General features: G+C 37.8%; 2 protein-coding genes and 1 long non-coding RNA gene across 5 annotated transcripts in view; 1 reads left to right on the top strand and 2 right to left on the bottom strand.

Moving 5' to 3' along the window:
- LOC138163202 (uncharacterized) overlaps positions 1–45,529 on the top strand; it is a 75,442-nt gene extending 29,913 nt beyond the window's left edge. For all 3 annotated transcript variants that reach the window (XR_011168840.1, XR_011168841.1, XR_011168842.1), the window contains exons 2-4: positions 8,191–8,277; positions 38,144–38,174; positions 40,639–45,529. This is a non-coding gene — a long non-coding RNA (uncharacterized lncRNA). The remainder of the gene's footprint in view (positions 1–8,190; positions 8,278–38,143; positions 38,175–40,638) is intronic.
- Positions 1–94,246, bottom strand: part of FREM1 (FRAS1 related extracellular matrix 1) — a 271,046-nt gene extending 176,800 nt beyond the window's left edge. Inside the window, exon 1 of the mRNA XM_069090684.1 lies at positions 93,792–94,246. The gene's annotated coding sequence lies outside the window, so the exon portion shown is untranslated. The remainder of the gene's footprint in view (positions 1–93,791) is intronic.
- A 36,137-nt stretch (positions 94,247–130,383) lies between these two features.
- Positions 130,384–263,764, bottom strand: TTC39B (tetratricopeptide repeat domain 39B). The gene is made up of 19 exons (XM_069090681.1): positions 263,559–263,764; positions 218,120–218,154; positions 185,611–185,715; positions 183,166–183,297; positions 182,193–182,269; positions 175,183–175,250; positions 172,500–172,564; positions 170,159–170,264; positions 169,052–169,117; positions 167,855–167,963; positions 167,041–167,108; positions 166,888–166,947; positions 165,757–165,918; positions 165,112–165,203; positions 161,260–161,383; positions 159,034–159,145; positions 149,272–149,389; positions 143,583–143,699; positions 130,384–140,065 (listed from the first exon to the last, which is right to left on the bottom strand). The coding sequence occupies exons 1-19, from the start codon at positions 263,598–263,600 to the stop codon at positions 139,969–139,971; spliced, it is 1,755 nt and encodes a 584-aa protein (XP_068946782.1). The 5' UTR covers positions 263,601–263,764; the 3' UTR covers positions 130,384–139,968.
- Positions 263,765–288,358: the final 24,594 nt, after the last annotated feature.

The following is a 288,358-nucleotide window of genomic DNA, read 5'->3' as shown; positions in this document are numbered from 1 at the left end:
CCATCTCCTGTCCCTTCAGCTAAGGACCTTATAAAATACTACACTGAAAACACTGAGGCAGCCTCTTTCCTGACCATTCTTTTCTTGCATCCTTCACTCCTGTCTCTGATGAAAACATGACCCCTTCTTGCCAAGGCTATATGAACTCTTGCTCCAGTCTCCTTCTGTACCTCCTTTTCCATTTGACCAACCCTACTTTTTAAGGAATTGTTTTCTTCAGTGTACTTTTTTTTCCATTTTGTCAATTGTATTTTAAAGGAATTTTTCAATTTTTTTTCTGCCTCTCTTATTTGACTCTTTAAATCCTTCTTGAGGTCTTCCAAGGAAGTTTTTGGGCTTGACACCAGTTCATATTTCCCTTTGAGGTTTCAGATGCAGGTATATTGACAATGTTGGACTCTCCTGAATTTGTGTCTTGATCTTCCCTGTCACCATAATAATTCTCTATGGTCACTGCTTTTCTTTGTTGCTTTTTGCTCATTGTGTTTGTTTTTTTCTAACTTTTAAAATAGATCTCTGCTTCTAGGGCACAGGGGGCGCTGTCCCATGCTTCTTGTGCTGGGGGTTAGGGGCCTGGTTACTGGCTCTGTGTGCTGGGGCCTCAGGTGCTTGGAGGCTGTAGGGGTCTGGTAGCTTACCTAGTGCTGAACTGGAGCTGGTCGTGGTGGCTGATGTGTGCTGAGGCCACGTGGGGTTTTTCTGCATTTCCACTGAAGCTTTCAGGGTGGTGGATGGTGGGGTTGGTCTGGCTGCTGGAGGTTGCCTCCTCACCAGGGACTGCACTAGAGCACAGGTAGGTTCAGTTGCTGGTAGATACCTGTCTGCTGGCATATGTGGTGGTTCTCCATGCTGGCTGGCATCTACTGGTTCCACTGGCTGTGCCAAGGCACATGGGGAGGGGGGGAGGGATCCTGCCTGGTGTTAGTGCTTGACTGTTCCACCACCCTGGGGCTCAGGATCTCCTGCTGGTCAGCTAACATGGGACTTGACTCTGGCTCGTTGAGAAGCCTCCCATCCTATACTGGTCCCCTTCAGCCACAGGAAGACACACCTTTCTGGTCAATACCCCTAGCCTTCTGAGCTCAAAGACTGCTGCACCTTGTCTTTCTACTGACTCCACTGTTCCAGGATTCTTCCAGGGGTGATTTGTGCTGAGTTTTTTGAGGTTGATAAGGGCTTACTCCGCCATCTTGACTCCCAGAAGTAAAAATAGGTAACTGTCAAACATTCTCTCCATGGGCTGCGAGCTCCAGGAGCATCCACTGCCACTGCCATTGTTCTGCCACAGCTGCCAGTTCAGTCACTTCCAAGGCCTGCTCCTGGTTTGCTGGGGCCAGTTGTGGGTTGTACTGTGCTTCTTTCTCACCCAGGTCCAACAGACCCCTCCTGCTGACCCTCTAAGTTGTCTTTGGTGTCTGTGGGCTGAGAAGCTTGGAAACTGCCACTGATGCCAGTGATTCAGTTCCCCGAGGCCCCAAGGCCTGCTCCAACTTTGCAGGGGGCGGGAGGAGGTTGGTTCTGTGCTGGCTTGGCCCACACTGGACTGTGCTCTTCTCCCAGACTGGTGCAAAAGACCTTTCCTGTCGACCTTCCACGTTGTCTTGGGCTGGAAATCTGCCTCATTCTGTCTCTTTGTGGGTACTGCTGCTCTAGAATTTGTTCAGTCACTTTTTAAAGGTATTTGAAGGAGTTTTGGGGAGAGCTCAGGCCAGTCCCGGCCTTCACTCCACCATCTTAGCTCTGCCCAATCTTGATCCAATCTCCTATTGTCTTCTCTAGCATGTCACCCTCACTATGATCCCTGCCCTTTCCCTAATATTCTATCTCTCCCTATCTCAAGGGTGAGGAACCTGCAGCTCCAAAGCCACGTGTGACCTTCTGGGTCACTGGGTACAGCCTTTTGACTGAGTCCAAGTTTTACAGAATGAATCCTTTTATTAAGGGGATTTGTTCTGTGAAGTTAGGATTCAGTCAAAGGGCCACACTTGAGGACCTAGAGAGCCACTACCTCCTTGGCCTACAAACATTGCCACGCCCCCTCCATCTTTTAAAAAACCCTCACCGCGGTCCCTCCAATCTATACCTATTTTCTCCTCATCTAAAGTTAAATTAAAAGCCATTAATATTAGGTGTCTCCATTTCCTCTTCTTTCAGTACTTTTCAGCCCTCTGCAGTCTGGCATCTGACCCAATCATTCAGCTAAAACTGCTCCATTCAAAGTTACCAGTAATCACTTAACTGGCAAATCTGAAGAGCTTTTCCCAATTCATACTTCCTGAACTTTGCAGCATTTAATACCGTTACTCACCCTCTTCTGAATATTCTCTCTTTTCTGGGTTTTTGTGACAGTATTTGTTCTTGGTTCTCTTCTTCCTGTATGAAAATTGCTCACTCTCCTTTCCTGTATCTTCATTTATATCACATCTACGTAATGTGGGTATCCCTCCAAAATTCTAACCTGGACTCTCTCCTCTTTAATCTCAATGCTATCTCCTTTGGAGATCTCAACAGTTTCCACAGGTTCAATTTCCAGCTCAAGATATCCAGCCCCAGTCTCTCCTGAGCTCCAGTCTCACATCAGCACCTGCCTATTGGGAATTCCAAATTGGGATGTCTTGGAGGCATCTCAGAATCAGCATTTCCAAAGCAGAACTCATTTTTCCTCCCCCGAACTCTCCCCTTTTCCAAATCCCCCTATTTTTGCTGAGGGCACCACAATCATGAGTCCCCCAGGGCTTCCATTTCATTGTCATCCTGGACTCCTCACTGTCCCTCACCCCATACGTTCAGTCCATTGCCAGTCTTGCCATTTCTCCCTTCATAGATTCTCATCTTTGTATGTACACACCTATTGTCTTCTCCATTAGAAGGCAAGCTCTTCAGAGGTGGGGACTGTTTTTACCTTTCCTCACTACCTAGCACAGTGCCTGGCACATACTAAGTGTTTAATAAATCCTTGTTGAATATTTGAATATATTTATAAGCAGGTATAGGGCAGCAATGTAGTATAGTAGAAAGAACACTGAATTTGGAGTCAGAAGACCTGGATTCAGATATTTCTTCTAATAAATTTGCACCTATGTGACCCTGGGCAAATCATTTAATATAACTGGTTTTCAGCTTCCTAATCTGTAAAATGAAGGAGTTGGATTTGGTGGCCTTCTGGGTACCTTCTGGCCCTAGATTTTTGATTCTTAGATGTTATGACTTTGGGTCTCAATTTCCTCATGTTAAATGGGGGGAGTATGCTATACGTGACCTCTAAAGTACATCTCTATTTTAAATTATATATATGGCACAGAAAATTGGCAAAGGGAGTGGTGACTGAAGCAATTATGGGAAAAAATATGTACACAAATGTACTATTGGTGGATCTGTGAATTGGTCCTACTATTCTGGAAAGAAATTTGTGATCATGCTAAGAGAACAACTTAAAATATTCATAGCCTTTGACCAAAAGATTCTATTGCTAGGAATATATGAGGGTCAGTGACAAAAAAGAAAGGCCCCCATATACATCAAAATATTTATAGATCACTTTTTTGTAAATAGCAAATAACTGGATACAAAGTGGATGCCTATCAAATTGTGATAGAAGAATGTAAGGGAATATTACTGTGCTATAAGAAACAATGAATACAGAGAAATAGGAAAAGACATAGGAATTGATACAAAGTAAGCAAAAACCAAGTATATATAATGATGACAGACCCAATATTGGAAAGATCCAGGATTTTTCCCCTTCCTCATTTGGATATTAGGTCAAATGGATGATGAGATGAAATCTTGCATTGTTGCCCCCTTCTCCCCCTCCCCCAATTAGAGAATCTTACAAAGAATTTAATCTAAGGTGAATTCCAGCCCATTGGTTCCACTTCACCAGTTTTGAGCAGAGGTACTACCCCCCCCCCTTGTTTAGATTGCCCTAGACCAGAGTAGTCTGGATGAAAGATAAATCTCTTTGTCCAAGACAGTGATCAGAGTCACATCCCCCCAGCCCTCATTAGAATAAGCCCACCTCTCATTATAATATTCATTCTCATTAATTGTTAACCAATAAGAGTTGATTGCCACTCTCAGGAACACACATTCTTCCAAGCACTGAATAAGTTTCATGAGGGTCATTGACATTCGAGAGTGCCACTGATGCCTTTTATTAGTTATTGCATAATTAATAAAATGATTAATTACCCAGAAACTATATCTCTCAAACTTTTTATATGTCACAATGGCTAGGGCAATGTAAATGGAAAGAACAATGAAATAATTGAAGCAGAGCTTAGAAATTATAATTACAAGCTTGGTCTTAAGTGACATATAGGAGAAGGCATTTCCTCACATGTCTTTTCAGAGATGGGGGACAATGGGTGTGCAATACTACACATAAAGCCATCTTTTTTTTATGCATTTTGATGGTTAATTTTGATCAAATTTTCCCCCCTCTTTTATTCTTTGTTACAATGAATTCTTCTATGAGAGGGGTAAAGGAGAAATACATTAAGAAATTTAAATGCTATGCAAAATATAAAAATAAAAATTTATTTAAAAAATAAAATTCATAAGTAGCTCTAGAATCTCTAAAAATAAACATGGCATTCAAACCTTAAGGCTCATTACTACTCATATCACAAAACAGAAATGTGGCAAAATGGAAACAGCACAGAATTTGCTTGGAGGACTTTTGCTCAAATTCTGACTCTCCTATTTATTAACTGTGTGACCTTGGCCTGGTCACTTAAACCTTCTGGGTCCTGAATTCCCTCATCTTCAAAATGAAGAGGTTGAATTAGATTATCTCTGAATCAGGGGCTCAACCTGGTATGTCAACTTGGGTTTTTTATTAATATTTTGATAATCTAGCTAATTTGATCATTTTTATATTTGCCTATTTTAATATAATTGGTTTCATTTGTAATCCAATGTATTAAAATATTATTCTGAGAAAGACTCCATGAGCTTCAACAGACTTCCAGAGGGGTCCATGACACACACACAAAAGATTAAAAGGCCATTTTCTAAGGCCTCATCCAGTTCTAAATCCTATGATCCCTTATAAGCAGATGAAGATCATTCAATCAACAATGATTTATTAGCTACTCTCTTCATGCAGAGAATCTTGCTAGGCTCTGGATGTACATATATAAATTATTATAATTCAACGTTAACTATCTGCCTCTTTTGAAGGAACTACTGTTCTTGAATGTAGCAGGTTATTTTGGGGGAAAAAACACTGAAAAGGGAAAAGCTGTGTTTTAGGTATCCTGAGTAAAAATGTGTGATTCATTTTCCAACAAAAACAATGTTAAAATGCCCATTTAGTATAGTTGGAAAAGTACTCTTAATTTCATGTTTCAGTTATATCAACAGTTAAACAGACTTTTGTGGGCTAGCCTGGGAACCCAACCTCCATTTATTACTGAAAGAAAATTCATTCTGAATTCCAAACAGCTAATTGACAAGTGAACTCTTGAAATACAAGCTGCTCCTAATTGGGAAGATGTCTGTATGAGGTCAGAACCATCCAAGACAAGTGTATTTTTAAAGAGGATTTGCAAAACAAATGCTTCTTTGTTACACTTTGGGTCCTGATTTTTTTTTTAATATACAAAAAATGCAGCCTAGTTCTAGCAATCAGGAGATAAACTGTAAAGAGAAATAGACCCAGGAAGCCCAGCCAAGTGACCTGTCCAGCTCTGCACAGGGAACTCAAATAATCAGCCTGCCCAGAAAAAACAATGCTTCAACAAGGGAGGAGCAGTGTGAACACACCATGAGAAGAGACTGGGCCTTGTAGTTCGAGAGACACAAGTTGTCTTGTTATATGTTTGCCTCACTACTGGCCTACTCTAAATTTGACCATTTTCCCCAAGGATGCTATAAATATTTATATGTCTCAGGTTTATGGAAACGTTTTGTAGCTGTTATTCTTACCATGCGATCTTATTCAATTCTCTTGCTCTAATCCAATTCTATCTATTGCTTGACTATTAAAGGGTAAACCATTGGGGGCAGGGGCTGTGAGCTATAGTTTTAGGTGTGCAGACCCACAGAGGATCCTATGTACCTCCTGTAAATCTCTGAGTTCAAAGGAGGAGGGGTAGTCCAGAGGGTAGCTACAATCCAAATAGTCAACACTTCAGTGTAGTAGAAAAACTTGATGAACCTGGTGTTCAAATCCCACACCTACTAAGTACATTAAATAAGTTTTGTGACTCTAAGATTGTTTCTTTGTCTGTAAAATGGGACTTAATAATGCCTTATAGAGAGGCTTAAAGCAGACAATATATGTAAAGCCTTTTGAAAAACATAAAGGAGTTATACATGGCAGCTAATATTATAGGAATTAAGTCAATTCCCAGTGATTCCCGAGTTGAGAGGTATGACAGCTATAGAAATTAATGTAACAACAAACACTTAATGAGATTTTCCCCTAAATTCAGAAATTCAGGGCAACATTTTAAAAGAAGGCAACAAATTTGTAGAAGTCAATAACAAAATAACAATAGCAATAATAATAATAAATACCCACTTCTCTCCATATTGTACTGTGTCTAAAATCTATGGCCTAGAGATACTCTGAAAGAATCCACATGTATTAATTTCCTGCAGTATGCTCTGAACCCAAGCTAGCATCTCATGCTTGATAATTCAAGATGTCCATATGTGAAGGATTTCACTTAAATACAGATAATGAAATGTCAGGATGAAATGTCCTATCACATTATCATTTCTGCATTTGCCTGAAAAGTCAAGGCAGGAAATGGAAATCAGCTGACTCATTCCATTCCCTGCAGATTCCATGACTAAAAATCAAACATGGAATGTAGTTCTCCATGATAATTAGCTGGACAATGGCTTGAGTGTGCTGGGATTGGTGTAAACAGCCAGTAGGCTTTCCAGATGCTTTCCTTCAGCATGAAAAGAGTTAGAAGTCATTTTTATCCCCACTTTTTATAGGGAAGGGGAAAATGCACCTTATTAAAAACATTTTTAATGCTTTTGGTATTAAAAGTAATTGATGCCTTGGGAACAATTCAATCTGTCCATGTAAACACAACCTCAGGAGTCAAGGTATCTTAGCCTAGTGACCAATTGCATGAGACGCTGGAGAAAATATCCCACCTTAGCTCTCTTGGGCTTATTACAATTTGATTAATCCATAGAACTAATTAGCAAGTTAATGCTGCTTTTGCAATTTAACACTGAAACCCACAACATTTGGTTTCATAAGAATAAAGCATTCAGCCCAGTATAAAAACTATAAGGCATTTTAGGCCAAATCCTGTACTCTTCAAATTACAACAGCAACAACAATAAAAAGGATAACCGATCTAACTGTACAAATCTCAAAATGTAACATGTGTTTTGCTTTTGGGGAGTGAGTGGCCTTGCCTACAATATACCTATTAATGTATTTAGGATGGCTATGACCGTTTTAGTTACATCCTAAGCAAGTCCCAGAAGAACTATTTAAAGTGATGGGCATCAACCTCATCCAAATACATCATCATCATCATCATCTTCATCAGGTATTTATTGAGGTGCGATATTTTCTCCTGCATCTGGTCACTAACCTACTATGGATATAGCAGAAACACCATCCCTGGATATGGGAATAACTAGATACAAGATATATACAGTATAAAAGGAAGGTAACTCAGAGGGAATGCACTAGCAGTAGTGGGGAGACAGGAGGATGTCATACATGAAAAGTCCTCTTGCAGAAGGTGACATTTGATTCTTGAAGGAAGCCAGGGAAGCCAAGAGATCGAGATCGAGAGGAAGACTGTTCCAGGAATAGGCCAAAGTAAGTGAGGAGACCCAGAATCAGGACATGGAGTTTCATGTGTTTAAGGAGCATCAAGGAAGTCTGTGTCATTAAATCATAGTATGTTGAGGGCAGTAAAGTAAAAAATACAGGCAAGGTAGGAAGGGCCAGGTTGTGAAGTGCTTGTGTTGTTGATTTTTTTTTTTAAGCAATTGGGGTTAAGTAACTTGCTCAAGGTTACATGGCCAGGTGCTTCTGGGTGGGTGCTAAGTGTCTGAGCCCAGATTCGATCCCCAGGTCATCCCGACACTGGGGCCAGTGCTCTTACTCTCTGAGTTACCTGGCCACCCCTGTTGATTTTTTTAATCAAATGTCAGAATAAACCACTAATAGATGTGCCTTATGGCTGTACTTTTATTCAGATTTCATCATCTTTGTGATTGACCTTCAAGCCAGGAAGATCTATGCTCAAGTCCCACTACTGACACAAACTGACTGTGTAATCTCAGGTAAGCACTTGGGCAAAATCACTCTGTATTCTAGACAGCTTTCTAAGACTAAGTTGCCGAGAAAGCGCTAAACTGCCCTCATAGAGGGAATTCCTCTCAAGGGAGTTCTGCTACATCAATAAAATCACACATCTAGTCCCTATCCCCATTGTCTGTGACATCCTCTCTAAAAAGCTCAAGGAAGAACCCTTTAGATGGAATACACTTAAAAGTCAGAAGAGTTAAAATTCTTCAATAAGATTTTTAAAAATGATAATGTGATAATGCCCTTCCTTGGTCATGGTCACTAGAGCAATCATCAGTGAGAAAAGAAATTCTCCTAAATTCTACAAGCATGAAACAATTAAGGTCTGGCAGTATTTGTATCATGGCAAAATATGCCAACCACATTTCTATTCTAACCTTTTTTTTTTATTATTCCATGTGTATTCACTTAGAAATAGAATCATATGTTCCTGATTCGCTTATAACCAACTCATCCCAAATGCTGTTTTTATAAGAACTATTTGAGGTATAGAAGTTATTTTTCCTAAATCAATTTTTTTCTTAAAGAACCACAAACTTAAACCAAGGAGCCCAAGTCTGGGGAGGCTCTTGGTCCACTTTGGTCCAGGTGTTGCATTGGAATGAGCTACTGGGTTTGGAGAAAGATTCACTGGATTCATATCACAACTTGGCCCTTTAACACACACATAACTTTGACCAAGACACTTCGCCTCAGTTGCACTCAGTTTTTCCTCTGTAATAGGAGAGGGTTAGATCAGATGACCACTAACGTTTCATCCAGTTCTAACATCCCTTGATCCTCTAAAAGTACCCGCCTTATTTGAAGTAATTTGTATTTTCTGAGTTCTGCCTTTAGCATTTGGGAGATGATCATGGTGGACCAGCCTGAGGTTTCTTTCTTACAGCCCCCCTCCTCAAATCTATCAAAGCTTTCTTGGGTAATGTGGAAGTAGGGGATTATTTTAAATAATTTCTCCCACCCATCAATACACACAATTTCAGAAAGTGATTTCTGCTTTTGAGAAACAAACTACAAAAATCAAAACCTGTACATGCCATTCTTTTCTTCTGGCAGTAACCTCCTCTAAGGAAGGCAGTAGTTCTGTCCATTGTACAATCTTGTTCCTTCCCTTGAGGTTTTCTCTTTCAAGATCTAAACAGAGGTCTACTAAGGATGTAAAGATTTCAGCAGGCTATGGACTTTGTATTCCAGTCAGAATTCTATCACATACAGATAAAGAATACAGAAGTATCACCAATGACAGTGATGTGATAAGCTTGAAATGGGATGTCTACTTCTCCCAGAGTGGCTGATTGGCACGGTGGATAGAATGCCTGGTCTGGAATCAGGAAGACTCATCTTCCTGAGTTCAAATCTAGCCTCAGATAATTACTAGCTGTGTGACCCTGGACAAGTCACTTAACTCTGCTTCAGTTTCTTCATCTGTAAAATGAGCTGAAAAAGGAAATGGCAAACCACTCCAGTGTCTTTGCCAAGCAAACCCCAAAAGGGGTCACAAAGAGCCAGACATGACTGAAAATGACTGAACAGCTCCTATTCCCTCAAGGCTGAGCAATGAGGTCAAGCCATAAGTAACTGAGAAAGGTGGATCTCGAGCCCAGCTCTTGACTTCCAAGGTACTGTCCATTCCTATGCCCAATACTGCCTCCCCAAAGTCTATGTTCATGCTTCAGCACCTCATGGCACTGTTATTTCCTCCTTCTACCTCCCACTGAGTCACCAAGCTTTTATTAAGTGGATACTATGTGCCAAGCCCTATAGATACAAAGACAAAAATAAAATCATCTTTGCCCTCTTGTGGTACAGAGGAAAGAGTCATATGCCCTGAGTTCAGATTCCTGTTCTGAAACTACCTGTATGGCCCTAGATAAATCACTCAATCCACTTGTGTCTCAGTTTCCTCAACTATAAAATAAGGGAGTTGGACTGATGGCCTCTGAGGCCCCTTCTGGCTCCAGTTTTATGATCAATCAATCAATAAAAATTGATCAGTCAATCAATAAAAAATATGCCAGGCTCTGTGGCATTTTGTCATTCCACCATAATTTAATACTGTTTCTAAGAGTTTCTACAGGTAGAATATTCTTTATCCTGCAGCCAGACTGATGATGAGCCCCCCCCCCCAAACTTAATAAGTCCAGTTCTCAGGTGACATGTGGACAATCCATGCCCAGGCCAGTCCTGGCTGTATCAGCTACGTCTCTATATCCTGTAAATCCAGGCTCAAAGTTAGCACAGGGACATAACCAGGGACTGGGTAGGTTTGGAAGCCATGAGCTCATGAGACCTATGTTACGACATCCAGCTAATAAGACATGACCATAGAGAAACCAGGGTCAATTCCCGTGTGTAGAAGGGGCTCTCTCCTAACTTCAGGCAAATCTGACTTCACAGGATCATAGATTCTGAACTAGAATAGACTAAATCCAACCCCCTAATTTCACAGATGAGAAAACTAAGAGCCAGAAAGGTTGCATGACTTACCCAGGGCCACACAGCTACTAAATGTCTGAGGCAGAATTCCAACTCAAGTCATCTTGACTCACGTCCAGCACTCTATTTATGATACCACCTAGTCCATGTGCTCTAATTCAACTATGAAAAGTAGGTTTAAGAATGCTAGGTGGCTAAATCCATTGAAAAGTAGTCAGAGGGATGGCTAGGTGTTGCAGTGAATAGAGCCCTGGTGTCAGAAGGACCAGAGTTGAAATCCAGCCTCAGACACATAACACTTACTAGCCATGTGACCTTGGGTGAGTCACTTAGCCCTAAATGCCCTGCCCTCCCCCCTCCAAAAAAAAAAGTAGTCAAAGAGGGATGAATACCTACTAGTCAGAGGATTAAAGAGGTGACTGAGAAGGAAATGCATTTTGGGTACTACTTGCATATAGCAGCAAGCACCCTCGCATCCCCAGGGTGGCTGCCAGCACAGGTTCTTCGATCTGCTTTTCTAAAGGAAAGCTACTCAAAATGGGTTAATCTTGCTTTAATCAATCAAACATATCATTTACGTAGTTCAGGGGGAAAAGGTCAGCACCCCAAACTTCAGAGTATACAGACAGGTTACAAGCAGAAGTTACAAGAAGACAGAGAATCGTTTCAAGCAGACAGGCCTCCAACTGTGTGACCATTACATCCATACCTAGTCACAGTTACCAGAGAGGGAAGCATCAACATCTGGGTTTTTCAAAGCCAGGGGGCTCAGCGGCTGCCTAGAGTCTCATCTGGTCAAATCACACAACACTTATCAAAGTGAGCCCCAAAGAAAAGCCTCATATTAGGGCTTATATAGCTTTCTCCTGGCTCAGAGAATGTCACAACCCTCTTGACCCACTGCCCAATCACAAAGTATCTCCTGAGAAACAAGCCTCCTCCCACAGGTTCCAGGTGCCCTTAAGCCAATCAAAGGGCCCAGGGGCAGGGAAGATCTTAAATTCCCATTCTGTAACATTGCAGCACTGCCTTCTTTCATTTCCTTGTCTAGCTCCATGATACAAAACACAGAACATAGGTAGAGATGTCTACATCCCAAGCATTCCCTACAAAGCTGGGAAGCCCAGTAATTGAGTATAAACTGTGGCATACTGAAAAGAGAACTGGTTCTGCAGCCCAAGGTTCGAATCCTGCCTCACCCATTCTGTGGATGACTATGGACAGGTCACTTAATATCCTTGGGCCTCTGTCTCAGCACATATCATTCTATGGCACTTCATTTATAAAGAAAGTTATTTCCATGGAGCAGTTTCATTTTATTTATTTTTTTTTGGGGGGGGGGGTAAAAACATTTGGCAACAAAGGTTTCCAGTTGAATACTTCACTTAATCTAAATGTCTTCTCTTGTTCACAATGTTAGTATGGGGATGGGCAGCAAGATGGGAACAGTGGATAGAACACTGGGCTCTTAGACAGGAAGACCTGAGTTCAAATTCAGCAGCAGACACTGAGTCACTGTATAACCTTAGACAAGCACAACCTTTGCTTGCCTCAGTTTCCCCATCTGTAAAATGGGGATAATAATAGTACCTGTGTGAGGATAAAATGATTGTATCTGTAAAACACTTATGACAGGGCCTGGCACACGGTCAGTGATGTATAGATGCTTGCTGTTTACTATGTGCCAAGCCTTGCACTGAGGGCTAGGGACACAAAGAAAGGCAAACATAGTCTTTGCTCTCAAGGAGCTTGTTATAATCTAATGGGAGGGACACTATGCAGACAACTCTGTAGCAGAGATCCCTGGTTCCTCCTCTTTTCTCTTAACAGTTCCACACCCCCAGCCACCACCAGTATGCCACAGTTCATATTATAAGAGAATCTAGTTTAAGCATTCATCTCTGAGGAATAGGAATTTAGGCCCTTTTAGTGCTCAGAGGACTGCTTCAAATTTAAAAGTTTAGCCTCACAGAAAGGATGAAGCAATTGCTCCCTCAGAAAGTCAGCAAAGGCACAGAATGGTACTGGGCTCCATGAGAGCTGAGCTGTATCACTATGGATCAGCTTCACAGCAATGACCTGGGGTCTCACTATCTACCAAATCCCCCAAAACTACATTTCCTGTAACTGAAGAAAAAAATTTATTTCCCCAAGTTGCATCCCTTCATTAAAAAAAAACCAGAAAGCATCACAAAAGTCAAACACATTCTTGATAATCAATAGCACATAAAGAAAGTATGGCACAATGGACAGAGTGCTGGACCTGGAATCTGGAGGCCCTGAGTTCAAATTCTGCTGAGACATTTGCTAGCTGTGTGACCCTGGGATAGTCACTTAACCACTGTATGCCTTAGTTTCTTCATCTATAAAAAGGGGGTAATAATAACACCTAACTCCCAAGATTGTTTAGGTATTAAAATGAGATGACATATATAAAGTCCTTTGTAAATTTTATTTTTATCATTATCAGATCATAAACTCCTTGAAGATTTTGTTATTTTTCATCAGTGTATGCCCAAAGACTGGCATATAATAAATAGTACTTAATAAGTAAACCTCATTAATTCAAAGTACAATTGAAAAAGTGGAAAATTAAATTGACCAGGTTAATGTTAGATAATATTTCTGTTAAAGAGAAACAGAATGGATTAGCCATCTAGGAGCAAAAGTGTCTCTTGTAACTATATAAGTTTAGCAAGGTTTTCTTCCTGTGCATTCAACTTCAAATTTTCTTTTTTAAGGCTCAGGCTTGCTATGGGATCTTTGAAGTAGGTTTATTTCTTAATTTTATAACTGAAGGTTCATTAACATTCATTCAACCTAGAACAGCCTCACATTTTGGTAAACATTTGGTAAAATTCAACCATTGGTTGGACAAGTAATGTAAGTGCCTAATATCTGTCGTCCACTGTTGTATATTCTAGAAATACAATGACAAAAATGCACAGTCACCAACACTGTTTTTCTTACTTCCATAAAAAGTTTTCCATTAAAGGTTTCCCAAATTAATGGATACAAGCAGATGGCAACAAGGACGTTAGACTGGGTACCATAGGATCTCAGTCCGTGGTCCCATCTTTGTCCACTAACTTAGAGACATTCTCATTTCTGGTAACAAATAATTGACCCATTGACCTTCTTCATTCTTGACCCATGATTTTTCTCTGTTTCCACTCCTCCACCCGCCTAAGAAAGCATACAAATGTGACCTGATGTGACCAAGAAGCTTCCTTCTGCAGAGGCCTAAGGAAAGTTTGTTTATTCCAGGAAAGAAAGGAGCTGCCTTTATCACAGAAACTGATAGTGCTAGACTGTGGCAGGACAGCAAGCTGATCTTCCTGTCCCACCCCCATTTGGGATAAGTAAACAGAGAGTCTGCAGATGCCTTGTCAGGGAACACGGCTCACCGTTGGTTTTGTGATGTGCTGATAATTTCTCTTTCCCCTTTTTTTAACCTATAATTTTATACAATTGGATTTCATTTAAACTGGTGAATTAGCAGTCTCCCGATTCTCATTTTTACTTGAGATTAATATCACATATGCTTCTAATCCACAGCAGTCATCTAAAAATAATAGACCAAATGAAAATGCTTGTAAATGATGTCTGCTGATTAAGGAGCACTGGTCTTAATTAGGTAGGGTCCTAAGTGTCAAATTTCAATTCAACAAGGCTATGTGAATGAATGGGGGGAGAGAACAGGGTATAGTGAGAGGGCCCTGAACTTGGATTCAGGGGACCCAAACATGAGTTCTGAATTTATCATTTCATAGAATATATTCCCTGAAGGCAGAAACTAAGGTTTACAGTTCTTTGTATCACCTTGGGGGGCAGGTAGGTGGCACAGCAAGATAAAGTGCCAGACCTGGAGTCAGGAAGACCTGAGTTCAAATCCAATCTAGATACTTACTAGCTGTGTGACCCTGTTTGCCTCGGTTTCTTCATCTGTAAAATGAGCTGGAGAAGGAAATGGCAAACCATTCCAAGTGTCTTTGCTAAGAAAACCCCAAATGGGGTCATGAAGAGTCAGACACGAACATGACTGAAAACAATTGGTCTGTCATGAATCTCTCTCATGTCAGACTCAGTGCCGGACACATAACAGATGCTCAATAAGATTTGCTGAGTGAATGATCCTATCTACACTGTGTCCTTGCCATTTATCATGCATAACACTCCATATCCCAACTTTGCACTGGCTGTCCCCATCCCTGAAAAGCTCTCTCGGCTCACTTCTGCTTCTCAGCTTCTCTTTAAAACCCAGCTCAAGCCTCACCCTCTGTGACTGGACATCTCTTTGGTTGCTATAACCACTAAGTTGCTTGATGTGAAGAATCAGGTCAAGGAAAGGTGGAACACATCTGGAAAAATGGATGAAAACTTCAGCGTTTGAATGAGAATCCATTCATGTGGAGCTTTGTTTCATAACTGTGATGACCTAGAGTATCCTAGGATTTGTGTGAGTTCATAAAACCACAAAATAATAGATTTAGAGTTAAAAAGAATTTTACGGCCCATCAAGAGGAACCTCCTCATTTTACCCATAAGGAAACTGAGACAGAGAAATTAGGTTACTTGTTCAGGGTCATGCAATAGACAATGAGACGCAACAAAGTAAAATAATAAAATTTTATCATTTTTATAACATTTATATAGCACTTATTATGTGCAAGGCACAGGGCTAGGGACTCTCCAAACTATCTCAGTTGATCCTTACAACAACACTGAAAGGTAGGTGCTATTATTATCTTCAACTTTACTGACAAGGAAACTGGGGCAAACAGAGGTTAAGTGACTTACCCAGGGTCACACAGTTACTGTCTCAGTCTGGATTTGAACTTGGACCCAGTGCGCTACCACCTTCCTTCTTCAAGAGATTACATAAAACTAGGTTCTTCATCTCCTTTACCCCAAATCCCAACCCTTTAAGTGCAGAATTATCCCTGTTAACACAAAGAGTCTATGCAAAATAATCCTCTTTTGAGTAGCTGTGATGTTTCGATTTAGAGATCCAGTTACAAGACCAGGTCCTATCAATTACTTTCTGTCAGAAGACCAGACTATGTCCTGTAGCAACTCAGATCAGGACCCATGGTTACCTGGAGAATGGTAGTATATATGGTAGGTCCCAAGACATATTTTGAAGAACTGCTGCAATTCAGTCAGACCTATAAGAATTATGCCTAGACAATTCTAGGGTCCTAGTGATGAAACTCAGTAAAATATATGATAAAATTCTCTACCTTTTCCCTTTTTGTTCCCCCTAAGTCATAGGACCTATAATATGGTTTTCATCTAGGACACTTTCAAATACCTCACTGCACACTAGTACCATCCTAAATAAGTCATTGCAAAAACATTTCTGTTCATTGATTAGAAGCAGCATGGTATAGGGCAAAGATATTAGGATATAGAGTCAGAAGGCCTGGGTTTAAATTCCAGTCTTTCTATTTAGTAGCTGTGTGATCTTGGACAAGTCCCATCCCTTCTCTGAACTTTAGATTCTTCTCTTGTGACACAAGGTATGTAAACTAGATGATGGATGGATAAGGTTTTCACTTTCTAGCATTAAACTGCCTGGGCATTTATCCCTACCATGTAAAGGAAGTTATTTTTTCAAATTAATGAAATTAACACAGCTACATGGAGTAGTAGACAGAACAACAGGCCTGGAGTCGAGAAGACCTGAGTTCAAATCCAGCCTCAGGCACTTACTGTGTGACCCTGGGCAAGTCACTTCTCCTTGTTTGCCTTGGTTTCCTCATCTATAAAATGAACTGGAAGGAAATGGCAAACCATCCCAGTATCTTTGCCAAGAAAACCCCAAACTGAGTCATGAAGAGTCAGACATGACAGAAACAAATGAATGATAACAACAAATGAAATCGTAGATTTTGAAGTGGGAAAGATTTCAGAGGTCATCTAGTTAAATTGCCTCATTGATGGGGAAACTGAGAACCAGATAGGTTAAGTGAATTACCTAAGGTCATGGAGATGGCAAAACTGCCATGTGAACCCAGAACTTCCTGATTCCAGGTCTTGTGCTCTATGACACAAAGCTAACCCCAGCCAGCAACAGCCCCTAAGTAGGGACCTCGGGAAGCTGAAAGGAAACCATTGAAATCTGTGGGCACATGGAATTCCTCCTTCCCTTTGTTTAATCAAGTTCTGTTTCCATACCCCCTCAGAACACAGAGTCAAAATAAATTTAGGGTGCTTGGATTGCCCCAATCTTAGAATCTGGGTGACCACTCTTTATCGTGCTGCTGAAAGCCCTGAACTTTCAAATGACCAACATCTTTAAGCAATGTACAAGTATAAACAAATATTTATTAAAGGAACTTTCCTTTTAAATTGAGATTGATTTCTAGCCTAATAGAAGTCACCTTGGCCAAGTAAACACATTCAGATCTTCCTGGCAGATTCTGCCCCAGGGGCCAAGGGATTCGTGATGAGTTTTTGTGTTTTTATAGATGTATATCTGCTTACTGTCAAGAAGCAAGGTAACTGTTTCCAGGAGAAATGTAAAGAACTTCTATTTTTCAACATGACATTCTTTTTAACCTCAAATTAGCAGTACTTTTACAGCCACTGACCTTGTTTTACAATGGGACTCTGGAGTTGGGAGAACATACTTTGAAGTAGACCAGTGCCCTAGGGAAGAAGGTGGGGGAGGGAGAATAGAGGGAGTGAGGAGGCAGAGATAATAGCTAAATTTTCATGGCCTTTCCCATAGCAGAATTGATTAGAAGACATTTTAAATTTTTGATCCTGGATCAAATATAAAGTCTTCTGCATGACATTTAAAGCCTTTCACTATCTGCCCCCTTTCTGCCTTTTCCATTTTTTTGGTATACTTTACTCCTATCTACACACTTCACTGTTCCGCTATACTGGTCTATGTGCCATGATATTCTATTTACTGACCCCATGCATTTGAACTAGCTGGCTGTCCCCCATAGCTGAACTGTTCCCCCACCTTACCTCTGACTCCTGTCTTCCTTGGAACGTCCTTCAAGACTCAGATCAATCCCCTATTTTGCAGGCCTTTCCTGTCTCTCCTCTCCCAACACCCTCCCCTTGAGATTACCTTCTCTTTCCACTGTACATATCTTGTATGTACGGTTATTAGCTCGTTGTTTCCTTCATTAGGATGTGAGCTCTTTGAAGGCAAGGGACCACATTTTTGCCTCTCTTTGTATTCCCTGGCACACAGTAATTACAGACTAGCTTTCATCCTGACTGGCATTGATTCATTCATTCAGCAAATGTAAGCTTCTACAAGACATCGTGCTACTCGGTGGGGATGCAAAAACAAAAGGGTCCCAATGACCTGGATGGAGATCCATCAAAGGAGAATGAGAGAAAGCTGGCAGGCAAGGAGGAAAAGAACCAGGTTAGAGCAACCAAAATATCAAGAAGAGGGTGATGGACAAGGTTGACGTCTACCGAGACATCAAGCTGTATGAGAAGTAAGAAAAGGCCATCAGATTTAACAATTACAAGATCATTGGTGTTGTGCTATGAGAAATGATAAGGGGAGTGGTTTCAGAAAAATATGGCAAGATCTATATGAACTGATGCAAAGTGAAGTGAGAAGAACCAGAAGATCATTTTGCACAGTAACAGCAATGTTTAATAATGATCAACTGTGAAAGACTTGGCTACTCTGATCAATACAATGATGGAAGACAATTCCAAAGAACCCATGATGAAAAAAAAAAATGCTATCTACCTCCAGAGAAAGAACTGATGAACTCTAAGTGCAAACTAAAGTATAATTTTCTCATTTTCTTTGTTTTTTTTTTTTGCTTTTTTGAAATAAGGCTGATATGGAAATGTTTTACATGCTTCTGCATATTGCTTGCCTTCTCAGTGGTGGGGGAAGGGTAGGTGGGAGGGAGAAAATTCAGAACTCAAAATTTAAAAAGAAAAGAATGTTTAAAATAAATAACAAATTAATTTGAGGGAGGGAAGGATCATTGGTAACTTTGGAGAGAGCAATTTCCATTGAATGATGAAGTCAGAAGGAAGGATGAAAAAGGGTTTGGAAAATGTCGCTGTGGCAAGTGGGAGAGCGAATCCATTAGAGAGGTCAAAAAGGACTGCCTAGCCACAATGAGGGCTCTACTGAGATTATATACCATAAATTTGTAGTGGGTCCAGTCGTTATGCATCATTGTACTTTGCTAAGGCTGGTTGGCTCAGTTAGTTCCTATGCTATAGAAACTAAGGTCATATACTCTACTCCCATGTGAGCTTTTACCTTTGCTCTGTTCTGAGGTCACTCCCTGAAACATTCCTGGGAGAGCTGTGTGACAGACATGCTGGAAAGATGATCACTATTCTTAAAGTCAGGAGAACTGGGTGTGACTCTTGTTTCCATACCTCAGGCCTGGGGACTGGATCTATGATTTTATTGGTCTAGGGAACTTCAGGATGAAGAAACTCCTACCAATGAAAGTCAGTGCCTGTTCTCCAACTTATAATCATGGCTGTCAGGAGAACAAGAGGTGAAGTGGCATACTCAGGGTTAGAACATCAACCATGCCCTTCTATGTCTAAGTCTATTATTCTATAGGCAGTGTTCATCAACAGATAAGGAAGACAGGGTTGCTTCATGAATATAACACTAGACTTGGAGTCAGGAAGACCTCAGTTCAAAACCTTCCACAGATACTGTGCAACCCTAGGCAACTGACTTAGGTTCTCTCAGTTTTAGTTTCCTTCCCCCTCTATAAAATGGGGATAATAATGGCACCTCTCTCATGAGGTTGTTGGGAGGATCAAATGAGATATCATAATTAAAGTACTTTGGAAACTTTAAAATACTGCATAAATGTTAGCTCTTATTGGGGCCAAAACTGAAATGCCAGACTGAGTTTGGACTTTCTTTAGTAGACTACAGAGCATCATTGAAGATTCAATCATATCAGAAGGCACTGGAAATCCAGCAGCTACTTGGTCCCAAGAATTCAGGCAGAGTAGGCCAATAGGTCTGGCAGGAGAGCCAGATTGTTTTCTGGTGGCTATTTAAAGATGAAGTTTACCCAACACAGACTGGAATGATCTTAAAACTTCAAGCAAAAAGATAAATGGGGGAAAATATAGATATATAGATATATATTTTGTTTCTTTCTTGAAAACCAGCTGCTCCTTAAGTCACAACAACTTTCAACAGTCTGCCAAGGCAATCTGCACCACTAAGGTAGGAACACCCAAGCCAGCCTGTTGGCAGCTGCTAGAGGCTTCGGAAGTTTGCAAGTGTTTGTGTTTATTTTAAGTGGGAGAAGAAAAACAGTGGGGAAAACAGGAAGCAAATATTGAAAAGGTGGCATTTTAGAAGTGCCACCATGGATACTGAAACCAAGTGACAACTTTGGAAAACAGAGACCTTAGCAGGGTGTCTCCTTCTGGGGGCCCTTCTGAGGGTTTTGTCTGGTAGCTTAATTAGGGGGCTGGTTCCCAGTAGAGCTATGATGTCTGGGTAGCAATGGGGCATTAGCTCAGCCCAACGGAGGAACCAACAGAACATAGACAAGGTCTAGAGGCACCAGCATGACTGCCATATTAGAATGGTATTATCCCAACAAGCATGTTCTGGTAAGAATTTAAAGGGGATAAAGGTGGCCATATCACAATAGTCAGTATATATTGTGACTTGGAATTTACTTAATTACATACATTAAGATCATAAAGTTAAAACCAGAGATCCTAAAAATAATCTAGTCTAGGCCCTTGATTTTATAGCTGAGAAAACTGAGACCCAGAAAGGGAAGGAAATAATCATTTATTAGGTATCCACTATGAACCAGGAACGGTACTAAGTGCTTTACAAATGTTATCTCATCTGATCCTCACAACAACCCTGTAAAATAGGCACTATTAATATAGGCTATTATTATCCACATTTTACAGCTGAGAAAACTGGGACAGGCAGGTTAAGTGACTTGCCCAGGGTCATACAACTAGTAAGTATCTGAGGTGGGATTTGAGCCCAGATCTTCCTGACTCTAGGCCCAAAGCTTTCCCATTATACCACCTAGATTCTTAGAGATTAAATGACTTCTTGAAGGTCATATAGGCAATAAGTAGTAGAGTATGGATTTGGACGCATCTTCTTTTTCCAAATGCAGTATATACATATACATGTATGTGTATATATAAAATATATGTGCGTACACATATATACATAGCATGTGCATGTATGTATACATGCATATACACACATGCATACATGCTGTATATAATTTCTATTGTATTCTTTATAGAATATAAGCAACCTAAGGGCAGGGACTATTTTGTTTTTTACCTCATATGCTCATAAAACATGGAATTAATGCAGATAAAGTGGTTAAAATGTCCATACACTTTGACCCAGAGATTCCACTGGTAGGCATATACCGCCAGGAGGTCATTGATGAAAAGAAACATTCCATACACACCATTGCCAACTCCAACCAAACTAGACTGCTCATTGTTCCCCATCCTACCCTCATCTACTTAGATACTTTTCTTCCCTCAAGCTGACCTTGTGCCTAGACTCTATTCCCTTCCCATTTCTACATGGAAAACTCTCTCTTTTCAGGTCAGATTGCCATTCCTCCATAAGCCTTCACTTAATATAATCTCAGTTTCCCCATATATTAATATGAGTATAATAAAACCTAAAGGACCCACCTCACGGGGTTGTTGTAAAGCTCACATGCATAGGAAGCGCTATAAAAGGTTATCATCAGGCTTATTGACTGATCTCCTCCAGCTAATAACCCTATCCTATGTTCCTTCCTCAAATTTTCCCAGAGCACTTTGTCTTAATCTGCTCTTCTTTGTGCCATCACATCCTATTATCTATGAATGGTTTCAAAGTAAAAAATACAAATAATCTATAGGCATATGAAAAAATTATCACTAATAATTAGAGAAATGAAAGTTAAAGCAACTCTGAGGTTTTAACTCACATCCATCATATTGCCAAAAATGAAAAAAAAAAAGAACATGACAAATGTTGGAGGAAATATGAATAAATAGGTACATTAACACACTGTTGATAGGGCTGTTATTGTCACAGACATTCTGGAAAGCAATTTGGAACTATGTCCAAAAAGTTACTAAACTATGCATGCCCTTTGACCCAGTAATACCACTAGTAGGTCTATACCTCAAAGAGATCAAAGAAAGAAGAAAAAGATCCACATGTGCAAAAAATATTAATAACGCTTCTTTTTTGTTTTGGGAGAGAACTGGAAAATAAAGGGGTACCCACTAAGTGGGGAATGGCTGAAAAATTATTGTATAATTTTAATAAGCAGAATGGCATTGTCCTGGAAGAAATGATGAAAAGAACTGTTTGACAGAAATCTGGGAAGATTTATATGAACTCATGCAAAGTGATCAGAATCAGGAGAATAATCTATGTATTATCAACAAAACTTTAAAGACAAACATCCTTGAAATATTTAAGAACTGTGATCAATGCAATGACCAGTCACAACTGCAGAGATCCCATGATGAAACATTCCACCCACCTATTCACAGAGAGATGATGGACTCAGGGTACAGATTGAGACATATTTTTGGACATGACCAATACAGAAATTTGCTTTGATTTACTGAACATTTGTTAGTAGGATTTTGTTTTTTTCTCTTCCTTTTCCCTGAGATGAGGAGAGTTGGGAAGGAGAGAAAATAGATTTTCATTAATTAAAATTTTTTTTAATTCTACATTATCATTTCCCACCCTTTGTAGTAGATTGCAAAATCCTTGAAGTCAAGGATTACATAGGTTTCCATCTTTGTATCCCCAGCGACTAGCAAGGTACTTTGCTCATAATTAGGAGCTTAACATAGCTTGTTAGATTGAATGACTGACTTGTAAAGGGCCTTAAAAAGAGTAACACCACTATCCAATATCATCAAAGCCAGTCCTGGACAATGCTGCATTAGAATCTTTTAGTAACTTGGGATTTAAAGACAGTTTATGAAAGTTGAGGTGGTTCCCCTAACATTTTCCCCAGAATACAAATAATGTTTTTCTGTCTTGGGCTGGAAAAAGAAAACTTGCCAAGTATATATCAAGTTAAGAGATAACAGAAAAGAATATCAAGATTCCTCAGCTGATGTGAGCCAGTAATATCCAAAACACTGGGAGTGGAGAAGCAAAGAAAATCAATTTATAGCTACAGGAGCAGGAAATGTACATTAAAGAGAAAGTGAGACAAAAATGGCTCCTATCCTCTCTCCATTAACATGCAACAACTCAAAAGATTTACAAATTGGACTATTACTATTTGGTCCCCAAGCCAGTGTTCATTAATCCAACAGGGTCTTGACAATTATAAAAACCTCAGTAAACATTTTACCAAAGAATCTTCTGTGACCCTCTTAAATCAGTCTCAAATTATGTTTGCACTTGTACCAAAGGAAGTTACACTGACATGTCAAGGACCTTTGGACTCAGCCTTGAAACACCATTTTTACAAGACAAGGAAGTTTCACTATTTTAAGTCTATGTACTCTGGCTAATTACTCTTGCCTCCTATGAGGAAGGATAAAAATGGCTTTAAATAAAATAATTAAAGGAAACTAGACCAATGTTACAACCTACTGAGAAGTGTGTGCAAAGCTATAACTAGGAATTATTTAATGAGGAGCAAAAATAGGATAGACAAGAAGGCAGTTAAATGAGGCAGGGTAAGACAGAGGGTGGTCTGACCACCTGTGCCATTGCAATGGGAAAAGGGATACCCCAGAAAGCCTCACCTGAACACCCCAGTGCCAGTGCCCTGCAGCAAAGCCCCCACAGCCCCATCCTTGTTACCTGGGGGTTTCTTTTTTCCTATAAACTCCTTTTATGTTACTTGGTATGTTCAGTAACTCAAGATTATCAGAATATATTGGGGGATCAGAAGAAAATTTCCAAGTCAAAAAAGAGAACGACAGGTTCACTGGAAAGTTAACTTGAAAAACTGATTCAGATTATTTCCTATGAACTTTCTGAACTTCCTACTCCTGAATATCAGGAACTCAAATTCTGAATTATATAACTCTTAGAGAGAGATTTCACACAGAGCACAGGCTCCGACTTGAATGCAAACTCCAGTAGAATCTTCTTCAAGGCTGATAGTGATTTCCCTGTTTCATCTGACCCTTACAGGGTATACTTTAACACTCCCATTAAGGTGATTCACACTCTGCCAGGAGAGCAGTAATGGAGTTCTTTCATGTCAGTGTTTCCCAGGTGTAGATCTTGGTAAAACTGTACTGGGTATACAAAGGCACAAATAAAAGTATCCACATCTTCGAGAGCTTGTGATTTCCTAGTGACTTATGAGCAGGTTAAAGGGGGAGATTCAGAACAAGACAATGTCGAGGAAGATTTATAAGCATTAAGGTACTAATCAGTGTTTCCATATCTACCTGTATATTTCAAACAACAGCTGACGTGATAAATTAATAGTGTTTATTCTCATCAATTGTTCTTTCTACCTTAGAATTCTAATGAACTGACTTCCTTAAGTAAGTGGGATACTGTCCCATGTAATCAGTGCCCTCCACCTGCCAATAGTAAGATCCAGGTTCTATCCAGGTCTCAGGGTTTGTTCACAGAAAATCAAGGGGAACTAATTAACAGGATACAAGGTGAGATTGATGCCTGTGGGAACTGGGGGGAAATCAATTATAAATGCTGGTTTTAAATAATTAAAAAGAAATTAAGTGCCATTAATACTGAAAATTAGAGAAGGAAATGACAAACCACTCTAGTATCTTTTCCAAGAAAACCCCATGGACAGTATGGTCCAGGAGGTCACAAAGAGCTGGACACTGAGTGACTGAACAACAGTATCAATACTGAAAATACAAATTGCTATTGATGCCCTTACCTTGGTCCTTTTGACAGAGGAAAGTAAATATCATATGTGGTCTATAAGGTGATCTAAGACAAGAGAAGGAGATTCATAAACAGGGGACTAATTGGTGCCCTCAATAAGTTCATTTACTTTCAACACATTGCAGTATGTTGTTGCAAAGTGTTAAAGATTTTGAGAAATAACAAAACTTACTCAATTATATTTGCATCATTAAAAATTATTGATGATACTTTCATGAGAGCAAAAAAAAGTTTTCTGAACTATTAATAAAATTTAGTAATATTTTTAAGACATGGTTTCCATCATATTTATCCTTTTATGCCTATTTTATGTCTTAAGATATATATTAGTATAGAACTACATGTATATAATTTATAAATGTATGTGTGTAGGGGTGGCTAGGTGGTGCAGTGAATAGAGCACTGGCCCTGGAGTCAGGAGGACCTGAGTTCAAATCCCACCTCAGACACTTAACACTTACTAGCCATGTGACCTTGGGCAAGTCACTTAACCCCAATTGCCCCTCCAAAAAGCATTATGTGTGTACGTATGTATATGTGTGTGTGATAGTGCTCTTTTTTTTTTTTTTACTGGTAAAGAATGCACAGTCAAAAATATTTGGAGATCACTGCCCTAGAATACTGTTCTCTTAGCTGTAATCCTTTATCAATCCCTTCCCACATCTAGTTTTTCTCTGATTCTATATGTCTGCCTGCCCTTTTCAGGCCTGGCTCATCCTCCCACAGTCATATCCCTGGTTTACAACACCAACATTTCCCAAATGTCATATATTCTAAGGCCAAGAACATGTTACTAACTACAGACACGTTATAATTAGAGATGTTAAATAAAGTCATAAAATGTTTAGACAAATACTCTAGAACATGTTGCTAATTACATATACATATTAGAGACATCAAATAAGGTCAGAAAAAGTTTAGATGAACACTCTGAAAGTAGATGTTTTTGGTGGTTATTATAGACAATAAATATGGACCATAAGGATACAGAAGAGACTAGTTCAGTTTTCAAGGTATAGTTGAAAAACAGAAGTGATTATTGGGAAAATCTACCATATAGGTATCCCTTGCATTGCAGAATAAACGCATTTACTAAAAGTACATTATAAAGTTCAGAGAGAGCATGAACAATGAGCTTGCCTTGGAGGCAGGAAGATCTGCATTCAATCCTGCCTTTGACACATGCTGACTATAAGAGCCTGGGCAAGTTGCTTAACCTCTTATTTCCTCCCACCATCCCCCTACCCCTCCTCACCAGACAACTCTCTAAGACCCTAAATTTAAGAGAAGTCAATGATCTGCCCTGGTAAAAGAAATTCCTCACTAGAAATTTCCAATAATAAAGAATCACTAATCCAGTTTTGTTTTGTTTGTTTTCCTTTTTTTGTTTGTTTGTTTTTTGGAGGAGGGAAGGCAGGGTGATTGGGGTTAAGTGACTTGCCCAAGGTCACATGGCTAGTAAGTATTAAGTGTCTAAGGCTGGATTTGAACTCAGATCCTCCTGACTCCAGGGATGGCGCTCTATTCACAGAGCCACCTAGCCACCCCCAGTTTTGTTTTGTTTTTTAATGCTATAAAATACACATATATCTTTATATCTATCTGTCTTTATGTACATTATGTGCTTATCTTTAAGGTACAATAAGAACTGCCCAGTGCTATATAATCTGAACTGATATTCAAAACAATACTGTGAGATAGATAATGGAGGTATTTTTATCTCCATTTAATAGAGAAGAAAATGGAGTCTCAGGTTGAATGGCAATTGAATTCAAGGTCACATAAGTATTGCATATCAGAGCTGCATCATTCTATTAGACCACAATATGCCTCTTTAAAAAAAAATTTTGCTTTCCTTTTGACTTGTATTACAAAATCAGATGTGTACTCCATAGGGAAAATAGAACCCTAGATTAAGGTGAAAACTTTTGATTAGGAAACTCCTAAATAATTAATTAACAAAATGATAAAAAAATGACAATGCTACTAAAATTAATTTATAGATTTAGTGCTATACCAATCAAACTCTAAATAGGATTCTTTATGGAGGGAGACAAAATAAAAACAAAATTCATTTGGAGAAACAAAGGATAGGACATCAAAGGAAATAATTTTAAAAGTAGAAATAAAGGGGGAACAGCACTGTTTTCAGACCTCAAACTATATTATAAAGAAATAATTGTTGAAACTATTTGGTACTGGGTTTTTTCCTTTTAAAAAAGTAGATCAATGAAAAAGACTACACAAGAAAAAATCAGAGATAATTGAATCCAGTATTTTATAAACCTGAGAACATAAATTTCCTAAGAAAGACTTTCCTTTGACAAGAATTACTGGGGAAATTAGAATGCAGTCTGGCAGAAATTAGATTTAAGCCAAAATTTTACATCAATATATTATAATAAATCCAAAATGGATATGTCTTAAATGTTAAAGATAAGACCATAAAAAAGAAGAAAAACAGGTCATATCCCCCTTTCACAGATATATCTAGGAATTGAATTCTTTTTTTTTTTTCCAGGTTAGGCCCTTTTAATGTGTCCTAAGACAGGCTGCTAAAGCAGGAACCATAAGAAAACATTTGCCTTTTTTTTCTTTACAGCAAAAAAAGGGGATAAAAATGAAACAAAAAAACCACTACAGGTATTTGTAGGAAAAAAATGGTTTTGTACATGGGGTATAACATCATAAACTCAAGACAATAGGAATTGAATTCTTAACCAAATGATCGAGGAAAGTGAAAAGATACAATAGATAATTTTAATTACATGAAACTGAAAAGTTTTTGCATGAACAAAGCTAATGTAACCAGGATAAGAAAGGAAGTGGTAAAATGGGGGAAAAAAATCTTTGGGTCAAATATCTCTGATAAAGATGTTATATCCAAAATATGTAGACAACTAATAGAAATATTTAATTCCAGAAGTCATTCCTCAATAGAGAAGAGGTCAGAGTATATAAATATACAGTTCTCAAAAGAAGACTTACAAACTCAAAAGAAGACTTACAAATATGAGAGAATATTCCAAATCACTGGTAACAAGAGTTGCAGATCAAAACAGCTCTAAGTCTTGACCTTACGTGAAGAAAATTAGCAAAGATGACAAAAGATTGAAAGAGCGAATCTTGAAGGGGTTGCAGAAAGATGAGCACACTAATGTCCTCTTGGTGGAGTTTAAATTGGTCTGATCATTCTGGGAAACAAATTATACAAAGAGAATGACTAAACTACGCATATCCTTTGACCCAGAGAATCCCTTACTAGGCATATACTCCAAAAAGGTCAATGACAAAAAAAAGGGCCCCATATACACTAAAATTTTAATAGCAGCACTTTTGCCCATCTATTAAGGAATAGCTAAACAAATTGTGATATATGAACATAATGGAATATTACTATGCCATAAAAAGGACAGAAATAATACAATCTCTCTATAGAGAAGCATGGAGAGCATAAATGAAGTAATGCAAAATGAAGTAAGCAGGAGAAAAAAAAGTTTGTTTGGCCCCAAAGAAGAGATAGGAGAAGTCAATTCCCTATCCCTGCTTCATTGAAATGATGAGGACTATGACTGGAATACCATATATAATCAGGTTTTCTGGTGTGTTGGTCAGTTTTGTTGGAACTTTTTTGTCTTAAAAAAAGGCAAAGCTCAAGGGGACAGGAAGGGGAAAGAGAAACATTAGTAAATGTAGGTGATGTGAAAATACATGGTATGAGTACCATTAAAGTGTTGACCAACTCTGACATGCTCAGAACATCATAGTACAGCAGTGCTGCTGGCTAGGCATCATAGACATCACCTAATATTTTCTTTTCCTTGACAGCACTCAGCACTTAAGAGTATTTTAGCGTTCTCTAACACTTTCCAGACTTTAGTATCATCCCTCAGTCACACCCCATCCCTCCAAGATCTCCAATGAAATTTTTTCTTGTGTCTGAGAAAATCTGGGATGTCTAATGGGGGATGGGGTTAGCCAATCAGCAGAGATCTGAGCAAGCAGACACTCGGTTTATCTTCAATATTCAGATTATAGTTAAAGGCTAATGGAGGAGTTCACCAAACTCCAAATGGGCAGTCAAATCTCCCTTATCTTCTCATTGGCAATCTTTGGTTTGTCTTCAGAATTACATTACTTAGAGCTTCCCAGTTGTAGGTGAGGCCAGTAGTAGAACTAAAAATATTTGAGCTAACCCCCTGCTCCCATAATTCCAACTGGAGCTCTTGTAAGCCAAGACATTGTGGAGCAGATCTACTTTGCCCCCCGCTGAAGTTATCTGTGATCTAGCTGTGGGTCTTTTGGTTGAGGAGGATGTAAAAAGTTTTATTTATGAGCATTGGCAAGGAGCTTATGAGGTCCTAGGAAACTTCCTTGCCATCTGCTTTTAATTTCCTTGTCAGTGACTCTTACCTGTTTCAATCCTCCATTTGGACTGTTGGTCTTAGAGATGGTTTTACCTGTGGGTTGTTGAATGTTTTTTACCAAATGAATTGAATTTCTGAACCTTGGGCTCTGAGTGATCCATAGTACCAGAAATGGACCATAACCAATATGCCATCCCTCCTGTACTCACTTTCCCTGTAGGATTTTAAGCCATGGGATCCTGCTGATCATGTCTCTGAAAACTTTGAAGTCTGTTCTCTCAAAATCTAGGACAGATGCCATTTCATAAAGGGGAAAAAGAAGTGGAAACAATGGGTAAAAGTTACAAAGGCAAATTTAGGCTTGAATTAAGGTAGGCTTTCTTAGCAACTAGAGCTATTCAAAAGTAGGATGGGATGCCCCCGGTAATACATAATAGGTTCCTTTTTGCTGGAGACCTTGTTGCATATGCTATATCAAGGATTCTTGTTCAGATATGTGCTCTTTGGAGTCCATTCTAAATCTCAGATTCTGTGACTATGCCTGGCTCTCCTCTTTTTTTATCTCAAAATCCAAGACAGTGATTACTCCTCCTTTTCCCCTCTTCACCCAAAGGGCCACTACATCTCCTTCAGCAATCATTTTTGTCTTTTTTTGTCACAATTGGGAATAAAATAGAGGTCCCTTTCATTGCTTCCTCCACTTTTTGTAGAATAAGAGTATCATTAAAATAAGGTAAATGTTATTAACTGCTCCAATCCTGGAAGAGTGAGTTTTATCAGATGTCTGAATAACTGAAGTTCTCCCATCACTCCTATATGATGATTCCATGCTAAGTTTGTGATGTTTTCTGAAGTTGTCATCTATTTCTTCCTTCTGTCCAGGTAGGCTAACGTTTACTCCCACAACAACATTGCTTCTGTTTGTCCATCCCTTGATCTCCACCCAAATGTTCTATATCATGCTTCTCCTATTTTTGGCTCCTAAGATATCATCATATAAGTAATGCTTTCTTAATATACAGTGTTGCTTTGTTCCCCAAACCTGCTCCCTTTGATTATTGTATACAGTTCCAGTGCAATATTCTAATCATGGGTCCTATCAGATCTCGGGGATATGTATGTTATGCATGTCAGATTTATTCCTATTAGGCTCTCTAGTTAATCTTGCTAGTTGCCTATGATGTGTGCAATTACATATAGATATCTGAGTCTAAGGGCTTTATTAATGGTCTTTAAACATTTCTATTACTCTTTTTATATTATAGTTGCTTTTTCTGTTATCTAGCTTAGTAAATATATATATAGAAAGACTTCTTTACCCTCTTTCCCTTCCTTTTCAGTTTAAAGTCCTTTTCATTAGATTTGCAATGCTCTAGGATAATATAGTTTTATCAGTTTTTATTAAGTATATTTCATCACTGGTCCACCATTCTTATATTTTAAATTGTGGTCCATAAATCAAAATTCCATTCTCAGACACTATTTCATTTACCAACTGTTCACTTCCCAAAATGCCCTTCTCTTCCTGTTGCCTTCCATCAGCATCTATAACAAAAGCACCACCTGTGACCCTAAGGTCTTCAATTTCTTGCCTAGGACTTCATAATACACAGCAATTCTTTTTAGATTCCTTCTAGTAGTGTCTTTTGTTTCTATGTGAATTACCAGAAGTTGTGATGATCACCAGGTTTGAGACACCATCATCTTTATAAGGTCATAGACACAGAGCTAGAAGGGACGTTAGAAGGGACAATCCAACCCTTTCCATTTTATAAGGTTTGGAGTTCCTCCATCATAATTGGGATGTGAACTCCTGAAAGAGAGTGGGCTTCTCAATTATTTTTAGGTATGACAAACTGTTGTCCCGACACTTTTTTGGCAGGATATCTCAAGCTGCAATTTATCTCTTCTTCTTTTGACCTGTACAGAATGATCTGTCCCCTAAAATCCTTGTGGACCCACATCTTCATTCCTTTCGGCACCTCACTCTATAGGAAGGATTTCACAATTATAACTTAACGTTGAAACCAGTTACCACACAGGAAGATATATAAGATTATATATAAGTAAATCATACAGTGAGTAGCCAATGTAAAATGATGGCTAATGTCAAATCAGATGATTCAATTCAATTCAGTAAATATTTTTTAAATAGCTACTACAAAGACCTACCCTAAGTGTTTAAGGCTATGAAACTGAATTTAAAAAAGGCAATCCCTGACCTCAGGGATTTTACAATTTCACACGGAAAACTACTATAATCTGGTCCCTTATATTCCAAAAATTAGGATTGATCTCAGAGATTAGACCAAGGCTTGGCAAGAAGAAAGCAGTTATCAGGTCCACCACCCAGAATTGGCAGGTAAATGAGGGGATCCTAGAAGATCATTACATTCACCACAATAACAAATGTTTACAACAATGACTGTTACTTATTAAAAAAAAGATTATTTTTGACATATTATTTTAAAAGGCAGGGAAATATGGAATATCTTTTAGAATGACTTTCCTCCCAAATGAAAATTTGAGGTATTTAATTGTGCTAGCTTCAATTATCCAAAAAGTTCATCTATCTGTCAGTGATCTTGGATTAATGAGGTCATAGAATTTAGAACTAAGAAGGAATTTGAAGCACAATAATGAAGAGGAGGCTACTCAGAGAGGTTAAATAATTGTCCATCAGACAGGATTTAAATAAGTAAAGAGATTTTTAACCCAGTTCTGTTTATTCTAAATCTAGGGATTTTCCCACTATATCACATAGATGTAGTTGCATTTTTCTATCCAAATTCTAAGACTCCCCTTAAGAAAGTAAAGCTGAGGCAGACCAGGCTGATTGAATCTGACAGACCTAGTCTGTTTTCTAATCTGAGTCTCTCTACAAAGCAAGCCAGGAAAATGTCCAGGTTGTCATGACACTAGTCATTATTTCTAAGGGAGGACAGAAGGTCTTATTGAGTCTTCCCCTCCTGGCAAAAGGTCAAAGAGGTCCAGACTGTGGAATCAATACCCAATTACTCTCTGAGGGGGAACCCCCAAATCTTTTTGGTCCTATAGAAAAAGGATTCTACATAGGTTGGACTACCGTAAACACCTAAGAAACAAAAGGAGAGTGGATAGGGCTCCCAACCAAAATAAAAAGTTTGAAAGGATTTGTATGTATATGTCTTTAAAATGTTAATGAGAGCAAGGTGGCTGCTCTGAGTCAGACAGGAAGAAAGAGGCAGAGAGAAGGGTGATGAGGTTTGAAAAACTCTGAAAGGAGGCCTGATAAATAAGGCCCAATTGAAAGGGATAAAGCAGCTCTACAAAAAAGAGGGAAATAGAAGGCTTCATCCAATCTCCTTCTCCCACACAAACTAGTCTGAGCAAGGCTTCTATGGAAAAGTACAATTAACGCACTCCAAGTGAACTGCACACAAAACCTGGGGAAATGTCAAGTGATGATGATGAAGGAAATGGCCAAAAGTAAAAAAAAAAAATACTAATTATTATTATAAAATTAGGGTCAGAGAAAATTTTTAAGATTACAAAATAGGTGGTGTCATATTGAAAGGATACTATGAACTACAGGCCAGCAAAGGAGAATGTGAGAGAACTTTCAAAGTGGCAAGGTATAAACAGTCTTATTTCTTTCCACCAGCTGCTAATTCTACAAGTCAATAGCAAAGGCAGCTTCTAAGCAGGGCTTAATCAAATAAGTCAAAGAAAGACAAACATAAGAGAAATAAAATTAGTTGGGCGTCCCCAGATTCTTTCCTTCTACAAGTCTCCATTGGTCCAAAGAGGGAAATGAAAAGTGATGTTTTAATAAAAGTATGCCTGAGCTTCCCAAGTCTTAAAGTCTGGTGACCTTTGCCAGTACTTAAAGTGCACCATGCACCCCCAACCCAACATTTGGCCTTCATAAAGGATTCAGATGGATGATAAAGCAAACCATGTGTCCCATCTCATAATCAATCACAGTTCATACAATCCCTTTAATGTGCTCTAAATCAAAGGAGTTAGAAAATTTAAGACCAAAAACTTTATTAGGACATCAATTCTCTTGCATTGGGACAATGTACTTTTTAGTTACTAGTATAAAATATATCACGAGAAATATATTACCATCGACTAGATCATAATACTATTATTTCCATGACATTTTTCCTCCTATTTTCATTTCATAGTATTTTTTGTTGGAAATCAGCCATCCACTCTCAGAGAATAAGTATACCCATTATAAGATAATGGAGAAGAAGAAAAAGGAGACAAGACTCAAACTTGTCAATAGTTAGAGTTAGCATGCCTAGGACGTCAGCTTCTTAAGAGCAAGAAGTTGGGTTAACTTTTGTCATTGTATTCCCACTTCTCAGAACAGTGATATAGAGGTGCTCCATAAATATTTATTCAATTTATTTGAATGCACTGAAGGTTTGAGAAAGAAGACTCGACATAACGAATGGCTAAATCAAATTAAGAAATTAAAACCTTGGTACAAAAAGCTCTCTCTTCCATTTGTCAGGCCAAGATATGCCTGTAAATTCATCAGGACCAGAGTAGATTTAGCCAGCCCCCTCCTCTATCAGCTATCCAGGATCTCAGCCATTAATCTTATTTAATGTTCCTTACCCAAACTGTACTAATAATATTAATAGCCTCACATATTTAAGGTTTGCAAAGTGCCATATAGAGATATAATCTCATTACCTCACAACAACCTTGCAAAGTAGAAACTATTATTATCATCATTTTACAAATGAAGAAAATTAGTCTGAGTAAAGTTAAATGACTTGCCCAGGGTCATACAACTAGTAAGTGTCTGAAGCTGAGTTTGAATCATGGGCTTCCTGACTCCAAATCCAGTACTCTTTCCATTATGCTACCTAGCTGTCATATACACCTGACATGCAGATATATATATATCCAGTTATCCACACACCAACAGTCTCCCCGGGTGCAGAAGGAACAGGAAGAACCCAATAAGAAAGTGGAACACAGTAGCCAGACACTATCATTGATTTTCAAGGGCTTTCTTAAACTTTTTTCAAGCTTCTGGGAGATAAAAATATATGTTGTACATACCATTGTTATAATATCATGTCTGACGTCTTTGTCTGAATGCAGCTAGGCAGACAGATGGATGAGAGGTAGGAGGTGTGCCTATTTTTTAAATAAAGTCCAAGGATGAGCTTTGGAGATAATCTATAAATTTCACTCATCTATCTATAGCATCTTCTTTATTAAAGGCCTCCTCCTTGGGGTAGCTAGGTGGCTCAGTGAATAGAGCACCAGCCCTGGAGTCAGGAGGACCTGAGTTCAAATCTGGCCTCAGACACAACACAAAAACTAGCCATGTGACCTTGGGCAAGTCACTTAACCCCAATTGCCCTCCAAAAAGCAAAAAAAAAAAAAGGCCTCCTCCTTGTAGCATGGAGGTGACCATGGGCTTTCAAAGGCAAATCCTAACCAAACTGAAAAAGCTTTGCATGTAACCCTGGCAATAAAATGTGTGTCTCTTGTCCAAACTAAATTCAGAGAGGGTCACATCAAGTAATGAAACTGTCCACTATGGAATGGCAGATCTATGATTTTCATCAGTAGAGGTGGTACATTCTTGTATAAAATCATTGATTCCCAAAGGATTGAAGATTTATACTATTTATAAGAAAGAATTATTATGGCATAGTGGATAGTACACCAGGCTTGGAATCAAGGAAACCTAAGTTCAAGTCTTGCTCAGGCATAGATTAGTCACAGGGTTATGGAAAAGTCACTTAACATCTCAGTATCCCAGGCAATAATATAAGACTATAAATTATAGAGTTGATGGTTTGTGTCAGGGTTTAGACTCAAAAATATTATCTAAACGCATTTCAGGAATCATTGTCTACAGCAAAGGTGCTTAACCTGGGGTCCATGAACTTATTTTAATATTTTGATAGCCATATTAACTTTGTAATCCTTTGTATTTTATATTATTCATTTTAAACATTATTCTAAGAAGGGATAAATAAGCTTCACCAAATTGCCAAAGGAGCTCATGACAAAAAACAGATTTAAGAACCTCTGGTCCACAGGGATATAGAAAAATATATTGGGAGGGGAGGGAAGGAGAGAAAATTTGAAACTCAAGGAATTGTGGAACTGAATCTTATAAACTAAAAGTAAACAAACAAATTAATAAAGACCAAAAAAATTTTAAAAATAACAGCAACAACAAAAAAAATATTGTTCTCAAATAAGAGATCAGACCTCTGTTCATTTCTTCAGTATTGCCCACATAGTGAGCATACAACAAACCCCACCAGATCATTCTTTCACTATGTTATTAATGGCACAGTACACAGTAATTAAAGCTGCAATATGAATTCAAGCCAATCAATCAACAAGCATTTACATTTTAAGTTCTTATTCTGTACCAGGCATTGTGTGAGGTGCTGGGGATTTAAAAACAAAGATGAAAAAATCCTTGCCTTAAAGGAGCTTATATTTATTGAAGGTAGTCTTTTCAATTATATACATACACATACACATACATGTTTAATTTTTCCAATATTTGTGCATTGTCTCCCAAAATCAACTGTAGATTTCCTAAAGTCAAGAACTGAGTCTCATCCTTCTTTGCATTTTCCATAGAACCATGCACAGGAACCTTACATACAGAAGGCCCTCGATGAATAGTTGTGATTGATTTCAGCCATAAAAATAAATTTGGGGGACAGGAAGACAGAAGGCATACATGGGACTATGTCTATTTTAAAAACTAATTCTGGTAGATGATTCTCATTCATCTGATGAAGAGATATTTATTAAATGCCTACTGTGTACAAGGCCTTGGGAATCCAAGATAAAAACCACACAGAGCTGACTCTTAAGGAGCATATAATTTAATGGGAGGGAAGACATAGAAAACAAATAGCTCTGATAACTTCCCAAAGTGAAGAAAAATGACCCTAGCCCCGTTTCTGAACTTCTGATAACTTTAGGCCAGACTAACAAAACAATTCCACATCCCGTTTTTGGGGAGGAAATTAATTCTCTGATGAATGCACTGCTGGGCATAGAGCCACCAAAAATACTCAGACTTTCATTGCTGTTTGAGCTGACCTGGTCCAAGGCAATGGTAGAGCAGGTAAAATTCAGTCACTGCAAAAGCCGGCAGGCAGGGAGAGGTAGGCACAGATGGCCATAATTAGAAGCCTGGGTGACATGGGGGAGCACTAATGTTTACATTCTAAGCATCCTCTGATGCTATCTGATGGAACCACAAGTAAATTGCATCTAACAAATGCTTTTCAAAGGGTTTATGAGTGTTCAAAGTTCCTTCCCCAGGGCTATGACTTCAGCATCTTGAATATCCATATTAATAAGGATCCCTGGCTTTAATTCTCCTGGATTAACCACGTTGTTTCCTGTGCACAGACCAGCTGAATGCCATGTACAAGAACTCAGAATGAGGCCCTGGCTTTTCCTAAACAATAGGTCTTATGTGCTGACTGACCTGCTCAAAGCTGAAAACCCCCTCTCTGCGACAGAGATAAAACTTTTCAAGACACACAAATGTAGTGATCACAGACGAGACTGTGAATTCCCCTAATGACTTTCAGGTGAATTGTATAAAACAATATTCCAAACTGATTACAATTTGAACTCTCAGCTACATAGTTCTGCTTGGGGGGAGGAGAGGGCAGTACTAAGCCTAGACTCAGAAGTCCTGAGTTCAAATCTGGCCTCAGATACAAGTTACCTAACCTATCTACTTCAGTTTCTTCAACTGTAAGATGCAGATAATAAAAGCAGGTGCTTCCCGAGATTCTTGTGAGGTCCAATTGACACAACATCTGCAAAGCAATCAGCACAGTGCCTAACATGGTAGGTGCTTACTAAATGTTTTCTCCCTTCCCTTTCCCCTAGCTGAGAGCTAGAAGATTCCCCGGGGATCACCTAGTGCAACTCTCTGGCTTTCTATATGAGTAAACTGAAACCTAAAAAGATTCACTAAAATGTGCTTGAAGAATGGCTGGATGTTAGGCATTCTTTTTGTTTTTTTGTTCTTTGTTTCAAAATTCTATTGGTCTTCTACACTAAAAGTTTTCCAAATGATTGTTGTGCAACCTGCAAATGTAAGTGATGTTCTAACATCCATGCTGGAGAAAATCTGAATGCTGGAGTTCCATTTTAAAGCTATCCCTTGTTGATCTGTAGTTTTATAAGTAAAAAATTAAATTCACAAGTACAAGATGGGGGAATGCAGCTGTATTCTTAGGGTTTTAGTGGACCGCAAGCTCAATATAATTCAATAATGTCAAATGGCAGCTGAAAAAACGAATGCATTGTTAGACTGAATTCAGAGGCATAGGATGGTGATATTTCTACCATACTCTGCCCCGGTCAGATGACATCTGGAGCACTGTAATTCCATTCCAGGTGCCACATTTTAGGAAATACATTGATAAGCTAGGGAGCTTCCAAAGAAGGGCAACCAGGGTGGTGAAGAACTCCAAAAACATACCATAGAAGGGTAAATTGAAGGAACTGCAATGTTTCATCTGAAGAAAGAAGGCCTTGGTGGGAGGTGAGGGCAGGGTGATGGTGGTAAAGAATGAAAGCTATAATAATGCCTTCAAGAATTTGGAGGGTTGTAACCTAAGAGATCTGCCTCCTTTGTTGTCATTCCCCCACCCCCCAAAGAATAGAACCAAGAATGTGGTAGAAATTACCAAAAAAATCTTATTTAGGGTTTGATGAAAGGCATTAGAAAAAGTCTCAACATTTAGAACTATCCAAAAGTGTGCTGAACTGCATCAGAAAGCAGAGGGTCCACCTTCATCACAGGTCTTCAAGAAAAGGCTGGATGGATGCCTGCCAGTTATATTGAGAAGGAAACTCTTATTTCCATTCAGACTATACTAGACGGTCTCTGAGCACCCTTCCAGCTCTGTAATCCTATGATTCTGTCAACCTGTGAAGCAACTTGCACAAGTACTAGCATTCTCATTGTACAGATGAAGAGATTAAGAGAGCTAAGAGAGATTAAGTGACTTTTCCAGGGTCACCCAGATAGAAAATGTCAGATCCATGGCTTAAAACCTCCTTGGAAAGTTTTCTATATGCAATGTCCTCTCATTCCATGATTCCAGTCAGTTTTTCTTCCCCACATAGGATGAAGACAACTCTACATCTTTATAAAAAGGTAAGCTTATTTTGAGTAGGAATCCTTTCATTCTTTCTATCTGTGTGCTCAACACCTACCGTGGTGCCTGGCACATAGTAGGCCCTTCATTAATAGATGTTGATTGATTAATAAGAAACAGCCTCTATAAAGCAGTATTTTGATGAAACCAAACAAGTCCAAATATTCCATGAAAAGCTACTCCCTGTGTAGGGACACAGTCGTCATTTACAGGATTTCAAATCCTGATAAATTTTAATTACCAAGATAGCATTTTTCCTGTTTATTTAAATATAAATTTGGTCATTTGACATTTCTACCACAGCAATTATGAAAGATAAAGAAATACTTTACTGAGGAGTTAGCATGAATTGGAAATAAGTAAAAGGGGTAATGGAGCAGAGAATAGACCCAGAGAAGGGACCACAGAAGTCAGCTAATCTAACAGTCTTGTTTTACCATTCAAGGAACTGAGGCTCACAGAGGTTAAGTGATTTACTTAAAGGGAAATAGGCAACAAGCTGTGCAGGTAGGATCTGAAGCCATGTTGTCTGAGTTCAAATCCAAGACTCTTTCCCCTCTACCATTTTGACTCAAGATGGAAGAGAGATCAAAAGAGAAGGGTTCAATTCCAAAAGGATACAATCTCAGATTCAAAGCTGACCCATAAGCTTTTTTCAGTTACCCCTTTTGTAGAAACCATGGCAGAAAAAGAGGGATCCCAGTGGGTTAAATGGCTTTAAAAAATAATAAATGAAGTCTGCCTGGTATTATTATGATTCAACATTATGTCTTAGAGCCAATGAACAAGACTATTCTAAAGGCGAGTGACCTAAAAGCAACACATACATTTTCAAACAGCCATGTTCCAACCTGCAGGGTCAAAGGTGTTGAAAACTCTCGTTGGCATCAACTTTGACCCCTAGCCAATCTCCCTGCAGCTGCCACAGAATAAGTTTGAACACATGAGGATTTAAAGCTTAGAAGAACGAGAAAACAAAGTCATTTTTTTTCTTGCAGCTACATGTCCTCCCTTCCCCCAAAGCAGAGGAAAACACAGTCAAACTATCGACCTGACCAAGGCCACAGAAAACATCCATCATTTCCAGTGCACTGCACTTTTAATTAAAAGCTCTACATTTGGCAGGGAAGGCATTTAACTCCTTTAAGGAACCAGGGATATTTGAAAACAGATCTTAGTGGCATTTACATTGAATTTTACACAGGGTCATAAAGTTTAAATAAAGGCCAACAGTTAATAAAACACATACTGTACTACCGAGCAAGACTAAAATGTGGGCGTCTACCTCATCTGTAATCCAATGTTAATAAAGCCAGAGGGACAAGACTAATACTGCCTCCAAAAAAATGTTGCTCCCCTGACACAGCAAATAACTCTAAAAACAGATTACTGGGTTATTTTAATCGGCAAATTATATCTCTTATCCTCAGCTCCCTTCCACATAAGGCATCCTCTGAAGCCTCATTGTGGTATGGAGGTGACCCCAGGCTCTAGAAAGCTATATCAATAAAGTGAGAATCCTACCATTTTGGAAAGGTTTTGGGAAAGCAGTGAAGAAAGACTGTGAGGTCTAAGTATCAGTGTAGCTAGTACACAGAGGTTTATCGCCAGATTGGTCATAAGGCAATGAATTTTTTAGCCACAGGATCTCTTGAAGATTGTGGACCAAGTCATACAAGGGTCACCATCTGTATCAGTTAAGGGAGCACACATGTTGAGTAAAACACTGATACTTGGATTGGCGATGCAACCCTGACATCAGGAATAATAAAGCTACAACTCCTAGCTGTGTGATCCCAGGAAAACCATTTGACCCCTTTGAGCCTCAGTTTCATCTATAAAATAGGACTGATAATATTAATAATGGCACTACCTGCATTCAAACACAGGGTGATTGCAATGAAAGTGCTTTGGAACCATAGAGATCTTTGTGACCAAAAGCTGTTATTGTTCCGATGGAAATTTCCTTCACCTCCTAAGCAGGGGCATAATCCTCTGTGATGATGAAAATTTTAATGTCAACTATGGTTTTTATTTCTCAGGACAAGAACTTTAGGCATTTTGTCTCTGAGGTCATCGATTTATCCACTGTACTACACTGACTCCCAGTCAACATCATAAACAATTCTCCAAGATTAGAAATGAAGATGAGTGACTGATCTGCATTAAGTTTCCTTAACAATGAAATCACAGGTCTAGACCAAAAATAATAATAACTGACATTTCTATAGAGTTTGAAGGTTTGCAAAGCACTTTGCATTGTCTCGTTTTTTTCCTCATACAACTCTTTTGATACGGGTACCAGAGGTAATATTTGACAGACAAGAACATGGGCTCAGAAAAATAGTCACTTGTTGAGGGTTACACAACTAGTAGAATTTGAACCTTGATCTTGCTATCACCAAGCAGCAGATAAACAATAGGGTCCTGGAAGTGTCTCCCAACCACAATATTGTTTTCCAGACCCGCTATCACAGCTGGAAAAGTAACCATTATGGAACAGAGCCCAGTCATCCCCATCAACTGCCACCCCTGGGACAGCGGGAAATGGAGGAGGAAATATGCGCCAAGCAGTTCAGACCTCCACCACCATCTGCTGTCAGACCCCGATTGAGACAGCCCAACAGCCTTAGGAATGAATGGCTAAGCTTCCAGCCTGGTACCCAAAGCGATCTTCCTGGTAAGCAATTCCTTAGAGATACAACCTGGCAAGTGCTCCTTAAGGTGCTATAGACACATCTAGCAAAATACCAGAAAATAAAGTTCTTGTCACCAAAGTCTTCAGCACTATCAAATGAATCAACATCAGAACCTTCAAAAACTGATGTGATCTTATCAGTGGAAATGACAAAGAAGAGTCATTACCATCTGTTTTGCCATTACACCCAAAGGACAATGGGACTTCTCTATCTGACTTGCAGCTGAAACCTTTCATTTGTGTCTTCTACTCCATTTGAATGTCAGCTCGAGAGCAGCGACTTTCTTACGTCTGTACAGCCCCAGCCCTTGCCCCAGTGCTTTACAATTAAATGCTTCACTCTTTCATTCATTTTTTTTACTCTATCTACTATCTAACACTTTCCTTCTAAGATGCCTTATAACATAATATCCTCTAGCATTTAATATTTTTAATATTTTAATATTTCAGAAGACTCAGAGTCAAGAAGCTTAAAATGTATTCCCAACAACTTAACTCTGACAACTTGGAAGTCATGCATAATTCAGTTACATAACCTGGTAAGGCATTACAAAGCTGGTCACTTGCTAAATTCTTTGAGCTCCTTCATGGAAAATCTCACAGATGAGGAATAGGATTCAGTCTTTATGAAGTTACAAATAAAGCAACTTTAACAGTGTTTCAAGATGTTTTTAATAAAGAAGTCTCTGGTAAATGCACAAGCTCTTTTCACATCAGAAAAGACCTCTGGTATTTTTGTTGATTTTGTGGGTCACCATGGCCACAAAATTCATCATTTGATGACTTACCTATTGATGGTGAACCTCTTCATACTTACCCAGACTGATTTTCAAACTACAGGTCAAGGCTATTGCTGGTCCTATCCTCAAAGTCTTTAAAGATTGGTAGGACCTTCCTATCAGAACTGGCACTCCACTGACATAACCTTGTAGAATACAGAAGCCCTAGAGGGTATCATCAGACAAACTTACTAGAATAGAAAAATTTAGGCTCCACGTTCTCTGATTTGATTAACCTTGGCAGTGAAGAAGTTTCTCAAATGTTTCCAAGAAAGTTGACAGCTACCCTTTCACTTTAATATCTTAGCTTTAAAAAAAACTCTAGCCCAAGTGGGTGGAAAATTAAAATAAGAAAAAAAAGCTATAGGCCACCATTCTGAACTTTCATACTGTTGCTTAGAAAAGGGATGAGCAGATATTGGGAAGGAGAGATTCACATTTGAATAAAATCTATTACTCTGTCAGGTTTTCTGCTGAGAGAGCTCAGAGAAGTTCAAGATAATGATACGCAGAGCAAAACTGAGCAGCTGCTATGAGGATCACATTGAGTCCAATTACTCTAATTGCTTCCAGGTCTGGCCTAGCAAGCGGTTTTTCCAGTCTCAGGATGGATGGGGCTGGAAAGAAAGCCCTAACATATGAAAAGGAAGAGACAGAAAACCAGAGAAACATTTTCAGAGCATCCTTGGACAATGTGATGATTCTCATACGCAGCTAGGAAACATGGGGGATAGAGCACTTGGCCTGGAATCAAGAAGGTTTGCGTTCAAACATGTCCTCAGATACTAGTTGTATGTCTCTGAGTGAGTCACTTAAACTCTGCCTCAGTTTCCCCAGCTGTAAAGTGAGGATCATAATAACACCTACCTCACAGGCTCAAATGAGATAATATTTACAAAATGCTTAGCACAATCCCTGACATAGAGAGGTGCTTAATAAATGCTTGTTTCCTACCCTCCTTCCCCTTTTAAGTCTTGAGTTTCATTTAACTCTAGGACCATAAAATCTCACCCAGCACCTATCCTGATCATGAACCACAACTATAGAAACTATTCCAAGGACTCTTTTCAGAACTAGCTGAAACATATATATTTTAATTCTGTTCAAATCAATAAACATGTATTAAATACCTGCAGTAATTTCTACTGGTCATTAGGTATCAGAGGTGAAAATAGTCCCTGAAATAGGTTCCTGCCCTCAAGGAACTTGCATTCTATGAGGCAGTATACAAAATATACACAGATACATAAGCATGTACAAGTTAATATGACATAATAATCAAGAAATAGAATACATTAAGAACTGATGGGATCAAGGAAGCTTTCCTCCTCTAGGAGCTGGCAGGAGGTGTAATGGTAACCACCAGCCTGCATTAGGAAAAGAGATGAGAAAATGCAACCCTCTCCTTTCTCCAAGGTTTGAGGTATGCCCACTCAGCTGAATTTGCTGTATCATTTGGTTTTGCTTAACTGCTTTCCTTTGTTATATGCAGAGGCTCCGTGGGTGGGTTTGTGGTGGGGAGGGAACAATGAGGAATATTCAAAAATGACTGTGATATAAAAACAAAAGTTATTAATAAAATTTTTAATTTTTTTTAAGTCACAGAGATATAACTATGGCAGTTTTGAGTTTTCCCACCCAGTTACCCTCAGTGCTGCTTTCTGAGATCCTGAATACTGCACCTATGAGTAAGGTAGTCAGCTCATGTTGCAGAACTTTGGTTCCTACCAGGGACCTTGCATGGACCAAGGATGGGCCATCAGCTCTTCTGGAGTCAACACTGGGAATATTCGAGAAGGATTCTAATTGGTAATGACATAAGAAGGCAGATATGATCCTACTCAACTGAGCTCAGCGTTAACCTGAGAAACATAGACCTGATTCTCCTCAGCTGAGCTCTGTTCCCTATCACTGAGGAAGACTGCCTAGAGGTGGACATTTGTCATGATCTAGGGTCACCTATGCCCATCCAAAAGAGATAGTTGCATAGTATTTATTCATTCATTCAACAAGCATTTATTAGGAGCCTTCTTTGGATACAAAATCAAAAAATGATAGTCTTTGACCTCAAACAACTTAGACTCTATTGGAGGAGTAGAACACATAAATACATGATTAGAACATAAAGTAGGATGTGGAAGGCACAAAGGAAAGCCAAAGCAGTTATATGAGTGTGGAGGCATGGTTTGGAAATGTCAGGGAAGTGACCTGAATACCAGGTTCCAGGTAAAATAAGTCAAAAGCTCACCTATAGAAACCCAGGGTGGTTCCAAGGGTCAGAGTCCTAGATATGGGTGAGAAGGAAATTAAATGGATGGCCACAGGGCCAGTAGCATTGTTTTGAAATTAATGGCAGAATGGATGGCAAAAAAAATACCCAAATGGCTATAAAACCATGCATACCCTTTGACCCAGCAATAACACTACTAGGTCTATATCCTAAAGAGATCAAAGAAAAAGGGAAATGATCTACTTGAACAAAAACATACATATGTATATATACATATATACACACACACACACACACACACACACACACATATATATATATATAATCAGCTCTTATTGTGGTGACAAAGAATTGGAATTTGAGTGGATGTCCATCAGTTGGGGAATGGCTGAACAATTATGGTATATGATTGTGATGGAATATCATTGTGCTATAAGAAATGACAAGCAGTATGGTTTCAGAAAAACCTGGGAAGTCTTATATGAACTGGTGCAAAGCGAAGTGAGCAAAACCAGAATAACATTGTGCACATAAATAGCAAAATCATAAGGATAATCAACTGTGAAGACTTAGACACTCTGATCAAGACAATAATCCATGACAATTCCAAAGCACTCCTGATTAAAAATGTTATCCACTTCCAGAGAGAGAATTGATGAACTCCAAGTGCAAATTGAAGCATACTTTTCTTACTTTATTTTGGGGGGATGTTGTCTGTGCTTTCTTTTGCAACATGGTTAATATGGAAATATGTTTTGTATGACTTCACATGTATAATCAATATCAAATTGCTTGCCTTCTCAAGGGGTGGGGAGGGTAGGAATATGAAACTCAAAATTTTTTAAAATAATGTTTAAAAATTTATATGTAATAGGGAAATATTTAATGAAACAAAAATATTTTTAAAACTTTAAAATAGTCTATAACTATCAAATTACACAATGAAATAATCTTTAAAATGAGTTAGCTTCATTCTTTTGGGTCAGAACCTTTTTTTTCTCTGTAAAGAACTGAATCTCGGGATAAACTGAAACTTCTCAAGGAGTCACAAGGTTGTGACTCAAAAAACAGTTGTGTTTTAAAAAAAAAAAAAAAAAAGGACTTTACTCCAGGGAGCAACAGAAACAGGAATGATGTGGGAGGCTCTGTCCCAATTTCCATTCCTTCCAAAGCAATGACTGGGAAAGCAATCTGTTCTGTCAGGGAGATCATCTCCTGGACTACAGTTCATGAGGAGCCTTGGGCATCATTTTGAGTTATTCCTGAAGGGTTGAAGTTGATGTATCTTCCCTGTTCTACCCTTTCCGTGGACCAGTTGGTAAATTCTAAAGTTAACTCCCCAATTGGCTCTGCTGGGAATCATGCTGTAGAACTTTAAAGTAATAGGAAAAACAACAACAAAGAACAGAGAGATCTTCAGAGGCCCCCAGCAAAAATGCTTCTCCAGAGCAGTGCCCAGGAGAGAGAAGAGTCAGTATGTGCCGCAGGCCTCTTGGCAAGCGTTATCAGCTGACTGTCTCTTCTATGACAAAAGCCAGGCAGTGTTCTGTATGGAAATGTCTATGAAACCAGCAGCAGGAGACCAAAGTGCTTCTAGCCACTGAAAAGTTAGCGTTATGGGGGCGGGGGAAGGAGATCCTGACAGTTTGAAATATTGAAACAAGAGAAAAAATGTAATTCTGGATCAGCTCATGCTGGGCACTGTGGCACAACTGTAGATAAATAAAGCCCAACTCTGGCAGCAGGGAGTCCAAGGGGAGGGGAGGTCTAATGCTTCCAAATGATGGATGGTAATCATCATAATAGTTTAATTTATAGAACACTTCAAGACTTTCAAAACTCTTTGCATCTGTTTTATCTTACTTGCTTTTCAAAAAAAGCAACCCTGGGTAAGAGATGGCTCATACAAATATTCTCCCCCATTTTACAGATAAGGAGACTGAGGTTGGGAGAGGGTAGGCAAATTGAAAAGATCACAGTGAGGATATGTGGCAGAGCCAGCTATATGCCCAACCTATGGCAAAATTGTGAGGTAGGCAAAATCTGTTTTGTCTAAATTTTTATTTATCTAACCTTTTTTTTGGAGGGCAATTGGGGTTAAGTGACTTGCCCAAGGTCACATGGCTAGTTGTTGTGTTAAATGTCTGAGGTCACATTTGAACTCAGGTCCTCCTGACTCCAGGGCTGGTGCTCTATTCACTGCGCCACCTAGCCTCCCCTTGTCTAAATTTTTAGATCCTGGGTGATTCTGGATGCCTAATAAGCAATCCCTACATCAGCAGTTGCCCTGAAGAAAGGGATGGAGGCACTCCAAACCTGTTTGACTTATAAGGCTTAATACTTTACTCTTCTCAAGTGTATTTACGTATTAACCAAGAAGCAATTAAAGGATTAATCATCTCTAGGGTTTTTTTTTATTTGTTTTTGTTTTGGGGTTGTTGGGCTTTGGTTTGTGTTTTGGGGGGGGTAGGATTTGTTTGTTTTTAACACCAAGCATCAGCAAACAGGTGAACTAAGGAATTATGACCGAGTTAAAGAAGTTGAGGGTTGGGGAAAAATAGGACTTTCAAAGTAACTCTGTTGTATGACCTTTCTGGGGATAGTCATGGTGTTTGAGGTTGAAGTTGGAGGATTGTGGAGAGAAAGGGAAGAGTTCTCTTATCTCACCTTATTCCATTGAAGAGAAAATGAAAAAAAAAAAGCTAAAAGGAAATGAAGAGGTAGAGGGGAGCAAATTGAAGAATTAGTATATATACTATACAACACAACATAGTATAGTACAATACTTCCAGTAATCTTTAACCTCTTCCATCATCAATTTGGGTGTTCCTCTCATAAGCACAAATAGAAAGTTTGTGTCTTCTTAGCCTGTATAACTGTTTTTAACAATGTTCCATGGATCCTACCCAAGAAGAGGCCTTCCTCCAGGGTCTTTTTACATTTCTTAGATACCAGTACAATACTTTAATTCTGGCTCCCACTGAGTGACAAGTCCACCTGCTTTTCCCACCACACACTTTCCTCTCTGTTACCACCTATCATACTTCTTGAACATAAACCATCATTAGAAATAAGGCAAGTCCACTTTTGCCCACTGTGGGTCTTTTCACTGTCCTTTGAGTCATTGACAACTTCGAATCATTAGAGATAATGCTCTTAACAAGGTTTAAAGCCAAATCACACACATAATAGGGAGAACAATTGTATTTTTTATAAATGGGTCTTTGCTCCATGGAGTACGTTGGGAACAAGGCTATTTCCCAAAATGAAATCCAAACTACTCTCTTCCTACTATTTCTGGACTCCACTCACTGTCTAATTTCAGTATCTGGTGAATTTCCAGATTTTGTATCCTTAGTACCTCACACAGACTTTTGCATAGGGTAGATACTTAATAAGTCTTTGTTGAATAGCATTTAATTGAATTTGACAAATTGTGTGCCCAAAATGCACAATATAATAGAATTTTTTCATCCATTTAGTTTTTCCGGTATGATTGTTAGGCTAATCTCTTTTGAATAATCATGAGGCAAATATTGTGGATCTCACTATCTATAGGGAATCTCTCTTCCATTATACTATGTGTAAAACGACCTACCGTGATTATCATATTTTGTGAGAATACATACCCCTGCTGTGTTGATACCAATAATCAGAGGTTTATTGGACAGGGCTATGATCTTTAGAGTTGCATCTATTTAGAAATTGTTGCAGGACAGGATGCTAATGGAAGTGGGGAAGCCTGAGTTAACGCTTCCTACCCCTGACGATTTCCTCCCCCCTCTACATCCCATTCCCACAATACCAGTCAGAAATGTTGTGGGTAAAGAGTGGTATAGATCTAGGGCAGTTTGAGTTAACTTTGCTCCCAGAGGATTGATCTTGGATCCAGCTGTGAGCCATTTGAGCCAAAAGTTTCTAGGACTTTTATGGGGATCACCTGAGATTCTAGTGAACCTCTTGGTCAATCCCTTTAAATGTCTTTGCCTACAGCTTGGGCCTGCTTTTACTTTCATGAACTTCCCTTTAATTCTCTAAAGAATCAATTTTACCTGGGGCTATGTTAAATATGCTAATATTTTATTAAAGACATTGATTGTTTGGACCTTTATACTCCAAGTGATACATTGTACCAGATGCATAATCTACTGCCTGGACTGAAATTTTAAATGAAGTTAGAATATTCATAAACCATTAAGTTTTCACTGCTCTCCCAAGTCAGGTATGGTTTGTTTGTTTGTTTGTTTTTTGAGGTGAAAGTGGATTTAGTAATCAACAAAAATACTGAGTTCTTAGATTCTCTGTATCTTTCAGTCTACTGAGTGACTGTAAAGATGTCCTCTATTAGAGAATTTTTTTTAATGAGACCTTGTGTGCTCCTTTCTCCTATTTCCATCAAGGATACCCTCCATATGTATGTAGATCATTCTCAGAGATTTTTATAAAGGTCTGTAAGGTGGTAGTTATCCATGGTCTCTAGACCATATTTTAAGGGTAGTGATATCATCCATTATTTTTTTCCTCTTCTATTTGTTGTTACTATTTTCTCCTCCCTGAGATACCTTGTAAATATTTTCAAGTTTATATCACTTTGAGTACAGAATCTCTCAATGTGTATGTGCTCTCATTTAGTCCAGTTTAGACACACATACAAACACACACACACTCACAAAATGTATTAAGTACCTACTGTGTGAAGAGCTCTGTGCTAGGCATCAGGAAGAAATGATAGGTAGGAAAGACATGGTTATTGTCCTCATGGAACTTTTAGTAAAAGGCTAAGAGACCAACAGCAGGTAGAAGGCAATATAGAGAAATGTTTGTTGGTTTTTTTTTTTTTTAATGGGACCTATAACTTCATTCATTGGTATAGGGAATTCCTGAAGAAAACTATTCTCAATTTCTCTATAATTTATAGTCTTAGAGGGTAATTGAGAGAGGGAGGGCTCTGGGAGGTTCTGTGAATTGCCAGGGGCACATAGGCAGTATATATCTCAGCTTGACTCAAACCCAAGATTTCCTCACTCAGAGACCAGCTCTCTATCCACTAGACCACATTTCTTTTCAACAAATGGATCTTAAAATACATTTTAATTTTTTTATTTAATTTTTAAAAATTTAATTGAAAAAATGTACAAGTTTAGAATTTAAAATGAGTAAGTACTCTATGAGGGGAAGGTCTCTGAGGGATATCTGAGACAACTATTCTGGAAAGCAACATGGTACTGTGGAAAAGGGACTGAATAAGACCCAGATTTGAGTCCTAGCTGGGTTCTTTACCACCTGTGTGACCTTGGGCAAATTACTTCACTGCTCTGGAAGTGAGCTTCCTCAGCTGTAAAATGTGGTTAGACCAGATCAGAGGTCAACAAACTTTTTCTCTAAAGAGCCAAGAAAGTAAATATTTTAGGCTTCGTGGAACAAGAGGCAAAATTGAGAGTATTATGTAGGTACTTATGTAACAAGAACAAAAAACAAATTTGCACAAATGTTAATTGACAAAACTCTAAATATAATCATAATAATTAAGTATAATTGTTTGTAATACAGGTCTAATAAGAAAATAGAATTCTTTTTTTGGGATAACATTATAATTAGCCAGCGTGCAAAGTTAGTTTTCCCTATCATCAAAATTGATTGCAAATGTTCATCTGTTAATGCATATTTCATCTTAAAAATGTTTTTCCACACATATAGGAACTGCTAAATACTGATACCAATCCCTGAGCATGTGGTTTAATTAAGCATATTCATAGCTTAGTAGGCATTTATAGAATTCTTTTAGAGTTTTTTCTCGATATTTGCCTTTTAAGCATGTCGTTATACTGCATGTTAATCACTTGCAGTTGAAGGTTAGACAGAAGTTCTTCAACTGCACAGTTAAATGGATTTAGAAATAAGGAAATTTTTTTTGCACTTGCATCAAGGTCCAAAAAACTCTGTTGCAACTGTAGTTTGAGCTCAGAATATATATCTGCTGCAAATTTGTGTGGGAATGGAGATTGTTCTTGTTTTAATTTTTGACAGCATGGGAAATATATAAACCATTTTGATATTACTTGTGGTTCAAATGACGTTGGTTGTCAAATTGACTTTACTGCAATATGTTTTGCATATAAGCACAATTTTGCCTTGTGATTTTAGGTTGAATTCATTAAAAACATCATCAAGTCTGTACCAATAACTAATTTCCAAAACCATTGTCTTCAATAGTAATGGTTGAAGAGAGTTCTCATTCAGAAAAATTTCAATTTTATCCCTATGCTTTAAAAAATCTAAAAAACTTTTTTTCATATTCTTTTCTGGTTTTGATATGATAGTTATACACCAATAATTTTTAAAAGTGATAGTAGAGAGATAGGCATTGCATTTGAATCACTGTCAAGATATAACTTCATCACTGCAATCTGGACTGTATAGGCAGCAGGGCAAATTGATGAGAGTAGCACATAAAGTCTCTGTCCCACGACTCAGCTCTGCTGTGGTAGCATGAAAGCAATGAATGAGCATGGCTGTATTTCAATAAAACTTTAATTATTTTAAAAATTTAAATTGTTTTAAAACTGAAATTTGGACAGCATGTAATTTCCATGTGTTGTAGAGTATTATATTTAATTTTTAATTTTTTTCTCTTGATTTTTTTCAACCATTTAAAAAGGTAAAAAATTGTTCTTAATTTGGGTACAGCACGAAAACAGATGGTAGGCTAGATTTGGCCTGCCTACCAGACTTGGCATGTGCCATTTTCTGGACAATGATCTTATGATTGTGTATATGGGAGGACAGATAGAATTAAAGCTGGCAAATATCAGAGTGGTATACCCTTTAGGCTTCTGTCCCTCAAGAGCTAGGGTTGCCAAAGAGCCAATATCGTGTATTAATACACGCCCAGATCCCAACTCTTCTGTACCGTGTCCCTCTATCCTTAGCAAACCACAGAATAATTGTGATTAAAAATAGTAACAACTAATTTTAATACAGTTCCCCTTCCCATCCCTTACCAGGGTTATACTTTCCTTGGTGGAAGTATGTGTTTGTGTGTGTGTTGTGGCAGAGGTGGGGGGGAACTCTACAGTATAATTTCTTAGAAAACATAATTACTATCAGGTTCAATGGAACAAATTTTTAAGGGTTCTCAACTCCCCAAATTAACACCATTTTAACATCTATTGAAATTCAGTTGCTCGTGTAATGAACCTTTAATGTAACACCCTCCCCAAAGGAAAGAATAGTAAAAACAAAAGAAATAAATGAAAACAATGGAAATGATACCAGATTCATCAAATAAGTTGAAATAACATGGAAAGGTAAGAAAGTGAGAAGATGAAATTAGGGCAGCTTCAGAAGACAGTCACAGTAACACTTTTTTCATTTTGTGAGGAGGAGAGCATAAACCTATCACTACCATACACCAGCAAATCATGAGTACTCTGAGGAGAGAATTTAATGCAACCAATAGCCACTTAGACAAGGCACAATTATACAGCTGCAAGGATGACCTGGCTTTCATGGGGTTTGCCAGACCAGCAAAATGCAAATCAGTCCTCATAAATGCTAAGAAACGCCTGGTGAGCTCAAGCAGGAATATTAAATGAAACTCCTTGTAAAGCCAAATCCCCAACCTTAATGGGTTTATCTTGGAGAATGATTAATAACTGACACTTAGTACTTTAAGGCTATTGACCTCTTTCACAGCAAACACCCCAGCAAGGCAGGTTCCACAAGGATTATTCACCCCATTCTGCAGAGATTAAAAATGATTTGTCAGTCATCTCATGGCTAATTAGAGTTTAAAGCATTATTTGAGACCAAGTTTCCTGGGTCTAAGTCTGACAATCTTATGCTACCCCTTAACTAAGTATGATGCTTCCTGCAATGGAAGAAACTTTATGTGGAATAATAAGCAAGCACATTGATCAGTTCCCTAAAACCATAAGCAAATTTAGATCATTAACTTTGTCCCTGGGCTTTTTGTGTGTTTCCCAAACGTGTCCCAGCCACACTTGGGCAAGTATTTGGTCAGTGTGTTTCATTAAGGAATGGGAGTGAAAATACTTCCTCTGAAAAATTTTTCTATAACACTATGAAATCATTTGCAAGGGGATGGGACAGTGGTCCTTTGATTTCCCTTCCACTGCTGCCCTCTGTTTTACATAGCTAGTCACATACAAAAATAACAGGAAAAGAGAGGAAGTGATGCTCTTATTCCAACGTATATGAAACATAAATGCAAATTTCATGGTTTTCTAATAAAAATAACTTATATTTCTATTGCTCTCTAAAATTTCCGAAAGACTTTCCTTTCAGCAACATGGTAAAGTAGAAGGCAGGAGGATTATCATCCCAAGCAATGCATAAATCAACATTTATAAAAAACACCTATTGCGCGCCACACACTCCGCAAGGCCCTGGGGATACAAAGAATGAAACAAGCCCTATTTCCCAAGTGGGGAAACTGAGGTTCAGGGAGGTTAAATTATTTGTCTAAGGTGGCATAGTCAGAACCAGAATTCAACCCCAGATCTGCCCATTTCAAACCCACTGCTTTTTCCAGGACGTCACACTGCCTCTGCTTTATTATTTTTTTTCAAGAAGTTCACAAGCTAATAAAACCTACTCAGAATAATAGAATTAGAGGAGCTTCAAAGAATCTTCATTTTATAGATAAGGAAACTGAGGCCTAGAACTATTAACTGATTTGCCTGAAGTCACAGTTAATAAGTAACAGATCTGTGGACTCCTAACTGTGCTTTCCCCATAGCATCACAAGAAATGAATGGTATGTACTGTTTGTTCTTGTCTGCTATGGTTTTATTATCTGTATTGGATGAAGGGGATAGCAGGGGTCAAACCTAGGGCTAGCAATGAGGGGAAGATGATGCTGGTGGTCTCAAAAAGAAGAGAAATAGGGAAGATTGAAAGGGAGAGGAAGGAAAGATGGGGGGAGAAAGGATACCTTAGTTTAGTGGTAAGAGGGAGTTACACTAATGAGTGGTTCTACGAATGAAGAGAGATCATCTGTGAAAAGAGAACCATGGGGCTGTGTCCATTTCAACGTCTACAATAACTGGCATTATTTTGAGAGCAAGGTACAATGGAAAAGGGGAATCTATGAGGCAAAGTCTACAAGCCAGTGGCAGAACTGCCTAGAGGAGAGTCTAGAATGGATACCCTGAAAATTTTGATTACATGAAGAATATAGAGAAAATAGAGCATTATAGGGGTCTTGAATCAGAGAATGAGGGTCTAGGAGAGATGGAGAGAGTTCATAACGGAGAGAGTGAGAGAAATTCTTTTTGGAAAGGGGTAAAAAAATGAAATTTTAAAAATTAATTGGAGAGGAGAAGGGTAATCTATGTAACTAATGGGGGGAGGGGAGGAATAAGGAAGAATTGTATAACCAGATAAAAACAGGAAAGAAAAAGGTACTCATAAGCAAAACCCCAAAGGGAAAGGGGTAATAAATGAGAGAAGGGTATCAGGGGTACATGGAGGAAAGTTGGTGGCAACAGAGCTTCCTTAAAAAAAAAAAAGATTAAGATAAAGTAACTAAAGAAACATGGTACTATGCTTACAACAGAAGAGGGGAAAAATCATAACTTGATAAAAAGCGTTAGACACAGATGGGTGAAAATATAAACCTAACTCTCATAACTTTAAATGTGAATTGATTGGATGATCCAATAAAATAAAAAAGAGTGACAGATTGGATAAGAAAACAAAACTACAATCTGTTGCTTATATTAAACACATTTAAAAAACAAAGATATACACAACATAAAACTGAGGGGAAGGAAAAAAAATGTACTATGTGTCAAATGAATCCAAAAAAGCTGGCATTGAAGTCATGCTATCTGACAAAGCAAAAACAAACATTTAAAAAATAAAAAAGGATGAGCAAAGAAATATATTCTGCTGAAGGGAACCACAGACAAAAAAATCAATATCAGTCATAAACTTATATGCTCCAAAAGCTTTAACATCCAAATTCATAAAGGAAACATTATCTGAGCTACAAAAAGACATAGTAACACAACAGTGACAGGAGACTTCAATATCCCTCTCTCAGTTTTAGATAAGTAACAGAAAGATAAAGAAAAGGGAAAATAATGAACTGAAAAACTTTCTAGAGAAACTTGAGTTAAAAGGCTTATGATATGGAACAACAAAAGAATATACATCTTTCACACCACCACCTGGATTAAAAAAAATTAACCAACTAAGGTACATAGATTTTGCAAGCAAATATAAAAATGATTTAAAAAAAAGAAAGAAGAATCCCAAGAAAGAGAATTCACTGTTCCAAATAACTATAAAATATATAAAATATCTGGGGATTAACCTACGAAAACACAAAAGACTTGTATAGATTGAATTATATGGTACTCCTTAAGGAAATAAAGAAAAAACCTAAATAAAGAAATTTTTTCAGTGCCCAAGGCTAGGCCACACCAATATAATAAAAATGAAAATAATACCAAAATTAGTTTACACTTTTAATGCTATACCAATCAAATTACTAAAGGGGGAGTTTATAGAACTTGATAAAAATAATAAAACATTCATTTGGAAAAGCAAAAGATTTAGAATGTCAAGAAAAATTATGAAAAGAAATAGGGATGAAAGAATAGCAGACCTCAAAGCAGAAGTAATCAAAAGTGATCTGATTTTGTTTATAAAATAGAAAGATAAATGGAACAGACTAGAAAAAGGAGAATCAGAAAGGAACTCAATAACCTAGCATTTGCTAAAGTAGAAAATAAATTACCTAGGAAAACACTGCTTATTTTATAAAAACTGGTGAGAATACTGGAAAGTAGCCTGTCAGAAGTTAGGCTTAAACCAATACCTTACCTTCTAAATACATTCTACATAATACATTCTAAATGGATACATGACCTTAATGTTAAAGATCATAGTATTTAAACAAATGAAAAGAGGAACAAATCTTATAACTCTCATAGCTATGGGTAGGAGATGTATTCTTAACCAAACAACAAATAGATGCAATAAAAAAAAAATACATAACTTTGATCACGTGAAACCAAAAAACTTCTGCAAGGCAGATTTCAGAAAAACCTGGAAAGACTTATATGAACTGATGCTGAGTGAAGTGAGCAGAACCAGGAGAATATTGTACATAGTAACAACATTGTGTGATGATGAACTATGATAAACTTAGCTCTTCTCAGCAATACAATGATCTAAGACAATTCCAAAAGACCCATGATAGAAAATGCTATCCAAATCCAGAGAAAGAACTGTGGAGTCTGAATGCAGATCAAAGCATACAATTTTCACCTTTTTTTGGTTTTTCTTTCTCATGGTTTTTCCCTTTTGTTCTGATTCTTCTGTCACAACATGACTAATAAGGAAATATGTTTAATAATATTATATGTGTATAATCTATATAAGATAAAAAACCAAAAAGACAAAATTACTATAAAGACAAAATTAATACATCTAGGATAAGAAGGGAAGTAATGAAATAGAAAAAAATCTTTGTATCATATTTTTCTGAAAAGGGTTTCATATCAAGATATGTAAACTATACATAATGACTAATAACAATTCCCCAAATAGATAAGTGATCAAAGGATATGAACAGTTTTTTTTAATTGCAAATAATTCACAACCACAAGAAAGAATGCTCCAAATCACAAATAATAAAAGAAATGCAAATTAAAATAATCCTAAGGTTTCATCTCATAGCATACAAAATGGTAAAAATGACCCAAAAAATGGCAATAGTCAATATTGGAATGATAGGTACAGTAATATATTGTTGGTAGAGCTGTTCAATGGTACAACCATTTTGGAAACAATTTGGAATTACTCAAAGTGACTAAGATGTTCATACCCTTTGAACCAAAGATTCCATTACTGAGTTTGTACCCCAAGGAAACTATCAATAAGAAGAAAGTTCCTATATACTCCAAAATATTTATAGCAACACTTTTTGTGATAACTAAGAATTGGAAACAAAGTAGATACCCATCATTTGGGGAATGGCTAAGCAAATTATGGTACATTCATATAATGGAATATTACTGTGCTATAAGAAATGATGTGTGTAATAAAAAGAGAGAAGTATGAAAAAGATCTATATGAAATGATGCAAAGTGAAGTAAGCAGAGTCAAGAAAATAATATACACAGTAACTATGACAATTTAAATGGAAAGAACAACCACACACCAAAAAATCAAAAGTAAAAGTAACAAAATATACAGATCAAGTAGGACTCAACTGAAGAGAGATGAGAAGATAGTATTAATTACACTGCACATGTTTTTTGGAATTTTTCGATGTATTGATCAATTGTGCTGAAGGGGTTTTTCCCTCTCTAAAAAATACTATTTCTTAAATGGAATAGATCTCAGGAGGTTGGGGAGGAAGGGGAGGCATACTTGGAATAACTATGATAATAAATAAGAAACAGGAAATATCAATAAAAATGCATTTTTAAAAGAAATTTCATGGTTACCCCTGGAGCATTTAAGTCATCCATCTGTTATACATAGTCTTCATTCTATGACTGGTCGGCCTTCTTTTCTAGTCATATATCTCTGTCTTGATATCCTTTTAACCCATTTCTTTTGTACAGTTTCTTACAAGTGGTGTTTTGTAGCCTGTTATCAAACACCACGTGCCTCTCCATTATTTTCTGGGTGATCCTGAACTTTAATCCTTCAGGGACTGTGACTCATAGCCATGCAGCATCACCAGAAAAAAAATATATTGTCACTAAAAGGACTGATCTTTGTTTCAGGAAGAAACTTGAGGTCCCTACAAGCTCTGCACTTTCCAAAGGCAATATAGCCAATCTTCTTCTTTCTCCTCTTGTCGTGTTCTGGACCCCACTCATCATTCATCTGTGTGTCAATTTCAAGGCACATGATAATGAGTGAAATTGAAGAAATAAGGAAATCACTTGTTGGTCATTATTCCACATACCACCTCAGTCAATCAGGAAGGTGTCAGAAAGTGAACTTGGGGGAATGTTTACTCCTTTACCGTATTCATCCCACAAGACCTAGAGATGGAATGCAACTTAAAAAATCAGCCAGTTGAGTCAAGAGGGCAGAATAGTGGATTTGGAATCAGGAATGAATTCTACCTATGATTTTATGCAACCCTAGACAAGTCATTTAACCACTCCAAAACTCATTTTCTTCAACTGTAAAGATGGGCATTAATAGTAGCACCTACCTCACAAAGTAGTTGTAATAATTGCAAAGTGCTTCACACAGTTCCCAGAACATAACAAATGTTCTAAATGTTATTATTATCATCATTATTAGAATCAAATAAGATAATAATAACTAGCATTTATATAGCACTCTACTAATATTACCTCATTCAATAATCCCAACAACACTGGGAGATAAGTTATTATTATCCCTATTTAACAGATGAGAAAAATGAGGTCAACTGAGGCAAAGTGATTTTCCCAGAGTCATAGAGCTAGTAAGTATCCAAGGCTGAATTCAAACTCTATTCATCCTAACTATGTAAGTCCAGTGCACCACCTACCCTGTCACCGACAGCCTGATATAAATGTGAGGCACAATATTATCTAGCTTGACTGCATCATGAAACTGAAGACCAGGGAAATTCACTCAGTGACAACTTCTTTTTTTTTCTTTTTTTTTTTTTTGGAGGGCATTTGGGGTTAAGTGATTTGCCCAAGGTCACATGGCTAGTTTATTTTTGTGTTAAGTGTCTGAGGTCACATTTGAACTCAGGTCCTCCTGATTCCTGGGCAGGTGCTCTATTCACTGCACCACCTAGCCGCCCCTCAGTGACAACTTCAAACCTTTTCTAAACGTTTTAGGGTCAGCATGTCTAAGGCCTTAGTCACATTTGAACAATCAGCAAGATACATGGTCATCAGAATGACTAAGGTTACTTCTAAGAAAGCAAGAGGTTAAACGTTCCAAAGTAAACGTTCACATCTTATGTGAATACTGTTTTATTGCATGCCAGTAGGACTTTTGACAAATTCAGTCAGAACAAATTAAAGACATGCTGACTTTGGAAAGTTTGGTTCATTCCAGTGTTGTAAAAACACCCTATTTGGTTCTATCACAGTCATTAACTTGCAAGTTTAAACTAGAGGGTTCTATGATTAGGAGCATAGAGTTGATTTTACTCATGCTTTCATTTGGTAATGACTGCCTCCAAAGGAACATTACTGACCAGTCTTGAATGGAAAAAGCTGAGCTTCCAAAGCTTTTGCCCTTTAAAGAGGGCTATATTGCTAGCTCCCAGTTCCTTTGACCTGTAAAAAGAGGGGGAAATATAGTACAATGGAAAGACAACTGGACTTGGAGTCAGGATCTGCATTCAAGACCCCAGATCTGCCATTTACTGCCTTGGATATATTACTTAACTCTCTAGACCTTTTTTCTAAAGTATAAACAGAGAGTCTTGGACCAGACAACCGTAGCATAATGTGAGGTTATTGGACTTGAAGTCAGGAAGTACTGCATTCACTTCTGCCACTCAGTCACACAACTAACTAAAATGTATGGAGAATAAAAGATGTCATTATACCTGTTGATTATTTTTTAAAAGCATTTGATTTTGTAGAGCTAAATAAGACCTTACAGGTTCTCCATCTAACAGGGAGTTATAGATGCATATATATTAAATTATACAATGTTCCTTAAAAGTTGCATCAACAAAGATGATTTTGTTTGACAACCTCTCATTAAATACCACATGGAGCATAAGTTTGCCAAAAGGGTTTACCGCCATCATGGATGATGCCCATTGTTCACTCCAAATGGAAAAGATATTTCCTAAGTATGGTGAAGTCCACTAGATACTCTTTTTGTAGATGACATTGTGCTAATTACATCCAGCACTGCATTTGCAGGATCTTCTAAATGAGATGCATATGAGAGCTCAAGAGAGTTTGGCCTAACTACCCACACTAGAAAATAGAAGTAGAAGAAGGTCTATTTTCCAGATTACATTATATAGTTGAATTGAAATTCCATAGAGCTGGTCAATAAGTAAATAAAGATACTTCAGAAAGATACAGCCAAGAAACAATAACTGGGCTCATAACTGGAACAAAAGAGTAAGTAGGCTACATTGCTTTGGGAAGGCAAACAGTGCTTTTAATAACTGGAGCCCAAGCTTCACTCTGAAATAAAATTCAATGTTTTTAGCACCAAGATTCTTTAGGTGATGCTATATATCTGTGAAACACAGAATACACAAAACCCAAATAATTGAAGTTGTAGGTTCACCAAAGGTAAGGAAGAAATGCATAGTGGGTATGAATAGGCCTTCACGTATTAACAACAAGGAACTATGAAGTACAAGTAGACTAAAAGATATGATCAAAGAAATATCAAACCAGAAAAGGAGATGGATTAGCCATGTGGAAAGCAAAGTGTGACTTATAGACAACCTTGTGCTCCACTGGTATCCAGGCCATCTCAAGAAATGTAAAGAAATAAAACATTAAGTGGAGCCCCTGTTGAAGACAGGAGGACATGGACAAAGGATAAAAGGCCTGGGTAGGTTGTAATTGACACCAACGGACAGAGCAGATACATTGATAAGATCATAGATTCATCAATTCATGGAAATGTTTAATTATCATTATCATTATCATTAACTAGAGAGTCAGCCTTACCAGGCTAGTGGGAAAAGTCTGAGACTTAGATTCATTAGATCTTTCCCACAATTGTCAATTCCATGGCAATAACAGACAGTATTAGGAAGGGATATCGGAACTTTCATGTCTTCTGAACTGTCTGATCTGGACAAGTCATTTAATCTCTCTGCATCTCAATTTATTTGTTTGTAGAATAGGGAATAATAATGCCTGTTCTATCTCAGAGAGCTGTTGTTGGAATCAAATGAGATTCTTTTTTATGAAAGAGTTTTGTTAAAGTGTTATATAAATATAAAGTGGTATTATTAATAATATTTACTATTTGCATACCATTTCTGAGACAATGTTATGGGATCTTTCCTGCCCCTAGGCCCTTTGATAGGCTTAAGGGCACCTGGAGCCTGTGGTGGGAGGCTTGGTTTTTGGGAATGCTTTTTGATTGGGCAGTGGGTCAAGAGGATTGTTACATTCTCTGAGCCAGGAGAAGGCTCTATAAACTCTGATGGGAGGCATTGCTTTGGGGCTTACTTTGAGAAGTGTTGTGTGATTTGACCAGACAAGACTCTGGGCAGCCATCGAGCCCTCCGGCTTTGAAAACCCAGATGTTGATGCTTCCCTCTCTGGTAACTGTAACTAGGTATGGATGTAATGGTCAGACAGTTGGAGGCCTGTCTGCTTGAAATGATTCTCTGTCTTCTTGTAACTTCTACTTGTAACTTCTGTCTGTATACTCTGAAGTTTGGGGTGCTGACTTTTTCCCCTGAACTAGGTAAATGATATGTTTGATTGATTAAAGTAAGATTGTTAACCCATTTTGAGTTGCTTTCCTTTAGAAAAGCAGATCTAAGAACCTGTGTTGGCAGCCACCCTGGGGATGCTGGGGTGCTTGCTGCAACAGACAGACAGAGACAGAAAAAGTCAGAGAGACACAAAGAGAATGAAAATATTTACTGCTATCTTCCCTTTAATCTTAATTCTTCCAGTTAATCCTTCTGTAAGGTGGATAACCAGCTCTGATTTTTTCTTTTGAATTAGGATTTTTTTTATTGAAAGTTCCTAAACTAAGGAATATGCATTTGTCTACTAAGTTATAGAAGTAATTCATGTTCAAGTATGGCCTAGAGTAGATGGCCTCTGAGGCTCATTCAAGCTCTGAGATTTTAAGATTCATGATTCAGAAATAATAATGAAAGAATTACTTCTTAATACTAGATCTCCTTGGTAAGGCTAATAGTCCAGGGATTTAGTGAAAAGTTTAATCACTTTGGATTACCTAGCAACAGGGAGAAGAATATATTTGAAATAATTTAAAGAGTTTAATAGTGCTATAATCAAAAACCTTAGTTTGTGCCTATTTTGTTGTAGGTTGTTAAGGTGAGGCAGTAATGGCAGAAAGGAAAACTCCAATACCTAGATTTGTATAAATTTTTAAAAATTATTATTATTATTACACAAAAAGTAAAATGAATGTATCAGGCTTTTTATTATGTGGCAAAATCATTCATGAGTGAATAGAATAAATCTGTGTTTCTGCTTTACTTAATGACTCAGAATTATTTTTCCAAATGCTTTAGTCTCAGAAAAGCCTCAAATGTCTACCCTCCCTTCCCCTTAAGTTCATATTAATTTACAAGGAAATTTAATCCATATGTCTTTGTTTAATTTTCATACAAGTCAAAATGTTTTCAGGGAGAGGATTTATTTCTATATGAGAAAAATTTTGCTTGTTTGTTTTTTTTTTTTTTTTACCAGACCAAGGACAGGAATATAGAAAATAGGGAAAGTACCATAATAAGGAACAAGAAAGATCATGTAATCATAGAATTTAGAACTAGAAAGGACTTCAGACATCATTTAGTTAAGTAATGTAAATAGTGGAAGAGCCCTAGATTTGAGGTAAAAGGATATAGTTCAGATCTGGCTCAACCACTTATGATCAGTGTGACTTAACATCTCTGGGTCTCAGTTTCCTCATCTGTAAATCAGAAAATTGAACTAAATGGCTCAGATTGCTTCATACTTGTCCTCAGATATTTAATTCTGTGTGACCCTGGGTGTCACTTAACCACTATCTGCCTCAGTTCCCTCATCTGTAAAATAGGGATAATTATAGCACTTATCTCCCAGGGTTGTTGTACGATAAAATGAGATAATATTTGTAAGATGTTTTGTAAACCTAAAGCTCTATATAAATTATACTTATTTTTATTATTTTATAATCCCCATAATTTTAGGAATGGAGAAAACTGAAGCTCAGAAATGTAAAACAATATGCCTGAGGTCACAGAGCAGCTAAGTAGAAAAACTGGACCTTTACAAAGATTCACTATGTACCAAGGCATTTTTAAAAACCTCATAAACAAAATACAGAAAAAACACATCAGCCACTGACCACAATGTAATAAGAATTATAATCAATAAGGGGAATTTCAATTTTAATGCAAGTAAATAATATAATCTTAATGAATAAGAGTAAATTGGGGAAACATAATTTTATCAAAGAAAATCATATGGAAATAACCTGCCAAACTTTTGAGGTGCAACCAAAGTAATCATCAGGAGAAAATTTCTTTATCTAAACACTTTAATCAACAAATTAAAGAAATGATATCAATTAATTTTGGTAATCAAAAGTAGAAAATAAATAAAAAGCCAAATACACATAAAAATGGACATTCTAAAAATAAAAAAGAAAATCTAATTTAAAACAGAAAACTACGAATCCCATAGTGAAATGAGCAGGACCAGGATAACAATTCACATGATGACCACAATAATGTAAACAAAAACACAGAAAGACTTCAGAACTTGGATCACCTCAGTGGCCAAGAATGACTTTAGAAGACATGGTGATGCATGCCTCTAGCCTTTTGTCTGAGAAGTAATGGACTAAAGATATAGAATGAGACACATATTTTGAGATATGGCCAATGATTTAATTTGTTTTGCTTACCTATATCTATTTGTTATAAGAGAGGTCTTCTATGATGGTGCAGAGGGGTTGTAAATTAGTGGGATATGATGGAGATACAAAAAGAGAAAGAGAGAGGGGGGGCTACTTAACAAAATACTAAAAATACAAAAGAAAACAACCAATAGTTCTTAAGGGGACACATAAAGAAGGACAATTTTGTTACTACTTTGCTAAATTTAACATGTTTTTTAAATTATAAAACAGAAATGGAGGGTTTCACACACAATTCTCTTTTTGGTCCTTTGTATATCAAGGATCTGGTCCTTTGTACATCAAGAATTTGGCCCTTTGTGTTTATTGAAGATCATTTACATTCATAATAAAAAAGAAAAAAAAATTTTTTAAAGCAGCAGAGCCAAGACTAAAAAAGAGAGCATTTCAAAACTAGACCAAAAAATGGAATGTCTGTTACTAGCTGGATGTCAGATACAGCTGAAGACACAATACAATTTCTAAACTCTTTAACATTTCTTATTTATAGCTGAGTCACAGCAAATAATTTTGCCTTGGGAGTTAGAAAATGTTTTAACCAAAAGAAAGATTAGATTAGAATCCTCATATAAGCTTTAAGCTCAGGATTATTTTTTTTAATGTTTCATGCTCTTAATCACATATGTTATGATGCTATTTCTGTTTTATTTCTTAAAGATGAGCCAGCTGCATTAGAAGCATATGGCAGCTATACAGTCTTATCCAGCTACATTTAGATCCTGAGAATAAGAGTCAGTGAGCATTGTAATGGATTACTGAATAAAATTAGAGGAATGCCTTCTCAGGCCAGGGACTGAAGGAAACAAACCTCAGAGTCAGGCTAGCTTGGTTCAAGCTAGACCTCTGACACATACCAGCTGCATGACCATGGGCAAGTTATTTAACTTCTCAGGGTGCCAGGCAACTCTCTATGACCATAAATAACAGATGTCATACTGGGAGTTTCCCACAGGAATGAATTCAGAAATCAAACAAAAACAAGCAAATACAAACACCATTTGAAGAGGATTTTATAACTGATCATTGCATTGTCAATTACATTAATCAATTAACCATGTTTTAGAATCACAGTACCTTTGGATTCAAGAAGAGCTGAGTTCAAGTCCTGAATGTGACATACACTGTCTGTGTGACCCTGACGGAGTCATTTAACTTCTCAAACTCTCAGACAAATTACTAAGACTCAAAGTGGAAGAGTGCTTATTCTCCATGAGTTCCCTACCACCAATGAAATCACAGATCCCACCCCCCAAAAAGCTATAGAGTGATCTACAAGGGTATATAGGGAGGCAATGTGTCACAATGGGAAAAATCCTCCCTCTAGGGTCAGAGTACCTGGGTTCAACTCTTCCCTCTGACCTTCCTACCTGTGCAATAATGTTAGTAAGTCACATAACTTCCCTGGCCTCTGTTTCCTCCTCTGTAAAGTGAGAGACGTTTGACTATATGGTCCCTTCCAGTTCTGACTGTTGTGATCCTGATTCCCTCCCCTTCCCTAATTGTTAACACTCTCTTCAAAATCACTTCATACTTATCTTAAAATTACTTAACCATATTTATATTGTTTCCTACCAAGAAAATGTAAGCTCCCTGAGGGCAATGATGATTTCAGTTTTTTTCTCTGTATCTCCCATGCCTAGTGAGTGCTTGGCATATAGTAGGCATTTAATAAATGCTTTTTGGATGGCATTGAATTGAGTTGTTAAATTGATTTGAACCTCCCACAGCTTCAGTCTCCTAATCTGTAAAATGGAAATAAGAATGTGTACCACCTACCTACAAGAATGTTATGAAAAAAGATTTCATAAACCTTAAAGTGCAATATAAATGTGAATTATAATTCATAATTAATCTAAGCTGTTAAATTGCCAATCATTATAATTCACATTTCTATAATGCAAAAGTGTAATGGAAATGCAAATTTGGAAGATCTTCCCTGCCCCTAGGCTAAAATGCACCTGAAGCCTGGGGAGGGAGGCTTGTTTTTCAGTAGATACTTCTTGATTGGCCAGTGAGTCAATAAGGTTGTTACATTCTCTGAGCCAGGAGAAGGCTATATAAGCCCTGATGTGTAGCTTTGTTTTGGGACTCACTTTGAGAAGTGTTCTGTGATTTGATCTGAATTATGGGAAGCCGTTGTTGAGAGTCCCCCGGCTTTGAAAAACCCAGATGTGGAAACCCAGATGTTGACTGGGTATGGATGTAATGGTTGGACAGTTTGGAAACTGTCTATTTGATCTGTTTCTGTCTTGATAATTCTGTCTGTATGTTCTGAAGTTCGGGGTGCTGATCTTTTTCCCCTGAACTAGGTAAATGATATATGTCTGACTGATTAAAGTAAGCTTGTTAACCCATTTTGAGTTGCTTTCCTTTATCAAAGCAGATCCAAGAACCTGTGGTAGCAGCAAACCCTGAGGACTCGCTTAGGGTGCTTGCTGCTACAAAAGGCTTACAAAACACTTTCCTCACAACAAAATAGATAGCATAAGCATTTTATTCTCATCTTACTTAAGAAGAAATCGAGATCAGAGGATTGTAGAGAGAATTGCCACAGCTAATAAGAATCAGTCAGGATTCAAATCCAAATCTCCTGCCTCCATACCTAGTACCATTCCTACTACATCATGCTGTCCTCTCCCCCATGCAACTACCCAAAAAGAAAAGTAGAATCCCTGATGTCACAGAAGCACGGATAGACTGAGAAGTAAGGAAAGATACTTGAAGGATTCCTGAGTAGTTATAAAGGGCACTTCTAGTAGGAAAAGGAACTGATTCATTTAGAAATCAAGTGGCTAAGGCTAGGCATGGAGGAACCCGCCTGCAGTCCTTACCATTGAGGAAGCTGGGGCTGGCGCATCACTAGAGGTTGGGAGTTCTGAGCTGTGGTAAGGCTAAACCAGGGGGGGGAACCTGGGGCCTCAAAGGGCTGCACTTGAGGACCTAGAGGGCCACATGTGGCCTCAAGGCCTCAGGTTTCCCACCTCTGGGCTAAACCAATCAGATGTCTGCACTAAGTCTGGCATCACTATCGTGAGCCAGTGAACCCCCTCCCAGCTGCCTAAGGAGGGGTGAACTGACCCAAATTGGAAATGGAACTTGACAAAGCTTTTCTGATGATCAGTAGTGGGATCTGGCTGTGAGTACACACCCACTATACTTCTAGCCTGGGGAAGATAGGGGGGGTCTGTCTCAAAAAAGGAAGGGAAGGGGAAGAAGAATAGGGAAGAGATGGAAAAGAGAGGGAAAAAGAAGAAAGGAGAGGACAGAAGGGGAGGGGAGGAGGAGGGGGGGGGAGGGGAGGGAAGGGCAGAGAAGAGAGAAGAAGAAATTTCAGGGAGGTCTCTTTCCTAGATGGTGCCAAGATTTTCTCAACACTCACCAAAGGAAGAGAGGGAAATGAGCTCTAAACTACAGCATAAAGAATTCAGTTTAAGTAAAAGAAAAAATCCCCTGAGAGTTGAAGTTGGTGGGGTTGGAAATGTGGGAAACTGGAGATATTCCTTCTTGAGGAGGAGGAAAAAAACCTATTCCAACCAATCTAATTTAAGTGTAGCCTGAGGCTTGGAGGGTAGGGGGAGTTTGTGATGCTTCCAAGTGCCTAACTACTGTGAGCATCTTACAAAGCACATTGCAGGGCTGAGCTCCCACCATCTTTCATGTGCATCATGGAAAAAAGACAGGAAGTTCACCAACTCTACAGATCAAAGTTAAGCAATCCAAGAATTCCACAGCATTGCCAAGAACCTTCGGAGCTTATTAATGAATGTTAAGGATGAATGAACAAGCTACAGGAGGAGGGGAAAAGGAAAACAAGCTGGCAAAAGCTCGACCACTTTTCCCAAAAAGTTCACTCTTGTCTCTTCTCTCTCCAATTGCACCTTCTTCTACCCTTCTTTCTTCTGTTGGCAACTTCAGTTTGAGAAATCATGGTGTCATGATGTGTGATGGTTTATTGTTTCCACCTCCACATCTTTTACATCCATCTCCTAATCTTTATTCCTACTGACACCACCCTAGCAGAGCTATTTTTATTATTATTAATTATCATCTACCTAGTCTTTCTCTCTCTCTCTCTCTCTCTCTCTCTCTCTCTCTCTCTCTCTCTCTTTCTCTTTCCCTCTCCCTCTTTCTCTCCTCCTCCCCCACCAGCTTTCAGCTCAGCTCCCTGTTGTGTGTTGTCTTCTCTCTTAGAATGTAAACTTCTTCAGGATAGGTATTATCTTGTTACCTTATATTTATATCCCAACAGCTTGGCACAGTGACTTGTACATAGTAAGTGCTTAAACAATGTTTATCCCCCATTTTCTCCCTCTCCTCCCTTTCTTCTTTCTCTCCCTGCCCCATATCTCTTTTTGCCTAGCTCTCTTTCCTTGCTACCTCTCCCCTATTCTATCCTTCACATCCTTCATGTGTTACCAGACTAATCTTCTTCACATATCAAGCTGAATGCCTCTCCTCCACTCAAAATCCTTCAAAAGATCACTTATTGTGGATGTCATAAGAGCCAATTCTGCTCAGGAACTAGATGACATATTAGGTTCCAACCAATTTTGGCATCCTAGGAGTCTATGTGAATCTATGAGAATGGAAAAAATTTCTGTTCATTATGGCCATAGGTTCTCAAAGTGGGTGATACTGCTCCTGGGGGAGGGGGAACTGGAATGATGGGGAGGGGGGTGATAGTAGCCTCAAGTGAAATTGGGGAGCATTGAATAAAAATAAGGGGGCAGTGGAAGCATAAGGAAAGAAGAGAAGAAAATTTTGAAAAACTATTCATATATGTTTTATCTTTTGTGTAATTGAGTTAAAGTCATAGTGATTACATTATTTTTTTAAATAAACAAAACGTAAGTTATAAGTGGTCAAGTCTGCCTACAGGTCTTGACAAGAAAGTGTTGGCAGGCGAGCATGTTGTGCATTGTTGGGAAGTCCAGTATGCATTAGCAGGAATATGTGCATATAATGACTTATTTACAATATGATACTATATGGTTACATGATGTAATATTGTATCATCAAAATTTCAATGCAGCAAAAACAAACAAATTTACAATAAATTATTAAATTTAAGATGCATAATTTTTTAAAATATATTTTGTATTTTTTGATATAACACAAATTTCAAAAAACACTGTTAAAAGATTAAAGAAGGTAAATTTCCAAGGTGGGGGGCAGGGGGTTACTCCATAATTTTTTTTTAAGAGGGAGATAGACCAAATAAGTTTGGAAATCTCTGATTATGGCTAGTTAAAGGAAACAGGAAATAGGGAAGAGGAAAAATATGAATAGAGGGTACAGAAAGAGGAAAGGGGAAAAGAAAATTTAGGAGGGGAGAGAGGGATAGAAGCACACTGCAGGGAGAGGAAGAAAGACAGAGACACTAAGGATAACAGAGAGGAAAATGTACATAAACAAAGAGCTGAGAGAAAGAGACAGAGGTAGAGAGGAAAATGGACAGAATCTTGGTAGTTTCTGAGGTGGGTGTTCACAGATTGCTCTCATCATACTCTGTTGCTCACTTGGGCTCTAGGCTTTGAAGAACTCCATTAATACTTTTTTAAGTTGTAGGGATGGGGGATTGAAGGGTGTCTAGAATTGTGATTTCTCCAGTTTAAGGGAACTCTACTATGGAAACGCCTATCTCTATTGCAGAGCAGTCTTAGAAAGTAGTCTGTGGGTATGTGGAGGTTATGAATCGCTAATGGTCACATAGTATATGTCCAAGGCAGTACTTGAACCCAAAACTTTCTAACTCCAATATCAACCCTTTATCCACTATGCCATGCTTCTTGTCATTAATTTTCTTACAACTTCTTTTGACAAGACTAATAATTAAATGGACCACTGTCCATAACTCTTCAACTGCTTTAATTAAATCGTCAATGATTCTTTTCCAACTCCATCCATAGCTTCTCAATTCTGTAGCATATCAATTAAACTGTTTGATTTTTCAATTCAATCAGCATCTATTAATTACTCACTAAATACTTATTAGCTGTATGACCATGGGTAAGTCACTTAACCCTGTTTGCCTCAGTTTCTTCATCTTTAAAATGAGCTGGAAAAGAAAATGGCAAACCACTCTAATATTTTTGCCAAGAAAACCCAAAATGAAGAGTTGAGCATAACTGAAAAACAACTAAACAGCAACAACAAATAGTCATGATGCTGGGTGCTGGGATATAAAGAATAAATACTACACATATTCTGATGTCAAGGAACTTAAAGTTTTGGGGGAAAAGGCAAGTATACACATCACTGGCACTAGGCAGACTAAGATAAGAGCAAAGGAAAGATCCAGGCAAAGCATCACAAAAACCTTCACTTTGACCGGGGGCGGGGGAGGCTGGTAACAGGGAAAGTTTCCTGAAGGAAATGGCACTGTAACTTAGCTAGTCCCGAAGACACAGAGATGGGAAGGGGTGGAACAAGAACAGAGGACAGGGGACAGCCCATTTTGATTGCAAAGTAAATGGAAAGGGAAGAAGGAGAGTAGAAAACTATGTAAAGGATGAGAAGTAAAGTGGATTTAGATTGTGAAGGGCCTTGAATGCCAGGATCAGAAATGTATCCTTTTTTTTTTTTTGGAGGGGGAAGGCAGGACAATTAGGATTAAATAACTTGCCCAAGGTCACATGGCTAGTTTTGTGTTAAGTGTCTGAGGCCGGATTTGAACTCAGGTTCCCCTGATTTCAGGGCCAGTCACTGGGCCACCTAGCCACCCCAGAAATGTATCTTATATTTGCTAGGCCATGTGAAGTCACTGAAGATTTGTAAGAAGAAGAATATAATCAGAACAATGCAACAAGAAGGACATTCTGGCACTGGTGTCAAAGAGATAGACTAGAGAAGGGAAACAGTAAGATCCATTATGGGGTTATTCAATGTCACAAACATTTATGGAATGCCTATTGTGTACTAGGCACTGGAGATGGAGATACCAAAAAGAAGGATCTCTGCCTTCAGGGGGTATATGCTTTCCTGTGAGTGAAACAATTTTCATATAAATAAGTCAATACAAAATAAAAGCAGTTATTTCAGGGACAGGGTAAAAAGAGTTGGTATCAGAAAAGGTCTTGTTTGGAAGGTAGGATTTGAGGTGAACCTTAAAAGGAGCTAGATGACCTCAAAGAGAGAAATTAGGAGAGAGTATGGCAGGCATGGGGGACGGCAGTACAAAGGAATGGAGATGAGACAGGAAATATGTCAAAAACATCAATGTGCCTGAAAGTATGGCATGCAGGGTGGTGAGGAATATGAAATCATTCTAGAAAGATCTAAAGAAGACAGATTTTTAAATGGCTTTAAATGCCAAACAAAGGAGTTTGACCAAAAAGGTAATATGAAACCACTTCTTTAGCATTAAATCTGTGTTTTAGGATAGTCAATTTGGCAGTCATGCAGAAGGTGGATTAAGGAGAAAAAAGACCAAGGAAATCTGTAGCTTCCTTTCTATATATTTCTCTTTTTCTTTCTGTCTGTCTAATATTCCTTTTATTTTCCTATTCTTTTTACCATTTTTAAATGCATGTATGAGAAAGACAGAAAGACAGAAAGAAAGGGAGGAAAGGGGACGGAATTATAGACAGCATATAAGTACTTATGGTCAGGAAGGGGCATGGAAGAAGCTTGGGCCCCACCAAAATAAGGTAAAAGTTTACCCAAAGTCAGAGGTGGTAGGCAAAGAAATCAGGGTGTGACACCCAGAGATGGAACCCATGGTCAGTGGCTAGGATCTCATATCAACCCTAGGAGGTATAGCTAAGTGTCTGAGACAGGATTTGAACCCAGGTCTAACTGATTCTAAGTCCAGTGTCCTATACACTATACACCACAGTTTCCATCTTCTTAGTGAGGTAAAAGTTGAAGTAATCTGAGAGTGCATTTAGGTTTTAGTAGTGAAGAGATTTGGAACTGCATTCGTGTAGAAGTGATAGAAATCCGATAAGAGAATAAAAAAATTGTCATGCAGCTGTAGGGACCCAGTTAAGGTCTGACAAAAACTTCGTGGTAGAATCACTCAGCACAGTTTCATTACTTCCCCCAGCAGCTTGAGAGATAGGGGCAAAGGAAACATGGTAAAGGTAGCCTAGGATTTAAGGTGGTAGAAAGAGCATTATTGAAACCATGTTGGGCAGCCATATAATCTTTTTCCTTCTTGCTATGGACAAACATAATATGATTCTCTGTTATGCCCTGGAAATTTATACCAATGCATTCTAGTTCTATGAAAAGAAGTGATACTGTGTTGGGGTTGATACCCCAAGGTGGTATTCATTCAGCACCCCTTGATCATTGATCAGCCTTCACAGTCATTATCCAAGGAAGCAACTCCTTTGGAGAAGGGGTAAGCCATCTCCACCATCTACCAATCAACTGCAACCCACACAGGAAGCTAGCCAGCCTACGTGAAGTTGCAAGGCACTCTGAAGGAGAGACAAGACCAGCCAGACAAGTTAAACCACTACCACCACACTGATAGAGACATCTAGGACACTGAACTCAAGAACCTTGGGAATAGCCATACTTCCAGGCTCAAAGACATCATCCCAGGAAGCAACCCCTAGGGACATGTAGCCTGACAATGCTTCTACCAATGCTACAGCCACATTTACTAAAGACCTAGAAAAGAAAGTTCTTTCCACCAAAGTCCTTGGCACTATCAAATGGTTCAACATTAGAAACTGATATTTTGTCTGTGGAAATGTCATTAGAGTTATTACCATTTGATATGAAAATGGTAATGGTAAAACTTTTCCATCTGATATGAAACTTTCCATATGTCTTGTCTCCCCTATTAGAATGTGAGCTCGTTGAGAGTAGGGACTATCTTCTTCCTTTCATATTCCCAGCACACAACACACAGTGCTTTGTCTCATACTAAGTCTGGTTTCTTTCATTAATTCTTTCCAATTTTCCACCTGAGTTCCTGGTAGGGTGGTGGCATGCTACCCAAGAGAAGCAAAGAATTTTCCAACCTCCTTAAGTCTCCACAGGCAACTTCACAGATTTGTATCACAGGAAACAGGCTTTCCAAAGCATAGTTTAGTTGCTGTTGAATTGTCAGAAAGTCACCAGATGTTGCTATTACAGCGAATATAAAACATTTTGTCTAAATGTGCCTGTGATTAGATCTGGGGGAAATACTCTATCATTACAGTAATGGGGAGGAATTTTTTTCCCCCTATAAAGTTGAGTTTTTTCTACTCAAAATCTCCTTTGAATGGAATAATTTCCCATGTGTAACCAAAATATTGTTGGTGCCATTGTGCTTGGAGTTATTTTTGCTCAAATTTACCCACATGGAAATTTCACCAAAAACGTTCCTTGACAACAATTTTTTGTGAGCAAGATAAAAGCACGTGTTTTAAATAGAACCACTCTTGCTCCTTCATCTCTAGTACTTTTCTTAAAGCAAACAGGCATCCCCAGCTGCAAAATGTTTAAAGACATACTTCCTATGGAGGCTGGAATCCCTTGTTCATTTTGATGTAATGGTCTGATGATTATATTTTGTAATATGGGGAAACCAAAGCCCACTTCCAGACCCCAAACAACCTAATGTTAAAGATTTTAAAGGAAATAAAATTTAAAATGTATTATATTCTTTTGTGGGGCAGCTAGGCGGAACAGTGGATAGAGAACCGGGCTTGGAATCAGGAAGACTCATGTTCATGAGTTCAAATCTGTCCCCCTACCCTTACTAGCTGTATGACCCTGAGCAAGTCACTTAACCCTGTTTGCCTCACTTTCTTCATCTATAAAATGAGTTGGAGAAGGAAATGGCAAACCACTCTAGTATCTCTGCCAAGAAAATCCCAAATGGGGTCATAAACAGTCAGACATGACTAAAACAACTAAACAACTTCTTTTACATTTACCTGCCACTATTTCCTATTCTAATTCTACTACAGATATAGTATTTCATTTCCATCTAGCAGACAACTATTAAGCATTTACTGTATGCAGGATACTGTGCTAGACAATAAGGAAAATATAAAATCTGGACAAAATATGGTTCCTGCCCTCCTGGAGTTTCATCCAAAAGTGGGTCAATCTAGTAAAATGAAATTTAATGAGGTTTCAAAACTTAGGTTGAATCTACTCCACAAGAATATGAAAAACATATTTTGGGGTTTCAGTGGACTAAAAGCTCAACATGAATCAACAGTGTAATATGGGAACCAAAAAAACAGCTAATACAATGCTGGCCTACATTAAGAGAGGAATAGCTTCCACTAATGAAGAAGTGATAGCAGTCCCACTATATTCTGCCTCAGTAAGACCACATCTGGAACATTATGTTGAGCTCTGAACACCACATTTTAGGAAGGAAATTAATATGTTGGAGATTGTTCAAAGGAAGGCAAACAAGATGGCAAAGGTCCTTGAGACCATCAAAACTTGGAGAAGAGACAACTCAGAGATGGTGAGAGAAATGAGCAGAAACAAGAAAACACTGTACACAGTAACAACCACATTGTGTAATGACTAACTTCGATAGACTTAGCTCTTCTTAGAAATGCAAGGATCTAAGACAACTCCAAAAGATTCATGATGGGAAATGCCATCTACATCCAGAGAAAGAACTATGGAGTCTGAATGCACATCCAAGCATACTGTTTGCTCTCTCTCTCTTTCTCTCTCCTCTGTTTCTCTTTGTTTTGTTTTTGCCTTTCTTACGGTTTCCTCCATTCATCCTAATTCTTCTTTACAACATGACTAATGTGAAAATATGTTAGATAGGAATGGATATGTAGAGCCTTTATCAGATTGCATGCAGTCTTGGGGCAGGGAGAGAGTTGGAGAAAATTTTAAATTCAAAAGCTTATGGAAGTGAATGTTGAAAACTAAAATTAAATAAATTGATTTAAAGATTTTTTTTTAAAAAAACAGAACTCAGAGGAACATTATATTTAAGTATTTTAACAATGTTTTATATGGAAAGAAAATTAGCTTCACTCTGGTTGACTTCAGAAGAGAGAAATAGAAACAATGGGTAGAAGTTGCAAAGAAGAAAATGCTGGCAATATGTCAGGAAAAAACTTCCTGACAATTGGAGCTGTCACAAAGAAGAATGGACCACGCCTCAGGAGGCAGAGAGCTCCCTTTCACTGAAGGTCTACAAGTAGTATCTGAATGAACATTTTATCATGTAGAAGGAATTCTTTTTTAAGGCACAGGTTGGCCTAGACAGCCCACTGAAGTCCCTCTCAACAATGGAATTCTGTGATTCTGATCATCCAATCCCAGTTTGAAGACCTCCAGTGAAGGGAAACCCATTACCTCCAAAATCAGCCCCCTCCACTTTGAGGTAGCTCCAGGAATTAAGAACTTTTTCCTTATGTGAAACCAAAATCAGTTTGTTTGCAAATTCTACCCATTAACCCTAATTCTGTCTTTTGGGGCAAAGCCATATATAAAATTCCAATGTTTTGCCAATATGACCTCATACTTGAAGAAAGCTATCACATATCCCTTAATTCTTCTCTTCTCCATGCAAAACTTTCCTAGTCCTTTCAATCAATTCAATTTAATTCAACAAACATGGTTTCCAAACCTCTCTCTGTCGTCGGATACAGTTTATCAACGTCCTTCCTAAAATTTGACACCTTTAACTGAATAGTATACTCCAGATGCACTCTGCCCAGAACAGAGTACAGATAAGCCTATCACCATCCATGTTCTCAACACTATGCTTCTATTATTTACTCATATTAAATTTCATTTTAATATATTCAGCACATTTTTCTACTCCAAAACCCTAATCTGTTATCCAATATGTTAACCATGTCTTCCAGCTTTGTATCAGCCGCAAAATAGTTAAGTGTGACATCTGTGCTTTCATCCATGTGTGACGGGATGTGATGCATGCCCAGACCACCTCAAATGGAGGCACCCATATGGGAGAGACAAGGGATGTGGTTCATCTGGAATTAGTGACGAACTCATTGAATGCTGCCTTACCAGCTCATTTGCTTAGGTTTTCAATTCACTCTTCACCATTTTTGTTATAGCTTTCCTAGGCCCTGTAATAGCTATCTGTGTTTCTCTGAGCCTTACCACAGTGCCCGGCACAGGTGGGCTGTAGTCCTTCATGCTCAAAGAGGACCAAAGTGTCATCGCTATGCCAGAGTCAGTGTACAGTGTGTCTGACTGTGGTTGATCAGACCAATTCGAGTTTAAAGGGCTCTACTACAGGTCAGGTACAGATAGTCCACATGAACATTTGGAGGGGAGATGTCTCTAAATTTGCACATCTTTTGAAGCGCTTAACAAATGGCCTTTGCCTGCCTGATTCTTGTCCAGTCATTTAACTTCTCTGTGTTCTCATGGACAAATTGAGCATCTGGGACTAGATTATATTCCAGAGCTAAAATCTGGGATTCATTAAAAAATGGCCTTTGGAATATTCAACTTTAGTGTCTTCAAAGTGAATAGCTTTGACACATGCTAGCTTTATGAACTTAGTCAAGTCACTTAATTTTTTAGTGCTCCAAGTAACTCTCTAAAACTGTTAAGCTACAGATTAGTTGCCTGTCTACCTTGGTAGAGGGCATTTCCTTGCCAAGAATTTTGTACATCAGTGAAATCATAGGCTCAAGACAAAAAGGAGACAGAGGAAGGAGAGATGAAGAAGGGAAGGAAGGGAGAGAGACAGAGACTGAGAAACAAAGAGAAAAATACATGATATATCATTGGTTTGGATATGATTCAGCCCATAAGATAACCAGTGAGACAAGGTTTGCTATTTTCAAAAATTTCATTAGAATTTTTTAGGTCGCTCTTTATTAATGGCACAGGGAGCTCTTACTTCAAACTTAATCTCATCCCAACATCGATATGCAAAATCTTTAAAGATTCAAGGTAGTTGCATGATAAGTAGGATCTACCCAATTCAGTTTACTTAAATTCAATACACATTTACTGTGCACCTACTATGTTCAAGGAAAGCACTGTACAAAACGTTAAGAACCTAAATATGAAAAATGCTGTCCCTGTGCACATGGTGTGCCTGATCATGCAGGAGTGGTTAAACCACATATACATATAACTAAAAACAAATTAGAATACCATTCAGTGCATAGGATTAGCTAGAGTAAAATGAAAGATTTGAAGAAGTTGGGATCAGTTCTAGGTAAAGGGATCAGGAAAGGGTTTATGGAGGAGAGGGACTTCAAGGGAGAAAAATTCAGTAGGTAAAAATATGTGGAGTATGTTCTTGGCATACAAGTATACTGTGTGTAATTAATAATAATATCTAACATTTATATAGAGCTTACTATAGGTCAGGCATTAAAAGCTATTCTAACAGCTTTACAATTATTATAATCCTCACAACCACCCTGGGAAATATGTGATATCACTATATCTTCATTTTACAGATGAAGAAACTGAAGCAAACAGAAGTTAAGTGATTTGACAGAAGTTAAGTGTAAACATATGAATATGGAAGTAGGCAGAATTTTAGAAAGGGAAACCACTATTAAATCAATTCAGCTCAACCATATATGTGTGAAAGGTTATAAAATGAAATAATTCTGTATATATAGAGTGGGGAAATATTGTAAAGAGTCTTGAATGCCAAGCTAAAGAATTTATATTTTATTCAGCAGGCACTGGAGAGCCACTGAAAAATTTTAGAGTGACATGAATAGACCTGTGCTTTACAAAAAATTAATCAATGCAAAGGATTAATAGTAGAAGGAAGAGCCTAAAGGTAGGGAGGTTAGGAAGGTCTTATAACTGCCTAAAAGCATACTTTATTAGAGATTGCACTGAGATGGCAGTGATAAACATGGAGAATGTATAAAGAAGGGAACAGGTAGACAAAGTATTATGAAGATAAAACCAACATAATGATGAAAAAAATGGCTGAATGAAACAACCAAAAAGATCTATCATTCTAATGTTGCTTCCATATCGTGTTTCCTAATATTCCAGCATCATATGCCCCAAATATGCTAAGGATATGCTGAATTTTCATTTTATGTGGATTTTGCATTATGTAGCCATAACCTCCCTGTTCTCCCCATTCATTTCAGAGCAGTTTATTTATCTGCTAATTCTAAGCTAACGAGCCCATAAATGAACACGCCATCATGTGTCTTTTAGGACAGTCCAGGGGATTTAATATAATATGAAATTGTGTCCAAGGATATTTAACAATCTTTGGTCAGACTTTAGCTGACTCTGTGTGCCTAATATGTGGCATGTATGTGGTAATCCAATCTGACCCAATGGTTCTTGGGTATCATTTTTAAAGCCATTGGGGAGATAAAAAGTATTAAGAGGGTAGCTTAGGCTTTCCATTGACACTACTTAGTCTTGACCCAGACTGCCCTAATGCTAAGCAGGAGGGATTTGGAGCATATAAGAATGATGGGAGCCAGAGCTGCACTAGAAATTATAAGAAACAAAAGGCCTCTGTGAATTTATGGACTAACTATGGAGAATTGAATTTTGAAGTAATTTTGATTCTTTTAAAAATGACCTAAAATTGCACTTGAATATTTTCCTTTAGTGTGAGTTCCACCCCAGCTACACACACACATACACATGCACACACGCAAATTCACATGTATGCCTCTCAAACCCCATCATAGTGTTACTCGAAATGCATTGAGTTTGCCATGGGCCTGACCTATTATGGCAAGGAAGAAATAAGTATTCAATTTTAAAATGCACCCAGCCAATGCCTTTTGGGGGACTCACAGATTTAATCTCTCTGGGCCTCAGTTTACTCTTCCATGAAATGAGGGGGTTGGAACAAATGTCCTTTGAGGTACCTTCTAACTCTAAATCTAGATCCCATGATTACTCACCAAATGTCTTTTGACATAAATTAGGAGTATCACATGTACCCCCTAAGGGGTAAAGGACAGCTAAGATCATGTCTGCTCAGGACACTTTTGAGAAGAGGTCAGTGTTCCTGCCCCTCTCGGCTGCTGAAAGAAACCAGAACCTTACGTGATATTTTTTTTTTTCCAGGAGCTTTTCCTCTTGAGCCTCAGCCTATGGAAAGAGTACTCAGAGTCAGAGGACTTAAGTTTGGATCCTGACTCTTGATTTAGAATCAGGGGACCCAACTTTTAATCTAACTTTGCCACTTGGGCAATTCATTTTGCCTGTTTCTTCATCTGTAAATTATAAATCTGAGCTAAATGACCCTTTGAGCTCTAAATCCATCACACCTCTCTGACCTAAGGCATTTAACCCCTTAGGCTTTGGTTTCCTCATTCTGTCTGTGTGGTACTAGATGGTCCTTAAAAGCCTGCATAGTATTAATCAGACTGTCCAAAGATTGCCTACAATAGTAAGGAATGGTAAATGAAAGTGAAAGTTAAGTCTTAAAATCCTTGGTATCCTCCGAAGTTGACATTTTGATAAACAGAACTCAAGTTGACTAAAAAAAAACTTACTATGTTGCCTTTTTTTTTTTAATGCAATGATAAACAGTATATCCTTAATATATGCAAATCTGGGTAACCATACATTTTCAAGGTTAGAGGATGACAATGCTGATGCCTTAGCAGGGACTCAGGGAAGCAGTGCCTGTAGAGAGGTAGGTGAATCAACCAGCTGATGTCGAAAATTGATCTTTCCATTCTCCATTTTTCCCAGGGCACTGCCTGACTTTCTGTGGTCCCTTTTCTATCCTGTGGAATGTAGAGGGTATAATCTTTCTCTTAGATTGTACATAAGTAGCTAGTGGCTCAGTACAAGGAGTGTTGAACTTGGAGTCAGGGAGACTTTGTTTCAAATCCTGCCTCAGATACTTAATAGCTGTGTGAACCTAGGAAAGTCAAGAGCTCTTAGCCTTGGTATCCTCATGCACAAAATGGGAAAATAATAGCATCTACCTCCCAGGGTTATTGTAAGGCTCAAAACAAGCAATATATACAAAGCACTTTACATATCTTAAAGTGATATACAGATGCTAGCTATTCATGTTTATTATTATTATTAGCAACAGCTAATAATTATGTAGTGTTTTAACATGATATATTATCATTTCATTTGATCCAGAAAACCCTGTGAAGTAAGTGCTATTATGATCCCCATTTTATAGATTTGGAGAGAAATTAAGTGACATGCCCAGAGTCACACAGCCTCCAGGTACCTGGGGTAAGATTCCATCTCAGGGTCCTCGACTCCAAAACCAGCACTTTTATCCATGCTGTCACCTATTATTATTAGATTTCATATTTCTGGAGGAGTAGGACTCAGCTGTTTTTTATGTTCATGTCTCCAGCATCTAACACAACTTAGGTATTCCATAATTTTTTTTAACCCAACAACATGCACTGTGTGCCAAGCATAATTCTAACTGCTGGGACAGTGGACAGACTAGGTGAGAACATTACAACAGCTATGATACTGTATTACAGGAAAAGTGCATTGGAGAAAGGCAAAGTCCTCTTTGAGGTTGGGGGGGACATATAGGATTCTTGTTCCCCCTCCCCCAACATTTATCCCCATTTCAAGATTTGTTTGGTTTGATTTTTTTTAATGCAAGATTTTAAATGAAAGAAAACAGCTTCTCTTCTAAATGTTTAAGTTAGGATATAAATTACAGGTAACTCCCCCTATAAACACAGCTGCAGCATCTCTTTGCATGACATTGAAGACAAACACTCCTGCTCTGGGCTCTCAGGAAATGCAGCAGATTCCTGCCTTTGTGAGAGCGGAATTAAGCCTGTCCTTCTGCCACCCCCCACGCTCAGTTCTTTTTGAAGATGTGGGCAAACAAACTCCTTCCTCCCTTCCACCCACCCCCATCTCTCTTAGGGTGGGAGATAAGTGGGAACATTTCCTCTAAACAGTTTCTACATGAAAGGAAAGGGTTTCCAGCTGGAATGAGAGACTGTATGTCAATTATAAACACATGAGCTAAATGGCAACAGCACAACAGAAAGGAACAGGGCAGAAAGAGCCTGCCATGAGGCTGTTGAGTGTAATGGTGACTTCTTATCTTGTTGAAACATATTTAAAAAGGTCAGAGGGTACACATTTCAGGAGTTGCAGCCCAGGCAAAGGAGGGTTAATAGATATGGTCTTTATAGGACATTGGGCAGCTAGGTGGCACAGTGAATAAAGCGCCAGGCCTGGAATCAGGAATATTCATCTTCCTGAGTTTAAATCTGGCCTCAGATACTTCCTAGCTGTGTGACCCTGGGCAAGTCACTTAGCCCTGTTTGCCTCAGCTCTCTCATCTACAAAATGAGCTAGAGAAGGAAATGGCGAACCATTCCAGTGTCTTTTCCACAAAAACCCCAAATGGGGTCACGAAGAGTCAGACACCACTGAAAAACAATCAGACAACAAAAGGATACTAGCCTTTGTCACTATAAGCTATATATTGGGGGGAAGGCTGGGGGCGGGGGGAGAAGCCATTTTTTAAAAAGTAAATGATTATTCCAACGTACCAATGGATCGATGATCTTATTTTCATGGGCATTAGTTATTCCATCCAGTGATACAGATTTCAACTCATTCATTCTTGCCTATCTATGTGTCTCTTTTTCACCACCACCATCATCATCCCCAACAATGAATGTTTATTAAGCACTGTGTGCCAAGAACTTGCTAAGCACTTATAATGGAAAGCAAAGAAAGGCAAAAAATACAGTCATTATCCTCTAAGAACTCATATTCTAATGAGGGAGACAACATAGAAATAAACATATGGATGTGTATATATGTATACACACATGCATACACATACTACATATGTATGTGTGTATACATATACATGCATGTGTGCATTTACATACATGTACATATTTTCTAAATGAAGGTAATCTCAGAGGGAAGGAAATGTATCCAGGTGTTCTCATAAATTGGTTTGCAAACTATGAAACAAATGATTTATCATAAATTCAAAATCAATCAATATAACTAGCTAAACCTATTTTGCTACTACTTATATTTAAATACATTAGTTTCAACACAAAATGCCAGGAGATTTCAACCACTTCCTTGCTATCTTTCTTAAGATTCTTTGTCTATTACTCAATTGTGGGTTTTCTGTTCTTCTGATTATGCTTTTTTTGTTTTGTAGTATTTCATAAAGGTCTTTCCAGATTTCACTGTATTCCTCATACTTGCCTATCTTAATTTTATTATGTATTCCATTTGTATTAATATGCCATAATTTATTTAGTCTTTCCAACCTTATTCTCCCAGTTACCCAGTTTTATATTCTATAAAAATATTTTAACAGCTCTTTTTTTTCCTTTTAATAATACTTTCAGGGCATACTCCCAATAACAGAAGGTTCAGTTGTTTTCCTAACTTTGGTGTTGGAGACTAATTAGGGGAAATCCCCTGATCAATTTGGTGATCTCACAGAAAGGTGAATATTTGCTTGGGACATTGAGTTTCTATTCAATTGGGGATGAATTATTTGCCTCAGACTGCCACCCTTTTGGGTATGGTCTATAAAAGGGAGTCAACAGAATAGCTACTCCTATTGCCTTTTTTACCCTGAGGGCAGACTGGTCTGTAGAGGGTGCCCTCACATTGGCGTTAATCTCTCACTCACACACACACACACACACACACACACACACACACACACCCTCCAAGGAATTAATTGATGGCCCATATTCAGCCCCCTGGGGTGACAACAGCTGGTACAATGAAGGAGTATTGAGAGACCTTGAGTTCCTGGACTCAGCCCTGAAGAATCAGGGGCAGAATCATTCATGCTTTCATCTATGTGTTCCCAACAGAGGAAAACCAAGAAGTCAAGTAGTGGAAATTCTACAATCCAGCCTTCTATTCTGAAAAGAAGTGTTTCCTATGAAGTAACAGCCTCTTAGGAGAGAAGAGGATGGTATATATGGTCCCCATAGAAGCGAGAATCAGTAAGGTAACTAAAACCATTAATATAGGTTGGGGAAAAGGAGAGTCAAGACAAAAGACCTGGAATTTGCCCTATGCTATACCTGAGATATTCCATTAGTGAAGGTTTGATAGGAAGGAGGTTGTCATATACAAGCTCATTTCTCTCCCAGGGAAAGTCCAAGCCCTCAAGAGAGTAAATACCGTAAGGGTGACAATATATATTTGAGTCTCTGGGGTGAAAGCAAGACTCACCAGAGTGTCAAGGGTTGCCCTACTAACAACCTGAATTTGTTTTTCATCTGAGGGGAGTCCAAAGTTTAGACATGCTAAAGGAAGAGAAATGTATTGATTGTTTATGGGTTACTGTGAGTTCCTTTTGTCTTTTCTACATTCATTTCTTGGAGTGAAATAATGTCTGTCTTCTACCCAACATTGATTTTTTAAACTTGTGCTTGTATGGAAAATGGGAACCCTTCTATTCACATTTGTGGAGAGCTTGACACAAACTTTATTTTGAGATTTCCCAAAGTAAGCTATGGGTAAGGGCAAAGTGAACCAAAGACTCCACCCAGTCTACATAAGCCCAGAGTTTGGGGTACTGGGCCACAAGTTACCAATAGACTTTTGAATAGAGGACCCATATGATCTTTTTTTTTTTGAGGCAATTGAGGCTAAGTGAGCATATGATCTTAATATCAGTGAATTCCCCTCTAACAGCTCTATTGAATTTGGAATAAAAACAAGACACAATAATTGAACACACTTCATATTACTGAAGGAACTAAATCTTTAGTGTCTCAGAAGGAGTTAGCCAAGGAAATTGTAATAATAGTTCAGAAACACAGAATTTGAGAGTTGGAAAGAATGTCAATGGCCATCTAGTTGAATCCACACACCAAAGGAATCCCTACTGTAATATACCCACCAAGTAGCTGTCTGGACTCTACTTGAAGACCTCCAAGGAGGGAAAATGCATCACCTCTGGCAACAACCCATTGCACTTTTGAACTGCTCTGATTGTTAGGAAAAATTTCCTTGTATCAAGTCTAAATGGGCCTCTTTGAAACTTCCTCCCTCTACGCCTGGTTCTGCCCTATCCAGCCAAACTGAAACAAACCTAATCCATCTTCCACCTAACAGCCATTCAATGAATTTTGAAGACAGCTATCACCCTCTCCTTCCCCTCTCCACTTATTCTTCTTTTCACTAGCCTAAAAATGACCATTTCTTTCACATGATTTTCATACATCATGAACTCAAAGACACCATCCTGGTTGTCTTCCCCTGGACACTCTTCTACATGTCAGCATCCTTAAACTTTAAGCCATGATGCTCAGAACTAAATACAGACTCCAGATAATATGACAAGGGCAAAATATAGAGGGACCATCTCTGATCCTGCCGACTCTGCCCCTCTTAATGCACCCTTAGATCGCATTTGCTTTTTGGCTTCTATATCATGGCAGCTGAAACCTTCAGATCATATTTCAGAATTGTTGATACATGCCTCTCCCATCTTATACTTGCAAATTTGATTGTTTTGTATTCAAGTGAAAACACCTTAAACTCATTGCTATTGAATTTCATGCAATGTCCCATCAAGGTCCTTCTGGAACATGACTGTCATCCTCTGTGTCCCCAGCCCCAGCTTTGTGTTATCTACAAATTTGATAAGCATATTATCTATGCCTTAATTCCAGTCACTGATAAAAAATGTTAAACAGCACAGGGCTAAGCATGGATCCCTTAGGTATCGTACATCTCAAGCAACCCACATGTCTTAACTGAAAACTGGCCCTGTACTGATCAGTCAGTTATTGCGTTTATGTTCCTTTGACTATTTACAGACAGCTGGGGGGGGGTGCCATGGGATACTTCTTTTTTCTGAATTCAGTACCTGTTCACTCTGCCCCTCCCAACTTGGAAAGTCCCTAATCTTTCCTCCAACTAGAAATCAGATTACCTAATGTTGTATTGTTTCCTTTTAATTAATTGGTCTTATTTAATTAATTGGTTTTAATGTATAAAATGGTATGTCTCTCCCTGTATTTGGGTCCAGACCTATACTGAGGAGGTTATTGGTCCCAGTTAGTTGGGCAATTACCATGCAATGCTTAATGTAAATAAATACATTAAACATATCTTAAATATGTAAATATAAATCAATATGCTCAAAGCTTTGTTTCCTCAGTCATTTCATCTTTTACCCACCACACCTGGGAGGAGGTTTCCTCATCTGTAAAATGAGAAGGTTAGACTAGATGAACTCAGAAATCCATGATGCTAGCATTCACTGATTTCTTTGCAGGGCAAACAACATTATTTTAGTGGAAACTAGTATATAAACCATAAAATGTATTAGTGGACTATCTCAGTATCATTTAGCCTTGTGACATAACTGCATACAGTAGTAATTTGCTAACATTCTACAGTACCCACATAAATTAGCCAAGGCAGGTATGGAGACCTCAACAACAATAAAGCATTCAAGAAGGACTTACTGTCTTAAAGATACTAGACGAAATATAGAAGAAAACAGAGGAAAGAGCCAAGCCTGGCAGAAAGGAACTCATCTGGTACTCTTTAATGAAGCCAGGGATGTCTAGAGTATGCCCTACTACCTTGTTGGGAGCAGAGATAAAGGAGGGAAAGTACAGGAGTGTCAGGAGGAGGGTGGGAATTACAGAATCACTACCTTCCTGCTCTCCAGTGGAATAGGGCATATTTCTTACTGTCCTGCTCAGCCCACACTGGCCATAGATGTAGCCATAGGAGGACAGCACCAGAATCTTACAGAGGCTGCCAGTGCTCTAAACAGCTGTGTGTCTCTCCTCAGTGCCAATAAGTTCTCTGCCCATCCCAGTGGATTTTCTTGTGCACCTTTCTTGGGAGATGCTGTAGGGCATCTTAAAAGGCTACCAGGAAACAGTGAAAAGAATCTTGAATGTGGTGTCCAGAGACGTATCTGCTCCAGAGGTTATTGCCTATGTGACCTATAATAAGGTATAGTTCTTCTCTGAGCCACCATTTCTTCTTCTGTAAAATTGAGGGGATGACACTACGTCATTTCCAAAGTAGCTTCCAACACTGATATTACCTAATTCTGTGATTCCTTGATTCAGGTAAAAGAACACTAGAATTTGGTATCTGAATCATATGTCAAAAAGTTAAATAATTATCTTAATTTAGCTGGTATTCATAAAATTATAGAATTTTAAAACTGGGGGACTTTATGTTTTCAATCCCCTCATTTTACAGAGATGAGGAAATTAAGAGAGGTGCGGAGATTAATTTAAGAAAACACAGCTATTTGGTGCTAGAACCCGCACTAAAATCCTGGTCATCTAAGTTTTAGTCAAGTTTTTTCCTCTTCTTACTATACCTGCTTCTCAGTATTTGGGGTCAGGAGTGGGGTTTAATCTCTAGAGGGAAAGAAGACAAAACCATTCTATCATCTGCCCTCTCCTCTCAGATTTCTCAGAACACTTTGCCTTATCTCCTTTTTCCCTATCACATTCTCATTTTTGTCTCATTAATTTATGTACATTTCACATCTTTTCCCTTCCCCAGGAGATTATAAGTTCCTTAAGATCAGGGATGCATGATTTTTCATCTTTGTCTCCCTGAGGCCAAACACAAGACATGGTACATAGTAAACACAATAAATGGTTCATAGGGCTAAATTTTTAAATCAATTCTCAAGTCTTTAAAGCGATATTTAACACTTTATTATCTCCTTCCCACTTCTTAAAGAACCACAATGAACCATCACATTGAACCATCATGTCACCCAAAGCGAGAGAATACAACTGCTATATTGCAAACAAGACAGAGGATGCCTTTAAACATTGACCTTGACAAAAATGGGGAAGCCCAATCCAGAAATGAGCCTCTGGGGAATCCCAACTATAATGGAGCAGGATTGATCGACAGAGCTGTGCACTGATTCGTACTATAGCACATCCATTTGTCATACAAATTATAATGAATCCTTATTTCTTGATTTACATTTAGGTCTTCACACAATTTGCTGCTCCTGCCATGTTTACATGGACCATCTGGAAGAACTAATGAGCCAAGCCTCACTAGAAATTAGAGTTGCTTTGACCAAACCTAGAAGAGTTTTACTGGCAGGAAATGGTTTGCTTTTCTCTGGAATAATAAAGGGTTTAAAACATGAGTTTCACTAAATGCAGGGAGAGAATATACAAGCTGAACTCAGGGTCAGCCGGCATCCCCAATTAGCTCTCAAATCTTTGGTCATGGCAAAGAACATGTTAAGACATTAGAATTCATGAGCTGAACTGGAATGGACCTTCATTCAAGCATATTGGACCAAAATTATCATTCACATTCTTCTTATTATTAAATGAGGGTCAGTTTCTCCTTCTAGGTTTACTAAATTAAAACAATTCTAATTTAATCCAACTCCTTCATTTTACATTTTACAAATGATACCCAGAGAGATTAATGCAGCTACTCAAAATCACCAGGTAGAAAGGAGGAGAAATGGAATTGAAATCCAACTTTTCCGATTTAAAATCCAGGGCCCTTTCTATTACTGTTTTCTCTTAAAGATTTAACAAGAAGAAGGACATGAATGACAATTTGGTTGCTTTCTGCTTGCTTAACTACCACCATGGCAACTATCTCTCCTATTGCTGGAAAATCTTGGGACAAGTGGACTGTCTTTTTTTTTTTAACCTTTCTCCCATCTATCTTTTAGCAGCTTCAAAGCTATTCATGCTTCTCCCGCTAACACTGATTGAGAAACCTTGCCAAAAAATATACATAGGAAAAGGACAATAAAATGTTCAATGTTACTTTAAAGCTGTGATAATTCATTTGGAAATTAACTCAATAAACCATTTAATGTGTCTATCGTGTACCATGTCCTGTGCTTGACCTTAGGGAGAAAAAGCTGAAAAATGGTGCAGGGCCTATTAGTGTAGGAACTCTGGTGGATGGCAATAAGATTTCTTTTCCATCCCACCTTCAGAAGTTTGAAAATAGCACTGGATCAGCATTCAAGAATCTTCAGATCAAGTCTCAGCTTTAGTTCTAACACTCAATTCCCTTCATCTGGCTGAGTTGCAGTTTCCTCACCTGTAAAATGCAGCTCAGGAAGAATTTCTCCAACGTCTCTTTAAGCTTTAACATTCTATGAGTCTGAAACAAGATGTGGATTTTCAGCTTCCCAGATCACTGAGCTAGATGTGGCCTGTCTCTTGGAAAGGAACAATCCATAGTAGGGAACCTTGTAATGCCCAGTAACCAGGATGTTTATTACAGCCTCATCAAAATGTAAGAAGACTCAAATGGAACACCTGGAATCATTTTACATAGCAACCGAACTTGTAAATAAATCTTGGTCGAGTACAAGATTAACAATAGCTACCACTTCCCTTACAGAAACAGAGGTCATCAGCTTCTACATGTTCACAGAGTGGGAGAGATTCCCTCTGCATTTCCCTCTACCACCCTAGAAGCAGTAACAATCAAGATAACACAGAAGGAACCGAAGACCACTTGCCCACCAGTGTTTCTGCTTCCTGCCCCCCCCCCAAAAAAGAGCAATCTTTTTACACCTTTCTTATTGATTCACTATTTTTTTTATCTTTCCTCAAGCTTCCCACAACCCCTTCTACCTGCTAAGAACCTTGCTTTTTAACACTTAAAAAAAAAAGAGAGACCATTTACTGAGAAGCCACCTCTCATTCCCTGCTCATCTGACATCAGATGCCCTCAGATACTATTTCCTTCACCACTGTCTTACATGAAGAGGTGGCCCTTTTCCTTCTCAAGGCAAATGCCTCTATATGCACAAGTAATCCTATCACGTCCCATATTCTCCATCAGTTTGCTTCCTTTATCATCCCTACTCTCTTGCTAATCTTCAGCCTCTCCCTTTCTATTGCCTACAAACACACCCATGTCTCCCCCACCTTTGAAAAACCCTCAGTTCATATTCCTGAAGGAACTAAATCTTTAATGTCTCAGAAGGAGTTAGCCAAGGAAATGATAATAACAGTAATAACAGCTCAGAAACACAGAATGGATAGCTTGCTAACTATCATCCTATATCTCTCCTCCTTTTCAATGCAAATCTCCTTGAGAAGGTTATCTGGAATCTGTGTCTGCTTCATTTCTTCTCTCTTCTTAACTCTCTCCAATTAGACTCCTGACTTCATCATTTCAATGACATTTCTCTCTCCAAGGTTACCAATGATCTCTTAATTGCCCAATGTAATGGCCTTTTTCTCAGTCCTCATCCTTTTTTGACGTCTCTGTACCCTTTAACACTGTCAATCACCCTCTTCTCCTTGATATTCTATATTCTTTAGGTTTCAATGACAATGCTCTATCCTGCTTCTCCTCCAACCTGTCTAATCACTGATTTTCAGTCTTCTTTGCTAGGTCTTTATCCAGTCAAGAGTGGGGAACCTGCAGCCTTGAGACCATATGTGGCCTTCTGGGTCCTCAAATGTTGCCCTCTGTCTTAATCCAAACTTCACAGTGTCCTGTAATAAATAAATAAAAGGACTTGTTCTATAAAACTTGGACTCAATCTAAAAGCCATACCAAGAACCTAGAAGGTCACATGTGTCTGGTTTCCAGATCATTGCTGTTAACTATGGGTGTCCCCCAAGGTTCTGTCATAGGCCTTCCTCTCTTCTCTAGCACTTTTTAAGCCACTTAACAATCACTATTTAACTTTTTTAATGTAAAATTAGTAAAAATTAACTTCACAAGTACTATATGGAGGAACTATGGGTAAATAATTTTTTGTGGAAAAGATCTGAGGGTTTTATTGGATTGCTAGCCTCATTTGAATAAAAAAAAAACTAAAGAAATCTTAAAGTACATTGAGAGAGGTTTAGCTTCTAGGAATCTGGATGTGATATGATGGTCCCTCTATACTGTGCCTGTTTAGACTGGACATATTAAGCATTATATTCCATCCTGGGCATCACAATTTAGGGAAGACATTGATAAGGTCCAAAGGAGGGAAACATAGATGGTGAAGTGCCTTGATTTCATGTCATTTGATGATCCTTTAAGGAAAATGGGAATATTTAGTTTGGGAAAAAGAACACTCGGGGGAACACATTATAGATGCGTTCAAGTGTTTGAAGGACCATCACATTAAAAAAGGATTGAACTTGTTCAATTTGGCCCAAGACATCAGTGCCAGAAGGAAGGAGTGGAAGTTTCAGAGACAAATTTAGACTCAACAACAGGAAAAACTTCCTTATAGCAAGAACTGTTCTAAAGTGTAACGACATCTTGAAAGGGAGTAGGCTCTTCTTTCTTGGAGATCTTCAAAAGAATATACGACCAGTTTAGGGGCACATTGCATTAGGGATTCCTTTGGGGGTATGAGTTGGACTAAATGTCCCCTGAGATCCCTTCCAGCCCTAAAATTCTATGATTTAATCAGTGGTACAGAATTAGGAGAGATAGGTAGAAGCTACAGAGAGGTAGTTTTTGGTTCAGTATAAAGAAAACTTGCTAATAATTCAAGCTGTCCAAAAGTGAAATGGACTGCCTCAGATGGAAATGATGTTTTCTTCAATGTAGTGTGGCCTACTTCAAATAGTGGCCTATTTTCACTGTCCATCTCCCATGCCTGGAAGACTCTCCCTCCTCATCTCTGTCTCGTGGCTTCCTTCAAGTCCCAGCTAAAGCCCAACCTTCTACAGGAGGCCTTTCCTGTCCCCTTTAATGCTAGTTTTCTGCTGATGATTTCCAACTCATCCTGAATATATCTTGTTTATACATGGTGGTTTGCATATTTTCTCTCCCATTCAATTGTGAGCTTCTTGAGGTCAGAGACTGTCTTTTGCCTTTCTTTGTAGCCTCGGGCTTAGCACAATGCCTAGGACGTAGAAAGCCCTTGATAAATGTTTACTGACTGATTGTAGAAGCTGATATCCACTTGTGGGGAAATGGTAGAGAGGATTCCTACTCAGGTATGGGCTAGACCAGATAATCTCAGAATCCTCTCCTAGATCTCAGATTTTATAATTTTGATTTATAAATTTGATTAGAAGGATCAATCATATCACTCATTGTTCAATGTCCTTTCCCTCATAAATGTGTATTTCAATGCTTCATTAAATCCCACATAACCAACTTAAAATTATAAATAGTTTGTTCACACAAAGGCTATACCAGAGGCCTCAAAAATCAACATTTGCTTTCAAGGTGATTAGACCCCTAGCAAGTCACTTAAAACTCTCTCATACTTCAGTTAATAGCACCTACCTCTAAGGTTTGTTGTGGAGACCAAACAAGGTATCATAGGTAAGTTCTTTGTGTACCTTAAAGTGATATATAAATGTTAGCTATTATTATAATGGGATATAAGGGGGGGAAAGAGTCCTAAACCAACTAAGTAAAAGCTTTCCCAGTTTCCTTCTCAGCAAACTTGAAAATGTAGTAATGCATTGTACAACACTCGTACCCTATATACATGAAGCATAAAAGTGAGGACTTTTAAGGGCAGCTAGGTGGTGCAGTGAACACCAGCCCTAGAGTCAAGAGGACCTGAGTTCAAATCTGGCCTTAGACACTTGACACACTTACTAGCCTTGTGACTTTGGGCAAGTCACTTAACCCCAATTGCCCTCCAAAAAGCAAAAAAAAAAAAAATGAGGACTTCGTTATTCATTCATTCCCAAAAGAACGATGCTAACATGAAGACATATCTCTCATTCAAAAATGAGATAACATGTAAAGCTCTTTGCAAACCTTAAAATGCTCTGATAAGTGCTAGCTGCTTTTATTATCCAGTGTGAACTTGGAATCAAAATAAGTGCTGCTGGAAGGAACCAAGGGTGTTTAAGCTAGAGAAGAAAAGGCTTGGGGATAATGAGATCATAATAATGTCTTCAAATGTTTAATGGGCTGTCACATGGGAGGAAAAGTAGACTTGCTGTGCTTTGTCTCAAAGGAAAGAACTAGGGGAAACGTGTGAATGTTGAGAAAAATTTAGGTTTAAGGGGGAAAAAAATTCTAACCATTAGAGAGAGTAATCCAGAAGTTGAATGAACTGCCCCAGAACCAAAGAGGTTTTTCTTTCCTGAAGGTCTTTAAGGAAAGGCTAAATTTCAGCAGAGGGGATTCTTATTCATACAAGTTAGGGATGGAATTCTTTCTGACATTCCTCCCAGATTCTACAGTTTTGTGATTCTGACCTAGGGTCCAATCTTGGCTCTAACAGTGCCTCAATATTTTTTATCATGGACAATTTATTTCTCCCTGCTGAGCCTCAGTTTCCAAATCTGTAAAATAGGGACCTGCTCTATTTGCTTCATATGATTGGTGTGAAGAAAGGCTTTTATAAACCTTGAAGAAATTTTCCTTATTATAGGATGATAGTGATAATAGCATATAACAAGCATTTATTTAGGACTTCTAGGTTTGCTAAGTGTTTCACGAATATTGACTCATTTTAGCCTTACAACAACCTGGGACAATAGGTGCTGTTGTAATAGGATCATAGATTTAGAGCTGTCAGTCAGTCAGTCAGTCAATAAACATTAAGTGCCTACTGTGTGCCAGGCATTGTTTGCTAAATGCTGTATATACAAAGAAAGGCCGGGTTAGTTCCTGTCCTTTAGGAGCTCACAGACTAACAGAATGCAGCAATAGCATGCAAACAAGCCATAAACAGGATAAATTGAGATGATTGCAGAGAAAAGGCACTAGCATTAAGAAGGGCCAGGAATGGCTTCTGACAGAAGGTGGGACTTTAGCTAAAATGTGAAGGAAGTCCAGAAGTTCAGGTGAGATGGGAGAAAGTTCTAGGCATTACAGATAGCAAGAAAATGCTTGGATTCAGAATACGGAGTATCAGTGTCACTGGATAGCAAAAAAGAGGAATGGAGTTAGAATACTGGAAAGGTAGGATCGGATGGGTTGTCAAGGGCTTTAAAAATTCTTCTGCACTCTCCTCCTCTCACTCCTCCCTCTTCTTCCTTTTTCCCTTCTCCTCTTCTTCCTTACCCACCTCCTCCCCCTGCCTTTTCATATTTTCCTTATTATTGCACACGTTCTAGATTATAAAACAAAACACCCTAACAAACCAAGGCAACCAAGTGAAAATCTCAGAGGAAAATAAAAGTAAACAAAGCAGAAGACTAGCACGAATCACCAAAAGATCACATTTAAATGATTTTTCCTTATCTGTTAGCAGCCTCCAGCCTGGCTGGGATCAGTTGGTTTCATGGGACTGAGTGAAGATACAACAAAAACATCTGGATGGAGCATTCCAAAAACAGACTCTGTTGGAGGGAGGGACGTGAATAATCTTGCTTGACAACTGAGCTTGGGGAGGAATGGAATTCAGGTTTGCCTTGGGGCTTAGGCAATGCAACCTCTTGGTGATAAGGCTTTCTCCAAGATGCTTCCCAGCTGAAGCCAGGACATCTCTTCCAGACTGGGACTTCAGCACAGAGCCCTTTTCTTTTCCATATCTAGCCACCCAATTTTTAGCCAAAGTCACTCCTGTCATCGTAAATCTACACGACTTCAATTAGGGCTCTAGAGTCTGGAAGGCAACTGACTTTCTAATAGCCCCAAACAACAATCAGCATTCCCTGGCCCCTACTCCCTACCTCCTCCTTTTCAATCTCTTACAGTCAATTTAGGATCATAGATTTAAAGATGGAAATGACTTTAGAGTCATTCAGACTTTAATTCATGTAGAATTAGTTACAGGCTACTCAAGCCAAGCCCCTTATTTTAGAAAGGAGGAAGATAAAGGAAATCCGAAGGAGATTGAGTTACCTAAGTTTCCATAAATTGTTAAGAAGGAAAGCCAGGATCTGAAACCAAGTGTTTATACTCCAGAACAAAGCATCTTAGCCCTGGAAAATGCTGTCTGTGTTGATTTTGTGTGTTGTGCAAAAGGCTAAATAATCAAAAACTGCCGTGGGCTGCTCAGTGTCCAGCACTTAGCATGATTTGGAGAAGTGAATAAGAAATGACCAGGCCATGTGGGTAGTTCGAGGAAGAACAATGAACTCCATTTATTGATTCTTAGGGCAAGGTTTTTATAGAGCAGTGAGACAAAAGAAGACTCAAGTATTCTTGTCATTATCTTAGCCTGTCATATCCTGGAAGTAGCATGGAATAGATAATTTGATAAGGATTTGTTATCTAGGAGACTAAAGTCTTAGGGTAAGACCTTTGATCTAGGCCTCAGGTATCTGCTAATGCAGTCGCAGTCATAAACGGATACAATTGAGAGCAAACTTCAAAGCCAAAGCTGCAGTCCTCAAAAGACATCACATCTAGAGCTGACCACCCAAAGATACCTGAGTGCTGAATCAAATATTTTGTCTCTCAATAACGAAAATCTTGGGGTAGAGCCTATTCATCTCAGAACTCAAGTAGCATCCTTATAAGCGTCACCCATAACAAAGAACTCAGGAGCTAACAACAAAAAGTCACATCACAAAGAGATTCTTGTTTTAAAGTCCACTATTAGGATTTAATATCTGAGTCCTGAACCAGGCCTCTTTGGCTTCTCACAAAAAACTTTTATGAAAAAAAGTCACTGTGTAAAATTGTCAAGCACATCAACTCCATGTATGCATATACTTAAATTATAAATAGGAGTGCAATATATTTATAATGGCAGCTAGTTTGCACATTGGATAGAGCGCCAGGCCTGGAGTCAGGAAGACTCATCTTTCTAAGTTCAAATCTGGCCTCAAACACTTACTAGCTGTGTAACCCTGAGCAAGTCACTTAACCCTGTTTACCTTAGTTTCCTCATCTATAAAATGAGCTGGAGAAGGAAATGGCAAACCACTCCAGTATCTTTGCCAAAAAAAAAAAAAAATGGGTTAAGAAGAGTTGGACACAACTGAAAAATGACTGAAAATATATTTATATATGTGTGTATATATAGACATATATATATATATATGTATATATTCCTACTTGTGTCTATCCTGTCCATTTTGAAGTCAAAGCCAAGGCTTCCCAGTAGTCTAACTTCTGGCCATATACACCAAGGTGACTGAAAACAGAAAAAAAAAGTCCAATATATCAAAACATTTGTAACAAAACATGTGTGTGTGAGACAGAGAGAGAGAAAGAGAGAGAGAGAGAGAGAGAGAGAGAGAGAGAGAGAGAGAGAGAGAAGAGCAGAAGCGACATGGTCAACTGGGAATGGCAAACTTTGATATATAAATGTCATAGAACATTAATGTGTAGTAACAAATGACTTTAGCGGTATCTAGGAAGACCTATATGAACTGATGCTGAATGAAGCAAGCAGAATCAGAAAAACAGTAGAGTATAAATGAAAAGATCATGAAAAGGGAAGGCAGCCTAACTTAATTACTCTGAGTAATTAAGAAACCCATAATAGCAATAGAGAACAAATAATGAAACATAGCAAAGAGGAGACTATGGGGAGGGAGAGAGAATGGGTACATACCTTACCAGATGTGGTCACTGCATTGATTGTTTTTATTAATATTTTTTTCTTTCTTACAAAGGAGGATTCAATTCCAGGGCAAGAGGTGTATATAACTGTGTTGTTAAAACACACACACACCAAAAAGCACCAATAAAATGTGATGTCTGTTTGCTAAAGCTTTCTCTTTCCCCAGGGGCACTTAGGGAGTTTCTTGAGAATCCATTTTAACTTGGCAGGCAAAAAACGATAGCTTACTTCACGTAGTTGGTGACAAAGGAGTGGCCAAACAGTACTGCCATAGCCCTATTTCTCTTTGTGGAAGGGAGGCTGTAAACACGTTCCTTTTCCTAGGAAAGCAAACAAAGAGCCCACACCCAAAAGCCAGTCCCAGTTCATTGTAACATAGAGCTGTTGATCAGAGCCTCTGAATTCTTGTACTGTTATACTCCAAGTATGTCAAGTGTACTAAACATATTTAGCTTCACCACCTGTTCTGGAAATGAAATATCCAGGCCAAAATCTCCCCCACCCTCAAAGTGTATAGATATTTTCAGTGTGGATTCACTGGGAATCTTTTCAAGTATGTTCTATATTAGTTTGCAAATTGCACTAATGCTGCGTGCCACATGGTTGCTGGGTGAGGCTTTTTTGTGCTTTGGGTCTGGGCCCTAAGAAAGCAGGGCTCTGCTTCCCCCAGGTTTTCAGATTTATTAAAATAATAAAATCTCTTGGTAAGGCCCTTCCCTTATGCCCCCTCCCCAAATAAAACCTCAACAACTGACAAATATTGATGATCTACACACAGACTGAATAGAATACGGGACGTCCAAATCAGGAAAACCTGGGTTCCAATTCTACCTCAGAATATACCTCCTGGTGGTTTGCATGTCGTTTCCCTGTGAGCTCCTTGGGATCAGAGGCTGCCTTTTGCCTTTCTTCATATTCCCAGAACTCAGCACAGTGCCTGGACCACAGCAGGCATTTAACAAATGCCTGTTGACTGACTGACCTCTGCCAACAACGGGCAAATCATTTAACCTCTTCCATGAAATTGCGGAACTGGGCTAGATGATCTCTGAGATTCCTTCCTACTGAATCTGTGATCCTCAGTTATAAAGGACTTTGTGCATCTTTGTGGTTGGAGTATGTTGCCACACTGACCTCAATCAATTGACCTGCTTACATCTTAGAGGGAGGGATTGTAGGAAATTTGAAAAAAGCAGAACACATGCTCTGCCTTTGTGGAGCTTACAGTATAGTTAGAGTGATGAGATGGGCGCATATGAACTGTTAATGCTCACTCACATTCCTATAGTACTTTAGGAATTCCAGTATACTTTCCTATAGATAGGTAACAAGCATTATTATCCCCATTTTAGAGATGCAACGATCAAGACAGAGAGAGGTTAAGATACCCAGAGTCTCACAGCTAGGAAGTATCAGAGCCAGGATTCAAACCTAAACAGACTGGTAATTCTGCCCATAACTAACAGTCTTAGAGAGTTGCCTGGGTCACTCAGAGATTGTGACTTGTCCACGAGCATAAAACCAGCATGTGAACCTAGAACTTTCTGACTCTTAAGGCTTCCCCCAGCATCTAGCACAGTGCCTTGAGAGCATTCAGTCACTGTTTGTTAAATTATTGAAACTGAATGCTATCAACATTCAAAAAATTCCATAATCTCACGCTTTTATAGTGCATGGAAGTCTACAAAGCACTTAGCAATCTTGTAAGGGAGGGAGATGGACATTCAATCCCTTCATTATTGCAATAGATCTAGGGTCTTATCAATCACAGGTATTCTCTCCAAGGACTCAGATCACAATCCATCCTTATCAGCTCCATATGACTCTCTTCCTGTAGTGAAAAATTCAAACAGAATCCATGCATAAGAAATCCTGCAGGCTACATATTGACTTGGTTTTAAAATGTAATATCATCTATATTTTATTGTATTTTTGTTCATTTTATTAAATATTTCCCATCCGGTTCCCATAATACTCAGGAGTGTTACTGGTACCATGTACCCATGTTGGGTACTTCTGCACCAGTCTGTGCCCTCCCATAACATTGCCTCAGAGAAGCTACCCAAAGGGTAGGGCTGCTCTCTCATGTCCTCCTGACATCTTTGGGCCCAGATCTGAACAGCAGCAAAAAGAAAAGGAGCAGGAAAATCAGCCTAATTGCCTTTGGGAAGTTCCAAAGTTCATTTAAGGACTCCAAGCCTATGGAGATAAATAATAGCTGAAATGTCTATTGTACTTTTATGATTTATAAAGCATTTTATGTTTATTATGGCATCTGATCTTCACAACCACCCTCTGAGGTAGGCAGCAAGGTATTATTAATTCCTTGCAGAACAGTGGAGAGATGGAACTCAGGATTGGGGAACTATAAGACGGCAGAGTTAAGACTTCAACTCACATCTTCTGACTTAAGTCCAGTGAGCATTCATTCCACTACACCATATGGTGTGAGATATAGAAGGAAATACAAAAGTTGCTCTATTCAAGGAACTTGAATCATTGCAGGAATGTATAAATCAATACAAGAGAAGATAAAAGGCATATATAAATCAATACAATGCAAAGTAGAATGAAAGTTTACAAACTCAAAAGGAGGTCATATTATAAGACATTAGAAGAGATACAGATTAAGCACCTTTTCTAGTTATGTCTAGGAGGTCAATTCTTAACCAAGCAAAGGGACTGTGGTGATCACAGAAGATAAAATGGTGTCAATTCCATGAAATTGAAAAGTGTTTATGCAAATAAAATTAATGCAAGTAAAAGAAGAGGAGAAATAGTGGATTGGGGGAAAGACTTTGCATCACATATCTCTAATAAAGATCTGATAGTCAATATATATGTATATATATACATATATTAGACCAAATGCCATTCTTCAAAAGATAACTGATCAAAAATACAACCATTTCTCAAAATAATAACTACAAATTTAACAAGCATATAAAAGAATACTTCAAACCATAAATAACAAGAGAAATGCAAAACAACTTGAAGTTTTCTTCTCACACTGGGCAAATTTGCAAAGATGACAAAAGATAGGAATAGTGCTTGCTGGTGAAGTTATGGGCAGGAACAATAACGTTCTGTTGGCAGAGCTGTGTGTTGGTCCAATCATTCTAGAAAGCAATTTGTTATGAGATGTTATACAGAAAAGCAAAATGTTATGAAAGCGATTAAAATATTCATAACATTTAACCCAGGCATAGGTTCCAAGGAGGTCAATTGCAAAAATAAAGTCCCCAAATATTTATAGCAGCACTTTTTGTAGTAGCAATAACTGAAACCAAAGCAGATGTTTGGGGAATGGCTAAACAAGTTGTGGTAAACGACTATAAGAAAACAGCACTGCACTACAAGAAACAATGGCTATGACAAATGGAGAAAGATGGGGAAAATGCTTATATGAACTAATGCAACGTGAAGTAAACAGAACCAGGACCACCACATACAGAGTTCCACAACATAAATGGAAAAAACATCTACAAAATAATCCAATTTGAATGCTGTGAAGATCTGATGACAAAATTTTGGCCCCAAAGAAGAGAAATGGAGAAAGCTCTTCCCACCTACTCTAATCTCATTTATCTCTGAAGGTGGGGAACTGCAAATGTAGAACACTGAATACAATATTAAACCTTTATCAGTATGCTAGTTAGTTTTGCTGAATTGCTTTTTCTCCCCTCTCTTTTATATTTTTGTGACAGGGCATAGTTTTCTGGGTTTGGGAGAAGTGAGGGACACATTGGAAAATGTAGGTAATTTAAAAGCAAAAAATACCAATAAACATGAATTTAAATAAAAAAAGAAAGTACATGAAGATGTTGTGGGAGATCATAAAAGGGAATAATCCCTGGTACAAGCAAGAGCTAAGGAAGATTATATAAGCAGATTATATTTCAGTTGGAACTTGAAAGATGGGTAGGATTTCAACAGATAGAAATTTGGGGGGAAGATATGGCAGGCATAGTTCCTTTGGTACCAAGTCTAGTATCTTGCATTAGGACAGGCACTTGGTGAATGTTTAATAAGGAATAGCAAGGGCAAAGGCACAAAAGAATAAAGTGTGAGAATAGCAATAGAATGAATAAAGTATGGGAATAGCAACATATCTTACTGACTGGGACATAAAGGCTTCTAGTCAGAGGTCCTGGGTTCAAATCCCGCCTCTATCAGGATTATTAGTTAAATCACTAGTTAACTATGTATCTTAAGCAAGTCACTTTCCTTTCTCTGGAAAGTTTTTTCACCCATAAATATTTCATCCGAATATTTCTTTGAGGAGGTTGGATAAGACAATTTCTAAGGTTTCCTCCAATTCCAGATGGTCTGACTAAGTGTGAGATATTAGTACTCTCTAAATTTTGGTACCCAAGGGATAAAACCCTAATTTTTCTTTCCTAGTTAAAACTTTGACTGTGGCCAATATCTTTTTTTAAATTATCTCCCAAATTGGATATGATATACCTGATCATAACAAATTTATCATTTTCCAGTATTAATCAATCAGTAAATATTTTTTAAGTGCCCAAATTGTGTCAGACACTAAACCTATGAGCAAATGTTGCCAGAATTATAGGATCCATGATGTCTCTCTGAGTGAAGAAAAACATGTACATTTAACCCACAAAACAAGATGTTCAAAGCATTTCTCATGCTTTTTGATATGTTAAATCCTGGCTCTTAACAGAATAATATTAATGTCACAGTGACTGCTGTAGGTTCAAATCTCACTTCAGACACTTCCTAGTTCTATGACATTGGGCAACTCTCCCATTATCTCTGAGTCTCAGCTTTCCTTTTTGTAAATGGAGCTAATAATCACTTTCTTCACAGGATTGTTATAAAGATTTACTGAGACAATGTATATAAAATGCTTTTCAAAATATTATTATTGCTGTTATGTTGTTGTTATTATTATTTTGGGGGATTTACTTTGCCTCTCTAGACCTCAGTGGTGGATAATCAAGGAAAAGGCAGAAAGTGTAAGTCTTTGAATGACAGAATGAGAATAGGGATTTTATTCTGTAGGCAAAAGGAAGCCACTGAAGGATTTCAAATAGAGAAGTGATATGCTTAATGCTTTGCATTAAGAAGACTAAACTGTCCAATTAATTAATATATTAGAGAAAGAAGAGGAAGACTGCCTTCAAAATCAATTCATGAAAAGTTAGTCTGATCTTTATAGTCATTTCTAGGGTTTGACTAAAATGGGTGTTATCTCAACTTTATCACAAGCTTTATGAACCAGATTCTATTCCAAATGACTTTTCACTGCTTCTAAAAATCAAATCTGTCCTTCCTTTGGAAGATTTGCCCACCACTGAGGAGATACAAAAAAACGTGACTGAAAAAAATTCCAAAAGAAGTGATTTTGAGCAAAGACACTATCATTGAAATAGTGAATGTTAAAATAAGGAAAGCCTGCCCTCCAGCATCCAGTCTTCCAAAGAAATTCTTTTGAAGGAAACAGTGGTCATTTTAGACATATGAGTTTTTGTAAAGCTGTAACTGGCATTGGGCAAATGGGGGATTGCTCCAAGGCAGCAATTTTTTTTTTTTTATCTAAGGGAGTAAATCTCTTTGGAGGGGGATGGTGCATTTCCTTCCTGGTTCTCATACCTCACTTCAAGGGCCTCTTCTAGCCCATGCTATATACAGCAAAACCAGCCCCAGACCACACCCCAAGGTCCTATCACTAGTGTCTCAGTGTCTCCCTCTTATGGGAATACAGATGTTAGAGTGGTAACACCTCTCTTCTGGCCCAACTCCTTGATGGTCAGATTGTCCTCTTGCAAGGTGTCACAGAGAAGATACTGCTAATCATTGCTTTAAATTCTGACATGCTTTTTAAAAATGTCTACTTAGTGTTTCTTCCATATAATATTACATTTTCCACATCCATGCCTTTGTTTATACTGTCTCCCTGTGGATAGAACCCTCTCCTTCTTCACCATCCCTTCATAGTATGCCTGACTTCCCTTCAAGGCTCAGGTAAGGCCCTACTGCCAATGACCTTTCCTGATCTTCCAGTGTTTGGTTATTCCCTATTCCCTAAAAAGACTTGGCTTGGTTTTCTTTATATTTTCCATATATTTACATATCTGTGTAGATGTTGTATTCCCTTCCCTCTGTAAAATGTGAGCTCGTTAAGGGCAGGGAGTATTTCTTTTTTGTCTTTGTAACCCTCCCTGCCCCTTCCCACCACCACCTGGGGCCAAGCACCTATTGTAATTGTTGTTAGGTCATTCAAATCATGTCCAATTCTTCAGTGACCCCATGGACCACAGCACACCAGTAGTGTCCATGGGGTTTTCTTGGCAAAGACACTGGAGTAGTTTGCCATTTCCTTTTCCTGTGGGTTGAGGCAAACAGAGGTTAAGTGACTTGCCCAGGGTCATGCAGCTAGCAAGTATCTGAGGCCAGATTTAAACTCAAGTTTTCCCCACTCCAGGCCCAGTGTTCTATCTACTGAGCCAATTAATTGCCTCTGTCTTGCACCTAGGAGGGACAAAATAAATGCTCATCAAAATTAATTGAAAAATCAGTCTGATTACCTTGTAGTCACACTCCTCATGCCCATGAAAGTGAGGGTAGGTCAAGGGCACTATAATAGATCATTCTAGATTATACATGTGTAACCTATGAGGCAGATTTACAAAATATAGCCCATATTCATAGACTATGCACTTAGAAGGCTGGCTATGTCTTGGGCTCATGTCCCCAGGGGGAGAACAGAACCTCTAACCATGTACGGGCTGGTTTGAGCCCTACCCTTAAGATCCCTCTCTCCTACATGGCTCTGATTGCATCCTCATGATGTAAACAAAGGGACATCTGGCAGCATAAGGACAGGTTCAGCCACAGGTGCATATCAGAAATAATACTAAATCCTACAAATACATTCTCTAACAAAATAATCTTTAAAAAAAATTAAATGTAAGTAAAGCTAGAGCAGGTTAGGGCCTAGTCACGGCTCACTTTTTTCAGCTTTTTCTACCAGAGCCAAAACCTATGATAAAAACCTGGTTGTACACAACTTCTGGTTCATCCATTTAGATGTCATCTCTTGTGGCCTAAAGAGAAGAACTGCATCTGTGATGGACCAGCTGCTGTCACAGTCAAGGTAGAGTCATGGGATGGCCATCATCTCTCAATTTTCCCCACCCCAAACTCCCCCTGTCAAGGTATGTGGAAAATCTCCCTCTACTACTGCCACTTCTGAGGTTTTGAGCTTTTGTTAGTTTCCTCTCTTCCCCAAACTGAGGGGTACTATAAATCCCAGGGATTTTTGTGTCCAGCCAATCCATTGGCCGGGGATGTTGCTCATGGAAGGAGAGAAATTGTGAATTGTACCCCAAAGGCTGCAATCAACACTGATTGATGGCAGGGAACAGTGGCATCAATGACCAAAAGAGCAAAAAATCAAAAAACTTTCTTCCTATGAATGAAATATTTGGATTCTATCCCAAACCAAAGGGACAAGAGGCTAAAAAAACAATCCCTATGTTGGAAAATAAAACAGTCAAATCTCGATTATTTATACAAAAAGAGAGAAGAAAGGAGGGGAAGGGAGTATAGGTATAAATAATATTTCAGGTCAGCATTATAAATCATTTTCTCTTTTAAAAATTGAGTTGCTCTATTCTACTTGACTATTTTTCTTTATTACAAGGGAGGTTTGGAACACAGAAAGGGTATACCAAGAAATGACGTATATGCTTTCAGACCAAGAAATGAAATATATGCTTTCAGATATGGCTCTATTCCTTTGCATTATTTAATCATACTTAAATAAAAGGGAAAGTTCTGTTGTGTGTTGGATATAGAGGTGGGGAGGTGAAGAGGTGGTCAAGTCAAGCCAACCAGCATTTATTAAGCACCTACTATATGCCAGGTACTCTCCTAATGGGTGCCTTTGGTGGATAAACGTTATATGTTTTTCCTCATCACTTAGGAGGAAGTCATGAATTCTGAAATTCTAGCAGCAAAATGTGGGTAGTTTTTTTTCTTTTTTTGAGCATCAGTGAAACAAAATAATCATTAGTCATTTAAATAAGTCTCTAAAAGGGCCCTTACATACTAGACACAGCTGGAACTAGCAATATTTGAGCCTGAGACAGATGCATTACTAGGAGAGATGGGGGACACTTGAAAGTCCCTGATGGGAGGGGAAACAGAGCTGAGCAGGAGGACATGACGGAGTATACCTAGGGTGCAGCTATGGCAGGGATTATTCTTACTAATTCAGTGTTTAGCTCAGTTATTTCTCCATTATATAAGAAATCCCAAGTGCTATCACTGCCCTCTAAATTTGGGGGAACCTAGTCGACAAGTCACTAATAGCCTTATTCTAGTCATAGCTCTGACTAGATAAATTTAAGTGGTCAATTTTTAGCCCCCTTACCCAAAAAAAAAGTATTATCTCTTTATTAAAGTAAATACAATCAAGACCAGCATATTCAACATTTTCATAATTTACTCCCCAATGGGGGCAAATGCTGTCAAAATTTCAGAAGTCATGATTTCTTCCTAATCAAAGAAAAAAAAATTAAATTTTACCAAAATCGAAGTATTTCTCATGCCTTTTGATATGCTAAGTTTGGGTTCCGCCATAGCATAGTGCAATGACTAAAGCAGATTCAAATCTCGCCTTAGACACTTCCCAATTGTATGCCTCACCCAAAGCAAGTCTCCTTTTTCCTCTCTGTCTCCGTTCATTTGCAAAATGGAGATAATAATTTACATTTCCTCTGTAGGGTGTTGCAAAGATCAAATGAAATAATATGGGTAACATAGGTAGCACTTTGTAAATTACTATCATTTTTAATCATGTTGCTATTTCTTTCCATCTCAGTTTCCTTATCTATAAAAACAAAGGCATATAGAATTAAATTATTTTTAAGGGACCTTCCGATTCTGACATCCTTCTAATCTACAAGTCTCTCTTTTGATACATTCTAGCCTGTGCATCACATGGTCCCTGGAGAAGGGAAAGATTTCAATAATGGCAAAGGGAATGATTTCAAAAACAGAATTTAAAAAATAATAATTTAGAGGGGGGAGGAGGAAAATAGCCAGATTTTTCCAGAGACAAAAAACAAGAATAATAGTGGGAAATTTTTTTATGACTCCAAGGAAGCAAATGTTTCTGATTAGTAAAGATCAGCTGAGGTGGTTCAGATCCCTGCTGCATCTGTGGCTCCCATTATAAAGGCTGAATTATTGACATTCAAAACAGCCCAATCTTGGTGGGATCGTTTGTGAAGGCTGCCATCTAACGAGGATTGGAAGGAAGCTCAACCACACTCAAAATCAGCAGGAAAAAAACAGAGAAGGGGAAGAGGACATGCTGACAACATGGTTTAGGACTCAAGACTCAGTATTCATAAAACAGAGACTGAGGCAAAAGGGTAGTTTTTGTTGTTTGGTTTGATGGTTATTTTTGTTTGTTTGTCTGGACCTGGACCTGTGATTTGATCAGGGTAGGGATATCCCAGTAAGAAAATGTTTTCTGTGCAACTTAAAATTGCCTCTGGAATTGCTTACCCAAGGTCACACAACTAGTATGTGTCTGAGGATGATTTGAACCCAACTTCAAATTCATTGCTTTATCTAGTGATGCCACACTGCTTTGTGTGTTATGAGATAGATTCTTGGGGTGACTAGATGGTGCAGTGAATAGAGCACCAGCCCTGGAGTCAGGAGAATCTGAGTTCAAATCCTGACTCAGACACTTAACACAAAAAACTAGCCGTGTGACCTTGGGCAAGTCACTTAACCCCAACTGCTCTCCAAAAAACAAAAAAGAGAGAGAGAGAGATTCTTAGTCCTGAGATGGCAGAGCAGAAGATCAGCACAGGCTAGATAAGGCAATGTATGCATCATGGAGAGAGAAGATTTGGAGTCACAGGTCCTGAATTTGGGAGCTGATACTTCCTACTTTTCTGACTTGGGCACGTTCCATAAGATCATAGGATTTAGGGTCCTTCTAGATTGTGTGATTCATCTCCTCATTTGGTTGAGGAAACTAAGGCCCAACTAGGGGGAAATGATTTTTCTAAGGTCATTCGAGTGACTCCAAGAGGCAGAGTCAGGACTTAACAGATAACAAGAAACATGGAAAGCACTTTTGTTCCGTGTTTCAATGTTCTTTCTCATGGGTCAGTCAATAATCGTGAAGTCTGAAATCCTGGCAACGTTTATTCTTAAATGCTGGATGAGGTTGTTGGAGAAAGTAGGGTAAGTAACCCTGAAACTACTTTGGAAGATAGTCAATCTATTTTTAAAAAAAAGAAACTTTCTTACATCTTATCACAGGCCACATAATAGGGACCTGAAAAAAGTTGTATATTGTCTGTACCAGCCACCTCTTTTTCTCTTTCTTCCATTGACATGAATAATTGAGAGTTATATGAGATGTAACATAGGATTTATATTATACACATCACTCTTTTATGTATTTTTATTTATTTTATTAACTATTTCCTGCAGTCATTTTAATATGGTTGGACAGCCCTCAAGAGTATGGGTGAAAAGAAGAGAAGGGAATAAGCTTTTATATCATGCCTACTATGTGCCAGGCACTGTATACACACAACTCTTGATCGTTTTATTTTTAAATAAATTTTAATGGTATATTTCATTTTTACATTGCCTAAATTACTCCCAGCATTTCTCCCTCTCCTCCCTTCCGGAAAGCCATCCCATATAACAAAGAAATATTTAACTTTAATTTTTAAGACTGAGTTTCCCTATTCACCCAGGCTAGTCTGTCCTGACTCCAGTACCAACTAACATAGAAGCTTTGACTTGTTCTGTTTCTGACTAGGACCTGTTTGCCCCATCTTTGGGCAGTCTGGTGTCATAATGTAATCTCTGTTCCAGGACGGACTCAGTTCAAAAATCTGTCTCCAGTAGAAAACTTTCCTTAAAAGACCACATCTGTAAAATGAAGGGTCATGATCTAAATTTTATAATGGTTATCTAGAAGGTTTAAAAAGGAGGTAGAAGTTGAGATAGATCTAAAATCATGGGAGAATTTGGAGGATGGCCATCTAGTTCAACTCATACTGGAATGAGTTCCCTACAACCTACCGGACAAGTGGTCACCTAACCTCTGCCTAAATACCTGTGGTGATGGTTACCCATTACCTCCCATGGCATCCAATTCCGCATTGGATGGGTCTGGTTGTTAGGTAGTCTTTCCTTATATTAAGCCTAGATTTTATTACTTCTGCTCATTCACTTAGTTCTGTTTTTCTTGGGCCAGCAAGTACAAGTCTAATTACCCTCTTTTACTTAAGGGCCCTTTAATACTTGAAGACAGCATTCATTTACACCCTTTCTTCTCTTTTCCAAGCTAAATATTCCCAGTTCTTTCAGTCAATCTTCATGTGTCATGAACTCAAGATCAGAGAGGATTTTGGCAACAAGTATTCTTCAGTAAGTATGCTATATGTAGCTTAACCCCCAACCTGAATATGAAATTGTTACCTCTAAAGTTGTCAGGTCAAGATACTCAGTTATTAATGTGCCAACAGGAACCTAGGCAAACATTAGCATAGAATTGGTGGTGGGTTTTTTTTTAAGCACTTAGTTAAAATGACAATGGAAAAAATATATTAGATTCATTCTTAGCAAGCATTTCCCAGATAAGTACATTTCTACTTTCCCAATTCTACAATAAAGTTCAGAGAGTAAGCTCCCCCTTATTCAGGTTCTCAACTGCAATCCATAGAAAATTATGTAATACTTTACCACTCATGAGCCTTGTTTTTTAAACCTCTTGGTTGTCCTTTCACAAACTCTATCCAACCTCTCTATACCCACTGGAGGATTCTTGAATTCTCTGTCTCTCTGCTGCCTCACCTCCTCATAGTTTTGCCTGCATCCTACCCAGAAGCCAACCTGTTCCCCTGTTTCTGCTAAAATTATTCAGGACTTTTGCTGTCTCTACCAAATTATTTGACTTCCATCTACTTCAACAAATGTAACCAGCATGCAATGTCCCACAATGTGAAACTGCTAGAATTCGATTTTTTTTTAGGCAGCTCAGAACTCCCCAGATGCCATATTTAATCCTTGTCCACACTTGGCTCTCCTGATTTGTCTCTTTTTATTCTTCCGATTCAAGATTTCCATATTTTTCCCAAAAAAATGTCTTCTGCAACCAAGTGATAATATTCTGGGAGAAGAAATTCTGGTTTTTGCCTTTCTTGCATCCCCAAAGTTTTACACAATGTTTTACACATAATAGGAACTTAATAAATGCTGGTTAACTGACTGACTGTTGATTAGTCAGAGGGGCTTGTTTCTACCACAAAGCATAGTGAAAATTGTGATCTTGTCATCACTTGACCTGATCCATTATGATATATTATCTATTTGTTCTTCACAATAACCCTTTGGGAGTAGAACTATAATCATGCCCATTTTACAGAAGAAACTGAGGCATAGTGAGATTAAGTGATGTCTTAATATTATTAAATGAAGACCCCAGACCAAATGACAAATATCCTTTACCCTAAAGCTAAAGGGTAACATAATTAGTATCAGAGAATCATGATTCAAATCCAGACCTCTCCTGACTACTCTTGTACTCTTTCTGCTATATAACCTTGCTTCTCTTGCCTGAGTCAATTGCTTTCTTAATTCCTTTGTTATTCAGTTTCCAATATTCCTCCATTCTTTCAATTAAAAAATAGTTATTAAGGATCACCATCATGTGCTAGGCTTTAGTGATGTTAAGATATATGTGACAAAAGACCCTGTCTTCCAGAGCTTTACAACCTAAATGGAGGAGGGAAAGGTAAAGAAATACATGGGAGAATAAAAGAAGTACAAAGAAGAAAGCCAGGCAAAGTGTGGCAAGAAGTTTGAGGGACAGGTCACTTGACTTCATGGAGCGCTTCCAAGAATGTTCTTCCTCATCCCTGCCTCTTAGAATTCCTAGCGCTCTTCAAAGCTCAACACCACTGCAAACTCCTTCATGAAGTCTTTCCTAATTTCTCTAGGGCAAGGTTTCCTAACCTTTTTTTGGTATCATGGATATCTTCAGCATTTGGTGAAGTCCATGGAACCCTTCTCAGAATAATTGTTATAAATGTGTGAAATAAATATATAGTATTACAAAGGAAATCAATGATACTGAACTACATTTCAGTCAGTCTGCCAGCATTTATTCAAAACCAGCTATGTGTCAAGCATTGTGCTGAACTCTAGGGGTACAAAGAAAGACAAAAAATAGTCTTTGTACTCAAGAAGTTCACAGTCTGATAGGTGACACCATATACAAACAACTATGTTTTGTTTTAGCTGTTCAGTCATTTCAGTTGTGTCCAACTTTTTGTGACCCCAGTTGGGGTTTTCTTAGCAAAGATGCTGGAGTGGTTTGCCATTTTCTTCTCCAGCTCATTTTACAGATGAGGAAAACAAGGCAAACATAGTTAAGTGACTTGTCCAGGGTCACACAACTAGTATCCAAGGTAAGATTTCAACTCATGAAGACAAAATCTTCCTAACTCCAAGCCCAGTGCCTTATCTACTATACCACCTAGCTGCCAAGTAACTATGTGCAAACAAGATAGATAGATGACTGATAGATAGTATGTATGTATATATGTATGTATGTATATACGTAGTATGTATATATGTATTAAGTTGGGGGTAGAAGGCACTAAGATTAAAGAGGACTGAGGCATTTATCAAAATATAAGAAAAAAATGTTCAGGGATCCCATTTTAAGAACTTCTGCCCTAGGATATTAGTGTTCTCTTTCACCCTTCTCCCAAATCACTCTGTATTTAGATAGTAACACCTACTTTCAAGTGTTATTGTGAATATAAAATGAGATAATATTTTTAAAGTGCTTTGCAAACCTTAAAACATTATATATATATATATATATATATATATATATATATATATGCTAGCTATAGGCGCTTTGTTCTTATTTCATACTTACTTATATGTGTATATATGTTGTCCCAGCAGAACATACATTCTCTCTGGGCAAAGGCTGTTTTGTTTTGTGTCCACAACACCCAGCACAGTGCCTTGCCCATGCTTAATAAAGGTGAATGGAATGGAAGAAGAAAGGCACACTTGGAAAGATGAGGAAATGCAGGGACCAGTAAGAGAATAGAACAAGAATGAAAGAGTAGTTGCTTCACTTGTAAAATAAAAAAATAAGCTTTGCCCCGCCCCTGCTTTCTCTAAGGGCTGTTGTGCAAATCAAATGAGATCATGTATTTATAGTGCTTTATACATATTGAAGATGTCAGATGTCATTCTTTGCTGATCTTCTAAGGATTATAGTCTTAATCCCTGTCCACCCCTCTGGGTTAAGGGAACAGCAATTCAATACCCTTGTTTCTGATTGGACTCTGTCCAGTTTTAAATTTATTTCCCAGACCTTCCTTTTTCCTTTCTTCATGATAAAGAGAGTCTTCATTATCTCTCAAGATACTCCATTTCATGAGATAAAGGCCTTATTCATACTTAAAGCCTGCTGGTGCAGCTCTGTCTGGTAATATTAACTAATCCTGCACTGGGATTGGTTTCCTCCAACCAGCATCTGTTTGATCCAAGTAAAGGCTGGCCTCAGAAGTTCTCCAGTCTCATAATTGGGTGCCACTGTGATTGGGGTTAAAGAAAAAAAAATCTATATGAAGTCCATGTTTCTTTATTGTTTTTCCTGCCTAGTGAAGTTAAAATAAAGAGAAGCTTCTTTGCTTCCTGAGCATGTTTATAAACCTCTTCTAAAATTGGAAGTAATTTATGACTGAATGTTCTGTAAAATTCAGCTGTGTATCCATCTGGTCCTGGTGCTTTATTACCTGATATGTCTTGTAGGGCATGTTTTAATTTCTTTTCATCCAAAGAACTTATTTAATTTTCCTTTGCGTCTGGCTTCACTAGTGCCAAAAGCTCTATTTCATTCCTTCCTCCAGACCCTCCATAATCATCCCCTCCATGCAAACACCCAAACCAAAGCCAGCCCACAATACTAGCTTTCTATCTTCCAGAGTTCCTATTTGGAAGAGGCATAAATCAACTAGGAGTTATTCGTATATGAGTGTGGTGTAATTGAAATAGCACTGGTCTTGGGGAGATCTGGGTTAGGTCTTGGTTCTGACATTTAATAGCTACATGACCTTGGACAAGTCAGATCATCTCTGAGCCTGTGTCTTCTATAAAATGAAGATTAAAAAAACTTTACCTCCCTCAAAAGCAGGGGTTCTGATATGAACACAAACATCTACATATATGTGTATATCTTGCTAAATGTTATAGTTAAAAGAACTGTATACAAAAAATGTGTAGAATTTCTTTTTTTTTTTTTGGCAATTTTGTAAGAAGAAAGTTTATTTTTTATGAACATATCAAACAAAAAATCGGGTTTGAATGCCATCCCTTCTTATCTCAGTTTGGGGGGTCCTCTGTGCAGGCCTTGTAGTGAGGAAGGGGCCACATTCATCTAAGTTTAACAGAAGAGTTTTGTTTCCCATTAACTCAGGGCTCTGAAGCACCTAGACTCTGCCCTGGGGGCTTCTCTCTGGGCCAGCCCAAGAGACCCCACCCTTGCCCCATAAACACAATCCCATTTGTTGTTCTTTGTATATGAATATGTTTGTGCTTGTTGATGATTGTGAAGTCCATAAATAAAAATGAAGATTTTTAAAAACACTAATATCAGAATCAGACATAATTCAGGAAATTTCACTATGTCTACAAGAGTGACATCTGGTGGGTTCCAAGGCCTATTGCAATTCTTTATGAGGAAGGAGAGAACAGAAGTGCAGACAGAATTTAAGCAAAAATGAAATGGCTGTACCAATAGCTTTGCCATGGACATAGCCAAAATAGAGAAAGTCAGGATCTACAGATTAGTCAGACCCATGGAGGAAAGCAAAGGGTCTGGGAATATACAAGTGTTAGACCATGGGAAAAAGCACAAACAGGTGGAAAGTCAGGGTAATTTGGTTTCCTAAACTCAACATGTTCCAAGTTGAACTTAGTGTCTTTCTTCTCTAACCTGATCCCTTCTCCAGTCCTCCATTTCTATTAATGGAACTACTATCCTTTGTTTGTATTCAATGTTATCATACACTCTTCACTATCATATCATTAGGGCATCATTTCATTCTTCCCATTCAAATGCTTTTCTAATTGTTTGCACACAATACATACAGTGGAATTTTCTTGTCCTCTACACCTTGGGTAAATGTAATGATGTGGTCCACTACAGAGTATCATTTTCAAAAGCCTGAACATTTCTTTCCCATATCTGCATCAAGTATACTCGGAGTGCATATCTATATGATTCTCTTAAATATTTTAAAGGTGGGAAAATAGGTATATGGGTCAGTTGTTGATATTGTCTAGATTGTCTTCTTTTATGATGTCCAAGGTTCTTATGGTTTCTTTCCCGCTTTCAGAGACTATGAGAACTGGTTTTTCAATTGCCCTCAAAAAAAAAAAGTATTCCTTCCAGTTCTGTCATCTTTTTTTGTATACTTGGTCTAATCTAGATTTTTTTTTCTAATTTGTTTTCTTCGGCACCATTTCTACTTCTAGAAGCCCTTCTGAGACTGTGATACTAACATTTAAATGGATTAGCTCCATTGTCCTTGAATGAGTATATCATAATAATCTTTACAGATCTCTTCCATTTTCCATCTGTGTATTGTCCTTCACTCAGTTTCATCTTTAAATGTCTTTGGAATGACTTTAAGTTGGGTTTCTCCCCAACTTTTCCTTAAACTTGTTTTTGCCTCCAGTAATTGTTCTTTTGGGAGACATTTTACTCAGAATCTTCCTCCATCCTCCTCTATTAAATTTTACAATCCAGTTTATATTTTAAACTGGTTTTGTCCTTGGCTGCCATCTTTTTACTACACAAGAAGAAAAAGCTGTCTGAGATGGTTTCTAGGCTATTTTATTTTCCTCATTATGGCAAATGACTTATTAAGCTTCTTTAGGAAATGGTTATGTTCAGTGATAATGTCCATTCCTCCATCCATTTCATTTTTTTAGTGTCAACAGTTTGCTTAAATTACATCATGTTGTAGTTCTTTTGGTTGCATAGTCATCCCATATCACACAATAATATTTTATTTATGTGTGACAGTTTTTGAGTCATTTCCAAATTGATGGGCACCCACTTTAACCCAAGTTTATTGCCATCATTCTACTATATCTCTTTGCTAGCAAGGAGATAAAGTACTCACAATAAGCGCCGCTATATTTTGGTACATATGAGACCTTTCTTTCTGTCTTTGACTTCCTTGGGATCCTTGACCAGTAATGGAATCACTGCATCAAAGGGCATTTAATATTTAATAATTTAGTACCTTTTCTTGCAAACTGTTTTTCAGAATAGTTGAACTATTAGTTCAAAGTTCTACCAATAATTTATTGTTTGCCTGCCTTTCTATAGCCCCTGTAGGAGTGTTTCCACTTTTCAACATTTTACCAGTTTGATGGTCATGAAATGAAACCTCAGAGTTGCTTAGATTTTTATTTCTATTATTAATGAGTTGGAGAGTTTTCATATTGTTGTTGATGGTATCTAATTCTTTTTTTTAACATGTTAATATCCTTTCACCACTTGTTATATTTGTGTCAGTTCCCTATATACTTTAGGTATCAGGTTTTTTTTTTTTGTTGGAATATTTTTAACAAGGTGGTAGAGTGTTGGGCTCTTTGTTCTCTTTTTTACTGGTGTCTGCCCTCTATGTCTGTGATTTTAATTTCTTCAAAGGCCAGTGCCATGTGTAACACTATCCTTATTTGACACATCCAGTCTTGGAATTGGAAGGGACCTGAGTTCATTCAGTCCAACTTCCTTTCTAGTACATGAATCCCCTCTACAACAAATAGAAGCTCCCATTTTCACAGCTCTCGTGAAATGCCTAAATAATAACCATCACAAGTAATAACAACTCCAGTGTCTGTTCCACATTATTGTCCAGAAGCCCAGGCTCACATGCCAAATGCCAGCTCACTCTGTCTTGCTGTGACCTATCCATCTCATTCTGTAACCAGTCCTGCCAGAGGACCAAAGGAAGTTGCTAAATTCTAACAAGCTTCAGCTTTGTCTCCAGGTCCTCACTGTGGCTCCTCTGGCAATGACACATTCTAAGATACAAAGGGACATGGGGCCAGGCACAGAGAGGCTGGGGAGTCTAGGAATGTTAGCAGCATTCAAGGAGAAGCCAACACAAAGTGGCAATAAGGAGACAGCTAGTAGCTGGCTGGGCTCTAGAAGCCATCTGGAGTAAGAAATCTGTTAACAGCCTTAGAGTGGGAGAGTTTGGGGTTTGGAACAAGCTACACTGCCCCTCCCTTACAGAACAGATTATTTCCCAAACACATCAAGAGACAGAGGGGTACAATGAAGAAAGTGTGGGACTTGAAGTTAGGAGGTACCAGGGTTCAAATCCCACCTCTGACACTAGTTGGTAAGCATCTTCTTGTATAGAAAGATCACTCAACTTGGAGTCAAAGGACCTGGATTTGAATCTTAGCTCTTTCACCTACTACCTCTGAGTCATCTGATCTCTCTGGACCTCAGTTTCCTCAAATGTAAGAAATGAGAGAGTTGGACTAAATGACCTTCCATCTCTAAATCTATGATTAGATTACCAGAGTTCTGTGACTATATACATATCAAAATTTTCCTAAGTCTCAGTTTCCTTATTCTTAGAATGGTTATAGTAATATCTGTATCACTTATTTCAAAGGGTTGATGAGGCCAAATGGGAAAATATAAGCAGGTGCTCTGAAAACTTTAAAGGCATACAGATACGTCAGGCATCAAAGGAATAAGCTTACACTGAGACAAGAGAAGGGAGAATGAACCACCAAAAACACTATAGCCATTTTGGCATGACTCTTCCTAGGATAGATTCAAGAAGTTCTGACTGCTTAAATAAGAATCTTTATTTAAATAAAAGGGGATTCCATAGATAGGCAAACTAGAAATGCATGAAACTTTGGACTATGTTCAGGGACAGGAGCATAAGGAAATGCTCATTTGACTACTATAGAAATACAACCCCTTGCCAGGTTTGGAGTCTAATTCTTTCTCCATTCTGCTTAAAAACCATGATGGACCCTTGTTGTACATCTTTCTCCATCTATCAGCATGTCCCACTATTTTCTTTCACACCAAAGCTAATAGAAGGGACCATTTATATCAAAGGTAATAAAAGGAAAGCACTTCATACATAGAGGTCAGTCAGTCAAAAAGCATTTATTAAATATTTGCTATGTGCCAAGAACTGCATTAAATGCCAGGGATACAAAGAAATGCAAAAAATCAAGGAGTTCCCATTTTAATGGGTAAGACAATATGCAAAAAAAAAGTCAACTGTACATACAAGATATATATGGTAAACTAGAAGGAAATCTCAGAAGATACACACCAGAAGTGGAAAGGCCTCCTGAAGGAATTAGAATTCAGCCTCAATCTTGAAGTAAGCCAGAGAAGTCAGTAGATGGGGATGAGGAATGAAGACATTCCAGGTATGGGAAATAGCCAATACATGGAGTCTGGTGATTGAGTATTGTGTGTGTGCCAGTGTTGCTGGACCATGTAGTACAAGGATTGTAATAAAAAGACCAGGAAAGATAGAAAGGGGCAAGGTCAAGATGGGCTTTTATGGAAAAACAGAGGATTTTATATTTCATCCTGGAGCCACTGTAGTTTACTGAGAGAGGGGTGACATGGTCAGACCCATGTTTTAGGAAAATCATTTTGATACTCAGTGGAGGGCGAATTAGTGTGGGGAGGAGAGAATTGAGGGACACCAACCATAAAGCTATTTCAAGTGTGAGGTGGTGACTGTGAATGAAAAGAAGAGGACATATGTAAAGGATGTCATAAAGGTGGAAATGACAACACTTGGCCCCTAGAACTGAAATGGCTTACCCATGGTCAAGGGCTGGGATTCAAACGTAGGTCTTCTGTCTCCAAATCCAATTCTTTCTCTATGAGAATATATTCTTCTTACCCATTAAATCCCTACCACCAGATTTCTTTACTACATTTTACAAATAAATTTTCTTTCTCAGGGCAATGAGATCAGGTTCACCTACCATAAGGGACCTTTCTAGGATGTATCTGTATGAGATTTGATATCAACTATTTCAAAGAGAAACTGGATTGTTGATTCTCAGTTTTGTTGTGTTGTGTGTGTTTTTATCAATGTCCCATAACATAGCCTGCTTCTTTGTACCTTTCCAAAGGGGAATTATAGGGATTGGGAGCCAAGATGGCAGAGTAGAAGCAAGAACTTGATGTGAGCTCCCACTCTAATCACTTCCAATACATGAAAAAAAGTGACTCTAAGCAATACAGAACCCACAAAGTGACAGAGAGAAACAAATCTCCTGCTGAAGGCAGCCTGGCAGGTCGACAGGAAGGGTCTATTACACCAAGCTGGGAGCTGAGCACAGTCCCATGGAAGCCACACAGTTCTGGTCCCAGGGCAGCCCAAGCCAGAGCAGACTTCAGGAAAGGGAATCACCAGCAGCTGTGGCGGTTTCCAGATTTCTCAACCCATAAACACCAAAGAGAAAGTAAAAGGTCAGTGGGGAACTTTGTTGGAACAGAGGAATGGAAGATCTGGCTGGCCCCTGCCCCCAGGGCAAAAAGTGGCAGAGGCACAGTGGCTGAAGCTGCTGCTGTGTGGTGGCCTCCAGAGCTCCTGGCCTGTAGATTGTAGGGGGAACAAGCAACCATTCAGAGGGTAATTGCTCTTGCTTTAACCTGCTTGGATCTGGATCAAGGTCTTGGGTGGTGGTCCCAGGGTGTGTGGCCAGTGTTCCAGAGCTTGTGGTAGCTGTAGAGAGGGCACCCTCCTAATAGCTCCAGCAGCTGCAGAAACCCCAGCAATTTGGGACAAAGCTCTCTCCATTCTGGAAGCAGAGTTCTACCATGGCAAAGAGTTCAAAAGCCAAGTAATTGACTGGCAAGATGAGCAAGCAGAGGAAACGTAATCAAAGGGGAATTATATTCCACTGAGTTCAGAAAAATCAAAATCGCAGGTGGTCTGTGATAAAAAAGAAAGACACCATGCACACTATAATACTTGGAGAAGTTCTAGCAAAGAACTAGAAACCAAGTAGATGCCCATTGATTGAGGAGATGCTAAACAAGTCATGGTACATTAATATCATGGAACATCACTGTTCTGTAATGAATACTAATAATTATCAGAAGATTTACACAAACTGATATTGATTACAATGCCTTACTCATAATAAGAATTTGTTGACTTGATACAAAGTGAAGTAAGCAGAACCAGGAAGACAATGTACACAAGGACTACAATAATGTAAATGGAAAGAACAACAAAACAATTGACAGTGAATACTGTGAAATTCTAATGACCAAGCTTGGCTGCAAAGAAGAAATATGGACCCCCTTCCCTTCTCTGCAGATTTTGGGGACTATGGATATAGAACCCTTCAGACTTTTTTAATGGTTGGTTGGTTAGTTTTGCTAAACTGTTTTTTTAACTCTCTCTTTTAAAAAATTCTTTATTTTATTTCTTATAAAGGCTGGGGAACGTTACACTGAGAAATGTCAGTGACATAAAGCAAAAGGTATCAATAAATTTTTACTTAAAAAAAAGAAACATGACTAAAGATAAAAACAAATAGTAGGCGAACCAAAGGGTAATGGAAAAATATATGAGCTATACAGCAATGATTTAGAAAACACCATCAAAGATATGTATGACCAGGAAAACAAATGTGGTTAGTCATGTATCAAAGAAGATAGAATCGGAAGGGACCTTAGTGACCATCCAGGCCAAACAATACTTGAAAAGGAGCCCCATCTAACAACACATCTAATGCGTAGTCATTCGGCCTTTGCTTGAACACCTCCAGTGTGGCGGAATCCTCTCTCCTCAAAATAGCCATTTTCACTTTCAGAGAATTCTAATTGTTCAGCAAGTTTTTTCTTACCTGTAGCATGATTTGACCCCTTTATAACTTCCACCCACTTGTGCTAGGTCTTCCCTCTGGAGCCGAGCAGAATAATAGAATAATAATCTGTCTGCCATGAAACATCACCAGTAGCTCCATCAATTGAGCCTTTTATTCTTTAGGTCTTTCATCATCCTGGTTGCTGGCTTCTGGAAGCTCCATAGCTTATTGTTGTGTTTCCAGATCTGATCTGACCAGGGCAGAGCATATACTTGTTCCTGGACTCAATGCCTTTCTTAATGCAGCCTAAGACCATATTAGCCTTCTTGGCTGTCATATATCACACTGTTGGCACATATCAAGTTTGCAGTACATCCACTAAAACCTCCAGATCTTTTTTTTTTAAAACAAACTGTCATCTGACCATGCCTCCCCCATCTGGTATTTGTAAAGCTGATTATTTTTAACCCAAGTTCATACTTAACATTTATTGCTTATTTGATTTTGCCTTTAGTGGGCAGCTTGGTATAGTAGATTAGAATGCTGGATCAGGAGTCAGAAAGTGGATCTACCAGCATGTAACCCTGGGCAAGTCATCATATTACCACGTGCCTTCAGGTAAATCCTTCTACTTTACTAATGAAATCACAGGGTCTAAGGCAACTTCATAGAGCAGTAGATAGAGGGCTGGGACTGGAGCCAGGAAGATTTGATTCAGCCTCCAGCATTTACCAGGTGACCCTGGGAAAGTCACTTAACTTCTGCCTCAGTTTCCTAAACTGTAAAAAATGGGGATAATAATAGCACCCACCTGCAAGGATCATTGTGAAAATCAAATGAGATAATATTTGTAAAGTGCACAGTATAGTGCCTGTTACAAAGTAGGCACTTAATAAATGCTTGTTTCTTTCCTTCCCATAAATTTACGCTACTATAATTAATCTAACATCCTAGCTCAGTGAGTGACTCTGTGGTCAACCTGGCGATGAGCATCTCTGAATTTAGCTGTGCTGACCCTCAGACAATATGTCCATTGCCAAGCTCAAATATAAAGCTTTTCCAGCTTGGTGAAATCTTTGAGAAATCTGCTGCCAACCCAAATCACCTCCATGCCATAATGAGGCATCTAAGTAGGGCTTATTAGAGAAGAATTCTCTTCTAGGAAATTCATCTGTGAGAGACAACTGTCTTTTCTTAGTTCAAACCATAGGATTTAAATCTACAAGGAACCTTAGAGATTGTGTACACTATTTTGTAGATGAGGAAATTAGAGTCAGAGTAAAAGGGAATTGCTGAAATCACAGAACTATTAACGAACATTGTCAAGGTTATAATTCAAGCCTAATAATTCACAATGTAAAGCCCTTCCCACTACACTATCCTGCCATACACACACACACACACACACACACACACACACATACACATATATAATTATACATAATATATAGTAGTACATATAAAATATTATTATATTATATTATATTATATATACCTGTACTAGGAAATGTTAAAGATAATCTATGTCCTGTTAGCTACTGAATTATAGGATTTGGAATATTTGGAACATCAAAATATAAAATCATGAATCAGTCAGTTTCCTATATTGGGTTTAAAAGGTACATAGTACATTTTTTTAAGGCCATAGCTAATTAATGAATTACATCAGCTCTGCCTGATGAAAAAGTTCTAGAAAAGCTCTTCTAGAAAAACTAACATATTCCAATAGATATTTTGTCCATCTAATAGGCGAAAAACAGAAAAAGATCAAAGATGCAGACAAAATTTCAGACCTTTTTACTTCCTGTCCAAAAAGGCAATACAGAGAACATGAACTACCAACCCATATGCCTACTTCCCCATCTTTATAAAACATTAATAAAAACAGTCTTTACATGCATTAGGTACATCCCTAAGAGTATTGGAAAGGGACAGATAAGTCTCACATGTGATATCTTATGGTAGTTTTACCATCACAAAAGTGACTAACAATGCAGTCACACAAGCGACTGACAATGCAGTAAATACACACACAAACACACACACAATGAGATCCCATTGTACATAGTTATTTACTATTTTAAAAGCATTTAATTTGGTAATGATAATAACAGTTAACATTTCTATATTCTTTAAGGTTTGCAAAGGTGACCCACCTAGAGTTACATAGCTAATATATATTTCTAAGCTAGGATTCAAGCTCAAGCCTTCCTAACTCCAAGATAATACTCTAGCTACTGTACTATCTACTTTCCACCTTAAAGGCTCTTGTACAACAAAATTTCTCCCATATGAAAAATAATTTAAGGTTCCTTGAATAATGTAAGAACAGAGATGAATTTGTTCATAATCCTTTGATCATTAAGATCAAATGAGACATTCACCAAAGGTGGCAACCATTGTTATGGAAGAGCTCTAGGACAAAATCTAAGTAGAAGAGGGATTCTTTATAGATTGAGAGTTCATCCAAATATTACTGTTTGCAGAATATATTGCACTGACAATGAACCCTGTCACACTGAAGTCTCCTGAATGAAATCCATGCCCCATTCCTAGTCCAAGAGTTTGGGTTAACTATCCACTTGAAAGATACCTATAATCCAGACCATAATATGCAGTTGGACAGAAAGCTTATAGAATGTGTCTACCACCACATATCTTGAACAGCCACTGCAAATGATCAATGAAGTAAGTCCAAACTTGAATAGGATGGCAATGGGTTGGATTGCTTTGGGGGTACTGTAAGCTCTTTGTTTTTTTGTTTTTATTTTGCTTTTTGGAGGGCAATTGGGGTTAAGTAACTTGCCCAAGGTCACACGGCTAGTTTTTGTGTGTGTGTGTTAAGTGTCTGAGGCCAGATCCAAACTCAGGTCCTCCTGACTCCGGAGCCAGCACTCTACTCACTGTGCCACCTAGCTGCCCCTTGTAAGTTCTTTTAATGACTCCAAACTTGCAATAATGTCCATTTTTAATGCCAATATTCTACTGGTAAGGTTGTATGTTGCTGGCCATTAAACACTACAGTCCCAAAAGAATTGAAAATAAAGATCACACAGAGGGCAATGGAGAACATAAGCAGGCTGTGATGCATAAAAACAAGGAATTAAGAAGTAGAAACAGTAAAGGATGTCAAAAATATATGATTAGAAAAGAAGAGAGTCTGGTTAGAAAGGAAAAGTGAAATGTAGTCAATTGACAACTCCATTAGTCTATTTGCAACTGGAAGAAGAAGCAAGAGAAACCCCCAGAAATTTATGGTAGGACATAGATGAGAATGACACAGGATGGGTAGGCAGGGATGGATTGCAATCTGCATACCCACATTAATGAGATCATAGATCCAATTTGAGTGTTTAAATAAGGAAGTAGAACACATTATAAACAGAAGACAGAAGAATCAGAGAAAAGAAGACAGGAGGAGGTTTGAATGTTGTTGGGGTATTTTTTGTTATTTACAATTTACTAAGTTTCTTAGACATGGAATAAAGGAAATTTTTGAACAAATTACAAATTTATTGATAAAAAGGGCAAGTATCCCAGCTGTGGTGTGGCTAATATCCAGAATTACAGATATGATTCATCTAGTTAGTTTAAATTCAAAACATCTTTCAGTTAGTTGTTTTCTGTCATATCCAACTCTTCATGACTCCATTTGGAGTCTTCTCAGCAAAGATACTGGAGTGGTTTGCCATGTACCTTCCAGCTCATTTTATAGATGAGGAAATTGAGGCAAAAAAGGTTAAGTGACCAGGGTCATACAGCTATGACATATCTGAGGCAAGATTTGAACTCAGGAACATGAGCATTCCTGACTCCAATCCTGGCACTCTATATCCATGGCACCACCTAGCTGCCCTTCAAACATATTAGGTGTCCTAAATTTCATGTGCCTTGGCCATCAGTAAAAGTAATTTAAGGTGTTTCTTCTGCCTTCTTACAAGTCTTTCAATGCTGTTCCAGCTTGCATTAAAAAAATGAATTTCCCTTACTCAGGAAATTTCCTAATTGAAAGTCTGAACTATTTGTAGGTAGAAAATTGTATAAGTAATGAGACCCTTTAATAGTCATGAAAATTAGCCTTCTGTCATATTAAAAAGTTATGAGATGTCTAAAATACAACATTCTAGAATATAACTTCCTTCACCCCCCCAAAAAATTTCTTAAGTGCATGAATGTCTTTACTATAGAAAAGTGTGGTATAATGGAAAGAGCAGTGGACTGGGAGTTCAAATGCCGCCACCTCTGACACTGTGTGGCAAACAGCTTAACCTCTCTGACACTGGGGACAATAATCTGAAGTATTTACCTCACACCAAGAAATAAATAGTATAATGTCTGCAAAGAACTTCTCACATCTTAAAACTTGTCTTCACAGGGATCATAGCAGTGACATTAAATTAGAAAAAAATGCATGAAAATTACTTATTTAGGAATTTAAGGAGGATAAAAAGCATTACTGAGACACATTTCAGAATATACTTCCTACCTTCCTTTTTGGAGTAATGAGTAACACTATTAAATTTCATAAGGTCCATATGAAAAATGTTCTTTTTGTATGTGTTTATGACCTAATTCTCTGTGGGTGGTAGGGACAAATGGGAATTAAGATTTATCAATACTACTTTATGGAAAGGAATGTAAACACCATGACCATCAGAAGATTTACAAATGACAATGTATCTTTCCAGAGAAGCTATTTTATGAACAAAATAAGGATAAGACTTAATCAACTCATCCACCTTCCCTTGATGAGTATCTATTTCCATTTTTATTACTAAACTCAGTGCATGCTATCTGGATCCCCATACCCAATTGAGATCTGAGTGTCTGGTTTGGTTTTAGGGGTTTTATTTTTTTTTTTTTAAGAGGGAGGGGAAGTCAATGGACAGATGCCAAAACTTAATCTCCAGACAGACCTCAGTGAGTTTCTAGAAACTTTACTGTGATAAATCCACGTTTTTACCTAAAGGATGCATGATCATCTTCTTCCGTGTGGGCAGTCTCTCCACCAGTACATAATGTAGTTCCACCCTACCTTCTCATCCTGTGCAATTCTCAATCACAGCTTTCCTGTGCTCTCCACAGAGCATCCACCTAACACACTAGAGGTATTCCTCTGGTTCAATTAACATTTTGTGAATCCTGCTGTTGTCCCACTTAGTGTCTGTCTTAGGCTGTTAGATGACCAGGTCACCGCCTTTTCCTGTTATGAACCTCCGCGATGTCCTCATCTACTTCTCATGAACAATGTTTAACCCCTAAACCCCTTAAAATTTGGGGATGGAGAGGTAGAAGGACACTGTTCCTATTCGTTAGTAAGATAAATTAAAAACATTCCCAATTATTTTATCATCCTTGTTCAAAATAAGTCAACAAAAGAAGGAAAGTTTCTGCGTCTAAAATACTTTAGTGCAAAGTTTACGGACTGCATAGTACTCATTTTATCTGGGAAATTTCTTCTCTTCTGTAGATTATTTTGCTAGAAACAATCCTTGGAGATGATTGCAAATGCAATAATTACTGAGTTAAATGAAAATAGATTTTTGAACTAATTCCTTTTCGTGTTATTTTTGGCGTGCTTGCTGGAGCAGTGGCATGGTGTAATGTTGACATAACTGGTTTCTTGGAAAACAAAATTTGTGACAATTTGCTCCATTCTGTTCCAGAGACAATCTGAGGCTTTTAAAGTGGGGCTAAAAATGCACATAAATCTGCCCACACACAGCTGCTTCTTGTTTGACATTGTCAAATTTTCTTAATTAAAATTTGAGGTTTTATGCTCAGCCTTTTTTTTTCCTTTTGTAAATTCCAAATGATGATAAGCTTCTTTTAGATCTCTGGAAGCCTGTGAAAAGTCAGATTACAAAGGTCTTAATTGTTTTATCTGAACTCCTGATTCTCAAGTTTATATTTAGTGCAGTTATGTAAATTTTTTTCCATCCATCTGAGCCCCAACAGGCTCAACTAATCCTTGGTAGGGAAGAGGACATAATTCATACAGACAATTGGAGTGTGAACCTGGAGACAAAAAGACTTAGATTTGAATCCCATCTCAGACACTCACTGTGTGATCTTGGGCAAGTCACAGTCTATTTGGGCCTGTTTCCTCATCTGAAAAATGGGGATTTATAGCACCTCTCTCACAGGGTTGTTTGTAAGACTCAAGTGAGGCAAGGTATATAAAACTTTTTGCAAGGGAAATAGTTAGCAACTGTGGGGGAAAAAAATTTAAGCAAGTTTCTCTGATAAAGACCTCATTTCTCAAACATACAGTCAGATTTGTAAAAATAAGTCATTTCCCAGTTGATAAATGATAAAAAAAAATATGAAGTTTTCAGATGAAGTAATCAAAACTATCAATAGCCATATGAAAAAATGCTCTAACTCATTATTGATTGGAGAAATGCAAATTAAAACAATCCTGAGGTACTACCTCATACCTATTAGATTGGCTAATAGGACAAAAAAAGGAAAATGACAAATGAAAAAATGGGGAAAATGGGGCATTAATACACTGTTGTGGAGTTGTGAACTGATTCAACTATTCTGTGGAGCAATTTGGAATTATGGCCAAAGGGCTATAAAACCATGCATGTCCTTTTACCTTTTTACCTAGCATTACTACTAGTAGGTCTGTATTCCAAATGAGACAAAAAAAAAAAAAAAAAGGAAAAGGACCTGTAGATACAAAATGTTTATAACAGTTCTTTTTTGATGGTAAAGAATTTGAAATTGAGGGGATGTCCATCAGCTGGGTAATGTCTAGACAAGCTGTGCTATGTGATTGTGATGAAATGTTATTGTGTTAAGGGAAATGATGAGCAGGATGCTCTCAGAAAAGCCTGGAGAGACTTGCATGAGCTGGTGCAAAGTGAAATAAATGTACTGTGTCCAAAATAACAATATTGTAAGATGATCAGCTGTGAATGACTTAGCTATTATCAGCAATATAATAATCCAAAACAGCTTTAAAGGACTTATGACGAAAAATGTTATTCATCCACAAAGAAAGAACTGATGGTGCCTGAATACAAATTGAAGTATACTTTTTTGCCTTCTTTATTTTTCTTAAGGTTTGGGTTTTTTTGCTCTGTCTTCTTTCACAACATGACTCTTATGGAAATGTTTTGCATGACTACACATATATAACCTATATTGAATAGCTTGCCTGCTCAAGGTGTGGGGTGGGACAGGAAGAAGGGAGAGAATTTGGAACTCAAAGTTTTAAAAATGAATGTTAAAAATTATTTTTACATGTAACTGGGGAAAAATAAAATACTAAATTAAAAAACTTTGCAAAACTTAAAAGGATATAAATGTGAGTCATTATTAAACCTTAATAACATCACTTTCAAGTTTGTTGCAGGTACTACATAAAGTATCCATTTCTAGGAATAAAATGTGGCTTAATGATAAAGGTACTGAAATTAATCCAAAGATAGAACTCCTAAATTATTTTGCATAGGACTCTATTCACCTAATTAGCATAACATTGGGTAGGAATAAAGATTAAAACTGGAGTGACCTGGAGGCTAAGGTTTTCATGTCACCCAAATTTTAAATTTGCTCCACAGCTGAGCTTAACAAGGTCTTAACAACTAAGTTAAGTAGGAATCTTACAATGGAAACTGTCTCTTGGTTACTATAAGAAGAGATTCTGCTTTATACACTAGAGGAGTCAATCCCAAGGGTTCTTCATATAACTGAAGCAATATAGATTATAACTGGATACGTCCTCTCTTTTCACATACTTTTTTCTGTCCTTTGTAATCTTGTTTCCAACCTCATCCATCGACTAAAAATGTTCTTTCTAAAGTTATAATGATTCACAACTGCCAAATCTGATGTCTTTTCTCAGTCAGTCATCATCATCCATTTCAACCTCTCTGCCAAACTTAACATTGCTGAGGACCCTCTCCAAGATGTTCTTTCCTCTCTTTATTGTGACATTGCTCTCTTTGGCTTCTTTTCCCACCTAGATATGACCAAACTTCATCAGTTTCTTTTTCTGGATTAGCAGCCATATTGTGCCCCCTAAATAGGGGATATACTTGAAGGTTTTGTCTTGGACTCTCTTCTTCCCTTCCCCCATTCCCACCCATCCACCCCTGGTTTCATTAACATCTTGAGCTCCATTCTTATATCACCAACTGCCTATTGGACATTTCTAACTATGTACCCATAGGCATCTCAAACTCAACATATTCAGAATATTAATTTATTATATTTTCCCCAAAATCCACTATTTCTGAACTTCTCTATTTATGAAGAGGGTACCATCATCCTTAGAGCTCCCAAGGTTTACAATTTTGGTGTCATCCTTGACACTTCACTCCATAAACCCATATATTCAGCAACTTGCCAAATCTTGCCATTTTTACCTACACATCTCTTACACCTCTCCACCCCATAAAGTCATCAACAAAGTTTAGGCCCTCATCACTTCTCACCTAGACTACTGTAACAGCTTCATAAATACCTCACATCTCTCTCCCCAGTCTTGTCTATCCTCCAGGAAGCTAATTTTCCTAAAACAAATGCTTGACCAGACAAATATTTCCAATCCTGTGAATCCTTACCTTTTTGTCCTTCGGTCATTTTAGTCATGTCCAACTCTTTTTTTTTTTTTTTTAGCAATTGGGGTTAAGTAACTTGCTCAAGGTTACACAGCCAGTTATTTCTGGGTGTGGTGCTAAGTATCTGAGCCTGGATTTGATCCCAGGTCATCCTGACTCTGGGGCCGGTGCTCTTACTCGCTGAGCCACCTGGCCACCTCTAAGCAATTGGGGTTAAGTAACTTGCTCAAGGTTATACAGCCAGGTGTTTCTGGATGGGTACTAAGTGTCTGAGCACAGATTCAATCCCAGGTCATCCCGACTCTGGGGTCAGTGCTCGTACTCACTGTGCTACCTGAATGCCTCAATGTCCAACTCTTCATGACCCCATTTGGGGCTTTCCTGGCAAACATACTGGAGTGGTTTGTCATTGCCTTCTCCAGCTCATTTTACAGATGAGGAAACTGAGACAAATTTGCCTAGCATCAGGAGCTAGTATCTAAAATGATTTGAACTCAGGAAGATGTTTTCCTGATCCAGGCCCTGTACTTTGCCCCCTATGAAACCTAACTGCCCTCCTCCTACTAGCAGGATCAATGTATAATCTTCTGTTTAGCATTTAAAACTCTTCACCTAGCCCTAATCTCTTTAAACTTACCACACCTTACTTCCCTTTTTGGTCCAGTATAATGGACCTTCTTGGTGTTCATCACATGACATTCTATTTCCCATCTCCCTTCTCTTTGCCTCTGACTGGATGTCCTCCAATATGCCTCTTAGAATTTCTTGTTTCCTTCAAGGCTCAGCTGAAGTGCTAATCTCTATATAAAGCCTTTCATGATGCCCCCAGCTCTCAGTGTTTCCCTGTAAAGCCAAGCACAAGTAGCTTTTCAGAAGAATGCTGCTATGAACATCTTTTAAGGTTCTGATTACACAGTATAGTAAACACTCTATTCCATAACAAATCAAAGCAAAACATTCACAGTAAATCAAAGTACATAATTCACAATGTTACAACTTAACACAGAAAATCAAAATATAGCATTCAAAACAACTTATCACAGAAATGGCCACACAGTTTTCACTACAGTGGTCACAAAATTTTCAAAAAAGAACAATCATTTGGTAACTCAATCATTCAATCATCGTTAAGGAGGTTTGCCTCCTCAAGGAACACAAAGTACAATAGTCAAAGTTCTCCACTCATAGGGCACACTAAGTTAACTCAATCAGTTACTTATTCAGTCATCAATCACTAAGTACAATCATTTAGTCAATCAATCATTCAATCAACTCAATCATTCAATCATCCTGCATCATTCACTATTCAATCATCAGAAAATACACAAACCCTCTACCCCCTAGGTCACTAGTAGATTTACAACTTCTCAGACAGTACACAGTAAAGTCTTCTTTCAGCTTGACTCAAGGGTGGTTTCTCAGATTCCCTGGATTCCCTTCCATGGTCCTAGATCCTACCTGGATTCACCAAACTGTCACCTGGGTTCAAAGGCAGACAGCTCCCAGGTCCTTGTCCAGCTCTCTGTGCAGTTCCTGCTCCAGTCCCTTTCAAATCCTTCACAGTCTCTGTTCCTGGGAAGACAAGGCTTAACAAAGCCACAAACAGGTTCATGCAAAGTACCAGCATTACAGTCATGCTTCCTCAGTTATCAGCAGCTCTGGCTGGCCCTTGGAAATCCTTAGCAGCCTCAGCAGCTTAAGCTGGCCCTCAGCTCTGACTGGCTCTCAGAAATCCTCAGCAGCTCCGGCTGGCCCTCGGACTCAGCAGAAGTTTCAGCTGGTGTCCAGAATCAAAATTGCTCAATCCAGGTTTTCAAAGTCAAAATCATTCTCTCCAACCTAGGTGGGGCTTTCCTCTTCAGCCTCCCTGGAGGCAGCAGCAGCTTCTGCTTCCACAGAGATGATGTCTCTCCCTCTCTGGGGCTTTTCCTTATATACAGTATTGCCCCTCCCTGTTCAGCCCCTTCCTGTTACATCAGCAACAGGAGACAGGAGTTCATACCTTCTGTTCTTTAACAGAGGCTTGATTAATTACTAAGTGCTAAGTACCTGTTACCTTTGCCAATACAAAGGGACCTTCAAATTCAAATTACATTACCATTACATTCCCTCAAACCCAGTCTCCCAATTATCTTATGTCTACTCTTTGTGTGATATAAGCCATACCCCAACCCCTCCCCATCCTACCATGCTAGGTTAGGCTAGTTTTTCCTTAGGAGGTATTGAGACATTCCTTGAAACTTGGCTGGCTTAAGTGAACTAAGGATTCAGATTGTTAATGTCACTTTTTCATTACCTAAGTACAAATGTCTCCCTTTATTTCAGTATCAAACCTAAACTGCCAAGGGACTGGCCTGATTTGGGCCCAGCCCAGAACATCGTTTATGCTGTTGTTATTTTTCAGTAGTGTCTGACTCTTTGCCACCCCATTTAGGGTTTTCTTGGCAGAGATACTGAAGTGGTTTGCCGTTTCCATCTCCAGCTCATTTTACAGATGAGGAAACTGAGGCAAACAGCATTAAGTTACTTGCCCAGGGACACATAGCTAGTAAGTATCTGAGGCCAGATTTAAGCTCAGGAAGATGAGTCTTCCTGATTCCAGGTCTGGTACTCTATACACCTCACCACCTAGCTGCACACCCAGTACACCTTGCTAGACTATAAATTCCTCAAAGGCAAAGACTGTTTCATGTTTTGTCTCTCTGTCTAAATTCCATTTCACTTACTCCAATCATTCCCTAAACTCCTGTCCCTTCCCTTGGGGCTAATCTCACTTTCTCATTCACTTTCAATTACTTGGCCCCTCTCATTGAAGATATAACCTGCAAACATATATCTGAACCCCCAGGTTCATTCTTAGGGACTTTTTAAAAAAAATAGCAAACATATATCTGAACCCCCAGGTTCATTCTTAGGGACTTTTTAAAAAAAATAGTATTTTATTTTCTCCCCAATTACATGTAAAAACAATTTTCAGTGTTCATTTTTTTAAAGTTCTGAGCTTCAAATTCTCTTCCTCACTTCCTCCCATCCCCCCTCCCTGAGATGGTAAACAATCTGATATATGTTATATATGGGCAGTCATGTAAAACATATTCCCATTTTAGTCATTTTGTGGAAGAAAACTCAAACAAAAAAAGTGAGAAATACCATTCTTCAATCTGCACTCAGACTCCATTGGTTCTTTCTCTGGAGACATAGCATTTTTTATCATGTGTCCTTTGGGATTGTCTTGGATAATTGTATTGCTGAGAAAAGCTAAATCACTCATAGTCGCTGTTACTCTACAATGTTCTCTTAGTTCTGCTCACTTCACTTTGCTTCAGTTGATGTCTTTCCAGGTTTTTCTGAAATCATCCTACTCATCATATTTTATAGCACAATAGTATTTCATTATAATCATATACTACAACTTGTTCATCCACTCTCTAATTGATAAGCATTCTGTCAATTTCCAAATCTATGCCATCATAAAAAGAGCTGCTATAAATATCCCTGTACAAATAGGTCCTCCCCCTCCCCCTTTTTTTCTGTCTCTTTGGGATACAGACCTAGTAGTGGTATTGCTGGGTCAAGGGGTATGTAGTTTTATATCTCTTTGGACATAGTTCCAAATTGCTCTCCAGAATAGCTGGATCAGTTCACAACTCCATGTAATGGCAAGCAAAGTAGTACTTTGCTTGTTTTAGCTATTCAAGTGCCTTTGAATCTTGCCTTTGATTGTATCAAGAGTCTTGATTGGAAACAGTATATATTGTGCTGCCCTTAATAGGCGTAAGGGAATTGGAAGACCCTCCCTGCCCTTAATAGGCCTAACATAATCATCCGGAGTCCACTGTGGGAGGAGCTGGTCAAAAGAGTGGAACAGGAAGTGTGGAAGAGGAAGGAGCAGAGCAAAGCTCAAGCAGTGCTGGGAACAAGCAGAATGGAGAGATCTGTGTTACTTTCTGAGAACTGATAGAATGTGTGTGATTTCATTGCTTTCTGTTGATCTGTTACTTTGTCAGACAGAAGCACCCTGTTGATCTGTGTTGGTGTTACTTTTGTCAGAAGTACTCTGTTGATTTGTGTTTTATTTCTCAGACAGAAAGTGAATTGAGATGATAGTGCTGGTAATATGTGTAAATATTGTAGCTTTGTTAAGCTCTGTCTTCCTAGAAACAGAAACTGCAAAGAGCTTGGAGTGGAGCAGTCCCTGTGAGCTGAGATATATAACAGGAGCAGAGAGCTGCCTACATGTGAATCTAGGCAAGAGCTGGGATCAGCCAGCCCATGATGAGGAGATGTGGGGTTTGGAAGTTGGCCTCGAGTCAAGTTGAAAGAGGACTTTACTTGAATACTCTGTATTAATTGATGAATTTATAATTTACTGTGACCTAGGGGTAGATAGTGTTTGTACTTTCTGCTACCCTTTAAGGATGACTGGTTTAAGGATGATTGGAAGGCAGCCTCTAGTCAAGATGAAAGAGTACTTTACCTAGGGATAAATGGTGTTTGTACTTTCTGCTACCCCTTAAAGATGACTATAAGATATACTGAATGATGTTTTATGTAATACTATGTGGTCACCTTAGTAACAAGCTGTTATGTTATGTTGTTGTGAATATTATGCTTTAATTTATTGCTGAATAAATAGAAATACTATGTGATCAGACACTTAAAGTCATTCAGAGCAGCAGTATTGAGGAGAGCTGCTCAAGATTGGTCTTACATTCCACTAACTGCATTCATGTCCCGATTTTTCTACATCCCCTCCAACATTTATCATTTTTCTTTTCTGTCATATTAACCAATCTGATAGGTTTGAGGTGGTACCTTAGAGTTGTTTTAATTTGTGTTTCTGTAATCAACAGTGATTTAGGCATTTTTTTCATATATGTAGTTATTTTTTATTTCTTTGTCTGAAAACTGTTCATGGCCTTTGATCATTTATCAATTGGGAAATGACTTATATTCTTATAAATTTAATATATGTAAAAAATGAGGCCTTTAAAAAAAGAAATGATGCTTTATCAGAGATACTTGCTGTAAAAAACTTCTCTCAGCTTTCTGCTTCACTTCAGCTCTTGGCTGCCATTCTCCGGGACTTTTTGCAAGAAATTCCTCCTGTCCACAGCTCTTCCAGATTACCTGTTGTACAACCTTGTTGGTACCACACATGGACAGAGACTTTCTCCAGCTCTATTATGCAGATATGAAACAGGCTGACAGATTGAAAATATTGTAGTATATTGGGGAAAAAAGAGTGGAATTAGAGTAAATCATTCTGGGTTCAAATCTCAGCTCTGCTTCTTACCAAAGAGGTGATGCTATACAATCTACTTCACCTCTGAGCTCAGGTTTCCTCTTTAGAATAAGGAGACTGTAGCAAAAGATATCTAAGGCTCCTGATAGCTATAAAATCCTATGAATAAAAGAGCAAGTCAAAAAATATTTATGAAGAGCCTTCTATCTCCCAGGCACTGTGCTAAGCACTGGAAATGCAAGTAAACAGAAAAAAAGCAAACAGCTCTTGCCCTCAAGAAGTCCACGGCCTAATGGAGCTGTTGATAAATAGGATAAAATGGAGATCTTCTTGGAGGGAAGACATTAAGACTGAGGAGGACTGGGAAAACTGCTCACAGAAGGCAGATCTTTAACTGAGACTTTGAAACTAAAAAACCAGGAGTCAGAGATGAGCAGAGAGTTCCAAGCCTGGAGGACAGCCAGCAAAAATGCCTGGAATTGGGAGATGGAATGTCTTGTGCAAGGAACAGCAAAGAAACCAGTGTCAATGGATTGCAGTATATGGGGAGGGAAGTAAACAGTAAGAAGCCTAAGATCACACAAGTAGTAGGTAGCAGGACTGAGATTTAAACCTAGAACAGTTCACTCCAAATCCAGCATTTTTTCCAATGCATCACACTAATTACTATTCCCTCTGACTCTGGTGTGCCTGATGAAATGTCATGATGCAGCTAACTGGCCTGTGGGACCAGAAATGAATAAATCTAAAAACCAGAGTAGGCTCCTAGAAATTTCAACCCAAAATACAAAGACAGAAATAAAAAGTAAAAATCAAGTTTGTATCTTTGGAGATGAGATGGTTTATTAGATGTTTTAAAAATACAGCTTTGTAGGATATGGTTTTTAAGTATCTCAATGTTAAAAATTAAAACACAGGAAACTGTTGTCTTCATCTTAGAGGTCTAAGCCCATATAAGTGTCCGCTTACAAATGACAGAGAACATGAAACAAAATACTCTGAGAAGAATATAAGCTTAAATAATATAGAATAGTCACTGTAAATATATTAACTTTATTAAAAATATCTGAGGTTCATATTTTTCTTTTCTCTTTAGTACTAAGTATCAGAAAATTTTCATATCTGGGTTTTTTTTTTTTGGCTACTGGATTCCTCTCCTATTTCATCAATAAAGGATGTTACTCATCTAAACTCCTATCTGTCTCCTAAAGAACTCAAAACATCTTCAATTTCTTAATCTATTTTGCTCAGCAAAACTGTAATCTTTGGGGTTCAGAGAAACAGGAGAGAAGAGGAGGAGAGTAGGAGGGATAAGATATTGACATTTGTCTAACATAACATTTCATTATAAAGTGCATCCATGTGACTTTAATGATTCATCAGCAAAGAACTAAGCTAACACAGCAGCCTGTTATATAAACTCCATGTGGTGTCACATGGCTTCTGTTATTCTTCGATCTAGATTTATATTTTAGTATATTCATTCAGAGAACACAACAGCAAAAGATAAAAATACACAGCTTAACAGAACTCTCAAAAATCTCTCAACCTCAAGTTAGAACACTGGTTTAAAAAAAACAACAACAAACAAGAACAAATAACCAGTTCATAAAATATCAAAAACATGCTTTTAAAAAGCAAGTCAGAGTTTCCCAGGTAAATATACTACAAAACTAACTCAAGAAAATAATTTTACCCTAAAAAATGAATTACAGTTAACAAAATAATACTTTTCACTTATAGGTTTTGTGTTTTGCTTCTATGTGGACTCCAGCAATTTATATCCAGAAGTCTCAAAGTGCTCTATGAGCATTAGCAAATGAAGATTCAAAACACTGGCATACAAGTGAGTCATTTGGTATTCATAAGGCTGCAGTGAAGTTGCACAGCACTACCAGAAACACCTTGGATTCATTACATATTTGCTTTTCAATCATATCCCATCATTGGGATACCATCTGTCAATGAAAGGGGGGAAATGGTACAAAAAATAAACCTAGATATAAAAATATCACCTAAAACATTGAAAGAATACAGCACATTGTTAGAAATTAACTGATTTTTCTGGATAGCACAGATCAGTGAAACATTCACATGAGCTTTCCTTCTGCAAATCTTATTTATACAGAGGACTGAACAGCTCCCTGAAACCTCTAAATTTTTTTAGAGTTGTACAATATTAAAAATTACATATGCTACAATCTCTTTTCACGTAAAACAGTTTCTTTTTTTATTTTTTTAAAGCAATCGGGGTTAAGTAACTTGCTCAAGGTTATACGGCCAGTTATTTCTGGGTGTGGTGCTAAGTGGAGCCCGGATTTGATCCCCAGTTCATCCCGACACTGAAGCCGGTGCTCTTATTCGCTGAGCCACCTGGCCGCCCCAAAACAGTTTCTTAAAGAAGAAACACATTGATAAGTAAAAAGAATCTGACAACCATGGAGGGAGGATAAATCATTGAGGAAAAAAATGGTATTATAACATATATTTTTCTAAATCTATTGAACCAAACATTGCCACGTATACATTTTGGTGCCATTAAAGTTTCTTTTTTTTTTTTTTTTTTTACATTATAGCTCTAATGTTTGCATTACTTCCAATGAAGCTTATCTCATTAAGTTCAATTTGGGCAGAATTTCCTGCATTTCAAAAGACAACATAACTTTTCTTAAATGTCGAATTATCTAACTTTATACCTAATTTTCCAACTATTCGAAGGTTTTAATTCTTCCATCTTAGCACTTCATTTTTTAAAATAATCTGTCATTAATCTAAGAAAATTTACTAATAACTACTGAGTAGTGAATTAATAGTTCTTGAGAAGATATCAAAATTCCTCAAGCTCTCATAATTCAAATAAGGTTATGTCTAATAACTACTTCAGTAAAGGCAAACTATGTATTATTGAGAAAAATTTACTTAATAAAGCTTGCCATTAAAATATCTTGACTTACTAAATTACTAAACTGAACAGTTTATAAGCATTCTTTAAAATCTAAATGCAGTTAAGTCTGCTGCTTTGATTTTCCTGCTATACAAGGCTATTAAGCACTACTGTTCTTTAAAATGTAAGCAAATTTGTAGATTATAAACACAATGAAAAGGCCTATTAGAATTCCTTGGAGGAGAAAGGTTGTTTGCCTTACTCTAAGGATAGATCTATATAGTCAATCTAGACCCGGGATTGTTCTTAAACATTTTCCACACACAAACCCTTTTTGAATTTCAGCAGTGTTTGTTGGCGCTGCATCGCCTGAGGGCATGTGCAGGACAAAGTGTGTATGTTTTGTGTTCAGAACGAAGGCTGCAGTGAAGTTGCACAGCACTACCAGAAACACCTTGGATTCATTACATATTTGCTTTTCAATCAATTTTTGGTCGTGTGTTCAGAAACTTTTTATTATTGCCATGGGGTCTCGACCCACAGTTTAAGAAGCACTGAACAATTCCAATCAGCAGTGACCCTGCATTTAGTAGTTATTTACCACTGGAATAAAACATAAAAAATAATAGCTCTGGAAGAGAATTATTAAAGAGATAGTGTGGTCTAGACCCCTGTTTTCAGCAGAATGTCTAAACCCTCCATGGATGGTTAAATGAAATTTCTAAACTTCCAAGAGATGGACAGACAACTAATCTTTTCCTATGTCTCTGTGAATCAAAAAATGGTAAAAACACAGAAATTGATTTTCCATACTCAAAATTCTTACAAATCATTCTCTCTCAATCTTTTACCCAGTAATTTAAAACAAAGAATAAATGCTCACACAGAACCCAGTTGTTTATGAAGGACTTTTCTCACAACTCTCTACATGTAGGGTATTTAATAAATCCTAATCCTAAAAGAAAAAAAAATAGACAAAATCTAACCACAATAATTAAAGGCAAAAGTACTGAAAGGTATTCCTCTCCCCCACCACCCTTTTTTTTAATGGTGGTAGAAGCAGAAACGGAGGAGAATGGCATGATATGTATATTCCAATCTAAATAGACACTATAATTAAATTTGGAAAAAATAAAAATCTGGGGTGAAACTTTTTTAAGGTCAGAATTAGATACTGGTCTGTTTACTTTTTGCACGCTATGTCAAAAATCTGTCCAAAGCCGCATTTTAAATGATATTTATGCATAACATTTAGTTACCATACACAAGCACAAAAGCCGATGATGAAGAACAGCAAAAGGCATGAAATTCATATTTTAAGTAAATAGCCTATGAAATTATTCTCAAGTCTTGACTATAGTATAAAAATATTTGCAGACTATAGATTAACTGAAACTGAAAGACTAGCACTGAAATGCTGAGTCCAAAATTAACAAAGTAAAACTTTTTCCCCAAAACCTATTGAATTAAATGCTTTTTAAAAAAATCTTAAGAGATCATTTTGCCTAACCTTTGAAAGATGAATAAAAAAGAAGCCCTGAGGTGAAATGACTTGACACTTCTCAGTCCTTCCACTGTGTCACTTAGTGCTGCCAACTCCATTTCACAAGTGAGCCAAATCAATTACATAACTAAACTGTAGATGACAGCATCTGGCTTAAGAGTGATAAGACCCACATTTACATTCCACTGCTACTTACTACCAGTCACTTTGGTCAATTCCCTTTCCTTTTGTAGGGCTCAGTTTCTTCCTCTGCAAAAGGTAGGGGTTGACCTAAAAAATGCCAAAAGCTTATGATCCTAGCTCATTATCATTAATGAGTAGTTCGGGCTAATAATTATAACATAGGTCACAATCATGAGGTCAGTTACTGCCAAAAAACTATTTAGAAGACATTTAAATACTCTGAAGACACTATAACATGGCCCAGGAGTACAAGGAACAAGTGAAATTATGGTGAATGGAGACAATTAGATTACAATGGCATCCACTTAGCAATTCTGGCACCTGAACTTCAGAAGGGTTTCTAGGTAAAGGCTTGTTATGTTGCTCTCCACACAACAGGTTATGTTATAGTCAAATTCTAGTTTACATGGTTTGGTTGGTGTATTTTTTATTTCTGATTCTCAAATGGTCAAAAATATTCCATAAAGAAAAAGAAACTTCCCCTAACCCACAGAAAAATGAGAATAAAAATAAATTTCCCAAGCGTCAATTTATAAACTGGGAGTAAGAGGGCAGTAACAAATGGAAAACACACTAGTAGAGGGCACGTCACTTTAGAAAGGAAAAATTAGCTATACAAATATAGTCTCAAGCAAGATGGATTTGGTACAAAAAAACATCAGCTGGAACCAGATTAAAGTGTAACTGGAAAATAGTTAACAAAATAAAAATACAACAGAATATAGAAATGTTCATATGTTTTTCAAGTCAATATGGGGCCTCCAAGGATCCTTATGATGGATGGTACAGTAGGCCCATTTCTACTTGAGTTTGACACTACTGGTCTACTGGAGCAGTACTGAGATGGAGTCTTGCTGTGGTGTACTTTTAAAAAGTGAGCATAATACTGAGCCAGAGACTGAAGTACAGCATAATAGAATCATGAATTAATCCCTCTTCAGTAATTAGCACTAGTTAAACCAATCTGAAATGCCATAGCTAAAGGTATGATATAAATTCTAAACAATTTCTAGAGAAGTGCTAAAAAATAATTACTAATAGGCAGGGGGATTAATTCTATTCCTTTAAAAAAAAACTAAATGAACAAGTTTTATTTATCCTGGAGAAAATGAAGATGAAGGAAGATATAAAAAAGACATTCCAAGCACATGAAGTTATTGTTAAAACTAACAGTGACTGGCTATTCTGCTTTATCTGAGGACAAAAAACAAGCAGACCTCAAACTGTCCCTGATTACATTTGGATTAGACAATAAAGAGCTTCTTGATCATACCAAAGAGAGGCAAGAGTCTTCTTCTGAAGACATGTTAAAGGAGTAACCAATACTCTAAGAAAGACCATACTAAATTCTATCCAAAACCAGGGGTATTAACTAGATGTTTTAAGAGTTCTTCCAGGTTTTATGGTTCATGAAGTATTGATTATTAGCAGGTACCAAGAGAATACATTGTAACCTTACTAGACTTTCACCTGGAATAAACAGCATAGAGAGGTAGATAAAATCAAGGATAAATTAATGAGCATAATTTCAAGACAACCTCGAATTTTTTCAGGAAGAAAATTTTTATATCAACGAGTAAAACCATTAACTCTTATACATATAATACAGACATCAAGAAATTAATTTGAAAAGGAAAAGGTACACAGTGCTTCAAAAATGAACAATTGTGACTATCTGTATGAGTCATAATATAACTGTGAGAAGATAATTTCTAAATTAAAAAAAAATTTCACTAGAGAGGGAATTTTCCATGGAATACCTTCCCCCATGAAACCACAGTTCCCATCATCACAACCAACTGGAGATTGTTAAACCCATAAAAAAACAGAAGATGAGGAATGTGAGAGTAGATATAGATAATTTTTCATTACTTGTCAAGTATTAGTAGACAGTTTCCATGTCAAAAGATTTAAAAGAACACAACTTCTTGGTTTCTATATTTAGAGATTATTATCACTCTGCTGCCATCAAAAAAGGAAAGTATATTAGGTACCCTAAAAGTTCTCAAACATACGATAAAATATACCATAAAAATCACAAATCTTGACCAACATGGCTATCATTTCAAACACAGTATGATTTATAGATGATTTAGCAAGCAACCCTGTAAATAAAAGAGGAGGTTGGTATTCAATTCATTTATTATTCCCCTACTGTGCTCAAACCACTATTAAATGTTCTTGGGGGTTACAAAGATCAGTAAAGCATGAGTCCCTGCCCTCAAGGAGCTCACAATTTAATCAGGAAGATAAGACTTACACACAAATGAACAAAATACAAGTGATGAAAGACCAACAGCAATGAAAGATATGAAGAAGGGTAAGTGGAACTTAAACTTTTTTCTTTGAAGTGGAATTTGATCTGGGTTTTGAAGATGGGTAGACTTTCAACAGGTAGAGAACATGGATTTGCGGGGAGGGAAAGGCATAACAAAAGGTAGAAACACACACACACACAAACTTACATTCATATGGTGCTTTAAGGTACATACAAAATGCTTTCCTCCTAACATCTCCTGGAAAGGAGTCAAAGGCAAAGACTAGGATAAGTTTGGACAACAATGAAGAACATCAAGTATATGAGATAAGGCTGAAAAGGTAGGTTGCAGACTTGTGGAGTTTCTTGAATATCAGGATAAGAAGTCTGAATTTGATTCAGGAGACAACAAGAACTCAATGATGGCTTCTGAGTAGGAGAGTGACAACACGATTAGCACTATACATTGGAAGGATTACTCTGGGACAGGAGTCTAGGATAGACTGGATTGAAGAGAAATTGGAGACAAAGAGATGAATAAGAATATCATAGTAATAATCTAGGCAAGATATAGATGAGAGGCTGTACTAGGGTAAAGATGAAGAGAATGAAGAGTGAGGGACAGACACGTGAATTATTTCACCAGCTGAGAGGATCTGAGAAATCATTCAATACAGGGAACATGTTTAGAAGAGGGAAGAGTCAAAGTAATACCTAAATTTTAAATTTCAGTTATAGGGAGGATGGTGGTACAATGAACAGATAGGGAGACATTAGTAAGTACAAAGTTAAGCAAGATGAAAAAGTAAGTTTGGAACATAAATTTGAGGTGCTATCTGGGGAATGCAGCAGAGATAGTTACAGATCAAATCTGAATACATAAAACTGAGAGTCATCTATACAGTGATGATTATGGTGACAGTTAGTCAGAAAAGTGAAAGAAGACCCCAAAGGAGAGAATCTACAGAGAGAGAGAGAGAAAAGGACCAAGGGTAGTCCAAGGGAATTCCTCTATCTAGAAGGTAGGAAAAAGAAGAGTCTGTGAAAGAGAAAGAATGGTCAGAGAGGTAGGAAAAGAACCATGAGTATACAGTGTCATGGAAGAGGAGAAAGGAAAAACTTTTAAGGAGGGCAATCAACAATGTCAAAAGTTACAAAGGTGTCAAAGAGAATGAAGACAGAAAAAAGACTATTGGATTTGAGTCATGAAATTCATTGTAGGCTACTAAAGAGAATAGTTTCAGTCAAGTAACAGAAGTGGAAGCTGGACTATTGGGTTTGGGGAATAAGTGGTTAAGTGAGCAAGGAGAAGCAACTGGTATAGACTGTTATAACTCAGAAGAAACTGGTGCCTAAAAGAATGCCTTATAAAAAGTTGGTACTTAACAATTATTTGAAGACTGAATGAATGAATCATATTAAGGCCTCTAAAATTAGTTCTGGCAAATTTATCCATATTGCTTAGCATTTTAGGAAATCAATTAAAAGCTGAAGGTAAATATGAACATCAATTATTTGGAGTTATCAGATTTTTTAAATGTGGTTGGCAATTTGAAAATAAAATGGTTTCTAAAAACAATAGCAGAGGATTTACCATTGGCTTTTAAAAAGGCTGTTTGCCTTTTTAAGAGAGAATTTTTATTGACTATGCAGTTCTGAATACTGCCTATAAATAATGAACAGGGGTGCTCAGTTAAAAATGATGCTACCAAAAAAATTCCAAGCAAGGCCATAAAAAAGTTTTGTTTTAAATAAAAGTAGTATAAACATGCAAAATTTTGGATTTACAACACTTTTCCAAGCTAATTGCCACCACTGAATTTTAAAAATTCTTTTTCTGAATTCCTTTCCTCTATAATTAGATATAGCAAATGTACTAATAGACTAATGGAAATTTATCATCATAGAATTTTAAGTGTCGCCATTTAATATCATATACCTGTTGAACATGATTTAATAACTAGGAACAGGAGAATTAATTTCTGTTCCCTATATGTCTTATTGTCTATTCCAATTTGGAGATGCTAAGTAGATATTTTTTAATGAACAAAAAGGCAAATATCAAGCACTTAATGTGTACCAAGAACAACATATTTTTTACCTTGATAAATTCTATGAATCAATATAAATATGTTTGGATTTTCACCTCTTGTAATTCACAAAAGGACCACTTGGACCAGCCAATAACCATGTGCCAGTATCATCCCCCAAAAGGGAACAGTCTTTTAATTAAAATAACAAATCATACTTCATAATATAAATAAAAGAACCCTGCTTCATACATGAACTACCTCACCTTCCTAGCTGTAGCCATTACCTGCTGGTATTTGGTCCTAAGCCAGAAATATCCCTCCCCTCAAAAAAAAAAAAAAAAGTGGCGGCAATTGTGAAATATGATGTGCTTTAAAGAAGTAATTTTCAAATATTTGAAATTCCATGTCTTATGTACTTTGATATCAGCTATTTTTGAAAAATGAATGTTAAGTTAAGTGCACCAAGACTGCAATTTTCAAATAAAGAACCAAGCATATTATTAATGTGTACAAATAGAACTTTTAAAAAAATTAAGAGCAAGGACAGATTATAAAATCAGACAATGATCATCAAAGCATAATGAACTATAAAGATAGTACTATACTATACAAGCAACATTAATTGTGCTTTGCTTCCTGAGCAGGAAAAAAAAAAAAAACAACAATCAGACTTATACTTTCAGGTCTTCCTTTCTCACTACTGACTGTCCAGGAACTCCACGGTCTTCCTTTTCTCATTAGAGACACCCATACATTCTGGGAAATATAAATTATTTCAATACATTCAAGGAGAGGCCAACATCTCTCTTTCTCCAAAAAAATTAAAAAAAGGTTGCTTCCTCTTATCAGATGGAAGAAAAAGGCAGCACTTTGGTTTCAGTTCAAGTGAGAGAATTCCTTTAAGCCTATAAAATCAATGCAACAACTGTTCCTGTCCTTCGCTAGTTTTGTACCATATTCTTCAGAAGGACATATCTATAAGCAATTTCATTTTTCTGGATGATGGTGGTTTTTATTTTTGTATTAAAAGTAAAATATCAGGTTATGAAATGCTCATGGAAACTAACTGGCAGATAGGAGATTGAGCTTTGGAGTTCAAAGGGTGTGAAATAGCACACTGCAGAAATATTGCCTCCCCTGAATGCTCTAGCTGCAATCCAGGATCATAAGATTTCATCCTGCTACCTCAACAATATCAATCTAGATATAGAAAAAAATAATCTAAAGTAGACTTTATTGCACCTGCAAGTCTTAAAATAAAACCCTCACACCTCAATTCAGGTCTAACATTGAGTTGCTTCTTATGAGACAAAATAAAGACTTTCTAATAACGGACTGAACAAATCCATGGTAAAATTCCATAGGAAAACATGGAAACAAAAAGACAACATCCAAACAGAGACAGATGAAAGAAAATATTGATAATATTTTGTTTTTTCCCTCTCTCACATACATGATCACTTATCTATTTTAATACAAGGCCTTCTCTAGAGTAGATGCTCCTGCCAGTTTAGAAAACTCTTCCACCCCTGTGGCTTCCATCAAGGAGTAGAAGCAGGAGAGCCTTTCAAATTGCTGAGTGCTGCATGGATCCTAAAGTGCAGTCTGGACTCCATGGAATAATCTTTGTAGTTCGTTCTAAAAGGCAATAAAAACAAACTGTCAACAGGAAATTAGAGCCCCTCACCCTGGGACTAGCATTTTTTTTTAACTTGCGTTATCTTTTCTCCACCAAGCTCACTTCATGAACAATACTATGTATATAAACTATTCCTAAACTGTGTCAGCTCCCTAATTTAGATGGAGAAATCTAGGGCAGACTAGCTCTTTAAACATATCACAGGATCAAAAGAAACAAATCACATTAAATTGGCACAAATCATTATGGTAACAGTTAAGAAAACTGTATTCTAAGAAATGACAGGCTGTACTCTAAATTCAGGCAGCTGGGTGGCAAAGTGGATAAAGTGTCAGGCCTGGAGTCTGGAAGACTTATTTTCCAAATCTGTCCTTAGACAGATTACCTATGTGACTCTGTGTAAGTCACTTAACCCTGTTTGCCTCAGTTTCCTCACCTGTAAAATGAGCTGGAGAAGGAAATGGTAAACCACTCCAATATCTTTGCCAAGAAAACCCCAAAGGGGGTCATGAAGAGTCAGACAACTGAATAACAACAACAATTCCAAATTTATATAAATTCAGCACATTTTTGCCAAGTGCCTACTATGGCAAGCTCAGTGGTGACTACCAATTCAGCATCAAAAGAAATAATTAAACAGTTCCTGTCATCAAGAAATTCTACCCTAACTCCTAGAATATAGCAAATAAACCTCAGTTATTAATTTGGTGCTCTCACTTTTCTACTTTAACTAGCTAACAGTCACAAAAAAAGAGTTTTTTGCCAGTAATATCAAAAGAGGCAGGAATAAGAGGGAGTATTTTCAAACATTTCAGCCCATAATCCTATTGTTCCTGATCACAATTGCTGACCATATCTCTGGACTGTAAGGGATCTCAGAAATCACCCAGTCCAACTCCCACCCAGAAGCATGATTGCTCTAAATTCATGATCATCTAAGATCTTACTACCTCGAACCCTTCTCACCAATTTATCCTTCCTACATGCCTGATATATCTTGTTTACTGACACAATTCCAGTCTCAAAAAAATCTTCATGGGCATCCCCTTGAGGAAAGCTTTGACTCTCTTCTCTGTTATTAAAAGCTTTCACAGTCTGCTATCATCCTCCCTTTCCAGTCTTATGTTACTGACCTCAAAACACTCTCCAGGGAAACTGGAGACACCCTGAACCCTCTTGATTGTGTCCCTGGATTGTTCTCCCTCCCTTTTCTTGTTTACTGAATCCCTCCTTTTCAGACCTGCCTCCAAAGTCAATTCATCCAAGAAACCTTCCCTGTCGCTACCCCCCATTGGTAATGGCCATCGAGCACTCCACCCCTGGACCTCTCATTGGTACTTCCCACTCCTCCCCAAACCAGGACTCTGAGCACAGGAAGAGCTTTGTCAAGCAAGGAACGAGCCCCTCCTTATTATCCAGGCTCCCTACTTGAAGGGGATGATCTAAAAGTAACAAAGAGAAGAAGCAAAGACTTATTTCACTTCTATTTAAATGGCAAGGCACCACAGTGCCCTGGATACTGTACCTACTTTATAAATGTGTATTGTGTGACTGAACTGAGGGAAAACAACCTCCAAATTGGGAAGAGTTAAACAAAAGTATTAAGAAGAAAGCGCAGGACAAAAGAGGTGTGCAGCTGTTTTGGGAGGTTGTTGGGGCATATGTGAGGGAACTCTTCAGCTGAATTCAGAAGTGCTAGACTTTGGTCCAGGCTTGTCATTAACTATCTGGGTAACCAGGAGAAAATTACTTATCTTTCTAGGTTATAGTCATCCAAGAGAATGCAAAGTCACTTAAAAGACTGTTTTCTTTTTGTCTTTGTACTTATACCCAGTGCCTTGTACAGTGCTTGGTAAGTAGCAGGGGCTTAACAAATGACTACTGAATTTAACTAGGTTTCGGTTTTCCCATCTATAAAAAAAGGTGAATTTTATCTACATGACCTCAAAGGCTTTTTCCACATCAGAAATTCCGATTCAATGATTTTACAAAAGTAAGAAAATTTTATTCATTTAAATGACTTCAGATATCCTAGTCTAAATGAATTTAATCCAGTACACTGAAATGATCTGTAGATATTTTAAATATATCATTAGTGATTTTTAAGGAATTATAAAGTCTGGAAGTCCTATAGAATCTGAAATGGTCACATTTCCTAATTTTTTAAAAAGGGCAGATAGATTTTCCAAACTATGGACTAGTGGCCTGGAAATTTATTACCACCAAAATTCTAGAATGCATTGTTTAAAAACATGAATTATGGGTGCTTAGAAAAAGCAGAGTAATCATAATCAGGCATCAACATAGGTTCAATAAGACCAACTCATGACTTCTCCGTTAGACAGTGTGGGGAAAAGGACAAAGGTCTGGACTTGTAGTTAAAGTTGGTTCAAATCCTACTTCTGACACTAGCATTGTGACCATAGCCAATTCATGTAACATTTCTAAGCTTCAGGTACCTTTCTAAGACATATTTGTTAAATTACAGAGCAGCTGTAATCCCTGATAATTTAACTAGTGGATAAGGTGAATGCTAGAGTTAAAGCATTTGACAATATATGCCATGTGGCTATAGTAACTGTCAAATCATCTGAATTTAAGCCAGACATTTATCTGGGCCTAATGTTAGTATAATCAGTAGATTCATATCTGGCTAAATGAATGTTAAAAATGTCAATTAATTTGGACTAATGACTACTATCTGGTAATATACCTTCGATGGTAGTCCACCAAGACTCTGTCTTCATTTATGTTGTTTGTTTTAACATTTTTATCAATGCCTGGGATACTGGCTTGCTTATCATATCTATAAATGACAGGAAACTGGAATAGCAAATATGGTAGATGCCAGAATGTGGATTTTAAAAGATCCTAATACCCTGGAACAATGAGATGAATTTTATATGATTAAATTTAGTAAGGATATGCTAAAAATCAGTTTGAGACTACGTGCAAGTAGGATGGTAACAAAGGGTAGTTGGGGGTGGGTGAAGATACAGAAAGAGGGAATGTTGGTGTGGGCCCCTGATTCATTCCATTATTTTCCTCAGTATGCCCAAGGCCAGGGTTTCCATAAGTGTTAATATAGACAGGGAGATCCAGAGAAAGCAGAAGCATAGACAGAAGCCCAACTATAGCAGCAATCACCAAGTCCACCCTTGTATGTGTCTGGGATTTTGTTGGCTTCAAGCACTTGTGGTTGATAGGAAGTAGAGCTCCATTCAATTCTACAAATATTTATTACACATAAGATAAAGAACATATTTGAAAAACAATATAGTTCCTCATTTTCAAGGACCACAAAACACCTGACAATGAATGGGGAAAGAGGAGGATATAGCATAGATGCAAATAACTAAAACTTAAGGTAGAATGTGATGAGACAAAAAGAGACCTGAATACCCAGAGAAATTTTTAGAGAATGAGAGATCACTTTAAACTGAGGTAATCTGGGAAACAAGCCCCTGTCCACTGACTCTCCAACTAGTAATGTGAAATGCTACTGGCACAACTTACTTTGCAGTTTCTATTATTCTTAAGGCCTTCTCTGTGTCTCCTTGCAGTTGGTATAAAAGTCCCAGTTCATACAAAGTAAATGGTACAAGGTAGTGGTCAAATTTTAGTTGTTTCTCACTAGAAATAAAAATAAATAAGTTAGTTTTGACAGTGGAAGAGGGTACACATACAACATTTTATGCATTCTTCATTAAAAGAGATCTAAAAGCAGGCCTATTTTCTGAACAAATATAATTATTTTTAAGTTGACATGTCATGCCACACATAAAAGAAAGTAAGTTTTTCAAATGAAAAAAATTTTTTATTGTGTTTTTATTTTAGGCAAAATGTTGTCACTGATAAATCAGGTATGTACATATGTAGCCTCGTGATTTATTCCAGAAACAAGTCTCTATTTTGAATAAAAACAACTGATATTCAGGAAAGGCCTTCCTTTTAACCCCTAAAGATGATTTCAAAGTTGAAAACTATTTTGTTTTATTGGACAAAAATAAGACAATTGAGAAAGGCAGTATCTGTTCCCAAGCCAACAATCTAGTGACCATTCTCTGATTACAAAGAAAAACTCATTTCTTTCAGATATTAGACCATGCAGTCAAAAAGGGAATATACATTTCAATCTTTCCCTAAAACATTTTGATCCTAAAATCCCCAATTCTAACATTTTTACTTTTGTTATAGCATCTAATAATGATACCTGATCTCGGCTCACACTTCTTACGTTATCTTATCTTTATACAGATGCCAGAACTCATTTTAAGCACCTCTCTCAGGTTTATTTTTTTACATTTTCATTCTTTCAAACAATCCACACACATATTAAATTTTTTAAAAACCTAAAGCTTTTTGTCACTTCAGAAACAATTTTAACAAATGCCTCACATTCTCTAATAGAAAAAGCACTACTGCCACCCAAAGAAGACATCTGAAATCACATCTTGTATTTTAATAGTGAAGCTTTTTTCCTTAAAAGTAATTCACTATAAGTGATTTTATCCATAATAAATGATGATCTAATTTGCCATTAAGTAACCAAAAAAACCCTCAAAATACTGCTTTTACATTTTTCTTGAGCTACTTTATAATTTTTTTTCCACTTCCAACAAAAATTTCCTTTTTGAAATTTCTCTTTAAGGGGGAAGCAGAATGGGAGTAAATAGTAATTCGAGGACTGTGCTAGGGTTTGGATTTGTTTTAAACCACATGTCATACATTAAAAACCAGCTCTTATTTCTAAAGCTTTTGAGGGTTTATAAAGCACTTTCCTTACAACCCTGCAGAGTACTGACTAGGGTCACGTGATTGTTTTTCATGAGAAGGAACAGAGCTCAGGGCAACTGTGACTTGTGCACAGAGAAAGCTGGTAAGCTGGAACCCCTTCCATTCCACTTGCTGCCTCTTCTGGTGAGCTCATGAGAATATGGCTCCCTGGCACACAAAGTCAAGTTTACTCCTCCTGGGAGTCAGCTTATATAGTCTTGGTGCAGTTTTGAGATTAAATAGCTTCAAATTGCACTATGACTTTTGGGATGCCCCAGAGAGCTCGCGGCTAAAACCATCGGTTGGAGCAGCTGCCTTGTTCTTTTATACTGGTAGGTACAAAAGTGAGACAGAGTTGGCTCTGGAGTCAGACATACCTCTGACAGATTGTCTGTGTGACCCTAGGCAGAACATGTAACCTTTCAGGGCCCCCAAGCATATGATTAAGGCTCTAAGTTGCAATCAGATTTCCTAAATTCTTCTATTGCTGTTACTGTATAAATTATTCTCTTGGTTCTAGCTCACTTCGCTTTGTATCAGTTCACACAAGTCTTACCAGATTTTTCTGAAACTATTTTTTTTTAATCTTTATTATAACTCAACAATATTCCATCACACTCATATTCCATAACTTGTTCAGCCATTCCCTAATTGATGGGCAGAGAATTAACTTTCAAATGCAAAGAATAGCACATTATCCACATTATGAAAAATGGCAACAAAATATAAGACAGTGGCAAGAAAATGCCTAGGATTATCATCAAGGGCCATTACATCCCCTAAGGGAGTAAATTTGGCCTCCCTACCCTGGAACCTACTGATACAATGGAGGGTGCACTTAAGTTTTCCAGTCTCAAAATGTGTGAGAAAAGCAACACTACCTTAGGCCTCAGGAATCATGACAGACCCAGACACAAGAGCCTCTTGTCAGCAGGACCTCATACAGGACCAGAACATGCCCTAACACCAGGCTCACCCAGGAGCTAATTACATGTCATACATGTAGGTATCTTTTGGATATGTTCCATCCCCCAGTATCTCAGCATGAGAGAAAGAAATCAAGCATTCATCCACCCATATTGCCAAGGCTGTTGTTTTTACTGGCTCAACCCCTTCTGCCCTAGTTGAAGCCACCTTTGGTCATCCCAGGAGCTGAGTGTAGTAGGAACACCAGAAAACAGGCACTTATTCTGGCCTATGGAAACTTCTACTCTACTTCCCTCTAAACTCTCTGTGAATCACTGTGTACTGAGGTGGAAAAAAAACAGAACACCTTTCTAGAACTTGTCCTTGCTTTCTCATTCTCACAGGTGATACCTCTATCCCTCTCTAGTCCCCATCCTGCTTTACTGTCTCCTCTCCCATTGTGTGTTCTCAAGCCTGGAAAATACCTTGCCTAGTACTAGATGCAGCTCCTCCAACGCACTCAGACAGAGCGAAGGCAAAAGAACAGAGAGACACCTTGCTTGTCACTGTGACTCTGAGAACCTCCTACGGCCACCACTCAGTAACTTCTCCTTTGCAGTTCGTCACATCCCACTGTATCTCCCTATCTAGAACCTGATGGTAGTTAGCTACAAGTTCAATTCAGTGAACATTTATGAAATGTCAATGTGCTAGATAACTTAAGTGTCAGGGATGCAAGTACAGAAATGAAACAGGCCCTGTCTTGAAGGACCTTGAATAGCCCCAAGGCATTCTCCCATCTTTCTTGAGTTCAGTATTCAGTACCTAGCTCACAGTCTTTCTCTCTATTCCCTCTCCTAATGTTACACTCAGGGACTTCAATATACTTGCTGATACCCCCCTATTTCTCAACCTTATCAGCTCCTGTGACCTGCATCTTCACTCTATCCCGGCCACATCCCTTGGTTCTCACCTTTGTTGACCATAATTATACGAACTCCACAATCCTCAATTCTGAAGTTCCTTTCTCTGATCACATCCTCCTAGTCACCTGTCTCCTTCCCACAATCTTTCCTAAACCAATATACCCTCTTCATCACAACCTCTCTATTCTTCCCAGTCCATTATTCATTCTTCTGGACTCACTTTTTGCTTTGGCCCCACAGTTAACCAGTCCAGTCATACCCTTGCTCCCTTGTCCTATTGCTACTCATGCCTCTGGGTCAAATGAGTTCTATAACTGGGCCGATGCATCTGTTACAGATTCATGCCATGTGCTTCACTAGATGCTCACGGCTACATAGCATTATTTTTGTATATTCTTCCCTTATTATCACATGACTCACATCAACTATTTCAACCCTTCTCTTCACTCAAACCCCGCAAGATTATTCCCTGATTCTTCCCTCTTAGCAGAGAGCTTTGCCATGAGCTCCCTCTTCTTTCCTATTCTATATTTAAAACTTCTCAAAATCATTCCTCATTTTCTCTTCCTTTGCTTCAGTCTTGGAAGAAGAGGTACCTTTTTTCCTTGCTGAGGTCAATCTCTCCTATTTGAATTCATTTCCTCCCTTCTCCCCTCCCATTATCTCTTGAAGTTTTCCCTTTCAATCATTCCCTCTCTCACACTTACTATAATGCTCTCCTTACCTAATGGCTCCTTCTCCAATATCATTCCTATAAATTACACTCTCCCACTGCCAATGTCTTAATGGATAGCTCTCACTGGATGGATGTTCTATTAGCATCTCAAAATCAAGAAGCCTAAAATGGAACTCTATTTATAATCAGCTGGCAAATTTTTTTTTTCTATCACTTGCCACAATATCTCTTGTATCCATCCTTTTCTTTCCACTGACACTGGTATTTATCTTAGTTCAGATTCTCCTCACTAACTTAGACTACTGCAAAACCCTCTAAATGAGTACCCTGATTCCAGTCTTCCTTCACACAAATACCAAAATAATATTTGTAAGGCTCTGATCTATGACACTTCCCTGCTCAAAAATCTTCACGAGATTCCTGATGCCTCTGGAATAAAATGTAAACTCTTCTACTTAGAATGTAAAGCCATCAGCAATCTGACCCAAACTTAGACTTCCTGCCTGACACACCGCACATTACTGCCTTCATATATTTCATTTCCTGCCAAACTAGCTCACAAGCTATTCCCTGACCCTGAAATTCCATCTCCCATTTCTTTGCCTTTGCAAAGGCCGTTCTCCATATCTGGAAGACAATCCCTCCTTTACTTCAGCCTCTTAAAATCCTTAACTTCCTCCAAGGTACAGCTCAATTAATACCTCCCATATGAATCCTTCTGTGATTCTCAATCTCCAAAATAGGAGTGCTTGCTCCCTTCTTATACTGTATCTTGTTTTTACCTATCTGTATGAGTGTTACATCTCCCTGTATAAAAGAGCTCCTGGAGAGCAAGAACTGCTTTTATTCTTGTCTTTGTTATCTCCAGTACTGAGCATGGTGACATCTGTCTAGAGATGGTAATGGTACTGAGTCATTTTTGGTTGTATCCAACTCTTCATGACCCAATTTGGGATTTCCTAGCAAAGACACTGGAGTAGTTTGCCATTCCCTTCTCTAGCTCGTTTTACAGATGAGGAAACTGTGGCAAACAGGGTGAAATAACTTGCCCAGGGTCACACAGTTAATAAAGTATCTGAGGTCAGATCTGAAATAATGAAGATGAGCCTTCCTAATGCCAAGCCTGGCACTCTATCCACTGCACCACCTACCTGCCCATTTGTCTAGCATATAGGAAATAATGTTGGTTAAATTCAAGTCAAAGCAAAAAAAGCAATATTTGCCTTTTATTGCTCACAATATACTTTTCCATCACACTGCCCCACTCCCACCAAAAATGAATTTAATAAGAACAGAATCACCAATATGCTTATTCATACCAATGGAAAGAGTATTCCTATTTCAAAGAAGATGGAAATGTTCTACAGAAAAATGAGTGGATGCTACTGAAACTTATCACCTGGAATTCTTACCTAGTCTAGAAATATATTAGTTAAGTAAGTCAGAAATAAATTGTTTAAATATAAACCTTAAATATCAACAGCAAGGTAGTACCTCCACTTACATGATCCAAGGACCACTAGCTAAATTTGGAAACATATATTCCCTGAGTGCTGAACAGCTCTTATGAAGCCTTTTCTTTTTCTTTTTTCGGGGGGGAAAGAGGCACAGCAATTTATGAAACTGTCAATTAAAGCACGTAAAGATTGGGTTGCAACTGGCATCAGTGGGAGAAGACGTACACTGAAGAATTGATGTATCTTTTCAAGTAAATTCAAGGCATTAAGAAAAATTCAAACTTGAATCCAATCAACATAAAAGTTTTCAAGAAAATTAAACAAACACAATAGACCACCACATTGCATTATCCAAAAGCAAAAAGGTAGTAACAATAAGAGGTCAGAGTACTCTGCATCCATCTCTCAGAGCAGCAATCAAAAAACCAGTAACAGGATGTCCTTGTATGGCTTTTTATTTTTACCTTTGAATCACCTGATTGAAACACAGTTCAGCTTGTAAAAGTCGTCCTAAGTGCTTCAGACAGAGACCCTTCAGTAACTGTACCAAACACTGGTCATCCATGAAATAATCACTGCACCCTTAAAACAGAAATGGAAAGAAAAGTATTTTAAAATTAAATTTAAAATCAAAAGCTGGAGCTGTCATTTATGAAATTTCTAACAAAGGGTCTCCTTAAAACTATGAGAAATGTTTGTCATTTCAAATTATGAAAACTTATGCTCTTTCTCTCAAGATGGTGTTTATGATACTCCTGGAGAATATCAATCATATTTTAAAAACAAATGTTTGTTCTTAAAAGATGTTATCTTTATTTATCAAGAATTTAAACTCTACCTACTTTATGAGGAATTTGAGACAGCTGCAGGCCAAATTTCAAGGGCCCAAATGCAGTCCTGGAGAAGCTGAAGGGCTAAAAAAATCCTAGAGACCCAAGAGAAGGCTCCAGAAAGTCTATGAGAAGCAAAGCAATAACAAGGGGCTGTCTTAGCTTGTTGTTGTGCCTCATAACAGTGTTGGCTGCAACGGGAGGAGAGGGTAGCACACACATATGGAGAGACAGATGGCTTCATACCCATTAAAAATTCAGGAAGTAAAATACCCTCTTCAGATCATCATGTTTACAACTCATTATCAATTCTCCTAGGTTCCATTCTTTTTGAAAAAGAATTACCAAATAAAATTAGACAAAACAGTGCTAAGGCAGATGAAAGGCATTTTAGGATTTGATCAAACTCCTGACTACCTGACTAAAAATATTAAGAAAGGCTTTTCTTTCTCCTTTAAAGAAAATTTATCTTTACTTCATACTTACAGCATACAAAATGAAAACTGATTTTACTATTTAAGTTAGGGAACCATTTGTGATGTTCATCCAATTAAGATAGCCCTGGATATGATCTCTTTGCTGTGTTTAATTTTGTGAACCATTTCAAAATGTTTTTTTCACATAATGTGTAGAGGAGAGGACTGGGGGATACGTGTACACAACTGAATTATTAGCTAAAAAATTCAGATTAAGTGAGATTATAGACTCGGGGGGGGGGGGGGGGAGAGACAAGAGAGAGTCATTGCAATCCCAGAACAAGGTTAAAGTGGAAATTCAAAGAGTAGGTAAGAATTTCTAGTTACATCTGAGAGGAAAGGAGGGAGGGAGGGAGGGAGAGAAGGAGGGAAGGAGGGAAGGAGGGAAGGAAGGAAGGAAGGAAGGAAGGAAGGAAGGAAGGAAGGAAGGAAGGAAGGAAGGAAGGAAAATGGACTAAAGAGTCCCTAGTCCCTTTCTCTTTTCATCCTAGATTCTATTCTCTATAAACCTAAGAAATACTTCTTAATACCTAATAAAAGGTTTAATGTTTTGGAGAATAAACTGCTAACTGAAGGGAAGTTGATGACCCTACTTAGTGTCCTAAGAAAGGAACTCCTTTACTTTTAAACAACTAAATTCATTTCCATGTTCTGGCAGTTGACTTAACTAGACACTTGGAAAAAGGATGCTATTTATTCAGAGACTGCACCAAGAACTCTCAACATTGTTTTAAGTAAAGGATCCTTATAAAAATGCTTAAGAAAGAAAAACTCTGGAGAGCCACAAAAGATAACCCAATTTCTCTAACAGGAACAATGGAATAATTTCCAGCGATATTTCCAGACACTCCAGTGGCCTCTCAGTTCCATAATGGGGAATCCATCTCTAAAGAAGTTGCAAAAAGTAACGTATAAAAGCAATATATAACAATCTATTATTGTTATGATTAAGGAATCTTCACCTAGAACAAATTTTAGTATCCTGAGATTAAGAGCTGGAAGAAATACTAGAAATCATCTAGTTTAACTCACACATTTTACAGATAAGAAAACTTAGGCCCAGACAGAATGGAAATGACTTGTGCTCAAGGTTAGTCATACAAAATAATCAGCATAGCCGGCATTCTTTCTGAAGTCCTCCAACCTCAAATCTAATGTTCTCTTCCCTCAATTATACTGCCTCTGCATCATTTCATACTGTCAAGGTTTGTGGTAACATTTTGTCAATGGTGCTATCAAAGTGGGTTTGAACACCACAGGATGGATTTCAATGAATGAATGAGTAGCAGAGACAATTTAGTATGTCATCAGGAAACATGGGCCTTCCTTTCATTTGTAAGATAAGAGCAGAAATAAAACAGATGGCTCAAAGTTACCCTATTTCTCCAAAACCCTTACTAAGATAATTGTCTTTTTTCAGGTTGCACAGCTTTGTGAGAAACATGATAGTCATTTAATTCAAAATATAACTCATGAGATCATGGAACTCAGAGCTAGAAAGACCCTTTAGAGATTTTACAGATGAGAAACCCAAGTCCAGGGAAAGGGAAGTGATTTGTTCATTCACATTGGCAGTCAAGTTTTAAACCCAGGTCATCTAATTCCAAGTCCAATTTTTTCCCCACTATACCAAATAACCTCAGAGATTAGAAAACATTTATTTCTGATGCTGAAGAGCAAATTGCTAATATACCAGGTTTTATACTCAAGTCACATTTTGGCAATCAGTTAAAGAATAATGTTTAGTCATACATTTTCATCCCATGAGACTGCTGATGTTTATATTATGTTAAACTAAACGACATTTTTTGTTGTTGTTCAGTCATGTCTGACTCTTCGTGACCCCATTTGGGATTGTCTTGGCAAAGATACTTGGAATGGTTTGCCACTTCCTTTTCCAGATCATTTTACAAGTGAGGAAAATGAGGCAAACAGGGTTAAGTGACTTGCCCATAGCCACCAAGCTATCCCTAAAGGACACTTTACAAGAAGTCATTAGGTCTCTATCAGTGGGATTTTAATTTGTATATAAAATTCGTTTTTAAAAACATAAAATAGGTGCAGCAAGTGAAAAGTACAAGAAGCAACAAAGGAAAACAGAAGACTTCCTTTTCTGTAACTCAGGTAATCTTTGACATACGGTAATGTGCCAAACTGAGTGAGCTTCAGTGTCAGATAGACTTAGGTTCCAGACTTACCTCTGATGCACACTAAATGTAACCCTTCAGTGTCCCAAACAACTGGCAAAGACGACAAGTTACAGGAAAGCTGTCATACTGGGAGTTCCCTACACTAACAAAATCATAGGTACAACCCCATACAATGTTTATTATATATTTTTTCCATCAAGCCAATTAAGTTCAACAAACTGTAAGTTAATGGACAGCTCCCAAGACCATGTAACATTTAATTAAAAATTTAAAATAGACCTCCACTGGAAATTATTATAGGCTACTGTCCCCAAGCTGGTTAAAATCCCAATTTTTATGGAAGACCTGGAAAATTGGTCTTCACATCTCCCAGGCAGAACACTGACAAGAGAAAATACCAAATGCCTCCACTATCATGCCTGACTTTGGTTATTTCTCTTATTTCTTTTAAAGGTCAGAGACCCAATAAGCAAGTCACCCACCAAAAGCAAGAAATGGTGAGGCTTAACTAGCCAGGTTCACAATTCTATTCCCATTTTATAGTAACTGATTTCCCCCTCTAAGGTCAGTAGTATGGCTAAAAGGTCAATGTTGTCTCTTGATAAATTGAAGGGAAAAAAATCTTCCTACCTGCAGAGACTGAACAAGAAGCCACTATCATCCTTGTTGGTGAGGAACAGTGAAAAGAACATATGTGGAGTTAGGAAATCTAGGTTCCAGTAAGAATTGCCATTTACTGAATGGTTAATTGAGCAAGAGACAAATTCTGAGTCTCAACTTATTCCTTCAAAATGGGGATAATAATATTGGTATTGATAATAAGTATTAATACTTGCATCTTTCCAGGACTGTTTTCAGGAAGGCATTTTGTAAACCTTGAAGCCCTACCATAAATATGAGGAATTATTATGCAGCATCTGGAAAGTAACCTTTAGCAAAAGGTCAATGCTTTCATCCAATGCTTTGCTTTTTATCTCTAGTTAATTCTTTTTACATTATATGCTAGGGCATACTAGCATGTACAGAGAAAACCTGTTTGATTTGGTAAGGGTCATGATCTCTGGCAGGGGTTCCTGCTGCCCAAAGTTCGAACTGCTCTCAATTAGCTCAGCAATAGGCCCATTAAAAGAAAGGAAGAATGCTCCTAGGCCTTTAACAGAAAATACATAATATAGAAAACACACAATTAGAAATTTATTTTATTGAACTAACTTGTAAGAAGAAAGAAAAAAAATGACATTAGTTGTTGCTGTATTTCCAGAAAAATTAGTAACATTTTATGGGGGGGGGGGGAAATTATGATAAAGGATATTATTCACTCAGTGAAAAACCATTTCTTCACCCCCCACAGACACTCATTCATTCAGCAAACTTATCATGATTAAGTACCTTAGAGGTAGCTAGATGGCATAGTAGATAAAGTGTTGGGCTTGGGGTCAAGAAGACTTGAATTTGAATCCTATCTCAAATTCTGTCACTTAACCTCTCTTTCCCTCAGTTTCAAAGGTGACACTAATAGCACCCACCTCGTAAGATTGTGGTGAAGATCAAATAAAACTAGACATGTAAAATACCTTGCAGATCCTTAAAGTACTATAGTATATAAATGTCAATTATTCTAGGTGGTAGGAAGTCAATATGGGCCACATTGTATAAAACACGGAAGAATGGGGGGAGGTGGGAACAGGAGCTGAAGATAAAAGTCATGAATTTTGTTTAATGTCTCTAGCCTCAGTTCTGTCTATAAAAAGAGGATAATACCAGTACTTCGAGGGGTTGTTGTGAATAGAGCATTTTATAAACCTTAAACAACTACAGAAGTGTGAATAGTTGTTAGCAGAAGTATTAGTAGCAGTGATACCTGCACATATATATTGGACCACAGTGGTTTTATCTGAATAATTAGCTTGTAATGCCAAGGACAGGAACAAATGTCTTTTCTATGTGATTTGTTTCTGCTCTTTAAAACTGTATATTCACAAATTAATAAATGTGACCAAATTAGGTGAATATAAAAAGTAAATTTATTCAAGAGATTGCACAGATTTTATAAAGCTGATTTTTAAAAATCTTAACTTCAAGTTGATATGGCCAATTATTTGTTCTTTCCAATGTCACATATTTGGATTCACTCTGCATTAACGTCAAGGTGAACTTTTAATTTGGCAGTTTCACATCAACATGGCAGGTCTGTCAGATTAGTATGGTTACAGGGCTGTGCAGATGAAGACAAAACAGGAAGAATGTTTCATCTTCATAGAGTCTAATATGCTCTTATACATACTTTCATGTGACTCTTTTCCAAACTGTAAAAATCTTTCCCTCCTCTTTGTGTGCTCCCATCTTGTTGCATTCTCTTCTTCATGCTTCCCTGTAGCCCAGAATTCAAAGGGATTGTTTTTATGTCCATTGCTCAATCCCTGCAGATGAACAATTCAATTTTTTTGGCTATTCTACCTAAGCTCCAGCCCAGCTATGGTACTGAAGTTTTATAACTTTTCTGTGAAAAGGGGGTGAGGAAAAAAGAAAAAAAGGAACTTCTTTTAGTTGTATAGTTATTCTTTTGTAAATTTACTGTCCTTCATATATAAGGTGACATTAATGATCTATTTATCAACAGAGTTATTTTGAATTTTTTCAGTAAAAGAACAGGGCTGTCCATTATGTCTTACCTGGTCTTCCCTGTGAGCAATGATCCTATCTGTGTGAAGACTGGATGGGGTTAAAAACTCAGCAGTGGCCATTTTCCCTCTGTGATTCCAAAGTTCAGTGGCCTATCTGGGGTTTATATAATCTTAGAGGAGATGGGGACTTTAGATTACATCTAATCCAGGGGTTCTTCATCTGGGGTCCATGGGACCCATAAAGGGTCTGTGGACAGACATAATGAAGTCCATGAACTTGGATGGGAAAAATACATCTTTATTTTAACTGGTTTCTGTTGTAATAATTTATTTTATCTTATATATCTAAATTATGTCCATAGGCTTCAACAGACTGCCAAAGAGGTCCATGATGCAAAAACAGTTAAGAACCCCTGATCTTGTACACCTTTCCACCCAGTAAAGGAAGCCCTTCTGCAATTTCCTTAACAAATGGTTTAGATTCCACTTGAATAACTCCAGTGATAATGAGCTCCCTAATAAGTAAGACAGTCTGATCTATTGTTGAACAGCTCCAAATACTAGAAAAATCCTTATGATGAACCATTATCTGTCTTCCTTTCAATTTTGCCTCTGCCTTTTGGGGGTGACAATGAATTACTATACTCCTACTTTCCCATTATATACTTTCAAATAATTAAAAGAGTGCAATCATGTCAACCCTGTCTTTTCTTTTTCAGGTTAAAAAATGCCCAGATTCATCTATTTTTCATTTAACATGATTTCCAGATAACTCAGCCTTCTTGGTTACCATTAAATTGATACTCTCTAGTTTAACAAGACCTTCTCTAAAAATGTGGTTCCCAGAACTAACCATAGTATCCCAGATTGGTTCTGACTAGGTCCTAATTAGTGTGAATAATGAATCCTGTGAATGGTCCCAGATATTCAAATTCACACAACTGGAAGCTATAATTGTATAAATATGGTGGATAGCTCTAGTCCAACAGAAATATACAGTGCATATTTAAATGATTCATAAGATTCACTGTTGTTTTCACTAATTGGTACCAAGCTACAGTGCAAAATACAGTGGGACAAGGTCCTCCTCTCTAAATATAGAGCTTTGGAACCATATCACTAGAAAATTTAGAATAACTAGAAATTTCACTCCAGATTAACAATAATACATTAATCAGCATTATTTTTCAGCACTGTTATTCAACTAGCTTCAAATCCACCAAAGTGAATGTTTTTTAATGAAAACCAAATTTGCACTAGTTTTTATTAGCTGTTCTATCACATTGGTGGTTCATTTTGCAATGAACTAAAACCTGCATATCTTTTTATCATTAACTTCTATCCAAGTCTTTCCCTTATCCTATAGTTGTACAATTTGTTTTCTGAAACTAAATGCAAGACCTTATATTTATTCCTGCTAAATTCAATTGTTTGATTCAACCCAGAATTCTAGTCAATTAATAGCCTTCTGAACTTTGATTCTGTCATCCAACATACTAGCTATCCTCTATGTCTATAAATTTGATAACCAAGTCTTCTTGGTCTTTATCCAAGTCACTGAATTTTTAAAATGTTGACTAGCGGAGCAGTTAGGTGGCACAGTGAATAGAGCACTGGCCCTGGAGTTAGGAGGACCTGAGTTAAAATCCAGCCTGAGACACTTAATACTTATTAGCCCTGTGACCTTGGACAAGTCATTTAACCCCAACTGCCCTGCCTTCCTCCCTCCAAAAAGCAAAAAAAAAAAAAAATGTTGACTAGCAGAGAGCTAAATATGGAGCTCTGGAACCATATCACTAGAAAATTTAGAATAACTAGAAATTTCACTCCAGATTAACAATAATACATTAATCAGCATTTTTCTTCAGCACCATTATTCAACTAGCTTCAAATCCACCAAAGTGAATGTTGTCTGTGTTTATTCATCTTGTTCACAAGGATACCATGAAAGCCACTATCAAGTGCCTTGCTGAAATTAAATAATATACATCTCTATAAAGGTCCTCTGATCTACCAATCATATGATGCTATAAAAAAAGGAAATGACATTTTGGTTTAATGTTCTTCGTGAATTCATGTTGTTTCTCATCATCACTGCTTTTTTTCCTTTCTAAGTGTCACAATCTAATAATCCACTGTATAATCTTGCCAAGCATCAACATTAACTTCACCAGTCTATTCCATAATCTTAAATTTACTAACAGTAATTGATTCATCTATAATTATTTTATCATCGATGAAAGGAGAATAAAATTTATGACCAAGTAGTAGTTAATTTTAAGAGTGATAAAAGCTCTTTCACAATCTGACCCCACCACCTTCCTCACCTTTCTAGTATTCTTAGACCTTACTCATCCCCACCTAATCTGTGCTTTGGTGACACTGACCTCTTTCCAGTACCTCAAACAAGATGCTCCATCTCAATTCCAGGCATTTTCACTGGCTGACCCCCAAACCTGGAATGTTCTCCTTCCTCACCCTCCCCTCTTGGCTTCCCTAGTTTCCTTTAAATCTCAGCTGAAGTCCCACAAAAGCAAGATGACTTTCCCACTTCTCCTTAACTTTAATGCCTCTCTCCCCTGAGATTATCTCTAATGTAGGTGTCTGTCTGTTTGCATGCTGTTTCCCCCATCACTGAGCAGGAACTATCTTTTCCTTTTCTTTGTCTTCCAGTACTAAAGCATGGTACCTGGCACATAGTAGGTATTTAATAAATAGTGTGACTTAGTGACTGATTACAATTTTTTAAAATGTGCCTCATGTTGAAGAATTAATTTAGTACTCTACATTTTCTTGGCTTAGTCAAGGCACAAGGGGAGAAACTGGAATACTGATACTAAAGTAGGTCTCATAGATATGCTCTTCCCCCAAACAGAGTCTGGCTAATCAATTTAGTCTTACAAGTGGGTTGAGAAGACAAATAATAAATTGGGGAAGGTAAAGAATTATAAGAATGAGGCACAGTACAATACTAGGACTTGGAAGTACAGATAGCAGAACAGCGACTGTTTTGTGACTATAACATTCTAGGAAAAAGCTCTACAAATACAGCAGATGTTGTCCACTGTCCTGCCTAGAAGCAGCATTGTCTCCCATGGGAACACATTTCCCCACAGTTCCTTCATGTTAGCAATGCCTAGTCTACCCATGGACTTTTGCAGTGATGTCAGGCCTTCCAAAAGCACAACAAAATCAGATGGGCCATGGCTCCTAGTTCCATACTTAGCATCAGAGGAGAGATAAGAGTGAGAAGATATATTAGCTTTCCATTTTTATTTATTCATGCAGTTTAAGATTGAGAAAAGTATCTGAACTGAATCCATCAGCCAAAAAAACAAATTTAGTATTGTCTATCAAAATGAAACCTGTTTCTAATTAGTTGATAACTTTTTCCATTCAAAGAAATTGTAAAATGAAATTTGGACCAAACCAAAATGTCACCTCAGAGATCCTCAAGTGCCTTTATTCTTCACCATCTAAGAAGGTGCATTTGACAGATTACAATTCAGCTCCAATCTATATAAATCATGGCTTTTTTCCCAATAATTTCTTGAATTTTATGGTTTTTAGTCTCTTTGAAACTTACCATTTCAATAAAATCTTATTTCCAAGTGATACAGAGCCACCAACCTAAGTAGTGATGCTATTAGAATAGCTTTAGTATTTATGATAACCCTTTCCTAACATTAACAAAATGATTTGGAGGCTGTTGGAATGTGAAGGCAATAACCCATGAAATTTATCAAAGATAACTCCTTATGACGTGGAATTAGTTTAGAATAGGTAACTCTCCTTCCAAAGTGGGTAAACATTTAAATTTTTGATCAGATCTCAATTTGGAAACAAACATTTTCCCTTTGCATTTCAGAAATCCAAGATTCTCTAACAGGATCCAGCAAAATTTCATGGAAGTCACAGACAAGCAGAAGTCAGGTTAAAGCAAATTTGCCTGGTGGTGCTCTAACACAGTAACAACTGCTCCATGAAATAGAATCTTGTGGAGAACTTCACTTCAATTTCCTCTCTTCTCTCCCAATGTTTGTCTATGACACATATGAATAAAATTATTGGGAAATGAGCTAGAAGGACAAGTGGGAAAGAGAAAGAAAGAGGTACAGCTTTCATGTTCTTACCTTTAATACTTACTTGTTTCATTTTGTAAAGTTGTTTCTGCTTTTTCGATGGTGATCAAGAGATTTTCTGTGAGGTCAGGTCTTTTACCCACTACTGTAAAACCATTCCAGATGTACATCATTTCCTAGAAGGGGGAAGAAGGAAAAGAGACAAAAATATTATTTAACTGTCTTATATAATAACAAATGATTCTGTATAATCTGGATTTGTGTTGATGATTTTTAACACATTTTTAAAATGTATGCCTGTTGTTTATATAAAATGTTTCCAAGAAATTCCCTGAAATGAACATTAGGAATATTTTATTGGGCTCATGTTCTTTTATATCATTAAAACATGTTGCAGCCCAGTAATGTAATCCAATATGTGGAAAACTAGTTTATTTAAAGACCATATGGCTAAATGACAGTTCCTGAAAATGTAAACTAATGCTCTCTCACTGCAGGTTACATTTAATAAGCCAAGAGATTAGAATTTTTTCTGACAAAGAACAAGTAAGTTTATTCCTGCAAACATTTCCTTTTTTATCTAAGAATACTTGAAGGACATAAATAATAAGCAGGGAAAAAAAGCTAAAGAAAATATGCAACATATTCTCTGAAAATTTAAAATTGGGAAGCAATAAATTGGAAAAGAGGCTTTTGAGGAAAACAGTAAGGGAAAAAAAATCATCTTCACTTACAGCACTGAAAACTAAACTGAATTCAACTCAGAAAATTATTTGAGAGACAATAATTATGCATATCTAATACGGCAAGTAGTACCTCATATGCTATGGCTCGTGCACTATAATTTTATAAAATGGGAAAAGTTACAAATAAACAGCTTTCATCAGAAACTGAATAAAGACTAACATCTTCCAGGGAATGCCCTAGAGTGAGCATGCATTCATTCCAATCTCCTACACTATTTCCTCTCCAAATCTGAGCTAGGATGTTTGGGGTATTTCATCTAAGCAGATTCAGTTATACCAACCAACCAAGCAACAAACACCATTAGATCCTTTCTGAGATAGGGACACATTTTAGAAAGACTGTACACAAAATAACACTGAAATAAATGTACAGGTTGGTAATTAACATAGAGGTAAACAGCATATTCTGCACAAATCAATTAACCTCTCAGTGCCCATAAGTACTTAGATAATAAACTGCAAAGGGGTCCTACACTCCAAGGCTAAATCTGAATTTTAAATTAAGCAAAATGCCCAGAGTTCTGTACATGTTGCCTATGGGTCTCGTGTTCTCATTGTACAGTGAAGGGCATGATGCTAGATGACCTCTGAAGTTCCTTCATGTTTGAATTCTGTGATCTTCTGGCCCAGTCCTCAAAAACCAGGAATAACTGAGGGTTTTCTATAGTTACTTTCTAGTCATAATCTGTGATCAAGGTACATACACATAGGAGAATTCTGGACAGGATTAATAAAAACTATTCATCTGTGTTACTGATCTTCTGAAATTAGAGAACCTGAGGGTGAATCTTCCATTCAGCTACTTCCTGTATAATCTTGGGTAAGTCACTTAACATCATCAATATCCTTATCTGTAAAGCAACAATACCAACACCTGCAATACTGTCCTGGGGCCTGTTGTGAGGAAGTCCTTTGTGAACCTTTAATTCACACCTATATAGTAACTCATGATCATCTTTACAGATGTTAAAAATTAAGAGGGGTACTCAATTCTATGCAATTAAAATAATTCACAAAGGACAGACTAAATAACAAAAAGGAAAAAAGTACAGATCAGATACCACTTTCTTATAAAATTCTACCAGTCAGATAAACTGTATACATTTAAATTTACAAGACATAATCCAGACACTTAAAACTAAGCTCAGGAAGAAAAGATTTCCCAGGATAAAAATAAAACCACAGGGCCTAAACACAGCACTACTGCTGATGGCTGGCATTTCTCCATTTTTTTTGTGTATGCGATTTAACTCCTTACAAAAACTAAAGTTTTAAAGCTACAAGTGATAATTTTGTGAAAAGAAGTTTCTTTTGAGGAAAAGCTTCCATCAAGAAAATTTCTGGATTTTTTTTCTTTCTGAATTTTTTCTTAACAGAACTAAAACCTGAATGTAAACGTGCAAGTTACAGAAATCCTTTATAAATGTATAAAATTGAATAGAATTGCTAGATAAAAATTAAATGAAAAGTGGGTTTTGCTGCCACTAAGATACAAATTTATTCCAGTCTTCAAACACAAGTAAAAAGAAATAGAGGGGGCTTACCAGAGCAGGTAAGATCAGCTTTACAGGAAAGGCAGCACTGGAATAACGCCGAGACTTCCTCACAGCAAACTTCTCTGTTGGGATAGATTTGCCAGCAATTCTCTGTTTCAATCCTTCCACCTGCCTGTAGTAATTCCCAGCCCACAAAAAAAAACGACAAAAAACATATATCTTCAAGTGTATGTGCTATTATTTTACTTAATGTGTTAAGCTCTCTTAACAGCAGCTTTACAAGTAGCAATCTGCTTATGACCCTATTAAACAGCAGCAATTTCTACAAGGTTCAAAAATTATTCCAAATTTTCTTTATCTGACCACATATGTGTCATGAGAGGAGAGGGAATTAGCATGCTACCAGATTTTCTGTATTTATCTGCAAAGCTAATAAAGATTTGTAGAATAAGGCAGCTCAAAAGAGTATCTGTCAAGTAATTTAACCCCGTCATTTATTATCTATCATTATCTACTTCATCGACATCAATCAATCTTGAGGAAATGAGGGCCTCTGGAAAGGCAGAATGTGCATATTCTGCCTCTCAAAGTGACAAATCATTTTCTCATGCTATAAAAGATGTCACAGAATTAAGAGGATCACTCAAATGAAGACAGACAGGACGGTCTTGGGAGAGTCTTTTTTCCTTTGTAGTTTCTCTTTCACATTACCTTCATCTCCTCAGCATATACTTTGCACATACCTAGTGATATACCTGCTGCCTTCCCCAAGAAAAAGTGCACTCTTTGAGGGCAGGGGCTGCTTCCTGTTGTCCTCTATGCCTTGCCAATACTCAGCAGGGGGTCTGGCACAGAGGAAGAATGAGCTGGCTACCTGATTGGCTTCAAAACTCTCTCCACTGCTGCAATTTCTCTCTAGCTTCTATCTGCAGTGAGAGCTGCTGTGGCTACAAGATTCATCATCCTTCATGACAGTCTGGTGATGACTCTGGCCAGATCTTAACTACAGTGACAAGGCCTTGGAAAATACAGACCCAGAGTGGAGGGACTGAAGGGAAACAGGTATGATGATGCATTGTTGGTGGAGGGAATTTGTCCAGTTATTCCAGAAAGTAGTTTGGAACTATGCCCAAACTCATGCTCTTTGACCCAGAGACATGACTACTAGACCTATACCCCAAGAAGATCAAAGAATGTGTTATATTACAAAAATATTTGTAACAACTACCTTGCAGTAGCAAAGACCTTAAAACTAAGGGGAAGGGAGGAGTGACAGGAGGAGAGGAGTGTCCATACATTGAAATGTTGAACAAATTTGAGTATATGAATATGATGGAATACTACTATGCTTTAAGAAATTAAGAAAGAGAATTTCAGAGAAACCTTAGGAGACTTGCATGAACTGATACAGTGTGAAGTGAGCAGAAATCAGGAAAATGATTAATACTATAACAAGAATATTATAAAAATGAATAATTCTGAAAGCTGCCTTTAAGAACTCTTAACAATACAATGATTCACCACGATTCCAGAGGAATGAAAATGAAGAATGCTGTTCATCTCATAACAGAGAAGTGACAGATTAATATGCAGAATGAGACACATTTTCACATGTGGTCAATTAATTTTTTTATTAATTATAACTTTATAATTTATTTTTGCTTGAATATGCTGTACTTATATGGTACAAAAGATTTTTATGGAGAACTAACACAAGGCGAGCTCTCACATGGAGGTCGGAAGAAGCAATACAAGGATACTCTCAAGGTCTCTCGGAAGAACTTTGAATATGATTGTGTGACGTGAGAGACATGGGCAAAGGACTACTAAACATGGCATGCCCACATTAAGGAAGGCAAAAGCAAAGCAGAATTGCAGTTGCTCAAAAGAAATATGAGATGTGCAAATTTAGAGACATCTCCACTCCAAATGTTCATGTGGATTATTTGTGCCCGACCTGTGGTGGAGCCTTCTGAGGTGACATTGGTTTGATCAGCCACAGCTGGACACACTGTACCTTGATCCAAACACAGTGGTGTCATTTCGGTCCTCTTCGAGAACAAAGGATGAAAACCAATGTTACAAGGGTTTAATATTTCTCTCCTCTACAGTAGAATGGAAAGGAGATGGAAGGCATAAAAAATAAATACTAGATAAATTGGGTGAAAAGTTACTGAAATTTTTTTTTTAAATAAAGAAAAGAAAATTCAAAGCTAAGTTCAGTGCTATGATAGGGCACTAGAGGAAGATAGTATAGAGAGAGTATCCCATGATTTTAAAAAAATAACCACAAAAACCTGTTTCAATGCTTTACCTGGAACAACTTAAAACCCAATATAAAAATCAATTTCCTTCTATTGATCTGACTCTGAGTCACTGGCATTTGTGTATACAACAAGCTATATAAGTAAGCTCACAGTTCTACAAGTTGGAAAGAATTTGAAAAAGGACCCAATATTGGATTTCATGTGTGTGTTGTATGAAGACCAGCCTAGGCTAGGTTTGGAGAAGCTTATCACCATATTAGACAGAGGATGATGAATAAGGATGTGATCTGTATAAGCAGAAGGAAGACCCACACTAATGAAATAACAAATCCCCAAAATACTTAAGTAAAAATATAATCATGTAGGAAACAATCTGCTAATAATCACATGAAAAAATGTTTAAATTTGCCCATAAACTGAAAAATGCATCTCAAGACAACCTTAGGACACCATCATACACATAAGAATGGAAAAAATAATAATGATGATGATCAATGCCATTGTTGGCAGGACTGCAAGTAAATGGAACCCAAAATTAGTACAAGGAAAGAGCATGGATTTAAATCAGAGCACCATGGTTTAACTTTTGGCTCTGTAATTTACTGCCTACGCAACTTTGAGCAAGTAACTCAACTTATCGTCTATAAAATGAAGGGTTTGGACAACATAACTTGTGATGTCCTTATAGTTCTAAATCTTTAATCCTATAATGTGCTATTAGAGGAACTGCAGTAAGAATCACAAAACTGACAGAACTGGACCTAGCAATTACATTGCTAAGATTCTACAGCAAAAACCAGATCAAAAAGGAAAAAAAAGGACCCACGTTTACAAAAATATGAATATGTACTCTGTAATAGCAAAAATGGCTAAATAATGGAATTGGCCATGTGACCCTGGGAAAGTCACTTAATTCTGTTTGCCTCAGCTTCCTTATCTGTAAAATGAGCAGGAGAAGGAAATGGCAAACAATTCCAATATCTTTGCCAAGAAAACCCCAAATGGAGTCATGAAGAGTCAGACATGACTGAAATTATTCAACAAAAAAATTAAAATGATAAACATGAAGCACATAAGGAAACATAGAAAGATGTATATGAGGTGATACAAAGAGAAACCAGCCTAACTGTAACTACCTATATATATATATATACTGATAACCACTATATAAAAGAAAAAAGGAAAACAAGGCCAAAGGAGATAGAGAATCCAGCAGCCCTATTAGGAGACAGAACACAAACATTTTGATTCTTTGGATTTCTTTGGTTTTTCTTTAGTCAAGGCTAAGGGTTTAGATTAAGATGCTATTCACTGGGGGGAGGCTAGGTGGCACAGTGAATAGAGCACTGGCTCCGGAGTCAGGAGGACCTGAGTTCAAATTCAGCTTCAGACACCTGACACACTTACTAGACATGTGACTTTGGGCAAGTCACTGAATCCTAATTGCCCTCCAAAAAGAAAAAAAAAAAGATGCTGTTTACTGCACTAAAGAGGTTGGGGATTCCTGCTCAAAATGAAGGACTATCCTAGGAAAGAGGAGAAAAATCACTGGTAGGGGAATGTATCAATGTAATGATAGATGGAGCCTGCCCCTACAAGTGGCCTCCTGTTGAAATGATAATATCGTCTTTACCTAAACAGAGACACAATATTCTCTCCAGTTGGTTTCACCTCTTCATCTGGGAGCATACTCAAAAGTGCAGCTTTCTGAAACACATATATTGCCTTTAAAGAAAAGAAAAAGAAGTCAATTTTAATGCAATCCTAAATTCCTGGCATTTCTACAATACTGCATTTCAAGAATGATGTGTAAATTTTCCAGAAGCTATATGGAAATAATGATGAGACTATTAGGAAATTTTAAAATATCACCAAATGAGAAATATGACCAATTTCAACAAACTCTGCTAAACCAATAATTGTTCTAAAATACAAATAATAGTTCACTTCAGTGAAAGAACAACAGAGATTAATGAGTTATCATTACATCAATGCTCCCAATCATTCATAAAATTTCTTTTAAAGACAATCAACTTTTTCTTTTATAATGAGAAAATGCAGGAGGTAGAGCAAGGACGAATACCCAGGTATTTTGACTCCATAGCCAGTAAGTACTCTTTCTACCATTCCATGCTGGTTCTCAATAATTATCTGCTGATTTGATCAACTCCATGTGGTGAACTATGGATTTTAAACACTATTCAACTAAATGATGTTCAACCAAACAAAAGGACACACCGTGTTTCTCCTGAGAGGTAAGTGCACTTATTCTCCTTACCTTGGACCATCTACTCTCTTTGCAAAGCAGATCTGCATAATGATATGCCTTAAGCCATTCTTGCTGGAATGTATAACACCACATCAACTCCCAATAACAAAGGTGATGAATCTGTTTCCATTCTTCCTGAGATTTAATACAGTTTTGGAATATCACCTGTGCCTACAATTAAATGTTACAAATCTGATCACATAGATAGCAGACAAGGGTTTAAATAATAAATGGGAAAATTCATACAATACTTTGTGCAAAAAGAACAAGACTGTCGTTCATTTAATCATTCAATAATACAACAGCTTCCTTTCTTTAAGTGAAACAACATAGCTAAGTACTATTTTTTAAATTAAACTTTATCTTTTAAATCTGCAAAAATCTGCCTTCTCTCTCTCTCACCCTCCACCCACAATGGAGAAAGGAAGAAAAACAAAATCCCTCCTACAAAGAGATATAGTCAAGCAAAATAAATTTACAGATTAGCCTTGTCTTAAATAAACCTTATACTAGGTCTGATTCTATATTCTGAGTCTTTCACCTCTCTATCAGGAGTTGAGTAGCATACTTTTTCATGAGCTCTCTGGAATTGCAGGTGGTCACTACACTGATCAGAGTCCCTAATTCTTTCAAGTTGTTTTTCTTTATTACTTTACAGTTACTGTATAAATTGTTCGCCTAGTTGGGCTCACTTCACTCTGAACCAACTCATAAATTTCTTTCCAGGTATCTCTGAAACCAAGTCTTTCATTACTTCTTACAGCATGCTAGATTCTATCACAATTATACATCATGACTTTTTCAGTCATTCACCAATTAATGGGCACTTTCTCAGTTTCCAATTTACCACAAAAGGAGTCGGTAAATATTTTTGTACATCTTTAATAAAGAGTTTATTTTTCTTAGGACTAATCCCTTCTTAATCTACCCTCCCTCTTATTCCCCATTCTCCCTTTTCCTTATTTGCCTCCCAACTCTCTGTTGAGAAAAATCTATTTCTATACCTATGTGCATGCACTCCTATGCTTCTAACCCTGGGCTGCTCATCAAACATACTCCTTCTTGCAGAGTGGCAAAAAAAAAAAAAGTCAAGAAAAAACTAACATCAAAAGTATTGAAATAGAATATGAAATTAATTACCTTTTCAAAATTCCCTTTGAGTAGCTCTATTCTTGCAGAATAAAACAAAATTAGAGAGCCCTGGAGAGGAAGAAAAAAAAATCTCCTGTTCAATAATCCCAGGGCTAGTTAACTAATTGTGACTAGAAAGTACACTAAAAGTACTGAGCATACATTTGGAAACTTCTCAAGATAGGGTTCAAGGAGAGTCTCGGCTTCCTCGATATTGGCTTCTCCTGTGCCTAGAAATTCAACACACAACACACACAAAAACAACTCTGAGTCTCCAAAGAACACAGTATACGATTACAACCTACCCCTCAAACTTCATTACTGCAAAGACGTATGCCTAACAAACTGGCAATTTCATATGAAAGGAGAAAACCTTTATTATTGTGTCATATTAGTTTCTATTTGGGAAATAAGAAATATCACTAGACTTGTAGCTCAAGATTTTCTCAGGGCAGAATGACTAAGAGTAAAGCAGGAAGCTGTTCTTAAATTCTAAATCTGATTCTTTTTTGTTTTAATGGCAATCATTACCATCACACCTTCCACTTCATACTTGCAGCTCTAGTTAAAAAAAAAAAACTACAACCAGAAATGAAGTGATTAGAAGCAAGCCAATACTTTGTAGAATCACTTACGAGAAAAGCCTGGCATTTATTCCTACAAATAAGAGTAAACCAATCTAATCAATCAATCAGCATATATTAAACACCTACTCTGTGCCAAGTACTATGCTAGGCACTGGTGACACAAAACCAAAAATGATACAGCCCCTATTCTCAGACTGAATGTGGCTGCATGCACATCTTATTCAAATTAACTGTTTGCTCCCTTGATGCTTTCTCAGTCTTAATACAAACACAGATCTAACAAGATATATTTATCTGCTATTTCTCCTTACTGACTTTTCTCAATAATTTACTCTATTCATGAAAAATAACTGACTTTCAATAAAGTCAAAATGCATTTTAATCCTTACCAAGGACGAGTGAGACATAAGTATGAAATAAGAGTAAAGTCAAACTGCATAGTGTAGACCGCAAACTGGATCCAGATGCACCTTCTCGCAATTGTATGAGGCCCAGCTCCTGCAAAGAACAAAAATCTAATTATCTGCTTTGTAAAGGGAGGACCACCATTATAAATTACAAATTATTTCTATTTTAAAAGTATAGAAATACCAATCAGTTCTTTTCTACCACTTTTATAGTTTGCATCAATATTGTTTATAGGTTCCATGGCTGTTTTATGTGATGATGATGTATTTTTTGTCATTCTCTAACACAAAGAAAACATTCTATGTTTTTGTTTTTGAAAGCATAAAGGGAGTCTAACAAGCATTTTATACTAGTTGATTTAGCAGTTTCAAGGGAGAAAGCCAATACTCATTTCAGAAAAATACTGTTTCCCAGGCAGATACAAACAACATGAACATTAAGGTTACAAAATGATCTAAGATTTTTGTAGTGTGTGTCCCCCACCACCATCACCACCACATAGATGACAAACAATACAAATAAAGTGATGAATAAATTAAGACCTATTTAAATAAATTTCTCTGTTCTTGTTTTCTTGAATATATACTTTGTAATGGGACAACTGTCTTTAACATTTGTATGAGAAATCTGTTGCATAAACCAATTATACCCTATAATAGCTGTACCTACAGTAGAAAGAAAAAAAACAATAAACATCACTAAAATTAATAAAATTCAGGGGGAAAAGGGGTTCTCTGAATGCATTGCAATACAACACATAAGAAGGGTATGGAAACATATGTAAACTTTTTTGTAGCCTTTTGGGGGGATGTTTTTTTGAAATTATATATTATATATATATATACACATTTATATATATATATACTTATATATATAAATTATATATTAATTTTTGAAATTATATACCACCTAAAATATTCTGAAATCAGCATGTTGCCATAGTTTAGCTTTAAAAGTGTAAAAGATTAGTTCATGTATTTAATCCATCAAAAAATATTTTTCAGTCACCTACTATGTACTAGGCACTGCACCAGATGTCATATTGACAACCATGTGTAACTACCGAAAATATGATCAATAACTAACATCCCTTTGACTGATCTTAAAAACAAATTGCTAAGTTGATAAGCCTTATGATTTATCTTCCCTTTAAGAATACTTAAAAGTTAAATTTATACCCTGTTGCCAGAAAACCCAATAAATTCTAGTAGTCGGAGAACTCTTGCTGGTAAAAGAGATAACATCTGAAAGAAAAACAAAGTGGATAAAGAAGGGTTAGACAACTGTGAAATGTCAAAAAGGTTTCAAAGCCTTTTTATTAATATGAAAACTAAAATTAAGTGAAGATTAATGAATGCCACCAAGAGAAAAAGAACAATCAATAACATAAGTAATTTTTTCACTGCAACAGATGTACAACCAGGAAAAAAATACAAGATCATAAACTTTCTCAGGAGATGTTATTCTCCAACTAACCTGAATATTATTTCCCTGCCCTTTCATTCTAAGCTCACTTCCATCAGGTTTCTTTAAAACTGGCTTTCCTGGGTTGATGCAAAGACTTAACCAAAAAGTAAGCAGTCTACATTCTTCTTTAATACTTTCAGAGCTGTCCAAAGATACAGACAGGGTTTCCCAAAAGTCTTAGTGCAGTTTTAATGCTTTAATAGTCTTAAAATACACTAAGAATTTTGGGACACCCTGTCTATTCAGACATTCAGTCTCAAGTACCTCTCCTAAGTTCTTCACACCCTCTTTAACTCTCTTTACTCTCTCAACCACTCATTAGCAAAGCAACAACCATTTTTTGTTAAGAAAGAGCTTTGATTCCCAGTCTTGAAATATATATATATATATATATATATTTTTTTTTTTTTTTTGCTTTTTTGGAGGGCAATTGGGATTAAGTAACTTGCCCAAGATCACACGGCTAGTTTTTTTGTGTGGGGGTTAGTGTCTGAGGCCGCCGGAACCGAACTCAGGTCCTCCTGACTCTGGGGCCAGCACTTTACTCACTGTGCCACCTAGCCACTCCCCCTCAGTCTTGAAATTCTATACTCCTGATAGTTTTTTTTGGTTTTGAACCTTGCAATGGCAACAACCAATGTACTGAAAGCCTGTGAAAAGCCTGATGATACAAAACATTCAGGACAGCCCTGTGGACTCACTTGGCCCTATATGTGCACAGCAGTCTTGGTGGAATCAAAGAGAAAGGGTGACATGAATGTGGTAATAAGCATCATATTGTACAGTAAGGTTCTGGTATAGATACAAATATATCCTACCAAGTTAAATGCTCCTATTCCAAGCTTCACTCCCCCTTCAAATTGATAATAGGTTTCCTTCTGTTTTTTGTTGCCCTGAGTCATCTGCAGAACAGAATAACATTCCCTAGATTGAAGAAAATAAAAAATATTCCATTTGTGTGACACTTTAAAACAAACCTGATTTCAAATCAAATTTTGTATTTGTATATGACATAAATTCTACCCTCCAAAATATTAAGGAATTTTCAAACTGCTGAAGCTATACTGAAACTACTCCAACTATTACTAAGCTATAATCACCAAAGAGGGTGAGATTCTACTTTTTAAAACAACAGACACCTTTATACCATCAGCTCAAGACATGACCCTAGCAGCACCCTTTAACAAATCTAACATTTTAGTTGTAAATAGGTAGGCAGAGTGTTAATTTTGAGAGTTCCATGTATCATTCACCTAGGAGGCACCACCATCACTAACAGGAAGTTTAATGTGAGGTAGAAAGAAAAAGGTTTTTGATTTCTTCAGATACTAGTTTGGCAAAATTACTGCAGTGGCCTGAAATTAAATTCCTCTAAGAAGTGGCCAGGAAAGACATCATCAGTAAGTTCTGAATTTCAGTATATAAATGTGCTTTAATCACTTTGGCCCTACAGTGACTCAATGAAGTTATTTTGGTTTGATTTGGTTGAGAGAGATTGTAAATGGAAGAAAATGGGTTATTTCCACAATTATCTTTTGTCTATGCCCTCATTTTGCTCTTTTCCATAAGGCATAGTTCCCTAACTTTCCCTTTGCATTTTTCTATCTTTTCTTATTTTCTGCTTTCAAACATCAAAAAAAAAAAAAAAACCTTAAATGCAAGATTTTACAAAGCCTTTACCATATGACTTTAAAAGGTGAGGGAAGGGAGAGACACGGATTCTACCTTAAAAAATCCCTAGCTTCCTTTAAAGGTTCAGGTGTCACCTGCATGAGGCTTTTTCTTATCCTCCCCCCTCCCACCCTATCAATTATTAGTCTCTCTGTCTTGCAATTACTTTATCATTTTTAAAATATTTTTCTTACATATATGTTATCTTTTCATCCACTCTCCAATCCCCAGGAGAATGTAAGTGCCTTGAAGACAGAGACTATTTTATTTTTTGTCTTTGTATATGCAGTACCTAATACTGTACCTTGCACACAAAATGTCTGTTGAACTGAAATATCATGAACAATCTCTGAGAAGATCTAAGAGGATGTAATTACTGATGTTTGAGTTGTTAGATGACCTACATCAGCTGATTCTACATTAATGTACTTCACATACACAAAGTGATGCTAACAAACCCCCAGGAAGAAAGGCATTTTGAATTATCAAAGTACTGTGCTTCTCCTCTAGTCTGGTGACACTTTTACCTGGTCCTCCTGGACCACCATTGTCTAGACAACCAATCAAGATTAGAGGTGGAATCTGTAGCTACAAAATGAAGCAATGATAACTGGTCCATGTAGATAATGAGTCTAAGACCATGGCTTCATTAGCACTGACCTCCAAGAAGTTTAGCTTAAGATCCAGGGCAGTAGTGAACAACCTGGAGACTGACAGAATACAGTTATTACTATCAGGGCAATTTCAGGTAATTAATACACAAATCTTATGAGTAGGGCTACCATATTGTGTGGGTACATGGGCAATTGTGACTAACCTACACTGTATGCTTCAGCCCAAACTTGATTTCATAAGTTCTTAACACTGTTTTAGGACTGAATAAAAAATAGCAGTTATTCATCAATAATAATGCTATCGGTTACTAATTTAAATTACCTAATTTTTGGACTTTCTTATAACAATATTTCCATTGATATAATGTCCTTCTGCACAATGTTGACACATTGCCTCAGTACCATCAGACAGTTAGGTTATCAATCCTGAATCACCAAATATCAGGCAAGACGCATTACTAATTCATTACTTTTCAAGGATGCATGATTTCAGTGTGAGTATTCCTTGCAATGATATGGATATAAGCCCTCTACAACTTGTTAGATGGTAGTAAAAGTTGCATGGCCAAAAAATCCTCATTCCAAAGCCCACCTGATGATAAGCTTTTATGACCTTACCCAATCTAGTCATCAGATAGACAGCAAACATTCACAGCCTTTCCAGTTTCACAAAAACAAGCAATGCTTTTGTCCACTAGCCTAGCTATCAAAAAACCCCAGCACCACCTAAATATCTCAAGGCTTTTATGAAAGAAAAATTAATCTTTAAAAACGAAAATCTGACTATACTCAGATGATGATGGCTGTGGGGACTATGATTTTTAATAGCCTGAATCATACCAGTTTATTCAAAATATTTGAATTATTAACTTACTTATATATTTGGTAACTTGTTCTAATTTTGAGTCCACCTTTGATGAAGTTGATCATGTTTTCATCCTGAAAACCATTTAATGAGTAATTAGGTCATTACACACACAAAAAAAATCCTTACACTGTTCCCACTGCTGTGCCTAGCACAACAAATTTTGAACTTTGCAGACAAAGTTTTTCAAGAAAGCATCTTTTCCATGTACCTTCTGAAATAGGTTCTTCACTGTTCTCTCCTAAGCTAGAAAGGAAAGGGGAAGGAATGAATTTTTACAGGTGCATTTCAGCATTAATTACTTACAAATTAGTTCCTTTTAAATTACTAAAACAGTGTCAGGGATTGTCAATCTTTTTAGTCAGAGAATGAATTAAAAATTGTAAAATGTCTTTATCTTTTGCATTCAAACAGAATTCTAATAAGTTTAAAGGATATGCTGAAAGGTCAACCTTTTTCTTTTCTCACCAATAAACAGCACTTATTTTTTAACTGTACATGTTTCTCCTTCAAGGAGACTTTTATTAGCAAGTGACTTCTGTTTAATATCCTTTCCAGTTCTAAGCTCTAGTGTGAGCTCTGCATGGTCCTCTTTGAGTAATTCACTTTAATATCCCTGGGCCTCATTTCTATAAAAGTAGTGTTGCATTAGAAGTTTCTCTAAGGTTCCTTTTAGATGCAAATTTCTATGATCCTATTAGAGGCCTTTAAGTAAATTATAAATTAACTGCTTTAAGGAAGTTCATCACCAGTAGATGGTGCTATAAGTGATTTTTTTTCCACACTGTTAGAATGTCAAAATTGAAAGGGATCAAGAGATCATCTAGTACACCTCCCCACCTATAAACAAAGGTGGGCTGGAGTGGCCTCATACTATCTCTGAGAGCCAGCTGTTAAATTTTCTGTGCAATTATTTACATAATCACACTGATAAATGCAATTTTTGTCCAGGAAGGAATTTTCTAAACTATATGAAAATTTCCTTCAAGTAATACCCACATTTCATTTTACAATTTAGCTTTTCAGACCCCAACTAGGTAGCAAGACCTAGTTATACAAATACAAGTCTTGAACCTCCAATTCTGAAAATAACACATTAAAAACAATTTTAAGGATTCCATGGTAAATGCTATGTCAGCACTGTTCAGTCAATAACCCCCCATTATTTTCAACAACCTGATAACATACTACTACCAAGGCCTAGAGATTTCCCCCAGGAAGTCATAGACCTAGCCATTTAGACCACTGAGTCACATTTAAGAATATCTTCACTAAACACAGAAATGCAACTAGTTAAATTAGGAAAAAAAAATGAACATTTTAAGGGTGGATCTGAAATAATTTAATGTCTCTATTCAAGGCTCCTGGGCTAAGGCTCCTTTTGTTTATTTTAGGAAAATTTGCTATCTTCCACCCTCTTTCCCCTACCTCTTCTCATCTTTCTCACCTCATTGTACCTGCCACAATTCTCCAATACCTAAAAGGTTTGGTTTTTTAAAAAGCAGGAAGGTAGTGATGGGCCTGGTGACTGTGGCTACAGCTGGTCCTAGAGCAGATGTTACCTGGAGTAAAGATTGTTTCTCTTGATCCAGGACACCAAAGTGTACTGTATAATTTAATTCAAATCCTCTCCCCAAAGGAGAGGCACCTAGTCGTAATGGACAGTGAACCCACCTGAAAGTCAAGAAAACCCCAGTTCAAGTCCTACTCCTGGCACCACCTGGCTGTGTTGACCCTGAGCAAATGACTCAGTGCTTTACCCTTGGGCAAACTGCTAGTTTGTATTAGCAAAAGGAGATGCTTTACAGGGAGTTCTCTACAATGAAATCACATTCTCCCAAGATAGGAATAAAATGAGTATGAAGAAATGAAAACACAAAAACATGGAAATAAATATTATGAAAAGTGCAAAAATTAGAGCTACCAGCTTATGTAAATAAATGCAAAAGAAATTTAGAGGATAATGAGTAAGAGTAAATCAAATGGTGCTAGTTCTAAACAATTATTTATGTCTAATCTTCACTTTAAATAAGCTGAGAAGAAATATCATTTAAAAGTTTCCATGATGTGGGTAACTTGCTAATTAGTCGATCTAAAAAGGGTTTCTAGCCAGCACTCTGGGCTTAAAATAACAATGACTAATTCCCATTCTACTTAAAAGGGACCCTAAAGAACTTCTAAAAACAAGGGTGGCTCACTTCTAATTATCACAATCATTCTCCATTAGACAAAGGAGCAAATAACTTTTAAAATAAAGAAGACTTAACCAGAGCACTTCAAGACTCTTACAAGTACAGAAAATAATGAAAAAGATTTTAATAATGTGCCAGAGCAACTACTCCACTATTTTCATGCATGAAAGAGCCCAAAAATTGGGGTCATTATAAGGGTTTTCATTTAAAAGGTAAAGATTAACATCAGATGGAGTTTAAAATCAGACTAAAGACAATGAATGTAAATAAGAAAGCTACCTCTGGGTATCTGGAGAGCAAAAGAGGGTAGGAGAGGTGGTAATACAACAAAAATGAGAATACCACTGGTTCTAGCAATACCTTTCTTCACATCACCTCTTAAAATTATCAAATGGCCCAACAAAATGTTCATTTAAACATCTATTAAGATAGTTCTAGCTGCATTTTGCTGTTAAAATGGAAAGTAACAAATGAACACTGAATCCCACAATATTCATTACCTGTAAAAATGTCAGTGCTGCTTTCTGTAGTAGACATTCCGCATAACAGATTTCTGCATGCATTTCCTCTATTAATAATAAACAAAACATATTAAAGAAAATCCTTGAAACATCACATTTTTGTCTTAAGATGCTCAAATGAGATCTACAGTAATATATGATCCCAAGTAAGTCTCTAAAATCTTGAGAAGCAGCACTGCCTGGAAAGACTGGAGTTTAAACATCACTTGTGGCTCTTGGAAACTATGGAACTATGGGAAAATTGTTTAATCTCTTTAAAGATCAGCTTCTTCACCTATTTACAATGAGGAGACTGACCAAAAGTCCTTAGAGAATGAACAATTTGCTCTGTCTCCTATAAACCCAGTCGAAGGATCAGTGTACCTGCTTTCAGGAACAGGCACCACCTTCCAGCCTCCCATAGAAAACACTCACATATCTTCAGCATGGTAAAAATAAGCCTTTTAACTATGGGATGAACTGAGAAGACTTACAAAGGTTAGTGAGGAAGGTCATTCTGTCTCTTCCCAGGAAAAAGTAAAAAAGAAGTGACAAAAAAGAAAGAAATGTGAGAAAGAAGAAATGCTGGGAGGTAAAACTCAGCAGCAGTGTCCCTAAATATATGTCTATTTATCTAATCTCTTGTGTTTATTCTTTCTCAATTCTAGGTGAGAGGACATTTGGAGACAGAACTGACTAGGTTACAAGCCTAGGAGCTTTTGACAGAAGAACCACCAGCGTCTAGCTACATGAGTTCACTGCAATCAGCTGGTATTTTCATTTGCATCTTTGATGTAAAAAATTGAAAGGAAGAAAATTTTAATACATTCAAAAAAGTTTCTTCTTACCCAGCTTTCAAGGTAGGCTCTTATAATCTGGCTGCCATCTACTCACCCACCTTTATGGTCCACACTGCTCACCAACACAAATGCTCTACTCATTTGGTGATTCTAACAGTACCATTTTCTCACTCCTGCTTCTATGTTTATGATCCTTTTTGTTCACTATGACACCTCAATCGGGGGCCCCCTCTGTCTCCCTCTCTCTCCCTCCTCCCACCCAATTCTTTGTTCCTATTCTCAAAGCTGGATCATTCCCAAAGGCCCAGTTTAAGTCCTCCCTCCTTTCTTGACTATTCCAGCCCACATGGATTTCTTCTTTGTCCAACTGCTCCCCAACTGAAACACTCTCGGGCTCATAAAAAAAACAATTAACACATATTTGGTTGTTGATTGATTCTTTGAAAAATGAAAATCTTTTACCTCCCTTCTTCATTTAAGGACTATAGTGTCACTATTTAAGTACAAGGAGAATTTTTTTTTTTAATGCTTTAACTAAAAATAATCAGAAATCATGACCATGAGAATCAAAATATAAGAATTCTTTATATTAAATGTCTAATTTTAACACATACTTAAAACCAGTTCAGGGCAATATGCCAGCCAGCTAAAGTATTAGGTGGAAACTTTTATCAAATGTAGAAATGATAAGTGGGTGTATCACATGTTAAACCCATGGAAACTTTAATTAAATGCATGCTCTGCTGCAAACCACCAGCTATTCAAGAATGTAAATGAAAATTACCAAGTGGAAAAATAAATCACATACAAATGCTACAATGTTTTGACTCACTGTTGGAAAAAGAAAGTCTGTTTGGGTTGTAGTGGCAGCCAAACACACACACTGGAAATAAAGTGTAACAATTCATAAAAAGAGCCTGGACCAAAGTCTTCAGTTCATTTACTGTCTGCACTGCTTTACTGTGCAGGCTAGGATGAATAGAAGGATAAAGCCTATCACTTTTGCAGAACTTTCACTTCTCAAGGCAAAAATCAGGCAGGTGTTGGAGGGGTCTGGACTTACACTAGCAATTTCAAAGGGCTATCTATTCTCAGGAAAGTGCTTAAGACATTCTAGAAATGGCAGGTGCCACATGTAAACCCAGGTGCTTCCAGAGGCAGGATTACATAAATGACTTCCCCAAGATCACACAAACTGAAAGTGTCAGAAGAGGGACTCAAACACTGACAGTATTCCATGCATGTAGGTCTAGAATTCTACCCACCACACAACGGACTATCTCTCGTAAACAAATGAATCATAAATAATGCAGTTATGTAGCACTTAAAACCACGACACAGGTGGTTTTAAAGTGCTTTCCTCACAACACTGGATATTAAAAATAATATCCTTAAAAAATGGGAGGCAGAGCCAAGATGGCAGAGAAGCACAAACTTGGCATGAGCTCCCGCTCCAATCACTTGCAATACATGTAAAAAATAACTCTGAACAAACTTTAGAGTTACAGAACCCACAAAGTAACAGAGAGAAACAAATCTCCCACTGAAGAAAGCCTGGGAGGCAAACGGGAAGGGTCTATTGCACCACGCTGGGAGGCAAGCACAGTCCCATGTGAGTGAGCTATGCAGTTGCAGCCCCAGGGCAGCCCCAACCAGCAGCCAACAGAGCAGAACTCCAGGTAAGTGAATCATCAGTAACTGTGGCAGTTTCCAGAATTCTCAACCCATAAAGTTCAAAGACAAAGTAAAAGGTCAGGGTAGAAAATGGGGGGCTAAGGAGCATGGTCTGGCCCCTGACCCTGGGGCAAGAAGCAGCCAAAGGCGCAGAGGAGCAGCATGGCTGCTTCCAGAGCTCCTGGCCTGCAGACTGTAGGGGGAACAAGCGACCATTCAGAGGGTAATCGCTCTTGCTTTAACCTGCTTGGATGTGGATTGTGGTCTTCAGTGGTGGTCCTGGGGTGTGTGACTGGTGAGACAGCGTTTGTGGAGGCTGTAGAGAGGGTGCCCTCCTAGGATAGTTCCAGCAATTTGGGACAAAGCTCTCTCCATTCTGGAAGCAGAATTCTACCTTGGCAAAGAGCTCAAAAGTCATGTAATTGGCTAGCAATATGAGCAAGCAACAGAAGCACAACCAGATGATAGAATCCTTTTTTGGAGACAAAAAGGATCAAGGCATGCATGGAGCAGGAGGAAGACAGCAAAGTCATAACTCCTGCAACAAATGCCTCCAAGAAAAATATGAATTGGTTACAGGCCATGGAGGAGCTCAAGAAGGGTTTTGAAAATCACGGAAGAGAAGTGGAGAGAACATTGGGAAGAGAAATGAGAATGACACAAGAAAATCATGAAAAGCTAGTCAACTGCCTGCTAAAGGAGACCCAAAAATACACTGAAGAAAATAACACCTTAAAAGACAGATTAACTCAAATGGCAAAAGAGGCCCAAAAAGCTAATGAGTAGAAGAATGCCTTAAAAAGCTGAATTTGCCAGACAGAAAAGGAATTTCAAAAACTCACTGAAGAGAATAACTCCTTCAAAATTAGATCGGAGCAATTGTAAGCTAATTACTTTATGAGAAAATCAAGATACTATAAAACAGATCCAAACAAATGAAAAATTAGAAGGCAATATGAAATATCTCACTGGAAAAACCACTGACCTAGAAAATAGATCCAGGAGAGATCATTTAAAAATTAATGGACTACCTGAAAGCCATGATCATAAAAGAGCATAGACACCATCTTTCAAGAAATTTTCAAGCAAAACTGCCTAGATAGTCTAGAACCACAGGGCAAAATAGAAATTGAAAGAATTTACTAATCACCTCTTGAAAAAGATCCAAAAAGAAAACTCCTAGGAATATTATAGCCAAATTCCAGAGTTCCCAAATCAAGGAGAAAATATTGAAAGCAGTCAGGAAGAAACAATTTGAGTACTGTGGAAACATAATCAGAATAACACAAGACCTAGAAGCTTCTACATTAAGGGATAGAAGAGCTTGGAATATGATATTCTGGAGGTCAAAGGAGCCAGGACTAAAACCAAGAATCACCTCCCAGCAAAACTGAGTATAATGCTATAGGGAAAAATATAGTCATTCAATGAAATGGAGGATTTTCAAGCATTCTTGATGAAAAAACCAGAGCTGAACAGAAAACTTGACTTTCAAATACAAGAAGCAAGAGAAGCATGAGAAGGTAAACAGGAAAAATAAATTATGAGGAACTTATTAAAATTGAACTATTTATATTCCTACATGGAAAAGTGATAATTGTAACTCATAAGACTTTTCTCAATATGAGGATAGTTGAAGGGAATATATACGTGTGTGTGTATATATAGAAGGATGTATGTGTATATAAATATGTATATTTATATACATAAGTATATAACTATGTTCACATATACATAGACAGGATGAGTTGAATATGAAGGGATAATTTCTAAAAAACAACATTAAGAGGTGAGAGAGGAATTTATTGGGAGAAGGAGAAAGGGAGAGATACATTAGGGTAAATTATCTCATATAAAAGAGGCAAGAGAAAACTGTTACAATGGAGAGGAAGAGCATGAAGTTAAAGGGAATGGGACAACCTGATTCTCATTGAGTTTGGCTTAAGGAAGGAATAACATACACACTCAATTGGGTATCTTACCCTACAGGAAAATAGAGGGGTAAGGGTTAAGAGGGGAGAGGATGGAAGGGAAGGCAGATTAGGGGAGAGGGTAGTTAGAAGCAAACATTTCTGAAAAGGAATAGGGTCAAAGGAGAAAACAGAATACATGAGGGGTGGAATAGGATAGAGGGAGATATTGTTAGTCTTTCACAATATAACTACTATAGAAATGATTTGGGTAACTACACATGTACAACCTATATTGAATTGCTTATCTTCCCAGTGGGGGTGGGTGAGGAGAGAAGAAGGGAAAAAAATCTGGAACTCAAAGTTTTAAAAACAAATGTTTAAAAATTTGTTTTTTACATGCAACTGGGAAAAAAGATATATAGGCACTGGGAAAATATACAAACCCATCTTGCCCTACTAGAAAGTTAGGGAGGTGATGGGGGAGGATATAAGACAGAACAGATTGGGGGAAGGGGTTTTCAGTAGGTTTGCTATTTTGGGTGGGGGTAGGGGAAAGATGGGGAGAGAAAAAAATTGTAATTCAAAATCTTGCAGAAATGAATGTTGAAAACTAAAAATTAATTAATTTTTGAAAAATAATATCCTCGTTTTATACATAAGGAAACTGAGTCAGAGAAAAAGTTAATGACTTGACCAAAGTCATACAGTAAATGCTAGACCTGAAAATCAAATCCAGGCCTCCTGACTCCAAGATCAGAGCTCTTCACATTACAACAAATCCTAAACTAACCTGAATTCCATTTTTCACTTAGTGACAAAAATAAAAATTTTCATTAAAAAACAGTACTCAGTAGATGGGCACTTATTGGTCCATTTGTTTTTGTTTGCTAAAATAACATCTCCCAAGGATAACAAAACATATACAAACTGCCTGCATCTCTGTGTTCATGCCCACAATCTCCTTACTTTGTGACCCTGAACAAATCACTTAATCTCTGTCTGCTTCAGTTTCCTCAAATATAAAGGGGGGATAATGACAGCACCTACCACTCAGGGTTGTTGTGAGATTCAAGTAAGATTATATTTTTAAAGTGCTTAGCACAGTATCTATACAATAGGTATAGGTATATCTCAGATATAAGCACACAATAGGTGCTCAATAAATGCTTCTTCCTTCCTTCTTTTTCTTTCTACTATCATCCCCCAAATTACTCGTGATTTCTCAATATATCACTAAGGTAAAAGAATCTGAGTTATTCTACACCACAGGAAAAGTATCTCTAGAGGACAAACTTCTAACAAAAAGGGGGGAGCAACATGGAATAAAGACAAACAATATAAAAGAGAGAATTTTATATCTGTCTTGGTCTTAATGCCAACTTCCTAGTATTACAATAATAGTAGCTAAGATGGCTGGAAAACATGCCATAAGAAAATTATTTGAAGAAATAAGGGATATTAAGTCTATAGAAAGGAAAATTTGAGAGTGGGGTAAAGATATACAATAACTTTCTTCAAGTATTTGAAGGATTGTGAGATAGAAGAGGTATCAGATTTGTTCTGCCTGGCTCCATAAAAAAGAATTAAGAATGGGAGAAACATGCAAAAAGATGGATTTAGGCTTGAAATGAGAAAAAAATTCCCAAACATTCTGAGTTGTACAAAGATGATATGGGCTGCCTGGGGAAATACTGACCTCTTCATCACTGAAGTCTTTCAAAAAAAGGATGAATGAGAAAAGGGATATTATCTGGGGCATTTCTGTCCTGGGTTCAGATCTGACCAAATGGTTTCTAAGTTTCCTTCTGAGATTCTGCTTTAAAATTGTCCCATGTGAACCTGACCACTGGGAATAACTGAGCTATTCTCACTTAACTACCATGGCTGCTGGTCCTCATTGTATCCTATGAGAGACAACAGAATTCTCCAGATAGGTGGGGATTAGCACAACTGTCCCTTAATAATAAGTCCTTTGTTCATACAGTAAACATGGTATTGCTCATTTTCCTTTTTAAAAGCTATATGAGACAGGATAGCAGAGTAAAATGAGTACTTGCTCTGAGCAAGAGGCTTTGGGTTCAATTCCCACTATTGATGCTGGCTTATTTCTTCACCTATAAAATGAGGGGTCTGGACCAGTGTCTGAGAAATCCTTTCAGATGGCATGATTTATTCTCTGACTGGGTCACTTTAGTAATTCCCCCCACTACCAGTGCTACCACGTATAAGTTATTATTCTCTGAGCATAATGCTAGAAAAACTCACCTTTTTATATGCTTGAAACATCTCCCACCATGGTAGCACCACAAGCTAAGGAAATATAAGCTGAAAACTGTGGGGTCTCTTGCCCATTACCGGTCTTATCAATGTTATGTAAAAATATATGGATTCTCAAATATTCATAAATGTCCACATTCCAATTATCACACCTAAGGCCCAACTTGACCAACATTCTCAAGAGATCTCAAGATGCTCAAGAGTCAGCCTAGTGAAGCAGATGGTGTATTAGGTCTAAAAGTTACAAGGAGCCAGGTACCAATCCTGCTTCACTTACTAGCTAGGTGAGCCTGAATAAATAACATAAAAGTGAGTCTGATTTATATCTCATGGTCCTCTGACTCACCTTCACTCAGCTGATCCACTGATGATTTGGAAACAAGACTTGACAGAGATTCTACCATTGTGTTTCTTTTTCTGAATCTACATCAAACGTGAAAAAAAGGAACAAAAGCACACAAAATGAGAAATTGAGCTGAATTCATTCCATTTCCATTTAGTATTCATCTCAGATACAACCCCTAGAAACACAAAATAGTATTTCTACTAAAATATAGTAAAGAATGATCAAGCTAGGACCTAAATCTTTCGGGCTGTTTTCCTTAATCCCATAGGCTAAAAGTCACTATTTCTGTGGGAAATATACATAAACAAGCAACAGAAAAATCTCAAAAGGCTCAGAAGCTTAGAAAAAGTCAGATACTTGGAAGTTCTCTGAATCTGGAGTGGACAACAGTGGGAGGGAAGGAAGAATACTTGAAACACTGAGATCAGACTTCCTTATGAATTTCAATACTAAAAGAACAACCTCTACTGAGATATTTCTTCTGTATTTGTACATCAAAGACAGAAGTAAAATTTTTAAATCCATTTAATTTTCAGCTATCAGAAGTTTAAAGATGTTCAAAATAAGTTCTAAGATGCAGAATGCTACAAATGAAAATTTAAAACATAAAACAAGAATACCGCATTGTTGGTCAGGCTTAACTGTACTTCCCCAACACTAAAACAACAAAAATGGAGAGAGACTTGTTTGCTCAACCCAGTAAGTTGTCAGAACTGTGGATCAAAACATCATTTAACCAAATCTACCCACCCTTTAGCCTACCTAGAAACATTGTTTTGTCATTTTTACAAATCTCAACACTGATCATACAGAGAGGGAGCACAGGAGCTAAGATCTCCCTTTTTTCCTATCTAAAGTAACCCACTACAGTGAAGAATACAGCTCTCTGATTTTACAGTTATAATCAGTTTCATCACACAAAATTTAAGGCTGGTATTCACTCTTCTCCCATAGTTAAATTACTCAGGCCTACTTTTGACAGGTTTGTAAAGCTTCCTTCATTGTGGAAATGCCGTTTTGGATGTCCTGGTGTTCAAAGGTCATTGCTGCCTGCATTACTAAAATAGTGCTATAGCCCAGAGCATGATACATACTCTCTTTCGACCTGAAAAAGACATAAAAAAGAGCATTTAAGTTAGACTCCAGAACTTTTTAAGTTAACTATGGGACACATAAAATTATAAAGCTACTACTTCTCACAACTGCAACAGTATTTAACCCATCATCTGGATCATTGATTTGCTGAGTACCGAGGACTAGGTACACTATATTCTAAAAACCATGCCACCTAAAAACTATTTTGAAGGCTTTTACATTCAGACCTATAATAACTCTTAAATCTCTGCTTCACTTTGCACAACCTGATCTTTCCTTCACCACAAGAGGGCATATTCATTATGAACTTATTTTTTTAAAAGGTGTTTAGCAATGCATTTTCCCCTACATCTTTACCTTTCATCAATCAAAGATCAAACAAACAGTTCAATGGATTCAAGTCTTGAAAAACAATTGAACACAAAGTTCCCTTATTTTAAAAACATAATCACTGAACTCTCTCTCTCTTTCTCCTTGCTTCCTTTCCTTTTTGCTTCCCCCATACCCAAGAAAATGAAAGACAAAGAGGAAGAATCCATGTAAATAAAAATATTTATAGCAGCACTTTTTTTGCAGATAAGAACTGAAAACAAAATGGGTGCTCAACAACTGGGAAGAGGCTGAAGAAATTGTGGTATATAAATGTAACGTACTTCTTACAAAGCTTTGTGGGGGGTGGAGGGAGGGATATCCCCCAAAGGGGAGGTGGAGAGAGAAAATAGATTTATTTTGTTGTTCAGGAAAGTAATTAAATTAAAAAAAATAAAAACTGTATATTAATGGAATGGAATGTAATAAAGTTTTTTTAAAAAGACAACAAAGATGAATTCAGAGAAATAAAAGGAAGATTATATGAACTGACAATTTCAAAAGACTTTAATCAACATCATAATGAATTATGAATTCAGAAAAATGATGAAGCAGGCTTCTTGAAGGGGCCTGGAATCAATCAGGAAGACTCCTTACCCCAGGAGTCTTACTCCTTACCCCAGGGCTGGGAAAGCAAACAGGCATTAGCATGTGGCTCAGCAGAAAAGCAAGGTGGCCTTTGCCAGTAGCTGAAAGGACAGGGAATGGCAGCTGCCTAGAGTAGAAAGGGAGGTATAGAAATGGGGTAGTTGCTCAAAGGCCTCCCAGAAAGAGCTTCTCCCCTACTCTCAATGAGACCCTGCCATTTAAAAGCTATCTGACCTACAGCAAGTCATTTGACTTCAACCTCTTAGCACATTTAAGCTCCACATAAATCCCATGATTCTGTGACAGCATTTCTTAGCTGTGAGCAAGTTTTAGGAACACTTTTCATTTTATCTTCCGTTTAAATATTAATACCCAAATCAAGTTTCTATGGAAAACAAACCCAAAACACATCACTTCTTTCCTGAACGGAAAGAGCCAAACTGCCTCTTTGTTCTATGTATATAAAGCACAGGTAGTTCAAAGGCATCGCCAGGGTCAAAAGAGCAGCATTAAAGGTAAGGCTTTACAGAACATTAACTATGGCTTCAAAACCTTACATTTGTGACCCGCACAGCTACTTCTTAGTAGAAAGTTGTTTTCATTACTGTTTTTTCAGGGGAAAATACTTTTTTTTTTTCAGTTAGAAAACAAACATTCCCATTGTTTTTGTAGTTATAATAGCTAATCACTGTTTAGCTTAGCAGCAATACCACCCTCACCCACCTACCTCCATTCCTAAAACTGGAGAAGTCCTATAGTGCAGTAATATCATTATGGAGTACTGGAGTATTTTAATGGCATTTTAGGAATGGCTAAGAAAAAGAAGTGCAGTGTTAAGTCAAATGGGAAACATTTCAAAAATCAAAATGAGCTAAAATAGTCTGGTTTTTTTAGGAATAAATGACACAGTGACAGTGGAGACCCCTCAGAATATTGCAAAATAAGGAATATTGGGAATGAGGGGTAGAGGGAGGGAGAAGAAAAAAAAAATATTCTTCCCAACCTGTTATCCTGCAAGCCATTCAGATAGGGAGGGACTTAAATTGTCATTATAGGAACACTCTGTCCTGTTTTAATTATTCCTCTATTCCAACAATGAAACTGCACTGTCCAATATGTATAGAGAATCATGGTTTTTTTTAGTGTCAAGGAATAGTTATTCATTTTACAAATAAAGTAAATCAAGAGCCATATATAAAAAGCAATTCAGTTATCAAGGAATGAGAAGCACAGTATTCCAACAGGAAAGTAAACAAATAAATATTTATGCAGTAATAAAAACAGATTAAAAGGCAGAATGTTCGGAAAACTCTGCACAACAACTATTTGCATTACCTATAATTGAAAGGAACTAAGTTAAACTTACCATGGACGAAGTAATTCCAAGGCTTCTGAGAATCTATTATTTAGAAATAAGTTTAATGCCATTGTACACTCTTCTAGCGAACACCTAAGATCCATTTTGTTTGCCCTAAAAATCAAGATACATAACATATGCATTTACTATTTGCATTATATCTCATGGTTTTTACTTACACTTTTGAACACAAAGTCTGCACCAATTAGTCCCTCTCATCAATTGCATCAGTTTTAAAATTACATGGTTTTAAAAAGAAGAAACCACCTGCAGAATTTTGGTTTTGCATAGTGCTTTATAATAGATAAATATTTCAATAAACAGATGGGAAAACTGGTTAATTTGACAAACAAAGCTGCTATTGAGAATATGCTACAAATTTAGTAATAAACACTAGAAACCATTTTAGATGGAACCTCTAAGTCAGAAATTTAGAAACTACACCAAACTATACATCTGAAAAGCTAGTAAAATGATATAGTGCCTAGCTATCTCCACAATTCATAGGACTTAGAATTGGAAAGAATCTTACTGGTCATCTTGCCTGGAGTTTTCAAAGTTGTGGAGTATGCCACAAAGGGTTGAAGGGTGAAGAGAGGAGACATACTCTTTTGTGTCGCATCATGCAACAGCCAAAATTACTGGTTATTTTCAAAGATAACTTCCACATAAATACACTCTTTTTTTACCCCAATTAAAATAAAGTTCATATCCAAGTTAACAAATGTATAAAAATGTATACTCAACACAGTAATTCCTCTCCAGCTGGCAGTTAATGCTGCTCAGTGATTATTTAATGCAGTCTGCACAAATAAGGGGACCATCCCATCAGTATCTTTAGGCTCGTGATATAGATTGCATCATTGTGTTCCTTGCTCCATTTAAACATGAAGTATGCAGATTCAAAGTTAAGCAATTCTTGTGCGTACATTTAAAATATCATAACATTTATAAATGTTATTGATTTTGGAAAGTCCTATACAATATGCTGATTTATTAAGATTTTTCAACCTTTTAATACCAGAAATAATGAGAACAGCAAACAGATAATTGCTTTTTCAGCAATTAAGTTTAATGTCTTAAATTTATATCTAATTTTCATAAATAAAATATTAAATAATATCCCTTCATAACATACAGAAAAAAAATCTGAGTAGCTCAAATTAGTACAAACAAAGAAAAAAGAGTTCAAATAGTAGAAATACAGAAAAACAAAGCAAAAAGCCCAAATTAAGATACACTTCACTTGATAGGTGGGGCCAAGGCAACATAAAAATGACAATTCTACCTAAATTAAACAACTTATTCACTGCCATCCTAGTTAAATTATCAAAAATTATTTTACTGAGCTAGAAAAAAATTTAAAAATTCATTTGGAAGAACAAAAGGTCAAGAATATCAAAGGAACTAATGAAAATAAAAATGTTGAGGGAAAGAGATACAGCAGTGCCAAGTCTTAAACTGTATTACAAGGTGGCAATTATCAAAATCATCTGGTATTGACTAAGGAATTGAATGGTAGATCAGTGGAATAAAGTAGTTACACAACAAACAGTAGTAAATTATTAGAGTAACCTTGTGTTGATGATTGCAAAGACTAAATTTTTGAGATAAGAATTCATTACCTGATAAAAATTACTGGGAAAAGTAGAAAGCAGTATGGCAGAAACTAGTTAGAGACTAGTAACTTATACCATTTATCAAGAGAATGTCAAAATAGATACATGACCTAGATATAACGGGAGATATCATAGGTAAATTAGAAAAACATGGAACATATTACCTAACAAGTTTATGGATAGGAGAAATAAAGAAGAAACAGAGAACATTGTGAGATATAAATGGATAATTTTTATCTGTTAAACTTTAAAGTTTTTATACAAATAAAACCAACATATCCATGATTAAAAGGAAGGCAGAAAATTAGGGGAAATTTTTTTCTTATAGACAGTTTCTTGGGAAAAAGGCCTTGTATCTCAAATATATGTAGGACTTTTCTATCAAATCTATAAAAATATGAGCCATTCCCCAATTAAGAAATGGTCAAAGGATATGAACAGCAGTTTTTGAAGGAAGAAATCAAAGCTATATACAATCATGACAAAATGCTCTTAATTATTATTGTTGGGGCGGCTAGGTGGCGCAGTCAGTAGAGCACTGGCCCTGGAATCAGGAGGACCTGAGTTCAAATCCGGCCCCAGACACTTAACACAAAAATTAGGTGTGTGACCTTGGGCAAGTCGCTTAACCCCAAGTGCCCTCCAAAAAAAAAGGGCAAAAAATAAATAAATAAATTATTGTTGTTTAGAGAAATTCAAATTAAAGTAACTTTGAGGTACCATGTCACGCATTATTGGTTAAAATGATAGAAAACAAAAATGACAAATATTGGAGGAGATGTGAAAAAATTAAGTCACTAATACAGTGTTAGTGGAAGTGTCAGCTGATCCAACCATTATGGAGAGCAATCTGGAATTATGCCCAAAGGGTATAAAAATGTGTGTGTATACATATACATATATACATACCTACACACACACACACACACACACACACACACACACACACACACACACACACACACACCCTTTGATCCAACAATACCACTACTAAGTCTGTTTCCCAAGGTGATCAGGGAAAAGAACCTAGATGTTCCAAAATTATAGTAGCTCTCTTTGTGGTGGCAAAGAACTGGAAATTGGGGAATGGCTAAATAAGCTGTCATATATGATTGTGATAGAATATTACTGTACTGTACAAAATGAGCAAATTTATTTCAGGAAAACATGCAAAGACCTGTAAGAAATAATGAAGAATAAGATGAACATGGTATAAAATAACAGCAATGTTGTTTGAAGAGTAAATGTAAATGACTAAGCTTTTCTCATTTATATGAATATTCAAATTAATCACAAAGGACCTATGAAGGAAGATGCTACCTACTTTCAAAGAAAGAACTGACATATGGAACTATATATTGTATTGTTTCACATATGTATCTGTGTCAAATGCTGGCCTTCTCTAGTACCAGGATTGGGAAGGAGGGATGGAAACAGCTTGAAACTCAAATGTAACAAAAATACATTTGTATGTGTATACACACACATATCTACATATATATGTATGTGTGTACATATATAGATATACACATATATATAAATATATACAAAAGATGCAATTCACTGTATTTATCTTGGGATTCACAAGTATTATAATTAATGGAGACACCAATAACAACCACCACCTACCACCACCATCACCACCCACAGGTTGCTTTATACAAATATGTTTTAGCTACAGATATCATGAAACCTCATGTATTAAAATCTCAAATGTGTATTATGGTAAATATGTTGGCAAGACAAGATTATTTTCTAATAAAATTAGATGCTTTTAATATGCAAAAGCCAACTTTTTAAAATACCATATCTGTGATAACAAAAGAATTGCTTGCATCATAAAAAGTTGTTTAAAGAATTGCCAAATATAAAAAGCTTCATTTCAAAGGAGAAACAACAGATGTTTACCTACAGCTATTGACATGGTCAAAATAATACTTGGAGAATGATACACACATATAAATAAATACATGTTGTTGATAATGTTAGAGAAGATTTGTTAATATGCAAACCTATTTATGGCAATACCACTGACAGACCAGTTGATATCACAGCAAATGTAGGTCTATAATCCATAGCCGCCAAAAAAAAGTGGACATTTTTTCAATTTGGATACCATTTTATTAGTAGTCCTTTATATGGGGAAATTATATGAATAAGGAATTTTGCATAATTTTTCAAGCTGTCAGCCAAAAAAAGGTCAATTTTATTTATTTTTTTTAATCCATTAAAAGGATGACCCTGCAAAACTGTGTAAAGAAAGCAGCAGAGCCTTCAATATTATTGTGAAACATGCTGGCTTTCTCAAGTCAAATTACTTCTTAGTGACAAAAAAAGATGAAGCAAATTCATTCTACTGAAAAAAAATTCCTAAAGCTCCATTTTACACAAACAAAATGTATCTGGAGCGATACAATGACCAACTGGAATTCTAGAAGATGAACGATGAAAGACTGCTACCCACCTCCTAATGGAGGGCTAACAGACTCAAGATTCAAAGTAAGACAACATTTTTTTACATGGGCAAATGTGTGGATTTATTTTGATTAATGTTACATAGGTATGGAGGAAGTGGGACTAGGAGCTACTGACATCGAACCCCTACTCCTAAAAAATAAAAAGGTTCACTTAAGCATTTTTTTTTTATTTAGAGAAGGGAACTGAAGAAAGTTCATAAAGAAACACGGAAAAGGAGGGCAGCTTTGAAAGTAACCTAGCATGATACATCTTTTTTGAAAGAAAGCAAACTGTGGTCAGTTTCACAGCGTCATATATAATCCCACTTTGTACATGAAAATGCTCTTTTTTCTTTTGTAGTTCATTAAGTTCAGAACATCTGAGTCTGACAAGGAACTAGTGAAGCAGCCAAAAACATGCCTTCCCTGCCTCACCCCACCCCACTCCCAGCTAAAACATCCCATTCTGTAAGAAGCCAGCACAGCCCAGCAAAGGATTAACTCACCAAATGTGGGGGAAGAGTTGGAATGTGTGCCCTCCAATTATTTTATTTTTAAAATTTTTATTAATTATTTTATAGCAACTACTTTAAGTTTGGGCCAATTCTCTAAAAGAGACATTATAATATTGGAGGTGTGTGATAGTAATGGCAATTAAAGATTCCCCTGTATTGGCTTGGTTTTCAAATTGATTGTGTTAAAACCCAGAGCTTGTTAATCCCACCTGTGGGATGGACTTTTTGATGTGAAAAGAAAGTCCTGAACTAGGAGGAGCTGGTGACGTAGATTTGGAGAGATAAGAGAGAGGCGGAAGATTTTTTTGGAAGCAGCACCTCGTGGAGGGAAAGAGAGGCTAAGAGAATTGCTGGTGGCCACTTTGAATTGCCCTGGACTTTTGAGACCTGCCCCCTGAGCTGCCAAGGACTGAGGAGACATGGCTGTTTTGCTGGTACTTTGTCTGTCTGTTTTGATGTTGTTTTGCCAGATTTGTCCACTGGTGAAAGACAGTCCTTTTGTTGAAGAAGTCCTGGAACCTGGCTGTTCGCTAAGAAGCCCTGAGACTGTCCTGCAGACAGAGAGTGAATACTGTCCACTGGTGAGGGACAGTGCTGTTGTTGCAGGGGTCTGGAGACTGTCCTGCAGACAGAGTGAATACTGCCCACTGGTGAAGGACAGTGCTGTTGTTGCAGGGGTCTGGGAGCCTTTCTGTTGGTTCAGAGGCCCTGAAGAAGGATTTTCTTGTTGTATGTTTACAGAAATCCTGGGAGAGGGCTTTGCTAATGTGTTCAGGGGTTCTAGGACTGTTCTACAGACAGAGGATAAATTCATGAAGGGACTGGCAATGTATCTTATGGCCTTGCTAAGCCTTGTCTCCCCAGGAACTAAGATTGCTGAGAACTTGCCTCATGTCAAGATGAAGAAAAGACCTCCATTTGGGTATTAAGTGCTGTGTTTAAACTTGATGTAACTCTGGGGTAGATTCAATAGTGATCCAGGGGTGGGGAACTTTTGACCTTATGTTTGGAAACTAATCTCCATTTGAGAAGAGGGGCTTTGTGGTGGACTTAATTAAGGTATAGCCTAGGGGTGGAGAAGTATTTAGAACAGGGACTTTGTAATTGATTGAATGATTGGAAGGTCCTGGGGTGGGGTAGTACTTGGAGATTATTTAATCACACTTAGTAAATGCTGTATTTGGAATGATGTCATGTTTTGATCTTCTCTGTTCTTGGTTTGTCACTGAATAAAATGGAGAGCACCTATGCTGGTATTCTGAACCTTGGGAAGTTGCCTTTCTTTTGGCATTACATTACAAGGTGTGGAGGCAGTTAAGGGGGAAGAGTATTTTTTTTTTGTTACTTCTGTCCTTGCTAGATCTTCTCAGTAAATACCATTTTGTAAAAGATAATTGGTATTGATTGGTGAATAACATTAGTAAAAATCCTAGCCCCTCAGTGTCATTCCTAGTGCCCTGAAAGGAATAGTCACAACCCTCCTGAATGAAATCATCCTGCTAGACTAGAAGGAATTGGGTGAACCCAGAGGGGGTGCTAAAATAAGAACAGTTCATTTAATATAGATTTTTCAAGTTTACAAAGCACTTTTCTCATCACAATCCTAGGAGGTGGAGAGTTTAATTATTACCCAGATTTTGCAGATCAGAAAGTTGAGTTTTAGGCACCAGGTCAGGTGCATTAAAGAGGTACAATTAAATATTATGTGAAGTCTGAAAGGGAGAAAAATCAAAAAGGATTCATGGAAGAGAAAGTATATGAGTTGGGCTTTGATACTAAAATGACCAGATGTGTCAAATGACACAAAAATTTTGCTACATTTTTCTGAAATAAATTTTCATTTTATCTCTATCTTCATTATGTTATGAATTTTTAAAACTGCACTGCATTAACTGAAACAAATTAAATCCTCTGAGGTATTCTTAAATTCCTGTCCTTTTGAGGCAGCTAGGTAGTTCAGTGGATAGAGCACTGGGTCTGGAGTCAGAAAGAAATGAGTTCAAATCCAGACTCAGACACTTATTAGCTATATGGCCCCTAGCAAGTTTTCTTAACCTCTATTTGTTTCAATTTCCTAGACTTCAAAATGGGGATAGTAACAGCACCACTAGGTGGCACAGGGTCAGGCCTGGAGTCAGGAAGACATCTTCAAGAATTCAAACCTAGACTCAGTCACTTTTAGCTATGTGACCCTGGGCAAGTCATTTCACCATCTGCCTCCGTTCCTCATCTGTAAAATGAGCTGGAGAAGGAAATGGCAAACCACTCCAGTATCTCTGCCAAGAAAACCCAAAATGGGATCATGAAGAGATGGATACAATTTAAATGACTGGACAACAAAACTCTCATGGGGTTATTCTAAGGATAAAAAATGGGTAAGTATGGTACCTGGCACACAGTAGGAATACATGTTCATTCCCCCTTTTAGTATTAAAGGTAGACAGGAACTCGGGGCATAACAGGAGAGAGACTCTACAGGGATAGGGAACAGCCTGAACGTGATACAGAAAGAGAAAAGCACATGGAGTGCTCCTGAAACAGAGTATATGCTACAGTTGGAATAGAGAATGAATGAAGAAGAACAGGGTGACATAAAGATAAAAACACAGAATGGCATCAGTTTATGAAACACCCCTGTCCTGGTCCTGGTTTCCAGATTCCCACATCATGTGGTTTTATCCTGGAATTTCCTTCAGCACCTAGGTCTTTCTCAACTTGGAACATCGCACTGTAAGGCCTGCCCCTCCTCTCCCACTGGTGAGTTGCTCCTGGAGCCTCTATTTTCTGCAGAGGTCAAGGCCAGCCTTCATTCCCTTCCCAATCCTGACATTATGCCTGGCTCCAGGATTATAAAACCTGCATTATGGATGCAATTACAAAGAGAACCCAGGATAACACCAAAGTTGCAAACACAGGAGACAATAGTGAAGTATGAAAGAAAGGAAGGACTGCAGAGGTTCCCAAAGTGGGCAATACCACCCCCTGGAGGGTGCTGGAATTATTGGCAGGGGGAGAATAGTAGTAGTCTTGGGTACAATTGGGAGGCATTGAATAAAAATAAGGGGGCAGTGAAAGCATAAGGAAAGAAGAGAAGAAAATTTGGAAAAAACATTCTACATTTCATCTGCTGTATAAGAGTTAGAGTCACAGTGATTACATCATTTTCCAAGAAAACACAAAAAATGCACGTTATAACCTATCAGTGGTCAAGTTCACGGACAGGTCTTAACAAGCAAGTGTTGGAAGGGGAGTATGCTGCACATTTTCAGGAAGTCCAGCATGCATCAGCAGGAATATGAATGTGTGACGACTTGTTTACAATATGATGCTATACAGTTACACGATGCAATGTCACATCATCAAAATTTCAATGCAGAGAAAAAACCACAAATTCATAATAAATTATTAAATTTAAGATGCACCATTTTTAAAAATTCTACTTTTTGAAATGATATAATTTTTAAAAACTTTAAAGGGTAAAGATTTACAGGAGAGTGCTAAGTCATTTTTTTTAAAGGAGGCAAAGAGTCCTATCTTTACTTCACTCTCTGTTGGCTTCACCTGTGTCCTGAGGACATCACGAGCAGCCAACTTCTTTGAGAAAACTATAACCAGTCCTGTCCTTGGAGACCAAGACCCAAGCCCCAAAGAAAAAGGCCCTCTACAGTTTGTGGTCAAGGCTCAGCTAGCAGGGGCCTTCATAGAGATGAAAGGATTGAGGATTTGAGCAATGGAGAACCTTTCTGGAGCTCAGATTAAAATACATCTATTCAATCAAAAGGAAGATGGTGAAAAGCCCAAGAAAGCAGAGGTACAAGTTTTCAGAAGCAACCACTGTAGAATTAGAGCAAAAGAACTGGTTGAATGCATCATCTGATGGTATCCACCAGCCTCCCTCTGATGCTGCAGATGAAGCACAAAAGGCTATTTTCCAAATGAGCATTCAGGAAAAGAAGTAATATGCACCCCAGCTGTTTTTTGTTAATTTTATACAAATAAATTATATTTCCGTTTAAGAAAAAAAAGGGGGCAGTAGGCCAACTAAGTTTGGGAACCTCTGGTTTAGGGCAAAAGATAATGAGTTCAGTTTGGGATATTTTGAGTTTAAATTTTCCAAGACATCCAGTTTGAAATACCCAACAGACAATTAGTGATACAGGGCTAAAGTGAGTGGGGCTAAGAGACGTCTGGGATATAGATCTGGAAGTCATCTGTGTAGTGTCATTCATGAGAAGAAAATCTGAAACAGTTTTAGAAAGAAACTGATTAGGTCATTTGGCAAAAGACAGCAAGCCAAAAGGGGTATGGAAGCTTTGGTTATGGCGGTGGGATGTGAAGGGTAGAGTCACATTATATCTAGAATTAAGATAAACCATCAGAGAGGGCAACTTGAAAGCATCAGTAAATATAAACATTCAATAAAATTTGGGCAAAGCCAAAACACAAGTTTGGGAGGAGTCATAACATTTTTGGGTGGATCCAGGACTTGGGGGAACCCAAAATTTCTTGCAGCCATCTCTGGCATTCCTGGAAAATTACTGAGGTCAAGGTAACAATCTAGGTTCAAACAATCTCTTGTCACATAAAGTTAGATTTAAACTATAATGATTAATAAGTTATCCAAATAATAAAATAAAGCTTTTTCCACAGTAAACATGAAATTTAAATCCCTAGGGAGCTTATGATTTTTCCAAGAGAGAAAGAAGATAGGGAAGAACTTTGTGAAACACCAATGAGGTGGTACCCTTGAGGACATGATATTTTCCAGATTGCCCCAAGGGAAGATGTGCTAGACTGGACAACTGCAAGGGATGTCTGGGATCAAGGACAGAATGTATGGACTGACTAGACATTTGGAAGGGTTATCAAAGTTTGTTAATATTGATATCCATCTTTGTATCCCTTTGGCTTTTATTTTCTGTATCTGTATACTAAGTTCTTTTTATCCTGATGTTGATTTTTCCCCTTTAGATTAGTCCATGATTTGGGGCATTCACTTTGCAATTGGGGCTGTCCTGGGTAGTATCCACAGTAATGTTTTACTGAGTGTGCTCTCTGTGATAACTGGTGTACCCAGAGGTCACCTTTGACCAACAGAGGGGAATGTTAAGGAATATTTGTTAATGGGTCTCCTGAACTTGTCTTTTTGAGTTGCCATATATTCCAGAAACACTGGACCCAAAGTATGCAGGAGACCCTGAATGCATCAAGGATGAAGGTCCCACCCCTCCCCCCTATACCCCAGTCAGAGCTAATATAATTTGTTGTTTGGGATGCAAACTCCGTGTGTGTCCTTGGAGTCAAGACTTGGGGATCTCTTGTAAATTTTTTTTTGGATGTAGCAGGAACAGAAGGAGCTTTTCTGAGCACCCATTCTATGCTATGTTCTAGAGAAGGGACAAAATAATGCTAAGGCATATTCCCTCATTTGTAAGGATGAAGTCCGGGTAGGGTGAGAACAACAACTCACATAAAATATGGCATCTGATCTTAATTTTGAAGGAAACCAAGGATTCTAAGAGGCACAGGTGATGAGGAAATACACTACAGTCATGGGAGATATTTGTTCAAAGGCAACAGATACTGCAGATAGAATGCAAGAGGGTACAGAGAGAAGTAATATAAGCCTGGAAATACAGCTTAGAGCAAAGTTGTAAAAAAAATTAAAATGCCAAAAGGGGTTGTATTTGATCCTTGACCTAACAAAGAGTCACACGAGTTGATTGATTAGGGGAGCAACAGGGTCAAATCTGTGCTTAAGGACTATCACTCTGGCAGTTCCGTGAAAGATGGATTGAAGAAGAGACCAAAAAGAAGAGGGTATTCTTACAGACCAGAATACATGGGAGGAGATCTTAAACTAGTGTGGGAGTTGTAAGTAGGGAAAAGTGAGATTATCCCTCCAAAGCACACACTGATCAGAATGTCCTATACACAATATGCAAGAACGGTGAGAACACGGACAGGACACCAGAGGAGACTGTTTCCTGCAGCTTAGTCTGGACAGGGGCCTCATTGTGCCAATCTACGCTAGGGATATTAAGATAGAAGTCAACAACGACAAAGGTGGGATATCCTGGACTCTGGTTCGAGTGGCATTTTGGAAGATTTGAGGGAGAAGTGATGGTTGCAAATGCTGTCATAGGGATGGGAGATTTCAACTAAGCTATGAAATACTAGTAAAAAGTTCCCAAAAAAAAATTTTTTAAGAATAATTTGCAAGAGCAGAAAAGAACAAAACCTACACAATTAGAAAAGATTCACAAAATAGCATGAATTATCAATTTAAAGTTTCCAAGATATGTAACTGTCAAACTTCAAGACTATGGTTAAAAAAAAAAAAAGCAACTATGTAAGCTTTAAGACAAAAGAAACTACAAACCAAAAAGTACCAATGAGAATTTCTCAAGATTTTACAAAACCAAGGTTGAAGGTTTCTTACAAGATCAAGCATCTCTCTTACCTCATATATATAACCTCCACTTGAAAAACTTCAATAAAGAATTCTTGAAAACAAGCAAGATAATAACATTGAAATTAATTTATTTTTAAAAGCCTCTTGTAACATATCTCATTACTGAGAAAATTAGAAACCTAGCAATTAGTAGATAGAGCACTGGCTAGAGATAAGAAGATTTTAGTTCAAATACAGCCTCTGACACCTACTTGCTATGGTCAGTTAACTTCTCTCAGCCTCAGTTTCCTCAACTGTAAAATGAGGATATTAACAGCCTCAACCTTTCAGGGTTGTTGTGATGATCCAATGAAACCATACTTACTCTGAAAAAGTTCACATGGGGATACAGCTGAATACATGAATAAATTATAAAACATATAAATATACACAAAGTAATTATGCAGGGCACATAGGGAGAGAGGTCCTCCACAAAATCCTACTCTGATTTCTCATAGGCTTCCCCTGTGTTGTTGAAGGTTAAACCAGTATGGTACAAACAGGTTCTACTATACTAGGAAGGTCTCAAAAGCAAGGCCCTGATAACAGACAAAAGTCTGGTTCCTGAGGACCCACTAAGCTAACTGTAGAAAAGTACAGTATCAGGTGACTAGGCCACCTGGTAATAGTGTTTTGGTTTTGTTTGTTTTTTAACCACTAGCAATCCATGTTATATGTGAGGAGTTTGCAACATATAACCAATGGTGAACTCCAAAGAACAACAAACATAAAGGACATCAAGGAATTGTATGATGGGAAGAAAAGAGAAATCACACTGCAAGAACAAAGGAAATTATGGGTAGACAGCCAAAGGGCTCCACTGGTCCCTTTGCAATTTTTGGGAAAGAGAGGAAGGCCTCCAAAAGATGGGATGGAAATCTTATAGCCAACTTGTGGGGAAACTTGGACAAGAGTCATATAGGATGGACAGGCATAAATGAATTGCAACTTGTACCATTGGTGGGAACTTCCAAATAAATGAGATCCTGGATTCATCTGAGTATGACAGTTACAGAAGAGAAGCAATAGCAGCTGGGGATCATCAAGAAAGATTTCATACAGAAGATGGCCCTGGAGCTGCCCTTCTAAAAAAAAAAAAATGATTCTCTGAGGTGGAAGTGAGGAAAGAATGCATTCCAAGCATTGGGGAAGGCCAATGCAAAGGCGCAAAGGCACAAAGATACAGTGCCCTCTAAGGAGCAAAGTGAAGGTCAATTTGTCTAAATCACAAAGTGCAGGGGAGGAAATACTGTACAAAGAAGTTATAAAGGGCTTTAAGTGCTAAACAGAGGAGTTTCTATCTATTCTATCCTGGAAGGATAATGGGGGGGCGGAGTCAAGATGGCAGAGTAGAAAAAGGACCTCCCTGCTGCTCCAGCTTCCACCTTCCCCAATCCATGTAAAAGGGGACTCTAAACAAACTTTGAAGCTGCAGAACCCACAAAATGACACAGAGAAGCTAACCTCACACTGAGGACAGCAGGGCAGGCCGGCAGGAATCGGCCAGCGCAGAGCTCTGGGAGCTGGGCCCAGGTGCGCCAGCTGCCAAGCGCCCCCCCCCTCCCCAGAGGTTTTAGCCCCAGGGTGGGTCTGACCAGACAATGGCTGGAAGGACTTCAGATCACTAGCAGCTGTGGAGGTTTCCAGATTCATCAACACATAGATATGAAGGACAAAGTGAGAGGTCAGTGCAGTATGGACTTTGTGACCCAGTAGTTGGAAGTGTGTCAGCTTTTGCCCCCAGGGCAAGGAGCCCCTGAGACACCATTCCTGTGCCACATTGCAGCTTCAGCTCCTGGCCTGCAGAGTGTAGGGGGACCAAGCACCAGTCTGAGTGGTAATGGCTCTTGCTTTAACCTGCTTGGATCTGGATTGCAGTCTAGGATGGAGGTCATGAGGTGCGTGACCAGCTTGCCAGAGCGTGTGGAGACCTCAGAGAGGACACCCATCTAATACCTCCAGCAGCTGAGAAAACCCCAGCCTTTGAGACGAATGCTCCCCTGTCTGGTGGCAGAGTCCTACTGCAGCAAAAAGCCCAGAGGTCAAGGGACTGAGGGGCGACATGACCAGACAAAGGAAGCAAAACAAACAGAAGACTCCAATATTAGACTTCTATTTTGGAGACAAAAAGGATCAAATCATGGAACAGGAGGAAGACAGTGAAGTCAGAACTCCTGCACCAAAAGCTTCCAAGAAAAATATGAGCTGGTTACAGGCCATAGAGGACCTTAAGAAGCAGATAAGAGAAGTGGAGGAAAAATTGGGAAGAGAAATGAGAACGATGCAAGAAAATTAAGAACTGAGAGTCAACAGCCTGACTGTGGAAAATCACACCTTAAAAAACAGACTGACTCAATTGGCAAAAGATGCTCAAAAAGGCAATGAGGAGAGGAATGTCTTGAAAAAGCCGAATTCGCCAAATGGAAAACCTCAAAAGCTCAATGAGGAGAATCGTTCCCTCAGATTTAGATTGGAGCAAAGGGAAGCTAGTGACTTTAAGAGAAATCAAGATGATGTTAAACAGATCCAAACAAATGAAAGAATAGAAGTCAATGTGAAATATCTCATGGGAAAAACCGCTGACTTGGAAAACAGATCCGGGAGAGATCATTTAAAAATTAATTGGACTACCTGAAAGCCATCTAGAAATCATCCTCCAGGAAGTTCTCAAAGAAAACTGCCCTGATGTTTTAGAACCAGAGGGCAAAATAGAGGTTGAAAGAATACACCGATCACCTCCTGAAAAAGATCCCAAAAAGAAAACTCCTAGGAATATTATAGCCAGGTTCCGGAATTCCCAGATTAAGGAGAGAATATTACAAGCAGCCAGGAAGAAACAATTTGAATATTGTGGAAACACAATCAGGATAACCCAGGATCTGGCAGCTTCTACACTGAGGGATCGAAGGGCCTGGAATGTGATATTCCAGAGGTCAAGGGAGCTGGGATTAAAACCAAGAGTCACCTACCCAGCAAAACTGAGTATCATGTTTCAGGGGAAAATATGGTCATTCAGTGGAATAGAGGACTTTCAAGCATTCTTGCTGAAAAAAACAGAGTTGAATAGAAAATTTGACATTCAGATACAAGAAGCAAGAGTAGCATGAGAAGGTAAACAGGGAAAAGAAATCATAAGGAACTTATCAAAGTTGAACTATTTTTTTTTTTTAAGCAATCGGGGTTGAGTGGCTTGTTCAGGGTTGCATGGCCAGTTGTTGTTTCTGGGTGTGGTGCTGGGTGTCTGGGTCCGGATTTGATCCAGGTCGTCCCGGGACTGGAGCCGGTGCTCTTGCTTGCTGAGCCACCTGGCCAAAGTTGAACTATTAACATTCCTACATGGAAAAACAATAATTGCAACTTATGAGACTTTTCTCAGTAGTTGAAGGGAATACAAATATATATATATATATATATATATACGTCTATATATGAGGGTATATGGGCATATGAATACATATGTGAATGTGTGTATATATGTTTACAGGTATACATAGATAGAGGGCACAAAACCAATTTAACAGGAAGGGATGATACTTAAAAGGTGAAATTAAGAGGTGAGAGAGGAATATAATGAGAAGAGATGGGGAGAGACAGAATGGGGTAAACTATCTCATATAGAAGAAGCAAGGGAAAATGGTTACAATGGAGGGGAAGAATAGGAAGGCAAAAGGGAATGAGTCAACCTTATTCCCATTGAATTTGACTTGAGGAGGGAATGAAATACACACTAAATAGGGTATCTCACCATCCAGGAGAGTAGGGAGGGGAAGGGAAGAGACAGGGGATGATGGAAGGGAGGGCAGGCTGGGAGTGAGGGAAGTTGGAAGTGCCCACTTTTAAAAAGGGACGTGAACAAAGTAGAGAATAGAACAAGTGGAAGGTGGGATAGGAGGAAGGGAAATAGTCTTTTACAATATATCTACTATGTTACTGTTTTGCATTAGCCACACATGTACAACCTATACTGAACTGCTTATCTTCCTAGTAAGGGTGGGTGACAAGGGAGAAAGGGAATGAATCTGGAATTCAAAGTTTTAAAATCAAATGTTTAAAATTATATATACATATATACTATTATTAATACTATCTCACATGTAATTGGGAAAGAAAATATACGGGCACTGGGGCATAGAGATCCACCATGCCCTACTGGAAAAGTCTAAGGGGGTACGGGAGAAGATATAGGAGAGAGCAGATTGGAGGAGGGTATATCCTGTGGGACTGCTATTCTGGGGTCGTGGGGAGGGGAAAAATGGGGAGAAAATTTGTAACTCAAAATCTTGTGGAAATTAATGATGTAAATCAGAAGTTAATAAAGCATTTGAAAAATGGGGGAAAAAAAAGAAATGTGGTTAATAGGCTGAGAATAAAGGGCCTTTCTTCAGGAAATGGATAAAGGGTAAACTCTGAAGAAAGATTACTTCTTGTCTGGTTCATATCATTGTGCTCACTACTCCATCACCACCATCTCCAAGGATAGTTTCCTCTTTTCCCATCCGTGGAATTGATGGCAACAATATTCACCTTTCTACATTCAAGAAGGATGATGCAAATATTGACCTGTAAGGAAGAGATCTTTTTCAGTCCTTGAAGGAAACTTTCTAGGAAGGAACTGAGTAGTAACTACTTTTTTGGATTGTAAACCCAAAACCATATTTTAACATTTCATGATCTCTTTACCTTGTTCAAGACTGCTAAAAATGTTAGTTCAAATTGTCTTCAGGTAGAAATATATCAGAGGGTAGGTAAAGAGGAACTATCATACTTTAGAAATCTCTCTAACCTTAGAAGAGCTTAGATATCAGAATAATTTTAAATTAGAATGTCTCTGGCAGACATGCCTAAAAGTCAGGATACAACCTATTATCTCTCTGACAAATGTATATAAAAATCACCAGAAATAGCAGACTCATATATGTGATTTATAATTACTGAGAATTAGATCATGTGGTGCCATCCCCCAAGGAAAGACAAAGAAAGCTACCACTGCCCAACCTAACCTCAGTGCTCTCTGGCCATTTCTCTCAGCTGCTTCCACTTGCTCCCTGACCTTCTACAGCTTCTTCTCCTCCCAAAAATTCCTCTGCTTGGACAGACCTGACTAAGTGAAGGAGCAGGCTAAGCACAAAGCTAAAGACTGCATCTACAGGTGATGCCTCTGCTTTCTTTCCACTTACTCTCTTCATTTTCTGCATTCTGACTTCTAACCTCTTCATCCAACTGTTCTGTCCAAAGTTACCAATGATCTCTTAATTGCCCAATCTAATGGCCTTTTCTCAATCTTCATCCTTCTTGACCTCTCTAAAGCCTTTAAGTCTATTATCTCTGATGTTCTAGTCTCTCTGTTTTTGTGACAACCTCTCCTGGTTCTCCTCCTAGCTGTCTGATCACTTTTTCTCTTTTTCCTTTGCTGAATCTTCATCCAGGTCATATGAGGACATTAACCCAAGTCTCTGCGCCCCAGGCCCTCCTCTCTTCTCCCTCTACACTATTTCACCTGATTATCTCATCAGTTTCCATGGACACAAGTATTATATATAGATGATTCTCAAATGTTTTTGTCCAGTCCTTACAACCTCTTTCCTTAACTCTAGATTCACATCTCCAATTGCCTATTGGACAACTTAAACTTAATGTATCCTAGACATCTTAAACTCACCCTGGTCCAAAACTAAACTCAATATATTTCCCCCTAAACCCTTCCCTCTTCCTAACTTCACTATTACTGTGTAAAGTACCACCATCCAGTCACCCAGGCTTGCAAACTTGGTGTCATCCTTGATTTCTGTTTAGCTTTTAAAACCTTTCAATGATGTGGTTCTTTCATAACTTTCCAATCTTTTTACACCTCACTCCCCCCACATACTTTGTTATCCAAGCTACTGGCTTCCTTAGTTTTCCTTGTACAAGACAATCTATCTCCCTACTCTAAGTATATTCTTTGGCTGTCCCCCATGCACAGAACTCTCTTGCAGAATCCTTATCTCTGCCTCCTAGCTTCCCTGAGTTCCTTCCAACTAGCTAAAGTCCCACTTTGTAAAAGAAGCCTTTCCTGATTCTTCTTAATGTCAGTGCCTTCCCTCTGTTGATTATCTTCAATTTTTATGTATATACTAGGGTTGTTTTTTGCCTTTCTTTGTAAATTCTCATATGCTTAATAAATTCCAATTCTAAATTCCAAAGTGATTTTAAGACATTATTTATGCTTAAAGCAACACCTAAGATGGGTGCTATGTTTGCAAGCATGAAGTTTTTAGCATCATGCCCACAAGAATTTGCTGAGATGTAATTTTCCTCCAATTTAATTACTTAGTTTATACTAACAAATATCACACAGTATTTAAGCCTGTATGGATAAGATGGTACTGCATGGATTTTATGATAGAATTAAGTGAACTCACAAAGTTGAAACACTATATTCATCTTATTTTTGTTTAATGGTACCATGACAATTTGGGATGCCTCTGGAGAAGTGCCACAGAGCTTTGTCTTAAACTCTATTTTGAATTCAATTCAAATAATAATTTGTTAAAGACCTACTATGTTACAAGTTCCTGGGGATACAAAGAAAAAGACAACAAGCTGTGCTCTCAAGAATACACAGGATGAATAAGAAATAGTCAACAGAGGGAAAGCACCAGAATTAAGAGGGATTGGGAAAGGTTTACAACAGAAGTTTATTAGACATTTACCAAGTGTCAAGCACTGTGCTAAACAATGAAGACATCAAAAAAGGGTGGGGGGCAAAAATCAATCCCTGTCTTCAAGAAGCTTATCTTCTAACACAAATTGGGTTTTTTTTTTGGAACATCAGAACAAATTTTCCCACAGAAGCAATGTTTTAAAAGGTAATTTACAAGAACAGACTGTAAATGTCAATTTAACCCAAAATATAGCTGAACTATATAACACCAGTCTGAGATCTGGGTGCTGGTAACAAAAAAAAAAAAAAAAAGAGGCTTGTTCCCCATTTCCTGGGTTGAGTGGCCCTAACAAAATTTTGAAAAAAGTTAAACCTATCTTTGACATATGCTGCTTGGCCCCTTCCTGAGGCGCAGAACCTTTTTGTTCATCACACTCTAACATCCTACTCAGATATACCCTATTTCCCTCTCTTAAGGTGTTCCACATATTTCAAAATTAGCCACTTTTAACCCCCACTTACCACAGGACAGTCAATCACTAGGTGTTAGACAAAATTGGACTAATTCCTTGGACTAATTCGTTTTAGCTCCTTAAACCTTGTAGGCCATTTTAATTTGTAAAAGAGAATACTTGTAAACCCCAAGGAATGTCTAATAAGTTAAGTTTTACCACTTAAAAAAAGGGGGGGGGGGCATTCCAAATAGTCCTCAGGAAAATCTGAAGGAGTAAATCTCCCTGCCTGGGTCTCTACCACCAGGGTCAGCTCCCCTAATCTGCACTGTGATGAACAGTTTGGCTCCTCTTCCTCTACTTCTGAGCCCACACATCCTGTCAAAGTTTCTGATTTTTGCAAAGGACGTGTGGAGGGAGGGGAAACCTGGATTAAGAGTATGAAAGCTATATATAAAGCTCAGTGGGTGGCAATCATTTGTATCAGTGGATCATCAGTAATTTGGGTGATTAAAGGTCAGGGTCTGTCTTTCTATTCCTTAATTCTTCAATGCTAAATCCAAAGTAGCATTATTTAAGGTATGACAAAATTGTTTTAAAAATATAAGCACCAGCTGTTTTAACTCTGGGGGGTAAGAGAACCCCCCAAAAATTTACACTTAAGGAAACCAAACAAAATACTGGCACCAAAAAACTAGCAAAATATGTCAGCTCAAGTCAAATGCATTTGGCATTGACAATGCTACCAGGTGGTATTTTTAAGTATTTTGACCACTAAAATTTCAACAGGGCAACTTTTGTAAACAATTTTAACTGATATTTTTTTTAAAAAAGATAAAAGACTTAAGTAAGATCAGTCATCAAAACATACAGCTGGTTTTCTACATATGCCACAAAAAGAGAAGCCAGGGCAAAGACAATTTAACAAAGACAACACAGGGGGAAAGTCAATATCAAATCACAGGGCTCAGGGCTAGAAAGTGGTCCTTAAATATCATTTAGTTCAAATCCCACATGCTAAATATGAAGAAACAGAGACATAGGGAAAGGAACTGACTTTCCCAAGGTCATAAAGTAGTAAATGAAAGGCAAGAGTTGAACCTAGGTCCTCAGACTTCAAACCTTTCTACTACATCATGTCTCAATTTACTATAAAATATTAATGATTAAATAGTAACTTAAATATAATACATATCTATTTTTCCTCAAATTCCTCCGAAGGAAAAAAATGGGCATATACACAGAATCAGCAAGGAGGACACAATGAATCAGGCCAAATGTTTATGATTGTAAGAATGCGCCATAGAAAGCTGGCACTGATTCAGAGACACAATTAGAAATGAGTAGTAATGCAAAGACCACCTTTTTTTTTTAAACTCCAATTCACTGCAATCTGCTACAAAGGAGAAAAGCAACTAACACTGCATCTTCTGAAATTAAGCTCTGTTACTAGTAATGCTCTTTCAAAAGGACGCACTACTTTTGCTTACTTTTTCTTTCATGAAGGTTTTAATTACACAAACACAAAAATCTAACAATATAAATGACAAAATACCTGAGCTAGTCACAGGAAATGTGAAGTGAGCCATCCTTCTGCTGCTATTGTTCTATGGCCAAAGTCTCAGCATCCCTAAATGCATACCTTGCAGTTGCTGAAACCCAGTCTCACCATCCGGGAGGATTAAGTCACAGACAGCAAGTGGCAAGAAATTCTGTTAGCTCAGAGCTCAAGGCTTGCCCTTAGTAAAAAATAAAAATAAGTGAACAAGGAAAAGAATCCAGATGTATGTTCCAAATTAAATGCAAACCTAAAACCACAGATATAAAAGGATATTCAATAATTTTTAAAGAGTTTGCCACAATGAGGACATTACAGTAATGACTTCAGAATCTGCCAAAATATACTTACAGATTTGCAGCAGCAATAACTTAAAAGGAATGAATGCAGTGCCACTATGAAGATAAGTCTTTCTTCCCCTCTGACCTAGCAGATATTTTCCAGTCAGCAAAAAGACAAAGAAAATTCAGTTTCTGCTTTGTTCATTGATGTCCATGAAGCTGAATGATTATCAAACAAAATATCAAATTAAAAATAAAGAGTTTATAAGGCAGAAGCAGCTTGCAGCATCACAGGACGCTCCATATCAAAATTTAAAGAAATGTCAGCTGTAGTGGAAGCTACCGTTCCTGCTGTATAGCTGATGCCTCAGCAGGAAGAGGATGCTGGGAGATTTTTTTCCAATCTGTACTGCAGCCTAATTCTAATCCATCACTGCTTAACTACTAAGAGGGAAATACAGACGAGAAAAATATGAATGCCTTGGATTTTAAAACTAAAGTTCAATTAAGCATTTTCAAATAACTAATTAGAAATAGTTATCCATAAAGGGGGAGGAGTAAAAAAAAAAAACTCTTAAGGGGGAAAATGGAATTAGCAATCAAGTTTTTTTATAAAATTAGAAAGCAAAAGAGGTAAATATCTAGGTAGATATGATGTTTTATATTATAATTTATACATAACTCAGTTATCTTTGTTTAAAGTCTAAATAAGCAAATGCCACAAAAAATAAATGTTAACTGATTGGAGAGGCTTTTAGAAACATGACTAGTGGGGTGGTGGGTCACATTACGAAAACAGTGAAGTGAGAGAACACTTGAGCCAGCGCCAATGGAAAGGACACAAGACATGGACTGACCATTAAGCAAAGGGTTTGGAGCCAGAAGTTTCCTTTAGAGATCATCCAGTCTAACATGCTCATAAGTAAATCGACTGAGGCCAAGTAGATTCAAAGACCACACAGATATTTAGGAGTGAAATTGAGGTCTTCTGACTAGAAAGTCAGTGTCCTTCCCTACAATCCCATACTCCAGTTAAATACTTTAGTATATAGATTGTGCTGACCTTAAGAGAGCAGGATAGCTGAATGTGATGAAAGAAAAGAAAGCACATATGCAAAATCTCTGATGCCCTATTAGGCCTAGCATTACCACCTACACACACAAATCCTTCCCCAGATAATGTGACCTTCCAATTAACTCCTCTGGGTCTCAGATCCTTCACCTTTAAAATGTAAATAGTGGACTAAAAGAATTCTAAGGTTCTGCTAATCTAAGCCACAGCATCTTAATTTCTTAACAGATCTTAAGAAATGTATTTTAGTCTTACTAACATCAAAGCCAGTCTAAAATATGTGTGTTGAGATATGTATTACTCTTTGAAAAGTGGTCTAAAAATAAAATTTTACTCCAGAATACAAACTATAGAGCTGGAATTGAAGATCAGGACGTGGGTCCAAATCTGAGCTCTGGCATTTACTATCTGTGACTTTAGACAGGTCACTTAGCTTTTGTAGACTTTAATAACAGTAATGGCATTTACATAGTGCTTTATATTAGCTAGTAGATTTTTGCATGCATTTAATCAACTACAGCAAAAATTCTTTGAACAGATTTATGTATATATGTCCCAAAGGTGGGGGTAAGAACAATGGGAAACAAAACAAAAGCTAAAAGAAATTAGAACAGTTAAAATAAAAGGTCGCTAGTTAGTGCAGTGGATAGTCAGGTCTGGAGTCAGGAGGACCAGGGAGTTCAAATCCAGACTCAAGACACTTAATATCTGTGTGACTCTAGGCAAGTCACGTAATCTGGTTCCTCAATAGTAAAATAAGCTAGAGAAGGCCAGGACAAATCACTCTAGTATCTGACCCAAATGGGGTCAGAAGAGTCAGATAAGAATAAGAGGACTCCACAACTACAAGGCTAAAAAGTGTGCTGCTTTAACAGTCATCTATGGGACGTCTGACCAAGACATACTCATGTGAGTTATACCAAGGACTAATAATGACCCTTGGATTTTCCCCACCTTACAAAAGTATAGAAAGGAGGTCAGAGACAATACCCACTTAAAGACATTCAACTCAAGACTAATCCACTGTAAGCAGCAAGCACCCTCCAGTGTAAAAAGCAGACCATCCTCCAGGGAAGGTGTTACATTTCTTCTTTTTGTATTTTTGAAAATAGATTGCTTTTCTCTATCCTGTTTACTTTGAGCTTTTCAATGAGTTTTGTGACTTGACTAACACTTCCAGAATTCAGATACCAATACCAGGTGCAAAAATTTGGCAAAAACTCCACTTCCAGACCCAAATACCATGCATCTACCCTGAAATGCAAAATAAGGTTAAAATGAAAGTAGTAGAAATAAAAATGAAACTCAGGAGTTCACTGCTAATCATTTCTTATAATTTTATCATACTTAATTTTTTTTTTGGAGGGGGGAAGGCAGGGCAATTGGGGTTTAGTGATTTGCCCAAGGTCACACATCTAGTAAGTATGTCAAGTGTCTGAGGTCAAATTTGAACTCAGGTCCTCCTGATTCCAGAGCTGGTGCTCTACTCACTGTGCCACCTAGCTGCCCCTTCATGCTTAATTTTTTTATATTAAACTTAGCTTTAAACAAAACCAGTTTTTAAAACTTTATGACTGAATAGATGAACTGTATAAAAGGTGGGTAAATCTTTTTAAATTCTTTTTTATGTCCCCTTTGATTTTCTTTTGTTTTATTCTCCTCTATATATTTATATTCCCTTCAGTACAGCTGAAATTAGTATATACTAATTTATTTATACCTTGTTTCATATCATATTTTATTTTGAGAATTTATTAAATTTAATTGGATGAGCCAATTCCCAGTTGTTTTCTTCCCTGGTGGGGAAGGGAGTAAGGGAAGGAGGATCCACAATAAAAAATAAGGCTGCTATAAACACCTTTGTCTATATAGCTTTTCCTTTTTTCCCCCACAAGAGGGGGGGGGGGAACATCACAAATCTATGGTACAAAACTTTTAAAATTCACTCTTATAGTTTGAAATCACCTGGCAAATTTCTGCTATATAACCTCTAGAATTAAGGAAAATGTCAGGAAAATGCCACAAATGGAAAGAAGGAAACACATCCTTAGTTTCAGCCACTTCAGGAACAAAATCTTACACATTTATAGGCTTTCCATTCATGTCCTATACTTGAATGTACCAGAAGCATTTTAAATTCATTATTTCCAAAATTTAACTCATCTTTTCTTCCTCCCCCACAAACAGCTACATACTTTCTCCTAAGTTTCTAGATTCTGCAGATGATACCACCAATCTCCTAATCCTAGGATTGGATCCTCAAAGTCATCATTGATTTTTCCCTACCTTTCACATTCAAATGAGTTGCCTTAGCCTTCAAATTCTCTCTCTAAAGTAGTTTCCACTCTCTCCATCACCATCCTAGATCAGACCCTCTTCCCATCTTTCATGGCTCAGAGAACTGAATTTGAATCAGGAGACCTGGGTTTAAACAGAAACTCCAACGCTTCTTTGTTATGTATCCATAGTTAACCCACTTCATGGAATCACAGTTTCCTCATCTATAAAATGGGTTTAATAATACTTGCATTCCCTCTCTCACTGGGTTATTATGGAAAAAGGACTTTGTAAACCAGAAAGCATTGTGAGCTATTACTTTAATATTAGAAGACCTGCCTCAAGTCTCTCCCCCCACAAAAACATCCTTTACACAATTGCCAAAGTAACAGCACAGTGTTATTTAGTCAAACCTGAAAACTACAGCTACTGTTGGTAAAGACTAAATATTCAACAAAAACTCCTGGCAAAGTTTTAAAGCAGTCTGGCCAAAGTTAAATTTAGGTCAACATCTCACAACATGAACCACAATAAGCTCCAAGCAGATATATGTCATAGGACATAACGGGTAATATCATAAACAAATTTGAGAAGCAAGGCAGAAGCCTTTCACATGTGAAAAGTCCATGACCAAACAAGGAGAATCACAGGAGATAAAAAAAGGCAATACTTATTACATAAAATTTAAAAGTTTCTACACAAAAGTTTTTGCAGCAATATGGTAAGGCTCTAATTGAAGAGGTACCATTTATATACAAACAAAGCCAAAGAAACTATAAAATTACATCATTTTCGGGAGAAAGGAAGTCTGTTACTAATAATAATAATTAACAAAAACAACAAAAGCAACAGTTCTTTTAACTCATGAATTCTTTCTCCACTGATATAAAAATATCATTATTTGGACTCAGTAAATATAAAATGTTTAATATAAATCAAGGAAAGACAGAGACTGGAGGCTTCAAGTTTGAATGCAGACAACTGAACCAATGACAAAGGTGATATTTACAAAAACTTTGATCTCCACACTTCTTCTCAAGAATAGAACTATCAAGGAGAAAACCACTGCTGAATGTTAAAAATTAACTAGTATCCTGAAATCAAAGCTAAATAGGAATACATTTAAAGTCATTAATATCTATATAATACCAATCTCAATGTACACTTTCTGAACAAGAACATATTTGGAAAATGTCTTTTTTTAGCATTTTATTTTATTTTAAAATTCATTTATTTTTAGTTTACAACATTCAGTTTCACAAGTTTTTGAGCTCCAAATTTTCCCCCTCTCTCTCCTCTCCCTCCCTTCCCCCCAAGATGGCATATGTAATCGGATGTAGGTTCTACATATACTTTCACATTAAATATTTTTACTTTAGTCATGTTGTAAAGAAGAATTATAACCAATGGAATGAACCATAAGAAAGAAGAAACAAAACAATAAAGAGAACAAATAGTATGCTTCAATCTGCATTCAGACTCAATAATTCTGTGGAAGTGGATGGCATTTCCATCATTAGCATTTTGGAACTGTCTTAGAACACTGCATTGCTGAGAAAAGCCAAGTCTATCAAAGTCAGCTGTATCAGCAATGCCATATTCACAATGCCTATAGAGATTACAAATATGCTGATATAATTATCCATCACAAAATACGTCATGTTTGCCATATGGGGAAATAAACTAGAAAATTTATTAAGATACCAAAAGACTGAGTCCCAAAACCAGAAAGTGAAAGCCATCAGAGTAGTTATGACATTGGCACAGGTAGATAAAGTAGAAAGCACCCACATTCTCAAGCCTTTCAAACAGAACAGGCTACCTCAGGCAAAGGTCCTCCTCTCCCCACTCACAGCAACCACCCAGCACCCTGGAAGCGGGCTCCCAGCAGCTCCGGCCCCTGGCAGTCCTCAGCAGGAGTCCTAACTCAAAAAAAAAAAAAAAAAGGCAACCGCCGCCAACTGCCAACCGCAGGACCGTTAGCTCGGCTTTTCACTTTCTCTTGCTCTGCTATGTCAGCACGTCCATGGGGCATGGGAGATCTTTAAATCCCATAACCCTTACATCAGCCATCGCACAATGTGGCTGTAACTGTGCACAATGTTCTCCTGGTTCTGCTTCCCTCACTCAGCATCAGTTCACATGTGTCTTCCCTGGTTTTTCTGAAGTTGGCCTTCTCATCATTTCTTACAGCACATTAGTATTTCATTATATTCATATACCACAACTTGTTCAGCCATTCCCCAATTGATGGGTATTCCCTCAATTTCCAATTCTTGGCCACCACAAAAAGAACTGCTATAAATATTTTTATACATGTGTGTCCTTTTCTTATTTGTATGATCTCTCTGCAATACAGCCCTAGAAGTGGTATTGCTGGGTCAAAATGTATACACATTTTTATAGCCCTTTGGGTATAGTTCCAAATTGCTCCAATTTGAAAAATATCTTAACAAAAATCCATACAATATTAACAACATGCATACTTATTACCTTAAGAAAGCAATAAAAATATGAACACTTCTTTGTCAAAAACAAGTTAAAAGATTCATAGACATTCTCAGAGAACATCACAAATAAGTCAAAAATCTTAGGAAATACTTTTGGAACAAGCATACATGACTTCACCAGGCAACAGTAAAGATTGACAACACATACCACTAGATTTGTCAAATATAACCTAAAGTATTTTGCCTCCAGATGGAGCATATGAAGCAACCAAAATCCCAAAGTGGAACCCAAAGGCCCTTACTGGGCAACATTCAGGTGCATGCAGCCAATAATGTTGACAAAACATCAAAAAATGGCTGAATAAAAAAAATTCTTGTACTGATTGAAAGCACCTGCCAAGCACTGTTCTAATAAGTACTGGGTCTATAAAACATAGCTCTTGCTCTCAGGGAAAATATGCAAACAACTTTGGGGAAAATAACAAGCAAACACTATGTATGATAAGAATACAGAATAAATTAGAGCTAATCAAGTGGATTTGTTAATGGAAAAGTAGAGAGGGGATATGTCAATTCAAGATGAGGTCACTCCCACCAGATTTTACCAAAAGGTTTATATGTAAGGAGTCCAGAAATAGTGATTAATGTAGATTACATAAGGAAAAGGTAAAAATTGTGTAGGACACAATTGCAGGCTATAAAATGTTACTATTTACTAAAATAGCAAAGATATAACCTGGTGGCTAGAATTAAATATCAAAGATGAACCATTTTTCATGGTCTTACAGCAAATCCCCAAACAACAAAGACCTCAAAACATCCTGGAGAACTCAACCAACAAACTATGCTAACATTACATCATTATCACAGACCAACCTATTGCCCACAATTACCTACACATTGCATTGATCCATAAAAACTTAAGGAGGTGCTGCCATGCCAAATATTCAATCTACAAGCTATATGGAATAAAAAGTTGTCAGCATACGGGGGCCCCAGAAAGAGGAAATCAAAATTACATAGAAATAAGATGAAGTGCATGTCATCCTTTCTGCTTTTGGAGCTGTACCAACTAAAATTTGATACTTTCAATATACCTACAGAAGATGAACTTATATTCCAATAGTTTTATTCAACTACTAAAATCAGTCATTTTAGAAACCTATTACAAAAGTACATAGAATATTAAATACAAAAATAACAACAGAAGGGTAGTGACTTGTCCCAGAACTATTTCTATCTGATCATCAAAAATATGAGCTCTCATAAGAATGAGATAATGATGAAAAAAGTAGGAGCAATAATACCTCACATTTCTAGAGCTATAATAAGCACTTTCACCACCACACCACAACCCAGTGTGAGATATATAGTACAGTACTAATACTCCCATTTTATAGATGATGAAACAGATTCAGAAGTTATGACTTGTCCATATCTATATAGAGACTATAAGCTTCTTAAGGACAGAAACTAAGTCATCTTCACTAGCAATTCCTCACACCTGGAAGGCACTTCCTCACCTCATCCTCTTCCTTCAAGACACCGCTCCAACACCACCTTCTAAAAGAAGCCTTTCCTGCTACCCTCGACTACCTTATATTTAGCAACCATATATTTATTCTAGATATTTATATGTGTAATTACTGGCTCAGTCATTAGAATATAAACTCTGTGAGAAAGAGATCATTCAATTGTTTGTATTTTTACCCTCAGCAATTAGCACAGTGGCTGGCTCATTGCAGGTTCTCAATAAATGTTTTTGGATTGACAGATTTGTACTCCCAACTCCTATCAGAGTGCCTGGCACATAGTAAACATTTCATTTTTTAATGACTGACCTCCATTAAAATGCAGCAGACCTATCCTCCAAGAACCAGTTCAAATGCCACTCCCAGATCCTCCCCATCTGAAAGTGATTTCTCCCTTATCTGCTCTCCTATTACTTTATACCTTTCTTACATGCTTGCTACATCCTAAGTACTATTATATTTTTACATCTATCTGTATACAAGTCTTATTTCTTCCTATTAGACTGTAAAGTTTTACAGGGTGCTTAAAAACCTAATGACTATAACTTATTTATCTTTACTTAACTACCCTTCCACAACCTATATTGCAACAACATTATTTCCTAGGAGGATGAAGTGTCCCCAGGAATTAATATAAATTTGAACTTTAATAAAAAGATTATCAATTTTTAATAAAAGATCAAAGTAAAACTTTCACTATCTTTTAATTTTTTGCAGTAAAATTGCCTTTATTGACAAAGTATCAAAAGCTTGCTTTGATGCAACAACATTTAATTTTTGAAATTCATATTCTCAGTTAGGTTTTTACTTCCTTTTACATCCACTGAGGTATTAAAATTAGTGTTTCAAAACAAATATAATCACAGTTGGTACTTCAAATAGTTTTTTACCAGAAGCACTAGGTTAACTTCATATGTAGATCACCATGTCATATCAGTTATACATATTACAATTTTATTTTAAATATAAAGTAAAATTTCATTATTTTATCATTATGATAGATAGAATACTGAGAGCATTTCTACTTCGGATTTTTATCTTTAGATATAAAACAGAGCTATATTCAGGAAAGATTAGCCAAAAGTTGTATATCAAAATCCCATTTATCATATTTATATTAGTTATCAAACAAGAATGAGAGATCCAGTAGGGTTAAGGGAAAATATCTTAGATTGAGTTCTCATCACATATAAAATCTTTTAATCCAGCCCTTTTCATGGTAAAAAGTCCTAGATTAGTCTAGTGCCTTTCACTCCTGCTCTAGGACAAGCTCTACCAGAACCTATAGAGTTTTCCTTCTCCCTAGCTACTCCTTGGTATGTATCTTGTCAATTTTTACTGGTGCTCACAGAGCATGAAGCATAAAACTAGAACAGAGAGCAAATAGCAGCTGACTTGGAATCACAGGTAATAATTCTGTTCTCTGGGGCTGTTCTCTTGATCTAAGGCTTGCTGCTGTCTTTGAATTCTCAATACCCACTGGTTCTTAGAACTTTCCTACAGGGGTCTAAGCTTCTGGTCCTAGACAATTCATTGGAAAGAATAACAATCAAGACCCATTCCTTCTTCCCCCACAGCCCTACAGATGTACTTCCTGCTTGTGTGACATTATATGGCTTCAGTAGAAGATAGCTGATTCTACTTACCATAACCACAGCCCATGAAGATGAGTCATGAGAAATGGTTTACAGCAGAGGTGTCAAATATGCAACTAAAAACACTCCAGTGAAGACCAAACCAGATTAAAATGTAATTGGGAAATATGTAACAAAATAAATAAAAATACAACAAAACTTAGAAAACACTGGCATTTTAAAACTAAGATTAGTAACCCAATTTCTATTTGAGTTTGACACCACTGGCTTACAGTTTGAGAGTGGAGAAAGCAGGTATAAGCTAAGATCCTATAATGATTTAGAGCTAGAAGGAACTCTTAAGAGATCATTTGGCCCAACCATCTAATTTTAAAGATGAGATGAAGTGACATGTAAGGGTTAGGTAAATGGAATAGAAAGAATTCAAACTCAGATCCTAACTCCAAATCTAGGGTTCTTGACAATATGCTGCTTCCTTGATCAACTAAACCAGACCTTCTTAAACTTTTTCCACTCACAACTCCTTCAGCACTTCTTAAACTGTGGGTCACAAGGTTGTGACCCACAGTTTAAGAAGTGCTGAATTAAACTATGATGGATTCCAACTTCTCCTTGAAACCAGTCCTGAAGCCCCTTTGCCCTTGGCCCCAGAGTATTCTCTATGCAGTTGTCTCTAAATTTCTCTGATCTCAGAACCCCAAATCAAGGAATCAAGGATCCTGACCTTGGTCTCTGAGTCACTTTAACCCCACCCCTCAGTACAAAGACCTACCGCATCTAATCTCTACTCATCTTTTCCTCTTCTGCTAAGCCACCATAAATGGATGCCAATTCTGTCATTCACTCCTTCCTCACACATGCTGGACTATAAAAAGATGTTTTCTTGGATTTATTCATAAGGAATACAGAATACATATAAATTCAGAAATAACACTCCAGGGAATACAAACTAAAAGTGTGTATAAAATAAAATTACCTAAGCTTATTTAGGGAGTGCCTAAACTTTCAAACCTCATATTTAATTCAACTTTCCCAAACCCAGCTCAACTTTCATGATCCTCAGCCTAAAGCATACTCTACAGTACCCAAATCTGAAAGAGGATAAAAAGAATTATCATGTACAATAAAACTGTCCCCAGGACCCAGAAAACAGAGTAATTCAAACTGACATCCAGTCCCTTCTCTCCCTATCTCCTAAAACTACACACACATATACACATGAATACATGTATTTTCCCAAAAATAGCAACTGCTCCATCCCTTGAAATGTCTACTTCAGGAAACAGGCTATATTAGCTGAAAATTTACTTAAAACCAGCCATACAAGTTACAACATAAAACTAAATCCCCATTTAGCAATAATGCAATTTCAAAAATATGTGCAATATCACGAGATGCATTATCCAAAAGAATTTATGCCTTCTAAGGCATAAATTAAAATCTTAAAAACCCTTTTGGATGTAAATTCTTTTAAGATGTGGCATGCTCTCCTCTCTTCTGAAGCACAGCATATTGTATTTTCCTTGCTGATTCAAGGGCATCATGAAAAAACATCAATTATCAAAATGGACTGCAACACTATGATGACTTCAAGGGTTATTGAGGTAGGGAAGGTTGTCCCTACACCAAATTTACCAAAGCACTGTGATTTTTTAAAGGCTATTTTTATAACTCTTCCCCCATTCTCGTCAAGGCTCCTAGGTCTTAGGAGGCTTATAATCTTCCTTTTTCCAAAACTTTCCAAGAATACCACTCTACCAGGAATACTCTACCACTGACATTCATATATCCTCCCATCTTTATTACCCACCTTCACCATGGACTACCAAACTGAAGGCACGGGGAATCTAGGCATAAGAGACAATTCATTCCAATACACATCTTATACTCCCTCCCAAACTCTACCCTAAACATCAGAACCTACTCAAAAGCATTCTAACCATAAAGTTAGTAGGTTTGTTATAGCTCAAATCTAGAATGGGCTAAGGCTAAAATTAGCATGCTGTTCAGAGACAACAACCAAATGGGATGCTAAGGGACTAAAACAATATGATTCTTCAAAAGAAAAAAAGTGAAGATTCAAAATAAACATGTTACATGTTAGGCATAAAAGATCTGTCAAATAGGAGCCTTTTTAACTCCACTTACTCTATCACTACAGATGAGATAAAATGAGAAGGTAGGAAAGAAGGTTGCCTTGAGAGGTAAAGGACTTGAGTCTAAATCTCCGTAACTTCCCTAGAACTCAGTTGATCTTATCTGTCAAATGAAGGGTTTGGACTGGATGACCTCTGAAGTGCCATACAGCTCTAGATCTTCTCAACTATCACTTCTTTCTGCTTGTCAGAGCATCTGCCTCTAGCAGTCCTCAACCCTTTAATTTGCCATACCTAATCCACTATAACCTGAAAAACAAAATTACTAGCACTAATAGAATTGTGTTCAAACTAAGAGCACAGGATCTAAGTGAGAACCTCAGTTATAAGAAAAACACGTGAACTGTAACATTTATTTTGACTGTTCAGGGGGTTTTTTGGTTTGTTTTGCTTGCATTTCAGAAATCAAAATAACAAGAGTATAAATCATGAAAACAGACTGAATTTTAGCAAAAGTTAAGAAGTATATATACTTTAATGGATCCACGAACTTGCTAATTTAGGTTTTCACTTCACTAGTCTATATCACATACATTTTGCACGATTCATGTCTGGTTTTCCATAAATTCCCCACAAAGAATCTACCAAATACAATAAAAACCTTTATCCAGCCCTTTTAATATTTCAAACAAATTTCAGGGTCTTCATCTGTTTTCCCTCATTTTTGCTAGATGAGCAGTCTACCTTTTGTTTTAACTATTTATGTCCTTTATGGTGTGATAGGCTATGGCCAGCTCTGAGGAAATCGTCAAAATCTGAAGCAGAAAATGTTCTAGGCTTTGGTGGGGACAAAATTTCAGATGGGAAGTTCCTAGCCTACAGAGAAGATAGGATTACAAGGGACAGGGAAGAAAGTGATGCCATAGACAGCACCCTTTTATCATCCACTTAAGTCATCAAGAGCATAAAGGTTTCTTTGTTTCATATGTAACTTAAGGCATTGACTTGGCGACATAGTATCTAGCAGTGCCCCTGACATAGGAAAGCACCAGCACAGGGGGCTGTGTGCCTCCTCATACTTGACAGTTCTTCCACAGCATGCCAGCCTAATGTGCCCCAATGGCCAACACTGTAAATGTTACCTATGTGCAGGAAAGGAAGAATGAAGGAGGAATTGGCATTCCACTGAACTAGAACTATCAACATATATCATTTTCTGTACTCAGGACCTATAGACTCATTAGCTAAGTAAACCTATACTTTGTATAGACAAATGTAAAAGGCATCTCTCACATAGCTGACACAATAAGAATTCTATATTTCAAAACAATTCTTTGTTTAATTACCACTACTCTGTAAAGAAGTAGGTCTTAAACTGTGGATTAAGTGAATATTCCTTCCCAATCCTACCTACACCATCACAGCAACCATTACAATGAACAAAGGTAGAAATAAAACCTATTTCTTATTTAAAGAATCATCATAAAGTTCACTTTTTAAGAAATATGTTGTACTTACAATGGGAGATTTTCAAAGGCATCTTCAAAGGCTTCCTGGAAAAAGAAAAACATACAGTGAGTTTGCCATAATTAAAAGACACTGGTATCTAATGGTGAGAGGGGAAAAAAACAACTATTGAGGAAAACTCAGTAATTAAATTATTTTAAGACAAATCATATTATTGATTATTCCATATCATCACTACTCTGACTTTTTCATGGGACCTTACTGGTCAAATACTAAAAAACAGTAACATCACATGCATGTATTTAATATAAAATCATTCTGCCTAGGCATAATTGTGAATGAGCAGGTTTTTCTTCTTGTTTCTTTATGGTGTGACATGTACTTTAGATACTCAGAAAGCAGATTTCAAAGCATTCAGAAGATAGATAAAAGAAGTCAACTCAGGAGGGACAGAAAACTCAATTCTGAATACACAAAAGGAAACACCAATGAATAGCAAAACAAATTTTTTTATGCGGATTTTCTTCAGATCTTTAAAATACGTTCACAATTATTAAAAGTAATGTAGTATAGAAGATAGATAGACAGAAAGCCTTGAGGCCAGGTCTCTAGGTTCAAGTCTCATTTTTGACATACAATGGTTCTGAGCTAGTCTTTACTTTTAGTGGGCAAGTCAATACTCTAGGCAACTCTTTAAAATTATAAAGTTGCTGAGAAGCTATCAACTTGCATTGGTTGAGGGACTTCAAGGCAACCTCCCTAAGTGACCTCCAATGGATGCTTTTATCAATGCCTTGACTAAAATGATGTGCCCAGAATGGAATATCATGCTTCAAACATGGTCTAAACAGAGAATACTACAAAAAGACTAGCACATCTATTTTAACGTTTAATGTAACCCAAGACCACACTAGCTTTTGTTTGTTGCCATTATGACACATACTGTTAACTCATACTGAGCCTGCAACTCACCAAAATTTCCAGACTTTTTTCCAGACAAAACTGTTATCTAGCTATACCCCACATCTTGTACTTGAGTTTGAAAAATCACTCTCAAAAGTATAAGATTTTATATGCATTTTTCATACATTGTATGTTTACCCATGTTCCCAAAGTACAGTTTTATGGTTGTAATCTTCACTAAGACTTTTCATATATTCTACTTTTCATCCTATTCAACTCAAATTAATGTTCTAGCCTGACAAGATCTTTTTGAATCATAACCAAATCTTCTGGTGTGTTAGTTTTGAGACATATGACAAAAAAAAATGTAAACAGAAATCATAAATGATTCTCCATCTTCTTGGTACTTTACTGTATTTAGTATCACCTGTATTTAGTGTGATGTCTAACACACAATGGGTGCTTAATAAATAATACTTGCTGGTTGGTGAAATTCATATGGTATTTAGGGAAATAGTTCTTAGCCTGATTTTACTATCCCCCAAGGTGTACAAGTAATTTCTCAAAAGGTACCAAAAAATTCATGCTCAATTACATTAATTTCTTAAAATATCACATGGCACTTTTAAGATGGAAAAAAATGCAATGTAAAAATCAAAGATGAGCCATGAAGCTCTGAATAAGGAAAAATATTCCTGATAAGCATGCAACCCATGTCTTTGTCCAACTCACTGATAAAAATGTTAAACAGGATGTCAAACACAAATACCTAGGAGCATTCCACCAGAGACCTCCTTCCAAGATGACATTTGAATCATTAATGACTTCTCTTTAGATTTAGTCATCCAACCATTTTTTTAATCCACCCAACTGCAGTATCCCCCAGCACACAGCTCTACATATTTTCAACAAAAGTAGCAAGACAGACTTTTTATCAAATCCTTTCCTAAAATCCTAAAATGTATCTGCAGCATTCTCTTGGCCTAATAGAACAGTAACTCTGCATAACTGCAGTACTTGGGAACTCCTTGACTATAAGCACAATATGGATGAACAGCATAGCACAACGGAGTCTATGGGACAAGCCCACTAACTCCTTTGTCAGTCACACATTTTAGGCTCTCCTGCCTCTCTCCTTGTGGGTACTATTTCATACCATTTTAACTTTGCAGAAATTTATGATCAAGGCCAATCTTTGCTTTTTGCCACTTCCCAATTATCAGTACCAATAAATTATCACAATAAGTCAGACTAATAGATACCTTCCTGTTGCACCAGATACACCTTCAGGAGAAGAGAAATCAGACCTTTGTCTGAGACCTTTCTCTGACTGGACTCCCAGAGGTTACTGGAGCAACTTCCATTTGTGCCAAAAGGCAAATTCCACCTCCTGCTGCCAGCCTGATCTCCCAACCAGGATGTAGTGAACCTCTAGTGCAAAGAGAAGCAACCTTCCTCTTGACCCTAGACCTTCCACCTCCTCTTGCACTTGTCCCTGGAGGGAATAAGAAAATCAATCTACTGCTGCACAGTTTCCTACCTAATCTCCAGCCTTTGGAGTGAAAAGACATAGTAAAATGTGGTCTCCCATCTGACCATTTTCATCTTGTGCTCTACATTGTCAGCCTCCTTTAGGAAGAGGAACAGCACCTTTTACTCAGTGATGAACACTCTCATACCTGGTTATACTCTACACATCCCAGTGATTCTGAACCCCTGTAGGTCATCACCCAAATGCCATCATCCTCCTTCCACCACCCATTCCCTCCTTCCACCACTTCCATTCCCCTCAACCTTCCACCCCAAAGTTCCAACCAAATGCCACCCACTCCTTCTACTATGTCCTCAGGAATGCCTGCTTCACAGCAACAAATTTGCCTTCATCCTAAAGCTTTTCCTTTCCCACTCCTTCCATCTTGTAGTTATTACTGAAATCAGACTCTGCACTGATGACACAAGCCTCCCTGGCCACCCTTTCTCACTCATTCCTCTCTGCTTACTTACTAACTGAGGCAGGGGAGTTGGAATACCCTTTAAGTACCCATTGCCACTTCTAGGTTCTCCCCTTACTTCCATCACTCACTAACCTCTCCTCCTTTGAGGCTCATGCAATTCATACATTCCCATTCAATATCCTGGTAAGCTGTTGGCTATAGACCTCCAAGTCATTTTCATTCCTTTCTCAATGACTTCAGTACCTGGTAATTTTTTACCTGTACAAATTTTCTCTTTTCTCTAATTCCTACCGTCATATTTGAGAACTTCAACATTCATACTGACTCCCTCTCAAGCACCTTAAATACTCAGTTCTTCAACATAATTGCTCCCCATGACCTACTGCTCCACTCCACCTCAGCTACACACAAAGATAATCATACCCTAGAGTTTGCCATCATCTAGAAAGGCACCACCTCCATGTTCAGGAATTACAAAATCACCTTATCTGACCATAATCTATTGGCTTTCCAATTCTCCCTCAGCCTTCCTTTTCCAAATCTTGATGTTCATTCACATTGTGACCTTCAATCCCAGTTCTCTCAGACTATCACCCCTGCCCTAGCAAACAATTTGTTTGCATCTCCAAGGGAAGCCTGTGAGTCATTTTTCCAATTAGCTGCAACTTCCCTTTATTTTCTTTTTTATTTATTAGGAGACTGGTATAGTTCTATTCATCCAATAATATGTCCATTCATCACTGGACAAAAATTTTACATTTACAATGACAACAGTTAAACTGACAACTGTTTCTCTGACCATTTTCCTTTCTTAATAATATTTTATTTTTCCCCCATCTACATATAAAAACAATTTTAACATTTTTTTAATTTTTGAGTTCCAAATTCTATTGCTCCCTCCCTGAGACAGCAAGTAATCTTATATGGATTATTATGGATTATACATTTCCATATTAGTCATTTTGTGCAAGACAGAAACGAGGGAAGGAGGGAGGGAAGGAGGGAGGGAGGGAAGGAGGGAGGGAGACAGTGACAAAATATGCTTCAGTCTAGATTCAGACAACATGAGTTCTTTCTCTGGAGGCAGATAGCATTTTTCATCCCGAATCCTTCGCAATTGGGATAATCCTTTGGGATTTTCTTGGATAACTGTATTGCTGAGAAAGGCCAAGTTATTCACAGTTATTCATCATATAATATTGCTGTTACTGTGTACAATGTTCTCCTGGTTCTGCTCACTTCACTTTCTATCAGTTCATGTACATCTTTACAGGTTTTTCTGAAAATATTCCTGTCTGTCATTTCTTATACCACAATAATGTTTTCTTACAATCATATACTACTTCTTCAGCCATTCCCCAATTAATGGGCATCCCTTAAATTTCCAATTCTTAGCCACCATAAAAAGAGCCGCTATAAATATTTATGGACAAATAAGTCCTTTTCCCTTTTTTGAAATCTTTAGGATACAGACCTAACAGAGGTACTACTGGATCAAATAGTATAGACTTTTACTGCCCTTTACACATAGTTCCAAATTGCTCTCCAAAATGGCTGGATCAGTTCACAATTCCAACAACAGTTCATTAGTGTCCCTGACAATTTTCTGTCACTATGATTATGGAAGGGGAATACACAGTAATAAAGACTAGGTTTTTTCTTTGTTTCACTCATGAGTGGTCATGGACATAGAATTCATCACTTAGTAACCCAACTACTAGGAGTGGGCTTTCTCTCTACTTAACTAGGATGGTCTTCAGACAGCAGATTCAATCCTACCCCTGTTAACACACTTGAAACTTTTTCAGCTTGGCCAAACCTGCCAAAGCTTATAGACCACTGATTTAGTTTACTACATTTAAATACTAAATTTAGTCACTAAGCATCACCTTCACTCAATGAAGAATCTTCAAAGGACTTTTATGAAGGAAAGAGATAATACTTTCACTACTATTTACTAACGTATTTTTCCTTCTCCATCAATAGTTTGAGAAAAATAAAGAAAAAATGTTCTTCATATAATTTCCTTCTTTTTCTTTCTTCATAGCTACTCTAAAGTAGAGACTATCCTCCATAGAGAGGTTTTAAGCAACATACACAGTATTTTGTGCCTGCCATGGCAACAAGTGAACCTTTTAAACAGGCAATTAGTGGCACAGGACCTTTCACCAAAGAGGTGCTCAAATATTTGTAGGGAGTTTTACTCCCTGGTTAAAATGGGGACAGAAGAAAGAATTACGGGGAGGCTAGGTGGCGCAGTGAGTAAAGCGCTGGCCCCAGAGTCAGGAGGACCTGAGTTCAGTTCCCACCTCACACACTTAAGACCCACACACACACACAAAAAAAAAAACTAGCCGTGTAACCTTAAGCAAGTTACTTACCCCAATTGCCCTCCAAAAGGCAAAAAAAAAAAAAGAAGAAAAAGAAAGAATTACTTAATCTTAGTGCTAAAAAGGAACTCTGATCATCCAATCCAAACTCTTCATTTTACAGGTGAAACAAATGGCAAAGGCCTGAGACTCACTGACTGCACAAGGTCACACAGTAAGCCAGGACTAAAACTCAAACTCCTATGTCCAGTCTCGTTCCCCTCTATACCACACAGTAAGCCTTCACTAATTTATTCCCTGGTAAGCCACCTCTCATCTTCCTCTCTCACTATTTATTCTTATACCAATTTCTTAAAAAGATTTTAAGTCTTTTGGATAATTCAGTGCACTTCTGACTCTAGAAAAAGACACAAAGAATAAGTAGGGGAGAGGCTACAGAAGATGACTGCTTCAATATCTTAATTACTACAGGAAAGGAAAAATTATAGGAGATTCTAATAAAATCCACAAAACTTTGGCATCAAGGTATTAAAATATAAAGAGGGATGACAGAAGCTAGGAGTAGAGATAGATTTTTAATCATGTGCATGGAGTGAGAGTGAAGTCAAACAAATAAACAAAACTGTTAAGAGAGAATGGTGTGATAGTGGAATGAGCATTCAACTTGGAGTTAGGAGGCCACTATATCCTGCCACTGGACCCAGACGGCTCCGGAGGAAAGAGTAAGGCTGGTGATTTTGCACAGCCTTTCTTCACTTAAATCCAATTTACTTGCATGTCAAGGCGTCACCTCCCTGATGTCATGGCACCCCTTTGAGAATAAACGACAAACAAGGGGACCAGGGTTCAAATCACAGTTCACTTCTTTTGCCTTAGAATAGTTTCTTTTCTGAAGTGGTGAGGGTGAAAGTCCAACTGCAAAAGGTTGAGGAATAAGGAAGTGGTAAGCAAATGTAGACCACTCCATGCAGAGGTTTAAAAGAAAACACAAAGAGAGTACATGATAAATAACTTTTGAAAGGGCAGCAATGTCAAAGGAAAGTATCTGGGGAGAGTGGGGAAGACTTGAGTTTATTTACATACTCAGGTAAAAGAGCTAGTAAATAGGAATGATCATGGATGAATTAGACAGAAGCCAAGAGGGCAGAACAATAGGAAGCAGTACCATGAACTCTCCCACCCAAAAAAAAAAAAAAAAACCCCCAAAAAAATCAAAAAAATGGGGAATTTTAAAAAAAAAAAGTCAGTCATCTTTTCAGCTCAAGTCAGCAAAAGGGAGGCAGGGAGGCAGCAAAGGGGATCAAACACCCTGGTAGAGCTCTAGAAGAGGTCCTGTACCTAGGCAAGATGATATCCTAAGCAGATTAAAGGAGGAATTATTCCTAAGCAAAGCAAACTAAACTGCAAATGTACAGCAATATTCATAGCTCTTTTTGAGGTCGCAAAGAATGGGAATCTGTTGTGAGTGCTCATCAACTGGGGAATGGATGAACAAGTTACAGTATATAAAGGTGATGGCATCCTACTGTGCTATAAGAAATAATTAAGGGGATGGTTTCAGAAAAACCTTTAATGATTTGTGTGAATTGATATAGAGTGAAGAACAGAAGAAAAATTTATACATCAATATTACAGTAAGATGTTGAAAGAATTAAGGATCAGCATAATAACCAACCAGAATTCCAAAGGATTAATGATGAAACATGCTATTAACATCCTGATAGAAAAGTAGAAAATTCAGAACACAGAATGAGACATACATTTTTTTTGGACACAGTCAATGTGGGAAATTTGTTTTGCTTGACTACACATTTGTAAGTGGGGTTTTGTTCATTCTCAAGGCAGGGGATGGTATTCCAAGTATAGGTTAGCTTCAGTAAGAAGGCAGACTGCCTCCTCCTCAAAAACAAGGGAAAAGAAGAAAAAGAGAGGGTATTAAAAGATTTTGAGGTATGGAGGTAGTATAGAAGTTCACAAATGATCCAGATTATAATCAGCTGTCACTGGTTGCTATATAATTCTGGATTAGCCATTTGTTATTTAGTAAACATGGTTGAGGATCTCAAGGATTACTCTAAATCTAAGTGGGGTGGGTGAACCAGGATTCATATATTTACATCACTCTAGCCATGATTTAAGAAGATAAGAGTACAGTGAGGGAGGTAAGATGACAAAAACAATGGAAATACATGGCATGTAGAGCAATGATTATTTGCCTAGTTTTATTCTATATAAAAGAGTGACAACCAAAAATTCATGTTCATTCGCCTTAATTTTTTTCCAGATTCACGGAAGGAAGGAAGGAAGGTAGGTTTGATGCAAAAGTCAAATATAAGCCACAAATCCCAAATGAGAGCACTTCCTTCAGGAAGTGATTATTTACGGCCACATCCTCTATAACTCACCTCGAGCATATTATTCTCCTCAACAGCTAACTCCATAAAGTCTAGTGATTAGTTGCCACATGGGTCTTTATAGTTGTCCATTTTATGAGATCAATCAACTAGAAGATGTGCTAAAAGACCTTTTCACTTGACTACGCTATCCCTAATCTGATGTCCCTCAGTCTTCCACTCCAGCCTTCACTAAACATTCCGTTCACCTCTTCACCAATGAAGCTTAGAATAATAGAATCAAAGAACCCTAAGACTGTAAAGAATGTTGAAAGGTCAAGAGTCCATTGATCACTTTTGCATTAGGCCACACTTGAACTATACTAGAACTAAATTTATCTACTTTTTAGTCAAGAAGACAGTCAAGAGGACATCCTATCATTTCTCTCAGAATTAAAAGCAGCATGAATTTCTGAGAAGCAGCCTACAGTACTACAGAGGTCCTGGCTCCAATCCTGGTCTCTGACAAGTACTAGCTGGGTCACTTAGTCTCTTAGTTCTCCAATCACCTCTCAAATCATAAGTGGTAAAGAAGGTATCTTCTTGTCCTAGTAAAGTACCTCATCTAACAGTTCCTTTTACCAAGGAAAGCAAAGGTTCAGTACCCATCAATCAACTAAGCGCCTATGATGTGCCAGGCCCTATCCTACAGCCCAGGGATAAAAGCACAAAGAATGAAAGAATCCCTGGTTGCAAGGAGCCTACATTCTAATGATGGAGACAATAATATACAAACATGTAAAGATAAAGTGAATAATAATCATTGAAATAAAAGGTAGTTTGGAAAGAAGGCCACCAGTAGTTGAGGGGATCAAGAAAGGATCCATGCAGAAGATGACCTTAAAGGAAGAGAGGATCTCAGATTCAGAAGCAGAAGGAAGAGGGACTAAGATGGAACATCCTCTTCATGGAGTATTCTTTGTGAGGATAAGAGAGAAAACCAACTTGACTGGATTACCAAGTACCAGGCATGAGTGAGGGCAGGGTTGGGGTGTTAACATCCAGTAAGTTTGGAAAGGTAAGTAGGAGTCAGGTGGTGTTCTTTTTATGCTAAAAAGAGGAGTTTACATTTTTTCCCTTAGGAGTTCTTAACATTTTTTGTGTCACAGATCCCTCTGGCAGTATGGCAAAACTAAAGGACATCTTTTTTGAATAATATTTTTAAATTAATAAAAGATACAGGATTGCAAAGGAGACCAATTATATTGCAATAAAGAGGTCATTTTTTTCTCTTGAAAGTTCATGGACCTCTTAAAATATGTCCACAAGTCCCAGGTTAAGAACCCCATAACCTAGAAGAAAGGGTATGTAGTTAAGAAATTTGTGTGTTTTGCACTGATGTGCCTTAAAATATTATATAAATATAAGTTGCTTGAAGAGGTTTTGATCATCACAATCATGGTTATTGTTGTCGTTGTTATTTACTTGTCTCAGCTGTGTCCAACTCTTCATGACCCCATTTGGAGTTTTCTTGGCAAAGATCCTGCAGTGTTTTGCCAATTCCATCTCCAGCTCGTTTTACCAATGAGGAACTGAGGCATACAGGGTTGAGTGATTTGCTCAGGGTTACAGAGCCAGTAAATGTCTGTCAGATCTAAACTCAGGAAAATGAGTTCCTGACTTCAGGTCCATCACTCTATCCACTGTGCCACCTTTCATTAAATACGAAAGTCTGCAGTTGTAGAATGTCTATATAATATCAATTAGTATACCACACTTCATTTTACACACAGAGAAAATATACATATATAGGTAATATTTTGTGGTTTGTTTGCTTACATTTATTTGGAGAAGGGAATAATATTTTTCTAAAAACTAACACTGCAGCCTGCCTATACTTGAGTAATCATTTTCAAAGGAGTTATTCCTAAATTCTCTTAAATGCTTACTCTCTCATAAAATCGTACATTCTCAACCCTCTGATATGCACAATGGAGACTGACAATACCCATGAATCAAAACTTCATCTCTAGGAAGTATAAGCTAAGAAGGTTAGTGTCTGGGCAAGTACAAGTGACTGGGCATCAGAAAAGAGAAGTATGACAAAGGCCATTCTGAGGAGATATATGTACGTCATAAGCAAGTGAGACTCTCATTTTTCATGTGTCAAACAATGAAAAATGGTAGCATTTTCCAGCATAACCAAAAACAATTCTATCCTGAAAATGTTTCAATAGAAAACTCAAGTCAACCAATCCCCGCTCAGGATCCCAGAATCACAGATTAGAACTGGAAGGGGAACCTTGGGAGGTATCAAGGTTAAGTGCTTTGTCCAAGATTATACAGTTAGCTACTAAGTATCTAAGGTGGTATTTGCATATAGGTTCTACAAGTACCTTCACATTGAACATTAGTCAAGTTGTAAAGAAGGATTATAACCAATGGAATGAACAATGAGAAAGAAGGGACAAAATAAAACAAACCTAGCATTCAATTAGAGCCTAATTTGCTATGCTGATTTTTAGTAGGGAGCCATTCTCACACTGGCAGTTCTAGATTCCTAGAGAACTACCACTCTGTGGTTACAATTTAAACTCCCTCAGAATCCCAGGGGCATCTGTTATACTCCCTCTATCCAACACCACACATCCTGAGCACTTAAGCAATGGTATCCTTCCAGTTATGTGTAACCAGCTACTCACCACGATGACACCATTAGATCTGAAATGTAATTTACATAACAATAAAGGAAAAGCAATAATAGCAAATGCATCACAAATACTTTTTTGTGCTTCCTTCTAAGTTTTCTTTTATTCTCAGCTGTGCACTTTTTTCTTCCCATCTCCCTACCCTACCATTAAACACTTTTGTGTGTGTGTGTGTGTGTGTGTGTGTGTGTGTGTGTTTGTAAAACTATACATCCTTCTATTTATCACTTCTTTCTCTGGATGTGGATAGCATCTTCCTTCATATTCATAGATCCTTTGTTGTTGATTTGATATTTATAAAACTCAAAATGACTTAGTGATTCAAAGTTGTTCTTGAAACTTTATTGCTATAACTATAAAGCAAATTCAGGAATAATCAATACATCATAGTCCCCACATAAACTCAGTTCACATTCTCCTACCAATGCACTAAGTAACTGTGGAGAGAGTGGGCACATATTTACAGATATCTGGAAGGGAGGGACATGTTAAAGAAAACCCAGGTGCTTGGGCTAAATGACAACTCCGGACAGCAGGCCTCGATATCATTGGTCCATTCTGCAAATACCAATGCCACAACACTACCTCTCTTTGAACTAATCTCTTTCTAATCCTCACATACTTGCTGGGCAAATTCTTTTGTTCTCTAACAAGCGAAGAACTGACAAACTCTTTTAACTCCTAATCCCCATTAGAAGGGTAGAAGGGCATTGAGGAAGCATTATGCAGAGAATAGCAACACTCCTCAAGCAGACAAGTCCCGTCACCTCCTATTAATCAGGATTCTCAGGTAGTGCAATCAGAGTCAGTAAGTCAATCCAACAGCAAATCAGCTCCAAAGCCTCTAGTGCCTCTTTCCACTTTTTCCTCTCTCACTGGAGCTGTACACAAGAGGGCAAGAAGCACCTAGGAGAGGTTTTATCTTTCTCCTACTGTAGGTGAAAATAAAGGGGCACCAATCAACAACTAGGAATGAAGTTTTCTTATCATCTGAGTCTCCTAGTATGGTTTCCCTCAGAGCTGCCTCTCCATGCCGTTCTTAGGTCTCTCTCCTCCTCAGTTCTTTATTTTAACCTATTTCTTCATCATTTTAGCAACTGTCGCTCAAATCAGAGCTTCCAGGTACTCAATGACTCTTTTTTCCTTTTTTTTCTTCATTTCAAACTTAATTATAAAAAAAAAGAATATTTCCATGTACACAATACATTAAAAAAAAGAATTTGATACAGAATCATCCATTTCCATTTTACAATTTACTCTTTTTTAATAAACTATGTAATAAATGTTATACATCATTTTTAAAGTGACCCTGCTTTTTTGTGCTTCCTTCTAAGTTTTCTTTTATTCTCAGCTGTGCACTTTTTTCTTACCCCATCTCCCTACTCTACCATTAAACACGTGCGTGCGTGTGGGCATGCGTGTGTGTGTAAAACCATACAATACATCCTTCTATTTATCACTTCTTTCTCTGGATGTGGATAACATCTTCCTTCATAGACCCTTTGTTGTTGATTTGATGTTTATAATACTCAAAATGACTTAGTGATTCAAAGTTGTTCTTGGAACTTTATTGCTGTAACTATGCACAACATTCTCTTGGTTCTATTTTACTCTTCATTATTTCATGAGTCTTCAAAAATCCACCAACTCATTATTTCTTACACACGGTAGTACTCCATGACAATCATATACCACAATTTGTTTAGCCAGTCCCAACTGACAAGCATCCCAACAATTTCCAGTTCTCTGCCACAACAAAGAGAGCTGCTATAAATATTTTATAACATAAATTCTTTTCCTTTTTCCCTAATCACCTTGGGAAATAGATCTAATTGCTAGGTCAAAGGATATACACAGTTTTATACTTCACTGGATATAATTCCAGATTACTCTCCAAAATAACTGGATGAGTTCACAACTCTACTAACAGTGAATTAGTGTCCCAATTTTTCCACATCCCCTCCAATATCTGTCATTTTCCCCTTCTATCATTTTTAACAATCTGATAGGTAGAAGTAAGATATCTCAGAGTTGTTTTTTGATCTGTATTTCTCTAATCAATAATGATTTAGAGCATTTTTATATGACTATATGTAGTTTTGATTTCTTCATAGAAAAACTGCCTGTTCATATCCTTTGACCATTTATCATTCAGGGCATGACTCTTATTCTTAAAAATCTGACAAAGTTCTTTATATATTATAAATTTATTTATTTATTGTTGGCAGAGCCAACATGGTAGAGAAAAGGCTCACCTGAGCTCTCTCTAAAACCTCTCCAAGCAACTTTAAATAATGCCTCAAAAAGAACTGTGCAAATTATAGACACATCATGTGTGTGATGACTAACTTTGATAGACTGGGCTCCCCTCAGAAATACAAGGTTATAAGACAACTCCAAAGGACTCATGATGCAAAAGGCTGTCCACATCCAGAGAAAGAACTACAGAGTATGAATGCAGATTGAAGCAAAATACTTGCTCGCTCTCTCTTTTATGTATTGTTTTATTTTGTCCCTTTTTTCTCATTTTTCATTCCATTGGTTATAATCCTTCTTTACAACTTGACTAATGTTCAATGTGAAGGTACTTGTAGAACCTATATCTGATTACATGCCACCATGGGGGAAAGGGGATAGAAGAGAGAGGGGGAGAAAATTTGAAACTCAAGGGATTGTGGAATTGAATGCTGTAAACTAAAAGTAAATAAATTTAAATTAAAAAAAAAAAAAAAGAATTGTGCAGCGGCAGAACCCACAAAAGGACAAGGTGAAACAATTTTCCAGCCTAAGACAATTTAGAAGGTTGGCAGGAAAGATCAGTTGTACTGGAGTAAAAGTGAAGAACAGGCTAGCACCGGTTACACCCCAGCAAACCAGCAATAAGCCTTGAGGGCAACTGAATCAGAGATGGCAGTAGCCATTCCTTAACCTCTCAACCCACAGCCAGTAAGGAAGGGTCAGACAACTGGTCAGAAGGAAATTATAGGGGTCCCTTTGCTGCCACCAGGGGGAGGACTACGGGCAATGAAACATATTTGGCCATCCGTGGATCTGGGTCACAGACCTGGGTGGGAATTCCAGGGTAGGAGTGCTAGCACAGAGAGCTTGCAGTCACAGGGGAGCTAGGACCCTGGTCACACTTCCAGGGCAAAAAAGAGTGCTTATGGTGGCTCACAGTTATTTTGAATTGAGTTTCTCTTACTATCTCTTCTTGAATGGTGATATATAGATGTGTTAGTGAAATATAGAAATGCTGATGATTTATGTGGGTTTATTTTAAAACCTGCTACATTGTTAAAATTGCTTCTGCTAACTTTTTAGTTGAATCTTTAGGATTTTCCCAAGTATATTATCATATCACCTACAAAAAGAGAAAGTTTTATTACTTCATTGCTCATTCTGATTCCTTCAATTTCTTTTTCTTCTCTTATTGCTATTGCTAGCATTTCTAGTTATTATTGAATAATACTGTTAACAATGGACATCCTTGTTTCACTCTTTACTGGGAAGGCTTCTAGCTTATTCCCATTATAAATAATGATTGTTGACTTTAGGTAGATGCTTCTTATCATTTTAAGGAAAAATTCATTTATACCTATGCTCTCAAGTGTTTTTGTTATTGTTATAATCAATTACGTTAACAGTTTTCCTTATGTTAAACCATCCCTACTTTGCTGATATAAATTCCACTTGGTCACAATGTATAATTTTTGTAATACATTTTTGTAGTCTCCTAGCTAGCATTTTATTTAGTATTTTTGAATGCAGATTCATTAATGAAACTTATCTTTAATTTTCTTTCTCTGTTCTTGGTCTTCCTGGGTTTAGGTATCAGTACCATATTTGTTTCATATAAAATGAGTTTGACAGGACTCTTGATTCCTATTCCAAATAAATTAACAGTGGAATCAGTTGATCTTTAAATATTTGGTAGAATTCAGTTGTAAATCCATCTGGTCTTGATGGTTTTTTTTTTTCCTTAGGAAGCTCATTTATAGCCTAATTAATTTTTCTTTTTCTAAAATCGGTTTATGTAGATATTGTATTTTCTCTTCTGTTAATCTAGGCAGTTTGTATTTTTGTAAATATTCTCTCTTTTCTTTTATGAAGTGAAAACTCAAGAACTCCCCTTTTCAATTTACTACAAAACCAAGGGTCCTTATTTGAATATCCCATAAACTGCAGTTATTTTTCATTTTATGAGATTAACCTCTTACACCTAAAACAATTACATGTAAATGAGCCAAAGAAACACAAAGCCTCAACCATATCTCCCCTCAGATGTTCCTCTTAACCCTCAGAAAATCTGAAATTGTTTCTTCAAACTTGCTTTGATGTTTGTTTTTTTTTATGTTCTGAAATTTCAACCAACAAAGGATTCACTTACAAAAGGGACATGAATCTGAATCTTTTGCAAAATATTATATATGCAAAGTTTATTTTCTGCCCCTCTTACAACCAAAAGCTCATCTTATCTAAAAACTATTCCTTTACACATGAATTTTAGCAGTTCATATTAAAAGTTTTTAATAAAACTTTTTCTGCTCTTTTTATTCACTAAACTGTTTAGCTATTAAAGAGGTAATTCCTTACATTATTCCCAAGGTGATTTATTTCTTTATATAAAAGTATTATTTTTCCCCTTTCAGTAATCAAATTGCTCATATCTTACAGGAATGGTACCTTAAATAGGCAAAGATAACAAAAGAAAAAAGCAAATACTGGAGGGGCTGCATAAAGACAGGTATATTCAAACAGTGTTGGAAGAACAGTAAAAATAGTTCAACTGTTCTGGAAAACAATTTGAAATTATACAAGAAAAGTGTCTTATCCATCCTTATTCTTAACAAAGAGATTCTATTATTGGGAATATACCCTAAGAAAGTTAAATTCAGAAAGGAGATTTATCAATCGATCGATCAAGATATATTGATATATATGTATGCACACATTCTTGGAGTATTTTTTGTGATGACAAAATCTGTAAACAAAGTAGATGCCTATCAATTGGGAAATGTTGAACAAACTGTAGTGCATGACTATATTAATGAAATATTATGGCACTTTAAAAGAAGTACAAATATCAAGACTTCAAACAAACATAGGAAAGTTATATGAACTAAATATAGAGTCAAGTAAGTAATCAATCACTAAATATTTATTAAGTGCCTACCAGGTAGCATGCACTATGTATGCTAGGTGTTCATTATACAGAGACATAAAAAATTCCTTCTCTCAAGAATATTCTACTAAATAACCTGCATGGACATATATAATTATACTCAAAATAAATACAAGGTATCTTGGAAGAAGACATGACCTAAGAAGACAGGGAGTAAAGGCTTCATATAGATGGTGGAAAGCGAACTGAGTTTTGAAGGAAATAAGAAATTCTAGAAGGGGGAGAGATAAGGTAACAATTTAGACAGCCAGTACAAAAGTAAAGGGATAGGAGATAGTGTCATGTGTGGGCAACAAAAAGAAAGTAAGTCTGCATAGACCCCAGAGTTCAAGAAAGAATAATGTAAAATAACACCAGAAAGGTAGCTCGGAGCAGGAGTTGTTAGGGTCTTTGAAAGCATATCAGAAGAATTTCTACTGAATCATAAAGGCAAAAGGAAAGCCACTAGGGGTTTACTGAGTTTATGAGTGGGATGGTCAGAAGTGCATTTTGGGAAAATCACTTTAGGATTTACAAAAATAATACATTGTGGAGACAAGTCAGGAACCTCTTGCAACAGTCCACATAAAACGTAATGAGGCTTAAACTAGTATGGTGGCCATGTGAATAGACAAGGGCACATAAGTGGTATCATGGAGACAGAAATATTAAGCTTTGGTAACTGAGGGCAGAACCAAGATGGCAGAGCAGAGGAAGCAACTCAACCAAACTTTCCCAACATAATCCTCTACACAACTTTTAAATAATGCCTTAAATAGAATTCTGGAGTGGCAGAGCCAACAAAATGTCAGGGTAAGACATTTTTCCAACCTAAGACAATTCATGAAGTCAGCTGGCTTGTGAGCATAAACAACAACAGTGGTGGGCCTTGGAGTCAGCTTAACAATGGCAACATGGCTTTGGGAGCTCTCATCCCAGAGATAGTAATGGGGTCACACAACTGGTCAAAAAGATTATAGAGGACCTTTTGCTGTTACAGGGTGCAGGGTCTGACACTGTTTGCAACTCTATAGCCTATACACAGTTCTGGGTTGCAGTTTCAAGGCAAAGAGGTCCATCAGAAGGGAGCAGGGGTAGCCTCAGTGCCATGGCAGAGAGAAATTTTAGCAGTTGTGTCTGAAGGGGAACAAGGGCCCTTCCTGGGTAAAGACCAGAGTGCAGGCCAAAAAAGCAGTAACTACACCTCTCCCCAGATCACATCGCTTTGGAAGCACTAAAAACTGGCAGACAGCTTGGAAAAAGGAGGATAAGGGGCGGCCAGGTGGCTCAGCGAGTAAGAGCACCGGCTCCAGTGTCGGGATGACCTGGATCAAATCTGGGCTCAGATACTCAGCACCACACCCAGAAGTAACTGGCCGTGTAACCTTGAGCAAGTTACTTAACCCCGATTGCTTTAAAAAAAAAAAAAAGAGGATAAAAGTTCAATAAAGAACTTTAAAAAGCAGAATTGGTCAAATGGAAAAAAGGTACAAAAGCTCACTAAAGAAAATGATTCCTTAAAAATTAGAACTGGGCAAGTGGAAGCTAATTACTTCATGAGATATTAAGAAACAATAAAACAATGTCAAAAGAATGAAAAAATAAAAGAAAATGTGAAATAGCTCACTAGAAAAGCAATTGACCTGGAAAACAGATCAAGGAGAGATAATTTAAGAATTATTGGACAATATGAAAGTTGTAATAGAAAAATAAAAGCCCAGATACCATATTTGAAAAAAGTTATCAAGGAAAACTGCTCTGATATCTTAGATTCAAAGGATAAAATAGACATTGAAAGAATCTACTGATCGCCTCCTGAAAGAGATCCCAAAATGAAAATTCTCAGGTATGTTAATAGCCAAATTCCAGAGCTCCCAGGTCAGAGATAAAATACTGCAAGCAGTCAAAAAGAAACTTCAAATATCAGGGAGCCACAGTCAGGATCATACAAGATTTAGCAGCTTCCATGTTAAAGGAGCAGAGGGCTTGAAATATGACATTCTAGAAGGCAAAGGAGCTAAGATTAAAAGCAAGAATAACCTACCCAGAAAAACTTGAGTGTAACCCTTCAAGGGAAAAAATGGATAATTAAAGAAATAGAGGATTTTCAAGCATTCCTGATGAAAATACCTGAGCTCAACAGAAAACTTTATATTCAAGCACTTAACTCAGGAGAAGTATAAAAAGGCAAACAAGAAAGAGAAATCATAAAGGACTATGGGGAAATAATACATGTAACCCCTAAGAATTTTATCATTATTAGGACAGTCAAAAGGAGTCTACATAGACAGGGGACATGGGTATGAGTTGATTATGTTGGGATGATCTCAAAAAAAAAAATTAAAAGGTAAGTGAGAAAAGGGGAAGGGAGAAAAAGAACATGGAAAATTATCTAACAAAAAAAGTAGCACACAAAGAAGGGCTTTTATGATGGAGGGGAAAATAGGGTGAGGGTGGTAGGCAATGCTTGAACCTCACTCTCAATGGAATTGGTTCAAAGAGGGAAGAATATGTGTATATGTGTTTGTGTATATATACATATACACACAGGTTAAAAAGAGAAAAGTGGATAAACAGAAAAATTAGGCTGGAAGAAAATACACAATTGATAATCATAACTGTGAATGGGATGGACTCACCCATAAAAGTGATATCAGAATGGATTAGAAACCAGAATCCAACAAAGATCTATTACAATCTTAAGGTAAAAGAAAATTGCTAGAAGTTATGAAAGTTATTTTTTTTGTTCATTCAAAACAGATGAGCTTTATTTCAAAGCCTCCAAACTCTCTCATCCTTCTGTAAGAAGTAATTCTTTATAAAATTTTCTTCCCTTTTTAGACATACAAACTGGATGCATGCAATTCTACCTGTGTTATAACAAATTATTTTGATGGTTTGATTCTGAAGAATTTTAAGTCTTCTCTTTGTACTACACTAATTACAATGATCTGATCCTCTGAGGCTTTGTTTTCTTTGGTTAAAGGTGTTTATTAGATAAGTAGAGAAAATAAAATAACCTAATAGCTTATGCAAAATTTATAAAACACATCAATAATGATAGCGCTTTAAAAAAAAAAAAGGCACAGCTGTCAAATCTAGATAATTCTTTAAAAAACAATAGAGATGACATCTATTTGAAATTAGGTCGCCACAAAATTAGATTTAGGGACTAAACCTTTGATCTCACTGATAAAAGAAATTTCCATAAGAGAAAACTTCCCCTAGCAATGCATATCAACACCTTCTTTGCAATGTACAGTCTTAGAAGAATTCTTATAACTCCGAGGTTTTAAGTGACTTATTTGCCCAAGGTCACAGAAACAGGTCTTGAAGTCAGGTCATCCTGGCCTCCAGGCAAGCTCTCTATCCACCATTGCCTCTCACAGTCCCAAGAGGGAACAAATAACTGGAAATAGGTCACTGGAATAATTAATTAACATGACTACTGGGGCTTTGCTATTTTGTAAAAAGAAAACTCCATGTAAACTATAATATATTCTAACATTACCTAGGAAAAGTTCACTCATGATTCATTTGTAGTAACTTGCTAATTTTTAGGAAAACTGTGCCTTTAAATATTATGCATTTTAATATTATAGGTACTATGTTTGTAAGACATATCCTTTACCAACCTCACAATAAGTTATAAATTTAGGAATGCCACATCTCATTATACAAGCTTCACAATTTCACAGAATAAAAAGACACCAAGCATTTGCTTCTGTTTCAGGAATATCAGATGAAACCAGCTAGGCTAAAAAACAATAATAATAAAAAAACACAGGACAAACTCATCCATTCTCCTCCCTGGAGGGCAAGGACACACCCATCCCTGAGGAAGCAAGGACTTCAGAGCCTCTCTCCTGCTCTGGATATAATCTGCTTGCTTTAGAAGTCTTTTAATTATTTACTTGTGTTATAATGTCGGAAATATTAAGTTTTACTATTTGGAGCCAAATTAAACTATTCCATGTAATAGGAGCTAGGGTTTTATGAGGTCCATAGGTAAATAACTACAAAAAAAGGATAAGAAATAATGAAAGAAAAGACTAATTTTCCAAGACAAACTTGGGGAAAATGTACACCTTCACATAAATTTTATAAGTTGTTATTTCCAAGTTTTAAAAAAAAAATCACATATGTACTTTAAAACTAGACAAAAAAACGTAAACTATGCATCCCCTGAATTAATATGAAATTAACAACTATGGTACTGAATATATACTTTAAAATCCTGAAAATTTCAGGCATCATTTTGTTCCATCAGGTTAAAGTGACCTGCTACCAACTAATACAGTGCAGCCCAGTGGAAAAAGCTGTAAAGTTATAGAACTTTAGCTCAAACCCTACGTTTGATACTTTCTCTCTGGTGTTAGGTTGAGCAAGGTATTTAACCTCCCTGGGTCTCAGTTCCCTCATCTATAAAATGAAGGTGTTGGACTGGATCACCTCTGAGAGCTCTTCTAGCTCTAGACAAGATCTATTATCTTAGGTGACTGAACCCAAAATCAACACCTGTGTTCACCACAGGACATAACAACTTTCCATGAATACCAAGGAGTCACAATTCAACACAATCACTCTTGGTTTCAAGAGCAAGCTTTTCTTTCCTAATGCTGCAAAACAATATCCTTTTGTCTACTGCCAAATCCTGCTGCTTTTCCCTTCAAATCTTCTGGCTCTTCCCCTTCAACTTCACTACAGTCACAACCTTACTCCAGGACCAAAAACAACTCTTCCTGAAACCTCCTCATCAAACTACTTCTAGCACTAAAAGATAAAAAGGAACAAACAAGCAGGACTTGGCAGTGGATTAGATTACTGGAGTTAAAGCACAGCACAGGTGAAAATTACTCTAAATTTTCATCCTTGACACACCAGAGGAATGTTTAGCGTTGCCCAATAGACTGGAACATATAATAGAACTGGCCGTATAAGCCTCATTCATGAAAGAAAGCTGGACAGAGTACTTTCTTGTCACGGTGCTAAGGAACAACTGGGGATAGGGCAATTTTAAAGGTAACTAGCATTGATAACACCATACAGAACTTAATTGAGGAAGAGAAGTTGATATAGAGGATAGCATCTTTGAATGTCACAAATAGCTAACAAATAACAGGAAAAAATACTTACCAAATTAGTGTACCAATTCTAGAGCTACTATAAAGGATAATTCATTAGTCAGAGATAGATTCCACATTTTGATTCTATAAAGCCAAGCACGAGCAGCTTTCCAGAGGACTGCTGCTTTGAACCGCTTTCGAGGTTCTGATTACACACTATAGTGAACTCTCTATGCAGTAACAAATTAAGGCAAAACATTCGAAGAAAATCAAAGTACAGCGTTCACCATGTTATGGCATAGCAAGTTATCACTAAAATGACCACATAGTTTTCACCAAAGTGAAAGATAAGATAAGATAATCTTTAAGCAAAAGATAACATTCATTTAGTAAGTCCTTAATTCAATCACCCTTAAAGAGGCAAGACTCCTTAATTGACACAAAGTGCAAAGGTCAAAGTCCTCCACCCCAGGTCACATTATCTTAATCTCTTCAATCAAAAAGTCTTCTTTCTTCTTGACTGGAGATTAGTTTTCAATCATCTTTAATTAGTAAGTCCTTAACTCAATCATCAAAATGTAAAGGTCAAAGTTCTCTACCCTAGTAAATCATGAGCTTCTCAGTTTGCATTAAATACCCAAGGAGAGGGTATTTATCTTGACTCAAAGCTGGCTCTCTACCTCCATGGTTCCCCTTCCATTGTCCCAGCTCCTTACAGCTCTTTGTCCAGTTCCTGTTCCATACTGAAATTCACAGTGTCTAGTCCGCCTCAAGTCCTTCACGGTTTCTGTTCCTGGGAAGACAAAGCTTAACAAAGCCACAATAACATTCATAACACACTGCCAGCACCCTCATCAATTCATTTTCTGCCTGCAAAATCAACATATTCCCAATAACAAAGTCTGAAGAATCAACACAAATTATCAGTATAGTCCCTAGACCTCTGAAATCATCAACAAGACCCCTCTCCAGGATTTCTCTAAACATAGAACAAGAAAATCCTCTTCCAGAGCTTCTGAACCAGCAGCAAGGTCCCAAGGCTTCTATGACAACAGCACCATCCTCTATTAGCAGACGGAATCTGACAAAGTAACATCAAAACAGACAGAACAAGTACTGACACCATAGCCATGCCTCCTCCAACTAATTCTCAGTTCAGTCCTCAGTTCTCATTTCTCTTCTCAGTTCTCATTTCTCAGTTCAGTTCTCAGTTCTCTTCTCTCTCTCCAGCAGTAGCAGCCCAACATCCAGATGCTTGCTCCTAGAAGTTCTGGCCTCTCTCAGCTTAGGCTTTTCCTTATATACAGTATTAGCTGCTTCCTGGTCTGCCCCTTCCTATTACATCAACAAGTCTATCCCACTGTGAGATTCAAGTTCTGGGTCTTAATACTTGACACAATTATGAACTTGAAACTAAGTGCTAAGTACCTATTTGTTAGCTTGCCAATACAAGGGTCAGGGAAGATCTTCAAATTCCCATTACTATTACAGATTCCATTTAGTAATCTTTAAAAATATCAAGGAATATGGCAGGAAGAGGCAGATCGTACTAGGAAATCAAGACAAAGTTCAAAAACAAATTAAAAACTCTTATTAACTGGCACCAAGAACTACTAACTATTCGTGTATATAAAGTACTTTTCCCAAAGCAACCCTGAAAGGCACTTGGCAAGTATTATTCCCATTATATAAATGAGGACACTGAGCCTCATGGAGGTAAAGTAGCTTATCCAGCTCACATAACTGATGTCAGGAGTCAGGATTTGAACCACCTGTCTCCTAACTCCATGTTCAACACTCTTTCCAAAACACCAGCTGTGTCTAATAAAAGCAACATTAAATTCACCAAAGATTAGCACTAGAAACAAAAAGCAGAACCATAACTGATAAATTTTCTGTTTCTTTTCTACTGTATTAGTGATAATTGAATCCATGCTTGGCGTTCTAGTGTATATTTAGAAACAATAAGACCAAAGAATGAGCCCTAAGGTATTTTTATCATCCATGGAAGTTATCACACTGCGATATGTACGAACAGCAACAGACAAATCAAAAAAGGATACAGGACCTTTAGGTAGGAGAAAGCTGTCAGAATGGCTTGAAGTCAGGTGATTTGGCTAATACTGAGTAGCAAATGATATCCTAGCCAGAAAAGAGTACAGGACAGGGGAACCTGCATCTTCGAGTCCACACATGGCTTTCTAGGTCCTTGAGTGCAGCCTTTTGACTGAGTCTAAGTTTTACAGAACAAATCCTTTTATTAAGAGGATCTGTTTTGGGGTGCCTTAGGTGGTGCAGTGAATAGAGCACCAGCCCAAGAGTCAGGAGGACCTAAGTTCAAATCCGACCTCAGACACTTAACACTTATTAGCCCTGTGACCTTGGGCAAGTCACTTAACCCCAATTACCTTGCTTCCCCCTCCAAAAAGAAAAAAAAAAAAGAGGATCTATTAAATTTGGAGTTGGTCAAACGGACACACTTGAGGACCTAGAGGGCCACATGTGGCCTCAAGGATGCAACCTCCCTACCCCTGATCTAGGAAGTAGGGGCAGAGAGGTACCATAAGTTCACACATAAAAGCAAAGTCCCAAGTCTGAGAAGGTCAACAAAATCAATCTTAGCCTGGCACAGTAAGCACTTAATGAATGCTTGGTGATTAAGAACAAACCAAAAAAGATGCAGCACTGTGTAATGAAAGAAAAACAAAAACACTGGTCAGAGGGCCAGAGTTCTGTTACTAACTACATAACTTTGGGCAAGTCACAATTTCTACAGGACTCAGTTTCTTTATCTGTAAAATAGAGGGAAGTAGACAGAAGTAAACTTGATTACCTTTAGTATACCTTCCAGCTCAAAATCTTATGGTCTTAGAAGAGAGGTGTTAATAAATAAGGATGCACACTAATCCTAGGGTTAAAGGCACTTACTCTCTGCCCTAGTTCTACATTTTCTGAGTAGGCAAGGGGTAACAAAATCCCACTAATGTTAAAGATTATATATAACAAGTAACTGATATATTAATAGTTTCCCACATTAATATGGCAGAGACATGAGACAAGTTTTCTGTAAGATTTTTATAGGAAACAAAGTGATGAAAAAACCTCAAAGTCACTTTAGAAGCACAAAAGAGACAGGATGAAAATCTGGCTGTGACCATGTCCTATAAACCAAACTGAGGTAAGATGTAGAGAGGTAAGTGGTGGTTTACAGAACCAAATATTTTGGATAAGTCCAGGAATATGAGAAGGAAAAAACAACCTTTATACTGTCATTAAAGAGGTCACCAGTAACTTGAGTATCATTTAAATTGAGTTTCAGTCTTAAATCATAAGTTCTAATGCATGTCTATTTCCATTTATATGGAGCCTATCAGCTCTATAAACACTAATACATTATCCTTATGATTATAATTTGTGTATCCTTCACAAAGTCCTACTAATGCCTCATAACAGCTAAGAGGAGACCTTGAGTTTCTGAAAGGATGCCAGCAAAAGCACAAGCTCTTACAAGTTCTAATAGTCTGGAAAGGTTTCTAGCATAATCCCAGAAACAGAAAGTGCCTGTTGTCCAAGAAACAAACTAGATAAGTAAGGAGAAGCTTGTGATAAATAGGTGGACCATGAAACAAAGAAAACGCAAAATGATTCTCAGTTTTATTCAATCCCCTTTCATGTCTACAGGGATAATGGTAGAGAGGCAGAAGCACAAAGGACACTTACAATTGCACAATTTTTTTAGAACATCTATTAAACTTACCTACTGAAAATTCTAATGGGACATCCTTGTCCAATGACCAAAAGGCACATATACTAGTGTGGAACAGAATCATCTTAATCTTGATATTATAGCTATAAATAAAACTTGCAGCTAAATGAAAAAATGGTTCAAAGGCTCTCTTGGAAAGAGTCGAAAAAATTGGAAAAAAACTGGTAACAATAAACATTTCATACTACATTGGATTAACTCATATTACATTGTTCATGGTGAGTACTTCCACCAGGATCACCATAAAAATAATCACAATTCATGCATAAATATCTGTTGCACAATATGAAATTGAACATTTTCATAAACAACTTGATAAGAACCTCCAAATCAAAATATATGCTCACTTCAGCGACTTCAATGCCAAAGTTGAACAGGTAAAGATGGTGAAAAGCATGAAGGAAAATAAGTGCAGAAATGTATGGGATGAAAAACCCCATTCAAAATTTAATCACGAACATAGAGATTTCTCAGGCTAAAAATAGGAAATTTTATTCTTTCCCAGGGAGAAGAGGGTGGTCCTCTCCATGATGGATCAGGAAGAGGAGGAGCACAATATGGGGTGAAGAGTTTTTAAACCCTAATACAGCAGGGTCATATTTCCCCTGTTGTCCCTCACTTCCATTGGTTAAAGGGGTGAGCTCAGGTTGTCCCTGGCTCCCACTGCCTGGGAGGAGGAGCCCACAGAGCAGGGAAACAAGACAAAGGATTCATGTGAGAAGGGAGTCAAAAGACTCCTAAAAGGGCTTGCCGCTGACTGACAGCAGCAACGAAAGGGGAATGGTAAAGCCGAAACCTGATACCAAATTCTAAGAAGTTTTCACATTCTTCCACACAGGAATAAGGCAGTAGAGGGGCCAAAGAGTTTCTAGATCAATATAGAAGTCCTACATCTATATATCACTAACATTTTCTTTAAGAGATGGATCAGAAGATCCTAAACTAAAAGATCTCCAAAAAATGTTTTTTGAAAAATTAATTGTATTCTAATAAATATTCATTTTAATGAATTATTTCACATTTCTCTATACAATCAAGATCACAGACTTGTTAGAAAAAAGATTCAAATGAATCCAAAACTAGAAGAAAAATATATGGCATGAAATTAAAACTCCAATCTGATCTATTTTTCATTACTAAGGCCAAAAATGGGAAATGGATGGAAGAAATAACATCAACACCAATTATAAAAATTTCACAAATCAATTACAAAACCAAAAAGAACAGTTCGACAAAAAAGACAAATTAGTCATAACTAGCTAGTATTTTACTTACTTACCAAATGAAAAGATATGGTAGCCAAGTCAAAACCAGCTTAAAATATAAATAGATACATAACATTCTTTGAAGAACGTTTCATAAAATAGCAACAGAGGAAAAATACAGTTTAGAGAAAGTTTGGTAAGAGATCAAAATAAGCAAAATCATCCCTAGGGAATTTAAGGATGGAATTGCAAGGAGACCAATATAACACATTTAAATAAACACAAAATACATTAAAAGTGAATACCAACTGGGAAGAGCACTAATAACTGGGAATTTTGGCAAAGGCCTCAGTGACATAGGAATTTAATGAGTTTGCTCTAGAAAGGCTAAATTATATATTCAAATAGGTAAAGGAGAGGAAGGGGAACATTCCAGATGTGCTGGAAGGCCTAAGCACAAGGACAGAGATAAGAGATGTTATCTGTGAGGAACAAGTAGACTAGTTCCACTAAGGAAAAAGGTTTTCAGGAGTAAGGTTAACTCAACAAGAAAATACAAATAAGAACCAATATGAAGGTCTTTAAATGCTACACAAAAGAACTTGTATTTTGTCTCAAGGCAATAGGGAGCCACTGAAACAACAGTCAGACCTTTGATTTAGGATTAGGGCTTTAGCAATTGTGTGGAGGGTAAAGAGGGGGAGGGGAGAACAAAGAGGCCGTTTCATTTGCATAAATGTTTCTTGAGAACCACCTCCACAATATTAAGACTATCCAGAATCAGGGTATTAGATGGGAACAGGCTTTGCTGTGATTCCCTACAAATGGGAAAGGCCTTCAGACATGCTTGTTTGTAAATGGCATTGTGCTGATCTCATCATGCCCCCAAAACACTGCAAATCATCCTAAATAAGATCCATAATCATTCAAATGAGTTTGACCTAATTAAACACTTGGGGAAAAAAAGCTATGAAAACTATCCATTGTCCAGACTGTATTCAACTGAACAGAAAACACACAGAGTTCACTAATATATCTGTGTATCTGTGTACACATATTGTTACAGGTGCATGTCATAAAGAATCTAAGGCTATCTATCTAGTACAGTCCCTCATTTTATAGATGATGAAACTGAGGGTTAGTAAAGTTAGGTGACTCGTCCCAAAGTCACTCAAGGAAGTGTGTAAGAAAGAAGCAGGATGGGAACCATAGTTTTTTTGATTCCAAACTCAGTATAGTTTCCTCTCAGAAAATTCTGCTGCCTTGGGCGCATGGTACTATAGGAAAATGAGCCCTTCTCTACTGGTATATGTGTGCCTATTACATGAAATCATTATTTTCTTCAAAGTTCCCAAGCTGTCAGCTAGTATCTCTGGGTCTCACAATTGTCTTATTCTCTCCTCTCTTTTCCTATGTGTCACCTTAAAACAGAGAAGTCAATGTGACCTAGTGGACAAACAACCAACTTTAAGCTATTAGACAATGAAACTGTAGAATAGTTGCAGCTCTGAACCAATAAAAGAGAGTTTCCCCATCAGGAGTTCACTCCATTAATAAAATCACTAGTATATAACTGGATCTTAAAATAAAGGAGAGGCAGAGCACTAGGTTAAAAAAAGAGTCCTTAATCATCATAAGCCCTAGGCCTGTGTCTGCTACAGACAAGAATTCATTCTAGGGGTATTTCTCCCACTTGCAAAACAATCTTTATTTTCCCCTACTCCCAACACCCCAGAAACATTAACTATCAACTTTCAATCATTCATCTCCTCTTTTCTGAGAGCTAGAAAGCAGAATGAACTATATAACACAGTACTATGTAGATAATGAGTAAGATATTCAGTAAATATTTAATTAAAAAATGATAGGGGCGGCCAGATGGCGCAGTGAGTAAGAGCGCTGGGGCCAGCGTCGAGAGACCTGGGATCGGTTCTGACCTCAGATACTTGGCACCCACACAAAATAACTGGCCATGTAACCTTGAGCAAGTTACTTAACCTCAATTGCTTAAAAAAAATGACAGAATCAAAAAGGACCAGTTGAAAGTCATCATTTGAACTTCCCACAAGTACTATCTCTAAGTAGAAATGTCAAGATTTTCTGTTTATCTTTGGAAGGCAAAAAAAATAAAATCCATTTCCTAATATACTTGTTTTTCTGTATTTTTCATGCCCAAACTTTTGTTTTAATTTAGTGCTATATCAATTCAGATTTCTTACTGATGCAATTCTTAGGAAGAAAATACACACTGATAAAGAGAACTGCTCACTACAGATAAGGATAAAAATAAAATCTAGTCAGGAAGTATATGTTTTAGATAATGTAATCTGCTTTTCGGAATCTGAGTGATACAAGTGTTTTAAATGCTTAAAAAGTACCAGTTCACACAATTCTTTACTGGAATTTCCTACAACTTCTAGGCAAAAACTGAGTTTAAAATTACCACAATTATAAAAGAACCACCAGATGTCACTATTAGTATTAATATTAACTTTTAACCTTAACATCACACATGCACAAATTTTTCTAAAACAGTGGTGACATAAGACTCCTGAATAATTAGAACTGTAAACTGGCCCAACTATTCTGTAAAACAATTTAAAATTACACTTCAAAAGTCAATAACTTTTTATGACATCTTAAAATGTATGATACCCTTCATTTTATTTTTTAAAATTTCTTGAATATATTGTCTTAATATCACAAATACTTTCCAACAAATACTAAAAACTACTTAGAAGTTTTGTAGCCTCTTTTGGCAATTAAAAGGGTTCAAGAGAATAATTTCTGGGTGATTTATCCACTTTATTAAATAATGCCTGCATTAGGGGCTGCTAGGTGGCACAGTGAATAGAGCACTGGCCCTGGAGTCAGGAGAACCTGAGTTCAAATATAGTCTCAGACACTTAACACTTACTAGCCATGTAACCTTGGGCAAGTCACTTAACCCCAACTGCCCCTCCAAAAAGGAAAAAAATAATAATGTCAGCATTATAATAAGAAGATGGTCATTTAGCTGTCGTTCTCTTATACGAACAACCACCGGAAGGTCAGGCTCAGGTGTTATATATCCTTTTGGAAGAGGAGTGTTCTGAGGTAGCAATCAACCCTGATTGGCCAACAACTGGTGAGAGACTAAATATTACAATGAGGGGTTGGAACTGAATTTTATGTCATTTAATTCTTAAATTAACCCCAGCCTTGAGCAATCTATTCAAAGAATTTATGCCCCCATCTAAATCAGATTAGAACACAATAGCTACCCCACAGAGGTGGGGTCTGAACAAGAAAGTTCATCCAAAATCATTATCAGAAATGTCCTTCAAGAGACTGAATTTTTAAAGTCAGGATTTTAGAAAAAGGAGAGGACTCTTAATTATAACCAAATCATTGGTTATTAATAATCATTTCTCTCACTCTCTACATTCACTTTATATTGTTGTAGTTATTATGTACCTTTTAAAAAAAAATTTTCAGGTAACAAGTTTTTTTTTTTAATCATCTGTCTCACTCCCAATGTACATTTTTTTTAATTTCTTAATGTAACGATTGTAAAGGAATACTATTGTGCAATAGGAAATTATAAGAGAATAATTTTAGAAAAACCTGGAAACACACGAACCGATGCAAAGTGGAGTGAGCAGAACCAAGAGAACATTGTACATAGTAACAGCAATAGTGTAGGATGACCAACTTCAATGACTTTGCTATTCTCAATAATACAATGATCCAAGACAATTCCAAAGGACTCATGATGAAAAATGCTATTCACCTCCTGAGAAAGAACTGAGAGAGTCTGAATACTGATCAAAGCATACTATTTTTCACTTTATTTTTTATGTGGTTTTCTTTGGGTTGATGTCTTCTTTCATAGCATGACTAATATGGTAATATGTTTTGCATAATTGCATATGTATAACTTTTATCAAATTGTTTACTGTCTCAAAGAGATAAGAGAGGGAGGGAGAGAATTTGGACCTCAAAACTTTAAAAGGAATGTTAAAAATTGTTTTTTACATGTAATTGGGAAAAATAAACTATTATTCAAAAAAATTAAAACTAAGTTTTTCAATACACATTTACCTAGTTCAGCAAAATCAATTCACATATTTGCCATGCCTGAAAATGCACCTCTTTCTCTATTTTAATTCCACTACCTCTGTCAGGAAATGAGTAGTGTATTTTATCTGCATTTGAACTCACAGTTTACCACTGTGTTGATCAGTGCTCTAAAGTTTTTTTTGAAGTTGTCTTTCTCTATAATATTACCACTGTATACACTGTTCAAGTTCCACTCACTTTACTCTGCAATCAGTTCATAAAGGTCTTCTCAGTTTCCTCTGAAATTATTCATTTCATCATTTCTATTTTCATTACATTTACATGCCACCATTTGTTTAGCCATTTCTCAACAGAAAGATACTCCTTTAGTTTCCCAATTAAAAAGAGCTACTCTCAAAATTTTTGCATATACAGGTACTTTTCCTCTTTCTTTGATCTCTTTCAAGTTTAAGTTTAGCAATGGTACAGTATAGCTAGGCCAAAGGGTATACAGAGAACAGTTAATATTTTAGGTATTGCTCCAAAGTGCTTTCCAGAATGGTTACACTAATTCACAGAGGCACCAACAATGCACTACCATATCTGTTTTTTCCAGGGCCCCTCCAACATTTGCCATCTTCCTCTTTTGTCATCTTGCATGCACGAAAACACACATGTACACACAACATACATTCCATTTTATACTGATTTCAAGGACGGTTTATGGATGAGCTCCTCACATTAAACATATTGACTTACTTTACTGCTTCAGCAAAAAAACAAGGCAGGCTTGTCTCACTGTTAAATCTCATCACTTTTTTTTAGGCTCAGGAGGTAAACTCCACAGAAAAACATTTAGAACCGTATCTAACAAAAGTTTTCCCCACTCAAAAAAAAATTCTTTTGGCAGCTTACTACAGTCTCTTAAAATACAAAGGCCTCAGTCTGGCATCTAAAAGTCTTCCAAAATATGGTTTCCACATGCCTTTCCTATCATTTCATATTATTCTTATTCACTCAACTCTCCATTCCAGTGAAACTAGCCTAATTTCCATTCCCTACAACCTTCTATCTCCCACCTTCATACATTTGGATAGGCTGCTCCCAATCTCTGAAAGACACTTTCCTCACTTATACCTCTTTCCCTTCAAAGGACAGCTTTAAAATATATCACCTACACAGAATCATACAATTGAGGCAGCACAGTACAGTGGGCACAGCATTTGGAATCTAAGAACCTGGGTTTGAATCAGAACTATGCTACCACATCGCGACTTTCCCCATCATGGTTTCAATATATTGCAGGTGGGAATAAGAAATTAAATGAGAATTTGGGGGGAGTTTTGCAGAAACTGCAGGTAACATGCAAAGGCCAGCAGACAACACAGAAAAAGTTTAGAAACTCAAAAATATATGATATCAACCCAAATTTTATAATAAGGTACTGTAAACATCCCATAAAAGAAAAAAAAAACTGGACTTCTCTTGTAAGGAAGGGAGGGCCAAAATATTTTACACGGATTTTCTAAATTTTCTAAAAGCTCATGAGCTTTTAGGTTATCTAGGATGGGGCCACTTCTTTCCTTTTCTGCAAGGCCTCCTTGTAATATCTCAAAAGAGAGCTGACATCTTTCCCAAGCATCAGCATCATTACCTAGTGGTACAGTTGTGGCAGAAACTGTGTCAAGAGGCAGACTGGTCAAATAGCAATGAGTCATTCACAGAGAAAGAAAAAAACAGGGGCAGCTAGGTGGCACAGTGACTAGAACACTGGCCCTGGAGTAAGGAGGACCTGAGTTCAAATCCAGCCTCAGACGCTTAACACAAAAACTAGCTGTGTGATCTTGCGCAAGTCACAACCCCAAAATTGCCCTCCAAGAAGCAAAAAAAGAAAAGAAAAAGAAAAAAACATAGAAGAAGGTACCCACTTATTGACTAAGTCATACTCGGTATTAGAGAAATGTAAAATAGCTTATAAGCACTCTGGCTAAAAATGTCTCAATAAGACATGGACTAACCACTTAGCTAATTATGGTCTTTCTTTTTTTTTTTCAAATGCTTTATAACTTCTAATTTACATCATTCATTTCCAACAGATTTTGAGTTACAAATTTTCTCCCTTTTTTCCCCTACCCACTGCCCCAAAATAGCAGTCCCATAGGATATCCCCTCCTCCACTCTGCTCTCTCCCATATTTTCTCCAATACCCCTTTTGAGTTTTCCAGTGCATCTCTATGCCCCAGTGCCTGTATATCTTATTTCCCAATTACATGTAAAATAGTATTAATAATTATATATATATGAATATTTGATTTTAAAACTTTGAATTCCAGATTCATTCCCTTCCTCCCTTGTCACCCACCCTTACTGGGAAGATAAGCAGTTCAGTATAAGTTGTACATGTGTAGCTAATGCAAAACAATAACATAGTAGATATATTGTAAAAGACTGACTGTATTTCCCTCCCTCCTATCCCACCTCCCACTTGTTCTATTCTCTACTTTGATCATGTCCCTTTTCAAAAGTGGGTGCTTCCAACTTCCCTCACCCCCAGCCTGCCCTCCCTTCCATCATCTCCCCTCTCATCCCCTTCCCCCCCTACTATCCTGGAGGGTATTTCATTATTTAGTGTATATTTCATACCCTCCTCAAGCCAAATTCAATGGGAATAAGGTTGACCCATTCCCTTTTGACTTCCTATTCTTCCCCTCCATTGTAACCATTTTCCCTTGCCTCTTCTATATGAGATAGTTTACCGCAATCTGTCTCTCCCCATCTCCTCTCATTATATTCCTCTCACCTCTTAATTTCACCTTTTAAGTATCACCCCTTCTTGTTAAATTGGTCCTGTGCCCTCTATCTATGTATACCTGTAAACATATATACACACATTCACATATGTATTCATATGCCCATATACCCTCATATAGACATATATATATATATATATATATATATATATTTGTATTCCCTTCAACTATTGAGAAGTTTCATAAGTTACAATTATTGTTTTTCCATGTAGGAATGTTAATAGTTCAACTTTGATAAGCTCCTTATGATTTCTTTTCCCTGTTTACCTTCTCATGATTCTCTTGCTTCTTGTATCTGAATGTCAAATTTTCTATTCAACTCTGGTTTTTTCAGCAAGAATGCTTGAAAGTCCTCTATTCCACTGAATGAATATACTATTTTCTCCTGAAACATGATACTCAGTTTTGCTGGGTAGGTGATTCTTGGTTTTAATCCCAGCTCCTTTGACCTCCAGAATATCACATTCCAGGCCCTTCGATCCCTCAGTGTAGAAGCTGCCAGATCCTGGGTTATCCTGATTGTGTTTCCACAATATTCAAATTGTTTCTTCCTGGCTGCTTGTAATATTCTCTCCTTAATCTGGGAATTCCAGAACCTGGCTATAATATTCCTAAGAGTTTTCTTTTTGGGATCTTTTTCAGGAGGTGATCAGTGGATTCTTTCAACCTCTATTTTGCCCTCTGGTTCTAAAACATCAGGGCAGTTTTCTTTGAGAACTTCCTGGAGGATGATTTCTAGGTTCTTACTTTGATTATGGCTTTCAGGTAGTCCAATAATTTTAAAATTATCTCTCCTGGATCTATTTCCCAGGTCAGTGGTTTTTCCCATGAGATATTTCACATTGCCTTCTATTCTTTCATTTGTTTGGATCTGTTTAATAGCATCTTTATTTCTCATAAAGTCATTAGCTTCCTTTTGCTCCAATCTAATTCTGAAGCAATGATTCTCCTCAGTGAGCTTTTGAGATTCTTTTTCCATGTGGCAAATTCAGCTTTTTAAAGCATTCTTCTCCTCATTGCCTTTCTGAGCCTCTTTTGCCATTTGAGTTAGTCTATTTTTTTAAGGTATGATTTTCCTCAGTCAGGCTGTTGACTCTCAGTTCATAATTTTCTTGCATTATTCACATTTCTCTTCCCAATTTTTCCTCCACTTCTCTTATGTGTTTCTTAAGATCCTCTATGGCCTGTAACCAGCTTGTATTTTCCTTTGAAGCTTTTGGTGCAGGAGTTCTGACTTCACTGTCTTCCTTCCTGTTCCATGCTTTGCTCCTTTTTGTCCCCAAAATAGGAATGTAATGTTGGAATCTTCTGTCTGCTTTGTTTCCTTTGCCTGGTCATGTTGCCCCTCAGTCACTTGACCCCTGGGCTTTTTGCCACAGTAGGACTCTGCCACCAGACAGGGGAGCTTTTGTCCCAAACGCTGGAGTTTTCTCAGCTGCCGGAGGTATTAGATGGGTGCCCTCTCTGAGGTCTCCACATGCTTTGGCAAGCTGGACACATACCCCAGGATCTCCACCCTAGACTGCAATCCAGATCCAAGAAGGTTAAAGCAAGAGTTATTACCCCTCAGACTGGTGCTTGGTTTCCCTACACTCTGCAGGCCAGGAGCTGAAGCTGCCACGTGGCACTGGCTGTGCCGGAGTCCCTGTGGCTTCTCGCCCTGGGGGCAAAATCCACACACTCCCACTTACTAGGTCCCAAAGTCCAGACTGCACTGACCTCTTACTTTGTCCTTCGTATCTATGTGTTGATAAATCTGGAAATGGCCACAGCTGCTGCTGATCTGGAGTCCCTCCTGCCTGCGACTGCTGAGGCCCACCCTGGGGCTTAAAGCCTCTGCATGGGGCTGGGATAGGCTCCCAGAGTGCTGTGCTGGCCGACTCCTGCTGGCCTGCCGGGCTGTCCTCAGCAGGAGGTTAGCTTCTCTGTGACATTTTGTGGGTTCTGCAACTCCAAAGTTTGTTTAGAGTCCCCTTTTTACCTGGATTGGGGAGGCCCTGCTTCTACTCCACCATCTTGACTCTGCCCCCCTATTTGTGGTCTTTCTATGATTGTTTATTGTTTAGCATTGTCTTTTCTGTGAGAGATTAAAACTGACTTTCCATACCTAATTCATGTTTGTACTTGGAGAACCTTTTTACTTTGTCCTCCCTTCAGAAGAACCCCCTCAGACTAAAGCCAAAAAAATAGAATTGTTCCTCAGGAATCTTAAGGAGCTGGGAGAAACTGAAATACTGGAAGCCTAGTTCCCCTACTGAGGAGATAGTCCTTCCCAGAGCAATGAACCCAGGATAAACCAGCAACACGTAAGGGGCAGGAGTGGAGAAGGTCACCAACCTATTGGTGCCTGCCTATATGCTGAGCCAGAAAAAAAACACAAATTTATATCTGGAAGGGAGCTTAAAAGCCATCTAGTCAAATCTCCTCATTTTACATGGGGAATACATGATTTCCTGATTCTCCCATTTGTTAGCGCTTTTTTATCTGACTCCCCAGTAGAATATAAGCTCCTGGAGCTATAGATTGGTTTAAGGTTGAAACTTTCATTGCTTCAATTAGACTTCCAAGTTTCAACCTTAAATCAATCTGGTCCACAAGCAGTTTGTTTTGGCATCCAGATTTCAATGCAACAAGTGCAGAAAATTCTCTTTCACAAACATCTGTGCGAAATGGAATCCAACATTTTATAACTTTATCAAACAGGCATAGGCATCCAGAATGATGATCATGTAGCCAAAAGGTAACTATTTTCTGTGAAGATTAATTTTTACTAATAGGAATAAATGAAGCACCAAAAATATAAAATCGTCAACACAAAAACCATTATGCATGTCACATATTTTACTGGAGCTAAGTACAGATCAAAATGGCACTATCTGGTATCTATATGGATTTGCAGACCTGTTACAATAAATCCCATAGCCCCCAAAACGTAAAAAGGTTAGGAAATACTGACCTACTCTAGTGGAAAAATAACGGGCCTAGGAGGCAGGAAGCCTTAGTTCCAGTTGCTAAGTCAACCATCAGTTAGTTCTGGGCAGTGAAAATGTAACTAAAATTCAGTTTCTTCATTAGTAAATAAGGAAAATAATACCAAGTTATAAAAAAAAAGGGAAGTAAGGGGCATGTAGGTGGCACAGTGAATAGAACACTGACCCTGGAGTCAGGAAGACCTGAGTTCAAATCCAGCCTCAGACACTTAACACAAAAACCTAGCTGTGTGACCTTGGGCAAGTCACTTAACCCCAACTGCCCTGCCTTCCCCCCTCCAAAAAGGAAAAAAAAAACCCAAGATGATTCCAAAGAACCAATGACGAAAAATGCTCTCCAACTCAGAGAACTGATAGACTCTGAATACAGATTGAAGCATAATTTTTAATTGTATTTTTCTTGGGCTTTTTGGTCTGTTTTCTTTTACAACATGGCAATATAGAAATACATTTTACATAACTTCACATGTCACTGATACCAAATTGTTTACCTTCTCAACAAGGGAGAAAATTTGGCAAGAGGGAAGGAGAGAATCTGGAACTCAATTTTAAAAAATGATTGTTAAAAAAAATTTACATGTGATTGGGAAATATTTAATAAAATAAGTAAAAACATTTTAAAAAAAGGTAAATCATCTTCACTGAGTGGAGGATATATGGATTGAAGAGAACTAAAGTAAAAAGACAAGCCAGAAGGCTATAAGAATAGTCCAGAAAAGAGGTCAACAGGGTGGAAACAGGGTTTTATGATTGCATGAGTGGAGAGAAGGAAATATTCTAGAGATGTTGTAAAGGTAGAAAGGATAAAATTTTGCAACAGATGAGATATATTGTGTGGTGAGAGTGAGATGTGAGGATGAACTGAGGTTAACAATGCATATGACTGAGAGAATAGTAGTACCCTCAATAGGAATAGTGAAGTTTAAAAGTGGGAAAGAATTTGGGAAAAAGTATAATGAATTCTGGTTTGGAGACAATGACTTTGAGATACTTTCACAACATCTAGTTAAAGATGTCCAGTAAGATATCCAAGAGGCAGCTGGAAAGGAGAAAGATTAGAGCTAGATATATATATATATATATATATATATATATATATATCAGGGAATCATATGCATAGAGATAATAACTGAACCCATGGGAAATGATGAGATCACAAAGTGAGGTAACACAGAATGAAAAGTGGCCTTGGGGAACCCTGGGGAGCTCCCATAGTTAATAATGTAAAGAAATGGAATATCACAGTAGTAATAAACTTTTAATACAATAAATACAAGCAAAATGTGGTAAGATTTATATGACCTAATGCAAAGTAAATAGAACCAGAAAAACAATGTACACAATGACTACAATACTCTAAATGAGAAAAATAATCAAACAATCCAAACTGAATGCTTGTGAAACTATAATGACCAATCCTGGCTCTAGGTGCCTTTTACATCTTGGGAAATATGAGGTACTATGATTGCAAAACATAATATAATTTCAGACTTTTTCAATGGGTTGGTTGGCTTTACTAAACTTAATAGCTCTCTGGGAAGAAGAGGGCAGGGGGAATACAGTAGAAAATGTAGATGAGGTAACAGCAAAAGATACCAATATGATTTAAAAAAAAAATCCAGTCACTGTTACAGAAAAATGAGGTATTCAAGATTAATAAAGCCATTTATGTATTTCAGGTGCTGAGTATAAGAGGCTGTGTAATAAAAAAATTATATAATCCTAAAAATTACATAATCCTAAGTAATCCCTGAAATATGTCTGTTTTTTCTAAATATTTTAGTATAATTTATAAAAATCATCATTTAAAAATTTTGAAAGTTCAAAGGTGGAAAAAACCCACAAGTTTCTTCTGATTATTTCAAACTAAGTATATTTATCACAGAGAGAGAAATACACAAATCACAAGAAAAGTTACCCTATGTTCCCTGCTCTCTTGATTTTGTCCTAGTTAAGAAAAGTCCAGACAATTACATGTCCCCTTTCTAGTAAAATAGTTTTTTAAATTATGGACCCATACGAGAAAACAGACCAACAAATACGTTATTAGCAGAGCTGAAATGGCCTAATCATTACTGAATTTAAAAAAAAATATATATATATAGGTATATATATATATATATATATATACACACACCTATATATATAGGTGTATATATATACAATGTATGTGTATATATGTATGTATACACACACCCAAAAATATTAAGGCAACACTTTTTGTGAATGCAAAGATCTAGAAACAAAATGGGTGCCCATCTATTGAGGAATTACTGAAAAAAATGGGCAAAGTTAATGTAATGGAATACTACTATTAAATAAGAAATGAAAAATGTGAAGGATTCAGAGAAACATTTAAAGATTTGTATGAACTGCTTACAGAGCCAAATATTCAGAACCAAAAAATAAATATACAATGACAATATAAATGAAAAGATCACTAAATGAAAGGTGAACTCAAGAATAAATTTTAAAAACCAATGAAGAGGGGTAGCATGTCATAGCTGACAGAGCTAAGCTATCAGCTAATAAGACCTACACTTAAGTCCTACCCCTGAAACATACTAGTTCTACGTATGACCACTGGCTAGTCACATCACTTCTCAACACCTCTAAGGTGACTCTCTAAGAACTATAAATGTAAAGGAGGTACAGGTCTTCATTGGAGGAGTAAATTCCTTCCTGAGCACTTCCTACACTAAAGAAATCACTAGTCTGGTGTGTTAAAACAAACAAACAAACAAAGGAGAACAGACAATGAGACAATATAACTTCTTTCTCACCAAACAAAAGGTAGGCAGGGTAATCTAAGTCATGGTGCAAGCAAGCACAGGAACATCCAGAAGGCTGGAGTTCTAACCCACAATGAAAGAATAATGATGTTTATTTAATATAGTAAGAGGACCATAGTAAAAAGATAAAAACTAGGGGTGGCACCTGGCCGTGTAACCTCAAGCAAGTTACTTAACGCCAATTGCTTAGGGGCAGCCAGGTGGCTCAGTGAGTAAGAGCACCAGCCCCAGAGTCGGGATGACCTGGGATCGAATCCAGGCTCTGATACTTAGCACCACACCCAGAAAGAACTGGCCGTGTAACCTTGAGCAAGTTACTTAACCCCAATTGCTTTAAAAAAAAAAAGATAAAAGCTTGTGTTCTAAAGAATTCAAAATCTACAATAAATGCTCAGAATTTCAAGAAACTAACTCCCTGAGATGACCACTCTCACTGAGAATGATGAAGTAACCAATTAGCAGGGGAAGACACAGAAAACCAAAAGTCCAAAAGAATTCTTTAGCACCAGATCCATTTGTTCAACAAATATGTATTGAGCACTCACTACACGTAAGGCTTTGTGCTAACAGAGTCAAGACAAGGCATTATGCAGACCCCAGGTAAGATTAAAAATCAGGCCTCTTGTGTACACTAATAGCCTTTGTAAAGCATGCTACCTGGATCTCTCAAAATAATGTCATCATCATCAAAACCATCATTAAAAACTATTAAAACTATTAAAAACTACTCACATTTATGTAGCACTTTAAGGTTTACAAAGCACCTTCCTTAAAACAGCTATTTGGGGCATATAGTTATAAGCATTTTTCTTGTTTTAGGGATAAGGAAACTGAGACTCAAAGAAATTAGATGATCTACCCAGAATCAACAAGTAATAAGTACCACTGCATGCCTACATGACAGAGAGCATGTAATATGCTGATATTTAAAATATATTAATTTCATAAAAAGAACCAAAAGCCTCTATTTGCACTCTCCCTTGTGTTGTGCCTGCCCTACCTAGGGCAAGGGTGTCTTGCTCAGTTCTATGTAAGATAAAAAGAGAACTAAGACATGGGTCCTCCAATCAAAAAGAAAAAAAACTTTTACCTTTTGGTTGGGAAGACAAGTATACAAAAATATAAAAATAAAGGAAGAGTGTGGTTAAGAAAGGTATAAACAAAATCTAATGTGTATTCTGAAGAGAGGCAGCTCTCATCTTGTAAGATCTAAGAGTACTTCACAGTATGACAAAGAAAGAAAAAAGGTAGGAAGGAAGGGAGTGGGAGGGTGGAAGCAAGGGAGAGGGAGGGAGAGAGAGAGGAAGAGACGGAGGGAGAGAGGAAGAGAGGGAGGAAGGGAGGAAGGGAGGAAAGGAGGAAGGGAAGAAGGAAGGAAGGAAGGAAGGAAGGAAGGAAGGAAGGAAGGAAGGAAGGAAGGAAGGGAGGAAAGGAGGGAGGGAGGGAGGAAGGGAGGGAGGGAGGAAGGAAGGAAGGAAGGGAGGGAGGGAGGAAGGAAGGAAGGAAGGAAGGAAGGAAGGAAGGAAGGAAGGAAGGAAGGAAGGAAGGAAGGAAGGAAGGAAGGGAAGGAGGACAGACATATGCCTGTGTGTCTCATATTTGGAATTGGGAGAGACCTCAAAGGCTATCTATTCCAATTCCCTCACTTTACAGATAAGGGAGCCTAGGGGGATTAAATTACTTCCCCAAGTAATAAGTAAAACACTAGAGATTCAAGTCCAAGTCATGACTCAGAGGAAAGACCACTGACTTTGTGGAGTCTGGTGGGACTCAAATTCCACCTTCTCTATTTAATTTTCGAGTGATCTTGTCATTCGACATCTATGGGCCTTAGTCTCATCAGTAAACTTAGATTATTCGACTAGAGGATCTCTAAATTCTCTTCCTGCTCTAAATATAGGATCCTATGACCCTAGAGTGATCAAAATTTCTGCCACACCATACTCCATAAGACATGTGAGCTGGACCTTTAAGAATGGGTAGGATTTTAAATAAGATTAAAGCATAAAATATTGCAGGAAAGGCAAGTTTGTTAACCTGGGCTTGAGTTGACACTGTTGGTAAACTAATGTATTTTTCTATTAGTAACTTATAAATTTACAAATATTTTATATACCTCCCCTCACAACAGGAAAATCCAGTTAATGGGGGTTAATTTTATAGTATTTTTAACCTGTTCTATTCTATTTTATCTAAGCTTAATTAAGCTAAGTAGGAAAAAAAAAAGCCTTATCCAAACCAGGATTAGAGTTGGCAACATAAACTTTCTAAAACAAAGCCTGGTTTTAATCACACAAGCCTTCTTTCTTCACCTTCTACCTTCCTGAATTTCCACTTCCATTCCAAGCACCTAGAAGAAAAATATTAATGTCAGTTTAACTATTCTAGTACTGACAACTTTAATACACTCCATTATATCAAGCCAGGTACCACATTAGAAAATTTCAAAATCATTTCCCCTAATAACTTTCCAATTAAAAAAGACAATGGGATCAGAAAAAAGTTTGAAAATCTTTCCAAAAGTTTACAGTAGCATGATAATTTTTTCCTTAACACTCACATACACTATGAACTGTCCACGGTAACAAAGGGGAGAGCTCTTCTGCCCATATGCAAAGGGGCCTTTCTCCACAAACAGACCTTAACAGTCTGTTCAGGTACAGGTCTACATTCTATAGCCTCAGAACTATTCCCTAGAAGTTTAATGTACCTATCTTTTTCTCCCTAACTAAATTAGGAGTTAATTTGAGGGTAGAAATTATTTCTTTAACTTCTACAGCACTTAATGAAGAACTTCTTTAAATGTTCATTAAATTCAATCCAGTGAAGTCATACTGTGCCCAGGAGACACTTTCTTTTTCCCTACTTTTAAACCTACCCTTTATGTTCCCCTTAGAAATTCACCAAGAACACTATTTCCTCAATACAGATCCCGTGCCTTAGCTCATCCTGAAGTGAGTATGTCACAGTAACATAGGTTTCCTCACACTAAACAGGGACTAAGTAGGCAATTAATAAAAATTATAGGGAAGGAAATGTCTGGGGTCAGGTAAGGATTGAGGAAAACAGTGGGAGATGTGAAGTAGATAACCAGATATCTTAGCTGGGGATCCACAGACCTCCAAAGAGTCTATGGCTAGATTTTGGGGAGTACATAAATAAGATGGGAAAAAATAATATCTTTATTTTCAACTAACCTCTAACTGAAGTTTAGTATTTTCTTCAATTATTTGAAAACACTACTGAGAAAAGTATTTTACAAGACTGCCAAAGGGGTCCCTGACAGAAAATGTTAAGAACCCCTGGTATAGATGGATGTCTGGGTAAACTGGATACCTGAACTTAAGAAGAAAATGTTCACAAATATGTCTTTTTTTAAATAAAGAAGGTGTTTCCTTTTTATTGCTTTAAGTTAAAGAATATGTGGCTCAGGGAGGGTACAAGGTAGGAGAAATGAGAAGAGAGCAGGCTCCTGACAGGCAGGAAGGTGTTCTCTCCTCCTGATAGGGCCCCTACTCTTTATCACTGTATTCTTCAGGGGATCTGAGAAGCTGCAGACTTCAGAAGATGCTCTGTTTTGGTCAAACTGAGGCCTAAGAGGTTGTGGTGAAAAAGAGGGCAGATAACAGGGCTATCCCTGACTGAAGAGAATCCTATTTCTTCTCTCCTAATAAAGCTCTCATCACATATGTATCCACAAACATAATAGAGCATCAGATATTTGAGGGCCACAGACCTAGACAGTCAAGCAAGGCCTAGAATGAAGGACCTCCCCTTTTCTTCTCTTGTTTCCTGTCAGGGTTAATTCTTGCCACCAGATTCCTTTTTCTTGTCCCCCTTGTCTGGGACCTTCAGCAGGGCCAGTTTCTTGGGCAAGCTGGTGCTGGCTTTTATCATAACCTCATGTTCAATCTTCCTTGGGATACCAGCCTCCAGGTCCTTCTTTAGTTTTCATTGCTGGATGACCCAGGCCTTTTTTGGGGACTATGATTCACCTGCCTTTCTTGTGGCTCCTCTCATAGATTTTTAAAAGTTTTAGAAACACTTATCTAAAAGCATAGAAAAGCTGATTTTCTGAAATCATTTTGTACCATCAGCTTTTATTAAAGGACTGACAATTTAGTCTGTGGATTATCCGGACCCTTCTCTTCTTTTTTGGTCATCCTGCTAATCTAGTCACTGTACCGTGAAGAGGAAAGGAAACATCTTCAAAAATAGTAGGAAAAGAAACAGTGGTCAAGTTCAGGTGAGTTACTTCAGCTCCCTGCTGGCAAAAATGAATGACAAAAAAGGAATGTAAACTTGACTAAAATGAACTTTCTGGCCATTGTGTATTTTGTTTATAAATCTATTCTTAAATAAGTAAGAATCAGGGAAACTCTCACTTTCTTCTTGATAGATTTAGGATTCCAATCCTACATCCCAGTTGTACACTTAAGCAATCCTTGCTTTCTATACATTTGCTCTTGAAATGAATATTCTTCAAATATTTCCACTGTTCTGTAATATTTTGTTTTACTCTTTTTCTGTATGTGGTCTTTTGTCCTTATGTGGTCATATAAATCAGTTCAGTCTTTCACAGATTCTAACCTCCAAAGGATAATTTCTGTAATTCTCTTTATCCTAACATAGTACTAATTCAATATTTTTTCTGATGGAAAGAATGAAGATGATGAAAATGATAATGAAGATATCTTTAAAAAACACTAGAAGAAATCAACCTAGGAAGAAAAAAAGTTGGAAATATGACATGGGAAATTAGACCCCAGTAAAAGAGAAAAAAAATGCTATTCTTCAGATACTAGAAGAGGAGGTTAAAACAAATCAAGTTATAAGGATCATAAATGCTCTTTTAAAAAGCTCTATTCTTCCCTATTTTCCAAGGTATCTTTCTTCCAAGGATCTACCTATCCAACACAGTATGTCATTTCTCACAGTAGCCCAGGGAGGAAGTTAAGTATTTATCACCCTAATTGCAGAGAAAAATTAACCAACACATAGAGGAACTATTAGTCCAAGATCATACCAAAAAGATACCCAAAAGCTATGAATAATAAAAAGGTTGCAATTCCTAAATACAGACTTGAATGACAATAAAGAATCCATTTAAATAATTTGTTTCATCTTTTCCTTTTCTGTGTGGTTTACAAGTTTCATAAGCCATGAAGAGCTTCAATTAATCACAAGGCTATATGATTACAATTTTGGCATTCCTAGATTACTGGGCAATGTAATTAGAAGTACTCTCGAAAGCAAGATTCAGAATAGAAAGCTCTCCAACACATCAAAATGAGGCTAATAATTGCACCTATCTTACCTACCTGTTATGAGGAGTTAGTCAACAAACATTTATTAAATGCTACTAGGTACAAGGAAAGGGCAGTCAGGTGGTGAAAGAGTCAGAAAGACCGAGTTGAAATTTAGCCTTAGACATTTGCTGTGTTGACCCTAAACAAGTCACTTAATCTTGTTTGCCTCAGTTTCCTCATTTGTAAAATGAGATGGAGAAGAAAATGGCAAACCAATACAGTGCCTTTGCCAAGAAAACTCCAAATGGTTGCTCAGTCAGACGCTGACTGAAAAGCAATGGTGGAAGGATTGAGGATCAAACCTTAATGAGCTATATAAATGCCAGTTATTATTATTAATCAATCAAAGAGAATTTATTAAACCCTTACTATTGTGGGAGGCATTTTCTAGGTATTTTCTGTTTTGTGGGCAAGTTTTATTTGGGGGAACAGAAAGGAGATAGTGGAGATTTCTCTCCCTACCCATCTAATTCTCTGAATGTTCAACATTCAGACCGTAATAAGCCAAAGTATGAGATTCAAAGCTAAATAGGCTTGAAACATCATAGTGAATAAAATGTTGGATATGCAGTCAGGAAGTCCGCCATTCAAACCCCCATCTCTCATTACTTTGTGGTTATGCAGCTAAGAGAAAAATGCTTCAATTCTGAGTCTCAGGTATCCTCATTTGTAAAATAGAACTAATAATACTTATACTGCCTACCTCACAGGGTTATGAAGCTCAAAGGAAATGATGTGCCTGAAAGTGTTTTGCAACCTTTAAAGCACTATAAAAACCTCAAGCTGTGTTTATTGTTAAACCGCTTCCTCCTCTTTAGTTACCCCATCACTACCCAGCAATCTGCAACATCCAAATGGTTTTCTTAGCCTATCACAACTTTTATTACGAACTGCACCTTCTCCCTCCACCAGCAAATGCGGGAAGGAATAAGTAAACAAATCAACAGGTCTGGGGAGCTGGCCCCGAAGGTGCTCAGACTGGAGCACCAAAGAGGAAGTGAGCAGGAGCCGGGGTGTACCCTGACACTGACAGCCCCATAAACCTCCTTTTCCTAACACTCATCAGGCTTCCCCCGAGCCCAGGAGCAGGGAAGAGGTGGGAACCGCCGGCTCTCCAGCCAGCCTCCGTCCTTTCCTCCTTCCCTCCTTCCCTCCTCCTCCGGCATCCCGGTGTGGCTGGGGGCTCACTGTCACTGCCCTTCCCAAGCCAAGTCAAGCTGGGCAGGGCGCTGAGTGACCCCAGGGACGGCAGCGGGGAGGACCGGGGGGGAGGGGGGCAGGACTCTCCTCCCTGGGAATTCTTCTCCCCCAAACGCCCCCCTTCCTCATCGCCTAACATGGAAAAACAAGGCACTCCCCCCCCCCATCCCGCTCCCGCCTGACACGCACGAGGACCAGGCTCAGGCTGAGCCCCGAAGCGGCCGGCTCGCCAGCCCATTCAGCCCAGAACCGCCCCTTTCCTCTCCTCCTTCCCCTCTCCCCCCCTCCTCTCCTCCTCTTCCCCCTCCTCTCCTCCTCTTCCCCCTTCTCTCCTCCTCTTCCCCCTCCTCTCCTCCTTTCCCTCTCCCCCCTCCTCCTCTTCCCCCTCCTCTCCTCCTCTTCCCCCTCTTCTCTTCCTCTTCCCCCTCCTCTCCTCTTCTCCTCTCATCCTCTTCCCCTCTTCCTCTTCCCCCTCCTCTCCTCCTCTTCCTCTCCTCTCTCTTCCTCTTCCCCTCTTCTCCTCTTCCCCCTTTCTTCTTCCTCCCCCGTCTCCTCCTCCTCCAGTCTCTCTTCGCACTAAAGTTTCTCCCCCGGCTCTCCCACAACTTGCCGCTCCGCCCCGCAGAGGCCGGTGCCTGCACCCCGACCTCTCGGCTACCTGCCCGGTCACCTCCAGGGTCCTCCGGGAGGGAGCCCCCCTCGCCCGGGGCCTCAGCAAACCCGGGGTTGGCTCCCCCGCCCGTGGCCCCCGCACCCCCAGCTCCGTGCTGCCGCGTCCCTCTCCACCTTTCCGGCCCGGGAAGCTGGGCTCCCGCGGCCCCGGCCCCAGACGCCGAGGAACGTCAGGGAGCGGCGGGGAGCCCGCGCCGGTCGTCTCCCGGGTCTTCCCGCCCCGCTGCGTACCCCCAGCCGGCCCCGTACCTCGTCCGCTTCGTGCTCCGCTCCATTGCCTACGAGCGCCATGTTCCCGCCGGTCGTCCTCCTGCGGCTACTGCCGCCCCCGAGACGCCCCGCAGCCCCAGACCCTCCAGTCCGTGATGTGGCCGGCGGCGCGTGAGCACCGTCCCAGCTCCCTAGTCCGCCCGGCGCAGCGGCTCGGGAGCTCGCGCCGTCCTGGGGGCGGGGGCAGAGGGGGCGGGGGCCGCGGGGAAGGGGGCGGTGGGGGGGGGGGGGCGGCCTTCCCATCCTCCAGCCCCAGGCTCCGCCCCTACACTCCAGCCATTTCCCTCTTGGGCTCATTCAGTCAGACCCATCTCAGACCCCGCCCCCTCCTCTTCCTGCGCAGCAAACCAGTTTGCCGATTCCGTCCCCGCCCCCGCCCTCGAGCCCCTCCCACCCCGCCCGCGTCTCGCTGGGTCCTCACCTTGGCCACTTAATTAACCCTGGTTCGTTTCCCCTCCTGCCGCAAACTTTTGAGCGGCTGCTAAAAGTCGGAATCGTTTGCCTTCTTCGCATTTGTTTAGATTCCCAGTTACGCTGCATCCCAACTTCCCTTTCCCTATGGCCATTCTCGCCTCCTCCCCTTCCACGCTTAGAGGCTGAGGAGGATATGGAGAATTGCTCCATCCCTGGCTGCTTGATCTTTCCGAATGAAGAAAAACTGGACTGTTTAAGGAGGGATGACAGTCCCGGGCTAGTCGGATGTCGGATCACTGTGCTAACAAAGCCAAGGTCATAGGTCCAGTGCCTGTTTGGAGGCAGCGTAGGGTCGTGAAAGGACTACTAAAATGGAATCCAAGAAAGCTGGTTTCGATTCTGCTACTTAATCACTGTATAACCACGAGTGAGTGAGTCATTTTACCCGCAGGACCTCAGTTTCTTCGTCTATGAATAGAGGGGGTTGACAGTGCTATGTTGGGAAGCAGAGAACCCGCGTTTAATTTACAAGTGGTGTTGCCTTGCACAAGTCACTTAACTTTTCTGAAAGAAGTGATCAAACTGGGTGATCTCTAGGGTCATTTCCAATTCTACACTTATGATTCTGGGATCTTAGTGGTCTCTTTCCAGCTCCAAATCTTGAAATGAGATTTGGAAATTGAGAAGAGAGCCAAATGGAGAAATGAAATCCAAGTTAATGAGCGAACATCCTTATTTTCAACCTTCCTATTTGTATCACATGTGTTATACACATTTAAGAGTCACAATTTTCCTTGAAATTCTATTTTTTAAACCAAACACTCCCTTATTTGAAAGAGAAGGAAGACAGCTATTGCTCAGAAATTATTCAGAATTTTGACTCACACGCAAATTGAGTACTAAAGCATAACTTTTATGCATCAAAGAGTGAGGCAAGATTTAGTCATGCATAATGACTCTCATTTATACGGTTTCATTTCCAGCTTGAATTCTTTGGCGTACAACTTTCCTCAAAGATGGCACCTTTCACTTATCCACATATTTCTCTCTTGTTTGTAATTTTCACCTCCTTGAAATCTGAAAGGATACAAAAATAACTTGGTTTTTGTGATATCTTCTAATAAAGATTCAGTCTTATTTTTTAAAGATCTATTCCTAATCAAAAAGATGCCTGACTCCCCAATGGATTCTTAACATAAAGAATCAAATCCAAAGTGAGATATTTTTTGTATATGAGATTGTTATTTTTTTCTCAGTTGGAGCTCAGTCTCTACTACTACATTCTGTGGAGCCAGAATGTTCTTTGCTATGTAAATAAGAGTTCCATAAAGACCTTTTCTGACGTTGGTGAGTCATCTAGAATTGAACCCCTTATTCCCACTCAGTAAACGAGTCCTCAGATTCAAGAGTGACTTCAGGCCAAGGGTCTCTCTCCCATTTCCAGTCTTTTCTAACTCTAGTTCAAGGTCCAAAGGAGAAGGGAAAGGCTAGGAAAATAAAGTCATCTATCCCAAGCATCTACCCCTCTCTTCCTTCCCAGCAAAGCAACTCCACACCCATGAACTTTCTTGAGCTTTCTCATGTTCATTTCTTCCAATTCTCTCCACTCCCTAATCCTTTCTCCTGCCAACCCTTCCTGACCCACAGATAACTCCGCCTTTTCCAAGATTATACCAATTTGCTTTCCCCAGTGCTCATCTCTGTCCACATAGTTAACTCTGGTCCTGGTTAATGTGGTCACACCCCTACCTGCTACTCCTCTGGGAGTTCACAGAGGCACCTACAGCACGCACAAACACACACCCCTTTGGTAACCAGAAATGTTGACCAATCTACATTCATAAATTCCATAAATAAACTCAATCTCAATATGAAACATGAAATAAGGAGAGCACTGCTCTAAAAATTATTTAAGAAAGACAATTATAATTAATTATGAATCAACCACGTTTGTAGTGAACTCAAGCACCTAATATAACTTGCCCTGTAATATAAAAAAAGATTTCCTTTTTCTGTATCAATGTGTTTTTGCAAATTCGTGAATCACAAATGTAAATCAGTCCTAGGAATAAATTCATCTTTTCAATGGATTTCTGTTGAACACAGTATTTCCTTGCCAGGATGCTGTTAATATGACACTCTAATTGTCAAGTGAGATTACTTGGATATTCCATTTCACAAGAGTAATCACCATAAGAATTATGTATTTACTGTAACTGAATTATTTTGATGGCGCTCCTACCAAAAATCACTTATGAGTATTTTCATTTAATCCCATATGACTAAGAAAATTAGATCTTTAGTATTTATTCCCAAACCTAATGAGGGTCACAATCAAGATGGTTGCTGTTTCATTTACAAAATTATGGAATAATTGAGACAGCATAAATTGGATTTTGAGTAAAAGGCTCTGAGTTTTAATTCCTGTTTTTCTAATCATTACCTATGCAAAGTACTACATAAAAGATACTTTGCATCAACTTCCTCACCTATAAATGAAAGGTTATATAGTCCAACCCTACTTAAAATTCCTTCCAGCTTTAAGACATATGATCCTGAATCTGTACCTTAGAAAAGAAAAGAAAACTGTGTGATATTTGTATGCATCAATGAAGATACGGGAGCTAGTGATATCCAGCCCTCATCTCTCTCCTGAGCGCCAACCCTACATCATCAACTGCTTATTAGACATTTCAAACTGGATGTTCTAGATCCAGATCTCAAACCCAGCATGTCCAAAAGAGAATTTATTATCTTTCATGCAAAACTCTCCTTTCTATAAAACTTACTTATTTTTGCCCAGAGCACCACCATTCCTCTAATCTCCAAAGTTCATAACTGCAATGTTTTATTCAGCCCCTATCCCTGGAATTCTCTCCCTCCTTATCAACTCCTGACTTCCCTGACTTCTTTCAATTCCCCAGCTAAATCTCCCCTTCTAGGAGAAGACTTTCCTGACCCCATTTGATATTAATCCTTTCTCTCTGAAATTGTCCTTGATTTATCCTGTAAATTTCTTGTTTGTACATAGTGGTTTTCATGTTGTCTTCCCCCATTAGACTGTGAGCTCCATGAGAGTAGTACTGTCTTTGCCTTTCTGTGAATCCCCAGGGCTTAGACTAGTGCCTGTCACATTAATAAATGCTTGTTTACTAACTATTCCTCATCCTGAATATTAAATCAGCTGCCAAATTTTATTCTTTCTACCTCTTCAGGATCTCCCAATCTGTCCCCTTGTCTCTATTCACACAGCCATCATCTTAACTTAAGCCATCATCACCCCTCCACTGAACTGTTGGAATTGCTTCCTAATTTGGTGTATCTGCCTCAAGTCTTTCCCCATTCTTCATGCTCTGAAGTAGTTTTCCTAAAGCATAGAACATGTCACCATACTCCTCAAACAGGAGTTCTCTGTTACCACTGGATTTATCCTATTGCCAATAAGATAAAATATAAATTCTTTTGTTTGGTTTTTAAAGCCCTTCCCAACTTGACTCCAACCTATCCAGACTCCAACATTACTACCCCTTCTCTGCACTCTACCATCCAATCAACCCAGCCTTCCCCCTCTTTCTCACACATACAATAAATACACCCATTCCCTTTCTCCATGCCTTTTCATTACTCATTCCAATACATCAATAAACATTTATTAAATTTTGGTACTTAATAAATGTTTATTGATTGATGGATGTGCTAATAAGCACTTAGGATTTACATTCCTGGAAGGCTCTCCCCCCTCACCTCCACTTCATAAAACCCTTCATTTGCTTCAAGGATGAAAGGCATAAGTATTTATTAAGCACCTACTATGTCCCCATCACTATGCTAAGGGCTTTACAAATATTATCTCATTTAATCCTCACATTAACCCTGAGAGGTAGGTGTTGTTATTATGCCCATTTTGCAGTTGAAAAAACGTAGGCAGATAGAGGTTAAGCTAGGAAGGAGGCTGGATTTGAACTCAGGTCTTCCTGACTCCAGAACCAGAGCTTTCTCCATTGTTCTTAGCTTAGCTGTGGACACAGCTCTATGCACCACCTTCTTATAGGAGGCCTTTACTGAGCTCTCCAACTACCAGTGCCCCACCCACCTCCAAACTTTCTCGTACTTATTTGACATATATTTATCCTGTGTGTGTTCCTATATGTACATGACAGCTTTGCTGATAGAATGCATGCACCTTGAAAGCAGAAATTGTTTCATATTTTTGCCCTCATATTTTCAATGCTTAGAATATTATCTGGCATGTAGAAGGCACTTAATAAATCTTTGTTGATAGATTAATACAATAACAGATACAGGAAATATATAGGGGATGAAAAGAGGATAATTCTGAAAACTGTGCTCCATGAAATGGTTCAAAACTTTACCTTCAAACTATTTTCATTTTACCAAAATAATTTGATGAAATGAGTACATGGAAACTAAAGATAATATCTTTCAGCCTTGGTTTTTTCATCTGTAAAATGAGGATTTTGGATTAGATGATCTCTATGATGCTATCATGAAACCAGTGGAAGCGGAGCCCATATTGCCCAGATTAGGACAAACAGTTCAACATACAATGTATTGTGTTAGTCTACCAGACACTGCTGATGGAAAATGGAACCAGATCCAAGGAGATCTAGTTCACTCCCATTTGGAAAATTGCATAGCACTTTCAAAGACCACAAGCTGTTGTTTGTCTCTAGGAGCTAGTGCCTGAGTTAACAAATGAGAAAAGGTATAAAGAAAATCTCTGCATTTCCCAGCTATGATGGCTTAAATGCACTAAGACTTCTGGAACACCCTGTATTTTCCCAATGGTGCCACATAAGTGCAAAGTGTGGAATATTATGATCTCAAAAGAATAAAAATTACTGCCGACTAAAAGGGCTAGTCAAGGAAGATATCTGGAGTCCTAAACTGGAATATTAAAACACAGAACATTAAAAATTTCAGGGCAAGGCTTCAAGCAGGTTGAACAGCTCCTCTACAGAAAATGTACAAAAAGAGATGGCCATAAATAGCACAAGATGAGAGGTATGGATGGGTTCAGATCTGCATTAATGGAGGTAATTCTCACTTTGATGGGATTGAAGTACATTAAAATGTTCTCCAGCACCAATGATATTACAATGTGAATAATACATTTGACTCTGACTTTTTTTTTTTATCTAATCCACAGGATTGATGTAGGGAGCTTCCAGTGAGGAAACTTCTACCAAGGCGATTGGCAACAGCTCTGCAGCTTAAAGTTTTAGAAGTTCCTCAGTGGAAGTGAGAAGTTAAGTAATTTGTCTAGGCTCACATGGCCATTACATATAAAAGGCTAGACTTGAACACAAGTCTTCTGACTCTGGGACTGGTTTTCTGTTCACTAGGCTAGGCTTCCTTCATATTTAATATGATAATCTCAATTACAAGAAGAAGAAGCATTTATTAGGCTCTCACTACATGTGAGGTATAGTACAAAACACTGGACATACAAATAAGGCAAAAATAGTCCCTGCCCTCAGACAGTTCACATTCTAGTGGGAGAGACAAAATGGAAATAACTAGAATCTTATGTGTCTGTTCGTGCTATATACATACAGGATAAAGTAGAGGAAATCTCAAAAGGAAGGCATTAGCAGTGAGGAAGAGTGGAAGGAGCAGAAGAAAGAAACCTCTTACAGAAGGTACAGTTCGAGCAAAGTGAGTGACGCAAGCCAGAAGCCTGGGAGACAAAGAGGGAGCATTTCCAGCATGGTGGAAAGAGGAGCAGCCAGTGGAAAAGCATAGAGTCAAAATGCCTAGTACAGACCTGCACAACTTGGCAGTAGGCAGGGGCCAAAATTAAAATAGGCTAAACTTCTTCAGGTTACAGAGAGGTTAGACTAGAGACAGACTGACAGTAGTTGCTTGCCATGGGTCACATGACAAATAGGAAAGAGTGTTCAGCGGCAACCCTACAATTTTTATTGGCCTCCCAAAATCCTTTGACCATGGCAGGTGGCCTGAGGCTATATGCTGTGCGGGCCTGATCTAGTAGAAGGAAAAAAAGAAGGCCAAGGTTACTGTATCATAAAATAAGGAGAGGAGAAGAGAGTAAAAGAATAGAAAAGTAGGAAAGAGCCAGGTTGCAAAGATCTTTCAAAGCCAAATAGAGGACTTTGTCTCTGATCCTGGAAGTAACAGGGTATAGTAATAGTAAGAGAAGTAATTGGATGTTATTTAGTGGGGGTAGAGGGAGATGGCATCATTATATCTGCACTTTAACATCACTTTAGCAACTGATTGGAGGATGGACTCAAGTAGAGAGATATTAGAGGCCAGGAGAATCAGAAAGCTCTTAAAGTAGACCCAAGCATGAGATGATGATGAGGGCCTACAAGGTGGTAGCAATGGCAGGGGAGTGAAGGGGACCAAAATAAGAGATCTTGTGAATGTAGAAACAACAAGATTTGGCTACAGATTGGATATGTGGAATAAGTTCAAGTGAGGAGTCAAGGAGAACACCTAGGCTTTAAGCCTCAGTGACTGGGAGGCTGTTGGTGCCTTCAACAGTAATAGGGAAGTTTGGGAAAAGCAAGGATTTGGGAGAAAAGATAATGAGTTCTGTTTTGCATATATTATGTTTAAAATACCTACAGGATGTCTGGTTTAAGATGTCCAATAGTTATTTGGTGATATGATACTGAAGAGAGAGGTTATGCGATACAGGAGAGAGGTAACAACTAGAGAAAGACTGCAGAAATGATTGAATCAGTGGAAGCCAATGAGATAATATGCAGGAAAAAGACCCTTATGGGACACCCATTGGTAGAGAGCATGACCTAGAGGAATATCCAGAAGACTGAGGAGTGGTCACACAGTAAGTAAGGGAACCACGGAAGAGCAGCTCCACAGAAAATTGAGGTAAGGGAGTTTCAAGTGACTGAGAGTAAAGAGGTCAAGAAGGATGACCTTGAGAAAAGGCTATTAGATTTGGCAATTAAGAGGTCAATGATAACTTTGAAGAGAGCAATTTCAGATAATGATAAGGTTGAAAGGCAGACTATGGTGAGCTAAGAAGAAAGTGAGAGAAAAGGAAATGGTGGCACCAATTGTAGATGACTTTCTCCAGGAGTTTAGCAACAAAAGGGAGGAAAAATATAACACAATAGCTAGCAGAGATGGTCACAACTACTGAGGTTTTCCAAGAATGGAAGAGACTTGAGAGCATTTGTAAGTAGCAGGGAAGTAGCCAGTACACAGCAGAAGACTAAAGATTAGTGAGAGAGTAGGGATGATTGAGGGGGCAATATGTGGCAGAAGACAGGATGAAATGGGATTAAGGGTGCATGTAGAGGAGTTTGCCTTTCCAAGAAGGAGGGCCACCTCTTCATATGAGATAGAGGAGAAGGAGGTAATAGTGGAGGAAAATGAAGATGATATGGGATGAGGAGGAGGGAGAAAAGGATCATCTTGGTGAATGGCCTCAATTTTTTCTTTTTTTTTGTGGGGGGGGGAAAGGCAGGGCAATTGGGGTTAAGTGACTTGCCCAAGGTCACATAGCTAGTATGTGTCAAGTGTCTGAGGTCAGATTTGAACTCAGGTCCTTCTAACTTCAGGGCCAGTGTTCTATTCACTGTGCCACCTAGCAGCCCCAGGCCTCAATTTTTTCAATGAAAGATGAGCCAAGGTTCTCACCTAAGAGGACAAGGGGTAGAGAGTGTCATCAGAGGTTTGAGAAGGGCTGCAAATGTTTGGAAAGGCCACTGTGGTGACTAGGATAGTGAACCATTTAAGTCAAAGGATTTCCTTGCTGCTGTAAGGGTTCACTTAAGATTATATAACAGAAATTTGTAGAGGACCCAGTCAACATGGTTTTTGCTTTTCTAGAGCTCTTTTTAGCCACTTATGAATAACTGCAAACAATTCAATATGGGTTATACATGTGTAATTATGCAAAACATTTCCACAGTAGTCATATTGTGAAAGATTAATTTTATTTCCATCCATTCTATCCCGCCCCTTACTTATTCTATTTTCTACTTTGACCCTGTCCCTTTTCAAGAGTGTCTACTTCTAACTACCCTCTCCCCCAATCTGCCCTCCCTTTTATCATCCCCCTTCTTATCCCCTTCCCCCCTACTTTCCTGTAGGGTAAGATACCCAATTGAGTGTTTATGTTATTCCCTCCTTAAGCCAAATCCAATGTGAATAAGGTTGACTCATTCCCTTTCACCTTACTGATCTTCCCCCTCCATTGTAATAGCTTTCTCTTGCCTCTTTTATGTGAGATAATTTGCCCTATTCTATCTCTCCTTCTCCCAATATACTCCTCTTTCACCTCTTAATTTTGAATAACTGCAAAGGAAGCAGATGATATCAGTTATCCATGGTTGGGACTTGCTAATAATGGGGTACCTGGGGTCTAGGTCAATTTGTGGAACCAATTTGTAAAACCAGTCTGTGCAGTTGTAACTGCAATTTGTATTGTAAAATTGTAATCTGTGAAATCCCTTTCCCAGCCTCAGGCTCTGCCCCTTCCCCCTATCCTTGGCCTAGGCAACACCTTGTGACTCCTTTGTTCTTACTTAATCTCTTCATGTCTCCTCCATCTCTTCTAAACTATCTATGCACTAAAGTCACAAGTTCCTCTCAGTCAGCTCTAACCTTTATCTATGCACTGAGGTCTGCCCTGACAATAGCAGCCATATCCTTTAAAAGTAAAAGCATGTACCCCTCTCACTCACAGGTCCCCTAAAGGACTCTTGCACGCTTCTTATAGAAACGTTAACAATAAACTTCTACAACTCTCACTCTAATTAAGCCTGAGACCTTGAATTCTTTCCAGACGCTGTTGCAGGTTTTCTGGTCTTAGATAAGATTAGAGTTCCTGCTGAACCTAGAGGGAGCCATCCCTCATCACTAAGGCATAATCAGGGAAATTAGATAAGGGAGCAAGTGTCTCAAGTTTAGAAGATAGTGTAGAGATGAACTATTTCACCAAAGTATGGACACGAGGAAAGGAAATTCAGTTCAAGAAGTCTAGAGTTCAGCAGACAGATGCATCAGTCTGGAGATCATCTATACAGAGATGAAGATATAACCAATGAGTGCCCACCAAAGGAGAGGGTATAGAAAGATAAAGGATGAGGACCTAGAACAGAGCTTTGAAGGACAACCACAGTTAGAAGTCAGGATCTTACTTCAGAAAAGAAGAGTGAGAAGTAGTTAGATAAGTAGAAAGAGAAAATGAGCAGAAAGCAATCTTAAAAACTCAAGGATGGTGGCAGCTAGGCGACACAGTGAACAGAGCACTGGTCCTGGAGTCAGGAGGACATGAGTTCAAATTCAGTCTCAAACACTTGACACTTACTAGCTGTGTGACCTTGGGCGAGTCACTTAACTCCAATTGCCTTGCCTTCCCCCCTCCAAAACAAACAAACAAACAAAAAACAAGGGTGAAAGTATATAGGAAGAGAGGGTCTTCAACAGAGTTTGGCACTGTAGAATGAAAATAGAAAAGTCCATAATATTTAATAATTAATGGGTCGTTAGTAAACTTGGAGAGAGGGGCTTCAATTGAGTGAAGGGACATAAAGCCAAATTTTAGAGGTTATCAAGTGAGTTGAGGAATTTGAAACAATCAGTGTAGATTGCTAGTGTAGGCAATCAGTGTTTTTCCAGGAATTTGACTTTGAAAGGAAGAAGAAATATAGAACAATGCTTGGGGGGGATGGTTGGGTCAAATGAATTTGTTTTGTTTTGCTTTATTTTGTTCTGTTACTAATGACTAAAGGAAACCTGGAAAGCAGGTGATGATTAAAGCTCCCAATGGAAGTAGAAAGGAATGGGAAAAACACTGAATTAGGAATTAGGACAATTGGGTTTTATTCTGACCTCTGCTTCAAAGTGACCTTGAGAAAGCAAGATCACCTCTCTGAGCTCCTATTTCCTCATCTATTACATGAAGGGCTTGAACTAATATTCTTTCTAGTACAAAACCCTAGGGGCCTACCTGACCACCAAATATACTGTGTCACTGGTAATTACCCAATTAATCCTATCTCAATCCTAGTGAAATGCTGTTAAGGTTATTTTTTAATTAGCTGCATAAATTCATATGTTGTCATTGTTTTAAAGAAATAATAAGGCACACAAAAATGTAAACTTGTTTCCTTTAGATATTTAAAATGTGTCTTGGAGTTTTCCTTTGGCTTACCTCTTTCTTTGATTTCATAGTCAGAAATCTTTAGTAATCCAGAACATAGATAAATTCTTCCATTTTAGGGTCCAGTATGATGGCTTTAATATTTCATATATCCAGTGCCTAAAAAGATTGTATCTAACTTGTTGGTATGAAAGAATATCTTGTGATCAATAATAATATTTCTCACTGTGAGGATTTTCATAATTCTTTGAATTCCCTAGGACCAGAAAAAACAGCATGGGACTATGTAGATCATAGGGATTTACATTAAAAAAAAAAAAAGAATTTAGAGAGCCTCAAATTTCATCCTCTCATTTTATAGCTGAAGAAACCAGCTCCCATAGAAGGAAATGGGATTTATCAAAAGCCACACAATTATCAAGTGGTAGAGAGAATTGTAAATTAAGTGTTCTGACTCCAATCTGGGGCACTTTCTGCCACCGCACACTGTTTCAACAATTAGTCAAGTCAATCAACAGACATTTATTAAGGACCTACCAGGCACCAAGCACTGTGTTAAGCCCTAGGGGTACAAAGAAAGGCAAAAGACAGTTCCTGGTTAAAGGAGCTCACAATTTAATGGGAGAGACGATATGAAAACAATATGTATATGTGTGTGTGTGTGTGTGTGTGCGCGCGCGCGCGCGCGCGCGCGAGTGTGTAGGATAATGGGGGATCAGAGAAGGCTTCTTGAAGAAGATAGGTTTTACCTGAGATTTGAAGCCAGAGAAGCCAGAAGACAGAAATGAGAAGAGTTCCAAGCATAAGGGGCAAATGGGTTGTTATGTGTGAGGAGCGGCAATGTCACTGGATTAAAGAATACTTGGAGAAGAGGAAAGGTGGAAGAAGTCTGCAAATTGTAGAAGGGAATCAGATTATGCAGGGCTTTGAAGGCCAAACAGAGGGTTTTATATTTGATCCTAGATGTAGTAGTGAGCTAGGGCTAGGTGCAATCAAATCTCAAAAGCCTGTGATTAAATCTTCAGAGTGAACATTTACATCTCAGAAACCTCAAATGCTAAAATCAGGGTTTAATTTATTGTTTTGTTGATTATATATAATTTAAAAAGGAGAAAATGTAAAAAATGCAGATTAAACTTTGAAGTATTTTCTTCCTACATTACTCCTCTTTTCCCCCTTCCCTCTCTCTACCCTCTACTCCCTCCAAACCACCCCCAACCTCCACCTATCCAGATGTTAGACATTTACCTGCACACTTCTTCCTGGAGGGATTACTGAATGTGGAAGGCGCAACAATTAAGAACTGTAAGACCTAGGAGACATTTTCTGCTTTTAGGGACAATGTATTGGAAACTTTTTGGCAGAGAATAAATGAGATCACACAAGGCTGCTTACCTAAACAGAGCCAGCATTCCAGGGAGGATTCTGTAAGGCAGCATTATTCCCTCCACTAGAGATCTATTTATTTTCTCTCTAAGAAATGGGGTTAGAAGAGGAATTTTTGGCTCTTTTTAAAATTTTACTTTATTTTATTTATTTATTTTAGGAACTAAAGATGTCACAACAAAACTGTGAAGCCTTCTCCAGTTTCTCTGAATTCTAGTGCCTTCCTTCTGTTAATTATTTCCTATTTATCCTGTATGTGGTTTGCACATTGTGTGCCCCACAGGGACAGTTCTTTGCCTCTTTTTGTATCACCGCACCTAGGACAATGTCTGAGCTGTTGGTGCTTTAAAAATGTTGATTGATTGATAGGAAGTGATTATTATCTTTGTTTTTTATGTATGAGGAAACTAAGACACAGTGAGCTTTTATAATGTCTTGCCTTTGTTCACAATAAGTACACAGTCCTTTTGTCTATTTTACTGCCAGGTGGTGGAAAGAACATGAAACTGATACCCTCTATTTAGGTAAGAAGATCTGGGCTTAATCCCACATCTACTCATCATTTATCTGTGTGATCTAGGGCAAGTCCTTTACTCTCTCAGCTTCAGTCTCCTCACCCATAAAATTAAGGAGTTTGGTTAAATAATCTCTAAGGTCTATTACAGTTCAAACCCCTATGCTTTTCCCACCATATCAGGCTGCCTCTTCTACGAAGAAATTTAGGATCATAGGTTTTAGAGCTGAAAGGTACTTTAAAGGTAAGCAATGAAATTTTATCACATTTCAAAAGGATTCCCAGGTAGAAAAGTTCTGGAACTGCTGACCTACATTAAAGAGATGGGAGGTTTTCCTGTGTGTTGAGAAAAAAACATTGGCAACTTTTTTTTCTACACACAATATGGTGCTAGGACCCAACATGAGTAAAGGCTGAATACTTTCTCTAGCACAAATTGAAGGCTTCCCCAATAGAGTGTTAGGAGCTGTTATTCTCCTAAAAAACTTTGGGGCAGATCCATGTCTTAGTAAGTACTCAATCTCTGAACTAGGGGCAACTAGTTGGTAAAGTAGACAGAGTACCTGGCTTGGAGTCAGGAACATTTATTTTCCTGAGTTCATATCCTACTTCAGACACTTACTAGTTGTGTGATCCTAGGCAAGTCACTTAAACCTATTTGCCTCAGTTCCCTCATCTATAAAATGGACTGGAGAATAAAATGGTAAACCACCAGTATCTTTGCCAAAAAGATCCCAAATGAGGTCTCAAAGGGTCAGACTCAACTGAAAAAACAACTGAAGACAACAATTTCTGAACTACATCTCCCAGAAATCTTTGGGGCAGAAAAATGCCCTTATTGGGAAGGGTTACCTCCCAGGTGGCTCTTTATGAGGCACATGGAAACTTTTAAAAGATAGAATGACTGAACAGACCTATGGCAGAAATGGAAAGGCACAAGGAACACTAGAACAAGGAGGTTCAGTCATTTTTTCCTGCACTTAGTTGCTTGCTCTGCAATCAGATGGGTTTTTATTTTTATTTTTTGCCCTGGCCAGCATTCAATTGATACTGCCCTACAGCAGAAAAACCCCCTTCTCCAGCCTACTCACTAGTTTCCATGAGAACATATGATGCCAAGTTGGGGCAGGCACTGTCTGCTTTTTAGAAACTAATGACCATGTGGACAAAATGGTTACTTTGACTTGAAATGAAGGGATATTATTAGATCATAAGCATACTGCCAAGACTCTAGCAAGTATGACTTTGGCTGAATGCCTTATAACCTACCATCTAAGAATTTTGTTCTTCTAACCAAGAGATTGTAATGCAAAGGGTAAATTAGAAAAGGTGTAATTTGTAGCCTACTAGATTGGAAGTCATGCCAAGTATTGAGACCCTTAAATTTACTCCATTCAGTCCAACTACAAGACTCTCCTGAGACTACCCAATACTAGTAGTAACTGTGAGGGATATAAAAGTGTAAAAAAATTAGCTTCTCCAATCAAAAGACTTATAGTGCTACTGGGTAGACAAGATGAACACAGGGAATAATACAAGATTATCAACTATAAAGACAAAAGTGAAAGACTTCAAAGAAAGGGGAATTCAAGCAGTTTAAATTTAGCCTGAGAGTTTTCATGAAGCAGTTGAGATTTCAGCCTTTAGTTATAGAATAGGAAGGGTTAGGGTCACCTAAGAAAAGGCTTTGCGTCAAATATTTCTAATAAAGATCTGACATAAAGGATATAGAGGTAAGGAAAACAAATATGCAAGATCAGGAGCTATTTCCCCAATGGATAAGTGACTAAAGTCACTACAGGATATAAAAAAATCTCAAAAGAACTGCAAAGATTATGTGAAATTAATAAGAAAAAAAGAAATACAAATCAAAACCACTCAGTTTACACCTCACACTCAGCAAATTAGTAGAAATACTAGATAATAATATTTAATATTGGGTCTATAGACAGATAGATACACCAATGGACTATTGGTAGAGTTACAAATTGATCCAAGCATTTGAAAAAGCAGTTTAGAATTATGCTAATAATATGACTAAAATTTTTGTTTCCCTTTGACTCATTATAAGATTATATTCCAAGGAAATTAAAGACAGAAAAAAATGTTTCATATACCTCAAAATATTCATACCAGAGCATTTTTGTAGTAATAAAGAACGGGAAATGAAAGTAGATTCTCACGTCTTGGGGAATGACTAAACAAATTATGATACATGAAATGTAATAAAATATTATTAAATCATGAGAAACAATGAATATAAAGAACTTAGAGAGTCAATGGGAAAAGACTTCTATAGATTAATGTAGAGTGAAGTAAGCAGAATCAGGAAAACAATATGCACAGACTTCCAACAGCGTAAATGGAAAGCAACAACAAAAATTCTGATTAGGAAGAGCATCTAATCAAAATGGCCAAATTTGATCCTCAAGAAGAAATAAGAAAATGTACTTCCCTCCCTTCTTTGCAGAGATGGGGAAGCATGGGTGTTGAACATTGAATAGACTGTCACATTCAATGTGTTGGTTAATTTGATGAACCGCTCTTTTTCTCCTCTTCATTTCTTTACTCTTTGTTACAGGGGATGACTTGCCACATAGAGGAGTGGAGGAGGAATACATTTAGAAATAAAAAGTGATATTAAGAAAACAAAAGATACAAATAATTTTTTAATTTCAAAAAATCATTACTTCAGTTATAATGCAAAGTTGTACAAGGAGAATAAGCGCCCATCTAATTTCTAAGTGTACACAGTAGCCATGAACAACTTTAAAATTAATTTTAAAAATTACTTTATGGATACATAATTCTATTGTATTATAGAATAATACAATACTACTTCTTAGAACATAAGTACGAGATTCTCATAATTTCTAGAAATAAATACATTAAAAAGCTAAATAACAATGAGATAATAATGCAACAATGTAAGATCATTGTCCTATTCAGATTTTGAGCAATACAGAGTCAGCTGAAGAGGTCATCAAATCTAATACCCTCATTTTATACATGAAGAAAATGAGGCACAGAGAGATGAAGTGATTTGGTCAGTGTATTTTACAACAGTAGATGATTAATTTTTAATAATAAAGTAAAAAAAAAGTGCTACGAGTTCAGAGAAGGTATAAGTTACTATGGGTTGAAAACTTCATGGAGGAGAAAAGATTGATCTGAACCATCAAGGACGAGTAGAATTTTTTTTTTTTAAGCAATTGGGGTTAAGTAACTTGCTCAAGGTTACACAGCCAGTTATTTCTGGGTGTGGTGCTAAGTATCTGAGCCTGGATTCGATCCCCCAGGTCATCCCGACACTGGGGGCCAGTGCTATTACTCGAGCCACCTGGCCACCCCGCGAGTAGAATTTTTGCATATAAAAAAAAAACCAGGAAAGACAAAACCAAATGAGCAAAGGCCTGGGGATGGTAAAAAAAAAAAAAAAAAAAAAAGAGAAATCTGGAAAGAGTAAATAGGCCCATTGGGCCAGTGGGCAAAGTTTGTATTGGGAAAGAATGAAAGACAAAACTACAAAGGTATATTTCGACCAAATTAAGGACGGTAATAATTAAATAATGCTAAGATATTGATTCGGTAGCTTAGTGTTAATTTTTGGTTTTATTCAGACTGGTTTTCTGACCACTATATCAGAAGTTGTGATAAGAAGCTGTCTACCTAGCACTCCACCATATGGGGTATGGAAGAAGTCCCAGTTTTTGCAGGAAGCCTTTCCTAGTCCTCATTAACCTTAGTGCCTTCTCTTGGAAATTATACCCACTTTATCTTGTATATAGCTTGTCTGTATGTCTGTCTGCATGCTGTCTCTTCCATTACATTGCGAGCTCCTTGAGGGCAGGGGCAGGGTTTGGGGAGGGTTTTGTGTTTGGGTTCTTTTTTTGAGGGGAGAATTGGCTTTTCTTTGTATCCTCAGCTTTTGACTATGTGCCTGACATGTATTAGCTGCTCAATAAATGCAAATCAACTGACTTGTAAGTTCTATTCTAGCTCTAAATCTTATGATTCTAAGATCCATGTGAGTTGGTAATACAAGTATGATTCCCCCCATTCTACCGATTAAGATTTGGAGTCATTACGTGACTTGCCTAGAATCATACTGCTAGTGTCAGAGCTAAGATTCAAACTCATGACTTCTGACTCCAAGACCAGAGCTCTTGGCGCATATCACACTGCCAAGCCTCTGCATATAACTCTCTTTCCCAGACTTAATGGGAAAAGAATATCATTCACATTGGAGCATTAATATTTTTTGACTAATGGGACCTCAAACCAACAAAGAACTTCCCAGTGTAAGGAAAGGATAACCTCCATCAGGACCTGTGCTGTCTCAGAGTTTCTAATGGGCTATAAACCATGATAAATTGCTGTTAACACTCAAGAATGTAACACAAAGATTTTTGTTTTCCTTTAATTGTATTTCTGGGCTGTTTTCTTTGACAAGACTTTGGCTTTCAGCTTGTGTGCCTAGAACTAAAATGAGTTTAACCTCCAATTAGCCCAAACTCAACACTTCTTGGGATTTCTCATTTCATCTTCCACCCAAAAAAGCTTAATTATAGACAGGGACATGATACTCAATTACAGCAGCAAAAATCAGGCTAGCACAGCAGAAAGCAGAGTTTAGTGAATCACCAATTAATCTTTGAACTCTATACAGTAGAGACAATACCTCAGACTGGAGAAATCTGCTCAACTGTTAGATATGCCTTATCTTCACCTTTGCCTCCTTAAAGAGACACCATAGGCTAGACTTCGTCAAATGCAACTCTCTTAAAGAAGAGGTACCTGACCTGATCTTCAGAGAGAGGGTATGAATTGGTATATGGGACTTGACTATAATCCCATTATTTCTGATATAGTTTTTCACAGAATTGGCAGCAGAAACTCATATAGAGAGCATTAAAAACTTCTTTTGTGGCTTATGCTAAGAAATGTTGAAGGGAAAAATGAAATGACTGAGAAAATCTTTATCATTTGCCTTATCTTGCTAGGACCCAGGCTTCCATGTCACTTTCCTGACTGTTCCATTATGTCATTGGTTGAAAACTCCCCACCCCGTTTCCAGTTGTCCTAGATGTGACATTGGAATGTAGGCTCTTTGATAGTACAGACTGTCTTGCTGGCTTGTATTTTTAATCCCATTGCTTAGCAGAGTGCCTAGGATATACATAGGCATTTAATAGTTTATCTGTCTATCCATCCATTCATCTATCTATCTAGTCCAGAGGTTCCCAAACTTATTTGGCTTACTGCTCCCTTTAAAAAAAAAAATAGTACCCCCCTAGAAATCTACTTTCTTTAACCCTTGATTTTTTAAAATTTGTATCATTTCAAAAATATATAATATATATTCTAAATGATGCATCTTTAATAATTTATTGTAAATTTGTGGGTTTTCTCTTGCATTAAAATTTTGATAATGCAATGTTGCATCATGAAACAATATAGTATCATATTGTACACACGTCATTACATGTACATATTCCTGCTGATGCATGCTGGACTTCCCAACAATGCATAGTCAGCCACCACTTGGACTTGACCACTGATGGGTTACGACTTGCATTTTGTGTGTTTATTTGGAAAATAATGTAATCACTACAGCTTTAACTCTGTTACACAACAAATGAAACATGTACAAATGTTTTTTCAAACTTCTCTTTTTTGCTTTTGCTTCCACAGCCCATTTATTTTCATTCAATAACCCCCAATTGTACCCAAGGCTACTACCCCCCCCATCGTTCCAGTGTACCCAGGGGGTGATAGAAGCCCACTTTGGGAAGTCAACAAGCATTTAGTAAGCACTTGCTTTTTGCCAGGTACTGTGCTAAGCACTAAGAATACAAATTAAAGTAAAAAGACAGCCCTTGCTTTCAAGGAAATTACATTCCAACAAGGAAAGACTACACATAAAAAAAAAAGTTTAAGAGGGAAGATGAAGGTACTCACAGCAAGGACATGGTAAATAGTCAGGAGTGCAGCCTGTTCAGGAAGGAAGACATGGCTGGCATGGGTGATCTGAAAATGGAGGTTCCTAAAGGAACCATCCAATCAGAGGAAAAGGCTTAAGGGACGAAAGATACTTCCAATATGTGAAATCCAAGTGTGGAACGAGCTTCCACATGGAAGAATTTTCCTGTCATGGTAGAGAAAGTCCAGAGAATTAGGACTATCTTTCTATTGAGATCTGTTGCAGAGCTTGTACAAAGCAAGCTAAAATAGAATTTCAATGCAAGAGGACTTCAAAGACGAGAGAGTTTGAGCAGTTCCTATGTTTACTTTCTTCACTTTTTTATTAGCTGTTCTCTTTTTTTAATCTTTGTGTTACTTTCTTGAGTGTTAACAGCAATTTATCATGGTTTATAGCCCATTAGAAATTTTTTTCAGTCATTTCATTTTCCCCTTCAACATTTCTTAGCACAAGCCACAAAAAAAGTTGTTAATACCCCAGGGCATTCATGGGGCTCTACTTCCTTTTCTTCCCAGCTACAAGCCTCAGGTTTTCCAATAGGTGTAGTAGGCAAATGCCTACAGGCCCTTAAGATGAGCAGAAGTGAAGCTAACCTCTCTCCTAATTCTAGGTGAATTCCACAGAACCCAGAAAAGCATCTCCCTGTTTTGCCCAATATCAAAAGAAAGATAATTGAGCATTTGGGCCCATGGGGAAGGAAACATGGATTCTCCAAAACATTTGTAAGAGCCAGGACTAGGAAGAAGATGGCAGAGAAGGAAAGATAGGAATGTCCCATCTCCTTGTCCCCATAACATAATTGACAGGATCTGAATTACAAGCCCACTCAGAAAATTGGTTAGGTCCTATTGCAAATGCCCCTTCTACAAATTCATCTCATAGGTCTGTTAATAATCAATGTTAATATTTAATGATATGTATATTTGCATATCATCATCATGGTTTGATTAGGATTGGCCTTAAAATTTGGCATATGATACTAAACTTGGGCTTTCATATTTTCGTGATATGTGTGCTTTTTTTTTTTTTTAAGGGATAAATTGAACCAAAAATACCAGCATCTGCCAAGCATTTGTATGTTTTGAACTTGGGTCTTGCTGACTCTAGGTCCAGCTTTCTGTCCCCTGTGGCATCATGTCTAGGACGCCTTGAATGCAAATTTGAACTAAAAGAGCCAGTTGAAAAGCAGCAGAGTTGGAAAAAAAATGAAATGAAAGTCATTAGAATTCAAGGTCATTGTTGTTGTTTTCTACATCCGCACCAGAAAATGAACATTTTTTTTTCATTCTCAGTGTTTGAAACCCAATTTTACTTTACTTTTTTATGTTCTTGTAATGCCAAGCAAAGGCAACTTCCCAAGGTTCAAAATACCAGCATAGCTGCTCTCCATTTTATTCAGTGACAAATTAAGAACAGAGAAAATCAAAATATAGCGTAATTCAAAATACAGCATTCACCAAGTGTAATTCAATCAAGTACTACTCCACCCCTGGACATTACATTCATTTAATCAATCACAAAGTCCCTCTTCTAAACACTACTCCACCCCTAGGCAGTACATTCATTTAGTCCATCACAAAAGCCCTCTTCTCAAATGGAGATTAGTTTTCAATCATTAGTAAAATACATTCATTTGTTCAATCACAGAGCACAAAAAAGTTCCTCACCCCTGGATCACAACTGAATCTACCCCCAGAGTTATAAAAATCTTAAGCACAGCATTTAATACCCAAAGAGAGGTTCGAGGTACTTTCTCAGCAATCTTTGCTCCTGGGGAGACAACGCTTAGCAAGGCCACAAGATACATTACCAGCGTTTTCATTAATTCATTCTCTATCTGCAGAACAATCCTAGGAGCTCTGAACCAACAGCAAGGTTCCAGACCATCTGCAACAACAGACTGTCCTTCACCAGTGGACAGAATTCACTCTCTGTCTGCAGAACAGTCTCAGGAGCTCTGAACCAACAGCAAGGTTCCAGATCCTCTGCAACAACAGCACTGTCCTTCAACAGTGGACAGAATTCACTCTCTGTCTGCAGAATAGTCTCAGGATCTCTGAACCAACAGCAAGGTTTCAAAACTTCTGCAACAACAGGACTGTCTTTCACCAGTGAACAAATCTGGCAACAACATCAAAACAAACAGACAAAGTACCAGCATAACAGCCATGTCTCCTCAATCCTTGGCAGCTTTGGGTGGCAGCTCTCAAAAGTCCTGGGCAATTCAAACTGGCCCTCAGCAATCCTCTCCGTCTCTCTCTCTGCCTCCAAGATGCTGCTTCTAAAAAGTTCTTCTGCCTCTCTCTTTGCTTGTGTCTCTCTATATTTATGTCACCAGCTCCTCCCAGTTCAGCAATCTCTTTTCACATCAACAAGTCCATCCCACAAGTGGGATTCACAAGCTCTGGGTTTTAACACAATCAATCCAAAAACCAAGCCAATACAGGGGGATTAAATTCCATTACTATTACAGTTCTATGTCCTATTGTGGATCTAGGGGGTCAAATCTGTTTCTTCATATTTGCCCTTTGGACTCAGTTTTTAGGATTTAAATTTTTTGAGTCATATGTTTAAGGTTTAATAGTTTTGTGATGATGCATCATCATGTTAAGAGGGAGGATGTTTGCTTGGATTTTCATGCTAGGAGTATATGCTCTGTTCAAGAGTGTTCCATCCAGACTAATGGAAAATATCCTTAAACTCAGTATATCCAAAACTGAACTCATTATATTTCCCCTAAAAACTCCCAAATTTCCCTATTACTTTCAAGGGCACCAACGCCCTTCCAGTCACTCAGGCTCACAACATAGGTATAATACCATCCTGGGCTCTTTACTCATACTCCACATCGCTGATCTGTTGTCTGTACCTTCACAACATCTCTCCTCTATGCCTTCTTCTCTCCTCTGACATTGCCATCACTCTAGTATGGGCCCTCGTTACCAGGACCATTACAAGTCTACTGCTTGGTCTGCTTGCCTGAAGTCTTCCCCCTGCCCATTCATGCTTCATTCAGCCATCAGAGTGACCTTCCTAAAGGGCAGCCCTAATCTTGCCATTCCTATTTTATAAAGTCCAGTGGTTCCTGGGTGCCTCCAAGATGAAATATCAAATCTTCTGTTTGGCTTTTAAAGCTCTTCATTTTTTCTTTTTGCTTTCCTTCATTTCCAGTATTTTTATACCTTACTCCTCTGCCCTACCTTGCTCTTCCTCAAGAAACAAACAAACAAAAAAACCAAATCTTCCAAACTCATATTCATATTCATATTCACCGGCTGTCCCCCATTCCCAGGATGCTCTCAGTCCTCATCTTTGTCTTCCAGCTTTGTTGGATTTCTTCAAGTCTTGACTAAAATTTCACCTTCTCCCAGAAGCCTTTCCCAATCCTCCTTAATGCTAGTGCTTTCCTTCTGAGATGACCTAAAATTTATCCTGTAAATATCTTGTACATATGTAGTTGTTTACATATTGTCTCTTCCATTAGAATATGAACTACTTTAGAGCAGGGACTGTTTTTGACTTTCTTTATATACCTAGCATTGAGCATAGTGCCTGACACAGAGTAAGCACTTAAATGCTTGCTGACTGACTGACCATAAGGCACTTTTTTTAGCCTTTTATTTTTTTAAATCATTTTTGAAATGCTTTATTAGCTTCTGATTTACATCATTCATTTCTGACAGATTTTGAGTTGCAAATTTTCTCCCTGTTTTTCCCCTACCCACTGCCCCAAAATAGCAGTCCTACAGGATGTTCCCTCCTCCAATCTGCTCTCTCCCATATTTTCTTCCATACCCCTTTTGACTTTTCCAGTAGGGCATGGTGGATCTCTATGCCCCAGTGCCTGAATATCTTATTTCCCAATTACATGTAAAATAGTATTAATAATAGTGTATAGATAAACATTTGATTTTAAAACTGAATTCCAGATTCATTCCCTTCCTCCCTTGTCACCCACCCTTACTGGGAAGATAAGCAGTTCAGTATAGGTTGTACCTGTGTGGCTAATGCAAAACAATAACATAGTAGATATATTGTAAAAGACTGACTGTATTTCCCTCCCTCTTATCCCACCTCCCACTTGTTCTGTTCTTTCTTGCATTATCCTCATTTCTCTTCCTAATTTTTCCTCCACTTCTCATATCTGCTTCTTAAGTTCCTCTATGGCCTGTAACCAGCTCGTATTTTCCTTTGAAGCTTTTGGTGTAGGAGTTCTGACTTCACTGTCTTCCTCCTGTTTCATGCTTTGCTCCTTTTTGTCCCCAAAATAGGAGTCTAATGTTGGAATCTTCTGTCTTCTTTGTTTCCTTTGCCTGGTCATGTTGCCCCTCAGTCACTTGACCCCTGGGCTTTTTGCCACAGTAAGACTGCCACCAGACAGGGGAGTTTTGTTCCAAACACTGAGGTTTTCTCAGCTGCTGGAGGTATTAGATGGGTGCTCTCTCTGAAGCTTCCACATGCTCTGGCAAGCTGGATACACACCCCAGGACCTCCACCCTAGACTGCAATCCAGACCCAAGCAGGTTAAAGCAAGAGCAATTACCCCTCAGACTTGTTGCTTGGTCTCCCTACACTATGCAGGCCAGGAGCTGAAGCTGCCATGTGGTGCTGGCTGGCTGTGCCAGCATCATAGCAGCTTCTCACCCCTGGGGCAAAAGCCATGCACTCCCACTTACTGGGTCCCAAAGTCCACACTGCATTGACCTCTCACTTTGTCCTTCGTATCTGTGTGTTGATGATTCTGGAAATGGCCACAGCTGCTGCTGATCTGGAGTCCCTCCTGCAGTTGGCTGGTCAGACCTGCCCTTGGGCTAAAACCTCCGGCTCATGGAGGATCTGGGCTCAGCTCCCAGAGCGCTGTGCTGGCCGATTCCTGCCAGCCTGCTGGGCTGTCCTCAGCAGGAGATTAGCTTCTCTGTGTCATTTTGTGGGTTCTGCAGCTTCAAAGTTTGTTCAGAGTCCCCTTGTTACATTGATTGGGGAAGGTGGAAGCCAGGGCTGCTTGGAGGTCATGCTTCTACTCTGTCATCTTGACTCTTCTCCCCGCCCCCATAAGGTACTTCTAACCAGGCCCTAGGGAGCTGGGACACTTCCTACCTCACAGATCTTAACAGCAAATTTCAATGCCTAGAAGGCCCTCTTACCTACCCAGTGCCTCCTTGAAGCAGCCCACACCCTGATCACTGCTTTTATAATTGTGGGGTAAATTAATTATCAGCTATCTCAACCTTCTTATTTGAAAGATAAGGGAAATGACATCTCAAGTGGTTAAGTGACTTATCCAAGGTCATACACCTAGGCAAACAGCAGAGTCAAGACTTGAACCCAGGACCTCTGGCTAAAAATCCAATACTAATTAGATTGTGAGCTTCTCAAAGGCAAGGACTGTGTTTTATCTTTCTTGTAGTATCCCCACAGCTTTGCACAGTGCCTAGCACATACTAAGGGCTTAATAAATGCTTGTTGACTGACTTGCCACTACATCCTTCTATCCCTTCAAAATATTTCTGTTCTAAATCCCATTTCATCAAAAAATACTCTTACAGGGAACTAAACGATAAATGAATTCATGCTACTATTTTAAAACATCAACATTACTGTGTGTTTGCATTGTAAATGTGTTCTTCAGTATGTTCACCCAAAGGCATTAATCAGTGGAATTTCAAGTATCCTAGGAAATTTGTAGCAACACTGGGAAATGCCAGAGTGGAGATATTTTTTGGCAGCCTAATTCCCATGAAGCAGTTTTGCATAGGGGTTAGAAAGCCAGCCCAGAAGACTGAATTCCAATCCCTCTTCTGACACATACTGGTTTTGTGACCCTGGGCAAGTCACCTAATTTCTGAGTACTTCCATTCTGACAATTCATGAAGACTATAAATTGCAGAGAATGTCATGACCTAGATTGGTAGAGGAACTCCTCCTATTATTCCAATTATTTCACATAGGTGAGTGCCCACTCCAACCTTGATCTGCTCCTGATGGGGGAGGGGATCCCAATAGGTTCAGCAGGAATTATGATCTTATCCAAGACCAGAAAACCTGCAATATCGTCTGGAAAGAATTCAAGGTCTCAGGCTTAATTGGAGTGAGAGTTGTAGAAGTTTATTGTTATGCTTCCATGAGAAGTGGGCAAGAGTCCTTTAGGGGACCTGCGAGTGAGAGGGGTACATGCTTTTACTTTTAAAGGGTAGGGCTGCCATTGTCAGGGCTGGCCTGATGGGAGGGGCCTCAATGCATAGACAAAAGTCAGAGCTGACCAAGAGGAGCACGTGAATAGATAGTTTAGATAAGATTTGGGCCAGGTCGTTAAGGAGATAGAAGGCAAGGATAAAGGAGGGTGTGGGCCAGACCTG

Source organism: Petaurus breviceps, unplaced genomic scaffold (genome assembly GCF_028583685.1).
Source record: "Petaurus breviceps papuanus isolate PSGF00001 unplaced genomic scaffold, PetGlider_PUasm1.0 187, whole genome shotgun sequence".
NCBI classification, from domain to species: Eukaryota; Metazoa; Chordata; class Mammalia; order Diprotodontia; family Petauridae; genus Petaurus; species Petaurus breviceps.
Note: the sequence above shows the minus strand (reverse complement) of the source record. Positions and strands in the feature narration are given on the sequence as shown.

What these genes read in the sequence shown, in the direction of transcription:
- TTC39B (XM_069090681.1), bottom strand. Translation starts at nt 263,600, where the DNA reads ATGGCGCTCGTAGGCAATGGAGCGGAGCACGAAGCGGACGAG. An exon ending in CGGAGCACGAAGCGGACGAG is followed by an intron (nt 218,155 to 263,558) that starts GTACGGGGCCGG and finishes TTCTTTTTCCAG; the next exon opens with GAAGCCTTTGAAGATGCCTT. An exon ending in TTATGTCTCACTCGTCCTTG is followed by an intron (nt 167,109 to 167,854) that starts GTAAGGATTAAA and finishes TTGAATTTCTAG; the next exon opens with GCACAGGAGAAGCCAATATC.